This window comes from Dermacentor andersoni, chromosome 8 (assembly GCF_023375885.2).
Source record: "Dermacentor andersoni chromosome 8, qqDerAnde1_hic_scaffold, whole genome shotgun sequence".
NCBI lineage: Eukaryota > Metazoa > Arthropoda > Arachnida > Ixodida > Ixodidae > Dermacentor > Dermacentor andersoni.
In genome coordinates this window covers 153,578,119-153,844,458 of record NC_092821.1, presented here as the reverse complement: position 1 = coordinate 153,844,458, position 266,340 = coordinate 153,578,119, and the positions used below count along the sequence as shown (strand labels likewise).

General features: G+C 45.9%; 1 protein-coding gene across 1 annotated transcript; it reads right to left on the bottom strand.

The window, feature by feature from the left end:
- Positions 1 to 35,424: 35,424 nt before the first annotated feature.
- LOC126525988 (uncharacterized) lies at positions 35,425 to 218,888 on the bottom strand. Its single transcript, XM_072284147.1, has 18 exons — positions 218,625 to 218,888; positions 177,201 to 177,292; positions 141,338 to 141,478; positions 139,517 to 139,594; positions 137,666 to 137,689; positions 124,888 to 124,923; positions 124,073 to 124,111; positions 117,034 to 117,066; positions 110,562 to 110,594; positions 109,110 to 109,127; positions 97,586 to 97,630; positions 95,857 to 95,871; positions 63,024 to 63,241; positions 59,541 to 59,744; positions 58,376 to 58,488; positions 54,513 to 54,648; positions 49,210 to 49,491; positions 35,425 to 39,427 (listed from the first exon to the last, which is right to left on the bottom strand). Exons 1-18 carry the CDS (start codon positions 218,663 to 218,665, stop codon positions 39,233 to 39,235), a joined length of 1,743 nt encoding a protein of 580 aa, XP_072140248.1. The 5' UTR covers positions 218,666 to 218,888; the 3' UTR covers positions 35,425 to 39,232.
- Between the last annotated feature and the right edge of the window lie 47,452 nt (positions 218,889 to 266,340).

The following is a 266,340-nucleotide window of genomic DNA, read 5'->3' as shown; positions in this document are numbered from 1 at the left end:
GGTAACCGCGAAAAAGAGCTTCTCTCGTTAAGTGAACTTTCCGTTGTCAATCTTTGGCAACCGCGTCTATCCAGACTACTTCCCACGGGCTTCAACAAACTGAGAGAGCACCACCTTTCCGGCCTGTCGTTTCGTTCCATTATATATTATGAAAGGTAATCGCTTTCTCGCAAATGTATCCCGGTATTTCATTAAGCTCACGTTGAAAACGCAAGAAATTGCTGTTGACATAATAAAGTTGCTCCGTTTATATATATATATATATATATATATATATATAGCCATACGCAGTCCTAAAGATAAAGTGAGCGGGTCGTTTTTTGTTGCAGCATTGTCCAATGAGACGTTTCTTGACTGGACGTTTACGCTGGAGTACCGGGGCCAAGAGTGTGCTTACGAGAATACATGAAGCTTCAACTTGCAGAGTTTTAGCTGTGGACGGAGCCAGAACACGTCTTCGGTTCGTTATCGGAAACTAAAGGGAGAAGAACGTGCGTGCGTGGGTAGTCAAAAAAGGTGTCAAAAGTAATAAAGAAAAAAAGAACAGAGCTGTTTTGTGACCCTTCGTCTTTACATTGTTTATCAGGTTTGTCATTTTTTGCTTTTCTACTACTTTAGCAAGTACTTTCTTCTTTATGAAGGCTAGTCAAGGCCAAAGCGTCTCATATAAGCGCGCTCTCTTTCTTCCTTCACACACACACACACACACACACACACACACACACACATATATATATATATATATATATATATATATATATATATATATATATATATATATATATATATATATATATATATACTGCAGACTTACGGTGGACGACCTTCTGAACTCCTTCAATGGGCGACTCGCCGACTATGCCCTTAAAATCTTCGCCCACTTTGACGACGCAACCTGCACCCCAGATGAGACGCATTGTGGGAACACATCTGCGATTTTACGAACATGTACGGTGATAACGTATAACGGTATAGCGTCAGTAATAAAACAGGCAGTCTTTCCGTCATAAAATATGCGGACATAATACACGGAAGAGCGCGAGTTTTTTCCCCGTCCTACGACCCACGGACATTTCGTTCGTTAGTCGGTAAAACGGGAGGAATTTTTTTTTTTTAATTTCTAAAATGGTCGTCTCCGTATTGGTGAAAACCAAATGTACATATATTAGCAAAGAATGCGTGAAATTCATATAATATTAGCAAATATCTACAGGGTCAAGTATTATTGCACACGAGGGGTAGAGATGCATATCGAGCTGAAAATGTCAAGGTAATCCAAATGTTACACCAATACAACCACCACTTATAGCAACCACTCAACGCAAGGATGACGTGTAGCACAGGTATAGAATATAGCACTGTGAAAGCTACCTCTGAAAAAGAAGAACTGTGACAAAAACTCAAAATTTTGTTTTTACGGATGAAAATCTATTTGAGCGGATACTTCATAGATCCCTTCATTTGGAAGAATGTCCTTAATTTGTGCTAATGCTGAAAGACTAGTTTTTCTTCATGCATACAAAATTATACATGAATTTTCTCGTAAATACAACAACCGAAATATTTTTGTTCTCCCCTTAATAAGAAGTTGTGCAGCTTCACCACGCACGTAAGTGTAAGCGGTTATATACAGCGGGTGTTTTTTTTTTTTTTTTTCAGCTGCATTACAATTTTTTTAAACATTCTCTATGGTAGATACCACAATTCCAACCCTTGATCTAAATTACTCGATGAGGTGGCCATTACTTCTACGAGAAATCAAAATCATCAATTTAATTATTAACATAATTACGTTAACTAACTTCTTAATTAATTACATTACGCCTCATATTTCAATCCACGAATTATAGCCGCTGAGTTCGCATGGCGAATCCACTTGGAACGAATTCTCTGGACAGCACCAGTTACGATATATTAATTTTCAAAGTATCCGTCGAAATGCATTGGTGTTCCAGTTACTTTTGCTCTTCAATGCATAGAACAGCAGTTTCTTAAAAAGGTAACTGGGACGTCAATGCATATCGTAGGACATCTTAAAAATTAATATCTCGCAACTGGTCCTGTCCAGAGAATTCATTCCAAGTGTATACGCCGTGCGAACACGGCCGCTATAATTCGTACATCGAAATACATGGCATTAAGTAATTAATTAAAAGGTTAATTATCGTAATTCGGTAAATTATTAAATTGACCATTTTGGTATTTTGTACAAGTAATGGCCCGCTCATCGAGTAATTTAGTTGAGGGGTTATAATTGTACTATCTGCTCTATGCAATATTTAAAAAAATGTGGAGCAGCAAAAAAAAAAAAAAAAAAAAAAAGGACCCTGTATCTAGATATGTTGGCACAATAGAGGCGTTGACGTAAACAAATACATACAATTTCTACAATATTTCTTCCGTTTAACAGCGGTGCCATCGTAAAATCACATTTTGAAATATATATATATATATATAGTATATAAATGCGAAATTAATGACAATGAAATTTGATGGAAAAACGACTCGCCACCGGTGGGGAACGATGCCATGTCTGCACTTTACGGGTGCGATGTTCTGCCAATTGAGCTACTGCGACGCCGTTTCCCCATCCACTTTCTTGGGTATTTATGCGTTGCTATTAGAACTAACCCTGGGACTGTTAGCCAGCACCATCACTCACAAACCTTGGCGGTGGATGTGGAACATAATTTATGCCGCAGGCGTCACGAGTACGTGATGTTTCTGAGTGAAGGTAACTGGTCAATAAACCCACGCATGCTACCTGAAGGCATCAATGTTGCCGTATTCGGGACCCTCGTTATGTAATGAACAAGAAGAAAGGGGGTTAATCGAGGGGCCCGATTTTTATTATTCACATCATAAGAAGCCTATCAACTAAGACACCAAGGACAACATAGGCGAAATTACTTGAACTTTATAATTAAATTAAGGGAATGATAAATTAATGACTATTAAAGTGGATGAAAAAAGAACTGTCAATCGGTTAGAGCATCGCACGCGTAATGCGAAGACGACAGTCGTTCCCCACTTGCGGCAAGTTTCTTTCACCCCCTTGATTTGTCATTAATTTATCATTTCTTTAATTCAGTTATTAAGTACAAGTAATTTCCCCTATGTTGTCCTAGGTGCCTTTGCTTCTAGCCTTCTTATGATATGATTAATAAAACTTGGGCCCCTCGGTTCAACCCCTTTCTTCTCATTCATAATACATACATATATCATCATCGTCATCATCATCATCATTTATTTTTCCCTTAAGGGCCCCAAGTGGGGTATTACATAAGGGGGGGGACAAAACAATAATACAAACATCGAAGGAATGGTCATGTACAAAGCAAAAAAAGGCAACAACTGAAAAGACACTATAAAGAACAGGTTTTTGCGTAATTAGTTGCAAATATGGGTGGTTAGTAACTCTCGAAATTTCGAAGGGTTTCGCTCTACAACAATGGATTCCGGGAGCGAGTTCCATTGTTCTATTGCAACGGGAAGGAAGGATTTGTTGAAAGCGTTTGTAGAACCGTGAAGGCGTTGGATACATAAAGAATTGAATAAACGATGTGATGAGCGCACGGGTGGAAATAAAAGTGAGGAACGAAGGTCAGGAAGCTTATAGTACAATTTGTGGAATAAGCAGAGTTGCGAAAAACCACGACGGCATCATCATCATCATCATCATTTATTGTCCCTTAAAGGCCCCTGTCGGGGTATTACATAAGGGGGGAGCGTATACACGGTAGATAATAAAAACAAAAGGTCAGAAAAATATAAGATTACATATCAAAACCACATAGTAGACCAGTATGGCAGATACCAGTACTCGGTGTCTTATCGGTGTCTTACCAGTACTCACGTACGGGGCAGGAACGTGGAGGCTTACGAAAAGGGCTCTACTTAAATTGAGGACGACGCAACGAGCTATGGAAAGAAGAATGATAGGTGTAACGTTAAGGGATAAGAAAACAGCAGATTGGGTGAGAGAACAAACGCGAGTTAATGACATCTTAGTTGAAATCAAGAAAAATAAATGGGCATGCGCAGGGCATGTAATGAGGAGGGAAGATAACCGATGGTCATTAAGGGTTACGGACTGGATTCCAACGGAAGCGAAGCGTAGAAGGGGGCGGCAGAAAGTTTGGTGGGCGGATGAGATTAAGAAGTTTGCAGGGACAACATGGCCACAATTAGTACTTGACCGGGGTAGTTGGAGAAGTATGGGACAGACCTTTGCCCTGCAGTGGGCGTAACCAGACTGATGATGATGATCTTCCTACTTGTGTAGGATTAAGGTGGCTCTGGAATCTCTGTACATTTTTTTCCACTGTATTTACGTGGAAAATTACGGTCTGTACTCCGTACGGTCTGTGCTCCTTGATTACGCAATGCCTCTATGACTGCTGGTATCTCTACTGAATCAAATGCCTTTTCGTAATCGATGAAAGACATATAGAGAGGCTTATTGTACTCTGCAGATTTCTCGATTTCCTGATTTCCTGATTGATGACATGGATGTGACCCACGGTAGAGTATCCCTTCCTGAAACCAGCCTGTTCCCTTGGTTGACTAAAGTCCAGTGTTGCGCTTATTTTGTTTGAGATTATATTGGTGAATATTTTATAAAGTACTGGAAGTAAGCTAATAGCTTATAATTTTTCAATTATTGAACGTCTCCCTTTTTGTAGATTAGTATAATGTTGGCATTCTTCCAGTTCTCTGGAAGTCTTGAAGTCGTGAGACATTTCGTATAAAGCGTCGCATGCTTTTCAAGCATGATATCTCCTCCATCTTTGATTAAATCGACTGCCACTTCTCCCCGGTTCATGTCTTGCAAAGCCCTTCTAGCTTCATCGCTAGTTACAGAAGGAGCCTCTGTATCCTGTTCATTACTACTTCGAATGGAGGTAGCGTGCCTGATGATATTAGCCTGCTTATCTTTCAGTGCATACATCTTGGCTTAGGCTATGCGAAGTTTTCTTCCGATTACATGCTGCGTCCATTTTTGCTGCTTCCTCAGTCTTTCTCACGTTATAATTTCGAATTCCAGTATTTTCTCCTTGTTGATTACTTTCGACAGTTCCACAAATTCTATCTGAACTCTTCAGTTGGACACTCTGAGTATTTGTCGTTTCTTTATTAGGTCTTTCGCTACTTTGGCGAGCTTACCTACTGGTTGCCTTGGTGCCTTGCCTCCCACTTCAATTGCTGCTTCTGAAACCACACTAGTTACGGCTTCATTCATTACCTCTATGTCGTGTTCACCTCTGTGTTCTAAGGCTGCATATTTGTTTGCAAGTACCAGGCTGAATTGGTCTGCTTTTGCCCTTGCTGCGTCTAGGTTGGCCTGTTTCGTCTTGCCCAATTTTACTCTTTCTCTATTCAAATTAAGGTGAATCCTAGCCCTCGTTAACATACGATCACTGCACTTTACCTTACCTAACACTTCTACATCCTGCACTATGCTGGGATCGGCAAAAAGTGTGAAATCAATTTCATTTCTTGTTTCACTATTAGGGATTTTCCAGGTCCCCTTTCTGTTGCTACGCTTCCTGAGGAAGGTGTTCCTTATTCGCAGCTTATTCCTTTCCGCGAATTCCACCAGCGTCTCTCCTCTAGTGTTTCTAGAATCGACGCCGTAGTTACCGAATGCTGGTTCACCAGCCTGCGTTCCCCACTTTTGCATTGAAGTCCCTCATTACTATAGTATACTAAGTTTTGTACTTTTCTCATCGCTAAGACAACATCTTCATAAAACTGATCTATTTCATCATCATCACGACTGGAGGTTGGGCGTAGGCTTGTACTGCTTTTATTCTAGACCTCTTATTAAGTTTTATTGCGACTACTACTATCCTCTCATTAATGCTGCAGAATTCTGAAATGTTTCCCGCTATGTCCTTATGGATTAGGAATCCTACACCGAACTGCTTCTTATCTGGCAGTCCTCTATAGCAGAGGACGTGGCCATTTGTCAGCAGTGTATAAACCTTACCAGTTCTTCTAACCTCACTAAGGCCACACACAGACACACACAGACACACAGACACACACAAATATATATATATATATATATATATATATATATATATATATATATATATATATATATATATATATGCGCACGCACACACATTTGCGTTGTCGCGAGACGGCCAAGAATAAAATAATGTCAAAGGCCTAGGCGCTGCTTTTTGATGCCGGCGAAAGGTTAGTCACGGAGATCAGTCAGAGAAAATAAACGGGCAGTAGGTGCGTAACTCGTCACCTACAGCGCAAACATAGACGGAGGACAAAAAGGACGACGTAGACAAGCGCTGTCCTTGCCTGCCTCATCCATTCGGAGCGCATGATTTTACACACCCTTTTTCCATGCCCTGCAGACGGAAGAAATCCACCGAAGACCGTAAGAACCTCGGCGGGTAGTTGTCCAGTCCGGCTATGAATGCAGTAAGTCAGGATGCGCGCCTGGCAAAGGGCAAAGGTTGTCAAGGTGACAAGGACGGATGGGTGAAGACAAACAGTGTTAGCGATGCCCGACGAACTAGAAATATACTGAAGCAAGGTCTGACTACGGGCTAGTTGGAATTCCATGGTATAACTCGTCACCTACAGCGCAAACATAGACGGAGGACAAAAAGGACGACGTAGACAAGCGCTGTCCTTGCCTGCCTCATCCATTCGGAGCGCATGATTTTACACACCCTTTTTCCATGCCCTGCAGACGGAAGAAATCCACCGAAGACCGTAAGAACCTCGGCGGGTAGTTGTCCAGTCCGGCTATGAATGCAGTAAGTCAGGATGCGCGCCTGGCAAAGGGCAAAGGTTGTCAAGGTGACAAGGACGGATGGGTGAAGACAAACAGTGTTAGCGATGCCCGACGAACTAGAAATATACTGAAGCAAGGTCTGACTACGGGCTAGTTGGAATTCCATGGTATAACTCGTCACCTACAGCGCAAACATAGACGGAGGACAAAAAGGACGACGTAGACAAGCGCTGTCCTTGCCTGCCTCATCCATTCGGAGCGCATGATTTTACACACCCTTTTTCCATGCCCTGCAGACGGAAGAAATCCACCGAAGACCGTAAGAACCTCGGCGGGTAGTTGTCCAGTCCGGCTATGAATGCAGTAAGTCAGGATGCGCGCCTGGCAAAGGGCAAAGGTTGTCAAGGTGACAAGGACGGATGGGTGAAGACAAACAGTGTTAGCGATGCCCGACGAACTAGAAATATACTGAAGCAAGGTCTGACTACGGGCTAGTTGGAATTCCATGGTATAACTCGTCACCTACAGCGCAAACATAGACGGAGGACAAAAAGGACGACGTAGACAAGCGCTGTCCTTGCCTGCCTCATCCATTCGGAGCGCATGATTTTACACACCCTTTTTCCATGCCCTGCAGACGGAAGAAATCCACCGAAGACCGTAAGAACCTCGGCGGGTAGTTGTCCAGTCCGGCTATGAATGCAGTAAGTCAGGATGCGCGCCTGGCAAAGGGCAAAGGTTGTCAAGGTGACAAGGACGGATGGGTGAAGACAAACAGTGTTAGCGATGCCCGACGAACTAGAAATATCCGTCCTTGTCACCTTGACAACCTTTGCCCTTTGCCAGGCGCGCATCCTGACTTACTGCATTCATAGCCGGACTGGACAACTACCCGCCGAGGTTCTTACGGTCTTCGGTGGATTTCTTCCGTCTGCAGGGCATGGAAAAAGGGTGTGTAAAATCATGCGCTCCGAATGGATGAGGCAGGCAAGGACAGCGCTTGTCTACGTCGTCCTTTTTGTCCTCCGTCTATGTTTGCGCTGTAGGTGACGAGTTATACCATGGAATTCCAACTAGCCCGTAGTCAGACCTTGCTTCAGTAGGTGCGTGGCTGAAAACATGCAAGCTTTAAGTTTACTTCAATTTCCTACAAATTCTTCGCTGACAGCATGGTATGCCGAGCAGTAATTAAAAAAAAAAGTTAATTGCAATTCATTATTAAATTAAATCAAGCAAGACATTACAGGCGGCTGCTCTATTTGACTGTGAACAATGCGCACTCGGTTACCTTTGCGTACAATGGCCGGTCTTTTATACAAACGCGATGCCTCATAGCTGGGACACGCTGCACACTAGCGGGGTTGATGTATGCCTCATGAAGCGCCGGACGTCTTGTCGTTTGTCAGGCATCCTACGTAGTGCGATTACCATTAGCATGCCTTGATCTGTTACGACTGCATTGCAGCATTTGACGCATTCATGAACTCTTGAACAAACGCAGCGACTCGTTCCCATGTTTGATTTGTTGGTCTCTTTTGTGATTTACGATATAAGTTCGGCATCACTACAAAGGCTACCTAGCATAACATACTTTTCGTAATATGTATTGTCCCTTTTCCCAGCTATTCAATTTTCTAGTTGCTGAAATGAGGGCGGCAAAATTCTGCCAGCAGGTTCCTCGATAATCCAGACGAACTCCTTTTCACACGCAGACAGTGGACTGAGCGTGTCAGTAATATTGCGCAAGTGAAGCTGGGCAACTCTCGCCGTGCACTCACTGTCTATTCTCTTGTAGAAGTCGGTTTCGAAAACGCTGTAATCCCTCACGAGGAGAATATCGATTTCCTGCAAGCAGACAGACACAAAAAAGCGGAATGTCACTAGATGAAATTATGAGCGCATGCGTGGCCATCAGAACACTTGCAACACAGCGCAGCATGTGCATTAGCACAGTTTTTTGAAGAATCGGGACCATTTAAAAGCTGCTGAATTTTGTTCTAACTTTGATCAAGACGCTATATGTTTCCAAGTGATTCACTTTTTTTAACATATTCAAACATATGCGTGCCTCCCATATTCACTCGTATTACGGTGCTGCTGTGATTCTTCTGTGTGTGCTTTGTGTTTTTTTTTTTTTTTTACCAACGAGGACCGGCGCAACGAGGACCGCACACATAAACGCTTGTGAACAGCTCAGAAACAATTGTTATGTGCATGTGAATTTTACAACTGTTGTCACTATACTTCGTTCTCTCAAGTTCGGGTTAGGATTTCTTTAGATCATCTGTGAATTAAGAGAAAAAGAACAGCTGGCGTCGTCTAGAAAGTGGAAGCATCTTTGACCGCGGCTATGTCGGCAGACTCTCGCAAGAATTCTAGTAACCGAAGTAACTCTCCACCGACAGCCGCTTCCAGAATTCCGATGTCTGTCTCTGATAGGTCACGGATCGCTGAACGTAGTCACTTAAAATAACGAAGGACCCGCCGTCGTTGCATAGTGGCTTTGATGTTGCCTTGCTAAGCAAACGAGGTCGCGGGATCACATCCCGGCCACGGCGGCAGCAATTCCATAGGGGGCGAAATGCAAGAACACCCGTGTACTTAGATTTAGGTGCTTGTTACAGAACCCCAGGTGGTCAGAAATTAATCCTGAGTCCCCAGTGCGGCGTGCCTCATAATCAAATTATGCTTTTGGCACGTAAAACCCCATAATTTAAAAAAAATATAACGAGCGCCAACGCCGTCCTTCATGTTTGCGCAATGAAGCTTTGCAGCGTCGAGTGGACGAACCGGCAACTAGAGTCAACGAATATATATATTAAGGTTTAATTCTAGCAGAATATTGTCCCAAAACAGTATTTCCGCTTATCTAGCTATATATAAGTATTTGTCATCGTCAGTTAGAACGAAGGCTCTCGCTTTTGAAGTTTGGCCCAATATACACTACAAGTTACATGAGTTTTATAGAACTTATGTAATAGAATCTGCTGCTATTCAGGCCATTTTGTGCCGGACCACGAATCCCCCCTTTCTCCACCCCCTCCTCACACACACAAAGAAAACGGAAATAAATACAGGCTGAACCTATATAGATTTCCCTAAGCAACGCGAACCGTTTTCACGTTGAGAAGCATACAACTATATAATTCAGTCAAATATATATGGCAATTACGGCGTCGCCAGCTGTGTTTTGTTATTTCATTCACCTTTAACGTACCCTATGTGGTTGCTTAGTGGCTACGGTGTTGGGCTGCTAAGCACGAGGTCGCGGGATCGAATCCCGGTCACAGCGGCCGCATTTCGATGGAGGGGAAACGCGAAAACACCCGTGTAGATGCACGTTAAAGTACCCCTGGTAGTCCAAATTATCCCCCACTACGGCGTGCCTCATAATCAAATCGTGGTGCTGGCAAGTAAAATTAACAATAAGACGCTCTACGTTAAGCTTCTTCTTTAAATATTCGTTTCTGGAAGAAACAAGCCGGATGTGTACGAAGGGAGCACTTGGCTGCATCGTCGAGGCTGTCTTCGTGCGGCGTCCGCTTATCGGCGGCCGCGCTTCGGTCAATTCTGCGCTCCCACTGCGCAACTCCAATATTTAGAGCCGCTCTGATTCTAACTGCTTTACTCACGACCTGACCAGCTTCGCCTTTCAATTTCAACTGTAATGCTGGCTTACTTAGTTTGCGCTCCAGTCGACACCGCTGTCGTCCTGTCCCTTGCAGTAATGCCCATCACTTTCTTGTCACTTTAATGCTCATGATCGCTTGGTAATTGTATTGTCAGTGACTCCGTTTTATGTATCTCACATTTCTTTTTCGTTTTGTTTAAGTTTTCTTAAATTCGCCCCGTGACCCAACTGTAGACGCAGTTTCTTCTGGGCCGGCAGATAGCTCGTTGGCTATCGGTGCAGTTAATATGTACGCTGATTATGACGTAGAACTGGTAAAATTTATTTATTTATTTATTTATTTATTTATTTATTTATTTATTTATTTATTTATTTATTTATTTAAAGTACCTTATAAGGCCCAGGCGGCCTTCAGTAAGGGGGACGAACAACGATATTAGAAGCAAATGCAATATATAAAGGGCAAAAAAGGCAAAGTGTTGCACAGAGCTAGGACTAAAAAGCAGCAACAGACATAAGTGCAAGGTACACAAAATTATAATTGAAGTATATAAATGCAGCACAATATTATGCACAAATCAAGGATTAATAACGTCACGATATCACTCGAAAGTATTCGCGCAGCTGATCACGGAACGATTGATGGTTGCATATCCGGAAGATCATTCCAAAGAGCGACGGCACGTGCAAGCGCTGTGCTCTTCGTGCGAAACTTGTGTTATTCGTGCAAGGCTTCTGTTCTTCGGCGCATGCGCTTGGCGCTGTACTGATTACGTAAACGTCGCTAGAAGCGTGAGGTAACCGTTTATGAAATAAGCATAAAAGAGCGATTGAACGACGAATATATCGAGAGAAATATCAAGTTTCACCTCTGTTATGCTCGAATGAGGACTGTATAGTTACATGTCATGAAGCGAGGGGCTCTATTTTGTACAGATTCTAGCAGGTTTATTAAGCAGTTTTGATAAGGGAACCATGTGGAGGCTTCATAATCTAGCTGTGACCACACAAGTGTTAGATAGGCCATTTTTCTTTTATATTTAGGGCAATTTCGCAAGTTACGGCGCAGATATCCCTTGCGTCCTGGAAGCTTTGGCACAAATGGCGCTGATATGCATGCGCCAATGAATGATTACGAGTGAGATGAATGCCTAAATACTTGTATGATGATGCCTGAAACAATACCCGGCTGTGTATGAGATACGAGAAGTTAGAATTGCTACGCTTGCGGCCTGAAAGAGATAACCTTGCATTTATTCGAGTGATGCGTCATTTTTTCTTTTATTGCATAAACTGAAAATGAGGTTAAGGTCACGTTGGAGTGCGAGTTGTCATCCATGGAATCAGTGGAGCGGTAAATGATGCAGTCGTCAGAAAAGAGTCGCAGGCGACAAGATATGTTAGCGGGCAGGTCGTTAATGTATATTAGGAACTAAAGGTCCAAGAATGCTGCCTTGAGGTACACATGAAGTTACGTCACACAATAATGAAGTAAAATTGTAACGGTTGTAAATTGTTGGCTGAAAGGCAGATAGTTACAAAGACATGACCACGTAAAATAATCGAGGCAAAGAGCAGATGATTTCGTAAACAAAACGAATGTGCAACGCGGTGAAAAGCTTTAGCAAAATGTAAAAGGATGCAGTCAGTTTGTAGGTTAGCATCCATGTTTAAATGCGAGTCAGTCATGAATCGCAGCAGTTGAGCGTCACAAGAAAATATTTTCCGGAAGCTCTGCTGTTCAAGAAAAAGAAATGGTTATGTTCGAGGTGACAGTAAATGTGAGAGGCGACAATGCGTTCAAGTAATTTACAGCAAATGCACGTTAGTGAAATAAGGCGGCAGTTTTCAGGTTAATTTCTGTTCCCGCTTTTAATTACAGCAATAATCTTGGCAATTTTCCAGTCTCTAGAGAACAAGCCAGATGAAAGTTAATGCTGGGAAATTCTTCTTTTTTTATGTTAAAGGCAACACCAGTTTATTGTGCTTAACAGGGAAGCACATCTCGTACTTCAATTACCGCTACTCTTTCAAAGGCTGCGCATCGCTGCGGCCATCTTCGCAAGAGAGCGTCCTCACTTGCTTGGTCTTGTCGAAGAAGAGCGTGATGTCCCTGATGATGCGGCGCGATTGGGGCACGATGTTGCCGACGCCCAAGGGCACGTGCAGGAACGCCAAAAGCGTGAACAGTGCGGTCACCCTGTGAACAGAGTTGGTGAGCACCAACACCAGCACTGGCAGCGGCCCATTGTTACAAAGGAGACAATTTCTGACAACGAAAATGTCAGTTTCAGACAGCGTAGATATTGAACAGCATCCTTACCAATCTTGAAATTGGAATTATGAGTAGGTCTTCTGTCACAAATAGCTTGCAGAAAAGAAGAAAACGTTCTTGATACCGAAGCTCGAAAAAAAAGAATATCTCCATTATCCCTCGCTGAAAGTGACACAGCACCCGGTAAGGTGATAACTATAGCACGGCCCCTCGACTTTAACTCCGAGTTTCGCCAATACACACGGCGGCCTGAAAATCTGGGAGGCTATGGTCATGGATTTGCTTCAAATTTGCTAACCACAACAATCCCGCATTGTTCGCGTGGGTGCTATTTAAGCGCTATTAATAAGAAAATTATACAAATACAAGCTCTGCAGCTTTACCAACATATATAAATATATATATATATATATATAATCACCTATAACCATTTCAGCTAAAGTAAACTTTTGCTCCAGCTGGCATTTAGGAGAAGACTATAGCACGGGGCTAACTTCGATTTGCTCATCCAAGAGCATGTGAAACGAATGAATGCTCTCATCTCCTATCTATAAATACGTTTCCAATCTGACCTTTTAGTCAGGATGCTGGCGTGGTGTGTAAGTACAGGGAAGCAGTTGTCTCGGTATATTAGAGTATTGACACGAAACAGTTACGTATCGCTTTCATTGCTTTTATGGGCAACCATCAACTTACAGTTCCAAAACCCTGAATTCCTCCTGTGCGGAGCAAATAAGTTACATAACATTTCACTGAAACCACTCGAAAACGCGCGCCTTTAGGTGGCAGTTTCAAGTAACATCGATACCATAAAGGCATTTGACTTCAACGGAGACCAGGAGTGCCATTCCGGACACTGTCAACTTCCACCATGTTTTCCAATTCGTCATCTTGCCAGCTCTGATTGACCCAGGGGGCTGCCGGTCCGATTGACTGAAAATGCCGTAATTGCAGAATTTCACGTTATGACGGAATTTCACAGCATACAGAATAGCAACCCGGGGACCCCTAGTCCGTGCAAGTTAACTGTCAATACGATGGCATTCAATTTAGCAAGTTCAGTTTTGCATTTCCACTATACAATAATTAGATAAAACCGAAAGCAAGAGCTAACATGTATGTAAAAGGCTGTGTGGTCGTTACTTGTTATGAAATTACAACAGTTCTGCCAGACAAGCTTTTTTTTTCTGTCAACACGCATTCAAACTGTGGTCGTGTTATTAAGAGAGTATGAATGAACTGAACTAGAAACTCTCCACGAAACAGCTGCCAGAGCCCGTTTAGCTCAACGGCCATTGACGCCCTCAGTTGTAGTTGCGCTCTACGACCCTTGAAAACGTCCACGTAACGAGGATGTTAGGTGTGGTATTATCTGGACCTGAACTAGCGCCACAGACGCAACTACCGAACGCTAGGCGAGTCGTCCCGATGTCGTAGCTCCCTGAAAAAGATGTAAACACTCACTTCGCGCCATGTCCGTGTATGCAGCAGCGCCACAGCGCCACGTTTACTTCTAGGCAATCGTAATGAACTATGATAATGTGAGCCAACGCTACTATCTACCTTGCTGCCTGACATGAGTGGCGAAGAAATAGAATAAATAAGGGCCTTTCGCATAAATCTGTGGCTGGAAGGTCTTCCAACAGCAAGTATACGTGCCACTGACATACGTGTTCTTTTTTATAAATCGGTACTTCAGGTGCCTGTTGACGAACTTGCCACAGAAAAACGCAGATGCTACGCGCCTTCGTTTAAGCGCGGCATTGTGGAGTCATCTAGCATGTACTCAGAGAATGACGGCTTCTGCCTCCGAGATTTCGGTGCATGCCTCATTTTCCCACCTTTTGTTTGCGTTTTTACATGGTTAGACATACAGCACACAGAAGACGAGTGTTCGGGCGAATGACATGAACAAGCCCGAACACCAAGTTCAACGGGCTATCGCAAGTAAAATTTTGCGGGATTGGTAATCTTGGAGCCGCATATGATATACTCGAAGCTCAAGAGTTTGCACAGTGGCTATGGTGTGCTGTGCCAGCACTGGCGTTCGAAAATGCAACTCTGTACTATTAATCGGAAATCTTGTCCAGGTCGGAGAATATACTAGCTTTGGGGGCCCACAGTAAAACCACAAATGAAGCAGTGCAATGTGACGGGGGTTGACCTTATTCTGAAGTGAGAGAAGCCCGGAGCAAGATTAGTTTTGAAGAAAGACTACGGAACATATAGATGAAAGGAAATGGCCGGCTATAGTGCACAAATATCCGTACTTCAAAAGCGTGGACACGGAATGGAGGAAGAGGTCAAGAAAGCTGGCAACCAAGTATAGGGGAACTGAATGTGCAAACAGACTAGCAGGAGCAACAAGAGAGAAAGCAAGAGAAACAGAGACGGCCACTTGAGTGCAGAGGATGGGAACAAAACCACGGAGGTTTACAAAAATGGCAAGAAAGAAATGAGGACGAAAAGCCTGTATGATATTGCGAAGAGAAATGCCTTGCTTTTGATGCCCGAGCTGGCTGCCTGAGGACAAAAACATCGTCACTTACAGCGCAAACATAGACGGAGGACAAAAAGGACGACGTAGACAAGCGCTTGTCTACGTCGTCCTTTTTGTCCTCCGTCTATGTTTGCGCTGTAAGTGACGATTTATTACCGTGGAATTCCAACTAGCCCGTAGTCAAACCTTGCTTCAGGACAAAAACATACCAGAGAAAATTAACGCCGCATAATGAGGCATGTGCGTCGGGAAACGTTGTGATTCAAAGGTGAAGTATTAAGTGGTCAGTAGTCAAGATAAGGAAAAGACAATTAGAGTATTGGTGGAAAAAAGGCAGAGAAGAGATTCATAGAACCGGAGTCATTGCTAGCGTAGGTAAAGGTACAATATAGCGGTGAAGGTTTTAAATAAGAAAGCTATACGATCGAGATCACATAGACTAGATAGCAATAGAGGTAGTGAAAGCTCATTAATTCAAGCATTCTAAGTGACTATTTGTGTCTGTCCAGTTACAAAGGGAATGCCAATAATCATCAGCATCTGCATTTGAGCATGAGGCCGCGGTTACTGTTTCCGCTCTTCAAATGCGATAACGCTCGTGTGCTGAGATTTCAGTGCACGTCAACCAACCCCGAGCGATCAACAACACTAACCACTACGCCGTTCGCCATAACCTACTGAGCAGTTCCGGACCCCACATGAACCGCATTAGTTAATGAAGCTTCAGATAGTATGTGCTTCGTGCATCAAATCAGACTAATCTCCGTAGTCCCAAACGGTCCTAGACTCGGAGCACTTTCACAAATGCACCGCATGGAGCACGGCGCCGTCCCTCGAGTGGAAAAGACGCCACGCTTCTCGAATATCGCCGTAGAGTGGCGGTGCCTACGAGAAAGACAATAAACGTTGCGCTGCCACATTTCCGCGGCCGTTGCGAGGGACAGCCACTTCCTCACAGGTGCGCTCGAGTGTAGGAACGTTCTAGAATAGCGGTGTACGGGTGAAGCTTGCTACATCGAGTTCAAATTACAGCATGACGACGCAGCAACAGACGAGGCCAGCAGCGTAGGCGAGTCTCTTCCACTCGTCCTCCTCTTGAGCGCCGCTCTCTTTGTCAGGCCGAGAGCTGCAGAACGGCCAGACGGGCACCGCCACCACCAGCACTGCACACACCCCGACCAGCAGCAGGAGAGAGGGAAATTCCAGGACCAGCTGCACGAGCACCGCGGTGACGAGGCGGGACAGGTTGCAGTCACTTGCTAAACCACTACTGCAGATAAACTATCACTCTCTGACGCTTTGGTTCATTATTAGGCCTTTAACTCCAAAATAAAATTGCGTAACATTTGCGAGCATTCTTTTAATACTGCGGGGATTTGCGCGTGCGTGCCCATTGGAAAAAAATAATAAATGCATGCTTTATTTTTTACATCTCTGTAGTGAAAACATTTGAACAGGAAGCCTTGTTTCGAGAAAGATCCATCATAAAATGTGCAAGCGAGACTGAGTGACGACGCAGAAAGAAGCACACACAGCGCACGAGGACGTTTTCTTGTACGTGCTCATTAAGTCGCGCCTACACATTTATTATGGATATTAATCAACTAGCCCGCCAACGTGTTCTAACCTGAAAAAGATCGTTTTTTTTTTTTTTTTTATAATGCAGAAATGTCTTCAATATAGCGCTCTCCACGCCCATATATTACAGGGAAACAAATCTAAACAACAAAATTAGCAAGAATGCCCAATCTGAGCAGCAGGTTGTTGGATGAGCAGACGCGCGTGACTTGTTAATTACGATTGATGGAATGGAGCTCAGACTGATGGGCTAATTGGTTTGGCATCACGTAGTACACTGGAGCTCAAAGGCGACAGAAAAGACGCCGACACGGCGCTTTTCTGTCGGCTCTCTTTTCTGTCGCCATTGTATGCGACCTTTGATCAACAGTGTTTATAAATAGACAGTGTTTATAGACAGCAGGACTTGTCCGTGGCGATAGTGGCACAAATTGGTAGGGGGAGTCCAGCTCGGGCTTTGCGCTTAACGGGTTGTAACACTTGACAAGCACCTTAGCGCAATCATACGAGGACGAGGGGAAGACGCAGACACCATCATCATCCTCATCAGCAGCAGCAGCAGCATCATCATAAACAGCCTGATTACGCCCACTGCAGGGCAAAGGCCTCTCACATACCTCTCCACCTACCTCGGCCATGTACTAATTGTGGCCATGTCGTCCCTGCAAACTTCTTAATCTCATCCGCCCACCTAACTTTCTGCCGTCCCCCGCTACGCTTCCCTTCCCTTGGAACCCAGTCCGTAACCCTTAATGACCATCGGTTATCTTCCCTCTTCATTACATGTCCTGTCCATGCGCATTTCTTTTTCTTGATTTCAACTAAGTTGTCATTAACTCATGTTTGTTCCCTCACCCAATCTGCTCTTTTCTTATCCCTTAACGTTACACCCATCATTCTTCTTTCCATAGCTCGTTGCGTCGTCCTCAATTTAAGTAGAACCTTTTCGTAAGCCTCCAGGTTTCTGCCCCGTACGTGAGTACTGGTAAGACAAAGCTGTTATACACTTTTCTCTTGAGGGATAATGGCAACCTGCTGTTCAAGATCTGAGAATGCCTGCCAAACGCACCCCAGCCCATTCTTCTTCTTCAGATTATTTCAGTCTCATGACCCGGATCCGCGATCACTACCTGTCCTAAGTAGATGTACTCCCTTACCACTTCCAGTGCCTCGCTACCTATCGTAAACTGCTGTTCTCTTCCGAGACTTAAACATTAGTTTTCTGCAGATTAATTTTTAGACGCACCCTTCTGCTTTGCCTCTCCAGGTCAGTGAGCATGCGTTGCAATTGGTCCCCTGAGTTACTAAGCAAGGCAATATCATCAGCGAATCGCAAGTTCCTAAGGCATTCTCCATTAACTCTTATCCTCAATTCTTCCCACTCCAGGTCTCTGAATACCTCCTGTAAACACAGTGTGAATAGTATTGGAGAGACGCAGACACCACGGTTGCCTAAGTTCAATACTTCATTATCTGGAAATTCACAAACTTACATAAACCACGGTTTATTCGCCAACGGCCCCGCAAGAAACGTCGCAATGCTCCTGGTAAAAAGATATTTTTATCTAGCAGATCAACACACAAGCTGCGTTTACGCACGTTTCGCAACTACTGATGATATCTTCAGCTATTCTTTCTGTGACAACTTTTTTTTCGTGCCAGAATCAGGCAATCTTTGATCAAACGCACACAAACGCTCTCCTGAAAACTAACACAGAGATGACCGTCTCGGTTACTATTACCGTTCAGATATTGCTAAGTCGGTCATTTAAGCATCTTCCTGTCCGCCATATACATATAGGTCGTCTCAACGAACCCTAGCGAAGCTGCTAAACGCAAAAACTGCTTCAATATACGAATATGGGACCTTTGGTGTTAGGCCATCAGTATTCTTCACCGAGGTAATTTTTCTGTAATAATTTCTTGGTTAAACAGAGCGTATTATTTAACCACCTTTTTAACAAAAAAGAAAAGTGGGAGAGGGGGAGGAATGACTCTGTGGTGATGGGCATCTTTCGACGTATGTTGACCTTTCCATGATGTCAATAGATGTCAATCTAAAGTTTGATCTGATTCGCCAGGGAGGAAGGAAAGCGTAGGACATAATCCGGCATTCCCGGATGAGTTGACGAGAGTGTGGCGGAAGCCACATGGTGTTTTTCGCAAAAGAGCACTGCGACTAGTGTATCAAGCATCCGTGTTGCCATAGCAACCACGCTAGTGAAGCTGTCGTTGCTGCTATCGGCCTGCGAAAAGTGAGATAATATTTTTCAGCGCGTGTCTTTGTTGAATCACGCTCAGCTTCTGAGCTTTAAAGCTGTATTTGCAGCGCGGCGCCCTAAAGTTGTGTTTTGGGTCTGAGTGCGTTAGCCAGCAACATGTTATCAGTGGACCTTCGCCGTCTTCTTCGGCGTACCACACAAAAACGCCGGAGCGCATCGGCTTCACTGAAACTGCTGCAGAAGTTTCGTGGGTTTTGTTCTGACGCGTGTCAGCAGCGCGTACTTCCGGCGGTTCATCGCAACGCAAGTTCAAACAAAGCTCACGCCCGTTTACTCCGTCGAGCTGATTGGAGACGCAGAGGAAGATGGCGCATCAAGATGGCCGCACTTCCGCTTTCGAAAACATGACGTCAGGTTCACCCTCCCCCACCCCATTTTGTTTGTTTCCTTCATATTATTCGCAAACACCGGTCCACGTTTCAGCAATGCCTCCTTATTAGATGCCTGTCGCGTTAGTCGAGAACTTGACTGAAAACCATCTCCCGTTTCCTCCTCTCCAATAGTGTCCACTGCGGTTGCAGATTGCGGTGAACGCTTGAAAACAAAATCACGTGCTTGTTTCTCCATGATTACTGTCACATCTTCTACAATTACGAAAGCGACGAACGCCGGAAGCCATTGATATCTAGCCACTTAAGGTGTATGCAAAGTAGGTTATGTTTTGGTGCATTTCTACTGAGCAAATAGAGTCAGATGGAAAGCTGGGCGAGTTAGAATTGATGCATTCTCTTCCATCACATTATTTTTCCACGATGTTCCAAATAACAAAGAAATAAAATTTCACTTTAAAGCAGAATACTGCGGTCCCAAAGTTTAACTTACCGAGCACGCCAGCAGTATGTTAGGGTGGCTTGATAATTGCACGTCTGTGCGCTGGCACGGAGCCATCCCTGTACGGTTAAAGGAATGCTAAAGGTAAATATTAAGTCAAGCTAAAGTTACAGACTAGTGCTTGAGAATCTCTAAGGCGTCAACATTATCGTTACCAAAGCGTTAATAATGGAGAAATCGAAGTAAATGGAGGACATGATTGGAGACTCCCTTGGAACAGATAAGAAGAACTGGTGAGGCTTACACATTGCTGAATAACGGCCATGTCCTCTGCTGTAGAGGTCTCCCTGATAAGAAGCAATACGGGGTAGGGTTCCTAATCCATAAGGACATAGCGGGCAACATTGACGAACTCTACAGCATTAAGGAGAGGGTAGCAGTAGTCGTAATCAAACTTAATAAGAAGTATAGATTAAAGGTAGTACAAGCCAACGCTCCAACATGCAGTCACGACGATGAGGAAGTAGATCAGTTTTATGAAGACGTTGAATTAGCGATGAGAAAAGTCCAAACGAGTCACCCATTACTATACAGTAGTAATGGGCGACTTCAATGCAAAAGTGGAGAAAAGGCAGGTGAGTGAACAGGCAATTGGCAACTACGGCGTCGATTCTAGAAACGTTAGAGTAGAGATGCTCGTAGAATTCGCAGAAAGGAATAAGCTCAGATAATGAACACCTTTTTCAGGAAACGTAGCAACAGAAAATGGACCTGGAAAAGCCCTAATTGTGAAACAAGAAATGAAATTCATTTCATACTTTTGCTGATGCCAGCATAGTGCAGGATGTAGAAGTGATAGGTAGGGTAAAGTGCAGTGATCATAGGTTCGTGAGGGCTAGGATTCAGCTCAGTTTGAACAGAGAAAGAGTAAAATTGGTCAAGAAAAAACAGGTAAATTTAGAGGCAGTAAGGGTAAAAGCAGACAAATTTGCCAACAAATATGCAGCCTTAGAACAGTGAGATGATGATGATGATGACATAGAGGTAGTGAATGAAACCGGAACGAGGCTGGCTTCAGAGGCAGCAATGGAAGTGGGAGGCAAGGCACCAAGGCAACCAGTAAGCAAGCTCTCCCACGTAACAAAGGACCTAATAAACAAGCGACAAAGAAGGAAAGTGTCCAGCTCAAGAGTTAAGATAGACTTCGTGGAACTGTCAAAACTGATCAACAAAGCGCAAATAAGTCATATTAGAAATTATAACGTGAGAAAGACTGAAGAAGCCGTAAAAAATGGACGCAGCTTGAAATCAATGCGAAGGAAACTTGGCATAGGACAAACCAAGATGTATGCACTGAAAGATAAGCAGAGTAATATCATCAGCAATCTCGAAGGTATAATATAAGCATCGGAAGAATTATATACTGACCTGTACAGTACCCAGAGGACTCAGGAATACTCTATTCGAAACAATAATGAACAGTACACAGAAACTCCTCCTATAACTAGATATGAGGTCACAAGGGCCTTGCAAGGCATGAAACGGGGAAAAGCGGCAGGAGAGGATGGAATAACAGTCGATTTAATCAAAGATGGAGGAGGCATAACGCTAGGAAAACTGGCGACTCTCTAAGAAGTCTTTATCGACTGCAAGGGTCCCAGAAAACTGGAAGAATGCAAACACTATACTCCACGAAAACGGCGACGTTAAAGAACTGAAAAATTATAGGCCCATTAGCTTAATTACTCCCTGTGTTATATAAAATATTTACCAAAATATTATCCAATAGAATAAGGGCAACGTTGGACTTTAGTCAGCCAAGAGAACAGCCTCGCTTCAGGAAAGGATACTCTATAACGGATCACATCCATGTCAATAATCAAGTTATCGAGAAATCCGCAGAGTACAATAAGCCTCTCTATATGGCTTTCATAGATTACGAAAAAGCATTTGATTCAGTACAGATATCAACAGTCATAGCGACATTACACGATCAAGGAGTACAGACCACTTACGTGAATACCGTGGAAAATATCTACAGAGATTCCACAGCCTCCTTAATTCTACACAAGAAAAGTAGGAAGATACCTATAAAGAAAGCGGTCAGACAAGGAGACTCAATCTCTCCAAAGCTATTCACTGCGGGCTGGGAAGAAGTATTCAAGCTATTAAACTGGGAAGGTTTAGGATTAAGGATCGACGGCGAATACCTCAGCAAACTTCGGTTTGCCGATGACATTGGTCTATTCAGCAACACTGCGGACGAGTTACAACAAATGATTGAGGACCTTAACAGGGAAAGTGTAAGATTAGGACTGAAGATTAATATGCAGAAGACAAAAATAATGATAAAATAACCGGGCAAGAGAACAAGAGTTCAAGATCGCAAGTCAACCTCTAGAGTCTGTGGAGAAGTACGTTTACCTAGGTAAACTAATCACAGGGAACCATGACCATGAAAAGGAACTTCACAGAAGAATAAAAATGGGTTGGATTGGATATGGCAGACATCGTGAGCTCCTGACTGGGAGCTTCCGTTATCATGGAAAAGGAAGGTATACAATCAGTGCATTTTACCGGTGCTGACATATGGGGCAGAGACTTGGAGACTGACAAAGAAGCTTGAGAACAAGATAAGGACTGAACAAAAAGCGATGGAAGGAAGAATGCTAGGCATAACTTTAAGAGGCAGAAAGTGAGCGGTTTGGATCAGAGAGCAAACGGGTATAGACGATATTCTAATAGACATTAAGAGAAAAAAATGGCGCTGGGCAGGTCATGTAATGCGCAGATTAGATAACCGTTGGACCATTAGGGTGACAGAATGGGTACCAAGAAAAGGGAAGCGCAGTAGAGGACGGCGAAAGAATAGGGGGTGCGACGAAATTAGGAAATTTGCGGGTGCTAGTTGGAATCGGTTGGCACAGGAAAGGGATAATTGGAGATCGCAGGGAGAGGCCTTCGTCCTGCAGTGTACATAAATATGATGATGATGACGATGGAGCATTCAAGTACTTGCCCGATGACGAAAGCACTCCTCAATTAAATTCTGTCGCTAGTACTCAACCACTCATTGCACGAAACATGCTTGCATTGTATTATAAGACCAAATAAAATGCTATTGTCCAGTTCTATTGTGCTTTCAGAAAGAAGAACTCATTAAGATAACTCTAACAACAACGCGCGTGGTCGAAAGGTTTCGTTTTTGCGCGACTCCGCGCCGTCCACGCTTTGGCGGTTCAGTGGTTATCGCGTAATGCTGCGCTGGTTTTGCTTGCCTACGAAACTCGCACGAACTGCAAGTAGCGAATAATTCAACTTCCACGTGATAACGCGGGATGCCCAAGCGGTTTACGCCACCTGACCACAAAACAGCTGCAATGGCGAATCCGCCGCTGTGTCCTTGCTCGGTACCGCTGTCTGTCGGACGCCATTTTACTCACCGACGGTAGCAAATGGTGGCGATGGCGCCCCGGTCAGGTGGCGGGAGATTTGAATTTCTAAAAAAGGATTCGGACCCTTCAGATGCAATTTTCTCGTAAACTAAGTCTTTTCTTGGCACGAAACAAGCGTTGCGAGGTTTTTGTAATGGCATTCAAACAGTTCACGTCGACTTCGTATTTGCCTGTGGTGTCCCTCTAAGGCTGCTCGGCTGCAAGCCCCAATGTCAGGAACCACCGCTGAAGTTGAACCACAAACTACGCGGCAGGCAAATAGCGAAGGAGACATTGGTTTCGCTCGCCAACTAGTATAGCAACAAGTAACACGCGCCACAAGTTTTTACTACACGGGCCGGCAAAGTGACAATGGGGGCCAGTGTGGGTGCACATTCATGGTTCACAACACGTCCGTACCTTTGTTCGTTTACACATAACGCAAGAAAAGTGTGAGTGATACTGGGGTATAAGCAGTACGTATATCACAGTGAATTACAGTTGCATAGTAGCGTTACTTGGCGTGAAATGCAGTCAACCACACGCGTTCTCAACTTTGCTGAAACGCACTCACCGGAAGAATATTTTCTTTGAGATGAGAACCCGGATCTGTGAGCATCTTTTCCGAAAGTAATACTGGAACAAAGCACACAAGTCCTTTCACGTACACATAAATTGCAACATCCTCATTTGCACATGAACTCGACCGCGAGCGGCAACATTCACGCAGAGACCATCGCATTCAGAGATAGCGTCTGTATAAGATACGCTCTACGTTCCGCCTGCACGTTAAGAACAAAGGCAGCATTCGCAACTACTAACTAACAGGAAATAAATTTGCGACTACGTGAATAGGCCAGCCTGAGATAGTGTATCATGGACACACATAAGCTTCCGTGCAAAATATTGTTACGGGGATGTTGGGAGTATAGATGATTGTATTTACAATGTATATACAAAATAAGTCAGATTAGATAAGATGGCTGACCACCAACAACACGCAGCAGCCAGCGGCTCCGATCTTCTTCCTCTCTCTTCTTTCATCCTTCCGTAACAATATCACAGGTCTCTTCTCTTCGGTTTAGAGGCACTTTCTGCACTAGTTCAGGAAGTGCAGCACTTTCTTATCCGTTTTCTCGGTGCAGTGCGTGCCATCTGCACTTTGCTATTTCTTTAGCGAACGTGCACCTCAAGTCCTCGGTGAGTTTAACGACCAACCTGCACTTGCTCGCTAAAGGGTGAAACCAAGGTGCAGCAAAATGTCCGCGCACCAGCCGAGCTTCGAGCAGACGACAGCTTGAGGCTTTGTGTCAACGGCGTTCGGTGAGATTGAAAAAACATTTAGTGCATAAGGAAAGAGTTGTGGAAGCAGGTGGGTTGAGTCCCAAGTGGCCTGAGCAGCCCACCGCGCTTGGTCGCGTAGTGCCCCTTGAGCCTCCTTTTCCCAGCTGGCGAGCCAGGTCTCCTAATGGTTCTCCTAATATACCGTTCTGAATTATCGCGCCGGAATGTGAGAGGTAATAATTTTCTGTGGCCTGAGCTCGCATTCCCACGTAATGTGGGCCACAGCTGGCTGGCCCACAGGCAGTTGTCCACGTATGCGGTGGGACGGATGACGTGTTTTAACCGTAGGTGCGAGTATGTATTTGTCTGCAGGCGGCGCCACGCAAATGCTTCCCTTACACCTAACTGAAGGTGTGGCGGGGGGTAGCGCTGTCTTTCTCGACGCTGGTGTTCGATAGGATATCCCGGTTGCTTCAAAGCCACGTGTGCCACAGTGGGCTGCGTCCGTGTAAAGTGTGTCCGGGTCCGTTCCGCACTGTTTTCTTTTGTTTTTTTTTTGTCCGGCTCTGGCACCGCGACGCGCTCTGTGATATAAGCGATTAATGTTTCTCGCTATCGGCGCAGTGTTGATTTGGGCTTATATATAGAAGGAAAGGGGTACGAGTTCCTCGTCACTGTACTGCAGCCCACATGGGATACCCAAAGCCTCCCTACTCTCCCTACCCGTAGGCATGAGGCTGAGTCTTTCTCGTTGCGACATGAAGACCGCGGCCTTCAGCTCCTCGAAGGTGTTGTGTATGCCTAAGGCTAGAAGGCTATTGATGTGCGTTCCTGTTGGCAGTCCGAGAGTAGCATCACAGGCAGTACGGATGAGCGTATCGGCTTGTTTGACCTCGGCCTTACTGAGTTCTAGGTCGGGGAGACCGTACTTGACTCGGCTAATTACAAAGGCGTGGATTAGGTGGAGCGTTTCCGCCTCTCCAAAACCATTGCGATGCATGGTAGGTTACTCAGTGTACCAAGCGTGCAATTGGTTTAAATGTCGTGCGAAGAGTTTGAAATGTGCGGTCCGCGCGCCTATTACCCTGTACCGAGAGACCAAGTATGCGTGTTTTGGTTGCCTCTGGTTGCCAACGCTCGGGTCGAAGGGTTCTTTGCCTCGATGACATTTGCCATGCACCCGTACAAATTCCGATTATTCCGGGGAGCAGCTCATACCACAGCCCTCCGCGAAGAGATGTACTAGCTGTGCTGCTTCATCTGGAGTACATTTTTTGAGTCCGAGAGAGCCTCTGTTCGCCCATAGTATGATGTCATCGGCGTACAGGACATAGCGCAAGTCTGTTATGAACCCGAGCTGCCGGGTGAGGCGAGCAATATCAATGTTGAGAAGCAGTGGAGATGATGTGGCTCCTCGAGGAATTCCTCTATAGGACACGGTGAAAGCAGACGATTTGGTTTCTCCTGGGTCTCTCGTGGTTGTCTTATCAGTGAGAAAGGAACGGATATAGTTATTTGTCCGTTCGCTGCCGCTGTTGTTGTTGAGTTCCTGCAGGGTAAGCTCGTGGCCCATCGTATCGAAGGCGCTCTTCAAATCGAGAGCAGCCACTATGTGTTCCGCACGCGAGGGAATGTCGCGTAGGACCTCGTCCCGCAGGTGGAGGAAAACGTCCTGCATTGAGAGATTTGGGCGGAAGCCATACATGTGGGTCGGAAAAATGCCTCGATCCTCTACGTAGTTTACTAGCCGGGTTTGAATGACTTTCTCGGAAAGGCTACCGAAGCAGGATGTAAAGGAAACGGGGCGCAGGTTCTGTAAAGTAGGTGCTTTGCCGGGTTTGGAGATCAATACTATTGAAGCCTCTTTCCATTGTGCTTCAAGTGTCCCAGGTTCCCATACGTGCTCATTAATATATCGGACCAATTCATGCAGGCAATCGTCCCTACGGTTTTCGCAGCATGGTGTTGTTAGTAACGCGATCGGGTCCCGGTGCGTTTGGCAGTTAGTGCCGCGGTAAAATGTCCCGCCCATGTGATCGGCGCGTCCAGCTCTGCATTCGCGATGCCCTCGCATCCGAGAGTGCATTGCGGGCCTGCGGCGTCGCCTACGTATTTTGCGTGGCGCGTGTTAAATATCTCCTCCTCCGTAACGGCAAAATCACAGACTAATTGCCGGATCCTCCGGGACACCGTGGTTATGGTGCTGCCAGGGTCGGGGCAGCTTCGCAAGATATAGCCCACGCCCTTGTCATGTTTAACGTGTGCCACATCGAGTCGCAGAAATCGACCCATATTTCCGCCTCGAGTTTACGAGCACATTCATTTGCGCGTTCGGAAAATTTGGCTATATTGAGTCGTAGTTTGCGATGGAGACGCTGGCGCTTCCATCGCTTAGTTAGACTACGTCTATACTCTCCCACATGGGGAGAAAATGCCGATCCATCACCGGCGCTTCCGATGTAAGCGCTATGCGTTTCGATACGGAATCGCGCGCATCGTGTAAGTGGTTTGTCCACGCCCTAGTGTCCTTAAGTGTGGCGAGCGGTAGCGCGAACTGTCTGCATTTTGACCACTCCGTTATCGCTATCTGGCCCATAGTCCGGCTGACCTTCGCAGAGGCTATCGACACACTACTGAGATAATGGTCGCTTGCTAACGTTTCGTCGAGATTTCTCCAGGCGGCTTCATGTAAATTCAACGTGAACGTTAGGTCGGGAGAAGTGTCGACGCTGACACTGCTTTCCAGTCTCACGCGTGTGCGGCGGGGAGTGTGATGAGCTGGAGTCCGTGATTCTCCATTGCCTTCTCTAAGAGGTTCCCTTTTGACGTGTGCCGTATGTAGCCTGTGCGAGGCGCATTGAAATCCCCCAGGAAAACGATGTGGTAACTCTACTCAAAAGCGAAATTGATCCAGCAAGCAACGTTTCAATATCTGTGCCTTTGTCCTTGGGCGGGCTAAAGACCTTCACGATGAGGGTGGTGGCTTTGCCTCGCTTATGTTCGTAAATCCCAATAACTTGGTGTTGAGTGTGACATGCAGGTCTGTATTACACATTTGATGTGATATCCTTAGACAGCAGCGTTGCAGTTTTTGGATAGTCTGCATTGGATATAGCGCAGTAACACCGAAGCATGACTGGCTTGGTGCCGGTTTCTTGCAGACAAATACTGTCCGGTTTTACTGGTGTTGTTTGTACGAAGCGGTGTAGCACTGATGCACGTTTATGGAGTGTCCAATGCCAGGTCTCGAGATGGTCTATGTGCGATCCGATATTATGCGCCATCTTCGCCATGAAGGTTACAGCATCGCTGTCTGAGGTGGCTACATGAGTTTTCAGACTCTGAAATTCTGAATATACAGGATCGTTTCTTTCTTTCTCTTTTTTTTTTGTAGCTGCACCAAATTTTTTAAACATTGCCTGTGGTAGATAGCACTATTCTAACCTTTGATTGAATTACTCGATCAGGCGGCCATTATTTCTACGACTAATCAAAACGTTGAATTGAATCATTGATGTAATTACCCTAATAACTTTTTAAATTAATAACATTAATCCACATATTCCAATCTACGAATTATAGCCGCTGAGTTCGCACGGCGTATTCACGTGGAACGAGTTCTTTGGACAGCACCAGTTCCGATACATTAATTTTCAAAGTGTCCATCGAAACGCATTGGTGTTCCAGTTAGTTTTGTGCTTCAATGCCTAAAACAGGGTTTCCTAATAAAGTAACTTTGAACTACTTTTAAGGAAGACGCAGTTTCGCCCGAAAAGCGAAGCATCGATTGCGATAGCAAGTTAGAAGACAGCCGTACAAAGTAAGGATAGCACTTTTATCGGCAGTAACAACTCGTAAACATTCGCTTGCTAACTAAATTGGTGCCAGCGCGCACAGCAAACATGAACACATCACACTCCATAAGTTCGCACATTCGCTGTAAAGACGCTGGCGTGAGGAAACGCGGCAGCAGCAGCGAGCCATTCGTGCTGTGTATATCACACAAAGCGAGCACCGAGGAAACACACAGCACGCACAAAGCTGCGATCCGCCGCCGTACCTATAACAGCAGCGCCAAAATACACACACCAAAGAAAGGAACACTGACAGACACGGACAATCGCTGCTTTGCTATTTGCAGCGATCGTCCATGTCTGTCAGTGTTCCATTCGTGTTTTTGGCGCTGCTGTTATGCCTGGAATAAGTGACCAACCCGCCCAAGAACTCATTTTACTGACGCACCTAGACTCTGCCCCCAGCGCAGATCGCTCATGAGCCGCGCGAAGCGGCCACATACGCGATGGCAGCCGCTGCCCTCCCTCCGCCGCCACGCAACGTTAGGTGCCTCGCGCGCGAAGACAGCGCGCTGCCTCCTCGCATTCGTCCCTATCGCGCGGGCGAGATCGAGCCGGCATCGCCGGCTCCTCTCGCGCGCTTTCGCTCGTACATACAGCGTGAGGCTCGTGACGACGGTGTTATCGCCCTTGGAATTTATACGGAACCTCACGCCGACGGCAGAATTGCGCTTGGAGTGTCCATATGATTGCTGTCGCAATAAAGACGCCCTGTGAACGCTGTGACGACGACAGAAGACGCTGCGACCACATCGATGCCAACGAAGCGCCAAACGCGCAGAGAAGACCAGAATGCTTGCACTTTTTCGTGAATCTTGGAAATACGCGTGCAGCGCCAGTGTGGGCACTTCACTGGAACTTTCTGAATTGGTGCTACACTCGCTTGGCACCGCAACCGAAGCAGCTCACCAGGCGTCGACAAATCGAAGAGACCTTAGCCTCAAAATATACGAGTAGATGCGTCACTAAAAGCTCAAAAGAATTAATAAATGTTTTTACTTCATAAACTGAAAAGAAGCGAGAGAAAGTGAGAAAGTACAAAAGAAACGCCGTCATTACCGCTCTGCGGAAATGTCGCATAACCCAGAACGATGAGAACGAGGGCAGCTTTTTCGCATGACCTCCGAGATTTGGTGGCGTCCGCGGTTGCCCGTGACGCCGGCAAAATGTCGGAGGCGACGTGCTTGTATATAAGCGTCATAACCACTAAACAACAGGTGCACGTGTCGTCAGCTTAGGCTCTATTTAAAAGCTGCTAAAAGGAAAATTAGGTACTTAACCGCCCTGCAGCATTGCCAAGATTGCTTTAATAGTATATAGTATACTCATGTTTAAGTTATAACCAATTAAGCCAAAGTGAAATTTCGTTGAGGATGCCCTTTAAAGGGTACCCTATAAAAGCAATACTTTAAACGCCCTGACCTGGAAACCTTAGCGACAACTGCAATGAGTGCGGTGCCATCAAGGAATATTCCCGAAGATTAAATAGGAGCTATAATATGAAAGCGAAATTTAACGAGTGCAATGTTTACTTTCCCCGTTCTCAATTATTTAAATTGTGGGTTCCTAAATGCCAATACCACGATCTGATTATGAAGCACGCTGTAGTCTGGATTAATTTCTAAGTAATTTCTAAGGTTAATTTCCAACCTAAATCTAAGTGAAGAAGCGCTCATTCATCGATGTGCGGCCGCTGTGGCCGTCATCGAAACTGCGATAGCCAGTGAGGTGGGATCACTGCAGTCAATCTTTACCGATAGGCTATTCGCCCGAGCTGCGCCATAAAAATCTATAACGTCACGACTCAACCATGCCATATATCTGTGCTCCTGTTTCGCCTATATCTATAGGTGCTAGTTCAAGGGGGATCCTGCGCTTTGCTGCACCATCGTATAGCACTACTGCTTCGTATAAACAAGTGCAAGACACACGATGCAAACAGTAGTGAAATGTCTTCCAATCAGGGAGACAAAGCAATGACGTCGCACACCACCGAAACCAATCGCCTTAACCCGTGACGTAACATTGTTTACAAATAGTGCCGACACTGATGACCACATTGATAGGTGCTGCGCTTTCCGATTTGTCGCTCACAAAAAAACTTCCAAAATTAAACCGAAATGCCTTGTAGGCTATACTTTCTATTGGTACTATACAAAGCATGCCTATGCGCTCCCAGCAAAGGAATATACCAGTTATCTTGAGTTATTTCGTCGGTACACTTTTAAGGGTTCTTCATCGTAGGTCTATTTTGTTGTTGCTCTATACCACATCCTTTAGACAGATGCACGGTGTTGACAACGCACACAAACACGCTCGTCGCTCACCCTTAGGCACCCTGGCCGACACAAAGATGGAGGCGATGAAGCGGCCGTACGCGTAGATGACGCTCATAGCTTGGGGCTCGCGTGCGTCTGCTGACGTCTCGAACTCGTACTGGCGAAGGCTTTTGTAGAACGACAGGTTCACCGGCGACAGGCAATCTGCAGCAAGGTTGCCATCAAGTAGGACATTGCTTGTCCGGCCAAGCATCGCCTGACTGATTGACTGGCTGCTTTCCAACGCTAAGTTAGGGCTCTAACGAAGGCCGTCGCATAGCGAATGGCCGTTCACTCTAATATTTGGCGACTTGCTGTTCCTCCATCGTCATCGTGATCATCATTCATATTTATAATCTTTTCATGAGGAAGGTATCTTCAAGAGATCTCCAGTCCCTACCGCCATATGGATTGTACCACACGTGAAAAACGTTTGTGTTCGACGGCTTTTTGCATAACGCGGCCGGATATAGGAGTAGACACCCGCTGAATATGGCAGACGATCCCTTGAGACGAAAAGAACACGCGCGGACAAACACAGCTCGGCGTCTGAGTAGGCCTGCGATGAACTGTGTCGCCGACAGCGCGTTTTATGCACGCGTGCGCTAAAATTGGAAAGTTAGCTACGTGATAGCGTTCTCTTTCAAAAATGCGCCGACACCTAGCTATCATTCCTGCGAGTTTGCTACACTTGTCAAACATAGCGCAGCAAGCGAATCATAAAAATAATTACTTTATTGACCGTATCCTCGGTGAATAATAATAATATATATATATATATATATATATATATATATATATTCAGGTTGTCCTACGTTGCTTGTTTGCAACCTGACGCAAGTTGAACCCCGAATGCATAATGTTGGCACTGGCCTAGAGTTACTTAGGCTATTTTTTATTTTCCCCTAACTAACAGATTAGATATGCTTAATTTATCAACTTTTTAATTATGGGCCACGGACTCCAAGTGTGATACGCAAAGTTGTAGAGCACCTTGAGAAACCTCTCAATAAATTGTTTGCAACATTAAATATCTCAGGTGGCCCAAATTTCTTCCGCGTTAATAAAGGAAGCTCACGAAATAAGAAAAAATACCACGTGACGGGGCGCTTGCGCACTGCTATTGCGCTGCTCTCAACCGTGCTATGAATGAACAAGGTCGGCTTTGAAATACGCAAGACAAGCAGACCACAAAGACGGTTTCAAGCTAAGTGGAGACAGACAATTGCTTGGCACAAGTGAAACACATGCGTGCCATCCACTCAAATATAATAAAGGGACTACACAGTCAAGCAACTATATAGTGGCTTGCGTTGGACCTTCTTCTCGATGTGGAGGGCCTTCGTGACTTCCCGTATGCCTAAAAATTATGGAGGTTTACGTGCCAAAACCACGATCTGATTATGATCCCTGCCGTAGTGGGGGACTCCAGAAATTTGGACCACCTGGGGTTCTCTAACGTGCACCTTCCAGATGCCTAAGTAATGCTGTGCTGCCTCCAAAACGGGCTTGCAGCGGCAATATCGGCAGTGAATTGAAAGGCGGGAATGCCCGTCAAAGAATAATTTTATTCTTCTGAAAACCATGGCCAGTTTGGCCGACATAAAGAAAGGCCTGAAGAAAGCGGTAGCATGGATAAAGCCGTTCAACGTCATGGCGTTTGCGAGTAAACAGATTTTTCGTTGACGAGGCGCAAATTTCAAGTGATTCATCCGCGGTCGCGTTCGTCGCGTCGACCAAGCTTTGGGTCGACTACAGATGCAACAACGTGAGAAGCACGGAGCTGTGGTATAGTTGTACCGTACAGAGTCTTCCAGCTGACGTGCACCAAGCCTTCAAAAAACTAGGTGTGCGTTACGCGAATGCAACCAATTCAGCGTTCATGACTGTCGTCTTGACATACTCAAAATATTTTTCATCAGAACCAAACGTCACAAATTAGCAGAAATAATTAACTAACTTTGAAGCATCGAGTTAAGCGCAAGAATTCAGTAGAAATGTTGAACGTATTGAGAAATATCCATTTCAATTCTTCCCGTGAAGATAGCGGTTGTGGTTTTACTTTTTTCGGACCTCCAAGGAAAGCGCGCAAAATCTGGAAATGTACTGTGTGACTAGGCAATTGCGCGCAGCGCCTTCAGTGAATGACCGGTGCTGCACGTAAAAACGTAGACCGTATAGTAAGCGTATAAGATGAGGCGTCGGCCGCGAGCACGTGCTCTTCCGTGATCCGCTGACATGCCCGCGCAGTCTGACATCGCTTCGATAACTTGTACACACACACTGTGTACTGCTGCGTGAAATGTCTATTCGCTCCATTAATTCAACAGACAAGTTGTTTTGACAAACGTGGAAGCCAGGACCGTAGTCTGTGAACCGTCCTGTTTGTTTACGGCTTATCATGTCTGCATCATGTCTGCATGCAGCATTGGTAATTCGTTCGAAACAATTTTGAAGACACTAATATTGGTTCACGCAAGCACCTAGTCGCATGGTACTTGTTGAGAGATCGCTTGCTTCCTGTGCAGCACAGAAAAACGTAAGACAACGACAGCTCCACAGAAACGATTCGATTGGATATTTCTGAATGCGCTCTGGAACTTCAGTTGAATAAATTGCTGTTATATCATTATTTTACTTGTTTTCTTATTTAACGACTGAACCTCATAATAAATATAATTTTAGTGGATCAAGGATAACTAGATGAAAAGTGCCAATAACAAAATTTTAAAGCGACATGAAAAACTCCTGATACAGCTTACTGTTGCTCGATAGGTACTACATAAAAGTGTTTTTCCGAAGGTGGAAAAAGCCCGCAAATGCACGCAGAATTGCCGCTGGACTGGCCGCTCGAGGCACTTTGTTTGTATTCCCGGGCTTCTTTCACGCTCAGAAAACACTTTTATGCAGCATGTATCGAGCAACCGAAAGCTGTCTCGGGAGCTTTTCATGTCGCTCTACAATTTTCTCATGTACACTTTTTATCTAAGTATAATGTTTGAGAAGTTAATTAATTATGACTAATTATGTAATTAGGTGGAATGCAAAAAGTTATCTGAGTACCTACAAGTGACGGCAAAGAACATTACCTTGATTTTGTCAAACTACGTGGCATTTGCATATCTTTAATGTTTGGCTCAAGTTACGTGGTACACCCTGTTCACGTAGATGTACTTTACTTTCGCTTGACGCTGTAAAAATAAGATTGGGCACTACGATGACTTCGTTATATTCATTGAAGAACGCTGTGAACGAGGTTAGGCTGAAATTTTTAAACATCACTATCTTCTGGATCGGCCCGCAATTTCAGACTGTACTGTCTTTGTAATCGACCCACGAAAACGGTAGCACAGATAGCCGGAAAGAAAAGTGGCCTGACAATGCCGAGAATGTTCTGCACATCGAAAACGTTATGGTTTCTCAAACCAACAGCAAAAGAGAGCAACTATTTCTTAGGTGCACGTGCCGACGCTTCGACGTGTGCTAAATTTTACGTACATTCCCACGCAAATTATTTAGGCGTCTTACACTGCGGTGGTCCGCATGGTTGTTACCCAAACCTGTCTTGCCCCGTCCAAATCTGTCGAAGCCCATAGAACTGCCAACGTGTTTTTTTTTTTTTTTTCGTCCGCAACTTTTCTAGAGGTCACCGCAATGTTTTGCGACAGCAGTCGCAGCAGTGGCGGCGAAGTGTAACTCGTCGGCCCGTCTTTCGGACGCTCGCTCACAGCTCGGGTCCGGCTTGTGCACAACGTCGGCCGGGTACGGCGGGAGCTCGTCGCTGCGGGCGGGCGCCGCCGCGGCGAGGACCGGCCACGACAGCAGCAGCAGCGGCAGCAGGGAGACGGCGCGCAGCGAGCCGGGCACAGCACCGCCCGCGCTCGAAGCCCCCACCGCCATCGAGACCAGTGTACGACGACTGCCACCGCGAACGTCGGGAAGCTCCGCTGACCTGGAAGCTCCGCTGGCCTGGAGGGCACCCTACCGGCCCGGGACACAGAACCAGTGTGAACCCAACGTTGGACCACACTGTCCCTATGCAATGTAACATAGTGAGGTCCAGTATTAGCAGGAAGCACTGCACTTCGGGAGCTATACTATACAGGGTGTTTCGGCTAACTTTAGCCAGAGTTAAAAAAATATGCCGATGCACTCCAAGACGACGCGACCAGATGCCTGTTGCTCACTTTTGTGTGTAGTGTGGCACGCTATTTTTATTGTATTTTGCTTAATTAGATAATTAGTCGAGATTACTTAACCAGGTTCTGAATCAACGAAGCTAGGCAAAAAATTCCAATTAGAAAGTTGCAGAGCGGTTTTCAAAACGTCCGAATAAACGCTTTCTGTCTTTCTATCTATTAAGAATTATTGCTTTTCAGCTTACTGCGGATGCCCGCGAAATACAAAAAAGCACCACGTGACATGCCCGCTTGCGCGTCGTTATTGCACTGCTCCCAAATGTTCCGCGCACAAACGAACATAACACTTAGCCGGGCGTGCTAAGCAGAAAAAAACTAATACTTAACGGATAGACAATTCGAAACTGTTTAATCGGCTGTTTTGCAAACCGCTCTACAATTTTCTAATTGGAATCTTTTGCCTAACTTCATTGCTTCAGAAGTTCGTTAATCATACCTAATTACGCAATTAAGCAGAATAAAAAAAATAGTGTGACTTACTCCATAGAATAGTCAGCAACATGCGTTTGGTCGCGTCAGATTAGAATGAATCGGCACATTTTTAAACTCAGATTAAAGTTAACTGGGACACCCAGTATGCAGTATGTAATTTATACCATGCTTATGAAGCTGTATGTATATTTCCGCATCATTTATTAACGATTCTTCTCGCCCTTCTGTTACGTTGATGTGTTATTACTTCACTTTGTCACATACATTTTCATTTATCTTTTATTTTTCATACACGCGTATATTTTGTATGTAAAACAGTTTGTCCGCAATCACAAAAGATGCCACCTGTGCAAAGAAAGCAACGGATTGCAGCTCGCAGAAGTCAGAGGCTAGTGGAGGTCACTGTATGGGTGTTCGTATAAGGTGGGAGTGTATTGACTACTTTCATGGTCTCACAAAAGTTGCAGTAACTTCAAACAAAGAACAAGGGAAACATTGTTCTGGCAGTCGTTAGCCCTTGCATGCTCTATGCTATCACGTGACCTCTCTCCCCTGCGCTCCCCCCTCTCCCTCCCCCACTGGCTGCGTCTTTCCATCGCGTATTTAAATCTCACGCCCCCCTTGGCGCCCTTCACTGCGGCATCTCGTATCACAGGCGCTGCTTTAGGGTTTTTGAACAGAAGAATTCGGCATGGCTGTGTACAGCGTTTGCTGCTTCCAGAAGGCCGCCGAGGGAGATACTCGTTCGCGCCTTCTGCTTGTGTTTCCAGCCGTGCAGTGACAGACCCCGAAGGAGGCGCTGCATTCGACGCAGTACACGCCTGCTGCATAAGTGAAGCGCACCCGTTCCAACGTCATCGCCATCAACCAACAAATCGATGTTAGGTAGAGGAAATCAATCATCAGTGGTGCTGAAATGAAATGAATTTATTATCAATTAACAATGCTGAATACATAAACGCCACTGGCACACTCGCCTTGCGGCCGTACATCTTGCCAGGGTTCAAGGAATGGTATGCAGCGGAATTAACATATCCTTGGTTTGTAGCGCAATCGTCACTCCAGCCGTAAAATTAACTCTAACAAAAAGAATGCACATCTCACAACGTCGGGTATCGTCGCTAGTGTTGAGTATTGCAACTGGCAGCTGACGCTGCGTCCAATAACGACACAAAGCATGCCAGGCCGGACTTTGGGTCTCGTGTCGTGTTCTGTTCTCAATCGTCAACCTCCGTGACCATGCCTGTCTATGCATCCGAATTCGTAAAAGCTATAAATCTCGGCAGACATGAGCGTATCTACCGAACGCGGCGAACAACCTCGCGTGCAGTCTACGTTGATCAACCTTCACCCTGCGCGCCTAGAAGAGCGAACGGGACGCCCATATACTGTCTCTTTTGGGCGTGTGACACCTTACCAAGAATGAGCGACATTAGCAAAAGTTCGCACCTGCACTCTGCTGGGATGTCAATTCTTTGGCTTGAAGCGCTGATCGGGATGGTTTGGACGTTGTTGTTTTTGTTCCTCTGAACAAATGGCACATACCCACCGCTGGAGATGGGCAAAAGATCGAGCGGTGAAGGAACTGTTAGCATTTTTTTTAGTAAATTAGGGTGAAATGACATAAGTGTCTTGCAAATGGGATTTAAAGTGTCTACAGTTACAGGTATGAATAACCAATCATCTAGATATTTTGTGAATTTTGTGAGCTTTCTAAGTATTTTGAAGAATTCTAACATGCAATTTGTTTTGTCTCATGTAGAAAGATGCAAATGGCTTCGCAGATGTTCATGTGGCTGTAACGGTAGCCCCAAAGGAAAGAGTTACAAGAGGAGTCAAATTCAAGCCAAGCTTCTGGAAGGGTTCTTCTAAAAAAAATTTCCGTTGAATGATGAAACGACGGCATGTCAAAAAGAAGTGTTAGAGATTCACTCTCATTGCATAAAGGGTACAAGACCGATATAGCCAGACCAGACTTGTGGAGGTACACGTTCAGTGGGGGGACTCGGCACCGCAGTCTTGCAATCGTTACTTCAATTTTTCTAGAGGAGCATTATTTGTTGTTCCACAGAAAACTCAGATGCGGGAAATCATATGTTGCCAATGATGATTGCGCGAACTTATTTGTAGCAGTATATTTTCTGAATCGCGCCGCAGTGATGAAAGCTGACGAAAATAAAATGGGGATTATAGGACCATTGTGGGATGCTACTGCGAGTGTATCTGCATATTCTTTAAGGCTAGACCTTTGTGTCCTCGCACCCACACTAAACGAACGAGACGCAAGTGTCTTGGGAGAAGAGAATAGAAAGTTTTTAATGCATCTGGCAATTTGGGTGTGGTTAGTGAAGAACAGACAGACAGGCAATAAGTTAAGATTATGGCTAATGACATAGATGGTAATTTGCGTAAAGCTAAGACAATTGCCAATAATTCCGCCTGAAAGATAGGCATGAAGTCAGGTAGCCGAATCGAAAAAGACTAATTTAAATATGATGAGCAAAACGTGAACAAGGTGAATGCAGGAGCCAACGTTTCGACAAGCGGACTTGTCTTCTTCAAGGCGACATATGCTTTCCTCGCCACACTATATACAGGTGGGGTTCTTCTAAAAGGGAGAGGGTGTGAGGCGGGAGGATGCGGAAACGAGGGAAAATGTGTTAGCGTGTCGAATTGAGAGTAAAGAAACGCTGTGTACAAGGGCAAAGCCAGCCCCCCCACCCCGGTCTGTCAACACACGCGCGTTAGCCGGCGTGTCAAGGGCGTCCGACACGACGGCTGACAAAAAAATAAAAAATAATAAGAAGAAAGGAAAGGAAAGGGAAGGGGAGGGAAAAAAAGGGGGGGATGCGGATACTGTGGCGAGGAAAGCATATGTCACCTTGAAGCGTAGCTTGATCGGGCAAAATCGACTCAAATGCACTTAAATAATAAATTACTGGGCCACCACTGCATTGTATCGTCGCAAGCTTTCGGAAGGCATATCTCGCAACTGGAAAGCCCTCAGGATTCTCTCCAAGTGAATATGACTTTCAATGCCAGCGACTATAATTCGTAACTGTAACATGTGCCGTAAAGCAACTAGTTCTAAAGTTTAGTTACCGAACCTTTACTAATCACTCAAATATTCATATTAATTTCTCGTGAGCGTAATGTCTGCCTCTGAAAGTGATCTGGGTGAAAAGCTTAAAGAGGCCCAACTTAGCGACGTGCCACAGGTGATATTTAAATGTTCTGTTAAGGATTCGAAAACAACACCCCGTGCATTGGTTCTATCCGCTGAATTCGCTGTCATGCAGGTATAGTAGGCGGGTCCGAAAAGTTGGGCAATAAAAAATCAGTCGGCGACATTTTTTTTTTTTTTAAGTTGGTTTTGACGGAGACATTACGCAAATTAAAAAGCGTAAACTATTTGTGCCGATACGACAGATGTCAAGGAGCGCTGAAAACTGGGCATTTTTACGGTAAAGCCGTAAACGTTGGCAAATATGCTGACGTGAGTTACGATATTTATGAGTTTAACGAAATTCCTACAGACAATTAGCAGCACATTTCTGGGCTATAGATGTCTCTATAGGCGTTCCTTACAGAATTGTGATATTGTTTAGTGCCGCGTTAAATTGCAAATTTGATTACTTACAATGTTGCAATTCTCGCCGACTATGATATATGTGACGTTCGTTATTCCGAGTGAGCAGAGCTTTCTTCGCACCAGGCGCAGGCTTCAACAGCACCATGGTCGCCTTAATGGGGAAGCGGTTCCGATGCTACCGGGTGACCGATTGGGTTCGAATGCGCAAAGTGTCCAGCATCAGGATCGGCTGAAATTTCACTTTGCAATCAATGCTAATCCTAGCCTAAGGCCCTTTCTGTAAATACGGGCCCGGTTTTCAAACTGAATTTCTTTATTACCCGCGCTTTATTGAGCCCATCAATCCTTTGACGGTTTTGACGCGCTGCATAGGTGTGGGCGCATCTTTAATCTCGATGGGCGTGTCCGGCGCAGGATTCGTAGGTATTGTCAAACCGCAGGTCCAGTAGACGTCCCGGTGCACATCGAACAGGCACCAGCCGTCCGAACTGGCAGGCAGATACCGCTCCATCTGCGACATCAGCAGATCGAGAACATTACCCACGCGCGCGCCCCGTATACAAGCAGCAGACTTGTGCGATCTCGCAGAGGCACTGCCCGATTCTATCTCCAGCAATTGCATCAAGAACGTCAACTGCCTCTGACTAAATCACACACTTAAGTATGCCTTGCCCGCATTCACTTATATATTTACGAAGCTGTGCTCTTATTGCCAGCCTGCATGTGCGTGGGCGACCGCGTGAGGGTGTCTCCTCTCGTACGCCTGCTGCCGTACCGGCGTTGCTCCCGTCGTGGGCGTCACCCAGCACAGTGGACGGCAACTATGCCTTTCGGGTGCCGATGTCGCCTGCGTGCGGGGTTTGGCGTGCGCCGCGAGGGGGCGCGACGTCTTCGCTCCTGCGGCAGTCTGCGCCATTGTTTTTGTTTGGTTGCCTCTCGTCTTTTTTTTTTCTTTTTGCCGCAACCTTCGTGACGTCTATAGCCAAAGAAAAATGATTCTGCCGTGTCTGAATCGTTTATTTTTCTTTATATAACTGCATGGATCCATAATTATAGCCTAAATAAAGGGAAAATCAGAGATCCACCCGTTAGTAGCAATTTCTATACAAAGAAAACCTATACGGGTTTCTCGAGGAACCCGTGGAACCCGTATGGGTTTCCTTTGTAGCAATTGCTACGAATGGGTGGATGTCTAATTTTCCCTTTATTAATTACTTCTCTCCACCTTGCGGGTTTCCGCAGAACTATTACGTCATAATTAGAGCCTTTGCCTAAGGATCCAGAAGTTGTATCACAGTCTTGTATATTGGCCTAATAAAGTCTATTATATTGATATAAAGTGTTGTTGTTGTTGTTGTTGTTGTAGTAGTAGTAGTAGTAGTAGTAGTAGTAGTAGTAGTAGTAGTAGTAGTAGTAGTAGTAGTAGTAGTAGTAGTAGTAGTAGTAGTAGTAGTAGTAGTAGTAGTTGTAGTTGTAGTAGTAGTTGTAGTAGTAGTTGTAGTAGTAGTTGTAGTAGTAGTTGTAGTAGTAGTTGTAGTAGTAGTTGTAGTAGTAGTTGTAGTAGTAGTTGTAGTAGTAGTTGTAGTAGTAGTAGTAGTTGTAGTTGTAGTAGTAGTTGTAGTAGTAGTAGTAGTAGTAGTAGTAGTAGTAGTAGTAGTAGTAGTAGTAGTAGTAGTAGTAGTAGTAGTAGTAGTAGTAGTAGTAGTAGTAGTAGTAGTAGTAGTAGTAGTAGTAGTAGTAGTAGTAGTAGTAGTAGTAGTAGTAGTAGTAGTAGTAGTAGTAGTAGTAGTAGTAGTAGTAGTAGTAGTAGTAGTAGTAGTAGTAGTAGTAGTAGTAGTAGTAGTAGTAGTAGTAGTAGTAGTAGTAGTAGTAGTAGTAGTAGTAGTAGTAGTAGTAGTAGTAGTAGTAGTAGTAGTAGTAGTAGTAGTAGTAGTAGTAGTAGTAGTAGTAGTAGTAGTAGTAGTAGTAGTAGTTGTTGTTGTTGTTGTTGTTGTTGTTGTTGTTGTTGTTGTTGTTGTTGTTGTTGTTGTTGTTGTTGTTGTTGTTGTTGTTGTTGTTGTTGTTGTTGTTGTTGTTGTTGTTGTTGTTGTTGTTGTTGTTGTTGTTGTTGTTGTTGTTGTTGTTGTTGTTGTTGTTGTTGTTGTTGTTGTTGTTGTTGTTGTTGTTGTTGTTGTTGTTGTTGTTGTTGTTGTTGTTGTTGTTGTTGTTGTTGTTGTTGTTGTTGTTGTTGTTGTTGTTGTTGTTGTTGTTGTTGTTGTTGTTGTTGTTGTTGTTGTTGTTGTTGTTGTTGTTGTTGTTGTTGTTGTTGTTGTTGTTGTTGTTGTTGTTGTTGTTGTTGTTGTTGTTGTTGTTGTTGTTGTTGTTGTTGTTGTTGTTGTTGTTGTTGTTGTTGTTGTTGTTGTTGTTGTTGTTGTTGTTGTTGTTGTTGTTGTTGTTGTTGTTGTTGTTGTTGTTGTTGTTGTTGTTGTTGTTGTTGTTGTTGTTGTTGTTGTTGTTGTTGTTGTTGTTGTTGTTGTTGTTGTTGTTGTTGTTGTTGTTGTTGTTGTTGTTGTTGTTGTTGTTGTTAGTGTTGTTGTTGTTGTTGTTGTTGTTGTTGTTGTTGTTGTTGTTGTTGTTGTTGTTGTTGTTGTTGTTGTTGTTGTTGTTGTTGTATGAAAAGTGTACAGGAGTCAATTTGGCTAGAAGTCACCCTAGCACGCTGCGAAGAATTGTTGATTATATCTTTCTATGAACGGCCGAATATTTCCCGTTTTCTTTGATGAGGTGATATCTTCAATTGAAAGCGTAATATCTTCCCGTAGCAAGCACATATTAATCCTTCTTGGTGATTTTATACACTTCGAATTGATTCTAACATACTTAGTTATTCTGTTCACAACTTAATTACATAGAGAAAAATGCAATCTGTTGTTGGACTTCCTGCTCTTCCGTTAACTTCAACAACATAGCTTGATCGTCAGTCCAGGTGACAAGGTCTTAGACCTTCGCCTCTCGAATGCTCAAGTCATAGATGTCTCTGGTTCCGACATTTCCCTTGTGCGTCCCGACAAGTTTCACCCGTGGCTAAAAATAACTGCGTCTCTGTCATCCCGGAGCCAGAGCTCCTCCCCTGACATAAATTAATCCTCTCGCTTTGCTTGCAAGAGTGGTGATTATGTTGGTTTATACGATTTCTTGTTCACCAACGATTTGTCACTGGTGACAGATAAAACCAATGGTGATGACCAAGTATTAGCGCCGAGAACGAACTACAGGGGCGCTGCGAGCGACGCTCGCGTGACGTCAGGGCAAGGACTCGCGCCTGTCGTCTGCTACAGTTCGGGCGCTGTCCGGGCGCTTTCTGCGGTGTTTTCGTTTGTTTGGCCTCGTTCTCTCTGCTTGTATGCTTATGGTGGTCGTCTCAAATATATTTTCACGGCGTCTTCATTTGCGAACATTTGTTCAAAGAGCTAATCTCTCAGACAACAGTGCAGCTCTAAAAGGCAACGTTACAGTGCCAGCCGAAGGAGCGCAGACCAGCCCATTCCGGTTTTTTTTATGCGCGGATGGACAATCGCAAAAACATAGCATATAAGAATCCAGTTATGATACCATACCTGCGGCGGTGCAACAAGTATGTCACAAACGCTGGCTATATATGACTTCTACAACAGTTACGTTGATTTTAATCAGCTAAAACAGGTTTGCTCAAGAAGAGTATTTCATAATATAATATCGAATTTTTGCATTTCTTCATGGAAACGCTCGGCAGTAACACGGGGACTTAACTAATACTGCAGTTTAGATTCTAGAAGCACCACTTGCTTCTTTAACTGCTTGCCAACATTAGGCGGTTCTTCACGTGTCTATTTTAAGCGGCGGAAATTTGAAGTAATGTTAATAAAGGCTTACAGCTACTTACAGACTGCAAATAGGTATGTACCAATATATATTCCCTTTTGCGTGCTACACGTTCAACTCACTTGAGAAATTTACTGGTGCTTGTTGCTGGAGGAATATACATGAGAAATCTTTTTGGCGAAGTGACACAGGCTGCTCGGTCCAAATTTTTAGTGAAATATGCCTGTTGGACCGCATGGCTGCAGCTAGAAAGAAGTCGAAGCTTGAATCAGTAGTATGGCACATATTGAATATTGACACGTGTACTTATCTTTATCGGGCGACCACGTTTCGCCGCTTAACAACTGTAATCGCGCAGCGCGGAACGCGCCTGCATGTATCCGAAGTTTCTGGAAAGTTATCGATGCTTCTACCCGGCTTTCTGTTGTCGCCGAACCTTGTGTTATCTGATTTCATCGCGTGACACGAATGCTGTAAAACTTTGTGGAAGGCACGCGGGTCCTAACGATTAGTCTGGATCATTCGACCACTGCTCTATAAAAGCCGACGCGCTTGACCCGCTGATCAAATTTCCGACGATCGCCTACTGTGTTCGCCGCTTTCGTTGTGCTATAAGTGTAGCCTGTTTTGTGGGCACAGGTTCGCCCAATAAAATCTAGTTTTGCCTTTCACAGTATTGCTACTGTGTTCTTAACGTCACCACCACGTGACAATATATCGAAATTCCCCGGTGGAGGGTCAGAAATCAAGTGAAAGTATATGCCAGGCTTGTGGTGCCTTCTCTATGAATGTTTGCGATTGGATTGGAGCAAACTTTATTTAGCCTGCAGTTGGGGAAGGTTCTCTTTTATGTACCGACGAAGCGAATAGTTATCCGTTTGTATAATTCAAGAACGCTGGATCGAGACATGGTGAGACAGAAGGTGCTTGAATTTTCGTTTTCTAGGCAATCTAAGCTGCGCTGTAGTAGCTCGAGAATACTTTAGCCATTCCAGTTGGCACTGTAAAAAAAACTTTATGGTTTCAATTCGAAGTTGTAGTGAACTGATGGGCTTCGCGAACATAGCGTGCCTCGCCATACCGCAAGTCGGTTGCTACCGTTACGTGATCAGGGGTGTGCCATATAGTCGATAAAGGCTACTGAAGGCCACTATGGAACATTTCATCACTTGCAATTGATTGGCTCTCGATCTTAACAACGAAAGTTTTCTCTTAGGTGATTGCTACTATGGTGTTTGTGAATTACCTATGTAAATACTCTACATGACGCCCCGTCGTGTTAGCAGCCATGAGGAATTCGTTTTTTGGAGGCCTGTTTCAGAGGGGGATGAATGTAGCAGCAAAATTTTCATAAGAAAATCGCGCCTAACTATTTTTTACGCATTAATGAATGGCCATATTTGAATAGAACAACACACCAAAGTAATAAGAATCATGATGACAGCTTCGCTGGGCAGTGTCTCTCTAACACGGATAACATGCTGACGCCAATTACCAAGATTTTTCTTCCATGTAAAATGCAATGTCTCTCACAGCTAAATACTAAGGGAATGTTAATTGTTTAGTGAGGCATCATACACAACTTCGCGTGTTGAATTTGCAGACATTCCTTTTACGCAAAGTTTATGGACAGACACGGCTCATATAATCATTGCAATGCCAGTAGACTCCTTCAACGCTACGTAGCTTGCGATATCCAGGCCGCAAATTTTATTGACTCATGCGCTTTAGGAGAAGTAACTGTGGTTCAGTCATGACAGCAGAAAGAAGCCGACATATCGTTCATAAGAACGGCTCGAGCCACCCATACCCCAAGCATACACGAAAGGAACGAGCGCGCGCGGCAGCTGAGCGAGCCGAGCGAGCGGCGTCCTGGCCGTGACGTCACTCGCGAGAGGGCGCCACTCCCAATTCTCGCCGCTAATAGATCAGTTTACGAAGCTGTGTTTTGAGCAGAACGTGCGAATACGTTCTCCAGTACAGTCCTAAGCGCTTTAAGTATAACAACTGGCACTCATGTGAACTTATAACTGTCCTAAAGTATAAAGATCGTGTGCACCGTCTGTCCAAAAGTTTTGTGTCTCATGAGTGGTGAGAAGAACGCTTTTTCCGAACCGTCTGAAGGCTCCTCTATGAGCGGAGTCACAACTCACATATTTTATTCTGAGAAAGGAGTGCCTCGGAACGGCCGGCGCAATATTCAAAGCCCATCGGCAAACGCTCTAGTAAGTGTGGAGAGTGTTTTGACGTGCTCGACTCTAGCGGAGTAGAAGCCAAAGCAGTCGCCGTATGTATTTTGCTGCCCATTTCTCATGCTTATATAAAGCTTCAGGTTTCAACGCTGATGTCAGTCATCAGGACATGACGCTTCCTACATATATATAGTGCTGTGTTGTTTGATGACAAGCTCATCAGCCTTCCCTATCCTGCAGCCATGATTTTCAATTTTTTCAATTTTCAATTTTATTTCCAGAATTACAAGTGTTCTGGTGGATACCAAAGGCTAAAAGCTGTTGGAAAACAGCTTGACTAGGCCATGCTTTGCCCCAGTATAGACATCTGTATTACAGCGAAGCTATGTATGGCTATCCGATTCGTCCGTCCGTCCATCCGTCCATCTGTCGGTCGCCTGTATGCCGAAAATTCATCCGGCTCAATCCCATGCACGTGCGCGGAAAAAGTGAAGAGAGTGAGAGAGAAGGTGAGGCGTGCGATTAGCCAACATCACCTATAGATAGCACGAGGCCTGTTTACTCCGATCCATGACGTCATGCTACCTTGCCCGAAATTTCCATTGACAAGGCTATCGTGATGAAAGCGGTGATGTCAAAATCACTGTTGCCTACTCGGGGGCACCCCCATTAGATTCTATGGCACTCGGGCCAGGTAACATGACGTCATGGATCGGAGTGAAAGGCCTTGTGCTATCTACAGTCGGGTACAACTTGAGAAAAAAGGGGCGTGTACCCCTACAAGGCGGATGAACACGAGCCTGGACCAATGGGCGCGCACTCTAGACTGATGCCATGAGCCGGACGTTCGAGGACACCGCCGATGGAGAAGATGGCCGTCCGCGCTTCGAAATGGGCCGAATCGCGTCAGTCGTGTGCGTCTGCCCCTCGTCAGAGTGAATTCCCAAACTGTTTGGGGGTGGTCTGTCATGCCGGAAATATTACTGCGAGCTTACACTGCACCATTTGTGCCGCGTGCGTTTATTCTGAGCCGTGATTCAGCGACAAAAGATTGCAGGTAGCATCGCTGACGCTGCGCTACGCGAACTGGCAAGACTGCAGGCTAGCAAAAAAAAAAAAAGTGAGAAGTAACGAAAAAGAAAGCCTATCACATTCTTGAAAATAAGCTTGTGAAAACGCAAAACCAAGAGTATGTATTTAAAACGATGAATGAAGCATTTTTTGTACCTTTCCTGCCTCGATCGCCTTCTCGCCCCAGGTTTGTAATGGTTTCGATGAACGCGTTGTTTTCTTTCCAAGTAGTTGTTAAATAGCAACTGATTCATTTTAAGCTCGGAAAACGAGTAGTAAATTTGCCGTGTACATTTAAACCAGCATAAAAGCCATGCTGAGCTTCTCTTTCTTATTTTCTCCCTTGCAACGAAGCTATAAAAGCAGACGACGTGCAGCATTGTAGAAGGCACGGGGTTATTTTTCTCTTGCGATCCGGCATGTGCTATAGCATTCAAGTCATGAGAGCTCCGCCAAACCAGTCATCAAAATGCAGAAGTATTTATTTATACTAAGAATTACGCGTTTTCAAAACACCATTTTTTGAGCGGGGCTACTATAGTCGCGGAGGCAATCGGCTCTTGCACTTCGGTCATCTGGGCGGGACCTCCCCTTTTTCTAAAGTTGTAGCAGACTATAGGTAGCGTTGTATTAGGTGCGCCAGTAGTGACGTCGTTGCTCGCCGTCGTAGCAGAGCGAGCGCGCAGCAGTTTATCCCCGGCTCCAAAATGTGTCGGCCACGCGTCATGCGTACTCCCGAGGAGCAGGCAGCTTTCGATCAGCAACGCCGCGAGCAGAACAGGGAACGAGTTCGTGTACGCCATGGCGATGCTGCAGCCTGGGCAAAAGAACAGGCTCGTGCAGCCGAGTGCAAGCAGCAACTGCGTACCGAGGATCAGCAAGCTACCAAGCCGTCGTTTACTGGACCGTCGGGATTAACCCCGTGATAAACACCGGGCCCGCACGTTTCGGCTTCGCTGGTTAACCATCTGTACGGAGTGCTTGGGCGGTGATTTTTTTCTTGTCTCGTTGAATCCTTCCCCTTTTCCTCACATGTGGAACACTGGTAGTCTTTTTTCCTGTATTTAAGGATGGCTGTAAAACCTATGTCTCTAACTATTGCCCTATATTTTTTTTATCTGTGCCACATCTTAGATTTTTTAGCTTCCTCTTGAAACCGTAATGTCATTACTGTGAAGAAATCATTAATTCAGAATCGGCATGCATTTCTCACCGGCCACTTCTCTATCACAAATATCGCAAGTTGACGTCATTTTCTGTGACCTCAGCGAAGCTTTTGATGTAGTCAGCCACTGACTGCTTATGATAAACTCTACACACTTTGGTGTTGACTCGTCAATGGTCAATCGTTTGCAAAGTGATATGCTTGATAGACCATGTTATGTCAGCGTCAATGGCCAAAATTTTCTTCTTACATGGCAACTAGCGGCGTCCCTCAAGTATCATCATTAGGACCACTGCTTTATTTAGTTATTATTAGTCACGTTCTTTGCGCTATTCGGAATTCTTAGTTCCCTCTGTACGTCGATGACGTCAAGATATTTAAGGATATACATGATGTTGATGACAGTCCCATCCTTCAGTCTGACCTGTTATCTTTTTTTTTTTTCTGAATGGCGCAAAGATAATAACCTCACCTTGAATGCTGCTAAGATCAAAATCATGACTTTCACAGCCAAACAGCAAGCATTTATTTTTCTTATTCAGTAGATTCTGTACCACTCTGTAAGGTGTGTGACATCAATGATCTCGGTGTACCTTTTGATAAAGCCTCGCAGTTTTTTGCTCACGCTAAACGCGCTTCAAAGCGGGGTATGCGTTCTCTTGGTTCTGTTTGCAGACTATCGAGAGAATTCAACTCGCCTACACCACGCCGCAGGTTGTACACAACAATACCTGTCTTCCTCAACTCGGATACGCGTCGGTCGTCTGGAATGGCATTTCTAAATCCGACAGTGACATTAAAGATTGGGCCCAGAAAAAGTTTCTAAGCATATATCATCATCACCGCATTGCTAACATGGACTGTGGACCTTGTTCAAGCACTGTTGGATTATTGTCATTGCCCTTACTTCGCTGCCGACGTAACCGCGTTGACCTTCTGTTTCTTTTCAAACTCCTTCACGGTATCCTTTCATGCCCCATACTCCTCAGTTGTATCGTGTTTTGTATTCCGCGCCATATCACCAGAGAACACAGAACTTTCCACGTTCCTGCCTACCATCACTGATACTCAATTGTCCACAGAATACAGTCTTTTATAACGCGTACTTTATCTTCGTATTTTTCACAACTCGATGTCTGTTCTTTTCCGAACTTTGTGTTGTTGCGTCATAGCTTCACATATTGTTTAACTACCTTTCTCCTCCTTTCTCTCTTGTATTCATTTTGCGCCTGGTCGTATCTACACTGTTATTTTCAATATCGTTGTTTATATTCATCGCTTTGTTTTACTGATATTCCCGCGCCGTTCTTTTATTTGTCTTTCCTTTTATGTATGCATGCGCCAGCACGTAGACTTCATTGTTGTTGTTGTTGTTGTTTGGTCTGGGACTGGCACTTGTAGGTCCAATTGTGAACTTCTAGAAAATGCGCAAAAAAAGTTCACATCTATATGTACACATCGATTCTGTGAAAAGCATTCCATCTATATAGAGATAACACAGACACTCACGTTACCTACAATCACCTATAGTGGCAACAAATTGGATGTTCTTTTTCTCCACAAATTAATGCGTGGAAAAATCTGCTGCTCGCACTTGCTTTATAATGTGTGCTTTTACATTCCGCAGAAAGGCACGAGGAAACAGCGAGCCTTTCAGCCTTCAGATTTTTGTGACCCTCTATCTAGAGTGCAGGCCACATATAACGCCCATTCAGAGTGCCTGGATATCTTCATGCCTAATTTCAATTTCTTTTTTTCTGAAAGTAGTTGGAGAGTAATTTCAAGAACTGAACAAAAGCTCTCATATCTGTTGTGTGTTCCGTCATACTGTAATCCTTTTTCCTGTTTCTCTACTTTTGCTTTGTATTCACTTCGTGTACACGTTTTATTCTCTGTTACAATTCTCTGTACCTGCGAAATAATTATTCTTTTTTTATGTGTGCGCGCTTGTGCGTGTGTGTGAGCGCCAGCTAAACTCCTCCCCCCCCCCCCCCCCCCTTATGGGAGATTGGCAGCAAAGCCCACCTTCCTCGTGAGCGACTTGTTGTCCTCGAAGGAGAACAGGTACACGCCCTTGTTGGCGACGGCGTACGAGGCCAGGTCGTTTTCCTCGAGCTTCTTGTCCAAACCGGGGTCGCAAGTGACGTCATAGTCTCCCATGTTCCATGTCGAGCACGGCTGCCGGAAATGATCGAGTTGCTTGCCCTGGACCTGCTTGTACACCATGACGCCCATGGTCGAGGAGAACACGACGCGAAACATGTCGCCGCGGCTGCGACTCAAGTTCACCGCGTGCTCGGCCACCTCCTGCGAGTGACGCGCGCATCGGCAGCCTCCTCCGAGAGCGGGTGGCGAGCGAGCGCTGCTGCGAAACTCCCGAAAACGTTGTACAGGCCCACAATTCCCAATGGTTACGCACGCGTGCAGAGACCAATTGCCTTAATGTGCTTAAAATATTATACGTGTCTGGATATTTAAAATTATAAAGCTCGTTCTTCAAAAACAAGTTACGCAGATCCAACTCACATTTTGGAATCTATCTCACGGTCTCTTTCTGGCTGTCCTATCCGTTTGCTGGCGTACCATTGCAAAGCACCGGGTACCACTCTTGTGGAAACTATGTGAAGCGAAGCTTTCCGAAGCGTTTTAATGAAGTTCTTGTCCGTCTCGCTCCTGCGGCGTACTGGCGTGCGCGCACGTGCGCACCCCGTGTGCGATATAGATACAACGCGCTTTAAGTTGTCGGCTTTCGCGACCGTTTCTGCTTGCCTGCGTACCGTTCGCTTCTAGGTCCCGTTGTCGGTGTGAGCACCACAGCCCGAAGACTGTCATGTCGAACAACTGGTTGGCCGCAGCAGCATAATCTTGGCTTGAGCCCATTGCTGCATGGCTCCGAAGAAATTCGGAGCCATGCAGCAACGGCGCAAGCTGGACGAGGCCAGTGTTACGGTTGGCGTGTAACACCCCGGGCAAAAAGGATACTCAAAGACCATGCCTCATCGAAACGAAGGATGGATCCATAATTTGGTATGGTTCTCTTGAGTGGTTGCCGGTCTGGCAGGCGCCCCTTTGTGTGTGCGACTCTAGGGGATAACGCTTTTCACAAGCTGTGTGACTCCAGGGGAGCACCCTTTCCGCGAACTGTCCGACTCTAGAGGAGACCCCTTCCGCGAACCAAACAGGACCCGCGGGTTGCTGCCAGAGGAGGCAAGTACGTGAAACGTCACCTGGGAGAAGGGATCAGCCGCCCACCCCGACCAGACTCAGTGCATGTCACGTGACGTTGACGGGAGGAAGGTCCCGCCTACGATTTTAGTTGGCCTATTTAAGGGGCCCCGCAATGCACTTTTTTCAGTTCATTCATTCCCTTCTTCTTATCCTTCCCCAACCATTGAATAAACAGTGCAAGTGTCGCACTAGAAATCGCCTCGTCCTTGCCTGGTCGCCATGGTCTACCGGACGCCTGCAGCCCGCCGACAACGCCACGCTACCCAATAGTAAGGCCGGTCGAGGTTCAAGAAACGGCATCGCAACACCAGCCAACACAACGGCACGACCGGCCTTCCTTTGGCCTCACCTAGCTTGCGCCGTGAATTTCTTCGAGATATAGCTGGCGCCATAACAGAAGTGCCCGTGTGATTGTGGCCCGATTGTTAGAGTTGCTTTGCGTGGGGGCCGATCACGTGATTACGGGCACGTAACTCTTTCGCGGTCTATTCGGCAATGGAGTAGCAGCAGCCATGGTCTGGAAATATTCGCAATGAAAGCATGTTTGTGGCAAAAAATATATGTTTGGTTTTCAGTTGTTTTCTTACTTTAACATAAATTATCTCAAAACCACATGTTTTATTGCATAGGTACCATTATTTTCTATGTCTTCCAGGATAACCAGCTCATTTTTTCCACTCTCAACTGTACAAGTGAGACACCTACTGTGCTAGAATTGAAAATATGCACTTAACGGCTTAAATTTTAAAATATGCTAACAAAGCGATAATTTAGGTGCTAGTGGGAAAGATTTCACCAAAAGAGTAATTTCACTTAGATTTTAACAAGTATAGTACACTTGAAGCAGCGCAAAGTTTGAAAGAAAATAATGCACGCACTATGTGGATACCTATTTTAGTTACTGACAAAACGGTCCCTCAACGTGGTCAAAAATGCATGGGAAATATGGGGCTGTGCCGTCAACATCTTTCGCAGGTCTGAGTAAATCATGCATCAACGACCGCGACAAGCGGCTTCTCCCACTCCACGGCTGGTGGTCTTTCACCACTGACGCCGCCGGCGCGTCGTTCTCACCGACGCCCGGGTCATACGGCCGCTGCGGGGCTCCCACGCACAGGCGGCTTTACCTCGGCTGTGCCTATAGCTCGTACCAAGCTCAGTATACTGTAGCAATGGGCACCTTCAATGCAAAAGTGGGGGAAAAGCAGGCTGGTGAACAAGCAACTACGGCGTCGATACTAGGAACGCTAGAGGAGAAATGCTGGTAGAATTCGCGGAAAGGAATAAGCTGCGAATTATGAACACCTTCTTCAGGAAATGTAGCAACAAAAAGGGGACCTGGACAATTACACTGTATGTTATTAGGTAGGTAGAGCCCGTTCCATTCCTCGTGTCCTTAGCTTTCATTGCTTCGGAGGTCGCATTTTCGGTCTTTCAGTCTGTGTGTACATGAATACTTTGTTTAGCGCAAAACGACAGAGACAAGAAAGACGACAGGACAAGGCGCTACTCTCAACTGACATCATTTTATTGCGTCACTCCTTTATAGACCGCTCAAACCAGAGGAACATGCGCAGTGAGCACCATGCGGTGGAGCCACCAACATCCGATCCCAAGAGCGCACTCATGCGACAGAATCCAAAAAACCAAATTCAGCGCTGTACAAGCACAGGCACAGGTTCCAACAGGCACAGGTTCCCATTTGGCTCAGCATTGTAAAACATGCAAGTGCAAACCCATGTTTCGTGATACCACGATTTTGAAAAAGAGCCGTGACACCACCGCCCGAGAGTTATCGGAAGCTTTTTTCATTCAGGCATTGGGGTCACAGTGCATTAGTGTGCCTTCCTTAACCTTGTACAGCGCTGAATTTGGTTTTTTGGATTCTGTCGCATGAGTGCGCTCTTGGGATCGGATGTTGGTGGCTCCACCGCATGGTGCTCACTGCGCATGTTCCTCTGGTTTGAGCGGTCTATAAAGGAGTGACGCAATAAAATGATGTCAGTTGAGAGTAGCGCCTTGTCCTGTCGTCTTTCTTGTCTCTGTCGTTTTGCGCTAAACAAAGTATTCATGGATTCGCACCAACTAGCCCGCCAACGCATTGTGCTGTGTGTACATGTTTGGGAATGTCTTCTGTTATTGAACTCAAGGCCAACCCACGCTCTCCTTTTCTTTCGTTTACCGAGCCACATGATTTGTTTATTATTCTTTCCAGCAGTGCTGTATACATTTAAAATTCGAATGTATTTTTGTGTTTTTATGTTCGCCTTTCTCTGAGTGGCAGTAAATTGTACCTATATTTTTGTTTTGGAACACATCGTGAGCTCCTGACTGGAAGCTTACCGTTATCGTTGAAAAGGGAGGTATACAATCAGTGCATTTTACCGGTGCTAACATATGGGGCAGAGACTTGTAGACTGACAAAGAAGCTTGAGAACAAGTTAGGGACCGCGCAAAGAGCGAGGGAACGAAGAATGCTAGGCATTACTTTCAGAGACAGAAAGAGAGCGGTTTGGATCAGAGAGCAAACAGGTATAGACGATATTCTAATTGGCATTAAGAGAAAAAAAAATGGCCGTAGGCAGGTCATGCAATGCGCACATTAGATAACCGTCGGACCATTAGGGTTACAGAATGGGTACCAAGAGAAGGGAAGCGCAGTAGAGGATGGCAGAAGACTAGGTGGTGCAACGCAATTGGGAAATTCGCGGGTGCTAGTTGGAATCGGTTGGCGCAGGACAGGGGTAATTGGAGATCGCAGGGAGCCCTTCGTCCTTGCAGTGGACATAAAACAGGCGGATTATGATGATGATGATGACTATATCTTTGTTTCTTGTTGTCTTTATATCAGCGTCATTGTTATTATTATGACATGTGTCGGTTGCGCACTGTTTAGTAATATTTTTGCTAGTTCAAAGCTCGACACCTACCAAATATTGAGAAATTTTGACCTTGACTGTACCCATGTTACATCGTCGTGTTGTACTATTCCATCTGTTCTCCTTGTTCACCTAATTAACTGATGTAGTTTCACAGTACTAGTGATGTTGCATTTGCTGCATACCCTCTCCTGTATAATGTGAGAACCCTGAAGGTAATCAAAATGAAATAATAAGTAGGGCAACAGCCCCCCACTGGGGAATTGTCATACAGTGCGCAGCATTCTTTGTAATCGATCATTACTCTTGAAACCCGCGAAACCAAGACTGCCATATCTTTATAGAGATAAGCAACTGCAATGAATACCACGCACACTATAACGATCTCCCACGTCATTTTCACTACCAATGTCGTGTTTCACGAATGAAAGAAACGTTGCTGTAGCGCTTTTTCTCCTATCATTTGCCCGCCGACACGCTCGCCTTCGCTCCAACGCACCCTCTTCAGAATCTCTTCCCTGTTGTTGGATGTGCAATTTACTCGTTGCTCACGTTATCCTCGCGTTTCTTGTCCGTACAAGCTCTCGCGCTCTCTTCGCTATCGTCGTCTTTCATCTCTCGCTGCGCTCCGCGTTCGCTCGGCTACCAAGGGCAACGCCGACGCTCGCCGCGTAAGCGGGCGGCTAAGAGCTAGCTGCGCTCTAAAGCGCGTGCAAAAATTATGCACGATGATTGTCAACGTAAGCGAATAGCCAGTCACCTATGGAATAAATGAAGAATAAAGGAATGATGTGCTTGAAGACGTATATTTGTTGAAGTGAGGATATTTGCGTGGATTCTGCGGTTTAATTGTGTAATTCCGTAGAGAACAGAGCGGTAACAGGCGTGTATGTATTCGACATGTGCGTTGCCTCCACACAGGCAAGTGCCAACCCTCTTCCACCGCCGCCGGATAGCAAAGGGAAAGGGCAGCGGGAGGAGAGGAGGGCTTTCCTTCCCCCGAATCTAAACGAAGCATCAGTCTTCAGCGGCAGCATGTGCGTCTCGAAGATCTGCAAGTTTGGCGACAAACGCACCCGGCAACTTGGTTGCGCGCGTGCCTTTGTACCGACGGGGAAGCCACCACCAACCACCATTTGCCATGAAGACGGACCGAAATTATCAATGAAAGCTTTTATGCAGGGCTTGCCCATATCTAGGAATGAAGTTGCCGAAACTCACCAGCCTCGGCACGGTGTTGTTGGCGAGGTTCTTGATGCCAACGGCGCTGATGGGGTAGGCGTGACAATCTGTGTGGCCCCCGAGATGCGCCTCTCTGAGCGTGATGTGCGTTTCCAGGATCAGGGTGGAGATCTCGCTGCGGTCAGGGAGTAAAAGTCGGATTGGCTGGGTGACCGATCGAACCATCGTTTGGGATTTAAAAAAAAGTCGCAGTTTCGCCCGAATGGTGAAACATCCATTGCGATAGCAAATTAGTAGACAGCTATACGAAGTAAGGATAGCAGTTTTGTCGGCCGCATAGACCTGGAAACGTTCGCTTACACACTGAATTAGGAATCATGGCGTCAACGCGCACAGGTGAACACGAAGACATCGCACACAGTGGCCGCGGACACTCGCTGTCAAAACGCTGGCGTGAGCAAGCGCGGAAGCAGCATCGAGCGAAGTGACCTTCGTGCTGTCTATCGCTTCAACGAAACTGAGTGGCGAGGGCACAGTATGCACAAAGGTGCGAGCCGTCTGCAGACCGTTTTCATGATAGGGCGCGCGAGACTGCGCGCGACCGCGCGAAGTACGCAGTTGCTTCTGGAGTAGAACACCGCCCTCCCACTCCCTCCCACGCTGCCTCCCGTCTTCCTCCCCTTGCTCGCGCGAAATTGTGCCGGGATAGTCAGTTCCCCTTGCATCCGGTCGCGAAATACGCAGTTGCTGCCGAAGAACAGCGCCGCCTCCCCCCCCCCCCCTCTCATCCTCCCACGGCCTCTTGCGCGACGGAAGGCGGCGCGTTTGCTCTGCGCTGTCCGCCCTCGTGTGACGCAAGGCGGCGCGTTTGCTCTGCGCTGTCCTCCCTCCCGCCCGCCAGGTTGAGCCGCGATCGTTCGGCTCCCCTTGGGTGCTTTCACCCGTAAATACAGCGTAGTGAGAGTGGCGACGGTGTTATCGCCCTTGGACTTCATACGCATTACGGCGACGGCAAAAATGCACCCTGAGTGTCCATATAACTGTTATCGCAATAAATAAAAAAATCCGCCTCCATTTCACCCTGCGAAGGTGGATGAACGGAGAAGCTGCTGCCGACGTTAAACAAACACAACCTACGTTACACAAGCACCACCACCACAAGCGACTTTCGTCAAGCCCGCCCGCACCTTTGCGGAAGTGCAGCACAGACGTTCGTTCTTACGGACCCTCCGTGAAGCGCAAGTGCCTTATTGAACTAAATGAATGTTTAAAACTAAATTGTCTCAGTAAATGCGTAAAATACGATTACACGTCAGCTGCAGACGTGACGCCTTCGGACTGTATTTCGAATATACCAGAAAGCATGATTGTGTTGCGCGGAAACCGTAAGGACAAAGCCCTTTTCCAGCTGCTGTTCGGGGTCTCTCTGAGTAGCCGCGTCCGTTAGGCAGCGATACCGTTTTTCGACAGTGTTCGCCATAATGTCGATCACGGTCACAGCACACGCTGTGCAAAAGATGCAACTGTCAGAGCGCCCATGCATGCACACGTCTGTCACGCGCGCACGCAGGTGTGCGAAAGTGCACCGTAAAGCCTTATCTTTTGTAGGCCCTCCGCCTAGCGAAAGTGGTTTATTGAACTAATTGAAGTTCTCAAAGTAATCCGCATCATAAAATTCGTAAAGTACGATTTACACACAACCTGCAACCATGACAGCACCCGATTGTAATTCGAATTTACGGGAGAACGTAATTCTGCTACGCGGAAACTCAGACACAAAGCCATTTTCTAGCTACCATGATGACGGTACTGTTTTTTGGGTGAGCATAGACCGAAAAAGCCCGACCAACTAGAGGCTCACGAGGGTTGCAAGGTGGTCTTGTTGGTAACGCATTTTGAATATGTGTGCGGTAGCGCGATTAAAAGGCGGGACAAAAGGAGACACAAAGGAACACACACAGCAGTGCGCTGTGTGTGTCCCTGTGTGTCTTTTGTCCTGTCTTTTAATCACTCCACCGTCCACATTTTCAAGACAACTAGAGGCTAACACCTTCGCTGTGAAGGAGCAGTGAGTGAATGAGTAAGAAAGAGAATGAGCCACTGAGCAAGTACGAAGTGAATTCAATGCTGGGATTTCACGGGCCAAAACCACGATTTGATTATGAGGCACGCTGTAGTGGGGAACTCCGGATCAATTTTAACCACCGGGGGGTCCTTAACGTGCGCCCAATGCACGGGGAACTGGCGTTTTTCCATTTCGCCCTCATCGAAATGCGGCCGCCGCGGCCGATACCGTCGGTCATACCATACAGTCGGTGCGGAAGGAAAGCTGATCACTACAGCTGCCGAATCGAGTAAACATAGCACACAAGCGGCCATACCATAAAGTCGGTACAGAAAGAAAGCAGGCCACTACAGTAACTATATTGTACAGTTAGTGTAGGAAGAAAGTAGGCCACTCTTGTTGCCGCAACAAGTATACCATGCAGTCGGTGATATCGCGCACTCAATGCAGAAGTAAATCAGACCACTACAGTTGCCGCGACAAGGAATTAGTGTAGCCTAATTAAACAAATTATTAAGTCTGGTCAAGACCATTAGATGACATTTAAGATTAATTAAACCTAATTTTGGTTTATTAACATTAAGATAGAGATGATCAGGGTTATTTAAGGCCAATTATAATAACGTATACCTGAGCGTATTTAAGAATAGTGAAGCTAATAGAAAATGACTTAGGCTAAATTGATTAGCCTAATAAAACATAATTAAACCCAATCACGATTAATTCAGGGTAATCAATACTGATTCAGCCTAATTTCGATTAGCATTAAATTGATTAAAGCTAACCAGCATTCATGAAAGATCACTAAGATGGCCTGAGCCTAGTTATAATTCATTACCTCATACATTTAATTACGACTCGTAATTCTTACTCAAATAATTAATTAAGACTCATTACAAAACAAATAAATGAGCAAGTGTAGCCGTCATACGGCCAGACTCGTTCGAATACGTCAGAGACGTACGAGCAAGATGAGCGACTGGAAAGAATACTCACGCAATATCTGACAAGTCCTACTAGGGAGATTTTACTGTGTGTTTCATTTTTTACCTATTTTGAATTTTCTGTTTTCTATGGGTCTGTACTTCACATACTTTTTTTTTTCTCCGGCCCTCTTAGAATCATGTCTAAGTAGTTATTGAACTAAGTAGTTAAGTTTAAGTAGTTAATGAACTTTTTGCGTATCACGCAAAAAAGTTCTTTTCGATCATAGGCATCACCTTGGACAATCACCCTTACATGAAGTCCCCAGTTTTAAATACCTAGGTATAACAATAACTAACGATCTATCCTGGAATGCACATATTGAAAATATCTGCTCATCCGCCTTGCGCAAACTATGAAGAAAGGGGGTTAACCGAGGGGCCTGATTATTATGAATCCTATTATGAGAAGCCAACAATCAAAGAAACCAGGGACAACATAGGGGAAATTACTTGTACTTACTAATTGTATTTAAGAAACGATGAATTAATGGCAATGAAAGTGGATGAAAAAACAAATTGCAGCAGGTGGGGAACGATCCCACGTCTTCGCATTACGCAAAAAGTTCCCCACCTCGGTCGAGAACGGCAATCGAGCCTTTGACCTAGCGCTTTCACTTGGGGGTCCGAGTGCACAAATGCCCGTGTATGGCAGTGTAGGGTGCTTGTACCTCGGCTGGCAAAATTATTCCAGAGCCACCGACTGCGGCGTCTGTGCTTGCTTTTTGGACTTGACACAATATTAATCGAGCTCAGCAGATGCTAGCGATATCATCGCAATGCGCGAGTGCGATTTGCAAGCTGGTTCCGTTCCCAATCGTGATGTGCGCCAGAGAACAGACAAAGGTGCTCACGGTATTTGCGAGATGTCGGCGATGAAGGCGTCGGCAATAACGTTGGTGGCGAGGAAGACGCCAAGGAAGACCATCGAAGCGGGATCTTGCGACGGCAGCGTCTTGTTGAGGTACTGCGTCGCATAATAAATGGGAAATGTTGACGAGGTGGATATAATCATTGAAGATATACGGGCGTTATTGGCAAGTAAAGGATTTGTCTTGCGTACGCTAAAATATGTACTAAGTGAAAGCGGGAACCAAAGGCAGACAAATAAAACCTATAATAGCAACAAAAAATATGCAGAATTGTTGGGGGTTCTGCGAACGCTACCAAATGTACCAACGTTGTTATGACGTGTGAGAAATTGCGTGTGAGGCGAAAGCGTGCGTGTGACGACAGCAGTTAATGCGACGACGATGTGGTGCGACACCGATAGCATGACGGCTGGCTTTGTTTTTTTTTTTTTTTTTTTTACTCCAGCGAAGAAAGGTTACTGCATCGCCGTGCTATATGCGCAAAGATCACGCGCGAAGCTCGGCGAATGTGTTTTTTCTAAAAGATATCTTCCGGAGCGATGTAAACACACACCCTCACCCATGTCCTGCAAGGTGTGTATAATCCCCACAATAAGGACAGGGACGGTATGCAACTGGCCACGGCATGTCTCAACTATACAGTTACCTGTCCGTTTAAGACTTGGACCGGTCTGGAGGACGGCGCGTCGCACAGCGTTTATGTCGAATTAGCTTCGACAAGGAAAGCATGGGCGAATGTGGGCCCACTATGGAAGGCGGCGCGTCGCACAGCATGTGATGCTGAATTGATTTCCTGTAGAATCAAAATGAGCTTGATACACACTCTATTGAAACCCAAAGTAAAGTTTTTGTGAGGGTGGTCACTGCGCATCACCAGCTTCAAACGGCGCAACACAGGACACAGCACGAGAACCACAGGGCTGCTGAATCGCTCTCTGTGTTCTTCTCTCGCTGCGTCCGGTGCCGCGCGCTGTGTACCAACCAGCATAAATGAACACGCTGTCTGTGATCACGTGCGACAATCCCTGAGAAGTGTAGCCTCTTCGTCAGTCGAGGGGCAGTGTTCAACTCAGTGGAGTGGAAGAACAGCATCGAGTCGTTCCAGAATTGCGGGTTGCTTACCCCGCCGAGAGTGTCGAAGGCTCACCTTGAAAAAATCCTTCAACTTGGAGAGCGGAACGCCGGCGGTGGGTTCGTAGTCGAATGTGCCCAGGGCGAGCATCCTGTCGGTGATGAATGACTTGACAATGCTGTCCCGCTGCTGAATTACATCTAACGTGCTGTTTTGGCCGACGCCTTCGGATAGCGTGAAGCTGACCCCACCGGCGGTGAGGGTCGCCGTTCCGAGCGCCTGCGAGCATCACCATCAGCAGCAGCTAAGTCTATTTTTATGCTCACTGCCCCCAGCACGAAGGCATATCCAATTAGCCTTGTCTTGCGCTAGCTTGTTTCAACTTGCACCTGCAAATTTCCTCATTTCACCACCGCGCCGGATTTTCTGCCGTCCTTGACTACGTTTCCTCCCCCCCCCCCCCCCCGCATTATTTAAGTATAATGGTCCACCGCTTACCTGCCTTACGTTGCTGCATGGCCTGCGTTCTTCTAACCTCAACTGCGAGCATACATCCGAACACATTTATTTGGGTCAACAGTATATAGTGCAAACCGAGGAAAATTGAAGTGAAGGTGTTTTGCAACAGCTGACGAAGGTCCAGAACCTCCCCTCGGTCATTTAAACATATGCAGTTGCAGCATAGGATTTGCGAAATGTTATACGCAACAATGTTTACAGTGTTAACACTAAGTGGCATTCGAACATGTTCTACGTCACATCGTAATACTAAGAAAAACACAAAACTAATATATACTAGCTACAATACATTTTGGCATTGCAAATCATTATATGGTATGCATAAACAATAAGGTACAGAGAAATTTCTCTTTGGAAATAGCAAAGCATTGGTTATAAATAAAGAAGCCATAGAAGGTCACCGAAGAAGCAAACAAGACAAAGGTAGCAACCCTGGTATTACATCTCAACAAATAGCAAACGGTTGAAGCGCTTAGAAGGAACGTTAACCTTTGAATTTTTTCTAACTAGAAAATATATTTCTCAATGAGCGATGGTTGCTGTAAAGTCCTACAAAATGATGGAGAACTCGCTACCTTCTCCAACGAGACTGGGTCCCCAAGAAGAATTCTTCGAGCTGCAGTAAGTCGCACAGAAGGATCAACTAGGTAAATGTGAACGTTTGTTAACATTCATAACGTTTAGCACATACCTATCGGAAAACGTTTAATAAGGGGCACTTAAAACCCATTTAATACGGCTACTGAAATCGACTAGTTGCTAAACAATGCAGAACATATCAGAGAAATTACATTGCTGGACACGAAGCGTAGAAACAGCAATTTCGCTCGCTCCTGCAGCTTCTTCCTACAACATTTATTTATGCGTTAATTCAATTATTATGCCCTGCAACGACATTAAAACAGAGCCTTTGATAGGTGGGTAAGCAACTAACAAACAACTGTGTATATATATATATATATATATATATATATATATATATATATATATATATATATATATATATATATATATATCATGAGAAGCCAACAAACAAAGACGTCAAAGACAATATAGGAAAAATTACTTGTACTTACTAACTGAATTGATGAAATGATAAACTGATGGCAATGAAAGCGGGTGAACAATACTTGCCGAAGGTGGGGTATGATCCCACGTCTTTGCATTAAGCGTGCGATGCTCTAGCCAATTGAGCTACCGCGGCACCGTTTCCCCATAAACTTTATGGGTATTTATGTTTTACCACTACAACTAACCTTGGAACCTAAACCCCTTATATATATATATATATATATATATATATATATATATATATATATATATATATATATATATATATATATAGCAATCTGTCACGACAGCCTCAGCACAGTCAGAGAAGCTGTTCTCATGCTTCTTTTTGCAAACAAACACAAAGCAGGCCTGGCCTACCTGAAAGACTGTGTGCAAAAGCGCAAAAAGAAGCATCAGAACAGGTTCGTTGATTGTAACTAGGCAGTCGTGTACAATCTTTCATTAACATGTGGGGTAACAATCGCGAAGGACGAAGCGGAAGGCGCCTCAGCGAGCGTCTAAAGGAGACGCTCGCTGAGGCCTGGTTTGTCTAAAGGAGACGCTTGCATGCCCCGATGTGCTCCTCGAGGCCGCACTGCAGACACTGTAGGCATTCCGTTGGCAGTGCAAGTGACGATGAACGTACCACGAGCGTTTCGCTATTTCAAAACTGCTCCGTTGTTGGCAGCAGCAAGGGGTCAGTTAACGCGCGAAATTAACGCCAAACGGCGCGCGCCGCTTGTTGCAAATGGGTCGCAAGCCCCAAGGCTAGCGTTGGCCTGGCGGCCTGGGGCACAGCTGGAAGCATCCGAAGGTCCTGGCAAAGGATGAGTCGACTGCTAACAGAACAACTTGTTTATTCTAGCATCGCAAAAGAGCGGCCGGTCAGGTCGACCGAAGTGAAGAAACGGGAGACCGCGTTACTCGACTGAATAAATCGAAGCTTCTCCCTTGGCATCCGGGGGCAGCTGCTTTTATACTCTCGGAGTCGAGGGCAAGAAGGAAAGGCCCGGAAGAGGCGCACGTGACGGCGGCGCACGGACACGTTGTCACAAGAAGTGACGTATCCGCCGGGCCGGCGCCGGTCAGACCTCCTCGCTTCACAGTTGGGGAGCTCCTCTCCCCGGCTGCCGCGCCTTGACAAGCGTGGGCACCAACATGCACACACACACACGAAGACACGTGGCATTGAAACATGCCTGGACGCGCTTGGCAGGAGGCGCTGGGGCAGCGCTGAACTGGCCAATATGTCCGCCGCTGTGAACGAAGCCCCGGCGTCCGTTGCATCCGCGCCGGCTATACCGCACGTCGGAGGCGAAACGTAACACGCTGTACCTTGGAATCTATCGGCGACGGGGACAGTGTCCGACGCGCGCCGTTTTCGCGACTTGGTTCGCGTTGATGCGAGACGCAGTACGAAGAGCAATTCGCTCGCTGCTGCTACCGCACTTCCTCACTTCAGCGCTTTGACAGCGAGTTTTCGCGGTCATCGAGTGAGATGTGATCACGTTTGCTTGTGCGCGCGTGACACCATGCTTGCTAATTTAGTTAGTACGCCTATGTTTGCAAGTTTATACGGCCGATGAAGCTACTATCCTTGCTTCACAGAGCTGTCCACTAATTTGCTCTCGCAATCGATGCTTCGTCTTTCGAACAAAATTGCTACCTTTTTTTCTTTTGAGATCAGCACGCAAGGAAACGCATTTCCTTACGGTTCATGAAAACCGAAGGCATGATCACACACATGCTGCCCATGCGCGCAATCTTGGCGACTTCTATTACCTCATGCGTGATTTCGCTACGCTTCTTGATTACAATAATACGTTTCTGAAGCTATTTCTCAGACGCGCTCCAGCCAGTCTCCTATTCACTAGTGCAGCTGCAAGGAATCAGCGGTGGTCTAAATGGGCTAGGTGGACTCCTACAAAATACCCCCTCCCCTCACCCCTTCGGATAACTTTAATACTACCCGAGCACGCGACTCACGGTCTTGTAGGCATCCCAGCTCCGTGTACCGTAGAGGGGAGCGAACGTCCCGTTGTTGGCGATCAAGTCCGAGTAGATCAAGTAGTCGCAGGGCAAGTCGGAGCCGAGCAAGTCCTGATCGTCCTCGAAGGTGTAGCCCACGGTGCAAAACAGCAGAGGCGGCCGCAAGTTCGGGTGTTCAACTCGCACCGGCTTAGGAGTCGTGGTGATTTTCACCGCTGCAGCAAAGCACAGTATTGAAAGCACACGCATTAAAGGGCAACTTTCATGCGCTATTCATTAACGCGTTAGCATTAGGAGTGTCCAAACGAAAACAATGTATGTGAAGTGTGGGAAGCCAGTCACGTGGTAGAGATTTAAACTGGCACGTGTACTTGATTAACCGTTTAACCGCATTTCAGCCGCTAACAACTTATCGCTCAGCTCAAGACGCGACTGCTTGATTTGGAATTTACTGGAATGTTATCGTTGATTCTATCCGTTCTATGTTCTCGCCGAACCTTGTGTAAATCGGATTGTGCGCGCGACGCGAGTGGTGCTATCGTTCTTGGAAAGCATGCGAGCGCCAGCAATTAGGCCGCGTCATGAAAAATAGCCGACGCGCTTGATCCGCAGATCAGATTTCAACGATCACCAACTGTGCTCGCCGCTTTCATTATGATATATATATATATATATATATATATATGAATATCGTGGACTTCGTACCACGATATGCTGGTTAGCTCCACCATGATCCTGCATTTTGGGACCAACGAATTAGCCTCCAGTACTGGCCGAATCACCTTCAAGCGTTACCGTCCGCTTCTCAACTAAGCCCGTGAGCACTCCGACATATAGTGGATTTATGCTATAGCTTGATTCTACCACAATCTACTAACCGTCCGCTTAGCTGTCAGAATGAAGCTTTTGTTCGCCACTGCAACAAGGTGGCATGCCACTTCGAGTACACAAGTGAGATACTTCTGACGTCACTCCAGTGAAGCTTCATAGATTGACCATGGCAGTGAGTGGTTGCCCCCAATGCGAGTTCTCGCCGTCGACGGCCTACGCCTTAGTTTTGAGGGTGTAGCTTTCGTTGCCAGGCACATTCAAGAATTTGCTTCAAAGTCGCTTCGCCTGTCCCGCACAACCGCCTGTCCCGTTCAACAACCAATGAGCCCCCACCTACGCTAGCCGAACCATAACCAACAGCTCGAGTACGAGCACAAACCCAGCCATTCCAGCTGAAGCTCAAGCAAAAACCGACGCATGTCTAGCACGACTCCTCATGAAAGCAACGGCAACTCGTCGCCGCGTGGGTTCAGAGCTTCTCTGCACATCGCTGTGGGGCGACAGCGCGCGTTAGTCTCCTAGCCGCGGGCGGGGAGAAAGTACGCCACGGCGGAAGAGGCCCGAGCAGCTCGAAATGCCGCTTGTCGTAACCGCCGTTATGGACGAAGCGGCTATGGATGAAGCAGCGGTAGCGGCCTGACGAGGGCAACATACGGCCCCAGTGCCACGCAGACGTTCTGGGAATGCAGAGTTGGTGGAGAGAGAGGCCGCTGCCGCACGCGCAAGACTTTTGCCTTCACATTCTTAGAATGGTTCTAAGCATCTCTCGTAATTGTTCGTATGGTCAGCGTACATGACCACATTAGGCCATTCGGGTATGTTAGCGATATCATTTGTGAGAAATAAAAACAATAACGGTCCTAATATTTATCCTTGAGGAACACCATGCTGAATTACTAATTTCTCGGAGGGTACGCCATTATCCTGAACATACTGCAATCTGTTATTCAAATAGTTCTTTAGCGAGTCAGAAGCAGTACCACGTACGCCATAACTGTTAAGCATGCGTAGCAGGGTGTTGTGATGAACGCAGTCCAATGCTTTGTGAAAATCTAAGAAAAATCTAAGAGTGTATTTTTGCATTTCGATGGTGTCAACAATTTTGTATTTTACTTCTAGCAGTGCCTGCTGAGTTGATTTGTTTTTTAAGGAATCTGTACTACGCGGAAGTAATAACACAGTGCTCAAAGAAAAACATTTTCAAGACGAGTATTGACGACTTTTTAAAGACCTTTGGCAAAACGGGTAGAACATAAACGGGTCTGTAATTATACATGTCGTTCTTTCCCCCAACTTGTAAAAAGTGGACATACACGTGCTATATTCAGCTGTCTTGGTACACTCCACTACATTCGATTTGCGATGCAACACAAGGCCTCACATACTGAGTAAAGATCATGCTTCAGAGGTACTGCTTGCATATCATCACGTCCAGGTGAAGCACGATTTTTTTACCTTATGAATTAGTGAAATTAACATAATCTTGTTAAGGAGTGATCAGGTTAGGAAGTGCGTCCGGCACTGATGTGGTCGCCGACGCACACGTGTAACTTGGCACGCTAACGCTGCGCATGCGCAAGCATTGTGCCACTTGCTCGTCTCCACGCAGTGCAGTCTCATTATCAAAGTTGTAAAACTCGATCCGACCGGTAAAAAATGACAGCGCTGCGGCGATAACTGCTGCTGACGACGGCGCAAGGTGAATTCACGAAGCAAGCAAACTATTGCAGGTGGCGGCTGTCAGGTGCGCCGATGACGCTCCGACCGTCAGTGACCGATGGTTGGTTGAACCCTCTTACCCCAGCGCAGCAAACCGAAGGGCAACCCATTCTGCCAAGGACTACCCACTGACCCAGGTAGCCCGGAAACCGGTTGGTTGGTTGGTTGGTTAGTTAGTTAGTTAGTTAGTTAGTTAGTTAGTTAGTTAGTTAGTTAGTTAGTTAGTTAGTTAGTTAGTTAGTTAGTTAGTTAGATAGAGATAGATAGATAGATAGATAGATAGATAGATAGATAGATAGATAGATAGATAGATAGATAGATAGATAGATAGATAGATAGATAGATAGATAGATAGATCCAAAATAGTGCGTGAAGTAGCCTAAGAATGCAAACGCTATAAAATCATTTAAATTTCTCGTGCGCAGGGAGGAATCAAACACAGATCATATATATATATATATATATATATATATATATATATATATATATATATATATATATATATATATATATATATATATATATATATATATATATATTCGGACAACCGTGTCTGGTTGTGTATATGCACACACGCGCCATGCGGATACTTCGCTGCGGTGGCGCTAGATGGCGCAGCGTGTGCGAAGGGAAGCGTTCAGACCGACTGCATACGCGCCTCATACCTGACGCGTTGTGGCGCTTGCGATACGGTGTCAATAAGTTTATTCAATGCTAATTGCATTAAGGTCGATATTAATCGTGAGATCGGTTCTGCCGGATTTATCAAGCTATATTCTGCCGGATTTATCAAGTATGACGAGTTTTTAGCGTAGTCAGGGAATTGGTGACGAAAATGTGCCTATTGATACGGACAAAATACATCGCAAGAACTTGACGTGTCTTTTTTTTTATTCACAACCCATAATGCACGTTAGCGCGACTAGGAAACAAAAGCTTACACAGAAGGGAGTAGGAAGCTCAACTTTAAACTGTTTATTCGGAGCGCGAAGTCGAAGAATACACCAGAAGAGCATGCGTGCCGCGGTCACGCCAAAAGTTCGCAGCAACGTGGCAACCAATCGGCTGGGAATGAGACACAGATATGTTAAGCAGGCAGTTTTCCGTGCCTCTTAATATGAAAAGCTTTGACAGCTATCCCACTTCTGCCTGCAACTATAGACCGTTTTTTCGTAGGCGCCGCCATATTGTGAACGCAGTGGCGCCGCCTATGAGCAGCGCCATACTGGCTTGGGTGAAAGCGGTCTTTTGCATGGCAGGTATACGCTCGGCGGTAGGTGCTGGCGTTTGTTTTCGCGGCCGTGTGGTCTGTTTAGTATGACGTGCGTCTTATACGTAGTAAACGGTTCTGTGAGACGTGCTGAAGTGGTTTAATGCGCATGGCCGGAATTTCTGCTGGCGTTGAGGTGGACGGAACACGCAGCGCGATGTGTGCGCGCATATTTGAGCCTACAATCAGCCTCGGGGATCAATTGTGTATTTCCGAATGTTCCTATCACTAATGCGACCTATTGCAATATTATCCCCTATTTCTAAGCTGCCGTTTAGGAGCCATGAAACATACGCGACGATCGTAACAGCGTGCACATGGGTACCGTTCTGCTACGATAGGAGCTGTGCTGTTATACTTTGACAAGCGTTGAAAATGTTCGCTGCAGGTTACATTGCGTGACTACTTGGTTGGATGGATGAGGTTTCCACCCACGAATAAAATAGTTTTGGCTATTAATAGCAGCATACCTTACAGTCTGAATTAAGCTTGTCCAGCAAAGCGACGGTTTATGAACTGCGCGAGTGTCCTAAGCAGTAGTAGGTGCTGGATTACAGATATCTTTGTTCGCTACAGCGCATGGTCCAAGCATACGGCATCAGCGGTTATATATTTATAAACGTTGAGCGGCGTTAGCCCGTTTTCTGATGCTTTTTAGAGAAAGAGGATGATAACAGAATTTTTTTTTCTCGTTGTGTTCGTTCAGTTCTTTACGACACACTCACACGTATTACGGAAATCTTGCGCTCAAAAATAGCCATCGCATTCTTTTTATGCGAACCCTCTCGTATATTATGGCTGTATACAGGCCAAAGAGGCAATGCCGAAGCACACAGCTTATATATGTATCGTGCTGGCTCACCAAGCGCAGTGATCGCTGTGTTGAGCAGCGCCATGCGCTTCATGCAGCAAGGCTAGCGTAGACATATGGTAATTTCAAGTATACTAGACTTGAGATGCGTGAGAACGATGCCAGTGTATCACAAATATTTGATAGCGCCTGCCGCTCAGATGTTTCGTGGTTGCCTTCTGAGGTTGGCCGTGCACGAGCATGCGCTCTTATGTTTTATGTTTTACTCCCTACGCCAATCGATCAGACAGTGAGCTGATTTACCATTTAATGCTGGTAATACAGAGACGCCGGTTTTTTTATTGAATGAAAATCGATATAAGCAAGATAGTAAAGAACACATACGCGCACCGCGACTGATAATGCGCGTACACCGCGGCTGATTGTGCGCGGCACATTTTTGCACCCCCAAGCCATATTTCTGCCTACAGTAGTTACCGATGCACCGAAAGGCTTCCCTGACGACCTTATATGAACGAACATGGCGTAAATTTCACAAAGTAAGATCTAAAACATCTCGAAATCGTTCCGCAGCACGCGACAGCAATACTTTCAAGCAGCGCCGCGCCGGATCGCCCAAGCCAGAGAGGAGGAAAGGCTCTCCGCGCACCCTATCATCCTCGCCCGATGAAAACGTCTATACCCGCCGTATAGTGGAGCAAACGATTTGTTGTGGCGCTGCTAAGCTCGCGAGGTCACGGGATCGAATGCCGGCCGTGGCGGCCGCATTTCGATGGCGGTGAAATCCAGAAACACCCGTGTACCAAGCACTGCGTGCACGGTAAAGAACCACGGGTGGCGAAAAACTAATCTAACCCCCCCCCCCCTCCCCCGCATATGGCGCGCCTCAATCATTTCATTTTGGCACTTAAAACTGCAGTATTTAGTTTCTTTCACTTCTGCCCAGTATTTTATCACTGTTGAAAGTTTAGCCTACTTTTTATCGTAAGCCTTGTTCCCTCATCGCGATAATATGCGTCCCTTAAGGTCCCCAACCAACTCGCCCAGTTACTCGATCTGCTCTCGTCAGCTCATATTTAGAACCTGGCCTTTAGTATAAGTTAGAAATGTACCGAATTGCATTTTCCTGCGTTAATTCTGAGCATCGAATGTCTGCTTTAGTAAAGGATCCTGTATAAAGGTCCTTTACTGAGTTACTTTACTACTGAGTTGTGCTGAAATTTCGACCTAACAAGTGCATTATAAGGTTGAACAAAGGGAAGCTTCACTTCGAGACCGTCTTCGATTCCTCTCTTCAAAACATATGAAATACATAAATGCTCTCATTCGTAGACAACCGCTGAACCAATTCGAATTGCCTTTAAGACCCAGCTAAATTCTGCATCGACTATAGGCACCGTGACTGTTCAGAGGGCACTATGACGTTTTCATTTCCCGCCCCCAATTAACATCGCCGACGCCGGCCGCTAGAAATGCGATGAAAACGATACGCCATTCCAAAAGACAATGGCCCACTTTTCGTCGCTAGTATGAAAGTAATGCACTGCGCTTTGACAAGATCAAGCTCACAACTGTTCGCGCTTCTGATATCGATCGCGAACGTGCGCAGTCATGCGCAGAGTGAGTGCTACTAAGCAAAGTTAAAAACTTGGCGACTTTACTTCAACGGTTGCGATAGAAGCCAAAGCGGACACACTGCCTATTCATTCTCTTCTTTCTTGCCTATCTTAACACCAGCTCGCGTGGTTGACCAGGGCCGCGGCTGAAGAAGGAGGACATGCCACAGGTGTCGTCCCCCTGCAGACAAGTGGCCGCGATCACTTGAAAGGCGCTGACGATGGCGGCAGGTTTGATTCTCTCGAGAGTGACTGTGTCCTCTCGCTCACTGCGCAATACAGTGAAGCGGTGTTCAGGACGCTTGACGACTGGGAAGGGGCCGTCATAGCGAAGTTCAAGAGGACGACGAGGCGCGTCAATAGGGACGAAAACGGGACAGAACTTTGCAGTCTCGAGGGCAGGAGCGCGTCAGATGGACTTGTGTGAGCAAACGTTGGCGTCCGCATCTTCATCCACATTCGTCTCCGCATTCTTACTAGCGACAAGGAGATCATCATTGCAGGCAAAGCAAAAGGACAAACTCCTGGTGACTTCATCTATAAAATGCTTGAACGTTTGGGCCGCAGTACGCCAACCAGAAGGCATACGCAAAAGCTTGAAGAGACCGAACGGGGTAGTGACAGCAGCTTTGGGGCACATCAGATGGTTCACCAGGGATCGGGAAATAAGCCTTCACAAAGTCTATCTTCGAATATATCGTGGTCCCAGTTAAAAAGGCAGTGCACTCCCTAAAGTTGCGGAGAATTACACGCTGTATACGGTGGGTGGTGCAACACACGATGAAAATAATCTGCGTACGGAATCCTGCGCGCCGAAAGTGCGCGGAGATGATTCCAAGGAAATACGCACCAAATGTGTGGAGAGTAAGCATGCCGCGAAAAAAAAAAACATTTCTTTTTTTCCGCAGCCTAGCTCACAGGCTGTAATCAGTGGTACATGTCATGTGCGACTATTCGACCAAAGTAGTGCATTGAAACAATTCACGTTACACGGCTGTGCTATAAGAAATTAAATTCTCGGTGGTGCCGTGACTTTTAGACTCATTTTCGTGACTGTGCATTCAAGCATTTTACAGCTCAAGGAAATACAAATAGCTATGTTTTCGCACAAGTTGATGTGATGTGAAATCAAGAATTTGCTGCAGTGACTATGCGAAAGCGTTTAATTACGGCTTTACATTAACTTACACGGCGCTACGTGGCAAGACAGTCTGCTAGTTCAGTACCGCTGATCAGACCATCACTAGTGGTACAAAGCAGACGTCACAGAGAAATCAAGGAACGAGACTCATCACCAATTAAACCACAGGAACCTTGTCCTTCAACGCTAATTATGGTCACTAGTTTTACGAACACTTCCTTTATTTAACACTCTGTGCTGGCTATTTTCCTGTCAGAAACACTGCGTCACCCTGATGCGCACGCTCATGCTGTTGATAGCCTGAAAGTACCGGGTGTGCAATATGCAAAAAAATATAGAGGATGCTTACGCTTCGCCTTTAAGAGTGGGACGCGACAGTATTCAAAGGTCCCTGACTTCTTCTTACGCTTCCCGATAACTGCAGCTTATGTAACCGTAATGTAACCATAAGCGGCGAGCGCTATGTACGCAAGCGAACTTTGTGGTTTTTTTTTCCTTTTCCCTCCACTGCGGGCGCCGCCGCTGCCGCGGATGCGCGGAGGCCAGCGCCATCTGGATGATATTGCAAGGAACCGAGTGCATGGGGCGCGCCGCTCCAACTAAGATAGACCTCGAACGGAAGCTGGAACAGGGTTTAAGTTAAAGCATTAGTTTGAGTTTCTGCGTAACAGAATTATGTTTTGTCGTTTATTCAAATTACAATCCAATGCTATCGTGTCTGTAGGTTATGTGTAAAAAGTCGTAGTCTACGAATTTTCTGACGCATTATACCTTATTGCGTTAAAAAAGGCGGCTTACGGAATGGCCATGGTCGTCCGCCGCTGTTACTGAAGGCCGGCCGCAGTGTTTCTCGCGTGGCACGAACAGGAGCACGAGCAGCAGCACCAAAACGGCGGTGGTATATAGTTGCGCAGGTTCTGCGGTGAAAAACTTGCGGAAGCGACCAAAGTGCGGAGGGGGCTGCTGAGGTGGACAGAATTGGTGTTTATACATGCGAGTGTCTTGGCGCAATTTAGGTACTTGAGACACCGAGATTTTCTACTGTTTGCCGGAAGGAATCGATGTCGGACACCGGAGATCTACAGGCAGCGTAAATGGCGGCCGGGGCAACGTCCATCATGTCTTGGGCCAGTTCCGACAACGAACTTTTATGAGCTGAGGCGATAGTCAATTGCACGTTAGCCGGAAGATGCTGTAGGAATAACTTAGGTATAGTACGGCCGTGTCGAGTAAAATCTGCGGTGTCGCCGAGCGAGCGCTGACGTGTAAACTTGGCTGGACGTGTGGCACCGAGCTCCTCAGGAGCTGCTGCATACGGCGATGGGCAGGCGGCGGCGAAAAAGAGCCCCTTTGATTTTCGTGTACGGAGATTCGCCCAGTGGCAGTATAGTGGGGTCGCACGTAATTGGGCCATTGTCTGTGGTGGCAGCGCTTCAAGTAGCATGCGAACTTACGAGGTGAGACGACTCATGCGGAGCCTGTTCTCAGCTTGTGTGAACCACCAAGCTGGATGGGCGCTCCACAATTAACTGCGGTAGCGTGGTGTCAGCTATAGCTCATATCACTCACGGAAGGTCCAGAAAAGGTTTCAGAGGTGCTACGGGCGGGCGTCTGTGGTCCCCCGTTGAACCATTGCAGGTCTTGTCCGGCTGCGTCACCAGTAACTGTGGGCTACTAACCACAGTTAAAAACTTGGCGACTTGAGCGGCTTCGAGGAACCTATCTTCGCTCATGTTGTTGACCAGGGCCGCGCCAAAATAAGAAGCAAGACGCGCCACAAGAGCATGCGCATTTCGAGATTTCTCGGGCAGTCTTCCCTCGTGATCAGCGATCCGTAGCGTCACGACGAATGTACGCAGCGCCTCTCCCGTTTCTCTTCCGCCGCTCGCTGCATGTTCCGTGTCCACTCTGAAAAGGCCGCAGTTTCACTGGTCTATGGCGCACAGGTCGCGCGCAAACTGCACTGCAGGGCGAATACAGGGGGCCTACAGGAATCGAAATTATGGGCTTTTATGTACCAAAACTACGATCTGATTATGAGGCAGGCCGTAGTGAGGGACTCCCGCTTAATTTTGACCACATGGTGTTCTTTAACGTCCACCTAAATCTAATTACACGGGCATTTTTTGCATTATGCCCCCCATCGAAGTGCGGCCGCCGTGTCCAGGATTTGGTCCCGCGACAATGGGCTAAGTAGCCACGGCGGGTTCATATAGGGCCTACCATCTTTTTTTGATTGACCCAAATTGTCTCGGTTACAAAAGAACTTCGTAACTGTGCGCCAAACAGACATCGTAGTTCGGCAAAGTGCATCGTTCAAAGCAATTGGACGTGTAAGTTGCAGTTCCCTTTAAATTGTCACAATGTTCACGAAGGATATCGCGCCGGCGAGCCACTGGTGCGATCTCGGAGGCCACGCAAGAACGCCTTCGCACGCTCACTGCTAGATGGCGCAGCTCCTTCAGAGGGAAGCGCGAGGCAGGAATCCGGCTGTAGTGCGCAGCTCACACACGAGGCGTTTCAGTGGGGCTACGAATCTGCCACCACGTAATTGCATGTGCACCACCTACTTCAATACCAATCACACGTACGGCGATAAACATCGCCGCAGTATAGGTTCTGCCTGACTTTTTTATGTACAAAAAAAAGTGACGACCTAAATAAAATATCTGCTCCCCATGGTTGGTAGATCTTTAACCTTTTCTTTCAAATGCAGCAATACCCTAACGACGACAGCCATAGCCAAAAGATGGGTTCTGCCTAAATTTATTAAAAAATGATGACCTAAGTAAAACCCTACTTTCTACATTTGTTAAATCTTTAACCTCTTCTTTTAAATGCAACAAAATCATCAGGTGCACCGAATTAAGAAGAAAACGATATGTGCGTTTCAATGTATTTAGATGGAGGATGTCTCTCTAACGTTAAGCGGATTTAGCTCGCTCAAAAAAATTGAAACGTTGGTGATCAAATTTCAAAAGCATGTGCTCCCCGAACGAAGTTATCAGTTATAGTATCTTAATATGTTCACTTATTCACAATATATATTTAAGATCAACCTTGGACGTTAAGTTAAGCGACTTTATCCAATGTTTGATTTGTCACTGTTTCCTTTATAACTATTACTATAAGCGACTCCGTTCATGTTTAACCCTTTCTTTAAGTGCTTTATTTTTCTTCACACAATCATGGTTATACAGATATCTGGACCGATAGCCAGGGAAGGCTAGTTTGCGGTCCAGTGACAAATTATAAAAGACAAGTCAGCCGCAGATTTTAACAGCAGAGTATTCCGGAACACGTCATGAGTTATACAGACAAACATTCTGAAAATACTCCTACATAATGAATTTAAGTAAGTTAAAGATTCGGGTTAATAAGAAAAAAGAATTTGCTACACTGCTTGAAATTATGTGCGGTTTTAACTTCTAGGGGTAAAATATTCCAGATTTCTGTGCCACTAATTCAATTAACCTTTCGCCGTATACATTGTAACACTTTGGTAAGCTTAAGTTACCTTTTAAAGCATGTCTAGTACTGCGAGTTGGAAAAGAAAAGACCTTTCGAGGAATAGGAAAGTTAGTGCATAAAATATTATTAACTGAAGTTGAGATCTTGTGATTACTTAGTGCATTAACGGATAACACATGTTGTGTTTGTAAAATATCATTAAATGTATCACTGGTATAATTTGAAGTGCTACTTATTTTCAGCGCCCTTTTCTGTAGTTTTTGTGAAGGTTGTAAGTATGTCATGCAAGTCACGCCCCATGATTGTAAACAATAACTAATATATCTATGGCAAAACGCATAGTAAAGGGATTTGAGTACTTCGCAAGGGAAATATTGCTTTGCTTTAATTAGGGAGTAACAACCGTATGCGACCTTAAAATTATGGGGCATTACGTGCCAAAACCACTTTCTGATTATGAGGCACGCCGTAGTGGAGGGCTCCGGAAATTTCGACCACCTGGGGTTCTTTAACGTGCACCTAAATCTAAGCACACGGGTGTTTTCGCATTTCGCCCCTAACGAAATGCGGCCGCCAAGGCCGGGATTCGATCCCGCGACCTCGTGCTCAGCAGCCCAACACCATAGCCAGTGAGCAACCACGGCGGGTATATGCGACCTTCTTGCATATATTATGAATATGTGCTTCCCAATGTATATGCTGGTCAAATATGATACCCAGATATTTAAACGAATCAACTTCTCGGATGGGGCTTTTATTTAACGTGATATTTATTTGACTGGTGTCAACATTGTTCCTCCTCGATCGAAAAACTACATATCTTGTCTTATTGGTGTTTAAAGTTAATTTTTTTTCTAAGAACCATGAGGAAATCTTTGATAACTCGAACGTCACATGCGTTTGCAGTGCAGAAAGTGTGTCCTGTGAATAATGAAGCTGTGTCATCTGCATACATTAAAACGTTTGAGTTCTGAAGAGCATTAGGGAGGTAATTAATGTACAACGAGAATAACACAGGACCGAGCACTGAACCTTGTGGGACTCTGCTGATGACTGTGTTGTATGTAGAATAATAATCACCCATTACTACCATTTGTTTCCGTGAAGATAAATCGCTGGCAAAAATTTTAGGGAGTCCTTTGTGACGCCATAACTTTCAAGTTTTTGCAATAGTATACAGTAAGAAACGGTATCAAATGCCTTCTTTATATACAAAAATATTCCTATAATTAATTTATTATGATGAAGTGCAGAATTTGTGAATTGCGAAAGTGTTAGGACTGCAGTTGATGTCGATCTGGAGGGAACAAAACCATCAACTGCAGTCCTAACACTTTCGCAATTCACAAATTCTGCACTTCATCAGAATTTATTCATAAATTCTGCACTTCATCAGAATTTATTAATTGTGAACCCTTTGTGAACCTGAATCACTTTATGAAACACGTCTAGGACGAAGAGATGCGTGGAGCTGCCTTCGCACTTGGTCGACTCTTGCGGAGCTTTTAAATCTAAGTGGCCCACAAATCATGGCGACAATGACGCGTTTATTCCGACTTCTGCAATCGCTTCCGTTGCATGCAGCTGGCAAAACCCCAGCTGTGATTTGGACACTATCTATTTCAATATATTTACATTCGCGATATCCGAGGATAACCCGTGGGCTCCCGAGCCCACGGATATGCCCTCGTGGCAAATTATGCGCAGATGACGAGAATCGCTGGTGCGCAGCCTCATCCACTTACCATGCTCTGAACTCCTGAGAACTGGAGGAGAAGAGAGAGAGCGAGAAACGATTACCCAAGTCTGGTATTCACAAAACTGAGTGGTCACGTGACAGACAGAACAGTCAAGGAAATCGCAAGGACCTGGCGCTCAGTGTTGGGAGATGGTCAGCAGACAAAACAGTGCACTTACAGAGTGTTTCGTTCGTCATAGCTACGTCAATGGCAATGACCAACTACTATTGTGCCAAATAATCGCACGGATGGGTACAACGATTAAATACGCGTTATACCAGCGTGTAAACACACGACCACGACGGGGAAAAAAAAGAGAGAGAGATGAGACAGGCGTTCGCCGAGTGTCATTTAGCTATGTATTGATTTCAAAGTTATACCGCGAACACTTATTTTCGCAAGCACAACATGCTCACACACATTGAAACCGTTGCCATGCATTGCGACAAAGCTCACATGGACGGAGCGCAACTGAAGTGGTCACCAGTGCTGGAGCGTTTGGACAAACTGTTCGTCGGGGTTTCTCTGATCTTTCCAGCGACAAGCCTTGTTTGACCGAACATCGATAATCAATATATCGCTAATGCAGTTTTCTCCTTCCGCATTTCATTAAACGTACTCACGTATCGCACGTATATATCCCACGTTCGACGTTAAAAAAAAATTAATTATGGTGTTTCAAGTGCCAAAACCACGATCTGATTGTCACTCGTTCCTAGAATTCGCACGTTCTCAAGCAACGCCGTACGCAACATACACTGCCTTCCTCATTTTTGTTATTCACGAGGGGGTGCGCGCTGCGGCACACGAGGCTGCAGTAAAGTCTGACCAAGGCGAAGCAGAAGGCACACGAAGGACGCTGCGCTCTTCCGGCGGCAGTCTTTGCGCGAACGGGTGCTGCGAGCGGCACTGCGCGCAACCGCGCGAGTCTCACCGACCAAGCTGCGTGGGCCCGGCACCGAACGCTCAGACTCAAGGCCTTGGTAAGCGAGAAGCGACTGGCGACGCTGCCTAGAAGCTCGCGTTACTGTAAGTGACGTCACGGATTTTGACAGCATCCACCTGGGACTAGCTAATGGTGAGTAGCACTTGTTGTTGGCCTAGTCGGTACCTGTCCTGCCATTTAGGTTTTTGTGTCGTCTTTTCTTTGTGCCATTTATATAAAGGTAATAGTTTATGGTGAATCAACGACTAACTAGAAACTTTGGTATGGTTCCGTCTATGAACAAGAATGCAGCAGCGTTCCTTTAACAGCAACTTATTGTCACGCTGGAATGAAACGCCAGCACTCAGTCAACCCAAATTTCTCTTTCCTCGTTCACCGCTATGTGTGACACTGTCACTCACATAAACGAGAAGAAAGGGGGTTAACCGAGGGGCCCGATTTTTATTAGTTATATCCCAAGAAGCCAAGGAACATTGACACCAAGAACATAGGGGAAATTACTTGTGCCTAATAAATGAAATAAAGAAAGGATAAACATAATGGAAATGAAAATGGATGAAAATACAACTTGCCGCAGGTGAGGAACGATCCCACAACCTTCGCCCGCTTAGACCACGAATACATATCTTTCGCGTAATCAGGCAAAAGATGTTCTCTATTTTGGCTTGCGTTTAATTCCAGCGTGATAGTTTACTTATTCGGCAAATTGGCAAGAAAAAAAATTAGGCACACAGTTTTTCGTCAACGTCATTTGAGAAAATTGCACTCTAACGCTTGTTCAGGTCGCGAGCCCGAATCTGTGCGCTGTATGTGAGCTACTGGGTGTTGGATTTCGCAAGAGCGAGCACAAAAACACTGCGCCTTCTTGTCGACTGATGCAATTGTATCCCACCACTTCTATGATCCATTAATCACGCCTATGTTCTGCTTATACGGGGCACTTGTCAAGCCAATTGTGCGAATGTGTCCCCAAACATTAACGTACTTGCGTGGCGCCAAAATATTGCCAGTGTTTCAGCGACGGAAGCCTCTAAATATTGAATACATTTGATTCCAGGCAAAATAACGCATTCCATAGCAAAAAAATCGCAACAAGGGTGCAAAACTCCATATTGTGTCATTTAGCAGGCTACTTAACCAGCAAACTTCGCTAATTTTGTAATTATCAACGCCAAATTGATGTTGCGAGTCTTGTCCTGCAGAAAGTATTATTCTGCCTTTGAATCCCCTATTTTTTACTATCTAGCCACACGATGCCTAAGGGCCAACTGGAGCAAAATTTTAATTTGGCTACATTGGTTATAGATGAGGGAGTATATATATATACCGTTATAGAGTGATTTTGACAAAGCTGTACAACTTGTATTTGCGGGATTTCAATCTCATCAGTGGCTTTTACATAGGTGTATCTACGGGCACTTGCCCCCCCCCCCTTCTGTCGAAAGTGAGGCGTAAGGGACAAAGTAGGCCATTAGCCCCACAGGCTCCCAACAAAATCCAAATCCAAATCCAGGCAAATCCAACAAAACAGCAGCTGAGGCCAAGTTGTGTTTCATAATAGCTCCCACGTGTGTGTGTGTGTATATATATATATTTCAGAGACAGAGATGGGGGGGGGGGGGGGGGGGGCTTGCCACCCAACCCGACAAATTGTTGGTACGCCACTGGGCTTTTAAATAGCGCAGGCGACGCGTGCGAAGCCCCGCGTTCCATGCCATGCATCACTTCCGGCAAGCGGTAACGCCGGAAGTTTCGCTATCAAAATAAGCCATTTTAGCGAGCCGTCCGAGACGCATGCACGTGTATTGCAACGATAATATATTGCGCGGAAGCTCCTTTATATCTGCACCATCAGAAATTATGCTTTATTACACGATCCAAAATTTCCATTGCAGTTGGCCGGCTCGGAATCAGCAGGCGCAGAGAAAGGAACTCACGCATAAGCCTAGCGGCGATGACCAGAATGATGCCGACGAAGACAACCGCAGAGACGGCCAGCACGAGGGTGAAGGCTCGCTTCGCACTGCGTGAACGAAAACACGGTCGAGACGCTAGTCCGGCGCGAACACTGCAGCTGTGCGAGCCGATGGCGTTCGTCTCCAGCTCGCGCATCTATTCGTGGACGGACCGCGGTAACGTGACGCGGTTCTGCAGCCAAGAGCCGATACCGCAACACGACGCTCGCTTCGCGCAAAAGTATGCACCGACAAACGCTGAAGCTTTCCGGCGGCACAACTTTCGCGAGATCTGCATACAGCGCCGGTCGTGTGGGCGCCTAGGGGCGACAGTATTCCCGGCGCAATATTGTTGGTACGGCATAGCAAGAGGTACCAGACATCGGGAAAAAATATAAAAAGAGGCTCTCATCTAAACACACCGCAACGAAGAAGACGTTTTCCTTGGCATTTATTGCACAGAGTTTGACGAGCTTGTCGCCTTTACAAGCAAAAGTTAACCTCTACCTACTGTAAGCAGCAGATGTATTATGCAGGCGACTTTTCTTTCTGTACGAAAGTTCTTGAAAATCGAAAACTTTAAAAACGAATGAAAAAAGAATGACGATTATGTAAGTGCTCTGGAAATGCGAGGGCGATAGGGGAAAACGAGACACGCATAAACGCGAGCGGTGACCTTCGTCTTCGCATATCGTCCACGGCTTTTGAACGCATTTACGTAATCGTCATGCTAAACCAACTCGCCCAACTAGGTGCGCTGAAGACTGAAGTTTGCAACCCTAACTCAACTATGGAAAATGACATCAGAGATAAGTATGAACTGGCTCTATTGAGTCTTCTAAAGCGGACAAAATTGGCGGTGTATTTCAGGGCACAGCGCCTTAAAGTTAACCACTAATTTGCGAATAGGATCTCTGCAAAACGCACGTAAACGATGTAAAAATTTTACGCAAACTGCAGGCTCACGCGACATCTGTTTTTGGTGCAGAGTTACGGATATGCAAAGTTTGCGCTTCTCTTTTGTAAGAGAAGCCTGATTTATCGCCTAATTCCGAAAAGAAACCGAATCGTTAAATCAGTTTTATTTCCCTTTTATTTTTCCTAAATGCAACTTCATTCAAATCGGCTCAGTAGTCTCCTAATACGGTGAACAAATAATTATAAGTGTTAACAATTGCAACTTGCCTGGAAGCTCCTGGCGCTGAAAAAATAAGAGAAACAGAGCATTTATTTATTGTACGTTGGTGTGCCAAAGCGGGCTATGACAGGCTTCACACTGTTCGCTTGCACCTGAAATTTGGCCAACGATAGTTCTCATGGCTTATTCACACCACCGACTCGCAGAGGTCACGCAAAAAAGTTGGCCGCGAATATTCGAGTATACTTATTCGAGTATACTCAAGTCGCAAATAGTCGCATTTTGATCGAAAAAGCGACTGTTTTGGGTCAGTCGCTCCCTGCTCGATTTTCCAGATGAGCATCGAGGGCTTTACGACCAAAAGCGAGCATATGCGACATGAGCATACTAAAATATTTGTTCATGGGACCTCTGCGAGTACCCGCTGTGAATAAGCCCTTACACTCTGCTCCCGTAGGAATGCATTCTGAGCCATCGCGCAGTCTGAGAATCAAATCCGCGACCACGTGCTCACAACACAACAGCGATTGAGCCACTGCGCAGACGATGATGTAGTGTGTGTGAGTGTGTGTGTGTGTGTGGGGGGGGGGGGGGGAGGGCGAGTTGGTTTATCTTGACAGTTCTCATAAAAAAAACTCAGTGCCCTTCAACTCTGTGAAGAAGGATGACAAGCGAAGCTGTGTATGTGGGACCCTTCATGGCGAAATATACCTCCGCCGCGGGTCGGGCCGGCATTGCACCATCTTCGGGATCGGCGCAGGTGTGAGGAGTGCTTAACGCCTGCTTCACCTCCGCCGCGGTCGGCCCGTCATTGCACTATCTTTGTGATCGTCCAACGTATGGGAATTGCGTAACGCCTGCTTCACCTCCGCCGCGGGTCGGTCCGCTATTACACTATCTTCGTGATAGGCCCACGTATGGGGAGTGCTTAACGCCTGCTTCACCTCCGTCGCGGGTCGGGCTGATATTGCACTATTTTCGTAATCGGCCCACGTAGGGTAGTGCTTAAGGCCTGCTTCACCTCCGCCGTGGTCGGCCCGGCATTGCACTATCTCCGTGATAGGTCCACGTATGGGGAGTGCTTAACGCCTGCTTCACCACCGTCGCGGGTCGGGCTGATATTGCACTATTTTCGTAATCGGCCCACATAGGGGAGTGCGTAACGCCTGCTTCACCTCCACCCCAGGTCGGCCCGGCATTGCACCAGCTTCGGTATCGGCGCAGGTGTGAGGAGTGCTTAACGCCTGCTTCACCTCCACCGCGGTCGGCCCGGCATTGCACCAGCTTCGGGATCAGGGGAGCTTTTTGCTTACAACAACGACACGAAAATTTCCTTTACGGTATAGGTATGCAGCTTCGCTGTAAAACGCGCTAAAGACGAAGTCGAATTAAGGAACACATACGACAGTACTGGCGCTACTTCCAACTGGCGTTTATTACAAACGGTCATCTATTTATGCTCTGCGCATCACTTACATCATGCACTCATCATCATGTACACAAAATATTGTAAATGAATCAGATCATACCCACGATTGTATGATCAGTCAGTTAATGTGCCTAAATATCGTCACTTCATTTTCTTGCAAAACCAAAGGCTGACAGCTGACGCACTTGTCGCCTGCTTCCCTTATGAAATATGCTTGAACTATTTCGCGTTCTATTTTTGTGTTTTCTTTCCTCAAGAAAGTTGTGTCACCAAACATGGGTGTGCATGCACACTTATTGTAGTGCTCAGCCAAGTGACTGCCGTATTCTTTTCTAACATCATTATTGTGCTGTCTAGCCTTGTCATTGAAGCACTGGCCGGTTTGTCTTATACAAACGCGTTCACAATCTAAGGGTATCTGATGCCCAACATCTAAAGTGCATTCGGTGTAATTGGTCCGGTGATTAGTATGACATTGCATGCGTTTCTGCTGCTTCTTATTTTGAAGGTTACACACTGCTGACAATTTACAAGGTGCTGACAAAACTAGATTGACATTGTGTCGGTTTGCCACCTTTTTCAAATTATGGGAAACTTTATGGAGGTATGGGATTAGATGTACAGGTCTCTTGTCGTGATTTTTAGTTGGGCACTTCCTTCACCGTTTTAATTTTTGAAGCAATGTTTCACAGACAGATGAAATCACAGAGACTGGAAAACCAGCATGTTTCAATCTGTCTACTTGGCTAGACATACCATGCTCAATTTGGTGAACACATTACTTTTGCAAAGCACTCTGAATGCATGTGGTGGCTGTGCCCTTAATCAATTTAGAATGAGCGCTATCGAAAGGCAAAACACCTTTCTTTGATCTTGAGTTGTGTCTCCAGCATACGTGGTCATCTGACAAAAATCAAATTTGAAGATCTAGAAACTGAATACAGTTGTCATTATGCAGTTTAAAAGTAAACTTGAGCCCTTGGGAAAACTTGGTGAAAATTTAAGACAATCTGCTACAGCATCGTCAAGACACAGAATTGATGAATTGTTAAGGACTATTAGATAGTCGTCGACATACTAAATACACGAATGATTTCCCAGTTAGTTCCGCATGAACGCGGTTGTCAAAGGACGCTAAACAATATCCCATAATATCGCGGCTATTGACGGTTCAATATAGATTCATGTGCTTTGAATGTAATAACGGGCATTGTGACTAACGGCAGTAGAATCCAAGTAAAATTCTAACAAGGTTAAAAAATTTTCGTAGTTCATACTAAGTCTGAAAATATAGTCGTACACTAAGTTCAGAAAATTCAGTTTACCCATTTCATCAATCTTTTTCACGAACAGCACGTACATTCTAAGAAAAGTTTACACCATTTGGAGTGCCCCTTCTGCCACACAACAATAATCGTCATCTGCCTTGATGCGTTTCCTTTCTTTAACGCTGCGAGACAGGTACTTTCGAGTAATGAATGGCATGCGCGTTATCAGCATGATAGCATTCCCGACAGGAAGTAGTGGGCGCGGCGTTTTCAAGAAAGGAAACGCATCAAGGCAGATGACGATTATTGTGTGGCAGAAGGGGCACTCCAAAGGGTGTAAACTTTTCTTAGAGTGTAGAACGCCTTCACGCGTCACAGAATATAAGTATTCAACGTCTAGAGAGAAAGCTGTGGCTACAGATCCCGTACCATCTTGCAGCTCTAAGATAACGTAATCAGAACACCTCACCATGACGGGATCTTTGATTGGTAGTCGCTTCAGGTGCCCTTGCAGGAACCATCCTACTTCGAACTGCCACGATGCCTTCTCTGAGACGATCATGCACAAAGGATATTCAGGCTTATGGGTCTTGCATGTAAAGGAGGCTTCCATGTAATTATTTCGTCTTTCGACAGTTTTAGTGCTGCTTTCTTTTGTTTCTCCGCGTTAAAGTAGTTCACCTTGAAGTTCTTGTTCATAGCTTCATTAGTCTTCTCTTCCATCAGGTTATCTGGCCACACCCCAAATTGTCCTCCTTTATATGCTTGGAGAATGGCCAATTTTTTGTCCTTCAGGCAAGTCACTATCCTCTTGAGCGGAGATCGAGACGCCATTCCACAATCGGCTTTTTTTCAGGACGCAGTCCACAGCTTCACTGATGCCTTGATCACGCTTTGACGCCTACGTTTCTTGCTAGAGCCAAGAGCTGCTGCCCGCTGAGGTGCGGCTCGAAACTGTATCTCGGGTCTTTCTCGGGGATCTTGCTTACGGTGCCAGGTAGACTAACGTCTCCCAAGATGGTGACCGTGTTTGCTTTGGAACTTCTTGCCGGCTGTTTAGGTAATGTGAGCCTTGTACGTTGCCAAATCAAATCCGTAGTCTGTCCTGCTAACTTTTTGTAGTATATCAGCTTTCTCATGTCTTTGTTCGGGTCGTTATCCTCATGAACCAGTCATTGTAGATTCGGATATGGCGCCACTTCTCCGATATTAAGAGCTTGCACATTCTTCTGACGTGACCCCAGAATGGCTCGACAAGCCCGAAGATGGCCTGAACTTCCGGATGCATGAGTTTTTTCTTGAGGTAGTAAGACAACGTTCCTGACTAACAGGTGCATATGACAATAACGTTGATGCAGGTGATGGCAGGGTCAATTGCAGCCGGCGATGAGAGGATAGAGTCCCCCCCCATTGTAGAATAATTTTGTTGCAACAATACCTTGATTTGGCGAGTTGGTTCATCTTGACAGTTTTCATAAAAACGCTCTAAAGACGAAGACGAAGGAACACATACGACAGGAATGGCGCTGCTTCAAACTGGCGTTTACTACAAACGGTCATCTATTTATGCTCTGCGCATCAGGTGCATCATGCCCTCATTATCATACACACGAAAATTGAAATGAATCATATCATACACACGTTTGTATGGTCAATGAGTTCATGTGCCTACCTTTCCACTAATGTGCAACCATCCAGAGGGGAATATATGGAATGGTTGGGATTAGGGGGAGAGGAGGCAGAGAATGGGAAAAACCGACGCAGCCTCGAAACGAGTGAATAACAGCCTTGGTACTCTTCGCGCACAACTAGCACACATGGGGAGACGGCGAGAAAGGTAAAAGGCGACGTCAGAAGTCGAGGAAACACCACTGCTATATATAGGGTACCTCGATGCGCGCCACGATCCCAAGGCACCCTAGCCACTACTAGACACGACAGCGGTGTCGGACAAACTAGATATATTTAAGTTCGAAGTATGGTACGTTTCTGATATTACCGAAAAATTAACACAATGCAAATTTGTCAAGCGGACAACTGACGCACAGCCTGCATCCTCAAAACCGCATTAAAGCAACGTAGCGTCCAGGTGACAACGTCGCACTTCTCTGTCCGCCGTTGTAGCTTTGCGAATATCGCACTGCTCAACGTCGCGGGTTTGATCCCGACCGCGCCAACCAGATTCCGCCTGAATACTAAAATGCTTAGATTTAGGTGCTCGTTAGAGAGACCCTGGGTTCAAAATTAATCCATAGTCTGCCACTACGGCGTGCCTCACAATGCCGCCGAACTTTTTTTGGTACATTTCTACATCCTTATCAATTGATAATGAATTATGATACGCTTAATAAATTATTTCTCTCAATAAATGATGTGTGGTTTCACGTATCATATTTCGTCTCTGAACTTGTAGATTATCGTATATGTCAGAGTTTATTTGTTGTTGCCTTGTATTACTTTCCTTAATTTTCTTTTCTTTTTTTGCACTTTGCAGTGTGGTGATTCAGCAATTGATATAGCACTTGTCACGTTTCTACACCTACTCTGTATTGCGATGATATTCGCGTAACATTTACTGGTATCTTAACGTGCATAAGACACTAGTTAGCTTTTGACTTCAATTGCACTTTTTCTATTGAGTGTATTGATGTTGTACGCTCATACGCTGTGCGAATAAAGCGCTTGTTACGTTGATGCTTTTATTTTCTTCCTCGTTTAATAACGCTTGTTTTACATTGATGTAACCATAGTTTTCCCCTTACCCAATGCATTCCTAAAGGCCTGTAAGATATTATAAATATACTTTCTTAAAATAAAATAAACACGCAGTGTGCAGACCCTAGGAAGAGCGACTGGTATATTGTGTTGGGCGTAAGTAACATTTTAATCATACTGTTCATAATTATGAAAATGCCTGAATGGGTGCGAAATATAATTTGCTCATAAACGGGTCAATGAGTACATAATTCATCATTTCACGCTTCGCGCACCATTTCTCGCTCCATGCAGCTTGAAGCTGCGTTACGCAGCCGCCAAGCACACACCGCAGAACACATGAAATTTCTTTAATCCGCAATGGAACATTCCTTAAAGCTTGCTGTGCCTGAGCTGAAACATTCGTTGTGTATTTGCACGTTCAGTGACGCTTCACCTTGAATGTTTGCCCTTGAACTGGCACACTTATTCCTGCGAGTTGGGTTTGTTCGTTCGCTAACAAAGCCGGCACTATAGGCACATGGTTCAAGGGGGCGGGGCTAGTCGGTGGCTGTTCATACATCCTACTCGCCTCGTGACGAACTCTTGCAGAGATTAACCACTTCTATACATGACCACGTGGTATGTATTGAGAGCATACGTGTGCACAAAAAAGAAAAACCCGACCGCATTCGAGAATAAATAGCCGCCAGCACAGGCTTTGCCCCCTCGTACACCTTCATTTGATTTCATTTCAGTGAGTGATCATATATGGCCACTAGTGGAAAAGCCCTATTTTTCTCGTCTCGGCAAGAGTACCGAACAGTATTACAGCCATGGCTTGCGACGTATGCATTCATCACTTTCGGCGCAATGTTGCTTCGTTGTAACGTTGCGTGTCTCACCCCCTTGCCTCTTCGCAGTGGCGTGCGTCGAGGAGTGGCCAGCGTGGCTGTGGAACACGATCGCGTGTTAAAACCGACTTTTCTTGGCTTCAGTGTTATCGTCTCACGCTCCCTTTTAGTTGTTTCATTCGTGTCCTTACTCGTAACATCTATAGAAACTTGTCATTAGCCATGGTGTTCGTCAGAGCGCTTTTACAAGCACCAATATGTTTCGGGAACAAGAAAAGAGCAAGGAACAAAAAGAGCAAGGAAGGAGCAAGAAAAGAGCAGAAAGTCTTGGGCAACATTGCGTGTTTCCTGCCTCTAATCCCGAAATAATATTTGGCTCGGATGACGGGGCTACCTTGCGACTAAGCGGGTGTGCTGTGTGTTATTATTACTGGCGTTCACAGCGCTGGCTATGGCGTCGTGCCGCTCAGCTCGACGTCGCCACTTTCACGTATCGGTGGCGAGTACCGCGGGGCGGAATGCAAGACACGCTTGTCAACGATCGCTGCCCGTCGGAGAACCTCGGAAAATTAATACGGAGCCTCCCGGGGACGGCGGCGTGCCTCGCAATCGGATCGTGGCGCGACTCCGTTAGGTTTATAGGTGTGCGCATCGCCAGATCGTTTCCGCGCATCCTTGCGAAAGGCGAGAGACGGTGAGATTTTATTGGCTTTGCTTCCCGACAAATGGCCTGTTTTGAATCGCTGAGCGCGAATTGAACCAAACAAATGGAAGCGGCACGAGCATGACTATAGCTATACATTTGGTGAGTGGTTTGCTTTCGTCAATATGTGTGTGTGTGCGTGCGTGTGTGTGTGTGTGTGCGTGCGTGCGTGCGCGTGTGCGTGTGCGTGTGCGTGTGCGTGTGTGTGTGTGTGTGTGTGTGTGTGTGTGTGTGTGTGTGTGTGTGTGGTCTTTATCGGAAGGCCAACATAATTTAATAATGTAAGCTTATAGCTACACGTAGCCGATCATTTAAGCATATAAGCTGAACAGGCTTCCGTCAGCAATTACAATGTAGAAAGTCAATCTATAGCTTACCGACAACTATTGCTGGTGCTTCACCGCCTGAAATGAAATCAGAACGACATGATTATGTTTCGTTTATCTCGTTTTCGCCATGCGCCATCGTAAAGCATCGAGAGTAGCCCAAGAAACGCCCCATCTGTTAAGTTCTAAAGATCTCAGAAGACATCTTGATCGTCACAAATAATGCTAAGGGGATGTTCTACATCTGGCCTCACTGCAATTGGCCCATTTAGTTGCGTGTGAAATGTAGGTATTCTTTTTAACTAATTTAAGTGAAATGTGTTTCATTTAGGAAAGAAAGCTGGATATGACCAACATAATATTCAATTTTGAGCCTCACATTATCTACAAAAGTTGTTGGAAATTGCTAAATTTCAATGAATTCGAAGCACAAAGTTTACAAATCTGACACTCTGCTGGACCAGCCGCTACTGCAACTCTGCAAACCGCATTTTTTATAGTATTTAAGTGCGTAAATTGTATATACATGTTTACAACTTCCGTGAAATTGTAACGTTTACGAGCTCTGTTCATAGCTGTGTAAGTAAATCAATTTTGTTCGATTTAGATGTCCCAATAGCTGCGTTTTATAAAATTGATATCGATTTTTTTATTGCCGTGTTACAGAATAGCAAACTGCATGCCTACACTTTTTTCTTTTACTATTTGCAGTCATCATCATCATCATCAGCCTATTCTATGTCCACTGCAAGACGAAGGCCTCTCTCTGCGATCTCCAATTACTGCATTAGGGTAGAGGCTTGGGCGAGTTGGTCGTGGTTCATAATGGCGGTGTTTGCGTAAGCGCACGGAAGCTTAACCATCTAACCTTTGACGACCCTTTTGTGGTAAAGAACTCAGCCGCTGTTATGAACATCTTAAAACAAAGTAACACAATACTCAAGGCGTTGTCTATTGAAATTAAAGATTTATATTACTCTCTGCCGCATGACCAGCTACTCTTGTGTGTAGAAGAATGCATGGAAACATTCGCGTCTTCCGCGTTCCAAACATGCATAGGTATTCACAATAGCAGCTTGCTGGGATTGCTCAGTTATTATTTAAAGGCCACATTTGTGTCCTGGAATGGCAATAACCACATACAAGGAAGTGTATGCATCGGATTTTGCTTGGCGCCTATAATAGCGCTCTTTACTCGTCTCTGTCCTTCCTTTCCTACTCTCGTGCGCTACGCAAACACCACCGTTATGCTCCAATTATTATTTGCAGCATATTTTGTAAATGACTGATTGCCGCAATAAAAAATCTGCTTGCTGTAATACTCGTTCGATGTTAACTGTCTTCTATTAAATGCAGGAAACCTAATCGAATTTGATGCAGCAAATGCCAAACAAAACAATATTTCCATTTCCGTGCATTTACATAGGAGAGCTCCAGAGAAAAATTACAATGTTCATGCCTAGCGGAGGTGCCGCCATAGTGGTGGTACCAGTACCATGGCAGAAATCTTATGCATACTACCGCGTGCTTACAATGCTTATATCTCTTACATATAGTTGCAATGTCTCAGCACTGCAGATGTATACAATACATAAAGCTTAACAGAAAGAGCAATACATTTCACAGCTAACTCTTAAGCCCCGATTTCTGGAAACTGGTGCTACTCCTCCAAACAAATCTGTATGCCCCCTATCCAATGGATGTGGGGCATACAAGGGGGCTAGGGCGGCCCTAACGACTGGATCGGCGCGGCGACGGCGAGCCCTTTCACGAGCGAGTTGTCGCCGCCGCTCGTCGAAGGCTGCCTGCCCATATGCACATGTGCCGGCCCCACATGAAAACTCGTATGTTTCCATATGTAACATCCCACAAAAATTCAAAAAAGTTGTACTTTGGGTACACGTTGACTTGAAGTCTGCAATTACAATGTGCCGCCTACAGGTCATTAGAAATTAATTCTGTAAATTCTATTAACAATTGTCCGACAATTATCGTGCAGACTCACATATCCTTACTGCACGAACCTTGTTCAACAAAACTTATCATTTTGTTTCTAATCTCGTATATTAAATAACATTAGTCTGTCGCTGCAGAAACTAACGGTAGTGGTGGTCTAAATATCATCCCTTCCAAATATACTTGGCTGCCTTAATGCGACGCCTCCTCTCCAATTCAACACATGTCCTTGAGCTACAGCTTTATACGGGAAGGTCATTTGTGCAACTTAATTAGCCGATTAACCAACTGTTTTACCTTTAGCACATTCATTCATGATTTTCCTTTTTTTTTTTTTCAAGAAACGTTGGCGTCTCCAAGAAATCCACTCGAAGAAACGGAGTGGCTTCTTTTTTCAAGGTTGCTCGAAATAAAATGCGCGCACGCGCTCTCACGCGCGTACATACATGCATGGAATCACGCTGCATGTTTCTTTTTCGCACAAAAAAAAAGCATGATAGGAAGTTTTAGCGCCGAGTGAGTTTCTTACTTGCACCCCTTGGCGCTGAAAACAAACAAAAGCAGGCGAGAGTCAGTCAACGAGCGTCAACCACTGGCGGGCTGCAAAGCTCATAGCGCCCGCGCCACGCTGCTAGGGTACGCAGGAAAATGAACGTTAGGCTAGACAAAGACAACACACACAAAAAAAGTTGTAAATTCGCTTCAAAGGCGAAGCATCGATTGCGATAGAAAATAATAGACCGGTACACGTAGGAAGGTCAGCAGTTTTATCAGCCGCATGAACTACAGAAAACGTTCGCTTACAAACTAAGTTAACAAGCACGCTGTCGCGCGCGCACAAGCACAGATGAACACATCTCACTCGGTCGCTCGCTGTGAGAACGCTGGCGTGGTGATGTGCGACAGCAGCGGTGAGCGAACACAGCGAGCACGAATCCATCAGCTATCTTGTGTCGGCTAGTCATCGAACCCACAACAGACTACCTCCAAGATAGGGCGCGCGCGGCCGGAGTAGAAGCGGACACGGGCGCTACCCTGCTCCCCTGTGCCCTCCTAGCGCGCGCGAAGTCGGCGCGCTCCCTCCCCGCCTATTCTCCATTGCAAGCGCGAGAAGACGCCACCGCACCTTGCCACCATCCTTCTCGGCTCACCCTCGCATCTACAGCTATGCGGAGCCTAACGAACAAGCCGCCGCCCACGGCGGCGGCGAAAATTCACTTGCAATGTCGATATAATTGATGTGGATATAAAAGGAATAAAAAATACTAACCCTTCCCCTACCGGAAAATGGGGGTAAGCGAAGCTTGTCCTGCGCGCACGTGACCTTCGTCATGCTTAACCCACAGGTAACGGTGCCGGATTGCTTCGGCCTCCTGCTCCACCAGCTCGGGATCGTCCTTTCGTTGCTATCGGATTGCCGGGGCTAGGGCGGCTATAACGACTGGATGGGCGCGGTGGCGGCGAGCCCTTTCACGGGCGAGTTCTCGCCGCCGCTCGTTGAAGGCTGCCTGTTGCTCGAGGGAACGCACAGCGTGTCGCCGTCCCATCCGTTTAACGAGATTGAAGTGAACGGAAACCCGAGACCCTTTCCTGCCCTTTCCCTCCTCGGCAGAAGCGAAACGGCTCTAAGTGGTTGCGCGCGTGGCGTGAGCGCGCGCCTATGCAGCTGGAATCCTTGCTAATGACTTACGCTCCGGCGCCGGCGCAGCTGTCAACTCCCCAAACCGTCCTATCCCGCAGCTGCTCTCATCTGGGATCAACTGGGTTTTTTTGCGTGACCACGACAACGCTACCGAAACTTGCGAGCCAATACAAGCTTCGCTTGACAAGGCTTTTCACGACTACAAGCGAAATGACACCCGTTACCAATCTCTTGCACTCGGTGCAGATGAGGTATTTGCTCGTTAATGAGTACACTCTGCGAGATCAAGCTACAGATGGCAGCACCGTTGCCGCATGAATGTGGATAGGCGGTCGACGGCCGCAGTGAAATGTACACGGCGGCGCTTCGCTGTGAGCCATTTGTCCAGATTTTCTAGCAAATACCATAGTAAGGAAATACCCTGCTTAAAGCGAACTGATCGTATAGCCCTCCAATGCCAAATGTTTCGCACGAACTGAACATTCCTATTTGCTTGAAAGAAGCATACGAACTGAGATACATAGCGCAAGTAAGACACAGGGACAAGCAGGTACACGGGACGGGCGCTAACTTTCAACAATTGATTTATTGCAGCTGGTGAGCATATATGTACTCACTGGGACGCCACTGCAATAGACACGCAGAAGGGAAGGAGGAAAAGCAGTCATGTGACTACTATACCCAACAATTCAAGCTCTTTCTTTGATAAAAGTATAGACGGAGTGCTAACGCAATCGTCACCTGCTCTGGCTATCTCAGCTTCTATCTGTTTTACAGCACCTAACAAACTCTTGAGGTTGAGTGTGTTGAGCTGTCCCATGAGGAAACAAAAGCCTGGTTGCGCTACCACGCACAAATATCCTTTTGTTAAATGCACTCGCAACGTGGTGTATAAGATTCCACTTTCGTGTGGGAAGTGCTACGTGGGCCAAACGGGCAGATGTTTAAACATGCGTCTGGCGGAGCATAGTAACAAAGTGGAGAGCATCGCAATAGATGGGCATCTGGCTGCACATTGTAGAAAATGTGACGCGAAGGCACCGTGCTTCCCTCTCCTGAAACAAACTGTTGTTGTCTATCGCCACAGGAATAAGATTACGAGGGAAATTGTCGAAGCAGCTGAGATAGCCAGAGCAGATGACGATTGCGTTAGCACGCCGTCTATACTTTTATCAAAGAAAGAGCTTGAATTGTTGGGTATAGTAGTCACATGACTGCTTTTCCTCCTTCCCTTCCGTGTGTCTATTGCAGTGGCGTCCCAGTGAGTACATATATGCTCACCAGCTGCAATAAATCAATAAATCAATAAATCAATACTTTTATCAAAGAAAGAGCTTGAATTTTTTGGGTATAGTAGTCACATGACTACTTTTCCTCCTTCCCTTCTGTGTGTCTATTGCAGTGGCGTCCCAGAGAGTATATATGCTCACCAGCTGCAATAAATCAATTGTTGAAAGTTAGGGCCCGTCCCGTATACCTGCTTGTCCCTTTGTCTTTCTTGTGCTATGTATCTCAGTTCGTATGTATCCCACCAACACGCCCAAACTTATTTCCTGCTAAAGTTGAAAGAAGCGCAAGATATCATTCTACGGGGGACTGGCACTCAGCCACATAGTCTCTGTTTCGGCCCTTCCCTAGCGATTCTTGTGTACTTTTCGCTCGTGTTCCACCTACTATCAACATTCCTGCGAAAATTATTACCGGATTATCTGCGAATCTTGCACTGAAAAAAAAAAAGGACGTCTGTGTTCCTACACAGCGAAGTAGCAAGTTAATGGCGCACTCTGATTCACCAATTCTACGCATATACATCTCCGTTTCATTTTCTCCAATCTGCTGTGAAATGCAGACAGTTAATAAGTTCAGTTAGACAGGCTATGCCACTGAGTGACAACACGTTAGTGGGATCGCCAGGTGACGTCAAATGTTGCTTGCTTGCTTTTATCGACGTATATCCCCAAAAACAAGTCGTTTAAGCACAACGCTGCTCTTGCACGGCTGGGCGCACGACAGCAATGCGAAAACGTTTCAAGTATATTAAGGGATAAAAATTATTAGGTTGTTTATATTTTAGCCAATAATGGCCGTGGCCTTCCGTCAAGCTAACAGCGCCACAATGAAGAGCGAACGGAAGAGCCGCCTTTCAATTCAGTGCTGTGACATTCTGCTTGCAGAAACTCTCTCGTCAAGCCTCATGTAATACTCCCATAAGCTTTCCTTTTGTAACGGTGCATCAAAGCACACAAAAAAAGCTCGCAATTCACCTGCGAGGCAAAATTAGATCATTGCGAGGGCGTCCGAGCCACATATTCAAAGGACACCTCAGACGTATAGCTAATTAAGGCTGTTCGCGTCCAAGCGAGAGTCATGCAATTGTCGCAATTATCATAATGCGGTTGTCGTGAGTAGTACTTAAGATTTAAACCAGTCAAAAGACGAAGAACAGCGGAAGAGAGGTGGCACACACAACGACGCTTATCACGTCGGCATGCGAGGGGATAATTGCGTCGGCACAACTTCTATCTCACTGATGCAGAAGGAACTAAGTTTCCTATCGCACTGTTGCTACAGCCACTTGGTCTGTCTCATAATCAACGTTGGTTCGTGTGCGGTTTAGCTCTTCTGCTGCGCATGCTCGCCTGGTTTTCCTAGGAGATGTTTTCTTTTTTTTTTTTTCGACAAATTACAGTCCAGTCGTTGTGTGTCCCACGTCTCTCCTCTGTTGTTCGTCTCTTAACTGGTTTAACTCTCAGGATTGTGTACCAACTGACATAGATCGCAACTCTTGTGTAAGAGTGCGAAGCGTTATGATATGACCACATGGTTACGATTCTTTTTTCTACTGCTGAGTGATGTTCGCGCCACTTGTTTCGTGTTGACACAGAGATCGCGCAGTGATATCGCGGCAAGTCGCTGCGACCATCTCATTTGTTGACACCGAGCGCAAAGGCTTCCTGTGACGTAGTCGAAACACGAAGCCAGAATAGAACTAATATGATTGTGGACAACGGAGGATGCGAAGGTCATTTTAGCGGGCATAAAGTAAATGTATATTTATTGGTTCGCACTTGGCTTCAAGTAAACAAATTTAGCCTTAATCTTACCAAGGCCAGTTACCTTGTTTTGGGGCCAATAAATACAATAACAGAATATTCAATAAATGTCCTGATCGGACAGGTTTCTGGGTGTTTGGTATCATGAGAATTTATCCTGGAATGCACATGCCACTACGCTTTCGGCTGACTTGAGCACAAGTGTGTACAAAATTGGCAATCTAATAGCGGTACACTTGAAAGTGTCCTTGTATTATACTCTCGTATTCCAGTTTCGGGTGGCGCATGCATGCCTGCTCGAACAGTTAGTAAAAAACCTCTGCGTGTTACATCATCTCAAGGGACAACCGTTATTCACCAACTTCTGAAAGCCAACCAGGTGTTCACCTTTCGTTTACTACAGAACATGCACAAAATTCAATTAAATGTTACAAATCCATATCATCCCACCACAATATACCCATTACGGACACATGGAATATTGGTTGCATAGATCTTACAATTCTAAACACTAGTATCAAGTGTAATAGTCACCTTTCGAAGTAAATATTTAATAACAATATTGAAAAGAGAATAATCTACAATGACTGAGTAGCGCTGTAAATATAACACGTATAACCATAGGCGAAATATAAGCTACCTTGTTTTGACTGCTGTAAATGTCAAAACTGTTCCTTTCTTTTGTACATCACTAAATTCATACTTGTGTTCACTGTGCTGGTGTACTAATTTTACTATTACTGCGGTATTTTGCTCGTGTTAATGCTGCCCCTTTCTATATTGTTAACTAACCAGTATTATGTGCAACGTAATAGGAATAACTCCTCCCGTAACGTGTACTGCCACGTTCGAAATATTGTATTGTAAATCCCTGTCAGCTGTATGGCAGATGAGCTGATGCCCCGTCAGGCCATTGCGCCTGTTGCTTCGGTTCCCCTCATTCTTTCAAGAAACAGAATAAACTCCACCCATCGCGTGCCCGACACGGGCAGTCGCCGATCTTGCAGCGCAAAGACAACGGCGCGAGGCCAAATGTTTGTTACCACAGTAAAAAAATGTGCACACGCATTTACGACTGCTCTACAACCACAGAACAAACATACCTTAAAGTTATGCACGCGGTACCTGAACGTGTAAACACGTGGTGCCTAGCAGACGACGCGTGGCACGATCCCCACTATCCGTGGTTGTGTGTTTTTTTAAAGAGAAATGGAAGAGATAAGTGACGTAACTGTCTCTCACAGGAGGACACCTCAACAGCACTGCACGGGGAAGGGGTACGGGGAGAAAAAGATGAAGGAGATAGTGCCTACTCTTCCCCAATGCTCACAGTTCCATCAATAAGCGTGCATTTTCGGCATTGATGGAATTCTGTGAAGCAACACACCTCAGAGCGCGGCTGTAGGCCCCGCAAAGGCTTAGCTACATTGTCTCTTTTTTACTATTCCGGTCTCTCTCTCCTTTTTAGATCCGTAGTTATGCCAGCGGCCACTCTGCTGGACCTCGTAAGTCGAGATAAGACACGATTAGGGCAGGATATTCTGCTTTTTTTTTTTTAATTAAGGACACTAAGTTCAGCCGTCCTGGCTGTTTCAGTGCACCCGAGTGGCAGATGGCACTTTGGTACGTTACCTGAAATGCCTTGTATGATTTCCGAGTTTATTAGAACCAGCGGGAAAGTGACAGTAATAACTGTCAAGTCGAAGATGTTATCTCCTGTTCCCTGTGTACGCGTAGAAGAATGTATTATCTGATTGGGCCCGAAGTTTCGCATCAAATTAATGATCGTATTTTCAGGCTGCCAATGTAAGCACGTAATGCCTAGCAGACGACGCGTGGCGCGGTACACGCAATCCGTGGTACAGCCAGTGTCCGACAGGCGGCGACTCTGCTCAATATCGTGGTAGGTAAGCAGAGATAAGTAAGCGACGATTAGAGTATTGGTGAAAGCAAAGCAGAGATTGATAAAACCGTCGTTATTGCAGATCTAGGTAACGACACAGTATAGTGACAGAGGTTTTAAACACAAAAGTTAAATCGAGATCAGATAGCCAAAAGGCTAGATAGCGATAGATGTAGTAAAACCTGATTAGATTAACCAGGTTAGGGGCTATTTGTATGCGCTCCGTTCCGAAGGCGATGGCAATAAACATCATCATCGTCATCATCGTGGTCAATGCTTCATCGCACCTTCAAAGACTGAAAACGTTCAAATTTTCAAAAGAATAAAATGCTGAAATATTTAAAAGCTACAGAGCAGATGCTTACTCCGAGGTGTGCTCTCTGAAAGAAGGCAAAAAAGAACAGGATATTAGTAAAAACAATACCTGCGCCATATTTAAGATAAAAAGAAAAACTAACGACCGTATGGCGAGCGGTCACTACGCAAACACTCGGCCGCATGCGCTCACCGCGTCAGAAACGTCATGCGTTGGCAATGTTGAAAATAAATCTTCCTTTTGCATGACAAAATAATAATTGTCAAACTCGAGCATTAGGAATAAACAAGGCATCTCGTCGTAATTTTTTTCAGCCTGACTTAATTCCATAAGATCTATCATTTCATTCCTTCCCTTCGTGACACGCTCATTATTCTCCTACACATGTCGGCTAGGATAACGTTGATATTGCGTCATGTTAAAAATAACGTCACAAATGCGATTTACACATACGTACAGAGGGAAGTACCAGAGTCAAAACTACAGAGGGGGAGAAGTTAGCAATAACTAGATAGCTTAAATACATGCAGCAACTGTACATGGCTATAAAAAGAAGCAGAGGATTGTAACATTGTTGATGTCACTAGCTAACACGCACAGAGGAGGACGTGTTGATTCAACAAAATTTACCGTGACGCTTATATATATATATAGTATATAAATGAGAAATTAATGACAATGAAATTTGATGGAAAAATATAAGCGTCACGGTAAATCGTGTGACAGAGGTTTTAAATATATATATATATATATATATATATATATATAGATATAAACGAGAAGAAAGGAGGTTAACCGAGGGGCCCGATTTTCATTAGTCATATCATAAGAGGCCAACAAACACTGACACCAAGGACAACATCGGGGAAATTACAATATGTTGTCCTTGGTGTCAGTGTTTGTTGGCTTCTTATGATATGACTATATATATATGTATATATATATATATATATATATATATATATATATATATATATATATATATATATATATATATATATATATATATATATATATATATATATATATATATGCGTCTGTGTGTGTGTGTGTGTGTGTGTGTGTGTGTGTGTGTGTGTGTGTGTGTGTGTGTGTGTGTGTGCGTGTGTGTGTGTGTGTGTGTGTGTTCGTTATGAAATCACATTCGCCAATATTGTATAAGTTTGTGAAATTACGCAACCGCTCCAACTCCATTATGACTGACCCGGAGGCGTAGGAATATTATATATTTAAAAAAAGAAAAAATAAAACGTCATGGCTTATGTTTGTACTGACCTTCACTCATATATATATATATATATATATATATATATGAGGTTCTGCGCCTCCGGGTCAGAGTTTTCCGTTTTCCCGTATTTAGGCGGGAACTGCCGAGGTTGTGATATTTGCATCCAAGCAAGTATCCCTCTGGTTGAATACTTGTCAAATAAAACATCCGTTACATAAGAAAAAAAAATTTTTCAGCGCACTTCTCGCTCTCTCGCACTGCTGAAATAGCATCTGCGAAGGCGGACAGTTTTGAAACTTGTTTGGAGGAGCGCTAAATTTAAGGACATGGAAAAACAACACGATGGGGGCATACCATACTAGTTTTTGTTTGAAGAAACGTATATACTGAAAACACTTCTTTTGGCACCACACGTTCCTCCACGTAACGAACGGTTAGTCAATGCCCATGCGTTGTTTTTTTTTCCTTCTTCCGTCGTTTAGTGCCCTTCCAAATAAGTTTCAAAATATACGAACAAGCTCAATTTCCGACCCTCCTGCGGACAGTGTACCTGATGAGCTCGGTCCAGTCCGTGATGTATAAGACGGGTGCGTAGCTGCAAGTATAAAAACATCATTAGAAAAGCAAAACCGAAACAACGCTTGACGCAGTAATGCAGAGCACAGAACAAGCGATGGGAACAGCACACACTCCAGGCTCCGTGTGTCTACCCTTGTAGACATCAGCTGCTATTTTTGAATGTACTATATAATTTATACGCAAGAGACAAAAGTGGCATTTAAAGGGGCCCTGAGCCACTTTTTATCGAAGTGGATAAATGCATTTGAAGTTAAAATAGGCTATTTCTGAAATACTTTGCCGCAAGATCACTTCAGCGCGTTCAGCAGAAGCGGAGTTATTGGCAATCAAACACGACCTCTGCTGTGCTCCGGTTCCTTCTTCAATGCATTGCGCTGCGAAGGCTACGGCGCGCTGGGGCGCGCCCCCGACGCTCCGCCTTCTAAATGTCACCGTGGCGCGCAGTTCAAATTTCATTTTGGAGATGCCACGACTCCAAATGCGGTTGGCCTCAGCGAGCCGCGGTGCGATTGGCCAGATAAGTGCCCTTAAACTTCGTAAAGCAGTGCCACGCTTTGAAGAATGCCGCCTCCTCCTCGCGCACTCTGGTCGAGGCCGACGCCGCGTCGCTATTGGCCTAATGGCATCACGTAAGCCCTCGCGCCGTGCATCAGCGCCATTTTTGCTCGAGAAGCGTCTACGGAGAGGCGAGGAGCGCATGCTGGCTCTGTTGCTACGCCCGAGCAGTGTAGGTGGCGCCACGGTCGAGGAGGGAGCGTGAAAGAGAGGAGAAACGAGGAGGAGTGAAGGCGGAGGAGGGGAGTGTCGCTACTTTACGAAGTTCAAGGGGTGTTATGGCCAGCGGACTCGTGGCGGCACCCCGCGGCGGCCGCGGTATCTACGCCATAGTGTTCCTGTATATGCGGGAGCATATACAGGAACACTATTTCAGAGTACCGCAAAAATTTCAGAGTACCGCAAAGGTCAGGATATTACTGGCAACACTGAGCGGCCACCGCCATATACCTTCCAAGCCGACTGCGTCGCGGGAAGGCCGCCGTGTTGGAAGAGCTTGATATTCGGTGACACATCGGGTTGAGTGTTTACTGAAGTACAAATACTTTGTGCCCAGAGATCATCATCATCATCAGCCTAGTTACGCCCACTGCAGGGCAAAGGCCTCTCCCATACTTCTCCAACTACCCCGGTCATGTACTAATTGTGGCCATGTTGTCCCTGCAAACGTCTTAATGTCATCTGCCCACCTAACTCTCTGCCGCCCCCTGCTACGCTTCCCTTCTCTTGGAATCCAGTCCGTAGCTCTTAGTGACCATCGGTTATCTTCCCTCCTCATTACATGTCCGGCCCATGCCCATTTCTTTTTCTTGATTTCAACTAAGATGTCGTTTACCCGCGTTTGTTGCCTCACCCAATCTGCTCTTTTCTTATCCCTTAACGTTACACCCATCATTCTTCTTTCCATAGCTCGTTGCGTCGTTCTCAATTTCAGCAGAACCCTTTTCGTAAGCCTCCAGGTTTCTGCCCCATATGTGAGTACTGGTAACACACAGCTGTTGTACACTTTCCTTTTGAGGGATAGTGGCAACCTACTGTTCATGATTTGAGAATGCCTGCCAAACGCACCCCAACCCATTCTTATTCTTCTGGTTATTTCAGTCTCATGATCCGGATCCGTGGTCACTACCTGCCCTAAGTAGATGTATTCCCTTACCACTTCCAGTGTTTCGCTACCTATCGTAAACTGCTGTTCTCTTCCGAGACTGTTAAACAGTACTTTAGTTTTCTGCAGATTAATTTTCAGACCCACCCTTCTGCTTTGCCTCTCCAGGTCAGTGAGCATGCATTGCAATTGGTCTCCTGAGTTACTAAGCAAGGCAATATCATCAGCGAATCGCAAGTTGCTAAGGTATTCTCCATCGACTTTTATCCCCAATTCTTCCCACTCCAGGCCTCTGAATACCTCCTGTAAACATGCTGTGAATAGCATTGGAGATATCGTATCTCCCTGTCTGACGCCTTTCTTTATAGGGATTTTGTTGCTTTCTTTGTGGAGGACTACGGTGGCTGTGGAGCCGCTATAGATATCTTCCAGTATTTTTACATATGGCTCATCTACACCCTGATTCCGTAATGCCTCCATGACTGCTGAGGTTTCGACTGAATCAAACGCTTTCTCGTAATCAATGAAAGCTATATATAAGGGTTGGTTATATTCTGCACATTTCTCTATCACTTGATTGATAGTGTGAATATGGTCTATTGTTGAGTAGCCTTTACGGAATCCTGCCTGGTCCTTTGGCTGACAGAAGTCTAAGGTGTTCCTGATTCTATTTGCGATTACCTTAGTAAATACTTTGTAGGCAACGGACAGTAAGCTGATCGGTCTATAATTTTTCAAGTCTTTGGCGTCCCCTTTCTTATGGATTAGGATTATGTTAGCGTTCTTCCAAGATTCCGGTACGCTCGAGGTTATGAGGCATTGCGTATACAGGGTGGCCAGTTTCTCTAGAACAATCTGACCACCATCCTTCAACAAATCTGCTGTTACCTGATCCTCCCCAGCTGCCTTCCCCTTTTGCATAGCTCCTAAGGCTTTCTTTACTTCTTCTGGCGTTACCTGTGGGATTTCGAATTCCTCTAGGCTATTTTCTCTTCCACTATCGTCGTGGGTGCCACTGGTACTGTATAAATCTCTATAGAACTCCTCAGCCACTTGAACTATCTCGTCCATATTAGTAACGATATTGCCGGCTTTGTCTCTTAACGCACACATCTGATTCTTGCCTATTCCTAGTTTCTTCTTCACTGTTTTTAGGCTTCCTCCGTTCCTGAGAGCCTGTTCAATTCTATCCATATTATAGTTCCTGATGTCCGCTGTCTTACGCTTGTTGATTAACTTAGAAAGTTCTGCCAGTTCTATTCTAGCTGTAGGATTAGAGGCTTTCATACATTGGCGTTTCTTGATCAGATCTTTCGTCTCCTGCGATAGCTTACTGGTTTCCTGTCTAACGGCGTTACCACCGACTTCTATTGCGCACTCCTTAATGATGCCCATGAGATTGTCGTTCATTGCTTCAACACTAAGGTCCTCTTCCTGAGTTAAAGCCGAATACCTGTTCTGTAGTTTGATCCGGAATTCCTCTAGTTTCCCTCTTACCGCTAACTCATTGATTGGCTTCTTGTGTACCAGTTTCTTTCGTTCCCTCCTCAAGTCTAGGCTAATTCGAGTTCTTACCATCCTGTGGTCACTGCAGCGTACCTTGCCGAGCACGTCTACATCTTGAATGATGCCAGGGTTCGCGCAGAGTATGAAGTCGATTTCATTTCTAGTCTCACCATTCGGGCTCCTCCACGTCCACTTTCGGCTAACCCGCTTGCGGAAAAAGGTATTCATTATACGCATATTATTCTGTTCTGCAAACTCTACTAATAATTCTCCTCTGCTATTCCTAGAGCCTATGCCATATTCCCCCACTGACTTGTCTCCAGCCTGCTTCTTGCCTACCCTGGCATTGAAGTCGCCCATCAGTATAGTGTATTTTGTTTTGACTTTACCCATCGCCGATTCTACGTCTTCATAAAAGCTTTCGACTTCCTGGTCATCATGACTAGATGTAGGAGCGTAGACCTGAACAACCTTCATTTTGTACCTCTTATTAAGTTTCACAACAAGACATGCCACCCTCTCGTTAATGCTATAGAATTCCTGTATGTTACCGGCTATTTCCTTATTAATCAGGAATCCGACTCCTAGTTCTCGTCTCTCCGCTAAGCCCCGGTAGCACAGTACATGCCCGCTTTTTAGCACTGTATATGCTTCTTTTGTCCTCCTAACCTCACTGAGCCCTATTATATCCCATTTACTACCCTCTAATTCCTCCAATAACACTGCTAGACTCGCCTCACTAGATAGCGTTCTAACGTTAAATGTTGCCAGGTTCAGATTCCAATGGCGGCCTGTCCGGAGCCAGGTATTCTTAGCACCCTCTGCAGCGTCACAGATCTGACCGCCGCCGTGGTCAGTTGCTTCGCGGCTGCTGGGGACTGAGGGCCGGGGTTTGATTGTTGTATTCATATAGGAGGTTGTGGCCAAGTACTGCACCAGGGTGGCCAATCCTGCTCTGGTGAGAGAGTGCGTTACCGGTTCTGGTCAGCGGGATCAGGCCGCACTCCAGGCCTGTTTGTGCAATTTTCTCAACACACGTTTTTTTTTTTTTTTGTATTTTCCGGTGCAGACCGGGATTTGAATCACGGTCCTCTTGCACTGGAGACGGATACTCTACCGTCCCCGTAGGAGTTAAATTAAAAATTAATTTATGAGGTTTTACGTGACAAAACCACTTTCTGATTATGCACGCCGTAGTGGAGGACTCCGAAAATTTCGACCACCTGGGGTTCTTTAACGTGCACCTAATTCTAAGTACACGGGTGTTTTCGCATTTCGCCCCCATCGAAATGCGGCCGCCGTGGTCGGGGTCCGATCCCGCGACCTCGTGCTCAGCAGTCTAACACCATAACCACTGAGCAACCACGGCGGGTCCCGCAGGAGTTGTACGCCTCATTTAACCTACAGTGGTGCCCTACTTGGTCAGTCAAGGTGGACCAATCTGAGCTCGGTTATACCGCATGGATGGCACTCGGCTAGAGAACCTGGTATTTATGACCTGCACATGTGAGTGTGAGGCCATAAATATTTGAAGATCTATATAAATATATATATATATTTTTTTTTAGGAGGGTTCCTGTACAGTGATAAAATAAAGGAAAAGACATTAAAAAAAAAAAAAAAAGAAAGAAAAAGGGGCAGCAAAAAAAAAGGAACATAACAGGTGATTTGAACTCGTGACCCTTCGATGTTGCCCAGAAAGATAGCTCAGTCGGTTGGTTCGTCAGGCGCCAGGCTACTTTCAAGCGCCACAGCTCCTGCTCCGAGCCTCACACTTACGTGGAAAGAGACTCATGTTGTCCGCGATAGTCGGTTTATGCTGATTCCGAGTAGTTGGAAGGCATACTTTCTAGGAAAAATGGCCGCTCAAGGAGAAGAGCCAACTCGAGCGGCTTTAGAGGCTAGGAAAACTGCCTTAAAATATTTAGACTTGAGGGAAAGCTTCGTTAACAAACTATAACACGGCAATCAGCACTCGAATACGACGAGAGAAATTACTGAGACGTGGAAAATTCCCTTGAAAAAAAAAAAATCTGGTTTGCTAGGCAAATGCTTGTATGTATTGAACCTCTTAAAAGATGAGGGGTGAAATATGCGCTCACCGAGAGGGCATCTTCGGCACGAGACATCCCCAAGGCACCTTACAGAGATGTGGAGAGCTTCGCGGCCGGAACGAAGCTTCCCTTCTCCGCCGGCCAAGAGGGGGAAACGCGCTTTCCGATCGCTCAAGGTTGCGATAATGGTTGCTAAAAACGAAAATAACATGTCATTTTGTGCGAAGTAATGCAGCCGGTGGTTGTTTTGCACGCCGATCGTGTCTACTGCTGGAACTGTGCTACGATTGTGGGCAGCAGCTTAGCGCTGCTATCGGGAGCTTATGCACGCGTTTTTTTTCCCCCTTCCGCGGAGCGAGCTACGAAGGAAACATTTCGTCACTTCGAACCGGAATGAGGCAAGCTTGTGCTTTTGGGCATGAACGTCGCGGACCGCCGTCGGCTTCTTATTGAATGTTTCCAATCAGGACGAAACCAACACCTGACAGTGTCACAGGCACGTACGTTCATTGTATAATCTTACAAGCTAAATCGGATACATTTAATTTAGTTTGTAAACGGATACCGCGCGTTCTCGATTCTGCCGGGCGACTTCGTCCGCCGTATACGCACGACACACTGCGACTGCCGTGTGCGCACCGGTGTTTGCGCCGTGATCGTAATACGATCTGTGCACAGCAGGCGTAAAAACCAACTTCGATGACCATTTTGTGCACTAAATCTTGGGGAAGGCCAATATGAGCCGTTTGCGTGATTGCAGCAACGTATATGTACTTCTGTACACTGATTATGAGCGAGAGTTTGCTACATTGCGATTTATGAACGCGGCTGTCTAGTGCGTTCATGAGCGGCTACTCTTCTCAACTTATTTATGGCGGTTTTCTTAGACTGCCAAGATTTGCTGCCTGTGTAAAAAAAAAGCAGGAATGCCCGCTCGTGACGCACCACTTTTTTTTTTCTAAGTTACATATGCGATGTATAAAATTCTTGTGCTTTTAGAGCGGTTTATGTAACATTCATAGTGACAGAGTGAAACTAAAGCTACTGGGTGTTCTGTTGTTTTTTATTTCTTGTTATGCATCAAGCACAACATTATTTGGGTATGCACCGTAGCATTCCAATATAAAACATAATATGTATGCTGACTTCAGTTCATTGCATCTGCTCGGCTTACAAGCTCAAAATTTGAAGCATGTGTTGGTAATATCACCTGGCCATTGGTTTCAAGCTCGAAATGCGTATGTATAAATGAGCAAAGGATAAGTGGAAAGAAGGAAGTATCATGGGCCTCGTATTGACCATGTTTTTATTGACTGCGATCGTCACAATCTGCGAAAAGCAAGTGCCATATGGCTCGAGTGACTCGAGGCGAGAGCGCGCTCACGTGCGCGGAGAAATCATGCGAGTACCTGGTGCACGTGAGGACGCGGAATTCTCGCGCGACAAGTGTGCCTTCGCATGCCACGAGCACGGAATAACCGCGTGTGTTGAGCAACAAACGAGTACCCGTGTGCCCGCGTCAAACGTGCAAGACGCGAACGATCCCTGCAATGAACTCCTATTTTCGTAGCATCGCTAACACCGCGTGCACTTCACTTAAATATCTTCTAAAACAGTGCCGAAAAGCACAAGCAAAGTGTACTTATACCTCGCACACGCGGGTGTTTTTTGTAGGCTTGAAGTTCTCCCGGCCGATTCTGTGTAACTACGCAGAACGACGCCCTCAGTCATTTTTCCCGGTCGCAATATAGAAAAAAGTCTTTCCAGACTCAGTTCGGTTGCTGCATCCGAAGGCGCAGCAGCCAGACATGATTTCCTTGCAGTCAAACGCGAGCGCGACAATCGGAACACCAAAAAACGTAGGGAACCTGCGCTGCCTGCGCTCTAACTCAGCCGGCCCGCCCGGCGCTTGGAAGGTATATGGCCACGGAGGAAGGAAACTAAGGAGAGGCCCTGACGTCACTCTTTGTGAAGCAAAAGTGAAGCCGGAATTTGGCGTTGCTCATGGCGATGCTCCGCCTTTTGGGCCACCCTCCTCTCTTGTTTACATCTTTCGCGAAACCACGCCGCGCTGCGCGTGGTGTCGCGCGCGCTCGCGCAACATCTGGCAGAGCACGGTGCAGGTAACACAGCGCAACAAGACACGGTGACTAACGCAAACCCGCCCACTCGGCGCCTTTGCCACGGCCCGAAACCTGCCAGAGCAACACGTGTGAGCGCTCAAAACCATAACAACGCCGCCATTGTGGCCCAAAAGGCGTGGCCATAGAACAAAAAAAATAAAAAAGCAGCAAAAAAATAAGAACCTACTACGTCATTTCCGCCACACTTTTCTCCTAGCGCGCGGAGGGGGTAGGGCCTCTCCTTAGTTTCCTTCCTCCGTGTATATGGCACTCCAAAGTCACGTGGTACGGTTGGGCCAATGAACGCGTCGGCGACGCGGGGAAAACGAATGCGGTACTCTGAATTTTTTTCCAGTGACACTAATAGAGGCGCCACTGATAGCCACCTAGCGGGCGCTTCCAACAGTACGCGCGGGAGCAGTAGCAGACAACTCCTTACAGCAAGCACGGTTGAACATCGCGGCGGGAATTTATCCTTTGTTCGGGCGCCAGACTGCTTCTTCTGCGGCGACAGCTGTAGGGAAGACGCTGACCTCTGTGGTAGCGGGTATGAACACGATGTCACTGGTGTTTGGGACAACATCGTCCACATACGTGCCAGGTGCGTCCCGCAGACAACCACCATGACACCCAATTACATGAAGTGGAGCTCACGCTAACTAGCCGATAAATTTTGTTGACTAATGCGATGTCTCGATCGCGTTCTTTTTTTTTAAATTCTACCCCTGCCGTAATGCTGCTTCTGTACCTCAATAATAAGCACCCGTCGTTAGCGCAGACTTATATCAAACAAATCCTCACGTTGCGATGTCTGCATATGTGGTTGTGATTTTTCTGCCGATGAATACATGTGACATCGCCGAATAAGTGCAGTCAAAGAAGAGTAATTGCGAATTTATTGATGGAAACGCGTACGCTAGTCAACGAAGTCACCAAACTCATGGGTTAATAAAAGCGCGTGTTAGCGCTGTACCGCCGATGAACTGCCGTTCCCGCTGCAGTTTTTGCAATTTTAAATTCCCCAAGCGAGCTGCTTCGAAACGTACAAAGCTAAAGTCTGACTAACCTTTCAGTACTTATTTTTTTAATGTTACTAGAGAGAGGTGCCACATGATATATTTAAAGGCAGAGCAGCGCCAGTCAAAGTAGATGAGCGCTGGCGGCAAGGCCGGGTTTAGTCCTCTGCGGCGTAAGCATAATAAGAAATAATTCAGTTCAGTACAAAATCCACATGCAAGAAGCGACTGCGTTGTGAAACAAAACACTCGGCGGGTTAACTCTGCTCAGACACCATCGAGGTGTGATGACTTCGCAAACGTGACGCGAGCGAAAAATGGAACAAAAATACCATATGCAGCAACTATTAGTAATTCTCGCCCTGAACTACCTATCTTCTAAATAAGTTTCCTCAAAAAATCCCCATACCTAAGATGCCCTCGGGCGAAAAGAATAAAGCTCTTAAAGAAGCACTTACTTGGTATAATTCCGATAAGGCACAGCGTGATTTATACCCTTTACTAACGAGGCAGGGTGAAAACCTCGCAGCTCAAAAGAATCAACAAGAGTTATGCATGAAGCAACTAGTAACAGTTAAGCATGTGTGAAGCCACGAATAAAATAGATGTAAAAACATGAAGTGCGCGACAGCTGGTGCGAGGATTTACCGGGCCGCATAAAACTAACAATTTTAGTTCTTGCAAACTGCTGTAGCTTTAGCATACAACACAATGCGCTCGTACAGTCGTGCTGCCTAGCTAGCCCAACGCGGTAAAGAGGCGGAAAACAATATAAGCGGCAAACGGCATTCCGAACTTTAGCGAAATGCCTTTAAACCGCATGCTGCACTGCAGACGAACTTCGTCGCTTACGCGTCTAACTATAACCGAGTGGAAAAAAACACCGACACGAAAAAGGAAAGGATGAGAACAAGAAATTTCCCACCGAAGCGACGATCCATTGCTACCTTTGCTCCCGCTGATGAGACCTTGCGGGGAATGATTAGAACCGTATCGCCGGCACGTTTTCGCCGGTATTTGAGCCCCCCACCCTGCAACAATTCTTCTCAAACATTTCTTGAAGCTTTGGCCACCCCACACATGCAAAGGATGTTGCCTATTTTGCTCCGAAGACGTGAATAAGAGAGAGAGAAGCACTATCAACGGCACAACAAACTACGGCGCGCAGCTGGCTCCTCTCCCGTGTGTTCTGCGCAAGGCCGCCATCAGTGGCGCGTCCATCGGCGCGCACTACGCCTATACAGGGACACCACCGGGTAGCTTGACGCCAGGCCAATAGCAGCCATCTAAGAGAATGACGAAATAATGCGTCTAGATGAGAGTGAGGTCTGGGTTTTCTGTTTAAAAGAGCGTTTGAGAGAGAGGTGACTTCCCGATCCGCTCGAGAGCTCTACGCACCGCGTTCGACATCAAAACTTGGCTGAAATGTTCAGAGCAGCGCATGCTACCCGCGGAATATCTTATTTCACCGAGCCAGATGGGTGGTTCGGGGCCCCTTTAAGAAGTCGGTAGCCGCAAGGCTAATGGGGTGCGCTCAAGAGGGTGCAGGGGAGGGGAGAGGAGGGGGAATAAAAATTATTCGCAGAAACGTTCTTAAGCTAGAACGGTTCGTAAAGCAAGCCAATCCCGATGCTGGACATATCGTAACCAAAACCCAGTGGCGAACAGCGCTCACAAACGAAGAGGTCACACGCTCCTTACACTCTTATTTTTTTTTTTTTCAGACCGCGACTGAATAAAGCGATATATTGCAGGCAGAGCACGTCATCCATGGAGCGTCCCCTCTGGAAATGACTCAGAACACGTATACAAAATTGAGTTGTATCGGCAAACAAACGATTGCGCTAAGGCCGACTCCAATCGCGAAAAGGTGACCCCGGAAGGGACCTAGAAAGGCGGGTGGCGACACCTAACCGCCCTGACTCAAGCACCACGTCAGCTCGGGTCTAGGGAATTTTTGTCAGCAAAGGCGTTGCCTACCAAAGCAACCTTACCTGCGCTAAAATGGTCCACCAAAATATCTGCAAATACTTGTAAAGTTGCGACGTCGCAACGACGCACAAGGGCTTAAATTTTATCACTAGATCCTGCAATATTTTATTTTTGTTCCAGACGAATCAAAATAGCCTTGTGAAAGGATTCCACTGTGAACTAAATAAATTTGTCTCTAATATCCCTTCAGTGAACCCTGCCGAGCTCCTTATCGAAGGGGAGAGTCGAGACGTTTCGAAAGACCAGCGCAGCAGGCGGCTCCCGTGTTACGACTTTCACCGCCCTTCTTGCGCTCCTCCTTGTCTCGATAAAAGGAGACTATCGAGTTCCAGTGAAAAAAAAAAACACTCTTTATACATATCTGCCTCAATGTATCAGTCAGTCGTTGTTTACTAGAAAAGAAAATGATAGCCAGACTTCCGTTTCTCGAACTTCGCGCCGAATTAAGCCCACCGCCGCTGCATCAGCGTGGTGTCACGCATGTCGCAGTACGGTTTCTCGTAGAAGTTCCGTTTTTGCACTCGTGCAATGCAGTCGAATGAAAAATTAACCATGCAGATGCCGTCAAAACACAAGAGAGGGCGGCCTCGCTGCACGTCTTTCGTTTTTGCTCACGTATAACAGGCCTCGTCGAACCCGCGGTAGCCCCATTTCTATGGAGCTGCGCTAATGAGCACGAGGTAGAGGCTTCGACGTCGGCCGAAGTGGCCGCTTTCCGGTGGAGGCAAAACGCTCGCACACAGCTCGGGCGGCCAAAATGAATCCGGAACCCGTCGCTAGGCGGCGTCCCTCGTGACCCACAGCCACAGCGCAGCTACGGAATGTTAAACGTCGCAGTTTAATGCAGTTGGCCAAACCACGAAAGCGACGGCTCTTTCTGTACTATTCAAGAAAGGCAGTTTCCCAATAACAACTCTTCCTGTTTGTCAACTCAGCATCCCTTCAAGTTTGTTAACCTGCGTTTTCGTTTCAAGCAAAACAACTCCCTCCAGTACGCGTCGATCGCCTCCAGCGACAAGTTGTAGGCGCCACCCTCACCGAACTTCTTCGCCTGCACGGCTGGGTGCTGCTCGAGGACTGCATCACTGCGCCCTACAGGCGTCGGTGGCCGCTAGGTACACGTCGCCTTGCGCAGTACACTCACCTGACGACATCTCGCTCACTGGAACAAGAAGGGGAAAGGAGGAAAAGAAAAGATGTCGCGCATTAAACACGGGGAAAATCTCGCACGCACATGCGCAAACCGCGATTCGGCGTCCTCTCAAACCAACAACCACAGTGACAGGCACCGGCGATGAAGAACACGATCACAGCCGAGAAACACCGCCACCGGAAGCAGTCGGCAGAATTACTGCTCGGCCAACTTTTTTCACGAGGAGTCGTGGGAGCTCTAGTACAAGTTCAGTTTATTTACATCGCAATGATGTGTGCAGACCAGAGCTAAAATTGAACACATGTCACTTGAAAGCGGCCGAGCCACCTTGGTTCTTGGTTTACAACATCAGCAATTTACATTCAATTGCAACACAATACACAGTAAAGATAGAATACAAGCAAGTATTGCAAGTACAAAACATTTCGGCGCCTAGTAGATTAGTATACGGATAGAAAATGCTCTCAAATACCGCGCATGCTACATTCAAGACAGATATTCCTAGGCATCGCTTTATTTAGTAAACGCCGGACACAGTTCGACATAACATTTGGCGCCAATGGAAAGTCAGACAAAATGGAATAGACCATTCTGTTTCTACACTGCTGCGCGCTTGGTGATGCTGATAAGCAGTAGCCACGGCAATTTCAAATTACGCGATTATGGGATGTGAGTAGCAGACTAACACATCTTGCAATATTATTTGCAGACGTCAAGAAGATTGTATGCTCAGTTTCATGCGCATCTATGGTGGGACACACCACCATCGAACCACCACCACTCGACTCTTCGCCGACAAGTACGGATGTGGAACGACCTATTCCGGACAAAATCGCTTCCTCGACCAGCCAGGGTATACTTTCCATGTCATCTGGACATTTCGCGCTAACACAATGTAATATCGTCTTAACGTGTCAAGCGCAGTGCAAAGTTTATGTGTTTTTTTTTTTTTTTTGCTTGTTCATCTTTATATACTGACACCCAACCTGTGCATTGTATTGTCTTCTATCGCATACAGTTTCGATGTTTCCTTTTTTTGTTATTATTCCATGCGACACCAGCAAACCATGTTTCGATTATTATTTTCTAGCTTATTTCACAAAAGCATTACACGCCTGTTAACCTCTAATTTGTTATGCAGGTCTGCCTTTTAATTATATAGTTTCATTGTTCAACGTGTACATTTCGCTCTTCTTTCTCACTAGTTATGTTACAATTAAAGGGGTTTTATATTTTTGTATATGTGTAGTCCCTACATTTCTGTACATGCATATGTATATAAATTCCCATTTCCGATCCTGTAAGCTTAATTAGTCCAAGTAGTTAAAAATTATAGTGCTTTACCCCCCCTCCCTTCAGCGGAAGCATCAGAGCTGCGTTTATTCAAAAAAGTGAAATCACAGTTCACTTCGAGCTACACCCCCCTGAAAAATAAGAACTCACCCCCAGTGACGCCGCGCGTGGTCTGAAGACCAGCTGAAAACAAGAAACGGGGAAAAAAGCAGGCGCTGTAAATTGCCAGAAAAGCCACGCGAGGACACCAAATCATTTCGGAGCAAACGGGCGGCAGCTCTAACAGTGATGACAGTACAGGGGGTTCCAACAAGTACAGATGCGAACTGTAGCCGCCTATACTGTCATTATGCACCAACTAGCCCCTCAACGCACACTACTAAGCCCTGGTAGCAGCAGCAGCAGCAGCAGCAGTAGTAGTAGTACTAGTAGTAGTCCTAGTAGTAGCACGAGTTGTAGTAATATAATAGTAGTAGCAGTATAGCAGTATAATAGTTGCAGCAATGTAGTATTATAATAGTAGTAGCAGTACAGTAGCACAATAGTAGTAGAACCAGAAGCAGTAGTTGTAGCAGGGAGTAGCAGAAATGACCGCTGTACCTAGCAGTAGCAGTAGTAGTACGAGTAGTAGCAGTATAATAGCAGTAGCAGCATATTAATAGTACAGTATAAAGCCTCTACAGCGAAATGACATGTATAACGAAGGATAGATTGTCCCCACGGAATCCCTATCCTTTCGCATTGTATTGCAAACGGCTCTACAGCGAAGACCACTACAACGAATAAGCCCGTGCAATGAAGGAATTAAGCATCACCTGCAGCCTAATTATTGCTCTACATCAAATGCCACGTAGCGCCAATGCCCTCCGCAGAGTTGAGCTCTGCGCTTGCGCTAATGGCACCGACACTCAACCCATCAGTGCTACTGCACTGCTCCAGGAATCGCTCAACTCGTGCTGAGCTGCTCATTGCAACACATCAGCGGGTGCGACGGCTGACGTCACAATTGATGACGAAGAGATTATGTAATCGTAACTGACGACCGACGACGTCTCCAAAGCCATCTCAAGCGCAAAGAACGCGAACGTCAACGAAGCCAACAGTGATGATACTTCAAACGAACCGAGAACCTCGACGTAAAGGGACCCGACAGAGGAAATGAACGATCTGCAGCTTCATGCATAGTTCCTGCGTTTCAACGTGGTGTTGAAAATCTCGCTGCAATAACCCATTCGGTCCGACAAAGTGTGCACAATAAGATTAGCGATTTACTGAGTCTCTTTTGAATTAATGTTAAATGTTTTCTTTTGTTGGACGTGCTTGGTCAGCTCTATTGTCGGCGGTGCGGTGCACGGCCTCTGCAATGAAGTGGCCTGTCCAACAAAGGATATTTTTGGTCTCGAGCACAAGTCCACGAGCACTTGTGCGACTAGGCCCGGCAGAGTCGGTACAGCGATGTTGTTACATATTACCTAATAGGTGCAAAAAGGTAGATATTTACATAATAACACATTTTTTTTCCAACTTTCAGAAGAATGGTTTGTAGTATTACCCGTTAAGAGATATTGACGTAGTAAACAAAGAAAAACACATAAACAACTTGAGTAATGAATCAGAACTAAATTTCAACATTTACAGCAAACGATATAGTAGCTAGTAATAGTAACAGCAGTAGTAGACAGTACTTGTGGTAGTAGTAGTAGTAATAGTAATAGTAGTAGTAATAGTTGTAGCAGCAGCAGCAGTAATTAGTTGCAGTAAAATTATCACAGGTAATTGATATTGCTTATCCTAATCACCATATACTGCCACAAAAAGTTATGATTTTTAACAGCTAGTTTCTTTCAATCTCTGCTTTCTGCGTTTTTCATTTACCTTTCAAAGGCATTCGATTGCATTGTTCATTGCATATTGTTTCAGAAGCTAGAATCGATTGGAATAACCGACCCCGCTTTAACTTTACTCCGCAGTTACTTACAAAATCGAAATCAGTCAGTATACATATCTGGCACTTATTCATTACCTAAAGTAACCAATGCTAGTGCGCCGCAAGGCTCTGTTCTTGGTCCTCTCTTATTCTTAATCTATATCAATGACCTTCAATTATGCCTAAGCTCATTTAAATGTATACTCTATGCTGATGACACTACCGTAATAAGTGCAGGTATAGACTTTCTATTATCTAAAATTAACAAAGACGCCGCCAATGTATTGAACTGGTGCCGGAGTAATGGACTAAATTAACACTAAGAAGTCTAATTTTTTAAATATTTTCTTCCCACAACAGGTACAGTTCTGCCACTCGATCTATTCTCATTGCTAATGACATATTTGGTTCTCACAATACTACCTTCCTGGGGGTAAAATTGGATAGGCATCTGAAATTTACTACGCATATCAACTCACTAAAGAAGAAATCAGATGCGGCATTAGAATTGTACTAAATTCTAGGTCACACTTTGATATTAAAACTATGCTACCACTTTATTACGCATTTATTCACGGTCATTTTAATTATTGTATCTCTACATGGGGCAACACTTGTGCTCCTCGCATTTGTCCCCATTGCAGCACATTCAAGATCAGACTACACGTACCACGACATTTAACAAACCCACAGCTAATGCTTCGTTGTTGCTTCGTGATCACATCATACTACCACTGGATAACTTAAACAAATACGCCTTCGGCATATTATTTTACACATTCGTCAATGGAAATCTCCCAATCGAGCTTATTAACCCAGATCACTTCCCCCCATGTCACTTCTACGAGATTCGCTTCACATAATAACTTCTTGTTGCCTAAACCAAGTACTAATAATGGAAAATTCACCGCTAATTTTGCCTCAACTTCACTATGGAATACCCTACCCACTAAACTTAAGAGAATATTCTGCCCTTAGTTCATGTAACTTCGAGTTGCGCGCGTTCTTGCAATGTGTACAAAGCTGACTTTTTATGTATTTTATTTATATTTCTTTCTTTTCTCTCATACCTGTTTCATTATTTATTACGTATTTGTGCTCTTACTTTAATCATGTATGCGCCACCCATTTGCTGTAATAACATATCTTATTTTCCTGTTGGAAGTATTAACAGGAGGTCTCGCCCTTACAGTCCTTGACTATACTCCTTCTGTATATATTTCATGCCTAAATGCATTTATATTATATATGCAATAAATTTCAATTTCAATTATTGTCATTTAGCTTGGGCTACCATCACGCAAGAAAATCTGCGCAAAGTGTCTTGCAAAAAAACTTCCTACGCGTAATTGAGCCTGTGCCCAGTTATTTTCATACACTTGAATTTTTTTTTTAAACATAGGGTGATGCCACTCGCAACAATGTAAACTTATCGACTGTGTAGATCTTAGAAATTTATAAGAGTCTAAAACTATATCGGGTTTTCTTAAGCAAATTGCCAATTCAGAAAACAGTACCACTATATAGGCAACAGGCAAAAATGAATGCTAAAAGTACCGACTGTAAAAACAACATATGGACAACAGACGCTGTGTGTGTCCCTTTGTGTCTTCTCTTGTCCCGTCTTTGAATCGCGCTACCATACTCCCCTTGAAGGACAACAGACGCTTCGAAATTGTTTTTGGTCTGGTGCTTTTTTTTTTTGCAAAAGAGCAGTATGTTTGCTTTGTTCGTTCTTGCTCTGCATCCAGCAGAAAAATATTTGTATAATAATGTACACCGTGTGCTTTGTTTGTTTGTTTGTTTGTTTGTTTGTTTGTTTGTTTGTTTGTTTGTTTGTTTGTTTGCGTCTCTGTAGAAGATTGCATTTGTCTGTGTAGGAATATATGCTTATATTTTATGTATTCCTGTAAGATGGTGTAAGCTCGCATTTCTTGTACACAATTTTCTTTTGTTATTTGCGTAATGTTGTGTATAATTTGTCAAAAGTTATAGGCTAATTATATTTGTGATTGCTGTGATCGCCAATGCGGGGGCCTGCGTCAAGCTGTGAAATGACAGCGTTCTCTGTACGCCCCCTTCGTATCACTACACCCCGTGTATAAAGTAACATCTCAAACAGACTCAGATTCCACATAACCTTTATATTTCAGTTAGTTTTAACTGAAAATATTCATTGTTCAATTTTATATTGGAAGGTCGCTTTTCTTTTTCGAATATTTGCATTCGATTCCAAAATTTTTTTACCAGATCCTCTGGCACCACGTGTTGAAAGGAATTTCAACCGACCATCTCTCACCCTGCATCGTCGAAATGAGGCGTGACTTCGCCTGCTATTGTTGGCGTCCGGCACCACAAAGAACTTTCTCTCACCCGACCTTCTTCCACCAGGCCTCGTCGAAATGAAGCGTGACTTCCTAATTCACCATGACCGTTTCGAGTGTCTGCCGGAAGCCCCGCAGTGTACAGGCCTCTTTTTTGTGTGTGTGTGTGTGTGCGAGTTTAGAGAGGCCCTTTCCTCGAAATGGACCTAGAGGAGAACTTCCACGAATCCGCAACGCGCAGAACAGGCGTCTACAATTCCAGGAGGCGTGACGACTTCCTCCTTTCAGCAGGCTCGGTATAACCAGAGGAGGAAGGGCCCCCTTTCTGTGCCGGTCACGTGACGTTGACGGAAGCAAGATCCCGCCCACGATTGTAGAGAGCCTATTTAAGGGGCTCCGAAATGTACTTTTGATGACTTCATGCTCTTCTCATTTTCTTTCATCTACTTTTGAATAAACCGCGCAAGTTTCACACTAAAAAATCGTCTCGCCCTTGCTTGGTCGCCATGGTCTACCGGATGCCTGCAGCCCGCCGACAACGCCACGCTACCCAATTAAGTAACGTCGATCGAGCTTCGATAGGCAGGCGCCGCTACTACTCGGCAGCAGTACGATACGCTACCCTGGAGTACGCAACAAGTTGCAACACGTATTTTTTTTCGCCCTAACTAGCTTAACGCTCTCTTATCGATGTTTCCGTCAACCTTTCAGCATATATTTACTCCTGGAAAACCAAAATACGACTGCGGCCGTACGGTTGTCACCGCACCACTAGAGTCATTATCGCCTCCGATTAATCACTAGCATGTGCGTCATGAAAAACTCATTCGAGCTTGTCTTGCTTCTCACCGTACATATTTCCGCCTTTCAATATTCCTAAAATTTATGATCATATCCTTACCATTTACGACACGCTCATTCCTCCCTCTTCATACGGGTCAGCTAGGATTAATTATTGTAATAAAGTCGGGGTTATGTCTAAACAAAACATATCGTCAATATTTTCATCCCCAGAACATCCCTTGACTGGAACCCACTTTCTCATATCTGTAGTCGCCATCTCCGATCATCAAGTTTAATTCCCCACTAGCTAACATTGTATAAAGGAGTTGTGGGAGCATACAGTTCCGGCTCAGCGAGTTTCGGTTTCACCTCCGGCGTCTGGCAACCAGGAGTGACTCCGGTATGCGCTGGAGGGCACGGGTAGGGTGGCTAGAAGCCACCCTAGCACGGGTACGCAGATCCCACACACTGTGGAAATCTATGTAAGGGAAGCTTTCCGTGATGTTTGCTTTGGTTAACGATAATTAGCGGTGACGTTGACGGTGAATACTTAGTTTCGTCAACGTTTAGTGCTACACGAGAGTGGCGAGTTTATGTTAAACGTTACCTTGCGTGCACCACTGCTGTTTGTCTGCGTAGTGCACAGAACACACAGGGAAGATGTGTTTGCTTGAGGCGGTGTTGTGCGCCATACTTCGTTATCTCCGAGAGGATTGAGTATATTCATTGCCTCAATGGCACATCACATCATGGCTGAAGTGTTAAATTTTAATTGAATTATGGGGCTGTACGTGCCAAAACCACAATCGGATTATAAGGCACGCCGTAGTGGAAGACTCCGTATTAATTTTGACACCGGGGTGTTCGTTAAATCTAAGTGCACGAGCGTCTTTTTTTTTCTAGTTATTCTTTATTTCGCCCCCATCGATATGCGGCTGCTGCAGTTCGGGATCGAAACCACGACCTCGAGCAATGCCATAGCCACAAAGCTACCGCCGCGGGCACATAACTGCTGATTTGATACGTGACCGCTCTCGTAGTGTCGCCTAGATCCTACGGTGCTCTTTAATGCGGCTCTGAATCTGCACGCCTTGCGTAAGTTGTCCGCTTGATGCAGTTATATTGTGTTTATTTTTCAGAAATAGCGGAAACGTACCACACCGGACTTTTAACTGAAATTTATCCCATTTGCCCGCAAGCGCTATCGTGTCTACAGTAGCGGCGTCTCTGTCTTTTCACATCTTTTCCCTATACACCTCCCCTCCCCCTTGTATGGGAACTGCGAGCGAAGAGTGGCAAGGCTGTTAATCACTCGCTTGCCTTGACACCTGACTGGCTTCAGTTTCACAGTTGCAGCATGGTGTGCTATGAAGCAGATAATTAGGAACCTAATCAGTACAGTCTAAATAGAACCCAGTTTTAACGACACACTTACTGACGCCCACCGTGAATATTTCGTCACGGAAAACACACGTTCACTTCGCACTTTCTAATATGAACCGTTCGGATCTTCACACTTGCAGCAGGTGCCACAAGGAGCAGAAGTACTCTTGATGCACCAGCGTATCCGCAACAGAGCAAAACTTACACGACTGCTCGTACTCTCCGCCTCCTAGCTGCACTGCAATAGAAAACGTACTTGCCGTAAGATAACTGCACATCAAATCGCGTCAAATGAAATCACGTTTATTTAAAACATCAGGGGTGTCAAGGGGCGCAGACAAGAAGCCTATACACGGGTTGAATAATTATGTATGCTCAACGAATGCCATACTATTTACACAATCTATGTAAAAACCAAGTGGCGCATAAAGGGTGTTTCCCTTAACCTGAGCCAAACTTCCACGCAGGAGGACAGAACCAAGGTAATGTTGCGTGCTGTCGCTTGGATATACTCGGATTATTTCTTGCATTCCGCGTAATAATTAGTCTTACTTTATTAATCAACTTCTAAAATATTGTAATTAGACGAAAAGTGTCAATCAGAAAATTGCAGAGCAACACGAAAATCTTCCGATACAGCTTCCTGTTTCTCAATACGTGCTACATAAAAGTGTTTTTCCAAGCGTGAAAGCAGACCGCGAATACATGCAAAGTGCCTCAAGCTGCCAGTCGAGCGGCAATTTTGCATGTATTCGGGGGCTTCTTTCACGCTCAGAAAAACACTTTTGAGTGGCACGTATTGAGAAACAGAAAGCTGTATCGGAAGTTTTACAGCGAAGCTGTATATATAGCTACCCTCCGGCGATGGTCGATGTCTGTCCGCATTTACGCGTTGCGCCGACACGAAAAAAATGTTCGTCTCCAGTTTCTCGCGAATGCTCTGTAGCTATCAATCTAACGTAGGTATATTGGAAAAAAATCATACTGAATTTGGCCGCTAAGGCGGCTCTATCATTACGCCGAGTTTCATTTACTTGGCGTAGTTAGTTCAGAGTGCAGTTGTAAACGTCACAGAATTCCCGCCTGCTGTCAATGCATGGCCGTCTACGGATGGAGTATGGTTGGAGAGAACGGCTGTAACTTGTTTTATCAAAACTGTCCCGGAACAAGTTATATGACAATTAGCCGCGAAGACGACTCTAGCATTACGCCGTGTTTCACGTACTTATCATTATTACGCAGTTCACAGTGAAGTTGTAAATAATATTGTGGATTTCCCGTCTGCGTGCGGCGGTATGCTTGCACACGTCGCTACTTCATAGAAGAATAAGAATAAATCACTCCACAGTGAAAAGATGTATTCCTTGTGTCCTTCAAAAATAATAATAATAAAAATAATAATAATAATAATAATAATAATAATAATAATAATAATGCCTATATATACATAGATGCGTCGATTGAGGTAACACACACCACAGGTGTACGCTGCTCGTCCTTCACAGAGTGGAAGGGCTGACGAATTTCTTTTTTTCGAGTTGCTCTACAATTTCTCAATGATAGCTTTAATCTAACTATAATAATTAGGAAGTTGATTAACTAAGACCAATTATCTAATTAGGGGACATGCAAAAATATTATGAGTATCTCCAAGCGGCGGCAAACAACATTACCTCGGTTCGGCTCAGCTACGTAGCATTTGCATATTTCTAAAGTTTGGCTCAAGTTACGTGCGACACCCCGTATAACTGCGAAAATCAGCAGCATTAAAGAAAAAAAGACACAGTTTCGCTCGAAAGGAGAAGCATCAATTGCGATAGCGAAGTGCGATTGCGAATTAATGATGGTAGTTTTATCGGCCGTATCAACTTGTAAACATTCGCTCGCTAACTGAATTAACAGGCATGCACGGTGTCAGCGCGCGCGATCACGTCTGACGTGATCGCTGCGCCGTAGCGCGTCTGGTGGGAAAGCGTCCCCTGCGATGAGTGCCGAGCTGCTTCCGAGGAGTCATGCGTCTGCGTGGTGCTCCCAAGCGAGATAGAGGACGGTCCCATGGAGGCGTCAGCCCCATGATCACGTCGGCCTTCATGGCGCGTAGCGGCCCGGCTTTCCGTGCCGATCACGACGTTTGGCTCGCGTAGGTCGTTTCTCCCTCCGAGACACCGAGTTCTTTGGTTCGTTCCGCTTGCTTAGGCGCACGTTTCGTTGCCGCGCCGAACGCTGCGTTGCTCGGCGATCACCGCGTGATTGGTGGGTGCAAAGTCCGATGCGGAGCGCCTCATAAGTGATCGCTGCGCCGTAGCGCAGTGTCTTACACCCCTTGGCGAGTCGACGGGAACGCTATCGCGTTCCACACTTGAAGGCGAAGCTTAAGCGTCCTCCAATTTTTTTATTTATGGAGTGCCTTCCTGGATTTATAGCTCACGGCCGACACCGACGAGACCAGATTTTCTGCGACACTAGCTCCTTAACGCTTTCGCGTTAAAACGCTGTCGCCGACAGTCGGCAGACCGAAGTCGGTGTCGCGTTAGCCCGGCGTGAATGAACCTTTACGCGTGGCTTGCGTCTCTGGCGCAGACCTGCTTGCCCGCACTCGCCCCCTTCGAACGACATTGGCGAACTCCCCGCCTGGGATTCCGTTAAGGGCTAAATATAGTCCGACGCAGCGTAAGCGCACGCACACGTTACGTCACGTTGGCGAGAACAACGGCGTCTATAGTTCGACCGATGGTTCGACGCACTGGCGCCGCTAACGTAACCGGGCGCGGCCAACGCGGTCCGACGCGCACGGCGTCGAGCCCGGACGTCGGACCATATAGTTCCCCATGGTCCGACGCCTTGTGCGCGGTTGGCGATCGCGGTTGGCGCCACTGCCCCGCGACGCAGCCGGCGACGTGGCCACCCACTGCTACTCGCTGTCCACCTCTTAATTAGCGAAGGCGCCTGGGTTGAACGCCTCCGGTCTCCGCATGGGGAACTGCGAAAGCGCGCGGGCTCGTAGAGTGTGTTGCGCCGATTGTTATCGCGGACGCTTGTCGCGGTGCTCAGGATGGCAGCTATCAACCGCGCATTCTCGCTGTATATTGGCAAATGGGCTTGCTGGTTTCACGTGGAATTCCCCGACTGACTCGCTGTAGAATTGGGTAACGAATGCAGCGCGACTGAGACAAGAAGAAACATGAAGCAACATCGCAAAGGCTGACTAGGAGCTGGTTTTATTTGCACCAAGACCTGCCTCTTTCTTATATGCGCAGAAGTTTGCCTCGTCGCACCACCAGTTGTTCGAAATGTTCCAAAGCATGTTCGAAATATATCCAGATACCAGGTAGACATCCCGCCAAATCACTGCCACATATACCAACAAAACAACACGTCCGTCAAATTTTCTATTGTTACTATCATCTTTCGAGAAACGTACTGCTTCGTTGAGTCACTGTGCAGTACATATACTGTGCGTTGAGTCACTCAAAGAAACAGCGTATTTCTCAAAAGATGATAGTAACAATAAAAAAATTTCGTGGTGGTGGTTTATCGAGATTTGTCCGTGCATGGATTGTATCTGAATATATTTCCAACATGTGTGACGATCTCTGTCTGTTGACCGACGGTGTGAATTGGCAAACTCCTCCGCTTATGAGAGGCATGTCTTCGTGAAATAAACTGACAGTGGCTTAGATCGGCTATTCCAGGATATAAGTAGCGAAAGCTAAGGCATAGCATGGTTAGCCTTCGTTAATCTTGATTGCAAGTCCAGGTTAGTCTGGCTGTCTAGCTATGTTGCGGCGTTTAGCCAGTCGTTCGGCGCGCTGTTCGTCTGTTTCCTGGGCGACTCGTTTCCTCTTCATCTCGTTCCGATGTCGATTCCAGGCCTCCGCATGCTTATCAGAATTGTCGCCGTCCATACTGCTGCCTCAACTGTGGTTGCGGCGCACGCGAGCTCCCCTTTTCAATCCTCCGACATGTTATCAGGCATGCGACGCAGCTGGCGAAGCGAGCGGAAGCGAGCGCAACGACGAGGAACGCGTTGTGACGTCATACCAAACGGCGGCGGCGGGAAAGCGCGGCGCTGCGCAGCGGCGGAACACCTGTGGCTCGGTGCTACTAGTGGCGCATGCGCAGTAGTGAATAGGGAGCGAGAGAGAGAGAGAGAGAAATATCCGCGGCGAGGCGCGCGTTGTGACGTCATGTGCCTCCTCGGAGCACCGCCACGGAGTTCGCGGCCAGTAAAGCTTTCGCTTTAAAACCAGTTGTTAGCACTTGCGATCTATGACTGTATTTCTTCTTGTCCTTGCCTCAGACGCGCTGCGTTCTTTATCCAAGTATGAACTAACTTGCCCGAGTTAAAGTTTTACTGTGCCATATAATGCTACGTATTAAAGCCCGTCAAAGCAGGCAATGCTATTCGCTTTGAAAGCAAACAGAAGCGACCACCTATAAAGGAGGAAAGTGTTTCGTTGGTGAGAGAGACAAAAGTGGAGGAAAGACAGGGAGGTTAACCAGTCCAAGTACCGCTGGCTACCCTGTGCTGGGGAAAGGGGTAAGCGGAATAAAAGGTGAAAGAAAGAAAAAAATGAGAAAAGTTTACACAATATGCGCTACAACATTCAAAGACGGTCGCACAATTCACAAGACCTTAAGAACTTGAACAGAGCCCATAAGGCCTTGAGTGCCGAAATCCGTCTGGATCAGTGTACTAGAACTTTTTCCTCTGTGAAGGGGCGATTGTCCAGTTCTGCAAGGGCAGTCGCGAGCACTTTTCTTGACACATTGTAATAGGGACAGTCACAGAGGAAGTGCTTGATCCTTTCTTGGCAGCCACAGTTGTCGCAAGCAGGGCCATTGTGGTTTTCCAACAACACTGCGGTTCACCGACCGATACTTCGTCGGAGGTAAAGGATGGAATAAAGTCAGCGTGGAATAGTTTTACGTTATAGTGTCCATGTTATACGTTTTTCGTTTGATAGATTTCGTATGTGTCGAGTTACGGTGACTTATTTAGTAACTTGCCGGCTTCGGACCATTTTTGCGAGTAATTCGACGGCCTAAATTAAACTTCGGTGCATTTCAACTCTCTATGAAGTCCAGCAAATTTCATTCATGCAGCTTCACGTAGTCATAGTTATTCATGTATATATACAGGTTCTGCCAAATAACTTGAGGCAAACTTTCTAATATTAAAGGCACGCCGGACGCGAGCTGAACCGAATGCATAATATTGGCACTGGCCTAGAGTTACTCAGGCTATCTTTTATTTTCCTATTAATTAACGGATTAGTTATGCTTAATTAATCAACTTTTTAGGTTTTGGCTGCAGACCGTAAGTGCGATACGCAAAGTTGTAGGGCACCTTCAGAAACCTCTCAATTGTTTCCAACACGATATGTCTCACGTAGTCCTTTTTTCCCGCGTTCCAAAGAAAGCCCGCGAAACATTAAAAATATACCACGTGACGGGACGCTTGCGCACTGTTATTGTGCTGCTCTCAAGCGTGCGATGGATGAACAAGGTCGGCTGCAGCGAGACTGGCCCGCGACAGGGAGTTATGTCTGGTGTAGTTATCTTGGCATGCGGCTCTTGTCGCATGACGGTGCAAATGCATGCTGCTGGCCGAGCGTTGCCAAAGCGATAAAGCGTCTAAGGCCACGAAAAAAAAGACGAAAGCACATTTTGATTCAGCTTGAAAGAAGGAAAGGGCGAAGCGCGTGGGGACTATGGAAGACGATGACGGCTGCTACAATTTTGCCTTTGTACACAAACGACCTTGTAGTAGTTTTCGAACTGAACGATGATGCTACAACTTTAAACCTTAGGGCTCGAACAGCAGCGGATAAATCACACGGGGGCAAAACTAACTAATGGTAAAAAAAAAATTTGGCTACATTCAAGAAAGATTACGAATGTCTTCTTCAGATGAAAACTCTTTTCGCACTGGCCCCGTCTGCTCTCCTTCTCACACTTGCTGTCTACCAGGCGTTTTGATCTTGCACCCCGCACGTGCGCTTCGCTTCGTGGTCGCAGTACCGGGTGGCCGAGTCTTGCTTCACGCTTGTGCACCGTGACCGGCGTATCAGTCCCCGATATAGTGTGCCCGCAGGCTTTTCCAATTTACCGAATCTAGATCATACCTTATGTACCTCGTTTGAACCAATCCCAGCCAACTGCAATATATCCAGTGCTCCCCAGACGTCTGTATCCCTGCGTGTTCTCCACATCAACGCTATTTGGCTGTGACCAACATTGAGCAGCAGATATGGCTTACTCCAATGAAGAAAGAGCAGATATGGTTTTGGCTCTAGGTAAGTCAAGTGGACATAGAAGGCGCGCAGTTGAGCTATTTCAACGCTGGAATCGAGGTACGCGTCCGAGCTCAATGACGATTGTGCTTGCATATATGAAACGCTGAGACAGACTGGGACTTCTACGAAGAAACGACATAAATCTTAATGAGAGCAGCATTCCGGGCAAGTTGGTAATCCATTGCTTAAATGATATTGCGCGACATAAAAACGACACGGACGTGAGAGAAGACGACACACCAAGCGCTTGCTTGCGCGATTGCTGGGTGTGTCGTCTTCTCTCACGTCCGTGTCGTTTTTATGTCGCGCAATATCATTTAAGACAAATCTTCAATCCGGGGCGAGAACGTGGAAACAGATATTCTGCCAAAGTTTTTTTTAGACCCAAATGCAAGTGTTCGTAGTGTGGGGGCTGAAGCTGGAGTGTCAAAGTCTTCAGTGTGGAGAGCACTTAAGAGAAGGCAACTTCTTCCGTACCACGTGCTGGTGCACCAGAGGTTGGATCCCCGCGATTTCCAAAATCGAAAGGACCTTGAAAACTGGATTATAATCAAGACGGAAGAGGACCCAGGCTTTTTCAACAAAATACTGTGGACCGATGAAGCTACTTTCTCACGTAATGCCCAAGTGAACATCCACAACGTTCACTATTGGAGCGACGAAAACCCTCACTGGGCTTTGGAAGTCCTTTAATACAATTGGAAGTCTGCGTTTGTCCTATTGAAAGCTACCCTTCTTTGTCCAGTTCTTTTTCCTTTCCTTCGTTCCTTTTTTTTTTTTTTGCGCGCTGCCGTGCCTATATTTGATTAGGGAAATCGGAGTGAATTCAGAGCTTAATTCTTGTCTTGTCATAAGGTCAACGCTCTTAGCTCAAAAACTTTCTGTGCCGTAGGTGTGAAAGTGTGATGAAGCCATTGGGCGCCCAAAAAAAGTTCTTTCACTTACTATATCCGGGCATTGCACCATAGCCTTGGGCGGCGTAACCTAAAGGCAGAGGAAGAAAAGCAACGTTGCACAAACAAGCGATAGAAACAGGCGGGTAAGCAGCATCTGCGGTTAACGGTGACATCGATGTTCAATTTAAGTGGCCATTCGTAACTTTTTTCGGCAGTACCTTTAAGTGCTTCGGTCCCACCGCAAACGCTTGCGTACGCGAATTGTTCCTGCCAGTTTTGTCCAGTGGTTATGAGGAGGAAACGACGGGTAAATTGAAGCACCTGCACTACACCTTGCACAGTTCCCCCTCACCCTCAGTATTCAGCATGAACGCAGTGGGAATTCGTTTGATTCATTGCGCCATGTATTGATGCCCCGTTTGACCGGACGTCAGCAAGGAAGAAAGCCTTCCTCATAATGCTTGCAGCCAATGACCAGCCTTTTGGTGTGCGTTGAGCTGATGATATCACGTAAACAGTAAGAGGTTTATCGACAGGGACAAATCCGTCCTGCGGAAGCCCGCAAGGGGGATGAACGTTTATGAAAGAAAAAGACTGTCATCCACCTGACATGAAGCTAACAGGTAACGGGTTTCTCAGCAGGCTTCGCAGTTGCAGCAGAATACGTTTCCGAACGGGGACGAATCTTTCTTCAGCTGCGAAGCTCTCGTTGTGAAAAAGCGATATTTTATCAATTCTACCACTTCACTTATTTTCAGTCTGTCGCAGTTAGTTTCTGAAGGAGTTGAACAGTCCGCACGTGTCTCTGCTGCACGTAAACAGTCGGCTGAAAAGTGCGAGTCGCGGTTCCGGCGCATTGCTCACCTTGCGGCGAAAACTGGTCCGTGCTGTATGGTATGCCTGAAAAGAGAGCCGATCCGCTTTAGAAGTCATCGTCATCATCGTAATCAACTTTTTTTTTTGTACAATACCGCGGACAACAATCCAAACAGGAGAAGGTGAAAACAAAAAGAAGGAAATATACATATCAATAAATCACAAAATATTACGTGGAAAGGGTGAAGTTTATGGTAATGAATTCCACTCTGTAACTGCACGCTGGAAGAATGAACATTTATACAAGTTAGTTCTTGCGAATACAGACTTGATGTGACGACTTGGTGACCTGAGGCTCGACCAGCGTGTTTGTCCAAGTAGTCGTCAGGTTTTATTGCCAGTTTACCGCAATAGAGATAAGCTAAGAAATTCAAGCGTGCTGTTTTTCTCCTTCGAGCAAGCGGTTCAAGTTCGGCCGATTGCGGCATCGCCGAAGGTGAGTCAAGACGCTTGAAACGTTTGTAAACATAGTGGACGGCTAATCTCTGAACCTTTTCTAGTCTTCCTGCGTTCGCCCGAGTAAAAGGGTCCCAAGCAGCGCTGCCGTATTCTAAAGAGGGTCTGATAAAAGTTTTGTATGTCATCAATCTTAGGGAGGGGGAAGATTCGCCCAACTTATGTTTCAAAAGGCCGAACTTTTTCGAGCTCTAGAGAATATGTTATTTATATGGGTCAACCAGTTAAAACTGTAAGTTCATGTCAGTACTAAATATTTGCATTCTTGAACCTCTTCGAGGGGGTTCTTTCTTATATGGTAGGCAAGGAGAAGTTTATTGCGTTTATTAGTGATGCACATGTGCACAGTTTTCTTAAGGTTAATTACCATTTCCCATTTGGCACACCATTCTGCCAATTTAATTGAAGTGTTATTCAGGGTGATTTGGTCAGAGAAGGAACTTACAGGAGTAAATATGACACAGCCATCTGCAAATAACTTTAAATATACAGACGAGTTCGCCACGTCCACAACGTCAATATTATAAAAATTAAACACGAGTGGTACCAAACCACACACCTGCGGAACGCCTGAGCATACATCTAAACCGCGAACAGTATCCGTCAACGCTAACGTACTGATTATGGTTGGACAGATATGCTTTAACCCATTCAAAGGGGTAGAGACATCAAAATTTTCGTTCATGCGTTTGTTAATTCAAACGTTGCGTCATGCTTCAGGGAGCACGATACATACAGCGGGATTCATATATATCCGATAAATAATTTAATAATAGCATTATTATACCGAGCGATTTCGGTTTCGGTTGCTGGGCTCCGGGGGATGCTATGACGTCACAGAGGAGGAAACGCAACATGGCCTGGTCACGTGGGCCACAAAAAATAGCGACGCAAAACTATGCTGCGTCGTCTGCTCGCGCATACGCGTGCTCTGCCAGCAGATGTCAACAACTGGCGATTCGAAGTGCATGTCGTGATTATTATAATTATTGCGAAGAGCGACAACAACGGTAAGGAAATATTGCGGCTTGTGAGAGTCGGTGATTCCCGAAGCGCCGTAAGCTTTAGCTTTGACGTGAAGCGGAAAAGGCCCAGCGACGATATCGGCGGCGCCGAACGATCAGAGGCGGGGAAGCTGCCGTCGGTGCCAGAGTGACCACTCCTTGGTCGCTGATTGGCCGCTTCGCCGTACGGCTGCCGCACAAATGGGTCCCGGGCCCGTCCTCTCTACGGCAAGGGAATCTCGCCGTCCGCGAGCAAAACCGCCGTCGCACGGAGGCCCGCGAACGGCAAACGGCGTGCGGCGAGTTTCCGTGCCGGTAACGTGGACGGGCCCTCACATTGAGAAAGGCCAAGCGAACGAGAGACCGCTCCGAGCTGCCGAACTATGCGACTATGCGAAGAGAGAAGCGGACATTACGAACGCCGTATATCCTGGTCCCTTTCGGAGTCGGTCGGCTAGTGTTACACTCAAACGTAGGCCCGTCCGCACGGCAACTCGCCGCACGCAATTTGCCGTTAGCGGGCCGCCGTGCGGCGTTCGTGTTGTCCACTTCTCTCCTCTTGTGTCCGTGCCTGCACGCCTTACCCCTTCTTTGCATTAACTGTAGCTCGGTCATAGTGGAGGCTATGCTCGGTCGTTCGGCTCAGCAGGCTCCGTAATCGGCATTTCATCGCTACTCATCATACGTCACGTTTTTGTGCTAGTGTGCCATGACGTCAACATTTTCGTTCCTCCTCTGTGACGTAGTTACTGCCGCGCTAGCGATGGGTCTCGACTACGAGAAGGAGTTTTTAATGACTTTTTGGAGCTGAATTGAAATTGTTTTAAAATGTTTGCAGCGTCCAATACCTCGTTCTGGGCGTCCTTGCATACGGAAGCAGCCTACAACATGCTTTTTATAGCTTCAAGATTTGGCGTCCCAACCCCTTTAATAATATGCGAGAACAAACCAATTTCTTTCATTTTTATATTAAATTTGAATGCATAACCTTATCAAATGCTTTCGAGAAGTCTAGTAGTATGATATCAATCTGGTCACTTTGGTCAGGAACCTTCGAAAACTCATGAACTGTTGTGATTAGTTGAGTTACTGTGAAGTATTCATGCAGGAAAGTGTGCTGTGCATCAGTCATTATGTTTTTTTGTTGTTTTTTTGCGATAGAAAGTCATTTATGTATTTTACTAGGATATGCTCAAACATTGTACATGAACAAGAAGATATGGGGCGATAATTATCTATCTGTAATGAGGAGCTTTCTTAAAAACAGTGGTAACTCTTGCTATGCGCAAGTCATCAGGAAGCATGGCTGTATCGACAGACTTGTGGAAAATTATTGGCGAGCCACTCGTACTGAATATCTTTTGAGGAACGCATCTTGAATGTTGTCCGGTCCTGGCGATTTTTTTAAATGTCTAAGCGCAAGTTAGGCTTAGTAACGCCATCAATGGATATACTAACACTATTGTTCTCATTATCTTGGCCTACTTGGGCAAATGAATTTGACATCGAAGAACACGGCCTGGAAAAAGCACTTTGAAGAAAAAAAAACGTCTTGAATGGTAGAGCTATTTCTTTTTCAAGGAAAAGCCATCATCATTTATTTAAGAAAAATAACGGTACAAAAGTGTGTGCAAACATGATCTTGAATCGTAGCGCGAGGTGACATATACAGACTATAGAACCAGACAGGATGAGCGCTAACGCTCAACGAAATTTGTATTGAAGCTAACAACATATATATATAGGTGATTGCTAATACCGCAGCATATGAACATGACAAGGTCTAAAGACATCAGTTAAACATATCAAGGGGTAGGGAAGCCAGAAAGCAAAGAACAAAAAGACACTACTTGAGATTAGCACACGTGCTGTGAAGATATTGAAATTCGCATTCTGAGCGCCTCGCGTAAGGTCTAAGCAATCCAAGGGACTGCACCTCGACATGTCTTTTAGTGCTAAGACACATGAGCCTGAAGTTCCTTTTCGAGCCATTATTTCTGAAAAAGGAACGTGGAAGTACATTGCCTCAACCGTTTTGCATAATGTGCTATCTTCAGTTCGTCTTGAAGGCCCCTTCCTGGTAAGACATTCAGAAGAAATTGTAGTCTTCGCAACCGAAAATAATCCAGGTAGATGCTCGACGATCAGTGTTGATGTAAAAGATCCTTTTTATTCGCTCCCGCAAACGGAACTAATGCGTAGTGTTAAGAAGCAGTGACGCTCTACAATGACGAGTTCTGGTTTACTCAGGACTGTGGGATGCTTTTGGAATCTTTTTCATAGTTTTTTTTTTGTTTACCTAGAGAATACCTTTGTAAAATGGTGTAGCTCTATGTATGTACAAAAATCGGGAGTTTGCATTGGTTCAAAAGTTGCGCTGGTTTCGAGTGATATTTATCTAAGTCGCGTCAATAGAGAGCTACAAAACAATCTTACGGAATTGGCTATGCGTCCCTTCCGATACGTAGATGGCTACCTAGTGTTTGTTCATGCGATAACTACACAAAGAAAGCTACGGATATTTTAAAAGTTTTTAGGGTATGTTCTGGGGGTCTTGGTTCCACGCTTGAGCTTATCCAGAACAACAAATTACAGTTTCTAGATCTGTGCTTAACGTTCCATGAGGAGCACGTCTTATTAAACTTATTAAACAGGGGATACCATACTCAGCTCGTAGGTCTGCCAATGCTAAGTCATCTCCACAGATTATATAACAAAGTTTTTCACAACAGATAGATAGGCTCAAGAAGGCTGACTATCCTGTGCATTTGTTATTGCTAACCTGCGAAAAGCTCTTGAAGTCGGTAAAAAACCCCGCTAAGAAACAAGAAAAACAGAAAAAGGAAAAAAAGGTTTGCTGTGCACGGTGCCCTATGTACATAGGATGTCCCATGGTTTACGGAACGTAGCGAATAGCTATGACGTCAATACAGTTCTCTCGGCCCCCCACAAATAGTCTATTATGTCATCATCATCATCATCAGCATGGTTACGCCCATTGCAGGGCCAAGGCCTCTCCCATACTTCTCCAACTAACTTGGTCACGTACTAATTGTGGCCATGTTGTCCCTGCAAACTTCTTAATCTCATCCGCCCACCTAACTTTCTGCCGCCCCCTGCTACGCTTCCCATCCCTTGGAATCCAGTCCGTAGCCCTTAATGACAATCGCTTATCTTCCCTCCTCATTACATGCCCTGCCCATGCCCATTTCTTTTTCTTGATTTCAATTAAGACGTAATTAACTCGCGTTTGTTCTCTCACCCAATCTGCTCTTTTCTTATCCCTTAACGTTACATCCATCATTCTTCTTTGCATAGCTCGTTGCGTCGTCCTCAATTTAAGCAAAACCCTTTTCGTAAGCCTCCAGGTTTCTGCCCCATACGTGAGTACTGGCAAAACACAGCTATTATATGCTTTTCTCTTGAGGGATAGTGGCAACCTGCTGTTCATGATTTGAGAATGCCTGCCAAACGCACCCCAGCCCATTCTTATTCTTCTGATTATTTTAGTCTCATGATCCGGATCCGTGGTCACTACCTGCCCTAAGTAGATGTATTCCCTTACCACTTCCAGCGCCTTGCTACCTATCGTAAACTGTTGTTCTCTTCCGAGACTGTTAAACATTACTTTAGTTTTCTGCAGATTAATTTTAAGACCCACCCTTCTGCTTTGCCTCTCCAGGTCAGTGAGCATGCATTGCAATTGGTGTCCTGAGTGACTAAGCAAGGCAATATCATCAGCGAATCTCAAGTTACTAAGGTATTCTCCATTAACTCTTATCCCCAATTCTTCCCACTCCAGGTCTTTGAATACCTCCTGTAAACACGCTGTGAATAGCATTGGAGAGATCGTATCTCCCTGCCTGACGCCTTTCTTTATTGGGATTTTGTTGCTTTCTTTATGGAGGACTACGGTGGCTGTGGAGCCGCTATAGATATCTTTCAGTATTTCTACATATGGCTCGTCTACACCCTGATTCCGTAATGCCTCCATGACTGCTGAGGTTTCGACCGAATCAGACGCTTTCTCGTAATCAATGAAAGCTATATATAAGGGTTGGTTATATTCCGCACATTTCTCTATCACCTGATTGATAGTGTGAATATGGTCTATTGTTGAGTAGCCTTTACGGAATCCTGCCTGGTCCTTTGGTTGACAGAAGTCTAAGGTGTTCCTGATTCTATTTGCGATTACCTTAGTAAACACTTTGTAGGCAACGTACAGTAAGCTGATCTATAATTTTTCAAGCCTTTGGCGTCCCCTTTCTTATGGATTAGGATTATGTTAGCGTTCATCCAAGATTCCGGTACGCTCGAGGTCATGAGGCATTGTGTATACAGGGTGGCCAGTTTTTCTAGAACAATGTGCCCACCATCCTTCAACAAATCTGCTGTTACCTGATCCTCCCCAGCTGCCTTCCCCTTTTGCATAGCTCCCAAGGCGTTCTTTACTTCTTCCGGCGTGACTTGTGGGATTTCAAATTCCTCTAGACTATTCTCACATTATCATCGTGGGTGCTACTGGTACTGTATAAATCTCTATAGAACTTCTCAGCCACTTGAACTATCTCATCCATATTAGTAATGATATTGCCGGCTTTGTCACTTAACGCACACATGTGATTCTTGCCTATTCCTAGTTTCTTCTTCACTGCTTTTAGGCTTCCTCCGTTCCTGAGAGCATGTTCAATTCTATCCATATTATAGTTCCTTATGTCAGCTGTAAGTCTTACGCTTGTTGATTGACTTCGAATGTTCTGCCAGTTCTATTCTAGCTGTACGGTTAGAGACTTTCATACATTGGCGTTTATTTATCAGCTCTTTAAGTTATTGGGTTTAACGTGCCCAAACCACTTTCTGATTATGAGGCACGCCGTAGTGGAGGACTCCGGAAATTTCGACCACCTGGGGATCTTTAACGTGCACCTAAATCTAAGTACACGGGTGTTTTCGCATTTCACCCCCACTGAAATGCGGCCGCCGTGGCCGGGATTCGATCCCGCGACCCCGTGCTCAGCAGCCCAACACCATAGCCACTGAGCAACCACGGCGGGTCTTGATCAGCTCTTTCGTCTCCTGCGATAGCTTAATAGTATCCTGTCTAACGGAGTTACCGACTTCTATTGCACACTCCTTAATGATGCCCATAGGATTGTCGTTCATTGCTTCAACACTAAGGTTCTCTTCCTGAGTTAATGCCGAATACCCGTTCTGTAGCTTGATCCGGAATTCCTCTAGTTTCCCTCTTACCGCTAACTCATTGATTGGCTTCATATGTACCAGTTTCTTCCGTTCCCTCCTCAAGTCTAGGCTAATTCGAGTTCTTACCATCCTATGGCCACTGCAGCGCACCTTGCTGAGCACGTCCACATCTTGTATGATGCCAGGGTTAGCGCAGATTATGAGGTCTATTTCATTTCTAGTCTCACCATTCGGGCTCCTCCACGTCCACTTTCGGCTATACCGATTGCGGATGAGTGTATTCATTATCCCCATATTATTCTGTTCTGCAAACTCTACTAATTACTCTCCTCTGCTATTCCTAGAGCCTATGACATATTCGCCCACTGACTTGTCTCCAGCCTGCTTCTTGCCTACCCTGGCATTAAAGTCACCAATCATTCTAGTGTATTTTGTTTTGACTTTACCCATCGCCGACTCCACGTCTTCATAGAAGCTTTCGACTTCCTGGTCATCATGAGTAGATGTAGGGGCGTAGACCTGTACGACCTTCAATGTGTACCTCTTATTAATTTTCACAACAAGACCTGCCACCTTCTCGTTAATGCCATAGAATTCCCGTATATTACCAGCTATATCCTTATTAATCAGGAATCCGACTCCTAGTTCTCGTCTCTCCGCTAAGCCCCGGTAGCACAGGACGTGGCCGCTTTGTACCACTGCATATGCTTCTTTTGTCCTCCTAACCTCACTGAGCCCTAATTTATCCCATTTACTGTCCTCTAATTCCTCCAATAACACTGCTAGACTCGCCTCACTAGATAACGTTCTAACGTTAAACGTTGCCAGGTTCAGATTCCAGTGGCGGCCTGTCCGGAAAGCAGGGATTCTTAGCACCCTCTGCTGCGTCACAGGTCTGACCGCCGCCGTGGTCAGTTGCTTCGTGGCTGCTGGGGACTGAGGGCCGGGGTTTGATTGTTGTATTCATATAGGAGGTTGTGGCCAAGGACTGCACCAGGGTGACCAATCCTGCTCTGGTGAGAGTGCGTTACCGGTTCTGGTCACCGGGATCAGGCCGCACTCCAGGCCTGTTTATGCAATTTTATCCACACGCGGATTTTTTTTTATCCGGTGGAAAATTGTGCGGCACCGGGATTCGAACCACGGTCCTCTCGCACGCGAGGCGGATGCTCTACCTCTTCGCGACCGCAGGAGTTGTACGTCTAATTTCACCTACAGTGGTGCCTTCTTCGATCAGTCATGGTCGACCAATCTGACCTCTGTCTATTATGTGCCCTATGATAAATAGGAAACTTGAACAGGGTGGCAAAAAAAGAAAAAAATGATTACGGCATTAGACATGTGTCCCCTTTTGTGCCTTCTAGCACCGGTATAGTTTATCAGATTCCACTTAAGTGCGGGAAAGCTTACATTGGACAGAGCGGTAGGTGTATTAATGTGAGACTTAAAGAACACAAACAATCTCTTAACAACCCTAATGCATCGCATCTAGCGTTGCATTGTTCCAATTGCGGTTGTAAACCTTTTCTTTTTTTTTTTTTTGCGCTCGTCCTTGTGTTGCCTCTATTCTTCGTCCCTGTTTGTTTGCGCATAAAAAGTTTTAAGATGAATCTGTTCCAACTAGGCCGACTCGCAGGTATGTAAACCTTTGTTTGAAGACAAAAATTATTTCAAGGTACAAATGCCGAACCACACGGGAAGTAGAGGCATTTCACTATAAAAGATTAGGAGATACTTGCGTTAGCCACGCATCATTGTCTCTGTTAGAATGCGAATTTCAATATCTTAAGAGCACGTGTCTTAATCTCAAGTAGTGTCTTTTTACCGTTTGCTTTCTGGCTTCCCTACCTTTTGATATGTTTAACTGATGTATTTAGACCTTGTCATGTTCATATGCTGCGGTATTTGCAATCCCCTATATATATGTTGATAGTTTCAATAAAAATTTAGTTGAGAGTTAGCGCTCGTCCTGTCTGCTTCTAGTCTCTGTCTATGTCACTTCGCGTTACAATTCAAGATCATGTTACCGTACCAACTCGCCCAACTTTCTATCCTTTTGTGTGCCAAACTTCTGGATCCCTAACAAACTGCTACTTCGGATCCATTCAGTACATACTGTATGTCTTGCAGGCGAGCGCATGAGTCATGCATCTAATCGTCACTCTCGGGATGCCTTAAGACAATCTGAGCGAACCGCAAGGCCATTGAAATGCCAGGCATCATTGGCGAATGTTGCATTCAGTTCGTGGCGAACCTTCTTCGTCAAGTGAAGCATTCAGCCATACAGGAACTTCGATGAGGTCAGTAGTTACTACATTCGATTGATTGATTGATTGATTGATTGATTGATTGATTGATTGATTGATTGATTGATTGATTGATTGATTGATTGATTGATTGATTGATTGATTGATTGATTGATTGATTGCAGTTTGTTCTTCGCAATCTCTACGCTCTGCTCATTTAGGAAAGCATTTAATACGTGCTAACGTAACCTAACTTTAATAGTAATTTCACAGAGGTTCTCCATTCGAATTCCCATCGCCTGCAGTGCACTCCAAATAGTGAGTCACCGTGAACCGTGAGCAATATATACTATTTATTGCCCTACGCTTATACATTTCAGACCATCATTAGACATCAGGAAGGGCATCTATTTCATTATAACGGACGTATACCCGGGTATGTATGTGCAAAGCTACCGCTTAGCCCAACCTTAATATTTGCTCCCCTCACACGGCACGCTCCTTCGCCCGTTTACTACCGAAGGTCAAAGGCCGCTCGCACCGTCATTCCCCCACAACTGTGCCGAGACTCCTAAATGCGCATTATCCGTGCCCAGGAGCATCGCCCCCGTCCGCTGGCAATCTGATGAATTTCACCGCAATGCACCAGCGGAACCCAAACGGCAGCATTTAACAAAAATTACATCTCGAAAGATCGGTCGCGTTTCAACAAACTTCGGCTCGCAACGTCAACCGGTTGCTTCCTTCTCGTACCACACGCATTCACGTCGACGCACGGGGTAGCAGCGTTTTGGTCTCGATTCTGGGACCATCATTTTCGGCGGTGCTATCGCCTCGGCCACGAGGCGCGCACTGATTGGCTGATTGAGCAGTACGTCACGCGAACGCGATAGTATTGCCGAGAGTGATCGTTCGAGAATACGTCCCCCTCTCCCTGGCTACGCCCCTTCACGTGGTGACGCAAGCAGTGACGCATATCGCTCCGTTCAACCAACCAGTTCAATCTATCAGTGGTGGGAAGGAAAACGTAACAGACCTGCGCCGAATTCAAACTCGGCGAGACTGAATTCTCCTCACTGCACAAAACTCTGCGAACGCGGAGCCCGTCATGAATGCGACATGCTTTAGCGCTCGGCGACCACGTGAGAAACGTTTCGTGACGGGGGCAGTTTTATAGCTACAGTACCGCTTAATTTTGCAACTATAGGGACTGCAAAATGCGACTGTGAGAAAAAAAATCTAGTTACGCAGTATGCGCCGTGTGAAAGAAATGAAATCAGTCCTTGACCTAGCTATCGCCGCTTCCACATTCTAATTCTTTCGGCATTTTCGCTGTGAGTGGTCCTTTCGCGCTCAATATTTGAAGGTTATTTCCACAAGCTCCCGTGCATACAGTTATACATTTGCATGCATTTGTCCGGAAAAATTCGACCGCATCACATTACAGTATAGCAGCTGCACGCGTGATGTGCACGGGGATAGACTCGTAAAATCTATTTCCTTCGGTAACATTCTTACACCTGGCTTGTCTAGTTGGTGCCTCTCCTACGCGAGTTCGAGAAGCCGACTGTCGGAACACCGATACACGGGCCGATGTGAAATAATTCGACTGTGTCGATGCACTACAGAAGGTCATGCGCCTATATCAAAATATTTAATATTTCAATCACGCAAGCAAATCACGACATCGCTGCCGACCGCATCGTCACTCAGTTGCGCTCCCCAAAAGAATCATCCACGTCACCACTCGTCCCACCGTGAATGGTAAAAACAACCGTCGGTAAAAAAAAAAGGGGGGGGGGGGGCAGAGACACTTACGACTGCGTACGGGTGGGAATGCGAAAACATTATATAGTCGCTTTGGTGATTTTTTTCTGCGCGTTCCTTGCCAGCGCGAGCTCTCGCCCTGCGTTCCAGTTGAGGCTCGGCACACAGCCAAATGAAAACGCGCTCCCTTGCCCCGCGAGGATGCGTAACCCGAAGGACCGCTCGGCGGCATTCAATTGGACATTAATGCTTTTTTTTTTATACGCTCGTGACGTGGCGCCACTTCCTACCCGCTGACTGCTGCGTCATGCACCCAACGACGCGTGCACTGGGCCACACGTTTGGTCATCCAGATGGCTGCGACGTGACGTGAGCAATGACGCAAGCACTGGGCATACATTTCGTCAACCGCAACCGTTGAGCCACCGTGGCGTCGGGGAGGCGTATTCGTGTTGGACCCCGGAGGCCAGGGTTCGAATCCCACCGAGAACCTAATTAACCTAATGTTATTTTCGAAGGCATTAATTTACTTTGTTTACAGGAACGTCCCCGAGAAACTTGACGTCAGTTCGAGTATTTCTTGATGTGCTTCGCCGTCGGCCATTTCTGCTACCATCGTTCCGTCACGCCACCGACCACAACGCCGGATTTTCGCGTAATAGAGCATATAATGCTTTCGCATTAGAAGAGGCACTCAAATTCGTACCAACCAGCTCGCATTCACACCATTTTAAGTTAAAAATAACGTTGCACCTAGCCATTGCACGGCATCGAAAACGCGATAAATGGAGATTTTCTTTGGTCTACTTTCGATATTAACGCGAACAGACACAGCCATAAAAAAAAAATGTCGCTACAATCCCAAAGCCCGCTAAGGGCGCTGGCCGTTCTTTCGCCTCTGCAGCAAGACGGCCCTCTCGTCGAACGCGTACGCTCGTGAGCACTACCTCGTTTTGCGCGTGCGTGTTCGCGTGGTGCACGTTCCTCACCTCGGTGTACCGTTGTTGCCGCACTCCTTTTGTCGTTCGCGGTTCTACGCTGAACCGAACCAACGGAACCAGCTGAACCGAGGAAAAGAGACGTTGCGCAGTCCCAAGTTGCTCGACCAGTAGTGCGAAACACGAAATGTGCTAGAATGCGCAAAGGTATCTTTCACCACGGTAACTGCGCCATCGGAGTAACCGAGTCCGTGAACGTCGAATATGTAGGCAACCACTGCGTGCCAACTTCCGCCACGTGGGTGCGTCTTACCAGTGGCAGCGATGAGTTACGTCAGTGGGTGAAAGAAAGCGGGACAGAAGACCGCGCTCTCTGAGTTGAGGCTATACATTTCATGTATTTTTACATTTCCAGGCTCGATAACTTCGGACTGCGTAGGCCTATCACTGCCATTCCTGTTGCATTGATCTCTCCAACCGTCAATGTACGCTTTAAAGGCACCAGTCAAATGTGCAATTCGTTGCCGCTGGCCTCAAGCTTCATTTTTACTCATGCATCTCGTGCGCTTTTTTTTTTTTTCAAAGAGGCCCCGACAGCAATCGGAGCATTACATTTGAGTACAGGTCCACGCGCTGCAAAAGGGGGAAACGCAAATGTGAAGAAAACAAATCATCTCATTCCAACTCAAAATGCAGACGTGCGTAGGAAACTGATTCATAAGTAAAGCAATCGCGACACACATTATTCAAGCGTGCAAAACTTCAATGCAGTAGTAAGACTGGTATAAAGAACAAAACGAGCAATGCAAATGCGAAAATTTCCTACACTGTACTATATATCATCCCGTAAATAAAAAAATAAATAAACGCAGGAGTTCGGAGCAGCTGGAAAAACATAATACGCGACTCCCTACCAAACTTGTTGCAGCCAAGAACTTGCGCACATCGTTTTAACCGCCCATAAAAAATCAAAGGTTACCTAAATTCAGGACGATAGACAGAGCTGCATAGGCAGCTAAGAAAAATTCGAGGGGAATGCTAAGCAAGCGTGTTCCGCCCTTTAACTTCCCGCGGTACAAATGAACACCTGCACGTATCACGGTGGAATATGAATTGCATCTGCCCTCGGAGAATACAATTGAGTTGCGCTTACCCGAATCATCCATGTCAGAGGAAGCTGGAACGAAAAGGAAGCTCTCCTGTCATCGGCGTGTGACACGTAGCAACCAGGCAGTAAACGACACAACGGTAAAACGATACGGACCACGAATGTCGCCTTTGATCTTGTTGTATGCCATATTTTTTACCCTGATAACAAATAGTACAACCCACAACAAACCATCCTTTTAACGAATTCATTGGAATCATAAATGGACCTGGTTATAAGTGGTATTTCGTTAAAAAGAAGAGGCTCGGAAAATGCCGTGGCAAAGCGGGACCCGTGCACCAACAGCAAGAAACTCGCAGAAAGTATACGAGACAGCGCCACTCTAGAGAGTTGCGACGCGATGCCAAAATTCTGCTGTCCCCCACGAGCAGCTGCCTCGGCTGTCGGTATGCGTCACGTGACAGAGTTAATTTCATCACGCGACGGAGTGGCATTCGCAGCGCTATTTAGGATATCACAAAGAAAAGCATACCAAAAAGTCCCACGAAGATTTTCCGCTGCGCGCTTCGTACTACACGAAGTTTGGTGTAACTGCGATCAGGAGCACGAAAACTTCGAATAAAGCGATATTTCGAATAAAGCAACTTTGTTATAACAATGAATAGCTGTACTTAGTCCCGCCTATTCATATGGTGACTCATCATTTAAGAAACTTTAACTCTGACCCAACGCCCACTGTTCGAGTAGACTGCACAAGTACTTCGACTGAGCAAGCTGCTGAATCAACTGCAACAGCATTCGTTTGAATACAGAAAGGAAAACAGTTGCGACGCAACGACTAAGTACAATCAAATTTATGCTATGTATATCCGATATGCTTAATTTAAATATTAACGGAAATAGCAATTTCTTGGGGCGATTTCTATCACTTCATTTGATAGGCTGCATCTCAGTCATTGTAAGTGGAAAAATCCGATGCAATAAGTTACAATTTATGCGACATTCTTACCTCGGTTTTACTGACCTTCGTGAAAATCGGGTTGAGAATACAACTGCTATCGTCAAGGGTCGCGTAGTATATGACAAAGTCGATATTTCTATTCCAGGATCTTGATATCCTTTTCTTTTACTGCATTACAAAGCACTAACTTAGGTTTCCTTTTCAAGAAACGTTGTAATTTTCGTCAGCTCGGCAGAACATTTATAATACGTAAACTCAAATCTATTTTAAACAATTTGTAATTTTCGTTTATTCTCACGTACGACCAAATATAGATGGGTCTGATCTTCCGCGTGGTTGAGAGGAAAACGAAATCGCTTTCACGATGAACCAGTGCGAGAAGCTCGTTTGAATGCATTGCCGAGGGCATATGTGAAGGCAGCTTGTAAAACAGATCCGACACTCTATACAAGCCATGCTTGACGTTGCATTGATTAGAGATTAAAGACGTGTCTATTTCTGACTTTTTTTTTCTATCGGCAATAACATTATAGCTATAGCCTTATTCCTAAAACACTGCCGGAAATTTTTGTTCTCTGTCACGATGTCACCACAATGTCTATGATGTCGGGCCAGGAATTTCGAGAGAACGTTAGCAGTAAATTCAGGAATCGTATATGCATTTCCCAGCCGTCGTACCTGATGATCTTGCTGCGCGCGAGAAACGTTAACTTTCAACTTCGAAAGTATGTTACAGTACTGCTTTAAGGGAAATAAACGGTGTCTGTGAATGACAGTCCTAGGTGCCTGTCGTCCTGTTACGTCGTTTTAAGATTACTGCGAAGTCTAGATGCAAGTCAGAAGATTTCGAGTGAGTTACAAAAGCGCCAGACGCATCGTTTCTTCGGCAATAGTTTCAAGAACTTCAAAAAAGCAAACAAATCGGCAACACCTACGCGGTTGGTATCCTGGGTATCCTGGGTATCCTGGGTATCCTGGGTATCCTTGGTATCCTTGGTATCCGCCGTACTCTGCTACGGAAAAAAAATGAAGGACAACGTCGAGACTATCGGTGTTCTCGTAGGTGCCGACCGTGCCGGGTGGTCAAGCAGCCGGCAACAGTCTCATACATCGGCTTGCCTCTCTCTAAATTTTTTTATTCGAAGCAGCAAAATTTTCCTACAACCGCGGCCAAACAAGCAGATGAGTTTGTTAAGTTAAAGCATGCAGCTAAGGGGTATAGCGACAGTGTTATGAATTTAGCAGAACTCGCGTAAAAAAATGTTGTAGTTTCACGTAGGATCCAAAGTGTATAATAATTGCTGTTTTTATGCTAACCAACCGATACATGACAAAAACTTCAAGCGCACAACCAGACGAGGACGGTGAAAGAAGACAGACACACGAGCGCTCGTGTGTTAGTCTTCTTTCACCGTCCTCGACTTGAAGTTTTTGTCATGTCTCACCGACACGCCCAAAGACCCACGTCATTCAACATATACAGTTCACACAATATTGTGACTGCTTTTGGTGCAGTGTTACGGAATTGTAAATTTCTGCAATGTTGTTTCTATTTACTAATTCTCGGTACTTTTTCTAAGGAAATTGATTATATATATATATATATATATATATATATTCTGGGTCTAAAAGTTCGTGCAATTGGGCTCAAAGTTTGCAGGATATTATCTAAATGCGTGACAACACAAGAAATCGTTTAGCTCGGACCCCACTACCTTGAATTTGATTATGCTTGTTGCGCATAAAAGAAAGCTAAGGTCTACCGACTTTAGCAACTATATTTATATATTTCTTATTATTTCAGTCACCACTCTTTTAACAATGTTGGAAATATCGAAATTTATAAGACAAGCATCAAGTTTACAACCCGAATTATGAATACAAAACGATATCAGAATTCTGTGAATTGCATCTATTGTGACACCTAAAGTGGATAAAATTTATGCAAATTGTACGCCTCATTGAAATGTGCCGCTGATTTTTGAGTGGGACTTTTGTAAGCTCCTCGAAAAACATGGCGACAATTTCACGTAGGCTATAAAGTTAAATCAAACTTGCCAGCTCTATATGCTGTCTTTCTGGCTAAGTTGTAAACTTTGTGCTTTAGTTATGTTATACTTTGATTTACAGAATTCGGGCAATTTTTTAAAAACGTTCCCTCCAGCGTCGATAGAATTCAGCTTCCTCTACTAATTGCAACAAAATCTCATTTCAATCAGTTCAATGATTGTCGAGTGACAGAATTCCTCGCTTTCACGGGGGAAATCGAAGTTGACCTTCTCCTAAATGCCAGAATTTCAGATATCGTAAGCGGTTCCTTAATTATTGCATTTATGTGTTTCACGTGCATTTGAATAGGAATCTAGAAGTTCATGCTAAGCGGAAGCTTCCTGGCAGCTAACAAGTGTTCACTGCCAAGGTAGTGGACACTCCTTGTACAAGACAGTAAAAAAATGTGTCTACAACACAGCGCTAGAGTTCGTAGCAGCACACATATAACGTGAATTTGGGGTAACAGAGTAAAGTAATAAACTAAAACCTATTATAATTTCAAATCATTTGTGTTAGACGAACGATTTGCATTCGGTTTATTACAATTTCGTGCATGCCAGTGTGGCAAACATACTGTGTCACTATATAGGAGGGTGAGTTTGGTCAAGCAGTGAGCCATCAGGTTCGGTTAGTTTCGGCTGGGCTAAATAGAGTGGCGATGTTTGCCGAACGGTGTGTAAAGCTGAAACGCAGTCGACACTTACGAGCCTGCTGCTGCCCACCGTAGGCTCCCGGATGCTGAGGCACGCCGTAAGCGTCGTGTGGGCTGAAGGCTACCTGCGGTGAAGCTGCACCGTAACCTCCTAGCTGTTGAGGTGACATGGCGCCGTAACCACCACCGTAGCCTGAATGAGAGAAAAAAAGAGCCCCTTGAGTAGCCATCGCACGAGGACTCATCCCGTTCGTGTGCCAGTATGACACCGCTGGCCCTGCTGGCACGAGCACTGTGCGCAAATTGTGTGCCCGGCACCCCCTTTCTTTGCACACGTCTTCTAGCACAAATACCATTTTCGCAATGCGCACGCACGTCATAACACGCTGGCATCAATTCTGACCCGCTGTGTGTGTACAGTGGCGGAACGAACAATAAACGTCAAGCAAACGTTACCCGATTTATCCCTGAGCGCTGACTACGCCGACGGTTTCCCGTCTCGTGCAGCTTCATCGCCTGCTACGACACACTCCCCGCCTGCCTCACACACGCCAACGTTGTTGTGAGACGGTTCCTTGTGCCCGGCAGCAGCAGCAGTTGGTTGCTTTGCGTGCTACGTCCCCGTAGCAGGTCGCAGTCGCGTACAGTTAGAACATCGCCCGAGGAGTTCAACATACGTACACACATGCATGCATACATACATACATACATACATACATACATACATACATACATACATACATACATACATACACACACACACACACACACACACACACACATACATACATACATACATACATACATACATACATACATACATACATACATACATACATACATACATACATACATACATACATACATACATACATACATACATACATACATACATACATACATACATACATACATACATACATACATACATACATACAAGAAATGTCTAGATACATGTACAACAAATGTCACAAGCTTTCTGCTTGTTAAACACAGTCGCAAAAGCTACTAATATTCCTGAAATTATTCTAAATCTTTTACGTTCTACGTTTTTTTTTCTTGGAAAAAGTCTTGGGGCGGGTATTGAATATTTGTTGTGCAACTTCTTATTTAGACTATCTCTCGCTTTGCTCTTGCGGTGGTTGTTATCTTTCTTTTTTTAATTACATGGGAACTCGCTGCTCGTGTATTTCGATTTTTCAACATGCACGATCTGTATGTTTCGGCTAAGCTGTATTTTTCTTTTCAATCTAAACCAACGGCTGCCGCTAGAGTTCGCTATATTACAAGCATTGTGCAAAAAAATAAACTCGAATATGGCTGAATATTGCAACGCGCACACAAGTTGACAAATACATTGACGATTGATTAAAACTGTCCCTCTTCGCGTCTAACAGCTGCTGTCCTTTTAACGGGCATCGTTGCGAGTACATGGCCTGGAAAATGAGCGAGCCAGCGGTGGGTAGCACAGTCCCGGCCGCTCCACGGACACACCTTGTGTGTTTCACACAGTGGGCGTGGCACAGTCAGATGCTGGTCGTTTTTTTACAGCGAGCGCACGATGCTGTTCCACGTCGTCCCTAAATGCTCAACTGCACCGTCATTTCGCATGAATGCTTACCGCGTATTCATTCCAGAGATCCAGTCGGATTCGCCCTTTGCTTGCGTAGAGCGGTGTGGCGGACGCCAGTTACGGTTTCGTTAGGGGCTAACTGCAATTTGGCGAATATGATCAAAGCCAACTTGGCACAGCTGTAAAGTTGATCAAGCTCTATTTTGTTATTAATAGCATTTAACAAATAACCCCTAAGCAAGCGACGTGGGCACCTGATGGTTGGCGGCGGATATTATTGAGGTCCTGGCACATGACCCCTGAGAGTCTGGGAGCACCGTGGGCCGCGCCCGATCTAGTAACCTAGTCGCCGAGTCGGTTTTCCCCATTCTGGATTCTGCGTCATTTACAGTGAGCAGTAACGGCGACTCATTTCTTTTAGTTGCAGTTATTAAAGACTTAAATTCTGCAACCTTTTCGTCAACCATTCACTGACACTCACAACGACATCGCAAGGAGTATGTGTGCGCCATCTGCAACCTCTCACGTGGTAAAACGTTTCGCTGCCTTTAAGCGAGACAAAAATCGCGGTAGGCCTGCATAAGCAACCTTTAGATAATAAAATCGCTTCTTAACACACTACGCTGCTCTCCCATGAACTTTCTGACGAGATTTAAGGAACCGGTCGACCAGGATTGCGACCACCCGGCCCGCTTTTGTTACACCCGAGAATAGACAGACGAACCACGGACAGCGAACATTTTCACACCGTGCCGCCTGATGGATAGCCCCAGTTGGCTTGAGCCATTGCTATGGTTGAGGATTTTCTGCGTAAACATTTTCCTAGGTCTGAGCGTCGGCCTCTCAATACAATGGTAAAATACAGAGCAACTATTTTCTTTCTGAGGTATCTTAGCCGTAGTAGCCAATAATTTTTGACGATCTACAGTAGTTGCGTACTGGTGATTGGAGATGGTTCGACTCTTCTGGAAGTGCGTGGTAAGAAGTGATTTATTGTGTATTCCCACACTGCGACCTATAGGCTGCGCCAGACGTGGTTGAGGCAGGACGATTGTCCGGGAGATATGGTGAAAAGGGATGCTTAAACGAGGTCACTTCTGACCACATTCAAAAAGTGTCACATTATGGCGAGACTTCAATGCTCGCAATATCATAAGCGTTCCAGTAAAGGCCTGACGTGTGGCGCAATTATAAGGCACTGGTATGACGAAACTGGTCGCGCCACGCGCGGGCCCCCCTTCCGCACCGACGGAGAATGTCGCGCGAAAAAAGAGCGGCCGACCAGAAAGGCTGCGGCAAAGTGCGCGCTCACCGAGCGCCATCTACTCGGAAAGAGACGGTCTGGTGTTGGAGCGATAACAGCCCTTTGGTATGTCCCCACTATTGGCTTCGTGAATGTGCTGGAAATTCCTCGGAGTTCCCGTGGTCCTTATTTATTTATTTATTTATTTATTTATTTATTTATTTATTTATTTATTTATTTATTTATTTAAAAGGTTCGAGTGAGTGTTCGTAAATTAACGAAAATATAGAAAGGCTTTACGACACCTCAACGACCCTTTTGGAGTCTTGGCAACTTTCGTTATATTATTCCGAGGAGAATACGCGCGTCTTCGTTCAGCCACAGCATCCGATGAAGGAAAGTACCGGGCACAGCTTCCCAGTGAGCCATGCGGGTGCATCAGATATGCAGCGTTTCTAGTCAAAGTAGAATCTTGAAATACGATGCCGTTTTAGAAAATCGTAGCTGTTTCCTCTTTTCACACTCCGAACATTGACTCGCCATATCAGGAGGTAGTTTAAAGCCGCAGCTCAAAAGCAACGAACAATTAAAACATGAAAGAAATTAGCATTTAAAGCGAGTCATCATCAGCGACATTTAGGAAAATATAGAGTGTTTGTGTCGCTACTTGGGGACCTCGTTACAATTTTAGAGGATACTATTTTTTTCGCTTTCGGCTGAATTACTACCGACATGCGACTTATACGGCATATTCACAATGAAACTTCGTGGCTAATTTTATTTTCGTAAGCCATCTGAAAATCTCCTTTTTTTCAATGATGCTGATACATATGCAGTTTATTTATCTATAGTACATTATCTGCAGCAGAAAGAGCTACCATAAATACTTCTTAATGCGTTTACCAACGATTGAAATAATCATTTATTTGAATGATAAGGATGTGTTTCCTTTTTGGCAATACAACCGTATCTGTTGAACCTCAACAGTACAGTTTCGGTGAGCGAAAACTGGCTGCGTTTGGGAGACCGGGTTCGGTGAAGATTTCTTCGTGGCGACCGAAGGTTGAGATCACCGTTTGTCTGACCCTTTCATTGTCCATCGTGTAGCTAAAACTAATATGACACTATTAATAATAACTCTCATTTCGGGGGTGATAAAGAAAGCGGCGTAGTAAGAGTACGAGTACCGAGACTGAAAGTTCACCTCTATTCCGCCAAGCAGAACGTACACGTAGTTGGACCCTTCACGACCCATTTGGGGGCCATGACCTGCAGTGTAAGAAGCTTCGGATGCTTGAAAGTATGTGTCGGCGCCGCAAACATCTGCGCTGTCACTGGCAAAGGAGAGCGGAAGCGACGGCACGATCTCCTTTCGGGACACAATGCGCTAAGGAAACTCTGGCACTAGTGTCCGCGAGATGCTGCAAGCGTGGTGGTTCACCCAGCATGGGCATCGATTAGCCTAACCTTTTCCGCCTGGCTCCAAACGACTTTGCGGCTCTACGAACTGATCATACTCAACGTAATACTGCGTTAGAGCACCACAATTTCTAATGAATACGACGTGTGCATAAATTTATTGTCTCGCTGTGTTAAACTACGACGCTGTAAAACTACGACTGCTTTGAAATTTAAGGTGAGACAGCCTCACAAGAATGGCTTACGCTATACAAGCACGCACGTATACTATAGTAAGCCACCATTCACGTGGTTGCCGAACGATGGCAGAGCCGGCAGAGTTGCAGTTCTAGCAGGAAAACCTGTGTCTTTTGAAACACGAGACATGTTGGCACCTACCTTGGTTGTAATGCATGTTTGCTGAAACATAGCATGAAAACAAAGTGTGAGCAAAAAGGAACGTTGAATTCTTTGAACGACAGAAAAGTGTGCGAGCTCGTAGGGAGTAAATGGTTCGAAAAAGTAGGCGTGGATGAAACCGAGGTGAGCAAAAGCACTAACCTAACCTTTCAAACAACGAAAGCCAAATCACTACACGTACAGTACAGATACAGCGACGGAACGGGTCAGCCAATCAGGAGCGAGAGCCAGCAGCGTGCCACACAGTAAGCGGCCAATCCTTCCAGGATCCCACCATTCTCAGAGCGTTCACCGCGAAGGCGCCAGGGATGTACATTAGGGGGGCCTTTTTTCTGGCTCTCGTTACTGAGTGTGGTTGATGCGAGCCGTAGCTTGCCTCTAATGCATAGAAGACGATACGGTGAAACAAACTTAAAAACACTTCTTTATTTCCAGGGTACACGCCTTTATGCCAGTACGGCAAATACAAGGCGCATTTTTTTTAGTTCCCTCTCTGCATTTGACTCGGCCACAAGGCATCTGAGAAATGGTCGAAAGCCAACTCTACAACGGGTGATGAACTACTCGCGAACCTGCGGCTATGGAGGGTATGCTACAGGGCGGAGCTTCTGCGCATGCGCTACTGCTCCCGGTATTCAGGAAGCGTTTGACAGCACTTCTGGTTTCTTGGAACGGATGCTGCATCAGCGTAGCTTCCACACGCGACGGTTCCGCATTTGCCCAGATGCGGGAGAAAAACGTAGGACAATACGCCAAATTTAACGCTCTCTGCTGTATTATGTATTATTTTGCGACGGTAGGTAAGATGTTTAGCTCCTCTCTTCTCCAGCTTAAACACTGCGCTGATTGACAACCGATTTATTTTTGCGCAGAGAAACTAATACAGCTCTAACGCCTCGACAAAGGCACGAAGCATAAAGAAACTATGCAAGGTGCCTCATACACAATGGTGCAAGAGCGCAAGAATGCGCCTTGTCGCAGCTTTGCAGAGAAAAATCAGTTGTCAGTGAGCGCGCAACGTTTCGTTTTTCTCGCTTCGTCGTTAGTAATCATTCCCGTCTGAAAATTAATAACCAACTTGAAGATGCCATCGCGTTGATGGCTACAACAATTGACATCTGGCTTTAGTAGGCGCATCGTAGCAACGGAAGCAAATTACCGAAGATGTCGCCATTCGGACACGAGCTGACGCACACGAAAGCATTTCATCGCTATCGAACCGAAACATATCCGTCGGGGTGAACGCGAAGCGCTGCTTGTCATGGACTGGCAATGCGCATCGCATCGAACCCGCGAGCTCAGCCAGCAGCGCAGCGGCCGCGCACAGCCACTGGGAGACCACGGCGGCGGCTGGTCGGAAGGCCGACTGTGCGAGCGAAAGCTAGTGCAAACCGGAGAAACGACGGCAAGCAAAATTCTCTTGATTACGGAAGAAGCAAAGGTCACATATTTTGGCATGGCGTACGCAACTGCCACCACAAAGCGTTACTGCTACCGGTTCTAACTGCGCCCGCGCATGCGCAGCCACCAGCAGGCGGTATCTGCAGCGGTACATTGGCAACGTTCTGTAAGATTTTGTAAAATTAAAAAAAAATATATTATGGGCTTTAACGTGCCAAAACCACTTTGTGATTATGAGGCAGCCGTGGTGGAGGACTCCAGAAATTTCGACCACCTGGGATTGTAAAAGTTCCTATCGAGAAGCTGGACCGATAGCGGTAAATGTTCAGGGACGCGGCTGTATACAGGTAAAGCTGATCATTTATGAGAAGCGCATTGATCCGCCTACCGTGGAAATCCTGGAAATCGACCGAGCACTGTCAAGCGGCGCTGCTGCGTCGTCTTTTCGCTTCGCAGTCGACGAGAGCCGGCGCTGTGTTACCAGCCACCGATTAATATTGCCAAGGGCCTTACCTGTTCAGAAGAAACGTCGAACGGGAAGAATTCCAAGCGGCTGGCTATGCCGACTGCTGAGAACGCTAGAAGCACGAGATACGGTGATCACGAGCTCGCGAGGTCCGTTGGCTCTTCCCGTTTGAAAGAGCTCTGCCCACTATACAGCACATATGCCGAGATTCAGACTTGCAGAAAGACACAAAGATACAAGCTAGTAAGAGGAAAGAAGGACCCAGTAAAATGGATTGTGGTACCCAAGGTGAAGAAATGCATAAAAATATGTATACGTACAAATTCTGCCTGGACAATTCAACGAATAAGCTACATGTAATCTAACAGGTGTAATAATAACGCCACCGTAATACTTACGAGCGAGAGACAGCCATAAAAGAATTGAAGGGCACTTAGGTAAACCTATGCAGATGAATTTGAAAGCATTGCGACGTGTGTATATATATATATATATATATATATATATATATATATGAACCAGAGGAAAGGCGGTTAACCGAGGGGCCGATTTTATTAATCATATCATGAGACGCGAGCAAACAGACACCAAGGACAACACAGGACAAGTTACTTGTACTTCCTAATTGAATTAAAGAAATTATAAACTGATGGCAATGAAAGTGGATGGAAAAACAACTTGCCGCAGGTGGGGAACGATCCCGTGTCTTCGCATTGCGCGTGCGATGCTCTAACCATTTGAGCTACCGCAGCGCCGTTTCCCATCCATTGTCTTGGGTATTTATGTTTTACTACTACAACTAACCTCGAGAGTGTTAGCCAGCGCCACCACTCACAAGCCTAAATGCAAGTAGTAAGTACAAGTAATTTTCCCTATGTTGCCTTTGGTGTCATTGTTTGTTGGCTTCTCATTATATGACTAATAAAAAATCGGGCCCCTAAGTTAACCCCCTTTCTTCTCGTTCATTACAAAACGAGGGTATCGAATCCGGCAACACTGATGCCTGCAGGCAGCATGTGTGGGTTTATCGACCAGTTGCCTTCACCCAGAAAGGTCACGTAATCGTGACGCCTGCGGCAGGAAGAATGTTCCACATACGCCGCCATGCGCTCCTCCTCCGCTTTCCGCCTCATGGTTCCACTGCACTCTCCTCCCCCGCTTGCTTCCTCGCGCTATCGTCGCTATCGCCGTCTTCCATCTCCTGCTGCGCTCGTTCGCTCGGTTACGAGGGAAAACGCCGACGCTCACCGCAGGAATGGACGCCTAAAGCCCACACCACACGTACACTTGCGGACGTGCGCAAACTCGCGTCCGCACGACCACGCATGCGCAGACAGGGCGGCACGGCTCGTACGCGTCGAAACGCGGCGCGATCTCGGTGAACAGCTGCTCTCTGTTATCGCACGCTTGGGCTGCCTCGCGTCGGCGCACCTGGCTACACAGCTACGGCGCGGTACATTTAACTCTCAGCGAAGCAGATTTATATTATGCAAGCTTTCCTATTTGGGCTGATCTAAGAGCTCTAAAAATATAACAATTACTCTTATAGGTATCGAAGCACTTTGAAACACTGTCAATAACAAAGTACGAAGTAGCGTCTTCCAGGGCGTCTGTGAATGAGTCCAGTCAGCACACGCTGGCGCGCGTATTTGTGGATGCAAGCCACCAATCCTCGCGAGACGCGGCAGACGCAAGGCGCGAGCTTGGGCGCGTCTGCAAGCGTAGGTATGGTCTCGACTTAAGAGCTGCGCTCTAAAAGCATTCGTTGCGCAGCTCGCTAAGGCGTCGAGCTGCTGGACTTGAACCTATGTGAAGTGGTTTTCGTTTCGTCCAGCACCGGAGAAAGCTTAAAGATTTTAATGCGTTCGCGTTCTTCGAATACTTCACGGACTTTCCGGGGACTATGTACATTTAAGGGACACATAACACGACGTAGAAATAAGGACTATACTCGCGGACAACTTTCTCTGGCTATGAAGGCAAAGCTACGGGGGCGGAGCTTCTGCACAAGTGTTACCGCGCCGAGTAGTCCGCCAGCGTTTGACATTGCTTTATGGTTGCTCGGACGCTGAATCGGCGCAGCTTCCACGTGCGACGGTTGCGTGTTTGCCCAGACGCGGAAGCGAAAATCCGCAAGAAAAGTAAACCTTTACATTCCGTGGTGCGTCTTGAAAACGCGGGACTCTATTCAGAAGCGCTCTCACTCGTGCGCGCTTTGCCTCCGTAGCTTTCCCTTCACAGCCACAAAAAGTTAACCGCGAGTATAGTAGGAGGGGGTAAGAAAGAACAAAGCGAGCGCTAAAATTGAACAGTCTTAAAGCGAAAGCTTTACTGGCCGCGAACTTGCGATTTCGCCGTGGCGCTGCTCCCAGGAAGCACATGACGTCACAACGCGCGCCATCGCCGCGGATATTGCTCTCTCTCGCTCCCTCACTACTGCGCAGGCACTAGTAGCACCGAGCCGCAGCGCCGCGCCTTTCCGACGCCACCGTTTGGTATGACGTCACACCACGTTCCTCGTCGTTGCGCTCGCCTCCGCTGACTTCGCCAGCTGCGTCGCATGCCTGATAACATGTCGGAGGATTGAAAAGGAGAGCTCGCGTGCGCCGCAACCACAGTTGAGGCGGTAGTATGGACGGCGACAATTCTAATAAGCAGGAGGAGGCCTGGAATCGGCATCGGAACGAGATGAAGAGGAAACGAATCGCTAAGGAAACAGACGAACAGCGCGCCGAACGACTGGCTAAACGCCGCAACATAGCTAGACAACCAGACTAACCTGGACTCGCAATGAAGATTAACCAAGGCCAACCATGTTATGCCTTAGCTTTCGCTACGTATATCCTGGCATAGCCGAGCTAAGCCACTGCTAATTTTATTCGTAGAGCGAAGTCACAGGAATACAGTGCACGCGTGCAGCAGTCACGGTGAAAACTCGCAGCATTGTGTCGAACAGTTAGAATTCGTTTCCGAAGAGAGAAACAGACGTATCGCTAATGCATTTCCTGCATTTTTCTCTTAATATGGAAAGCCTCCAACCATTCTCGTTCCATCGTGTCACTATTTTTGCCCAGTATTTTTGTGTCACGAAGGAGTGGCTCACACTTGCAGGCAATGCAGTGCGCAGTTAATTAGCGCGCATTGCCTTTGTTCTTTAATAATAGCTCATACTCCCGTGCTCAGTCGTGGACATAGCGTAAAGCTTGACCTACATAGGTCTTCCCACACGACATCGGTATTTCATATGCAGCGTCTTTCACACATTTTCCCGTAAGGTACTGTGTGCTTCCTCTGGCATCCGAGCTTGCTGTCGAGGAGGCTGATGCGCGGAGACAGCCCCGCTAACTTGCATGGCGCCTAGAAAACAACTGGCACATTGTACCTAATTTCGACTTCTTTAAGGTTGTGGGATAACTTCTGGACATGCGGCATTAAGCAAGAATGGACACGAGTGGCACACATGCCCACTGGTCCAAGCTTGGACCAGTGGCGCCTATTGCGTGACCGGTTGGCGTGAAAGAGGTTTCACGGCGGATATCATACCGCAGGGCGATTGAAACTACCAAAAATGCTTACCAAATTAATGATGTACTCGTATTTTTTTTATAAATTCCTCCACGGTTGAGCAAACATCCCTACGATAGCATCCAAGAGAGGAGGCACCTAGGCTTACTGACCTCCTCCTTTCATCTTGTCAACGCTCCTCGCTCAGTGCACCTACTAGTCCCGTTCTGTTCACTTCAATTCTTTCTTCGCATTCGGCTGCTTTTATTCCCGACTTTGAAGTTTTTCTTCCTTAAGTGGCACTCTTTGCCACAAGGACCTTAACAAATGGGTGCAGTGGTGAGTAAGAGTGCTGCCTCCACTTATTCTATTGCGGTCTTCGCTCCTTTCCTTTTTTCCCTCTCGTTCTGTTCGAGCAAGTGGCGCATACTCATTCGGGATGATTGGCCGAAAACGTTCGCAGTGCCACGTGACTCCAGCTCATGCTCAGGCAGTCCAAGCTGCCTATTCTGACACCTCACCGGTGGCACTTGCGCCGTTTCATGCATTCACTGAACCAAGTCGTTTACTCGAGCACATGCGTAGTCGCCCAAAGTTTTATAATCGGCAAGAAAGCAGCAAGGCAAAGAAAGCTTTGCTTTAAAAATGGGACGGCGACTTGACATGCGTTGACAGGGAAGAGGCTAGAGGTCTACTTTAAGCTTACGCCTTCTCTATAGAGACATATGGTGAATCCGTTTAGAACATTTAACCCCTTCTTCTTCTATAACGAGACTTTACGTATAGGTTCCCTAAATGTGCCGCAAACAGTATCTAATACGCAAGCGTGCTTGGCTTCTCTTCCGATTCCTTCCGTATCATTCCAGTTCACTTTCCTTTATGGTTATTAATAGACCTCCGCAAATAAAAGTGGCAATGTTTTCATTCACGAGTGGACTGCGTTTTTATTTATCATCAATGTCTCGATGCGTTGCTCCCAGCTTGTTTTTTGTTCTTTTCCAAACTCTATCCAACTCCTCGCAGTTTCATCTCCACGATATGACCTCAAATTGTGCCGCTCGTTTCTCTCTGATGCGCATGTCTGTAGCGCGCTACTTAATATATACCACGTCCTTATCACGCAGCTCTGCCACAGCCGCTACCATTGTCTCGGCCGATGTCTTTCCAATTGACGCCTATAGAAAAGGGGGCCGCACGGACCAGGGGTTACCGTGCGTGTCGACGTAGTCGACGGTGAAGAATGCGAGCATGTTGTACCCAGGATTCGCACGTTCTTTAAACAACAGTGGACGGGCACAGGACCAAGACAGGCAGGACGAAAGCGTCGTTTGTGTTCTTCGTTCAAGTCCTGCCTCCTCTGGTCGCTACTAGCTCACAGTACGTCTCAATCCTAGAACACGCACGACTTAGGCCAATTTTTATCTTCAACTGTGCCACTTCGATCCCGTCGCCTCTTTGTACCACGCTGATTTTGTAGTTCGCGCACTCTTGACCACCTCAAGTGTGCGCGTTCCTGCGACCCGTCTGTTGTGCTTCTTAGCTGCTGAACAAAACCAAAAGGCAGTAACAAAGAAGCAAACAACAAGAAGCAATATATTGAATCAAAGGTCATCGAAGAGAAGGCCTCTGAGTGTAAGTTTCCTGTTGTTTGATTGTCAGTTGAACATTATGCATTACGTTTATTAAGTTCACGTGCAAGAGTGGATCTTTGAACGCCGATTGCGTTATTCCTCCCAGTTATTAAGTTTATGCTCAAGTTTGGCTATTATATTTGCTAAGAGCTGTGTTCGATTCTCCCAATGTGATGTGACCTACTGCACCACATAAATATAGACTGTGCTTCCAGTGCCGATTCCTGTGCTGACAATACTTGCGTGTTGGCACTGACTGGCGTTATAGTGACGTGTGCAATGATTGTTCTTATTTTGTGTTATGTTCTTCAATGTAGGGCACTTTCCAACTCGCACTAAACCCAAAGGACCCTCTAATAACTCCTACTTGATTTGTAAAGGTGATAGTCTCGGTTTTCTTGCTTGTCTCTCGTGTTCTCTGACGCCGTTTTCGCCCGTACATCCGTTACGGAGTCCCAATTGCTTGTAGTCATAGATCATATATATATATATATATATGTGTGTGTGTGCGTGCGTGCGTGCGTGCGAGCGTGCGCGCGTGCGCGCGTGTGTGTGTGTGTGTGTGTGTGTGTGTGTGTGTGTGTGTGTGTGTGTGTGTGTGTGTGTGTGTGTGTGTGTGTGTGTGTGTGTGTGTGTGTGTGTGTGTGTGTGTGTGTGTGTGTGTGTGTGTGTGTGTGTGTGTGTGTGTGTGTGTGTGTGTGTGTGTGTGTGTGTGTGTGTGTGTGAATTTCTTTTTGCTGCGTAATGTTTGGAATTTCGCGCTAACCGGCCCTAAAAAGACCTACATTTCAATTTTCTTCCCTTCAAAAAGGGAAGGAAAGAATACTGTTTTTGCATTAAAAGGGTGTGAGCCTGTTGGTACAGATGCAGTGCTCGTCCTGCTCTTATATTTCTTGAGGTCTTCTTTGCAAAGGGTGGACCCAATTTCGCATCTGACGCGTTATAATATTTACCTATTGTAAACGCTGAAAGTAGCGCTTGCTAGGGCTGTGGCTTGGGCCAGTTGGTTGATGGCGCGGAAGTAGGGGACAGCGCAAAATGACGGAGCACGAAGAAAGGACGAACACGGCGCTTGCTAAGTGTGAGTATGTAACATACTGCAAAGTAAACAGCCGGCATTGAAGTACGCAATGTAGCTGGTTCCTTTATTTATTTATTTATTTATTTATTTATTTATTTATTTATTTATTTATTTACTGAGTACCTACATCGCCATAAAGGCATTACGTAGGGGGGAACAAAATATAACCAGTAATACAGAAAAGCTTTTGGACAGATATACTCACAAACGGAAGCACTACAATAGCTGTTAGAGAAAGGCATACAAGTAATGTGAAACAAACAGGTTTCAAGATATATAACACACAAATTTGTTTTACAAGAGCACCGTCACAGCATAGAATAGAATAGTTCGTTATGCATTTACTATATCATTTGATAAACTGTTCCATTGTCTAATTGATTTGGGAAAAAAAGGAGTAGTAAAAAGTGTTTGTTCTGCAGTTATAGGCTGAGATCTTTTTGTTCTTATCACAGCGAGTCGATATGTAATCTGGTTCCAGGAGATAGTTATAGCGATTAATACCTGTCTGATTATTATATATTCGGCTGAATAGTTTAAGCCTTAACTTCTGCCTACGCATATGTAGTATATCCCATCCTAAAGTGGCCTTCATTTCGGAAACGCTAGAATACGGGCTGTAATTATTGCAAACAAACCTTACTGTTTGGTTCTGTAGTTTTTCCAGTCTATTAATGAGGTAATCTTGATAGGGATCCCATATTACACAAGCATAATCAAGTATTGTTCTGACATGTAAGAAGTATAAAGTTTCTCTAACTTCGCGTGTTGCCTGTTTAAAATTTCTGCGAATAAAATGTAACATCCTACTAGCTTTTGCTATGACAGTGTCAATCTGTTTATGCCAAGCGATTGATTCGGTAAAATAGACTCCTAAATACTTATATTCCGACTGTATGTAGATAAGCGTGTCATTGATGTTATATCGGTGCTGAAATTTGGATAATTTTCTGGAAAAACTTACGCTACTGGACTTTTTTAGATTTAAATTCATGTTCCATTTTTACACCAGATCGCTACCTTATCTAAATCTGTTTACAATGTATCTATGTCATCTTCAGTGGTAATTTCTCTGTAAATCACACAGTCATCAGCAAATAGTTTTATGGGTGATGTAATTAGTTCGACAATGTCATTTATGTAGATTAAAAATAACAAGGGGCCCCGTACGCTTCCCTGTGGAACGCCTGAAGAAACAGTTATTGGTGAAGATGCAGCGTTGTTTAGGACGACAGACTGGGTTCTTCCGTTGAGGTAGTTTCGTATCCAATTTTGAACGTTTTCGTTTATATTTAATGCAACAAGCTTTACATCTAGGAGCTTATGGGACACAATATCGAAAGCTTTTTGAAAATCAATAAAAACCGCGTCTACCTGACTATTGTTATCAATGGTTTTAGATAAGAAGTGCTGGAATTCTATTAGTTGTGTGTTGCAGGAATAACCTTTCCGGAATCCGGTGCTGGGAAGGTGTATAGAAAGCGTTTGAGTCAAGGAATGCAGATATGTTACTATATAAAATGTGTTCGAATATTTTACAACATATTGACGTTAGTGCAATCGGCCTATAGTTTTCTCTGAGTTTTCTATCGCCCGATTTAAAAACGGGTGTCACGCTTGCTGTTTTCCAATCTTGGGGAATGAGGCCTGTCTCAAGGGAAAGCTTATAAATTATCGTTAAATACGGAGAAATGATGCTATGACACTCTTTAAGGACCACTGGGAATATTCCATCAGGTCCAATCGCTTTTGCGTCATCTAAATGCCGTAATAAACAATCGACGCCACTAACATCAAATTCAATGTCTGGCATCATATCGCCTTGATTGGCGTTGTTATTAATAATTGTTGTTATTAATCGTTGTTATTAATCGTTGTTATTAACCATTGATATTCTATGTTGCGCCCCGCGATTAATGAGGAACAAACGTAGATTATCAAGTACTCAGCACAGGCTATCGACTAGGAGGAAATAATAATTGCGTAGATATCTTCCCGGTCAATCTTCACCGGAGTTTTCTGTTTTCGGGGCTGTTTCCTGCGCTTCGGTTTCCTTTACCACAGGCGCCTTGCGTAGATTCAACCGCATTGTAAGGAAGATCGCTGTCAGAACACTGGACTTCCTGACAAGAGAGGAAGAATTAATTGATGCTTCAAGCAAGGCCCCCCGCACGGCGTCCGTAGCGAAGAAGGGGCAGCCGAGGGAAGAGAAGAAAAAAACAAAGATAACGTTATTAAAAATAACGTAGGGAAACATAGATCGAAGCTTCGTGCTTGCGCAACCAAGAAAGGAAAAAAAAAATACCGCAAGCAGACGATCTCGGCCAATCCGGTGGCACACAAAAAGGGGGGCACCACCCGCTGCTCACTTCCAGCGGCCGAAACGGTGGTTATTGCTGCGTCGATCGTTACAGTCAGGCCGAGCTGTGTGCGCAGACTTCCTCGTTCGACCCATTTACCACTCCAGTGTATGTGTGTGCATGCGACTGGCTGTGTTTTACATAGTCCTCATACTCTTTCAATAACAGTGGTTCCAGCAGGCAAGGGTATCTGTACGTGACTTACCTGATAAAAAAAAATATCAACAAACTCTCGCATAAGGCCGCGATTGCCTTCGCTTCATTGCTGCTTTCAGACAACTTCGGGTATGCGATTGGTAATGTTTGAGACCGAATCGAGTACGAATCGACTAGTACGAGAAGCGAATCAAATCGAAACGAATGCCCAGTACTTTTCGAATAGCTTTCAAATACTGAACAGCTGCTTCGCTACTATGATAAAACAATGTTCGCATCCCAGCGGTCATAACGCTATCAAATTTGCGTCATTTCACTGCAGGTTACGAAGCCTTGCTTATTAAAAGCACAAACTCAGCATTAGGGACAAGTAAACTGCTAGGATCGCATACCCAGGAATATTCGGAGAGAGCGAATGAGCCGGTAAAGTCTGCGGTCGCTGCCTGAGCGACGCGTACACGTATAGAGACTGCTTTCACTGTACGCAACTTCTCGTGTTTTAAGCCAACTCTATGGCCGCGGGGTTCAATCTATCGTGATTTTGCTGTAACTTTATGTTCGATTAAGCACAGCTGACGATTCTGAAATATTCGAAGGCTATTCAAAAATATATTCGTACTTATAAGTACGAATGTCTCTTTTACGAATAGTGACTTCGACTCGAAGAACGAATAAGATAAGAGAATATTAGATTCGTTATTCGAAAGTTTCGAATCTTCGCACACTCCTACAGACAACACATGACTTTAGTATGCCAGGTCACGGGATCGAATCCCGGCCACGGCGGCCGCGTTTCAATGGGGGCGAAATGCGAAAACAGCCGTGTATTTAGGTACACGTTAAAAAACCCCGGGTGGTCCAAATTATTCCGGAGCCCCATATTACATGGTTCAGGACAACATTCATTTGGGCTAGATGGTGCATACTTCCATACATATGGAAGCATGCATACTGTTAGTGATACTTCCGGGACCCTCTTCAAAAGCGAAATGTCCTATCTAGAACGGTTTGGCAGATGATGCATTATGGTCATTGTGCACATGTCTGTGATTTTCCTTATATTTGCTGATTTTTCGGTGAATAAAGATAGATGAAGTTGGCGCTTGTCCTGTGTCGTTCTCCCTCTCGTGATCGTCTTAGTTGGCGCTGTTCCTTCCTAATTCTCACATTGCAGCGTGCCTCATAATTAGATCCTGGTTTTGGCACGTAAAACCCGATATTTTTTTTTTTGTATGCCACTTACGTAATAAGTATTTGTTGTTTCCAGTGGCGTAGCCAGAAATTTCGTTCAGGGGGGTGGGGGGTGGGGAGGCTCACGTTGCAGCTCTGCCTACTCCTTATAGAATTTGTAGAGGGATCAAATACATTAATAATAACTGCATTGCCACTGCCAAAAATGCTGCAAACGAACTCTTGAACGCTACGCACTGTCAATACAAGTAAAATATGTATTTTTCCATAAATGAATATGCTAGTATATATGTCTCAAAAATTGTGCCCGAAATAACTGGTATCAATGCGTCTATGTTTTCTGTCTGTTTAATAAGTAAACAAAGTATCGCACGAACTTTAGAACTACATCAGTTTGAAACCAGCAGAGCAGTGCATGTAAGTGATATGAAAAATGTAAAGGCCATGAAATGAGCAAGTTGAGGACAAATATTTTAATGAAACTTTGTTAACCTCCCCGTCTTTCTCTGATTTCCATCTTCCTGTGTGTCATTCAAGAACCTTGTTCACATTTTTGTACATATGCAACAACCAGGGAAAATCTCAATGGTGCTGTCCTTTGTTCCCATGGATTGCGCAGGAGCAGATGTCACCAGTCGTGTATTGTGAGTAATTGAGCCTAAATTATAGTCGCAACAGAGAGCACGTATAAAGAGCAGAAGTTCTGGAAAATGTACGAGGGCGAGTCAAATGAAAGTGAGCCAATGCGAATATATGACGAACGGGGTACATTATTTAAAAGTAATCTCCATGAGCATTTATACATTTGTCCCACTGCCTAACTGGTCGCGTGATTCCCGTCTTATAAATATCCTTGGGTTGCTGCTTCAAAAAGTATGTAACTGACACTTTCACGTCATCGTCCGACACGAATCTGGTTCCCTTTAGCTATTCTTTTTTTCAAATGCCCCAAAATATGGAAGTCGTAAGGCGACAGGTCTCGGCTGTATGGCGGATGTTGCAGCGTTTTCCACTTGAACTTTGCCAGTTTTTTATTAACCCCATCAGCGAAGTGGGGACGGGCATTGTTGTGGAGCAAGATGACCCCATTCCTCAATTTTCCACGTCGTTTGTTCTTGATTGCGATATGCAGCCGATATGACATTACCGGACACGATTGGTAGTTTCTCCAGGTTTAGCAAATTCAATCAATAATCGACCGTGTGGATCGAAAAAAAGAGTCAACAGTACCTTTCCGCCCGAAATGACGGCCTTTGCTTACTTGGGATGGTGAATTCGAATGTTTCCACTGTACGCTTTGCAGTCGTGTTTCAGGCCCGTAGAAGCGGCACCATGATTCGTCAGCCGGTCACAATTGCAGAGAAAAAGTCGTCAACCTCATTGTGATACCGGATTAGAAGAGTCAAGGCAGCGCCGAACCTCTCCGTCTTCTGGCGGTGTTTGAAAATCTTGCGCATTCATTGTGCACACAACAGCCGATAACCGCGATGTTCATGAACTATGGTGTGACCCGAATCATGACTGATGTTCACACGCCCTGTCAATTTATCGATGCTTATCCTCCGTTCTTGTCTAATCAGCCTCTGCAATTGAGCTGGGGGTGATTACAGGGTGGCTTTGGCCCGGTCGTGGATCGTCTTTGCAACTTTCACATCCTTTGAACCGTTTTCTCCAGCGCCTCACAGTGGCCAATGAAATGCAATGTCCAACGTACACGGCAGCCATACGGCGACTAATTTCTTTTGGGGAAACATTTTCAGCCATCAGAAACCCCCACGACACCACGCGACAGCTAACCATGTTCAACCCAGTGTACGAGAGCATTAAAGGACATTTATTCTCACACCTGCATGTCACTCTTGCAAATGCCTGTGTCCTACGCGCATGCCTCGCAGATAATGAACGAACCCATTATTGCGTAGGATGGGTTGGCTCACTTTCATTTGACTCGCCCTCGTGCATTAGGAATGCAAAGTCACAATGGAATCTACAAATGCGAAAATACAGCTTGATAAAGGGTAAAGAAGTGTCACTGGAAACGAAGTTCACTGCACGTATACACAACACTTTGCAATAAGATATTTAAATATACGTATAAGCCTCCACTAAATCTACCTATCTATGAAAAAGTCACTGTATATAATGCGTCAAACAAGGCAAATAAAAATGTTGCGCAAACACAGATTCACAGATCACAGCTACCCCTCCCTCCACTCCCCCCGATGTATCGCGCGCGACAGTAGTCGGCGCGCTTTCTCCTCGCTTTTCTCCCTTGCTCTCACAAGGCTGAGCCACCATCGTCGGCTCACCCATGCCACGCCCCCACCCCCCTACGCCTTCACTCGCACGTACAACTTGCGGCGCGCTGTCACGATGTTTTTAACCTTGGACTTTGTACGGAATATGAGGGCGACGGCAGGAATGCGCCTGGAGCGTCCATATAATGCTATCGCAATAATATAATAAGAGTATCCGGCAACTGAAGCGTCCCGTGACCCAGTACTTTCCGCAAAAGAGAAGTGACAAAAGGAGCTTTGACCATGCGGCAATTCGCTTCGCCGCAACGTCTTTTTTCTTTCTTTTGTGTGTGTGTGTGGGGGGGGGGGGGGGGGAGGCACCGAAATGAAAAAAAAACGCAAATGAAGGCATGCTGGCCACAATCGAATGCCCACATTGGGCACTTGATGTGGCTACCAGAGGGATGTCGAAGAAAACGGGAGACGCTTGGCCCACCGAGAACCATACGCATACTGCTCGGTATCCTACACCGGCGAGACAAGACTTTCCGGAGAGGTTTCGCTCAAGCGAACGCGTTGCAATCCGCCGAGTCCCCACAATTATGGCGGCAAGCGACAATGCATTGTTTCTTTTTCTCGTCTGCTAGCCAGAAAGCGTCCAAATCTCTGCCAGGCGAAAATCCACTCGGCCAGAGAAAAACAAACGTGCATCGAAATGAGCCGCGTGGTGGTAGGGGCAACACGTGAAAAACGCATGCGCTCTGGATGGTTCTGGCAGCCCGCGGGTAGCGAGAACAAAAGAAAATTGAAGAGGCTCAATGTGTCCTCGCGAATAAAACTCAGAGTAGAAAAGTAAATAAGAACGTAGTTACCTTTGCTGGCTTTAATGTCTTCACATGAATGTTTTGGCGCAGGTAAAAAAAAATGTTGATATTCTTTTCTGTGACATGACAGCACAAATGAACCACCACAACGCTTCGTCTCATCAGACCTCGCTGCGTGCTTTGTGAACTTGTCTGATAGTGTGTTGACTTTTTCTTGTCTCGTTGTATGGTCCGATATATTTTAGAAAAGTCAATGCACCTTTGGCGTCAAATGTTTATAGCAACATTAAACCCACAAAGTTCCGGAATTGAAAATTTAAAGCACGACTTTGGAAATGTCAATGTACCTTTCGCATCAAAAGTTTATGAGAACTTTATACCCATAAAGTTTCAGAATTGAAATCCATGTGCTCCGTAGAATCCGGGGTCTCCCCGAGATGCCGCGACGAGAACGGGAAACAAGTTTCCTTGCGTTCTGTGACTCCCGGTGCATGGGCGTTGCCGCGAAATCAAGCCCGATTTCGCGATGTTCGCGCTGAAATGTCTTTTCGAGCATGAAAAGCACATTCTAGACAAAATCCAGCACGATTTCCGGCGCCGGGGGCTGTTTTGGTCGGCGGCGCGTGAGAGCAGGAAAAAATTTCGGGGAGGGGGAGCACCCCCTCCCCCTGGCTGCTCCCCTGGTTGTTTCCTATCAAGCATGTCGCTCCTACGTTATAATTACATTACATGCTCTCTTCAGCTTTCTCTTAGAGTAGTCTGTAATGCTCATTCGTTGCTTCTTCGTGAACGCAGAGGTGCCCAGCATAAGTGTAGCATTCTCAATGCAGTTTTGCTAATTTACACCTCGCCTCACTTTTCAACTATATTACTTTCTTCGTCCCTCGAAATTGCACATTGACGCAGCATGGCCTAGCACGCTATGCCCACTGTAGATAGGATGACAGTTTAATTCCTGAGTTTAACGAGCCGGGAACCAAGATCTGATTACCAGGCACGCGGTAGTGGGGGACCCCGGGTAAACTTTGAATCACTGAGGTTATTTAACGTGTTCCCAATGCAGGCTACAGGGGCGTTTCTGCATTTTGCGGCAGCCGCTGCCGGGATCTGAACCTGCGCTTCACATACTCTATTCGAGGACAGAATCGAGTAAAGACAATTGTGACTTATTATCAGAAGTTTTCAAATATTCGCATACCCCTCGCATTTGTATTCTAAAGCGGAAAGTATGACCGGATAACAAATGCTATAATGAAATTTTCTTAACAGGCGATGTCGATATTCTCAGGATTAATCGCGGTCGGAATCGGTGCCATTCTATTTTCGTTCGACGTCAGAAAATCGCTTATTAGGAGCGGTAGTTTTATTTTATTCAGATACCCTAAAGGCCCTTATGACCATTACATAGGGGGGGGGGGGGGGTAAAAACAGGATATTTCAAACACAATTACGGGGGGAAGGGTAATATAGAACACCGTGGTAAAGATCACCGAATACAACAAGAAAATATAAAAAGAAAAAAGGAAAGAGAATTGCATACATGGTGAAAAAAAAAAAACACTCCGTACAAAGCATGTAGATACACTTACAATGCGTCAAAGGCATAAAATTCTGCTTTTACCTAACATGCGCAAAACTGCGCTTCAAATTACTTACAAATGAGTCATGATCACGTATAGAAGCAATTTCTTTTGGCAGCTTGTTCCAGTGATGAATAGCAAGAAAGAGCGGTGATTGTCGCAGGAGATTCGTACGCGCAAACATGGGACGCACTTTGAGGGGATGGTCGAGGCGGAGGAAAATTTTTTGTGGGGGTTTGATATGGGATGCTGCAAAGGATGACGGGGTATGATACAATCTGTGGAAGTGGGAAAGCAGTGCTAACAGTCGTCGTGTTTCTAGAGAGGGTAATTGGAGGGACTCTTTGATAGCCGTGATGCTGGATGTTCTAGAGTATGTTTTAGTGATGAAACGTGCTGCTTTATTTTGTAAAGATTCCAGCTTGTTTATTAGGTAAGTCTGATTTGGATTCCATATTATGGAAGCGTATTCAATCTTTGAGCGAACTAGAGCTGTGTAAGCTAATAATTTTGTTGACTGATTTGAGTGTTTGTAGTGTGCTGCAAGGGCAATGCACGACAGTGCAGTGGCATTGTTCATTAAGGCCGCAAGGCGCGCGTAGTTTGCTCTGTGTTTAGGAAAATATTGCAGTGCAGCGGGGTGACTACAAGCGGCAGCAACCAATGGCGTAAGAGAACAAAGATATATGGAAAAACAAAAAAGTAAGTAAGGTTCGTTATACAAGTTTCCATTGCGAAACTTGGCCAATCCTCGCTCGTGCATGGGTACGTACCACGTGTTAAAGGAAACAACAAGGAGGGCACCCATCCCGTTTAATTGGGCAGGTGACACGGTCCTTAATGTTATCTTACCATCATCAAGTGCACCACAGCAAAACGAAAGCTCAGCAGAAGAGGTCAAGACTTGCTAACAGAAGCTGCCCTGATGCAACAGGAAGTAATTGACACGTGAAATGCTCTATAGGTACGTCAAAAGTACGGTAACATGCACGCGAGTCTCAACGACCACGGCGAAGAGACTATGCGAATACTGTAATTAAGTATGCGCATTAGGTTCGCTGCTGAAATGAGAGTTAAGCAAGCCCACTAATGAAAGACGCACACAGGAGTCGTGAAACCGAAGCCGCAGCAGTAACGTATAGCGCGTCCGATAATCAATTAGGCTAATTTTCAAAGATTAGTTTAAGGAGTAGTTTGCGTAGGCGCTCTGTAACCTTCCAGACGTGTATCTTGCCACGCCCATGCGTCGCCATTCCGGCTCCCGCCCCCGGTCGGGGCCGCTTAACGAGTCTCGGCGCGATCATTGACCGGACCCCGGCCTCGAAGGGCCCGAGCATTGACCGCGTGTCGGAGAGCCGAGGAGAAGGAAAAAAAAAATCGCTCCGCGTTTTCCCGCGCCGTTCATTTCCGTCTTCGAAGCTGCGCCTGCTACTTTTTGCTCGCTAAAGCCACGCGGCCATGTGGAAGCTAAGCTGGCGTCACTCAATCGACAGAGTGAGCGCCGCGTCCGCGGTACGATATTTCTCCGCGAGGTGTCAGCATCCACGCCCGCGTCGTCCACGGTGGGCAAAAGGCAGCAGACGACGCTGAGCGAAGTGGCCATTTGACAGAAGCGCGACAGAAGTGCGTAATGAATGAATAAATTAATGGATAAATGAATAAATGAATAAATGAATAAATGAATAAATAGAAACACACACGCGCGCGCAACCACAACTGACTCGTGTGTGCTCTGAACTGACAGGCAAGGCATAAACTATACAATATATGTCATAAAGAAGTATAGAAATAAATGGCAAAGCGGCCGACGACCAATTAAAACGCCTGTACGAACGTATAACTTTACAAAAGAACAATTAGTTTTTGTGTGCGTGTTGTTCATTACATCTACTTCTGCCTGTAGTTAAGGAAACCCGTCACCATTGTATTCTCTTAACGTTTTGTATGTCCTGCAGAATTTATCAAACCACTCAGTAAACTGTGCGCACCGTTATAAGTAATTAAATTATTAATGACGCTATTGGTATCGCTGACAAAGGTATTTGCTGTCGGCACGTCAAACAAGCAAGTTATCGGCGCTCTTCTCTTATTCCTCCCAACCCTGACTCTCATTCTAGTTCTAAGACACGTGTGTTGATTTAATAATGCGTTCCGCATGGAACGCAAATTTGTGGAGCTGAGTAGAAGAGTGCAGTGAATAGATAGAGCATGGTATCAACGCTTGGAGGCAGACAACGAGTATGTCGTATCTGTCGAGTATGTCGTAGCGTCCGAAGCAATCGGTGGATATAGCTATCGTACTCTTAAACATATATGAAGGTACAGATAGAATACGAGAGCCTCCCAAGAGACAGCGCTACTCTACGCGCAATTATTAGGCAGTAAGTCAACAACAATAAAACAACATATCCTAGACGAAGATGGAGACAAACTAGAAGGAGAAGCGGCATTAAATTACATCCGAAAAATAACGGAAGAATCTTTCCAATGAAATGGCGAGGTTGTATTTGAATAAAAAAGAGCGTGAAAGAGAGCCAGATGGAAAAGGAGCTGGTGCTGACAAATTTCAACTGGAAGAAAGCCGAAGAGAAAACTATTAGAGCACAGGGCTAGACCAGGTTCCCGTTAGGCTGATTAGTGAACTGGGACCAAAAAAGTAAGGAAGCTCTGGTAAAAGCAGTGGAAGAAACTTTAAAATATAGATGAATACCAGACAGTTGGCGACAAAGTAGAATGACTTTAATTAATAAAGGTAAGGGGGAGAAAGATAGAATTCAGTCGTATGTCTACATCGTTGACTAATTCATCGGTAATATACAGGTTAGAAATGCAGGCAATCAGATTAAAGCTGCAAGCATGGGCAAAGAATAATGGCATTTTGGGAGAACTTCAGAATGACTTCAGAATAGGTAGGCGTTTGGATGATAACTTATTTGTTCTTACTCAGTGTATTGAAATATCAAGAGTAGAAAGCAGACCGCTATATGCGGCCTTTTTAGACATTACAGGAGCATATGACAACGTAGACCACACCATTTTGTGAGATATTCTGGAAGGGGAACGCATGGCGACGATTGTCTACAGCTTTTGAGAGATATTTACCTAGAAAATACCGTTTGCGTTGAATGGGATGGGATGAGAAGCGAGGAGAAAGTTCACATCAACAAGGGGCTGAGGCAGGGGCGCCCTTTATCCCCACTGCTGTTTATGATGTACTTGGTGAGGATGGAGAGGGCGCTAGAAGGGAGTAATATCGGGTTTAATATCTTACACAAACAGGCGGGCGCAGTAGTAGAGCAGCAGCTTCCAGGTTTATATTATGCGGACGACATTGTGTTGCTAGCTAACAAGCAAAGTGATTTGCAACGTCTGGCTAATATCTGTGGACAGGAAGGCAGCAATTTAGGTTTGAAATTTAGTGTTAGAAAATCAGGTGTAATGGTATTCAATGAAAACAGTGAACAGACAGTGGCGATACAGGGCCAGGAAATACCTCGGGTAACAGAATTTAAATACCTTGGTATATGAATAAACGAAGGCAATAGATATATGGAAACGCAGAAAAAAACAATAACAGTAAAGGTGAAGATAAATGCAGCCATAATGAAGCACAGGGCGCATGGGGATACAATAGGCACGAGGTCCTCCGAGGTATGTGGAAAGGTGTAATGGTTCCAGGACTTACTTTTGGAAATGCGGTTGTTTGTTTGAAATCAGGGGTACAATCAGGACTCGATGGGAACCAAAGGTCAGTGGGTCGCCTCGCTCACGGGAAGAGTACCACTGAAGCTGTGCAGCGTGATATGGGTTGGACTAGTTTTTAAGTGAGAGAAGCTCACAATAAAATTGATTATGAAGAACGACTGAGGAATACGGAAGAAAATAAATGGGCTGGGAGAGTGCTGAGCTATTTGTACAGGAAAAACGTTAAATCACAGTGGAGAAAAAGAACTAGGAAGCTTACCAGCAAGTAAGCGGCCTGTAGGGTGAGCAACACAGCAACAAAGAACGTCAAGCGGAAAGTCAGAGATGCTGAAATAATCTAATGGTTGGCGGGAATAAAAAATAAACCTGCCATGAGTAACTATCTAAGAGGAAAAAACGAAATCAGGAAAGAAACAATTTATGATAACTCAAAGGGAAGCTCATTACTTTTCGAAGCGAGATCAGGAAGCCTTAGAACACGCACCTATAAAGCGAGATATAAGAAGGAAGAAGGAGCATGTGCTTGCTGCGGTAAAGCTAGGGAAACGATGGAGCGCGTTTTATTTGAATGCGAAGATATCTGCGCAGCGGTCGATTTAGGCACCACTGGCCTCCTGAAGCCCTTGGTTTCGAGAGCTGGGAAAAGTAAAGATATCCGCAATAGAGACTAGTAAGAGGCGATTGGAAGATTGGTGGAAGTATGGAAACGACAAAAAATGGTGACCTACGAAAACAAAGTTCACAATAGGGGGTCAGATAAATTGGTTGTGAGAAATCATCGTGGGTTTTTTTTCTTTTTTTTAACATAGGTAGGACATTAGACAAAAAACAATAAGAGCATGCACAACGCACCACCCCGTTCCAAAGGGGATGCTCATAACATCCATCCATCCATCCATGCATCCATCCATCGCTATAGCGCTCAGCCTCCGTGACTTTATGTGGTTTCCCCAAACAGAAACGGTCGCTTCGCACCTCTCGGGCGCGAAGCCACACAATCCAGCCCCGTCGCTTCAACAATCCCGCGGGTGGTAGCCTGCGGGTGCTCGCCATCGGTTCTGTTTCCCCTCCACAGCCACACTTTTGCTACGACCTCCGAGATCCAAGTGGCTGAACACCCACCGGCGACAGTTTTAAGTACCCTAATGATAGATGTCTTGGGTCGGAGAAAACGAGCATAGAACGGGAGCGCATTCGTTAAAGCATCACACCGTCACATGTGACGCTTATCTGAACGCTCGTGCATGTTCGTAAATTGTCCAAGTTCACGCAGCGAAACCCCGCGTTTCCAGATCTCGAAGGCGCTTTCCGCTCGCTCGCTCGCCAGTTCTGCCCTGTTGCCGCAACGCGGCGCTGCGCGCGCTCGCAGCTGGGGCTCCTTGAACCAGACGACCCCGCGCTCCACTTCCTACCTTTTCTTTTTTTTCTTTTTTTCCCCAGCTTCTCCGCAGTCGCCGACGCCAGCATTTCGAGAGGCCCCGGGCTCGAAGAAAGCCCGGGGCCCTGACCGCTTCCTCACTCACTCTCTAGCACCTCGTTGCCACCGCATCGCTGCTCTCCTCTCCCACTTGTGAGTGCGAGGACCGGTATACCGCGCGCCAAGAGTATAATGGGAACAAAACCGTTGGGGACGCTCGCGCAGTTTGCACAGATGCGATCCGTTTCATTCGCCGAGCTCCCCGTTAACGCCGTTGGGCTCGTCAGTTGAGCTGCTTTGATAAAGATCATTAGTGCTTTTCGATGGGTCATCTACCGTGGGGGGGGGGGGGGGGGGGTTAGATATCATTATCGTAATTATATCTAATGGAAGAATTGGGGATAAAAGTTAATGGAGAATACCTTAGTAACTTGCGATTCGCTAATGATATTGCCTTGCTTAGTAACTCAGGGGAACAATTTCAATGCATACTCACTGACCTGGAGAGGCAAAGCAGAAGAAGAGTGGGTCTAAAAATTAATCTGCAGAAAACTAAAGTAATGTTTAGCAATCTCGGAAGAGAACAGCAATTTACAATAGGTAGCGAGGTACTGGAAGTGGTAAGGGAATACATCTACTTAGGGCAGGTAGTGACGGCGGATCCGGATCATGAGACGGAAATAATCAGAAGAATAAGAATGGGCTGGGGTGCGTTTGGCAGGCATTCTCAGATCATGAACAGCAGGTTGCCATTATCCCTCAAGAGAAATGTGTATAATAGCTGTGTCTTACCAGTACTCACCTACGGGGCAGAAACCTGGAGACTTACGAAAAGGGTTCTACTTAAATTGAGGACGACGGAACGAGCTATGGAAAGAAGAATGATGGGTGTAACGTTAAAGGATAAGAAAAGAGCAGATTGGGGGAGGGAACAAACGCGAGTTAATGACATCTTAGTTGAAATCAAGAAAAAGAAATGGGCAGGACATGTAATGAGGAGGGAAGATAACCGATGGTCATTAAGGGTTACGGACTGGATTCCAAGGGAAGGGAAGCGTAGCAGGGGGCGGCAGAAAGTTAGGTGGGCGGATGAGATTAAGAAGTTTGCAGGGACGACATGGCCACAATTAGTACATGACCGGGGTAGTTGGAGAAGTATGGGAGAGGCCTTTGCCCTGCAGTGGGCGTAACCAGGCTGCTGCTGCTGCTGCTGCTGCTGCTGCTGATGATGATGATGATGATGATGATGATGATGATGATGATCGTAATGGGGCGCGATCTTAATCTCTAAGGTTCGCAGCATCATACTTTCAATGTGAATTCTCTTCCGAGCCCTGTCATACGCGACGGGGAAAAAATGAAATCGTTTTGAGACACCACATGGTGAGAGCCTGCTTTGTTCCGTGCTAAGACTAAAGAAGACCTGCTAAACTATGGCATCAAAGATGCGCTTTGAAGTTTCAGAACACCTAGCGAGAACGTAATCTGAAGGAACAACGTCCTTTTTTTTTTTTTTTTCTTTCTTTGAGGTCGTCTATGGATTAAGAGGAGTAGCCGGCGTCGTCTAACACGCGCCGAAATTTCCTTTGCGTACAGATAGATGAAAACCACAAGAAAGGAGGTGAGAAAACAGCAGTTCACGTGCTCGAATTGGTGGACGTACGCAATTGAAATGACGTCGTCCCTTAAACGCCCTTTTGCTATCTCACCCGGCAGACATCATCGCACCTCCGCGGACGCCTTGAGCGCAAGAGAAACAAAAGGCGTCTCATTTTTGTGCAAACTTAATGAATGCGTACACTATCGTGGGTGATGATGATACACCAGAGTAATGATGATGACACTATTGTATAGCGCAGCAAGGGCAAGGGTACATACAGTCTCTCGCTAAAAATGCTGATTATTTTTGTATGACATTCAAATGACCGCCATTCGTGATGTGCCTTAGCCTAGTAGCCTGAACTACTAGCCTTCAGATAGGCAGGTAACCGATCAAAGAAAATCAAGAACTTGGTCAGAAAGCACGTCCAGGAGACGCAAGAAAATTCGTCATCCGTCTGAGCGTAGCAGAATAGTATAAGAAGGTTGTGAACGGGTCACCTGGAAAAGCAAGCGTGCCTGCAGGCGCAATAGTCGTATTTTCCCACGCAAGTGAATGCGGGAGAATCGCACGTTCGGGGTTAAATTTGCATATACAGGGCGTTCCAGCTAACATGCACCAATATTTAAATATATGCAAATGTCACGTAGCTGGACAGAACCAAGGTAATGTTGTTTGCCGTCGCTTAGAGATACTCAAGTTATTTCTTGCAGTGCGCCCAATTACATAATTAGTTATAATTATTCAACTTCAAAAATATTATAATGAGATAAAAAGTGTCGATGAGAAACTTGTGGAGCAATATGAAAAACTCCCTATACAGCTTTCCGATGCTCAGTGCGTGCTCCCTAATAGCGTTTCTCCGAGCGTGGAGGAAGCCCGCGAATGCACCCCAAGTGCCTCGAGAGGCCAGTCGCGCGCCCGGCAATGTTGCGTGTATTCGCAGGCTTCTTTCACGCTCGGAGAAACGCTTTTAGGGAGCACGCACTGAGCATCGGAAAGCTGTATAGGGAGTTTTTCATGTTGCTCCACAAGTTTCTCATCGACACTTTTTATCTCATTATAATATTTTTGAAGTTGATTAATTAATTAAGACCAAAAATTTGTCTTAAGACCAATTTGTTAATGTTCGACTGCAACTGGGATGACATATCCGGGAATTTGACTCCTCGAGGGCATACAATTTGCTTATAAAAAAATTGTTTGCAATTACAACATTGCATGTCCATACGTAATAGTAAAGAAACATAAGAAATCTAAAGAATGGGTCACAGCAGCGCTTCTTAGCGAATAAAGATGAAAAATAAGCTGCTCGCGCATTTCTTGTGCACTAAGCAACCAGGAGACCTTTCAGAATATAAAACATTTAGAAACAAATAGAAGGCCAAACCAGATTTTTATGCCTACATGTTTTCCAAAATGATGGATAACTCAAGATTACTTCGGGAGTCAGTTAACGATTTAATAGGTCGGAAGAAAGTCACCATCACCGCGGAGTTACATATAAGTGATGTTCAACTACAGTGGCAAGTCACTTGCAGATAAGTTTAACTTACATTTTCTGGATGCCGGTTCATTAGATAATATGGCAAAGGCGGTTGATTTTAAACTTTCCGATTCATACATTCACAGTTCACTTTCTAACTCTGTCTTTTTATCTCATGTTACTTAACTTAAAGTGGCATCTGTTATAGGCTCTCTGAAGAACAAAAGTTCTCCAGGCGATGATGATATTACTGCTGCTCCTATTAAGACTGTTATTGATTCCATTACGGAGCCATTTACTCACATTTGTAATCAGATTTTTCTGGCGCGTATTTTTCCAGATGACATGAAAATAGCCCGTGTAACAATCATTTTTAAAGGACGAAATAAAAATGAATTAAACAATTATCGTCCAATATCCGTACCGCTTATGTTTTCTAAAATTGCTGAACGCTTAATATATCAGAGATTATATTCCTTCATTTTAAAAAAATTATGTCATTTGTGAACAACAGCGCGGATTCCTGTCTGGTAGATCGACGCAGACAGCACTACTGCACATTAAGGATCGCATACTTAATAACATTTAAGAAAAGCTTTACACTGCGGGGATCTTTCTTGATTTCAGCAAAGCGTTTTATTCCCTAAAGCAGAATATTTTGATTAGGAAACTCGAAATGTACGGTATACGTGGAACTGCGCTTGCTCTAATCAAAAGTTACCTTATCAATAGAAAACAGTATACGAGGATTCATGATATTAAATCTGACTTACATATTATCAAGTATGGTGTACCGCAAGGGTCAATCCTCGGCTCCTTTGCTCTTTCTTGTATACGTAAACGACATAGTATATATTCATTTCACTCCTCACCTTGTGATCTATGCAGACGATACAAAGGTCTTTTTCTCTAGTGTAAATTTACAAGACATTGAGCAAAAATCACACCGCTGGCTACGTGAACTGAAAAGATGGCTTATAACAAATCAGTTAGAATTAAACGTAAAGGAAACCAAATTTATGCTCTTTCGGCCGAAAAATAAGCCAATAGATTACAATGTTTCTTTGCAATTTAATAATGAAAGCAGCCCACAGACGCACTCGCGTCAGTTTCTTGGAGAATGTTTCCGAAATGATTTGATTTGTTCTGAGCATGCACATAACGTTCGAGTTAAAATGTAAAGGTCTATCGGCCTAATTCGGCGCTTACATCATCTTATTCCGGGCAGGGTTAAAAGGTAGCTATATTTTCCCTTATTCATTTCCAACTTATGTATTGCATTTTGGCCTGGGGAACCTGTAACAAAACGGATGCCGACAAGCTGTTTTCCCTACAAAAGCGTGCTCTAGGTCTAATAAGTTACACAATCCAAAATGATGTGTCATTATTTCATGCGCGCAATGTGATGCCGCTTTTGGATTGCTACAAATATCAACTATCAGCGCTAGTATTTCGCAAAATAAAACAAGATTCCGAACTGTTTACTCATACGTTCTTGAATAGAAATATATATCACATAACCTGCGTGTTGTAGCACTTATCGGGCCAATATGTCGCACCAACTATGGAATACAGTCAATAAATAACCAAATTATTGCACTATGTAATAAACATCCTGAAATCATGGAATATGCAAAAGAAACCACTAATATACAGCAATTCAAGAAAAAGATTACCCACGTGTTAAAAAATTAACTACCTGCATGTACATAGAACCGACACTACAATGCGTTGTCTCATACCAAATGTGTGTCAAATTAAGTACCAATCCGTATTGCCACATTTGTGAATATTTCGTTGTATTTTGATAATTCCTTGCTTTTATGTAAATTTGGCATATGTTAGGCACACATCGTTGTATAACTGACACAGGCATTGTGTCTGACTGATGATTTGTGAGCTTGATTATTTATTTTGTTGATGATGACGTACCTAATCTTCTCTGTACATAGAGTATTGTTTGTTTTTGTTTTCTGCTTTGCTGCAGCTGGTCCGAAGTGCAGCACGAATTGTAGGCCCAGTCAGGAGACAGATTATCTTCTTTTGCCTCTATTAGTGGGCATTTCTTGAAATGTCCGATTAAAAACGAAATCTAATCTATAGTTAGCCGAAATGCAAAAAAACAAAAATCTGAGTAACTCCAAACGACGGCAGACAACATTACCTTGGTTCTTTCCAGCTACGTGGCATTTGCATGTTTTTAAATTTGGTGCAAGATAGTTGGGACAGCCTGTACAGTGTGTATAGCATTGAGACAACGTTGAGACTCACCGCCGCGCTGGTTCAGTGGACGCGGAGGTTTGAGCAGGAGGTCGTGGGTTCAACTCCTGCTCACTACGGCCGCATTCCTGTTGGCTGTAGGGATTAAAATTACCCCCTACACTACAGCGCCGCTCAAGGTCCGTGTGATGCTTTCGGACGTTAAACCCAATCAATCAATTAGAGAACCACGGCCACTCTCGTCATACTTCGGCAAAGCCGGACCAGTGTAGTTCACAATAGGCGAGGTTCAACGTGCCACCTGTTAGAATATTGTCAACCGCGTGCTTGCTTATATTACACATGTTATGTTACAACGAGGGACGGATGAAACGAGGGATGTCCTAAAATTGCGTAGCTGACACACGTTGCGGGAACTCGCGTTCTAGAATCTGCACTTCATCGGGTTCCCTGTCATACCTTCATAATGAGATATGAACGAGCGGACAAACTGCCTCATGACCATAAAACATGAAGAATTCACCCTCCCGCTCTCATGAGATCATCTGCAACATAGCTCGATGAAGAGCCCACATGATCAATTTTGTATACCATGGACTGAAATTCTGCGTATATATGTGAGGTAACCGCGAAGAGTGGCCACTTTATTTCACCGCTTTCGTCTTGATGTGGCCCAACGCTAAGCACTTTCTTTATTTTTTTTTTAAGTCCGTCGCGCAACCTCCACGTCTTGTACAAGTAGAGTCGCTTCATAGCCTACGTTATGCTGGACTGCCCCATGCATGCCCAGAACAGCTACGCTACAAATTTGGGGCACTTTGCAATCACCCTTCGTAACTGAAGACGATGTTTGGACAACGGCAAGTTAGTGGCCTTGAAATAGCAGCTTTCAGGGCAGTCAAATACTTTTTTTTTTTTCATTTTGGTCGATCATGTGTTCAAGATACTGGGGACGATTTTATGCACTGATCGTGTTTGTTGACCTTTCGTCTTTTCCCGTCTTTTGTAAGCGTTAGTGCTTGCGCGTGCTAAAGTATAATTTTCTTCGTATGCCTTGTTTTCTCTTTCTTTCCAATTTATTCATCTTGTAGAGCAAATTTATATTTTCCAAATAAGAAAAATGGATTAGCCGGAGGCGTATTGCTTCCAAACTCAGGATCTTCAATAAGCACGCTGCGGCGGTTATCATTTCTTTTTCTAGATCAAGCACAAAATCGCAAGCAGTTGAGAGTAACCCCAACTTGACCTCTTTCACGCAGGCGGTCATTGATCTGCACTCTGCCGCTTCCGACGGTGCCCCCCGACGCGCGTTCCATTGAACGTTCGCATAGCGTTCGACGGCCTATCCTGCTGTAGTTGGTGGGTGTCGGACAGTACGCGCCAGGGTCAGAAAGAACAAAGCGGCGGCACCTTGAATCGTTTCTTGTTCTCTCTCTTTTTTCGAGCGACCACGCAGGCCGTGACAGGATGCTTGAAGAGACGCCCGTGCGGCTAACAAACACTCACGCGAGGTCGTTACAGGTCAAACACACAAATGCTGGTTACGACTAGCTCACGCAGACTAAGGGATGTCTGCGACGCCGCATTGCTGGACCGACAGCTATGGTGTAAGCTATAGAGACATGAGAGCGGGGCATGAAAAGGCTCGAAGTGGCGCGCACCGCGCCACCTGGAGGCGGATGATCGAATGACGTCCTGATATAAATGAGGCCGTAAATCCGCGACGTCGCAGACGCCGCCGCCGCCGCCGAAGCAGACGACGTCAACCGCGGCAGCTGCGTTCCGAATAACTGTGCAGTACTGAGGAGGCGGGGGCCGCCGTCTGCAGTGCGCAACGCGATTTTCATCAGGACCCAATAGCCATGTCCTTGAAATCGTACGTGGATTAGAAGTGCAAATTGGGATCAGCTGATAAAACCGTGATGGTGACCAACTTCAAGCTTATACATTTCGGCTGTTTACTTTTCTAAGACGGCCGACGTCCCGTGTTGGGCCGTTGGGATCATTAAAGGACGAATTATTTTCACAGATTTATGACTGTTCTCATCTTCAGGCATTCATGATATTAAATAAGGAATCAGGGCTTCAACAAGGATTCGCACCCGCCGTGGTTGCTCAATGGCTATGGTGTTGGGCTGCTGAGCCCGAGGTCGCGGGATCGAATCCCGGCGACGGCGGCCGCAATTTCAATGGGGGCGAAATGCGAAAACACCCGTGTACTTAGATTTAGGTGCACGTTAAAGAACCCCAGGTGGTCGAAATTTCCGGAGCCCTCCACTACGGCGTGCCTCATAATCATAAAGTGGTTTTGGCACGTAAAACCCCATAATGTTTAACAAGGATTCGCTATTCTCTCTCACTACGGCACGTGCTGGATAGAAATTCACGGTGTTGAGCACGGCGTGTTGATGTCGCGCGTGTGTGTGCCTTTTCGTAAACGAACAGCGCGAAACGGACGTCGGGCTCCATCCTTGTCTGTCGTCCTTCGCTCTGTAAGCTTACGAAGATGTTAGCCTAGGAACTCGCCCAGCTTGCTGTCTCGATCCAGTGTGCGTATAGAACATGCACCGACTAGTGCAATTTCACAAAATACAAGCTCGGCGTCCCACCAGCCTTTCAAGAGTACTTGGCTGTCATTGCTTTATTGGCTAACGTATCGTGCCTCTCTGTCCTTTCTGCACCAACTCCGTAGTTCGAAACCGGCTGAATGCACATCACGCTTCACTTTTCAAGTTGTAGCTTTCTTGCGCTTTTTTCCCTGGTTTCCGGGGTCGTAGTATCTCGGCCTTTCCCCTCTTCCCGCCCCTTCCGCACAGACATGCTGTGTTCGCCGTGAAGCCGTCCTCGCACCGTCGTCTTCCCGTCGTCGTCGTCGCCACGCTGTAGTCCTTCCGTTGCCGTCATGCCATCGTCTTCACACCGTCGTCGTCAAGATGTCGCCGTCAGAACTGTCGTCGCCAAACCGTAGTTATCATTCCGTCGTTGCCGCTGTCGTTTTGTCGATCTCATTACACACACGCTTGCATGACACACGTGTATATCTCGGCAGTCTCACGCCGTAAAGCTATCACTTTAATTGGACAATCGTCCCCTGATTCATTCTAGCAACTTTTTATTCATTTTTTTTTTTTGTTCTGTGTAAGTTGTGGGCTAGATAGTGACCATGATCTTCGACGGAGTTCTATGAGATCATCTCCAAAAGAACCAGCGCTAGACATCAGCAATTACGGCGGAAGTTTCAGAACTGGCGTCAACTAATCGACAGACAACGATCGCATATGCTAACAGCATTTCTACGCGCTGTATGCTTAAACCGCTCTTCAGGGGGGAGGGGGAGGGGAGGGGAGGCGAGGGTATACTGTGAGTGTCTACCTAGTGGACATGTCCACGGGCTGGAGTACGCGTCAGAAGGAGACAGGCACTCCAGTAAATCAGCGCTTCAACAGCAGACGAAATTGACATATCAACAAGGTGGACATTTACAGCGTGAAGAAACTGAGGTGGCTCCACCTGGCACATTCACTAGTATGCGCACCTGCCATCATAAACGAAATCAATTAACTTACAAGTTATTAAGACACAACTCAAGGGTAACATGCACCGTTATACCGGTTTAATTGTGGGCAGAGGCACCATTTTCTTCCTAAAGATCTTCAGAATGACAGCCACATTGGTTGGCACCAGTTACTCCTTCTTCCCTTCAATAAAGCAGCTATCTTGCGCGGCTACATCTAAGGGCCCAAAACGCGTACTAATTACGGTCGACGTGTAGGCGACTTAAAGCTTAAACTTAAAAAGAACAAAGGTAATTCGTTATTCTTGAAGATGTCTCAGACTTCCGAACAGTTTCTTTTGAGAAGGTGCTCCGCTTGTTCTGGGTTGTTTTCGAAAAAACCTCGCGCGCCGCTTATTCGGGACTATTTTCAGAGAGCTATCCGCTCGTTGACGCGGACTCAGCGTGTGGCCGCTGAAATTGGGCGGCGCACTTTTCCAGCCTCGCCACGGTGCAGGACCGCAGCATCGTTTGGCAGCTCGCTTTCCACTGCGCGCATCTAAGCTGGGACAGAGCGCGGTGGCTGCGATCTCTTCTGGAAAGGAGGCGACACCTGTCGGCCAATGCCCCGCAGCAGCACCGGCGTTCGCATCCCTCTTTCTGCTCCGTCACCTCTCTCACTTGCTTCGCGGCTGTTTCACCGGCTCTTTCTGCGCACATTCTCCTGGCCAGCCTCGCTGGCACGCGGTCTGTCTGGTCGGTTAATTATGGGACTGTTAACTCGGGCGCCTGCAAACGCAAGTTCATTCCGCCCCAACAACGGCGTCCCCAGCACCGCCACCTCACACCACTCACCTTAACGTCCCCGGCATGGCGATGCGTCTGCACAGTTTTATGCGCGCAGGTATACGAAAGCCAGATGCACTCACCGCAGACACCGTCCAGGCACAAAGCGCGTCTACCGTGTCTGGTCGCGAAGTGCGCGGGGAGGGCGCATAATAATCCCCAACTCAAGGTCGTCCTGCAAGAACAAACTTATGTTCAGGCCCTTTTCGTTTTTATAAATCTCTTTTATGCATTTTATAAGCCTCCAGTGTGAAGCCTGCCAAGAAAGTAGCAGAAGTCGAAAGCAGCATAACGTATTATGCTGGCAAAGTTCTCGAGAAATTGATCGAACTGCGTCTAACCAAATACCTCATTAAATGTACTAGTCTCTTTTCATGCGAATTTGGCTTTCGTAATGGATACTTCACAGATCTGGCACTCATACATCTAATTGACCAATTAAAAAAAAAATTGACGAATGCCTATTTGCAGGTTCAGCCTTCATCGATATAACAAAAGCATTCGACTGCTTCAACCATAGTATCCTTTTCGCTAAGCTTGAGGCTATCGGTGTACGTGATACTGCCCTCTCACTATTAAAAAGTTACTTATCTAACAGAGCGCAGGTTGTGTCTGTGTCTAATGTCTGTTCCAGACAACAAACCACTAACATTGTTGTCCCTCAAGGATCCATCTTAGGGTCGCTAGTGTTTTTTATTTATATTAATGATCTACCTAACTGTTTGTCGTCTACTAAGTGCATTTTGTACGCTGATGATACTACCATATTTGTCTCTGATAAAAACATGCTACTTCTTATTAACAAGCTAAATAAGCAAATGTTTTAAGTTGATGTAATGCTAACCTATTATGTATTAATGTCACCAACACTGAATTTGTTGTATTTTCCTCACATCAACAACATTCGGCATCCTGCCCTTCTTTAACTTTTGGCTCATACTCCATCTCTCCCAGTCCATGCTCATCTTTCCTTGAGAATTCTCTTGACTGCAACTTGAAATATAAAGGTCACACTTCTCTCATAAAAAAGAAAATAGCATACGGCATTCGCGTTCTAATTAAAACTCGTCCCTACTTTACACATGGTACAATAATCTCGCTATACTACTTATTAATTCACTCTCATATTAACTACGGCATAATATGCTGGTGTAACACTTATAACACTCACTTGGCATTCCTCCAGGCAATCCAGAACCAATCCATAAGAATTATAACAAGCAGTTCACGCTTTGCAAATGGAAAATCACTGCTACATGAAAAAAACATCCTAACTATTTCAAAACTCACCAAGTATAATCTGGGGATTTCATCCTACAAATATATGACTAAGGAATTACCATCGATCTGCTTGTTACCTTGTGGGTGACCCCATAGCTCCTAGTCAGACTAGATTTGCCCTCAATAATAATTTCCGTCTACCTAAAGTGCGTACTAACTATGGTAAACAGACTGCGGAATTTTTCTCGATATCGCTCTGAAATACTCTACGACCTATAATCAAAAATGCAAAAAAATTATATCAATTTAAAAGAGAACTAAAAGCGTCCATAATAAATACTTACTGATATTGTCCGTTCTTTCTAATTTTGTTCTGTTTTCTATACTGTCCTGCTGTTAACAAGTGTTGTTATTATTTCAGGTGCTATAAACATGTTTTGATATTACTCTTAGCTCTCATCTGTGCTACAGTTGCTTTAAACATTGTATACCATCGTAAGTATCTTCAACACGAGGTCCCGATCCAGTCTTCGACTATGGGACCTCCTTATGTATACTACGCACATGCAATTTTCTGTATCTTTTTCAATAAGTAAATTATGAATTTATGAAATTATGAAACACGAAATTCCGATCCCCGAACTACAGGTCGGTGGTGCGAATCAAATTGATTGGAAGCGAAACGTGACATATATATTATAAAAAGAAAAATGAAAATAAACGTCAGGGACACACCAGTGTCGGGACAGTTCAACTCAATAATACAAATAGCTGGTTGACTCCCTTTAAGAGGAAGGATTGTGGGGTCTGGGCAGGGAAAACGGACTAAAGGAAAAAAGAAACAGCGCAGAAAACAAAAGCTTTGCACCGGTAATTTATGTAGACTTCTCCAAGGCCTTCCACGGGATAATCTCCATGGCTTTAACTCAATAGCTTTCCACATAATGTGGACTCGGGGCAGTGGCTTCCGAGCCAGGCGGCCAGCTGAGGATCTCAGAGGCGGGAGAGACCAGCACGGAGCGCACCTCGTCCTCCGTGTCGAGGTGTGCCACCGAGCGCCGCGGCTGCTTGCCTCCACACGGATGGAGGGAACACACGTGCGTGTGCGTTTTCTTTCCCTCTGTCTATGTTAGTTTGCTCTGCCTAAGTCTATGATCTGTATGTTCATCTTTCAAATGATTTGTCTATTAAACAGCTTTCTTATAAAAACCACAAGAACATATTTTTGTGATTTCTTTCTGCAGGACCATAACTTGTTCGAGTTATGTTTAGTTTTATTTGTCAATCTGTTACTGTATAAGCTGAAGCTACCATTTGCTATAGGCTTGTCGAGTTGGCTATCTGTCTGCATGCCACTACCTGGCGTACATTCGAGCGATAAGGTTCTGTCAATGTGCGATAGAGTGGCCTTTTCCCCCGTATCCTTAGTCATCTCCTGTTCCAGGTGTAGCGCTTGTTTGGAACAAATAAAAGACTAAAAGTACACGAAAGGTACTACAATGAGCCTGTTTTAACAACGATAGAAGTGACTTAGTTTATATTCAGTAATTTAATTGACTTTGAGAAATTTACCCACTTCAGTGATTCGGCAATTTAGTTACCTCTCTGTAATTTACTCCGTTCAATACTTAAGTGTTTGCCTACCTTCTTGCTTTGGGAACATGTAATCTCATTGACGTGTAACGTCACTGTCCTTATAGGCGAGGTTCGAGATATTTTATCCGCACAACTGTACAATGTAGCCACGAGCAATATCGACAAGGACTCTAAGGAGATTGAAGTAGTGGCAGGCAAGAAAGAATATGCCTCACTGTAAACGAAAATAAACCCACCTGGGAGTTCTTAAGAGGTTACGTGCCCTAAAACCTCCCCTCCTCAAATATTTACTCCGATGTATAGGAGCAAAACAGCGCCATTCCCTCGTTTCACTCCGCTGGCTAGCTGCGGAAGTATCAAGGCGACATGACGCGATTTTACTCCGCTTAAAAATCTTGTTCTCTCGTGAAACTCCGACAGGGAGTTTTAAAAAACTCCCCTCCGCCGATACAGGTTGGTCACGTGGCGCTTCCCATGAGGCTGTGCGCCTCGCCAGCGACCGGGCGCGTTCGGCGGAGCGGGCAGTGCTCATGGCTGACGGTTTGTTTACGTGTGGGAAGTGTCGTTCCGTGACAGCGTTTCGTCAATTTGTTTCCCGTATTTCCTTCCAGAAAGTGTTATAGGCATGCCTGAAGCTCACTGTATCTCAGCTTCAAGTACATTAGCTGAGATCACTTTGCTGACAACGATGATTGCAAGAGCCACGTTTTCAAGTGCGGAAAAAGGCTTAGGTATACCTCGAAGCTGCTCACTGACTCGTGATGTCGGCTCACGTTCTGGCTGTGTTTTCGTGCTGCGTCACCCTGTCTTGTGTTCTTCAGTGCGTGAAATGCGACTTCTATGTCCTTTTGAGTACATGCTGACAACGTCCAGTGTAGTGTTTGAAAGGACCGCGTAGCAATGGCAACAGCAGCCACTGTTCGAGCGACGACATCCGTGCTATTCGCGCATGAATGGCGTAACCCAAGTTCGTTGCGGTGCTGTGTTGCCAGTGAGAAAGACCGGAGTGCAAGCAACTGTTTTTATGTATCTGTGAACGGATATCCTCGCCCGAAGAAAAATGGTAGGACATAAGTATGCGTACTGAAAATAAAGCTTCTTATTGAGCGATGTGAATCGAATTGTTATCGCGCATATAGGTTTTGGTCACGTCGTTGCTTCTGATATTGCATTAACATTACGCTCTATCCGAGACACTGATTTAGACGCATGCCTGCTGGCTCCGAGTTCAGGGATTCACTCGACAGATCAGCGATGTAGCTCCTTTTCGCAACCGAGACAGATTGCTTGGACGCAGAGAAAGTAGTGCGGTGTATAAAATGTATGACTGCGCATTTTTCGGTGTTACGTCGGCTGCTGCGGGTCATGCTCACACGTAATAATTTCTTGCTACGCTACCACTATATCGCAAAAATCTAATTTTGCTATGCAGCACATGCACTTACATTTTTCTTGCTTACTGTAACTAACGCACTACTTTTTGGCCGAGAACGCCGGCAGTGTGCGAAGTCGCTTCAGCACTCGCAGAATGGCATGATAATTTTGAAAAATTACGCCAATAACTTTTTTCTCTCACTATTTTGAATTAACAGTTTTGTGTTGATTAAGGTATTCTGTTAATTTCAGAGAGGCAGATCTCGTATGAACGAGCATGTGAGTCGTAATTCTGAAAACAGCACAGCTGCTCCCTAGGCGGTTTCGAGGCACACAGTATCGTGGCTATATATACTGGCACCGTTGCTTCTTGAGTATCGCGTGTACGTGGGATGTCTTTCAAATTTCTGCATTGGGCGTTTCAGAAATGTTTATGTATGTCATGGTATATGTGCTTTCATTGACTTGTTTCGTCGAATTTGACGCGGTCTCGTGTGCATATTTCGAAATTTGACCAGCAGCCTCTGCATGTAAACATGTTCGCCCAAACTCACGCGATGCCTCTTTTTATACTCCCGTTGCACCTCGAAAAAACTCCGTCAATTGCAAAGCAAAAAATAAAGAAAAGACAGAAAAAAAACTCCTATAATTCCACGCAAGAATTCCGCTCTTACGGAGTAAAAATTTTACTCCGATCATACGGAGCATAATAAACTCCGAACCGGGGGGTCGCTAGAGGACAAGCAGTATACTCCCTCCTCGCAGTGATTTCCGTTTGCAGTGTAGACGTAAGAAGGTGCGGGAAATAAATTGCATGAAGTATGATTTCGATGCAAAGAATTGATGAAAGAACACGGCTTGAAACACACACCGCGCTGCCACCTCTCGGGAGCGAGTACGTTCGCTGACTTTCGCCAAAGGCAATTACCAAGTCTACGAGGACCGTTTAAATACCATTCTCGAATCCTCGCAGCGCTTGTTTCGTGCAAAGAAAGTACTTAGTTTACGAGAGTCCAAAATCAAGAAAGGGGCTCACAGATGGAATAGCACACCGTAGTATAAAGTTTGTAAACAGGGATAAGGTGCCTCAGAAAGGCTGGCCAACGTTTCGATAGGGAGACCTATCTTCGTCGAAGGTGTTGGAATCGTACCGCTGGCACGAGTTGTTGGGGGCTCGGTGTTGACGCCCGTTATTGCCAATGGGTCGCAAGCCCCAAGGGTAGCGTTGGCCTGGCGGCCTGGGGCACTGGAAGCATCCGAAGGTCCCGGCAAAGCATGAGAAGACTGGTAACAGAACAACTTGTTTATTCTAACATAGCAAAAGAGCGGCCGGTCAGGTCGACCGAATTGGAGAGACGGGAGAGCACGTAACTCAACAGTACAAATCGGAGCCTCTCTCTGGCGTCCGGGGGCAGCTGCTCTTATACTCTCGGCGTCGCGGTCCAAAAGGGAAGGAGGGAAGGTCACGGGATGAAGGTCACGGGACGGCGCAGCAGGAGCCCACGACGGCGCGAACTGTCGGGCCGAGAGACCTGCTGAACCGAGTGTAGTGACGCATCGCCAACCCTCACCCACACGACGGCGCGAACAGTTGAGCCGAGAGACCTCCAGGCTCCTCATTCGGGGAACTCCGCTCCCCGGCTGCCGCGCTTTGACAAGCGAGGGCACACACACACACACGCACACACGAAGACACGTGGCACTGAAACACGCCTGGACACGCTTGGCGGGTAGGCGTCGCGGCGGCGTCGGACGGGCCAAAATGTCCGCCGCTTTGAACAAAGCCCCGGCGTCCGTTGCATCCGCGCCGGCATTACCGCGCGTTGTAGGCGAAACGTAACAGACCGCCCCGCCGGGGGAAGGAGATCCCGAAGGTCAGGGGACTGCATCCGCTGTCCGGAGGGATGTCGCTCGATGATGCTCATAACCGAAGTTGGGCGTCCTTGGGCGTTTCTTGAGCGCAGCGCACAGAGAAGGCCTCGTTCTCACGTTCAGGTGCACACAGGACACTGCAAAGTGACTTCGGGAGAGTTGACATTTTTGTTCTCGTTTCCGGCAAGCGTTAGAACCACGCCAAAAGTCAACCGCTCAGTCAGCAAGCACGGCACAACCCTCACTAAGCCCTGCCAGGCTCTTTCCCCTTTTATACTGCTGCCTAGTTCCTTACAGTAGTTTAGCAGCACTCAGAACGCGTCCACAAATCGGAAAAATTGCACTAAAAAGCACATCATCACTTTGAAACACTACACAAAAGCAATAGGTTAAAAATCCTGCCTCAGGAAGAAAAACATCAGTAACAAGCAATTTTGAGGCTGATTCCCACGTTAGGGGCTTCGACTTAAGCCATCGGCGTTACCGTTGAGACTCCCCTTTTTGTAACGCACCTCAAAGGAATATTGTTGCAAAGCGAGGCTCCAGCGCAGGAGGCGGCCATTTTTGGGAGAGATGGTCTGCAGCCATTGGAGAGGGCAGTGATCCGTTTCAATGATAAACCTCGAGCCGGCTAGGTAACATGACAATTTCTGAACGGCCCACACGATACACGCACACTCTTTCTCGGTGGCGCTATACGCCTGCTCACGACTGGTCAGCTTACGACTAGCATACAGGACGGGGTGTTCTACTTCTCCATTTTCCCGTTGGCACAGTACAACGCCCATGCCTCGCTCACTAGCATCACACTGAACAACGAACCCTTTTGTGTAGTCGGGCGATCGTAGCACAGGCTGGCTGGTTAGGGCGCTCTTTAGGGCGCTAAAAGCTCTTTCCTTCGTCTCATCCCAGACGACTGTTTGCGGCTCTGTCTTTCTTAGAGCATCCGTCAAGGGAGCCGCGATATCAGAGTACCTGGGAATGTACCTCTGATAGTAGCCGGCGACACCTAAGAACGACCGAATATCGGTCTTCGTGCGCGGTTGCGGGAAGTCTCGCACAGCGGCCACCTTTATTTCAGAGGGGCGGCGACGACCCCGACCAATCACGTGTCCGAGGTAGACAACCTCGGCCTGTGCTAACTGGCACTTGGGAGCCTTGACTGTCAAGCCCGCATCGCGCAGGCGGGTTAGCACTGCCCGCAAGTGCGCCATATGTTCCGGCCAGGATGCGGAGAATATCGCTACGTCGTCTAGATACGGTAAAGCGAATTCTTGCTGTCCCCGCAACACTTTATCCATGAGGCTTGAAAAGCAGTATGGCGCGTTCTTCAAACCAAAACTCAAAACTTTAGGACGGAATGTCCCCATTGGTGAAATGAACGCCGCATACCTACTAGCCTCTTCTGTAAGTGGAACCTGCCAATAACCCCTGACAAGATCTAGGGTGGAAATAAACTGAGCGCTACTCACTCTCTCAAGGCGCTCCTCGATGTTAGGGATCGGATAAATTTGATCCTTAGTGATGGAATTAAGCCTGTGGTAGTCGACGCAAGGACGAGGTTCCTTGCCCGGTACCTCAACTAAAATCAAAGGGGAGGTATAATCACTCTCACCCGCTTCAATAACACCGAGCTGTAGCATTTTCTTTACCTCAGCCTCCATAATATCGCTCTGGCGGGGTGACACCCGGTACGCCTTGGATCGTACTGGCTCTGGGGAGGTAAGTTCTATGTCATGAGTAAGGACAGAAGTCCTACCAGGCCTCTCAGAGAACAGACCTTGAAACTCTTGTAAGAGCTGGTGTAGTTCTGTTTTCTGCTCAGGCGACAGCGATGCTTTACTTATTAAGTCACTAATGACTTGATCGGTGTCTTTCCTGTTTGTCACTGAGCCTAGTCCCGGAAGCTCGACCGGAAGTTCTTCTAACTTTCCCGCATCGGGAATTTCCTCTCCAGTATCTGGTGCCTTCAACGCTACAGGCTCAATTTTATCCCGTTCGGGCGTGCTCTGAATACCAGCTTGCTGCGCCTCTGACCCTTTTTCATCGTTCAACAACGTCGGCCCCGCAACTACCGCCTTTGCAGCGAGCTCCCGAACCTTCGATCTGGTTAAGGCCTGAACGCTAGCCTCACCAAACAAAAGCCCCTTCTCGCGCAGGAGGTGATCGGACCTGTTCGAAAATAAGTACGGGTACTGGGGGGGCAGCATAGATGACACTGCGGCCTCCGTCTCAAGTGCTCCGAAAGGTCCTTCAATAAGCACTTTTGCTACCGGCAGACACACGCTATGAGCTTCCACTGCTTGCTTGATCCATGCGCACTCGCCCGTGAACATATCGGGTTCTACGTAAGAGGGGTGAACGACATCCATTGTAGCTGCGGAATCGCGAAGCACTCGGCACTCTTTCCCGTTCACGAGGAGGTCTCGCATGTAAGGCTCGAGAAGCTTCATGTTCTCGTCAGTGCTGCATAAAGACAAAAACACGACTTTTGTTTTTGTTTCTGGACACTGCGCCGAAAAGTGACCCGGCTTCTGGCACGTATAACAAACGCGCGCTTGCCTCGTCTCGAACCGCTTTCTGCGTTCGGCTTCGGTTGCCGCCGTCTCCTTACGTTCGGTCGGATTGCTTTCACTCGCATCCGCACTACGTGTGTCCCCCTTTGCTCTCATGGGCGTGAACTTTGGCCTCTCAAACTTGGAGCCAAATTCACCCTTTTGACCGTCCTTAGCTCCACGAGCCCGACGCGTCACAAACTCCTCGGCTAACTCAGCGGCTCTAGCCACCGTACTAACGTCTGGCCTATCCAAGACCCAGTACCGCACGTTCTCAGGTAACCGACTATAAAACTGTTCTAGCCCGAAACACTGCAGAACTTTCTCGTGGTCACCAAACGCTTTCTCTTCTTTGAGCCACTCCTGCATGTTTGACATAAGCCTGTACGCAAACTCTGTATATGACTCACTTCTGCCTTTCTCATTTTCCCGAAACTTCCGACGGAACGCCTCCGCTGACAGCCGGTACTTTTTTAGCAGACTCGATTTCACTTTGTCGAAATCCTCTGCCTCCTCTCTCTCCAAGCGAGCGACTACGTCGGCCGCCTCGCCGGGTAGCAAAGTGAGCAAGCGCTGTGGCCACGTTTCCCGAGAGAACCCCTGCTTCTCGCACGTTCGCTCAAAGTTAACCAGGAACAAACCAATGTCCTCTCCAAGCTTAAACGGCCGCATCAGGTCAGTCATTTTGAACAATACTCGTTCTCCTGCACCGTGTGCCTGACTTCCATTACGAGCGCGTTCCATCTCTAACTCGAGACGCTTCATTTCCAAAGCGTGTTGACGGTCGCGCTCTCTTTCTTTCTCTTGTTGCTCTTTACGTTCGCGCTCATCTTTCTCTTTCTGTTCTTTAAGTTCGCGCTCCTGTTTCTCTTTTTGTTCTTTAAGTTCGCGCTCCTGTTTCTCTTTTTGCGCCTCCCTCTCCTCAATGGTCTCAAGGCATTCCGACAGCTCGTCATCCTCAGCTTCTAACTCAAGAATAGCCCTTAGCAGTTCTGGTTTTCTGAGTTTGTCTGAGACATCCAGACCCAACTCTCTCGCAAGCTCCAGCAATTTCGGTTTGCGCAACGACTTCAAATCCATGGCTGCTCTGAATGCTGCTTTCTCTACTGCCTACTATTGTCTTGCCGCAAACTAACCCGGTAGCAACGACAACCACAATTACCAGCTCTGTTTCTAACACTAACAAAAGCCTGGCAAAACTCAGAAGAAGAAAGTCCCGCACTCACCAAACCTCGCAGCCAAGACTTCAGCGCAGTCGTTCCGCTGCAGGCAACCAGTCATCACACAGGGCTCGTTGCGCTGCTCCCGGATGGTCGTTGTGCTGCTCAGCATACAGTCAACCGCATCTCTTCGCTGCTGGCCTCCGTTGTCGCGATCCCACCGCTGCCACCAGATGTTGGAATCGTACCGCTGGCACGAGTTGTTGGGGGCTCGGTGTTGACGCCCGTTATTGCCAATGGGTCGCAAGCCCCAAGGGTAGCGTTGGCCTGGCGGCCTGGGGCACTGGAAGCATCCGAAGGTCCCGGCAAAGCATGAGAAGACTGGTAACAGAACAACTTGTTTATTCTAACATAGCAAAAGAGCGGCCGGTCAGGTCGACCGAATTGGAGAGACGGGAGAGCACGTAACTCAACAGTACAAATCGGAGCCTCTCTCTGGCGTCCGGGGGCAGCTGCTCTTATACTCTCGGCGTCGCGGTCCAAAAGGGAAGGAGGGAAGGTCACGGGATGAAGGTCACGGGACGGCGCAGCAGGAGCCCACGACGGCGCGAACTGTCGGGCCGAGAGACCTGCTGAACCGAGTGTAGTGACGCATCGCCAACCCTCACCCACACGACGGCGCGAACAGTTGAGCCGAGAGACCTCCAGGCTCCTCATTCGGGGAACTCCGCTCCCCGGCTGCCGCGCTTTGACAAGCGAGGGCACACACACACACACGCACACACGAAGACACGTGGCACTGAAACACGCCTGGACACGCTTGGCGGGTAGGCGTCGCGGCGGCGTCGGACGGGCCAAAATGTCCGCCGCTTTGAACAAAGCCCCGGCGTCCGTTGCATCCGCGCCGGCATTACCGCGCGTTGTAGGCGAAACGTAACAAAGGCGACCGAGGATGACGAGGCCGCCTTTGACGAAGATAGGTCCTCCTATCGAAACGTTGGCCAGCCTTTCTGAGGCACCTTATCCCTGTTTACAAACTTTATACCTTAGTTTACGAGAGAATTTGGCGCCACCCGACCGGGGAATGGTGACCACGTTGCACACGCCCTGGCCGCCCTTTGCTGCAACTCGCTGAGCAAAAGGGCGCCCGACGAAGCGAAACGAAAACGGGCGGCCACGGACAAACCGAGCCGAAACAGAGCGGTGGACTCGCCGCTGCAACTGTTTTTGGCCAAGTGGCGCGGACCGTTCGGGCATCCCGCGACATCACGCGCACGTGGAATTCTCTGCTGCTTGCAGTTTAATTGTGCGAGTTTCGCGAGCCAACGAAACCCGCGCAGCAAAACGCGATAACGAAACTACTGAAACGCGAAAGCGCGGATGGCGCAGAGTCGAGCGAAAACGAAACCTTTCGATCGCCCGCGTCGTTGTCAAGGGTAATGTCAATGAGTTCTTTTATAAAAAAAATGAAATAGAACAGGACAAGTTGCCTTTCTTTCGTCTCATTATGCTATCAACACCATCATCATCAGCCTGTTTTATGTCCACTGCAGGACGAAGGCCTCTCCCTGCAATCTCCAATTACCCCTGTCCTGCGCCAAGCGATTCCACCTAGTCTTCTGCCGTGCTCGATTGTGGTTCCCTTTTCTTGGTACCCTTTCTGTAACCCTAATGGTCCAACGGTTATCTAACCTGCGCATTACATGACCTGCCCACCTCCATTTTTTTTCTTGATGTCAATTAGAATATCGTCACCCGCCGTGGTTGCTCAGTGGTTATGGTGTTAGGCTGCTGAGCACGAGGTCGCGGGATCGAATCCCGGTGACGGCGGCCGCATATCGATGGGGGCGAAATGCGAAAACACCCGTGTACTTAGATTTAGGTGCACGTTAAAAAACCCCAGGTGGTCGAAATTTCCGGAGTCCTCCACTACGACGTGCCTCATAATCAGAAAGTTGTTTTGGCACCTAAAACCAAATAATTTATTTTTTTAAGAATATCGTCTATAAAAAAAAAAAAAAAAGTCTATACCCCTTTGCTCTCTGATCCAAACCGCTCTCTTTCTGTCTCTTAAAGTTATGCCTAGCATTCCTCGTTCCATCGATCTTTGCGCGGTCCTTAGCTTGTTATCAAGCTTCTTTGTCAGTGTCTGAGTCTCTGCCCCATATGTCAGCACCGGTAAAATGCACTGATTGTACACCTTTCTTTTCAATGATAATGCTAAGCTTCCAGTCGGGAGCTGGCAATTTCTAACGTATGCAATCCAACCCATTCTTATTCTTCTATAAATTTCCTTCTCATGATCAGGGTTCCCTGTGATTAATTGACCTAGGTAAAGGTACTCCTTCACAGACTCTAGAGGCCGACTGCCGATCCTGAACTCTTGTTCCTTTGCCCGGCTGCTTATCATTATCTTTGTCTTCTGCATATTAATCTTCAATCGCACTCTTACGCTCCCTCTCTGTTAAGGCCCTCAATCATTTGTTGTAACTCGTCTGTATTATTGCTGAATAGAACAATGTCATCGGCAAACCGAACGTTGCTGGGATATTCCCCGTCGATCTTTACTTCTAAGCCTTCCCAGTTGAATAGCTTGAATACTTCTTCCAAGCACGCAGTGAATAGCATTGGAGAGATAGTGCCTCCCTGTCTGACCCCTTTCTTTATAGGCACCTTCCTGCTTTTCTTGTGTAGAAATAAAGTAGCTGTATAACCTCTGTAGATATTTTCCAAGTTATTTACGCAAGCGTTCTGTACTCTTTGATTGCGTAATGCCGCTATGACTGTTGGCATCTCTAGTGAATCAAATGCCCTTTCGTAATCTATGAAAGCCATATAAAGGGGCTTATTATACTCTGCAGATTTCTCGATAACCTGATGAATGGCATGGATGTGATCCATTGTAGAGTATCCTTTCCTGAAGCCAGCCTGTTCCCTTGGTTTACTAAAGTCCAGTGTTGCCTTTATTCTGTTGGAGATTACTTTGGTAAACATTTTATGTATTTTATATATATTATATGTTATATATATTATATATATATATATTATGTGTTATGTATATTATATATATATTATATATTATATATTTTATATATATATATATATATATATATATATATATATATATATATATATATATATATATATATATTTATGCTATACAATGATGCTTTTATAACGAGTGGTGGAGTACTAGTGACAGAATTTAAATGAGGAGTGCCTTCGTCATTGGGCAAGTATTTGAACGTTCACGGTGAGCCAAAAACCGTGTCCTGCATTTACCACATTTCTCGATTACTAAAGCTCTCCTCGCGATAATATTGACGTCTTAAATATTCTCGAGTATTAATGTATCACTTTAGCTTGACTTAATATTTGCCTTTAGTGTCCCCCCCCCCCCCTTCAAGGCCTGTGGTCCTCATAAACACCAAGCTCTGACATTATTGTCTATTTGGGTATCTCTGAGTGTATATGATGATTGTGTATTTATGTGATCACGGGTTCACGTCCAACAAAAAGGTCACGAGGTCGTCTTTCAGTGGGTACCTGGCCATTGTGGAATCAATGGCAATGATTCCGCCGATAACGCTGCTCGCACAGCACATCAATAAGAGCACAGCGTTCCAATTCCGCTTTCGAGGACAGACGCCGCAAGGTAGCTTCGACACCAGGCACGCAGTCTCACACTGACCGAGTGGAACTCGCCAAACTTACGACTTACATGACTGCATCGACTAAACCCCTCCCTGCAACTCCGACCTCCACTCGGACTTCCTCGACGTGAAGCTACGCTTCTCTGTCGCCTTTGGTTAGCAGTTGCCTTCACAAAGGCATACTCTGCATTAATTGGAGGGACTGACAGTGCAGCATGCGAGGTCTGTGGCACCGAAGAAAACATCGACCACCTGCTGTGCCACTGTCCACGATACACCCCTGAGAGAGACGAACTTGCCAAAGCTTTCCAAAAACTGGACAATCGGCCGCTTCCTGTGCAGGTGCTGCTGGAACACCGCCCCCATCGCCCGTCGGCCCATAAAGCGGTGAAGGCGCTTCTGTGCTTCTTAAGGACGACGGGCTTTTGCGACCATCTGTGACTACTAATACAATTTCTGTAAGACCACACACGTCAGCGAACTCACAGCAATTTCCTTCTTTCCTTCCCTCCTCTCTCTCCCTGTTATCTTTGTTTTCCCCTTTCCCATTCTCCCGGTGTAGGGTAGCAACCGGACGTTATTCTGGTTAGCCTCCCTGCCTTCTACTTATCTCTTTCCCTCATGTGATCACGGTGGATATCATGATTAAGCATGTTAGGCGATCAGTCAGGCTAACATCTCCAACATATTGACCTTATTTATCCTTCTTTCCGGGAACGGCATTTCAACCGCTGACAACCTAAAGTTATCGCTCAGTGCAAGACGTGCCCCCATGATTTGGAACTTGCTAGAAGGTTACTGTCATTTCCATCTGTTGTGTATGTTCTCGCTGAACCTTGTGTAATGAGATCGCATGGGCGACGCGAATAATTTTGTATTTTCTGGGAGGTACGAGAGCACCAGCGATTACGCTGGCACTTTCGACGAGTCATCCATAAAAGCGCTAGACCCGCTGGTCAGACTTTCGACGATCGCCGACTGTGCTCGCCGCTATCGTTGTGCTTCGAGTTTCACTTGCTTTAGTGGGCACAGGTTCGCCCAATAAGAAGTTAGTTTCGTGATTCACAGTTTTGCTACGGTGTTCTTCACCGTCTCTACAACGCGACAACGTCATCAAAGTTCTAGAACAGGTACAGCGCAACATACGAAGGAAGAAACAAGCCGAGCCGGCCAGATAAAGGAACAGAGCGCTGATTGAAGAAGAGAGGAAGGACCCGACGTACAAGAAATGAAGTTCACTAGGGTTGAGGATTGGGCGAGTTGGTATTGCATTCTAGAACTGGTACAGCCCAACATACAAAGGAAGCAGCAAGCCGGAAGATACAAAGCCGGAACATACAAAGGAAGAAACAAGCGCTCTGTTCCTTTATCTGACCGGCTCGGCTTGTTTGTTCCTTTGTATGTTGCGCTGTACCAGTTCTAGAATGCACTACCAACTCGCCCAATCCTCAACCCTAGTGAAGCCATTAAAGTTCGCATCTGTCTCTGACATTCCTGCGTGACCAGGGATCCAATGTCTACCGGGCGAAAAACGTGCCGTTTCGCGACGTGTGCGGGTACGTGGTAGTGCAGTTTTTTGCTTGAAGTCTGTGAATGCGCACGTGCGGGTGAGCGGTGTATGCGCAGCAAGGCACCGGATAGCTGCTGTGATTGCCTGTAGCCCACTGGGGTGGGCTCGGTTGCAGGTACGATCTCTTTGCGCACGCTCCGTGGAGGCGGTAGTCGGCTCTCACGGGAATGTCGACACACCTTCGCAAGTATACACCGGCGCTCACACGCAAGATTGTCGCGCGACTGGTCGCTCGAGGCACTTTGCGTGTATTCGCGGGCTACTTTCATACTCGTAATAAACACTTTTATGAAGCACGTGTTGAGCAACAGAATGCTGTATCGGGAGTTTCTTCACGTTGATCTACACTCTTAAAACATTTACGCCCTTCGAAGTTTACCTTGTCCAGTAACGATAATCGTCATCTGTCTTGCCCGCGTTTCCTTTCTTTAACGCTGCGAGCCCGGTACTTCCAAGTCACGAACGGCTTGCGCGTTATCATCCTGACACAGCATCCTCGACAGGAAAGTAGCGAGCGCCGAGTTTTCAAGAAGGGAAACGCAAGCAAGGCAAATGACGATTATCGTTGTGGGACTATACATACCCCAAATGATGCAACCGTTTTAAGAGTACAATTTTCACATTGACACTTTTCACCTAACTGTATTATTTGAAAATTTGATTAATTAATTAATTAAGGCTAATTATGTAACTAGGCGGAATGCAAAAAAATAATCTGAGCACCTCCAAACGACGTCACACAGCATTATATTGGTTCTGTGCACCTTCGTGGCGTTTGCATATTCTTAAATCTCGGCGCATGATAGTTGGAACACCCTAGCTGCACATGTTACTCGCGGGAAATAACAGCTGGAAGTCAGCGCTTGTCCCGGTGTGCACTCTAATTAACGGTAAGATGGAATGACGAAAGCGGCACGATGACAACGGCACCGCGACAACGGAATGACGACTCTGAAACGATGGCAATGGCATAACGACGACGGCATGAGAAGAATGGGATGACAGCGAGTACACAACGACGATCACGTGACGACTGTATGTCGAGGGTATGACGACGACGGTACGATGAGGTTCGGATGACGAAACTGGAATGACGATGATGGAACGGCAACGACGGCATCGCGGTGTGACAACGGCGGTGTTGAACGACGACGGCACAATTACGACGAGTGCACAGTGCATGCGCGCGGCTTTTATTTCTCGCGTTTCATGTAGCTTGCAGAGTAATGCTACAGTTATCCGACTCAGAGGTATCTCATAGCGGGTGACGTAGCAGTATAGCTATAGAAGCGTACACCGCCAGTTTCCCCAAGTAAAGCGACCTCAACGTGTAAACGCAACCCCAAGATGGAACATTTGTAAATATGAAACTTGACGTCAAGTCCCCGCTTATGCCTAGAAAAATATTCCATAACTCCGGTCCTGCAGCCTTATCCTCACTGAGTACAACCTCGTAGGCAGCGTTGGAAGCGAACAATCTGCACCGAAGCCCGATGACGTCGGAGGAAAATCAAAACAGTGGGGCTTGGCGCTCTGACGCAGGCGGGGACCTTTTCACTGCGCTGGACGCGAGGACAGTACACGCGCTTTCGAGTACACTGTGAGATCGGCGCTCGTGGTGCGAACGTTCTTCTGTCAACAGCGGGTCGACCACCCGTATTCACTCACACCGCAGACACCGTACCAGCCGGCATAGGTAGATGAAAAACAGACGCTGTATAGTTATGGAATATAACGACCTAAGCTTGACTACACAGTTGACAACATTTAGTGCACTTGAATTTTACAGCTCTCTAGGGATTTTCTTTCTCATTATAAACTACGATCGTTACTTTACAACCTTTCATCTGTACTAAACGGATATCAATTCCCGGGCAATCCAACCGACAAGCAATGAGTGAATAAACTTTATTTCGGAGACCGTTGATGCCCGAAGGTAGACGGCCACCCTATTCCAGGTAGAGACAAATTTTTACAAAGATGCAGACCAACCGAGATCAAATTGAGCAAAAACAGGTGAGGGGAGGGGGACAACGTGTCCATCGATCTGGCGAAGTAAAATGGGTGTGCGTGAATTTGTGTAATCTCTTTGACAAGTGCCCTAAAGCGTTATAAGCATACAAACAGACGAGTCACATACGGGCAACGCATACTGCGATTTATTTACAGTTCCGCCAGCAGCTGCGTAGTACTTTGGGCGGCGGCGTGCGGTCGCACGCGCCTTATCTTGAAGGCAATCTGCACACGGCTCCTGTACCTTTGTGCGTGCTACGTTCTCGCCGCTGTATGCGTTGGAGTACGTTGAAGCGGTAGACAGCACGAAGGCAGGGTTGCCAGATTGGGCTATTCATAGCCAAACTGGGCTACGTTTTATGCGGGTTGGCTGCATGGCTATATTTGGGCTATTTTTGTCTTAAGGACTTCCGAGGAGAGGAGGAGGAGACAAAGGAGAGGAAAGACAGGGAGGTTAGGCAGTGTAAGTACCGGCTGGCTACCCTGTGCTGGGGAAAGGGGTAAAGGGAATAAAAGGAGAAAGAAGAACAAGAGGAAAAAAAATCGAAACCAGAAAATTCCCACAGTAACGCGAAACTACGCGCTACAACACTCAAAGGCGGTCACACAATTCGCATGTCCTTAAAAACTTCAGCAAAGCCCTTAAGGCCTTGAGTGCCGAAGCCCGTCTGGACCGATGTCCTAGAGCTTTTTCCTCTGCAAAGGGGCGATTGTCCAGTTTTTCGAGAGCGGTCACGAGCACTTTTCTTGGTACTTTGTAACGGGGACAGTCACAAAGGAGGTGCTCAATCGACTCCTCGCAGCCGCAGGTGTCACAAGTAGGGCTGTCGGCCATTCCAATGCGGAATGAATAGGAGTTCGTGAATGCCACGCCGAGCCACAGGCGGCACAGAAGTGTTGCTTGCGCTCGTGGCAACCCTGGTGGTAGGCGGAGTTGCAGACGTGGATCCAATCTGTGGAGACGTGCGTTCGTGAATTCACTGGTGTTCCACAGATTCTGTGTAAGCTCGCGGGCGAGGGAGCGAAGACTTGTGGCTGCATCTGTTCTTGACAGTGGTATGGGTATATTCTGGGCACCATCATGAGCCGAACGGGCAGCGTCATCCGCACTGTCATTTCCTGAAATTCCGCAGTGACCCGGTATCCACTGGTAGATGATGTTGTGGTGGAGTAGTCGGATGTCTGCGACTAGTTGCACATTTGGTCCATGGCTGAAAGGGGACATCAGACACTGAAGAGCTGCCTTTGAGTCACATAAGATTGACCATGAATGTGATGATTTGTGAGCAATAAACTCCAGAGCAGCCCGGATAGCTGCGAGTTCTGCAGCCGTCGATGATGTAATGGGAGATGTCTTGAATTTGAGGGTGACACACTCTGCGGGAATCACCACTGCTCCAGCTGAACTATTAGAGGAGACAGAGCCGTCCGTGTAAACGTGGGTGCGTCCTCTGTGCTTGTCATGTAGCACTGAAAGTACGGTTTGTTTGAGGGCGAAAGTTGACATCTCCGTTTTCTTTTTGATACCGGGAATAACAAGAAGAGCCTGGAGTAGATGGTGGCACCACAGCGGTTGAGATGGTCGTGCTGCAGGCGTGAAGTTTGACGGTAAAGTTCCATGGTTGGCGGCAATAATCTTGCTAAACGCTGAGCGAGGTCGAGCGGCAGGAAGGGAGGCGAGATGATGCGATGGAAGTCGGGCGAAGTGGCTGATATGCATCCTTAAAGTGTCGACTTGAAGATACATGTTGATGGGGTGGTCATGCGCGATGGCTATTGTTGCTGCCGTGGACGCACATCTGGGAAGACCAAGGCAAATTCGCAGAGCTTGAGCTTGTACAGACTGGAGGGCACGGAGGTTGGTCTTACCGGTCCCACCCAGTACAGGTAAGCTATAGCGCAGGAGACCGAGGAACAATGCGTTATAGAGTTGGAGCAATATGTTTCAGCACTGTCCAAAATGTTGTATCCTAACTGTTAATTTAAACAATAGTAATGAGCGTCCCGACAGGTGTGCAGAACGTATTTCTCGAAATTGGTCCTCAGCAGACTTTCTAGTAAACAGGTACGAGCACTGTCTTGGACTTCCATTCTTCAGTTGCAACATTCCGCCTAATGACTATAGTTACAAAGTTGCTAAAAACATTATTCAATGTCATTATTATTGCCGCACAGCGTTCCGTTTTCGCAATCGTGTTTGGTTATAAGAAAAATCAATCAGCATAATAATTCAATGTTGCAATAGCAAGGTGTCGCTTAATTTAATTTCGATGAGACCAAAATTAGCCAACTGTGTAGTCTGTAAAAGTCGCCCCAGCAGAATACTTGAAGCACGTATGTCGACAAGGAATATTTGTTCGCTGTCATAGCAGTTAAATCGATTGTTAAGACTGCGCACTTCTTTTTTACAGCTTGTTTTGGGTATATTATGGCACGCTCAAAACAACGAGAACTCTCTCTAAACACATTCAATAAAGAAATTGAAAGGGGTAAGTGTTAACGCTTTCGCAACCCAGCACTGCGGGCGAGTGACTCCGTTAAGCCTGAGCGTTAAGCGTTCCGTTAAGCGTGAGGTGGCGGGTTCGGTTCCCAGCCGTGGTGACCGCACTTCTACAATGGAAAAAAACGCATATATTCAGATCTAGGAGCACATTAAAAAAAACCTGGGTGGTAAAAATGAATCCAGAGCACTTCCCTTCGGTGACTAACTGTGTCGTTTTGGGACGTTAAACGACCGTGTTCCACTGTTAGTGGTTTGGCGCCGCATTCACCAACCCATATGCCTTCCTCCATTTGGGAGGAGGAAGGCATAGGAGTTGGTGAATGCCCTCATGGAAGGGCAAGAAATGAAATAGATTTCGTACTGTCTGCAGATCCCAGCATAGTGCAGGATGTAGAGGAGGAGGAAAGATAAAAGTAGAAGGCAGGGAGGTTAACCAGAAAAACGTCCATTTGGCTACCATACACCGGGGGAATGCGAAAGGGGAAAGCAAAGATCACAGGGAGAGAGAGGAGGGAAGGAAAGAAGGAAATTGCGGTGAGTTTGCTGACGCGTGTGGTCTTACAGAAATTGCATAATAGTCACAGATGGTCGCAAAAGCCCGTCGTCCTTAAGAAGCACAAAAGTGCCTTCACCGCTTTATGGGCCGACGGGTGATGGGGGCGGTGTTCTAGCAGCACCTGCACAGAAAGCGGCCGATTGTCCAGTTTTTGGAAAGCTTTGGCAAGTTCTTGTCTCTCTGGGGTGTATCGTGGACAGTGGCACAGCAGGTGGTCGGTGTTTTCTTCGGTGCCACAGACCTCGCATGCTGCACTGTCAGTCACTCCAATTAATGTAGAGTATGCCTTTGTGAAGTGTTAGGTAGGGTAAATGTGCAGCGGCCATAGGGTAGTGAAGTATACGACTGATCTCAATTTTAATATAGAAACAGCAAAATTATTCAACAGGTCAACCTAGACGCAGTAAGGGTAAAAGCAGAGGAATTCATGCTGGTGCTCGCAAACAAATATGTAGCTTTAGAACAGAAAGATGAAGATAACATAGAGGTAATGAATGAAACCATAACTAGGCTGATTTCAGAAGCAGCATTCGAAGTGGGAGGTAAGTCACCAAGGCAACCAGTAGGTAAGCTTTCCCAAGTAATAAAGGACCCATTAAATATAAGACAAAACATGAAAGTGTCTACCTCGAGAGATCAGATAGAATTCGGCAAACTGACAAAGCTCATAAACAAGGAGAGAGTAAGCAATATTCGAAATTATAATGTTGGAGAGATCAATGAAGCAGTAAAGAATCATCGCAGCATGAAATCAGTGAGAAGAAAACTTGATATAGGAGAAGGATAGATGTATGCGCTGAAAGATAAGTAGGGTAATGTCATCAGGAATTTTGATGATATAGTAAAGGTACCAGAGGAATTCTATACTGACCTGTACAGTACCCACCTCAGCCACGCTACCTTCATTCGAATTAGGGATGAACAGGATACAGAGGCTCCGTCTGTAACTAGCGATAAAGTTAGAATGGCCTTGCAAGACATGACCCGGGGAAAAGCGGCAGGAGACGATGGAATAACAGTCGATTTAGTCAAAGATGGAGGAGATATCACGCTTGAAAAGCTTGCCTCACGACTTCAAGGGTCCCAGAAAACTGGAAGAATGCCGACATTATACTAATCCACAATAAAGGAGACTTTAAAAAATTGAAGAATAATAGGCCCATTATCTTGCTTTCGGTATTGTATAAAATATTCACCAAGGTAATTTCCAATATTATCAGGGCGACACTTGACTTCATTCAACCAAGAGAACAGGCTGGATTCAGGAAGGGATATTCTACAATGGATCACATCCGTGTCATCAATCAGGTAATCGAGAAATCTGCGGAGTGCAATCAACCTCTCTATATGGCTTTTATAGATTATGAGAAGACATCTGATTCAGTTGTGATACCAACAGTCATCGAGGCATTTCTTAATCAAGGTGCACGGGAGGCATACGTGAAGGTCTGCACAGATTCCAGGGCTAGCTTGTTTCTCCGCAAGAAAAGTAGCAAGTTGCCTATCAAGAAATGGATCAGGCGAAAAGACACAATCGCCCCAATTCTATTCACCGCATGCTTAGAAGAAGTATTCAAGCTATTAGGCTAGGAAGGCTTCGTGGTGAGGATGAACGGCAAATATCTCAAGAACCATTATGCAGATGATGTCCAGCAACGCTGCTTGGGGACGAATTATAACAAATGATTGACAACCGAGAAAGTGTAAGAGTGGGGTTGAACACTGATATGGAGAATATTTATTTATTTATTTATTTATTTATTTATTTATTTATTTATTTATTTATTTATACATACTGCAGACCACATAACGTGGTCATAGATAATAATAGAACTACATAGATAATGTTCAATAGCCTGGCAAGGAAAGAAAAATTCAGAATCGCCAGTCAGCCTATAGTGTCTGTACAGGAGTACGTTTAGCTAGGTCAATTACTCACAGGTGACACTGTGCATGAGAAGGAAATCTATACAAGAATAAAAAAATGTGTCCAAGTGCATATGGCAGGCATTACCAAATCCTGACTGGGAACTTACGACTGTCATTGAAAAAAATAGTGTACAATCATGCTAACATATGGGGCAGTAACTCGGAGGTTAAGAAAGAAGCTCGAGAGCACGTTAAGGACCGCGCAAAGAGCGATGCAACGAAAAATGTTAGGTGTAACGTTAAGAGACAGGAAGAGAGTGGTGTGGATCAGAGAGCAAACGGGGATAGCCGATATTCTAATTCACAGTAAGAGAAAGAGTGGAGCTGGACAGGCTATGTAATGCGTAGGATGGATAATCAGTGGACCGTTAGAGTTACAGAATGGCTGTCAAGAGAAGGGAAGCGCAGTCGAGGACGGCAGGAAACTATGTGGGGTTATGAAGTTAGTAAATTTACAGGCGCAAGACAGGGATAATTGAAAATCGCTGGGAGAGGCCTTTGTCCTTCCAGTGGACATAAATATAGGCTGGTGATCATGATGATGATGCCTTTTTCATTGGAATGGCCGCAGTGCGACACGCGCTGTTGTGACGACTCTCACACACCTTATGTGTGTTTTCCAGCGATATAGTTCCGAGATGCAAGTGATGTGCACAGTACTGGATAGAATGGACAATCGTCCAGCACCAGAACAAAAAGTTGTAGGCCAGTGCCAACAAATGAACTCCGCGCAAAAGGCTACATTTGTGCTACTCTAATTCTTCAAGTCCACAGGCCTTCATGATGGTCTTTAATAACGCCGTCTGCAACCGTTGCATATACTGTATACGGTTCACTTTCTTTGTGCTCCTCCTTTTCTTTTGTCATCCGTTACGTTCTCTTCCTCTTCTTTTTGTTCAAGTATCCCTTTCGCCGCGTGCAAGCGAGCCAAACAAGAGTGCTTCTGGTTAACCTCCCTGCCTTTCTATCCATCCTTTCTCTCTCTTGAAACGTTTAAACCCACAACATAAATTCCTTTGTGGCTCGAGTAGTTGGACGCCGACTCAGGCTACACTTAGCAGCGCAGCAGCGCCTGCTGGACTTCATGAGCGCAGCGAGGGAGAATCACACCAACGAGGCTTAGGCGTATAGGGTCGCTCCATCTGCTTCCTTAGGCTCAATAAAGTGTCTGCATCTTATTTTTTCCTTCTTTTGTGTTCTTTTTTTAGATGTATAAACATGGGGACATATTTGTTTGTATCTTCCTCAAGCAGTCACAAAGACACCCCTCTTTTCGGGCGTAAGGAAATGTCACTGCGCAAGCTGCAGCGTTTGCATAGCGATGGGGTTTGTTTGTTGAGACGTGCCACACAGGAAGTGTCTCAGGCCCACTGCCGAGAGTGGCAGTGGCCGCCGGTCAGCCAAGGCGACTGTTGACCCATTTGCCAGCACAAACGGAAAGGCTGCTTATCTGTACAACACACGTGGAGGCACGGCCTGAATATTTGGGGCCCTGCAGCGTGGTTGGTGTATTTAAATGATACATAGAGGCAGCGATAACGCGTATCTCTCCCGAGCTGCAATTGTTTCCTTGCAATTCAATTCTAGCTAAAGCGATTTCAAACTCTATGCGTTCGATCGTCGAAAATTATTCTCATGTGGTTTTGCGAGGCGTTTTGCGCTTATGCTACCAGAAGGAACTCTAGTGCTGAAAATCGTTTAACACGCTGATAATCGTAAGCCGTGCACAAGTTAAGTCGACTAATATAATAGCTACTGGTAACTGCGTTACTGACACCGCCTCGGCTGTCATGGTGATCAATCTCCCACAGTCCTGTAGAGAACAGCGTCAAATTGCCGCCCTGCTGTTTGCAAGGGATACTGCATGCAAAAGGCAAAGGTGACGCCGTCATGTTATACGAGGTGATCATATTTAAGTTTGACGGGACTTTTTAAGATCGCCTGTGGCGGATAGCAAAATTCTTGTCCTTAAACTGGATTATTCCAGGATTCCGATTCGAAGATTATTTGAAAGTAATTAATTAAGAAGGTAATTAGTGCATTTTCGTTCATTAGTTGAATATGTGTTTCGATTTCTCGTGATAGTAATGTCTGTATCTCTGAATAATCTAGCTCAACGACTAGAATTATGTTATCTGCAAGAAGTTATTTTTAAAAATTCCGGAAACCTAAAAATGACCGCTCCGTAGGTTGAGGAAGATCGCTTGAATGGTTGGCTAATTCGAGTGCATGTAGACTTAGTTGACTCATTTGTTTTCTGTTTGCGCAAAGCTCCTCACTCTGGCGCACTTTCTGTTCCCCTTACTTCGTTAATATGTGAACCCTTGCGAACACATTTTACTTTCATTCGTCTTGGCGCTCCACCATGTTCGTTTATTCTTTCTGTAGCTTCTCTGAATGTCCTCTCAATTAATCCTGAACTGCATTCACTGATTCAGGGGCAGTTCTGTGTTCACGCGGAAAGATTGTGTCATCTTTAGAATAAAAACAGGAACAGCGCAACACAGGACGAGCGATCTCTCAATCTCCACAAAAGCTGCACTCGAAAGAAACAGCTCGCAGAGTGCAAATATTCAGATTCTGCCCGCCTGATGCGAATAGCGAAGTTCATCGCCTCCTGAATTGACACGTGCGCGAATCGAATGCCCTTCCATGCATTTTCGCTTAAGCCTTCCGATCTTCTTGAAAATTATACAGAGCTTTTCGTTCGTGATTTTGCTAACGTGATTTTTCTAACAGCCAATTAACTCCATCATACATTTCGCCAATGGGCCTGCAGAATAACACAGTTGCCTTATGAATCGCCGATTATCGTTAAAAGAATCATGGACGTTCAATGTTGCTGCAATATCTAAGCGTGATTGACGTTTGCGTAACTTTTAACATGGCATACGTCTGTGATGCCGTACCGTTCGTCCGAGAGATGTTTTGAACTTGTGGAGGCTCTTCGTTGTTGCCCATACACGAGCATCTCTGGATTCCGCCACCGTGGGTATTCACTCGTCGCGGCCAGCAATCGCACCTATGGCCTTGGGCTGGGCAGCAGGACGCCAGTAGCCACTTAGCCACCACGGCGAGTGATAGGCAACGGTGTCGACAGTTGTTCGTGGATGTCTTGGAGTAAACATGACGTGGCAGTAAGCGCCGATTACCTCCTCGGGAGAAAACCGGCTCTTATCGATGCCGTTTCTGTCGCAGTACTACTGGGTGCGCAGGCCGTCACCGCCATCTGTAACCATGCAGCAGACGGCACGGCTGTCGCAGACGGCCAGCCTATTGTCGCGTCTTTTCAGAGCACGCTGGCAGCGAAAGCAGTGCTCGTAATGTGGCAAAAGAAATAAGGACGTACAGTAGCATCTTCTTAGGAGCAAGCTTACCTTCCTCACCGCTATCTTAATGCATGAGAATTTATTTTCTTCGCAAAAGCTGAGCCGTTTTCGAATAGAGCTTGTTGCACTTAAAAGGAAATGTTAAGTTCCGCGAACAGTTTGCCAAACATATTTCGCTTACACTATCAGTCTGTTATTATGAAAATTGCCGAACATCGGAAAAGAGCTTTACTCGCGTCCAACTCTGATGTCTACATTCAAGTGCACAGTGACTGTTGCAGGATTAGGCTCTTCCCTAGTTCATTTTCACTTATGTATTGCATAGATAATGCTAGAGACATATCATTTTCTACATATCATTTCGCTACATGCTACATATCATTTTGCGTATACACCTTGGCTTAATATCACGTTTGCGGGCATTACTTGTGAACTATAAATGCGAAGGGGGTGTCGTCTGTGGCAATGCCACTAAAGACATTGCGATTCCGCTGCAGCTAATAATGCAACGGAATGGTGGCGCCGTCTGTCACTGCAGCTACGATGAAAACACCGTGTTCACCGTTGCCGTGGCAGACGGCGCCACCATTCCATTGCATTGAAATCGACATGTTTTGAGCGATGCAAGCGCACAACACACCCACTTCGAATTTTTTTGTGGACAAAATTGCTGAGTAATGCCCGATACGGAGATTTCAGCTAAACTTCATGCAAAATGGCAGCCGTGTAAAATTTGAGGGGGGTCAGCCAGCGGTTTAGAGTCACGTGCACATTGCGCTCAAATTTATGCAGCATTCAATATACGGTGTCTGTCCCAAAGGTTCGTGCATTACGTCGTAAAAAAAATTTCACAAGCTTTCAGATATATCAACTAGGTCCCCGTTAAGATACTCCCCATTAGATAAAATACAGTTCTGCCTCTCCTTCTTTCGCTGGAAGCGCCCTTTGAAGTCCTCTTCTGTTAAGCGATTCAACAGCGGTATCGTTTCCTTGTGAATTTTCATCCCATCCCCAAAACGCCATCTTCGCAGCACTAGTTTGCATCTAGGGAAAAAAAAAATAAGAAGTCGAAGGGGGCTAAATCCGGTGAGCATAGGAAGGGGGTTCCAGCACAGTGGTGGAATTGCCTGCCAAAACATCACGCACTGCCAATGCAGAGTGAGCAGAGGCATTATTAACGCGGTGCAGAGTCCAGCGCCCCTCTGTCGATAAATTTGGCCGGACGCAGCGCACACGATTCTTAAGACGCTTCAAGGTCTCCACGTAGAAAGCTGAATTGACAGTTTCACCTGCAGGCACAAATTCGTAGTGCAAAATTTCATATCACTTCATAAACACGATCGACCATTACCGATTTTTGCTTTCATCTTCCGGCGCTATTCTGGCCTTGGCTCATCCTTTTCCACTCCTTGCTGTGCGACTTCAGCTCGAGACTGTGTTCCGAAATCCAAGTTTCGTTACCGGTGACTACCGTTTGAGTGAATTTCCCGCTGTCGTCTAGAGTTTCCCGATCAATGCAATATTCTGTTCATTGCAATCTTTACTCAGGGGTCAGCAGTTTCGGCACCATCTTGGCGCAAACCTTCTCATTTTCTAATGTTGAGCAAAAATCTGGCGAACGGTGAACCGCTTAAAACGAGTTCTTTTGATATCATTCCAACAGTCATTCGGTGGTCAAAGAGCACAATAGAGCGCACACGATCGGTGTTCTCATCTTCGAACGAGGTGGAGGAGCCTCCTTATCTTGCAGATCGTCCGCGGGGGCTTCACGGCCTTCCAGAAAACGCTCGACCCACTTGAGCGCAGTTAAAAACTTTCTGGAATCCTTTTCTTAAGCTTTTCGCAGGGTTTGATGAATTTCTCCCCGACAATTGTCCAATCTCACAAGAAATTTGATGTTGATCCTTTGTTCCGTCTGTTCGTCGGTCTCCATTTGGACAACCACTAAACATGGGTTGCGAGAGAAAGTGCACGCGTAAAATTGTGCCTTGTCATACAGCAGTCCGTGTTGAGCTAGCAACCGGGACCTTTCGAGTGGAGAGAGGGAGATAGTGTGGCCGCTACACCCTCTCACACTTTTTCGTTGACTCACTCTATGAACTTTCGGAACAATCGCAGTCATCCTTAGAACGAGAGAAAGTTGAGCAAGTTGGTGCGTATTCGTTGCCACGTCTATCATCCCAATTCTTTTCGGTCTGAATCGTCCTATAAGTGTCCTCTCTTTTAAATGTAATTGCCTATTCAGCTTGTCTGACTAATTAATTACACGATATATTATTCTGTTCCTGTTGTCAACTTCTTTTACCCCCTTCTCTCATTCTCGTAATTATTACATGGGCGCTTGCTACATCCACACGACTCTCGGCCAATCCTCTTATGTAGGTACGGGCTACGTTTAAGGCTTGAAGTTTGAAGTTTATTTGTCCTGCCTGCTTACAGGAACGGAAGCAGAGGCTAAAGGCTACGTAGCCTGACGAAAGGCCTCTGCTCCTATTACAGTTCGGCACGCAGGCCGATATACATGATAAAATATCGTACCTCTAATCATTTTGAACAAGTACATCTTTCACAGCAGAGAAAAAGAGCGAAAGAAAGAGAAGGAAATGAAAACAAATATCGCCCAAATTTTACACATTCTCAACATTCACACAACTCAGGTGAAGGTGAAGAAAAAAGAAGACATTTGTATCATACAATGCGAAATAACAAAGTACGACAAGACAAAAACATTCCATTATTTAAGCAAGATCAGTATCATTGCGTGTCAGGATGGACTTGACCATGGTACTTCTTAGAATGCATGTGATCAAAGTCAATGAGACCATGTAAGCGATTTAGCAATGTCGGTATTTGGTATTCTATGTGTTGTTTACCATAGTTTGTCCTCAGTGTTGGTGTTTGCTTTTTTATTGCGTTGCTGACGTATATTGTACATTGTACCCGCTGATGTACTCTGAAAACATCCAGGCTTCTTTTGCATAACCCATTGTAAAAGCTTGAAACAGTATATTTGCGTTACTTTTAACATTGAATATTTTCCAAAAAAGGGTTTAGTTTTAAAGTCCCTGATACGGCCATGATATTGTTCAAATGCTCCCAGAACTCCTTTCCGGAGAATTATTAGCTTTTGATAGTTACTTTGTGTGGTTGTACCCCATACCAAAAATACAATGCGTCACTCTAGAATAGAACAGAGCATAATACAATTCATTTTGCAACCATTTTGGTAAGACTAGGCTGAGTTTGTACAAGCCTCCAACAATTCTACTAAGTTCTATTGTTAGTTTTTCTACATGTGTGTTCCCTATCAAGCCTTCAGTAAACTAAACTCCTAAGAACTTCTGGGTTTTTACCTGCTACAATTGTCTGCCCTCAAACACAATAGTTGTTTTATATTTACGTGGCTTATTGATTGGAGCAAATATTACGTATTTCGTTTTACTAACATTCAGTTGAAATTTATTTGAACTAAGCCAACCTACCAGGTTATTTAGGTAACTATACACTTGGTGCTGAAGTTCTTGAATGGATGTATCGCTGAAAAAAATATTAGTGTCATCTGCATACATTATTAGCTTGGGAGAACATTGCACGTCACTGAGATCGTTTATTATGAACAATAGAGGGCCGAGTATTGACCCCTATGGTACTCCTCTGGTTATAGTTGCATAAGCCGATGCGCTGATATTTATGCTAACGTATTGCTGGCGGTATGTGAGATAGTTTTTCATTAACTTAAGAACCACTCCACGCACGCCATACTTACTAAGTTTGTACAGGAGGACTCCATGACATACCGAATCAAATGTCTTTCTAAAATCTACAAACGAACCCAATGTGTAGAGCCTATGTTCAATGTTTTTAATTATTTCATGTTTAATATTCAGAAGGGCTGCTTCACAGGATTTATTTTTCTGGAAGCCATACTGTGCCTCACTGATCACATTGTACTTAGTAAAGAATTTGTACAATCGAGCGTTTATCGCGTTCTCAAATACCTTAGATAAAACTGTAAGAACGGAGATTGGTCTGTAATTTGTGAATTGTCGTTTATCACCTCCGGTGGACCACGTGCATCCGTGGTCCACCGGAGGGTAGTAAACGTTTGTTCCACAGGCCTTTCGGTGGGCTGCAAAAGTAAGCACAACATTTAGTCGCCATTCCGATGTGCGCTGCCGAACTGGGCGGCAGCGCACGTCGTATCGTATACCGTATCGTATCGTGCATATCATCATCCACTCGAATTCCTTTTAAAGCGGTATTGTCGTGACAGAACGTGGACATTTGTGCCGATGGTCATAGTCTTCTGCGGCTACACAGTGGCTAGTGGGGCGTTTTTCTGCTAAGCACGAGGTCACAGGTTCGATTGCCGGTCGCAGCGGCTGCATATTCTGACGGGGGCACAATGTTGAAAACTTTCTCGGATTTACGCGAACGATAGATAGATAGATAGATAGATAGATAGATAGATAGATAGATAGATAGATAGATAGATAGATAGATAGATAGATAGATAGATAGATAGATAGATAGATAGATAGATAGATAGATAGATAGATAGATAGATAGATAGATAGATAGATAGATAGATAGATAGATAGATAGATAGATAGATAGATAGATAGATAGATAGATAGATAGATAGATAGATAGATAGATAGATAGATAGATAGATAGATAGATAGATAGATAGATAGATAGATAGATAGATAGATAGATAGATAGATAGATAGATAGATAGATAGATAGATAGATAGATAGATAGATAGATAGATAGATAGATAGATAGATAGATAGATAGATAGATAGATAGATAGATAGATAGATAGATAGATAGATAGATAGATAGATAGATAGATAGATAGATAGATAGATAGATAGATAGATAGATAGATAGATAGATAGATAGATAGATAGATAGATAGATAGATAGATAGATAGATAGATAGATAGATAGATAGATAGATAGATAGATAGATAGATAGATAGATAGATAGATAGATAGATAGATAGATAGATAGATAGATAGATAGATAGATAGATAGATAGATAGATAGATAGATAGATAGATAGATAAACTTTATTAAAAGAATAATCACAAAAACCGCTAATGGTCGGGGCCCCTAGTCCAGAGTTCCGCTGGCTCTTGCCATCTTCTCAGCTCTCTGTATCAGCTTGAGCTGGTCGTCGAGGGCCGAGCTGGACAGCAGTGCCTCCCATTGCTCCCTCGTGGTGTTCGTGTCGGGGTGTCCTATGTTGTGTAGCGTGCACTCCCACGTAATGTGTGTGGTGTGGCCCCACACCACGCGCATTCGTCCCTGTAGGCCGTGGGGTGTATGCGATGTAATATGTGTAGGTTCGTATAAGTGCCTCTCTGGAGCCTACTCCAGGCAGCGGCATCCTCTGTCTTTAGATATCGATGGGGTGGTGGATATCGCAAGCGAACGGTAAAGAGCCGGAGGCGGGGTGAATTCATTCGGAGCACCCCGCTGTACACTACGGCGTGTAACCCGCCGTGCGCGACCCGTTCCCACGGTTCGACCTTCGTCGTCCGCAGTTTTGAAGGCGCGCTTCGGCGCAGCGGTCACGTCTCGAGAGCTGTCTGCACCGCGGCTCGATCCTCGAGGGCCCGCGCAGTCGCACGAACGAGCCGTCACGCTAGAATCGTTCGCAAGTTTCCATGCACTCGCAATATCGAACATATTGCTCGCGAAGGCGGTCGACCAATAACAAACAGCACTTCCGAAAGAAAAGCTTTGTGGATTCAGACTCCCGAAAACACGTATACCGATTCTTAATCTCGTTCTGATCTCCATCAAGCAAAGTAGAACATATTTGCGAAAAAATTGCCGGTTATTTAGTGAACAAGGGAAACAGAGGGGCTCCGTTTTTTTTTTCTTCTTTTTTTTTTTAATCGCAACCCTGTAAAGCCAACAGGCAACGAAACCAAAGAAAGCACAGCTGTAATTAGCTGTAGTTAAAATTGTGGTTGTGGGTTCGTCTTTTCCTGTTTATTTCCTACATTTCAATTTCGACCACAGCCGATTACCCTTACGATTTCCTTGGCATTGCCATTTGTTGGGCGTGTTGGTAAACTGAAAGCATATTTAGCGCCAGCAAACAAGGAGAGCCGACCAATAACGTGCTGCGTTTCCTAGATATTCAGCTCGAGTTTATGGAACGGCACACGTGTTGGGAGTATAAACCTAGAGCTAATAAGCCCCTGTTATCGTATCGGTCAGCCCACTGGAAGCTCGTCAAGAGGAGCATTGCCAACTTATGCTTTCGAAATGCTCTAAAGAAGTCTTGCCACCATAATATCTATACGAGTCTTATGGATCAATCGGGAAGGTTATCAGCAGCAGGGTTTCCGGAATCAGTGCAAGTTTCGGTCGTCGAGGGACTGCTAAAAAGGTGCAGGTCAGATAGCACAACTCGGGACACGGCAAATCAAGGGACGGAACGTAGAAGGAAGGTATCGGTAGTGCCCTACCTGCATAGAACGGCACATAAACTTTAGAAAATAGCTAGGCGGGTGGACACAAAAGTGATCTTTTCCGCACCAGAAAAGCTAGCAAAAATATGTCGATTAACGGACCCGTACCGTAAGCCAGCTGCCGGATGCTCTACGAATCATCGAAAAGCGCCAGTGGGATGCGTAGAAGCTGTTGTATATGAGCTTCCGCTGTCCTGTGGGAAAAGATACATCGGACAGACAGGGAGATGTCTTAATGACCGATTACGGGAGCATTGCCAAAATGTGAAAAAAAAGCAATCCGGTCATCGGTCAACCCACTGTCAGGAATGCGGCTGTGCGCCGGTGTATGGATCCTGCCGGGTTCTTGCGAAGCACGAAGATAAAGACGTGTGAGAGATTATTGAGGCTCAGGCTATCTGGCGGAATAGTGACACGTGTGTTAGTGCCCCTTCAGTCGACTTGTTAGATAAGGAGACGACTTTTTTGGATAGGTAAGATTTGGATAAGGTGGCGCCACTGCGCATGGGTTATATAGGTGTATTTCCTGAAAATCAAGTTGTTGAAGTTAGCGCATTGTGGTGTCGTCTCCCTTCCGTCCTTGTTTGCTGGCGCCATAGAGTTTCTCACTACATTACCTAGAGAGAAATCTGGCGCTGCTGCGCTGTGGTATGCATGGGAATGCCGGTATATTGTGGATTCGGATTGGCATCGTTCTCGTAGAGGCAGGACACCTTGAAGACGCGCTTGGCAAGTACCGTTCCGTCTGTCACAATCATTCATTTTCTACTAGAACAGCACGTGAAAAGCTGTTTTAGCTTTATTATTACGCGAAAACATGTTTTGTTTAACTATGAGAACTTGTTATTGTGTGTACGACTACATGTTACGTAAAAAGTATCAGCGGGCCGCTAAAGTTGGAGGACAGACGACAAGGTACGCGCTCGCTTTGAAACAGTTGGTCGTCTGTTCTCGCTTTTCTTCGCTTGGTCATGCATTGTGGGTGAGTAAAGATGTAATATGCGTGAATGGAAACATATGTCATGAAGATTTCACTTTGAGAACGCGTTATTTGCGTAGCCATATCCACGTTTTAGACGAAGCCTCTTACAACACCAGCCAACACGAGCCTCGCAGACACATATACCGTCATTCCCATGACGGCACGGTGCCCCCTTAAGAAACTCCCATAGACGGTGGCGCCAGATTACCCTCTAGGTGTTATAGTGAGAAACTCTATGGCTGGCGCTAAATAGGCTTTCGATTTCCTTGGCTTTATGCGGCCCGCTTGTTTAGCGGGACAGGTAATGTGGAACGAGAGTGGCGGATCTCTCTTCGCGTTGCAATCTTTCTAAAAATGCCGGGCGACATTGCCAGGCGTCATCGCGTGCGCTAAATGGGGTCCCATACAGTGGACAATCGGCGGCCACAGTGACCTTCGGCTGGCCACTGCACAGACGGCTTCGCCGCCGTCAACAATGACGTCACAGGACCGAGCCGGCGGGAAATCCCTCGCCACCCAAACAGGGCGGAGGTTGAGACGGCGTCCTGCGCCGTTGGGTCACGTGAGGCGCCGTCGCGTCTGCACCGCAACAATTGCGTCACAGGAAGCAATCGCTTCCGGTGGTGCTATGCTCACGCAGGCATTTTGTTTACGCGCCAGTTTATTTCCGTTGTTGTTTTGTTCTGCTCTGTCAGTTACTTACTTCGTTTTTCATTCATTCCGCAACTGCACCCGCAAACTGGTTTACCGACCTTGAAAGCGCCGTGGAAAATAGGTGCCCGTCCATCGAAGCAATAATATACGAAAAGGTGTCCCAGACAGGGCAAGCAGCGCACCCACAGCGGGTGGCGCACGTGAGTCAGGCGTCAGGACGACGAGCCCCCTGCGATGCTCGGAGCGTGCAACGTGGCGGTGAACGCTTGCTACGCAGTGGCCCTTCCGGGACGAGAGAAGCCTGTCTTCCCGCTATGCAGGGCGCTTTCTTTTAGCTGCACCAAATTGTTAAAAAATTACCTGCGGCAGTTAGCACAATTATAACCTTCGATCTAAGTTACTCGACGAGGCGGCTATAGCGTCTACGAGAAATCAAAACGCTCAATTGAGTAAGTATCATAATTACATTAATTAACTTTTCAATTCAATATCTTAGGGCACATATTTAAATCTACGAATTGTAGCCGGTGAGTTCGCGAGGCAGGAAAGAAGCCCGCGAACACACGCAAATTGCTTCGAGCGGCCAGTCGCGCGAAAATTTTGCGTGCATTCGTGGGCTGATTTCACGCTCGGAAAAACACCTTTATGTAGCACGTATTAAGCAACAAAAAGCTGTATCGGGAGTATTCCGTGTTGCTCTACAATATTCTCATTGACACTTTTTATGTAACTACATTATTTCAGAAGTTGATAAATTAATTAAGACTAACTATGCAACTAGGCGGAATGCACAAAAATGAGTATCTCCAAGCGACGGAAAGCGACGGAAAGCGACGATTCTGTCCACGTGCATATTTGCATACCCATTTGCATATTTATATATACCCAGTTGCATATCTTTAAATCATGGTGCGTGATAGTTGGGACACCCTGTATAGGAACCGAAGTCCAAAACACCCGGATATGGCCAGGACACATGGTACGCTGCGATGACGTAGTTATCAGGACTGATAAAAATAGCGAAATTCTTTCCCGTGAAGAACGACCGATGGTTCACAATTTTCACTGTTTCTGATAGATATAATGACATGATATCTTTATACAGGCAGGATCCTAGAGCCCTTTCGTGGGTTGTAGCAGGGGCCCGTTTTTCAACTAAAGTGATTAGAAGCGAATAAAAAAAAAAGAATAACAGTAAATATTACAATACGTTTGTTACAAATGCGTGCAAAGCGGTTTTTCTTCGTTAATATGGTTATCATTGTAAGATAAGTAGATGAACGTGAACAAGTCGCTATTATATAGATAAAATGATGTGGTTGATGTGGTGCTATACGGTAACGTATTCCACAGTTTCGCGGCAATACAAGAAAATGAATATAATCCATTGTTAGTCTTTATGCAGGGTACGCATAATGGTTCAGGTGAAGCAGAACGTAGTGAATATGCGAGTTTTTGGTATGTTAACGTTATTTACGGGCATATAATAGGGGCGCTATAACGTAAAACTATTCCAAACTTTTCTATTCCAATTCTGCAATCGGCCCACCGCGATTGGTCAAAAGCTTTTCTGGGACACCCCCGCTTCACCTGTCTGTCACGCGACGTCACGAAAACCGCGATAGCTCCCCATTTGATATGACGTGTACACACTGATTATGCATAATTTTACCGAACAAAACAAACATAGTTATTTCTGATTCGACGCCTTTTTGCCATTAGCCGTCGGCTATTGGTCAAAAGTTTTCGGGCTGCACCCACTACACTTGCCTCTCACGCGACGTCACAACACCGCAAAAACTTACCGCTTCAAAGTGACGTGTACGCGTTAAAGATGCATTAATATGCCGAACAAAACTGAATTTTCTTCTGAATAGCCGCAGGCTGCCCCGTTCCGAAAGGAATAAAAGATGGCTGCCTCCGATCCCTCCGGCACTGGCTACTCGCCCCTGCCGGAGAGCGTGGGTTTATTTGCGTGTAATAAAACTTTTTGCGTGGCCGTGTAACGTTTTCGAGAACTTTCGACACGTTTACGACCTCGTTCTGCCAACTCTTCGTTGCTGAGGAGCCGTTTTAGCGTCATTCTTAAGCTTCCGTTGCGTGCCGCCGCGATTGTCGATGAGCCACCTCAAGCTAAGTAAGAGAAAGCGGACCAATCGCAGGCGCCGGCACCACCCTCTTCATCCGGTTATCGATATTCAGTGCAGTGACTCGGCCCCATCGACTCCATCTCCACTTGAGCATGCTCCTCGCCGCTTGTGAGCCAATTAGATAAGACAAGCCGCTCAGTGCATGCAATGTTATTCGTTTTTCAAGCAAACAGAAGCGACCTCCTATAAACGAGGGGAGCATTTGATTGGTTTGTTCAGACAACCCTGCGGATGACCGCCCCATGCTTGCTTCGGCGGTTACACAAATTTGACGTCACGAGATTGGAATAAAAACATATTGGAATAGCTTTACGTTATACGGCCCCAGCATTGTATAAAAGTTGATAAGCAAGCAGTAAAACACGATGATTGATGCAAACTGTTATGGGTTGTATGTTTAGTAATCCATAAGCTTATTTATTTTTATTTCCAATACTGTTAGCCCTTGCGGGCTGTTACAGGGGTGGGGGAAAAGAGTTTCCCACAAACACGTAACACCAGTTCCGCAATAAACAAACAATGCATTCAGCAAACACATGACAGTTCACGCTCAAGTGATTCAGTTGTGTGCGTTTCAATAAATACATCTGCGTCAAGTTTGTCCCAATCGACTCCAGTTTTCACAAGAAAGGAAAATTTGAAGGTATCAACGCGCTGCACATAGGGCATTACAGCATGAGGGTGACCTGGACGGAAGCATAGTCTGGAGTCCAAATTGAATTTATTGTTATACAGTTGGTACAAGAATTTCATCCTGGCTATTCTTCTGCGTGTTGCGAGTTCGGGCAAACTGGCACGAGATAATAACGCAGTTACATGCGTCCTTTGATAAGCAATAAAGATAAACCGTGCGGCTAGTCTTTGAATTCGTTCCAGTTTATTTATCAAGCCCACTTGGTGCGGATCCCAGACTATACATGCGTATTCCAGTGTGGGCCGTACAACTGTTTTGTACGCCTTGAGCTTTACCTCGGGTGTAGCATCTTTCAACTTTCGCCTTAACAGACCGAGTTTGCGCTGAGCAGAACCACAAATGTTTTCAATGTGTGCGTTCCAATTCAAATTCTGCGTGATTGTGACCCCAAGATACTAAGCTTACTACCATGTTGAAGTGGGCTATTATTTATTCTGTAAGAAAAAAGCAACGGGGTTTTCTTGTTAGATACAGTCATGTAAGCTGTTTTATCGAAATTAATCTTCATGTCCCACGTAACACACCAGTCATAAATTCTTTGCAAGCATTCGTTCAACAACACTTGATCCTGAACATTCTTAACGCGACAGTAAATAAGGCAATCATCCGCAAATAGACGCAGTTCAATGTTAGGATGCAAATCATTAGCAATGTCATTTACATATAGGAGAAATAAAATTGGTCCGAAAACTGAACCCTGTGGCACACCAGATAAAACAGGTAAGGAGGATGATATTTCGCCTGCTATTTGAACATATTGCTTTCTATTTGTAAGGTACGCATAGATCCATTTCACAATTTGTGTATTATATCCAAGCTTATACAATTTCTCAATAAGTTTTGTGTGATACACCCGGTCAAAAGCATTCAAAAAATCAATTGATATAACATCAATTTGTTTGTTGTTGTTAATTGCGATGCCGAAAGCATGAGACACCTCAAAAATCTGCGTCACTGTTGACAGACGTTGGCGAAATCCATGCTGCTTACTGTAGAATAGGTTATTATTTTCTATATATTCAACCAGATGTTTCGATATTACGTGTTCTAACATGTTACACGCGGAGCATGTAATGGAAATTGGCCGATAGTTTTCCGCCAATAACTTATTGCCCGCTTTAAAAATACGTACGATGCGTGCACGGAGCCAATCTTCTGGCACACCTCCAATACGAAATGACATTGCAAAAATTCTAGAGAAGAAATGTGATATCCATTCACAATAACGCCTTAAAAACTCATTTGGTACCTCACCGGGGCCACAAGATTTTTTGGTATCCAGCTTTAGCAACAATGCTAGAATGCCTTCTCGTGAAAGTACAATGTCATTTCTATCTTCACACAGCAACAAACCATCGCTCGCATTTATGGGGTGCCTATTACTGCCAGGTGTAAATACAGAGTTAAATATACTGTTAAAAGCCTGTGCGATCAAAGCTGCTTTAGTGCAGATATTTCCGCCTACCTTAATTTCATTAATGTTGCACGTAGAACCAGATAAGTAATTCCAGAATTTCTGAGGCGAGTTTTGCAAGTAATCCACCAGTGTTGTTGAAAAAAATGCCGCCTTCGCGTCTTTTAATTCTTTTCTAACTTGCGTACTGACACTGGCTATTTCTGCACATCGCCTTAGCCTCCTTCTACGTGCACGATTCAGTCACCGCTTCAAATGAATAATGTTTCTAGTTACCCATGGATTGGGTTTTCCTATGCGCTTGATTTTCTTGGGCACATATTTTTCTAAACAGGCGCGAACAACTGATACAAGGTATCTCCAAACCCTATTTATGTCATTATCAACCGGCATATTATCAAGAGCACGTTCTAAGTAGTCGATAACCGACGTGTCGCCAGCGCGATTAAAATTATATGCATATACAGAGGGATCTTTTTCTAACTGCGTGTTTCCTATACTTAAAATTGCTACTACTGTTTTATGATCTGATATGCCTTCCTCAATGTCGACACTATAATGAAATGGTCCGTTAGTCGAAAATAACAAATCCAGCGTAGATTGATTTTGCCCCTGTGTCCTGGTCGGCTCATGAACTGCCTGAACAAAGTTATGCTTAAGCATAATCTCGAACATTATATCAGCGCTAGGCTTTTCCGCTGGCCCCGTAATTCTCGCATCCCTATCGACACCTGGTAAATAAATATCCCCTGTTAAAATAATTCTACTTTTTCTACTTTTGGCATTCGTTACGTTATTTAAATGCTGGTCAAGCGCATACAAAAATTCAACAGGGCTTCCGGGGGCTCTATAGATAACGCCAACTAGCATTATGGTATTGCCAATAAATAGATTGCACCACACACTTTTATGCCCGTTTATGGATGGCACAGTTTCATATCAGAGTGGTTTCTTCGCTAGAAGAGCCACGCCACCGACTCGTGTTGCTCTATCATTGCGGATTACACTGTAAGTGCTTGGAAATACCTCATGGTCCTACACGTCCCTGTGCAACCACGTTTCTGTTATGGCAATGAGCTCTGCGTCGTGAAGCAATGACAAGTATTCAAGCTGTTCTACCTTATTCACTATGCTCCGTGCATTAATGTTCAGTAACCTTATTTCGGGGTGCCTTGCGCGTCAGTCAACTTTTTCGGTGGCAGGTGGTCGTTCATTGCGCAGTCTCATGCGCACATTCTGCCCAAAGTCCCATGTGTAAGCAATGCTGTTGACGAAGAGCTTATCGTGAACAAGACTTACCTTCGCGCCATCGCGTTTATCAGTCTGAGCCGATTTCCAGAGAAGTCTTCTTTTTGCGACTGTGTCCGGCGAATAGTCGTCCGAAACACTCATTTTCGTTCCTTTGAGTTTTTTGCAGTTCTTAAAGATTGCCACCTTTTCATTGTAGTCGTACAATTTTAGGATAACAGGTCTGTTGCGTGATGGTTTCTTTTGACCAAGCCTATGCATTCTTTCAACTGATGAAATCGTGACGCCAAGTTTGTTGGAAAAAGTATGTTTTACAACTTGCTGCTCGATGTCTTCGCGCGTTTCGTTTTCAGTCTCTGGAACACCAAATACAATAACATTATTCCGTCGTGCCCGGTCTTCTAAATCAATTAGCCGCTGTTGTTGATACTGAACTGTTCGCTTAACGTCTTCAATCGTTCTTTCTAGAATTTCCACCCGAGCACATTGACTCGTAATTTTAACTACGCTCTCTTCCAAATTGGCGAGCCTGTTGTCCATTTGAATTTGCTTATCCAAAATTTGTTTCAACATTTCTTCCACAGTTGGGCCAGGGTTTGTTTCTACGTACCCGGAAAGCAAGAGCTTTAGATCTAACCACCACATGCTCAAAACTTCAAAACACTTCACAGGGAGCGGCAGCACCAATAGACATAGACAATTTGACCGTAGTCTTGATACATGAGAGTAATAACCAACCTGTAAAACAAGCCATGCGTGGTTATGCGCCATTGCCGCTGCCGTGCTGCCGCCCCCACTCAATCTGCTTTTTGTATAAAACGAAGAGCACGTACTGCTGTGTTCTATGCTACTTTAAGGGGCTTCAGCGTTGTCTGGTCGGCTAATCTGTAAATTGCTATAGCATATGTAATGCGTGAATTTATGAAAGAATAATGTAATGTTATACAATGTATTTAACGGGAAAATGCAGCGTAACCTCTAAAGAAGATGTATTTTCCTGTAAATCTAAAGTGTTGATTCGTTTACCAAATGTTAAACAAATTTCAAAGTACTGAGGTTGCTTATTTCTTGGATCCTGGAACGTGAAGGTCAGGCGCATACCGTATTCCTTAAAAGCATTCAACACACTGTCAACAACCGCGCGATGAACATCGCTGTCGAGAAGAACCAAGAAGTCATCAATGTAGCGTAAAGAAAGGAAAAGCAGTGGAAAGCTCTGCGAGGTGACGCTCTAGTTGTATGTCAATAAATGCCAGAACAATCTCATTCGTAATAGGTACCACACACGAACATATGCAAACGCCAGATTTTTGTACAAGAACATTACCACGCCATGAAACGAAGGTAGAATCCAAATAAAAAAGCAGCAACTCGAGAACGGCTTCTATCGAAATACTGCACCCATCTATGAAGCCTTAATTGAATTAGTAACTTAGCGCAATAAAAAACCACAGACACAAGAAAGATGGACTGAATCTGTGGTTTTTATTGCGTAAAGGTACTAGTTCAATTATGGAACACCAACTGGGCCAACAATCGACTCTTCTAGAATATATGAAGCCTTGTTCGTGATTGCGTTAAATTATGCACTCTTTTACGCAATTAAGAACCTACGCATGTGGTAGAGAGTAGTACAGGTTTGCTATGTCTTTACTATACGTGTCTCGCCTGCATACCCACGAATATGCACCCCACGCACCACGTTGGACGACGTCATGCCAGAGCGCAGGCACACACCCTAAACTAACGGGACCATATGCGTGGATGCCGCCTGCACCAACGCTTACATATAGGATTCGTGCGTTTCCGCAGAAACTTCTGAATTGTTCTTGAGAATATCTAGGATCCGTGCCCTGGTTGATCCAACTTCTGTTGCTTGGTTCCATAAGCTTTACCGTTTCATCAAGTCTCACATGAATACGTCACGTCTCCGATATTCGTAATGTCAGGAGTACATAGCGCCTGTACTAAATGGAATCCCATTATGATGTCTGCTATCACTTACATCGAAGAAATCTCTCGGTTCCTCTAATACACATGTAGAGCTAGTTTTACTTAAATAGGCGCACAATTTTTCAAGTCGTAAAATTATTTTAAGCATGCAGCATTCTTCGGACATGCTGCACTTTGAAAACGCCCGTCTCTTGCTCATATTGTCGCTATTCCAGCGTTTCCTCGAAATCGTCTGTGCAGCGCGCCGCCCGCGTTTCTGTGCGTTGCATGACGCGCATTTGCGTGAGGGCGTCCCCCGTCAGCGTACCGCAAATACAACGCTCCTACACTTGCCGTCAGCGTCACGTGGTATATACGCTACTCGATGACAATTTCGTTATCGTTGACATTGTGTTCTTACGTCGAGTCGCAGTTTTGCGCAAGTAATTGCGCAAATGGGACGATATGTAGCGGCAGGTGCCAACATTTTTTGTGCACAATATACCAGCTGCATAAGCAAGCGAATGTGGTAAGCAACGAAATTATTTTTCGAGCCTTCTTTGCTCACAATTGCGCGAAGAAAAAGTAATCGTATGGAGTACTCACGAAGTGTCTGTGTTATAGCACTGAGTGCGGGCCACTTGCATAGGTTTCGTGACTTTCGACGCGAAGGAACGCAGACGACTAAGCTGCAGACGGCACTCGCAATGCTCACCGCCGAAGCATGGCTGAAGTAAAACAGACGAGAGAAAAAAAACATGGGCAACAGATGGTACCTTTACCGTGATGCAGCAGATTATAAAACAGGCCCACGACACTTGTTGAACCTTGCGTTACAATGGAAAAAGACAAAGAATTGCGAATATATGGTTTCCAGAAGGCAGCGCGGACGCACCGACTTCTGGTCGAGTGAATCGGCAGCTTTTGTCGCCGGTTGGCGTTCCCGGTATATACGCTCGCGTCACAGGCCCGCATCACTACACACTCTCCCCAGCGGTCGCGTATATCACGGCAAAGGATATATTTAGTGGACCGAACTCCGTTCTATATAAGAATGCGCTTCAGCTCGGTGCCTAAGATATTCAGCGTATCCTTGTATCAGACTGAAAATTTGACCCCCAATCAAAAGGTCGGTGATAAATTATTTTGTGATTCCAATATGATTTTTGTTTATGATGTTCGTTCATTGCCATTAACTAATTATTTGTCTGCACTAAACGGGCCACGTTCTCCCTAATTCTGCAATAGACCAAGTGGGGCTGCAGTATGTATGAATAAAAATTGATAAATAACTATTTGGCGCTCAAAACAAGAATAATCTTCGCGATACGTGGGACATTCAATTAATATGATTTCAATTGCCCCTAAAGTATCCTCTAAAAGCCAAAGGCGTCAAAAAAGTTCTAACGGCCACTATCGGTAGCGTAGTTGCATTCCAAATATACCGCGCTTTTTCTAGAGTACAAGTACTCTGCCAGGGGTAGCATAGATGTACACTGACAATTCTGGTGAGAGTAGTAGCCGTGGAATAGTTTAGCGCTATACTGTGCAAGAGGAGAGTAACTGCATTGCAGCTGATTTTACTCTATTGCAGCTAGTTAGTCAGTGCAGGGATGTAGTTTAACTCTATGCCGTTAGTTGAGGCAGCTTGACCCCTGCTTATAATTACAATAACTGAAACCATGTTTGAAAAAATTCAAGAACAGGAACATTCAGCTTTGAAAGATTGTAGCTATGCCTAGGTACGTATCAGTGCTTACTCCAGACTCACCACTACATTGTACGTATACGTCCGAAGCATAAAAGGCCACCCTCAGCTACGTAAACTGTCATGTATATTAGGGTGCCTTTTCAGTCTTTTGACATGCATAGTCCGGACATAAGTACACTGGGAGGCTGCAGTGAGCACTGCCACATATGTAGACATAATTACAACGATTAAAAATTTACATTCCTGCACTTGCATTTTTGAAACGTGCTTTTAGGAACCGTTTTTTTTTACAAGCAGGGATGAAGCTTCCCCAAGCACATAAATTCTGCAAAAAACGTTGCCAACTGTAAAAGAAAGAAACGCACAATTATTAACCAAATAATTTAATATGTAACGTAACACCAACAAAAACAAGCACACATAACGAAACACTTGCACATGTTATTGAACTCGGGTGAAATTCTAGTAGCGCAGATGTACTTAATAACGAACGCCCAATACAACTGCCACGCGAATTCAGCCGCGGCCAACTGAGAACGCTTGCAGGGTGCAAACATTTGGCGTCGGTGTGCTTGTGCTTCTCACAAGAAGACAGCGGACGGATACGTGCCCCCTCCCCCTACACTGTCCAGGAAGCTTACAAGAAGATCGAAAGGTGGAATCGTTTGCAGGGCTAATCGTCATTTTGCCCCATCCCGCAGCTCCGAAGGAAAAATCAATAAGATAGGACATTTAGATATTTATAAGTCAGTCAATTGAACCGCCAAATGTGTTAGTCGTAGCGAAGAGCATCATCGCTGTTTGAGCAAGCAGAGTGCGCTGCTCATGCAGGAAGAAGACGACGGTTCAGAAGCTGGAGGCTCATTTACCAAACTTGGCCTCTCGCTAACCTCGCCAACCATTCTTTCTTTTGGGGCGGCTTCACTGGGATCCAGCCACAGGGATGCTTTTCTGGCAGTTTACAATTTTATTAGAGACTCAAGAGTACCTTGCTAAATTTCTAAAATTATCCATAATTTATATTATTTCATTTCTTTACGTTTACTTAGTTTATCGGAATTCCTAACAATATTTAATTACACTTCTAAATTACAGTACTATCGTCCTACGCTCCACTATCCAAATCTAGTTTCTCTCTACTTCTAACCATACGGAAAACCGCCTGCTTCTTAGCCAATCCCCCATAGTGGTTACGCGCCACTGTCTGGGACACAAGACAAGACAAGACAAGGCTCGCGCTATGTTGTGCCATTGTCGGTTACGGCATCGCCCCACGCAACGAGACAGTACGCGGGGCAGGCCAACCCTAAATTATACGAAGAAATAACTCACGCAGAATTGTACGAGGCGGCACAAGCCGTAGTTAAGAACGCGGCAACAGGGCCAGACTCGATCACACATCCGATAATTCGAAACATTGATTGGGCGGCATGCACTAGCGAAAATAACAAATATCTTCAATAGCGAGTGCTGCACCAAGGGCTCTCCTTAAGGATGGAAATTGGCTAAAATAATCGTGATCCCCAAACCAAGAAAGAATCCCTCGATCGGTACACTCCGGTCGGTATCGCTCACGTCCTGCCCGGGTAATCTCTATGAAATGGTGATCCGGAGCAGATTGCAGCGATACCTGGAAGAGAGGGGCTGGTCCTATTTCGCACGGATTTATCTTGTCAAGACGCGTTCCTCCTACATAGGGTCGAAATTCTAACTAATGTACCGTACGGCGACGAGGGACTAGTCCTAGCGCTAAACCTTCATGACAACGTCTCTCACGCAGCAATATTCGAGGAACTCGAAAACGCGGGTTGCGGTGAGCGCACCTACTATTACGCAAAGACGTTTCCTTCCAACCGCCAGGCGAGCATAAGTACTGGCCAAATCACATCGGAGGTATTTAAAATGCCTAACAACGGAACACCTCAAGGAGAGATAATATCTCCTCTGCTATTCAACGTAGACGGCGATGTGTCACTTCGCAAGTGATGTGGATCGGACACCCGGCCTATAACGCTATCCTCGCGACGATCCCCGGATCCTTCAACCACCGTCATCGCCTACTCTGGCGCCCGGGAGGCGCGGGGGTACAGAGGAACGAACAGGCTAACGCGTTAGCCCGACGGTCTATACTAACCATGCGGCGACGTCCTCTTCTAAACCCATCCACTCGCACTATCCCTCACAAAATCCCATCAATTTAAAAGCCAAGGACATCTTTGCTCAACAGCGCAGAGTCTGCACAAAAAAACCCGCCGCCACAACTTAGCGGGGAAGGGCCGCCGATTGGCGCAAAAGACAGACCGAGGTATTCCCCAATCGCAAAATGCTAAACGCCAAGTATCCCCCTCGCTGTAGGGTCAACTGCCCTTGGTGCGGTTGAATACCCACCCTAATAGATGTAACGTGGGTGTTTTCGCCCGCTCCGACCTTTCAACAACCTTTTATGATAATTTCACAGCTGATCTCTACCTTCGTTCACTTGAGTCCAACTGGTTACTGTCTAAATCTGAACTCTTCCGTCTGGTTATAATCTACGTTCCTACCATAACAATTAATGAACGGAAACAATCCCCATGGCTTAACTTCTCTTCCGTTCTGCAAACTCTTCTCAATCCGAACTTAAGTGGGATAAATATTGCCTTGCAGTCAAGCAATATCACAAGCAAGTCGCAGAGACCAAACGTGGATATTTTTCAACCACGTTGCCCTCTATGTTGCACAATAAAACGTTTCTCGCAGCGCATTGATCCTAAGTGATCCAACGCTGTTTTTCTCCGTGACAGTTCTGGCTCCCCAGTCCCCGAAACCGAGGTCGCTGACGCTTTAAACACTGCATTCTGCTCTGCTTTTATTAATGACGACCCTGAAATTCCTGCCGTATTACCACCTTACACTTATCCCTCTATGGCAAACATTACTTATAATGGGAACGAAATTGTTACAATAATCGATTCCTAAAAAAATTCGCCCTCTTGCGGTACTGGCGGCATTAACTCCAAAGTATTAAAAAGCACTAAGCACATCAGCAGTCTTTTTCTAACGCTAATATCTCAACAGTCTCTCACAACAAGGATCAGTCCCCGCTGACAGGAATATTGGTAAAATAATTCTCATCCTTAAAAAAGGCGACCGTACAAATCCTATAGCAACTACTGTCCACTTTCCGTCACCAGTGTTTGCTCGATACTGATGGAGCACGTTATACATTCACAGATTGCCACTTTTCTGTCGTGTGTCAAATTATTTCATCCTAACCAGCACGGATTTCGCAAACCTCATCCTTGCGACACTCAACCTGCTCTGTTAGTACATGATTTGCATTCTCATCTCGATCGCAACATCCCCACTGACGCTCTCTTTCTGGACTTCGAAAAAACTTTTGATAAGGGGTCACATATTCTTCTCTTGCATTAACATTTGCCCTTTAATCTTCAACCAGACATGGTTAATTGGATCAGTAAATTTCTAACCGATCGCCTTCAGTTTGCTTCCACTGACTCCATCTCCTCAATCATATCTGCTGTACTATCTCGTGTGCCCCCAAGGCTCTGTCCTTGGTCCTCTCCTCTTTCTCATATATGTTAATGACCTTCCACTTAACTTATCATACAACGTACGCCGTTTCGCGGATGATTGCGTTTTGATATTGATACATGATATTGATAATGATATTGATTTTTTCTTCTACTATTCTACGTGTGTATCTTTATTTATCTATTGCGTTCTTCGATTTGACACTCTTGTATGCGATCTTTATTTGTCCTGCTGTCGAGTAGACGATCAGTGGACGCTTTTTGTCCACTGTCCGCAGCATCACTCTCTGTAGATGTTGATGTAGAAATAAACTGAACTTTAATTTGAATAGCAAGTTATTTACGCTGCTCCGCTCTTCAAGAGGACCTACTCCAAATCCAGGCAAGGTGCAGCAAATTGTGCATGTCCCTCGACGTCATTAAGTGTTCTCACGTGTGGTTTCAACGACGTCGTAATTATGTAGTACCTTCCTACTCCCTTAACAACTGCACTTTAACACAGTGTGAGACATTTAAATACTTAGGAGTGCATATATCGAGTGACTTATCTTGGACCCATCATATCAATCAGTTAACTGATCCCTGCAATCGATTGCTAGGTTATCTACACCATAACTTGTATTCAACATCACCCTCAGTCAAACTTTTTCCATATAAAACCTTAATCCGATCTAAACTAGAACATGCTTTTGCTATTTATGACAGTCATCTGCATTGAATCTGCTCAGAATCGAGCTGCCAGATTCATTCTTCCTGACTACTCCTATAACACAAATGTTTCAGCCTTGAAATCCCGGTTGTGTTTTCACTCCCTCACCTCCCGCCACAAAAGTGCTCGTCTTTATTTTATTTCCTTAGGTTCTTTCATTCAATGCCCACAGGTAATAAAATCATCATTCCAGCCCATCATTTCACCCGCCACACGCATCCTAACGCTCTGTACCTACCACGCGCCCATTCCAATACGGATCAACGTTCTTTCTTTTTTTTCTACACACAGCCCGAGAATGGAATACCCTTCCTCCCTGACATCGCCCTCAACACTGACATTTCTCGTTCAAAAGCTGCCATCGAAGACCATCTTTAGCGACGACGCCTGCGGGCAGACCTCCACTCTAGCGCACATGCTCTGGGAGTGCGGGTCGACATACCCCAAGTTCATCAAGGAGGAGTGGGACTCGCTTCTGCGTAGCCCCGCTCTAGAAAAGCAAATCCTGGCTGTCCGGCGTGCCCGTGACCGGGCCGGTGGGCTAGACCTGCCGGTCCCGACGTGGGACTAGCCGGGTGCGCGACGAGTTCGCGTCCTCGCCGGACCTGCAATAAAGTTTCTTCACTCACTCACTCAAGTCTTATTACCTAACTTGACCCGCCATTATTCAATATGTGCCTACCCCTGTCCCGTTGTGGGACCTTTGAGATATAATAAATAAACCATAAATAAATAAATTATAAATAAATAACTAAAAAGCCCTTAATTAGCCAGGTCAGGCAGGCGGCAGATACCAGTGGGGATCCGGACTGAGGTGCTCCGACTAACCTATTTACTATGGTTTCCTGCATAATAATGTTGAGTAGTATGGTACAGTATAGTATTGCATTGTATACCTTGCTAGTAATATATATATATATATATATATATATATATATAAAGGCGGCCGGACCCCTTCCTTTCGGCCGGGGTCCGGCCGCCTTGGTAAGGCGCTGTGCTTGAATAAGTAAATGGCATAGGGGACCCCTCTACGCGCTTGTCCACTGCAAAGACACATTGTTGCCGTGAGGAGCTTGCACTCGTGACGAGTCGATAGTAGATGCAAAAAAAAAAAAAAAACACGCGACGAGATGGGTATAGCAGGTTCGCAGAGCAACAATAAAACAGCAAAAACAGTGTTTACAGAAAAGATGACACTTTGTCCGAAATAGAAAAAAAAATGCACGATGATATGGTTCTAGGGCCACACTGTATACAAGAACAGGGTTCACAGAACAGATGACACGTGGTTCAAAGGAAAAAAAAAAACATGACAGAAGACATATTTTGACTGTAAGTTGACTGCGCCCTTCATGGGTCACCAATACACATGTCAAACGATGTAAAAATGCACCACGGGGCGGGATGGTTATAACAGCAGGTTCGCGCAGCTGCACATGTAAGAAAGATAGGATTTACAAGAGAGGTTAGCAAAACAGGTGTGTGTACACGTCTTGTGACAAGATGTTTGACAATGTGACAACAATGATTCATGAACATCACCCATACTTGGGTAAACAATGAAACCGCACATCATCAACCAGAAAATTGCTTGGGGCGTACCGCGCGGGTGTGTGTCGGGTGTGCGAACAGCTATGATGGCAACGTGGCATAAACGAAGCGCTGAAAAACGAGCTGTTTAGTCTGAAGGCACCGAGTATGCGATTCTCTATTTCGCGGACAAAAAGGTCAATGACCCGGGTTCTCGTTAATCCCAGAAGCTACGGCCGCACATTTATCAATTAGAAATGATTCGCGAACCTCCCTTTCGTGGTGTGATTTGAAACCAGGTTAAAACATGATAGCAGCTAGCTTGTCAAAAGAGTGGCCCAGGATAGTGACATGTTTGGATAGGGGAAAATCAGGAAGGCTCACGGCATGAGATCTACGATTGTTGAAACGCAATCTAAAGGCTGTTTCCGTTTGTCCAATGTACTGTAGTTAGCACGCTGAGCATTCTAGCATATAGATAACATTGGCCGTGTCACAGTCGAAGTCACCTTTTATCTCAGGGCTAAAATTTGACGCCGTGTTCGTAACACTTGGCGAAGCCGCCATGTGAGCACAAACCTTGCACCGTGATTTGTTGCAAGGATGACGGCCTATGTGAATGGGTCCTGTTGTTTTAAATGTCGCGTAACTTTTTTGATAGCCGGGAACACATCTCTGAGGTGATTACTCTGCACGAGTATGGGATTATGTTTGTTAAGGATGACATTAACGGTTGGAATCGATGCAGAGTGTGTTAAAAGTAAATTAGTATGCCTTCGTTGCTTCAGCCACTTATGCACTCTAAGAAGCGCACTGCGGTCTACTGCATCGGCTCGCTAAATCGCGTCATTCACGATTAGGAGCGCATAATCAAAAATAACGTACAGCGCGAAGGACAAGGACTGCGATATACGACATACTCAGCGCTGTGTATGTCGTATATCGCAGTCCTTGTCCTTCGCGCTGTACGTTATTTTTGATCATGAATTACCAACTAGCCCAAGCAGCCACCCTAGTTAGGAGCGCATACTTCTGCAATATCCGGGCATCGCGGAATTTTTCGCATTTGTTAACAAAATCGGAGTGTTCGGAACAAAGACTTTTGAAACGAAGTGCTTGACTATAGCGTATGCCGGTTTTGCAATATTTAACGTGGCTACTTTGAAAATGAAGGTACGGGTGAAAATCAGCGGGTGTCTCAGAAAGTGTAGCAGCTAGTTTATTACCGCAGAGGGATATTGTGACATCCAGAAAATAGAGAGCTAAGTGTGAGTATGAGTGCAAGAACTCAATCGATAAATGAAAGCCAGAAGTTCCGCCTTGGTGCCAGATAAGAAGGATGTCGTCTGGCAACATGTAGCGTTCATTATTAGGTGTAGCGTTTATAGAAGCACGGCTTTAGTTCACGTGTTAGAAAGAAATTCATTTTGTAGTTGTGCCATAAATATATTAGACTAATTTGGACCTATATTGGTCCCCATTGAAGCGCCGCTCACTTGCACAAAGTGTACGCCGTCAAATGCAAAATTGTTAAGATGAGTTTTAACAAGGTGGCTAAAGTAGAGCTATCCACAGATTTCTCAAAAGGTGAGAGTCATCGTGAGCGCTGATGAGGGATCGGATGCAGTCCTCGTGGGGAATGCTAGCATAAAGTGAGGCCACATCCACTGTAACCAGGGGATGCCAAAGATAATGGCTAAGTGGGAGGTGTCCTTTCAATAAGAAGGAAAAGTAGAAGGAATCCCCATAACCAGGCTATCGACATAGGTTTAAAGTGGCTCGGTGAAAGTTCCAACGCCTAACACCATTGGGGGGTTATTAGTCTTGTGTATTTTGGGTAGTAAATAAAACCTTCCTGGGTGAGGGCGACAAAGGAATGCATTGCTTTGTCGGTGAGTTTACCATCTCTTATCGAATCCCTGACGCTGTTAGAGACAATTCTTTTAAAATTTTCAGCTGGATTTTCATCAAGCCTTTTGTAGAATGTGCCATCAATTAATTGCCTCTGAGCCTCCTTGACGTACTCAGTCATGATCATTATTACTGTAGCTCCTCCTTTATCGGCGGCCTTTATAACAATACCTGAGCGTCTCTGCAATCCTTCAAGGGCTTTTCGTTCGTGGAGGGAAAGATTTCGCTTGAACGAAATGCGTCTCCCATATATGCCTGCAGGATGTCATGTTACACAGCGGAAACGTACAAATCGAGAAATTTATCCCGTTGGGGGTCCAGCGTTGGCGGGAAGAAATGGTTTTGGACGCAGGTCGCTCATGGAAAAACTCCCTTAGCCTCATATTTGGCGCGAAGTCATCTAAATCTTCAACTAGCTGAAATTCCTTATAACCACCTGTGACTGGACAAAAAGTCAAACCTCGAGAAGGCAGAGCCATTTCCGAGTCAGATATGACCACGTTTGAATTGTTGGACAGAGAAGTATTCTTTCTTTCTGCTGTCTCTCTCTCTCTCTCTCTCTCTCTCTCTCTCTCTACATATGTATATATATATATATATATATATATATATATATATATATATATATATATATATATATATATATATATATATATATATAGATACTTGTTCTGTTTACCTTGTAGCACCACTCAAGTTCTTTACGTTTGAAAGGTAGCCTGAAGAATCCCTCTTTGCCTACTATATATATATATATATATATATATATATATATATATATATATATATATATATATATATATATATATATATATATATATATATATATATATATATATAGTGTGCGTGCGCGCGCGCGCGCGTGCGTGTGTGTCCATTGGACTTGCCTTCATGTGTATGCGAACTCTGTCTCATCTCCACCATACGTCGCAGTATACCTTCAATCCTTCTTCCCCAGTGCAGAGCAGCAGATTAGAGCGCACCAGCCCAGGTCGATCTCTCTGCCTTTCCTGTCAATAAAATCTCTATCTACTATGTTGCAGTGCCAACATCTCGCCGCACAGTATCGTTGTGTATTCAGTTTACGTGACTTTTACCCCTGTCAAGCGGGCAAGTTAAGTACACTTCCGGCGAGTGTACTCTAGGACCTTGAGTGACACTTAAGGCTACACGGTGCTAAACGGAAGAACAGAGCGCACTCGCAGCAAAAAAAAAAATAAGAGAGAGAAAGAAGGCGACAGACTAAAATCGTGTTTTTGAAGATGTAGATTAAAATTAAAAGACTTCTAAAAAGTGATTACTTTCGTTGTATTATAAATAAAAAACAATCTTAATCTACATTTACTCAGCAAAAAACGAAAATATTTTGATTTTGAAGAGTGTTTCAAGTCAATGCCAGCCAAGACGAATGCCTAGTCAATCCAGAACAAAATGGTGGCGTGCGACGAGGCGGTATTTGATCCTGCTGGAATATCAGCGAGTTCTGATTATTTTGTTAAAAGTGGTTCAACAACTAAAATTAACTTCTGTGTCCTTTTGCTATGCATTACATTTTGCATCCTTGAAACCGCTGGCGGCGAGGCTACGCGTGCACCCGGCCAGCAAAGTGCGCTCCGCGAACGCGCTCCGAGCGGAGTGCACTCTTCTGCGAGTGACACTCTCCGTAACTTGCCGGCTTGACAGGGGTATTATTTAAGTACAACCTCTTTTTCCTTCCAATTATAAAACAAAGAAATCGAATACGGGGTAATGCTCGGACATTACCCTTGCAAGAGCTTATTTAATGTCGTAAAGTGCTCTCCTTTGTAGCGTGAGCTGGTGCACCGCTTCTCCCTTCTTCGTTTGAACCAGTATACAGCTATAGCCCTACTAAAGCGCTGCAGTGTGTGAGGAAGATGATAAGAAGAATATCCGTCGCCCCAATCTCAAAATCACGTTTTTAAAGAAATAAACCAACAAACAAGCAGATGAGCAAACAGCGAAAATGCTTGAGAATGGTGAGAGGTACGAAGAGAGCTAAAGAAAGGCACACCGCTGCAGCACAGCGGGCTGGGGTTCCACTGAGTGGGCGGGGAGCAACGCCCTCCATCTGGGCGTCCCGTCCTCCTCGGGCGCCGTGTCACCACTCCCCGCGCTGGTGTCACAATCGCACGGCGCGTGTAGTACGCAAAGCTGCGAAACCACGAAGCGAGAGAGAGCAGGGCCGAGCGTCGGTCACGTGCGCGCCTCGGGTTCATTCACAGAGGGACGACAACGGCTCGACGGGGAGGCCAGAATCTCGTTCAGCATTTGTCCGCTGCACGGACGCGGTACACGCGTGCGCGCTGCTGCTATCGGCCCTTCACTCGTTCTCGCTTCCACGTGAAGTGCCCCTGACATCGCACCCACTCGTCGAAAGTTCGCATTTTACTCCCGAGCATTTTCTAAGACGACAGGCAGCTTTAGAAGCAGCGTGCCCAAGGGGACTTAGCGTACTCTAAAACCCAAACTCAGTTGTGGGCACTTTGCGTTCTCTCGTACTGTCTTTGCGTTCTTTTGTAAGCCGGTCGGTTTGCGTCCCCTAACTTTGAGCGCGCAGAATCAAAAACTCTAAAAAATGCTCGATCCGCGGACCCCTGCGTCGTCATACGTGCTTTCTCCCTTTTCCTCTTTCCATTTCCCCTTACCTACCATGTAGGGTAGCAGACCGGACGCGGGTCTAGTCAACCTTTCCTCCTCGCTTGCTATCTCTTTTTCTTTACCCGTTGATTCTCTGACGCAATTCTTTTGAAGTATCGGTCAGCATTTACTCTGCTGCGACAGCAATACGCGCACTACTTACACTGTTATACACGGCAAGTATTTTTCTTTTCGTTCTGTTTTTGATGACATCAACAAATCTTCATAAGTCTTAAAGATAGAAGCTCAGTACCCTTGCACACTCTGAAGAAGTATAACCAGCAAAGCTGTGCATGTGGTCCCCTTAATGACGAACTGCACCTCCGCCGCGGGCCGACCCGGCATTGCACTGTGTTCGGGATCGGCCCACGTAATGACGTTTTATTCTCGCAGGGCCGCCTCAATCACGGCGCGTACTCGACGGCACGACGCAGGCGGCGTCTGACGCGGACGCCGGAGGCTCGAGTGTTGTGTCGGCACACGGGACGCGATCCTGGGGGAACTAGCCCTTAACGGCTCCGCTGTAAAAATCCCGGCAGAACCAGCCTTGGAATAATGTCTTTGTACGCGATAGCTTGCGCATTGCGACAGAAGACACGCTGCAGATTTCGGTGACGAACGTCAGTCAGCAGGGTGAACCTTGCAGAGAAATCGGTGCTTTCAGTAAGCACCAAAGCGTGTTCAGTCACAATACACGACGTGCTTCACCTTGCAGAAACGCGCCACAATGACAGACGTGCGGCGAATTTGTCGATTCTGCCGCCAAATAAATGGTTTATACCACACTATACGAGATGTCATGGATTAGTCGTTTAAGTTACTAATTTGTTTATTTTGTGATGTGTTGCATTTTGCTCTTCGCTTGTACTCAAACGCTCTTTTAGTGCTTATTTCGCAAACGTATTTTTCTTTCTTTCTTCCTTTCTTTCTTTCTTTTTATTTTGTTCACTTACGTTGGAACCTTGTTTTGTATATTGCAATTTACTTTGTTACAACATTTTGATGTTCACTTGCTTCGTAATCCTATTCCTTACTAGTTTTCTTGTACTTTCATTGTAATAACTTTACCCCCTTATTCAGTGCCCTTTGGGCCTGTAAGGTACTTTTAAATAAATAAATAAATAAATAAATAAATAAATACTAGAATGAAAAGCATGCATAGCATACCTGAGTAACTCAAACAGGCTATATGTGGCTATTTGTCCCCACTACATTTCAAAGGGGATGCCAACAAACAAACATCATCATGCGTAAAGCCCGCCTATTACGCATCCGCGGCAACAGAGGCGCCGGCCGTGCGGCGTAAAGAAAAAATAGAAGAGAACCAGAAAGGCCTTCGCGCATCTGCGGCTGCGAGGTAATGGGGAAATAAAGGCTTCTCGCAAATAGAATTGATTCGAATTGCGCTAGGTACGCGTGCGTATGCTGCGTCTGAGACTGCGATGCGTTCAAGTGGTCCGTCGCACTCGCTAGTAAGCAACTCCGCTTAACAAAAATTGGCACAGGCTTAGCTCGGCTATGCCAGGATATTGTGATAATATATGGTACGCGGGAGTGGAAAGTATAAACATATGAAGGCAGTGTGCCGTGCGGTGGCGAAGAGGACACTGACTCTTGCAAATACTCGCGAGAGTGCCATCATCATAATCGACGCCGATTTGGGAGCGTCGACAGTGGCGCCTCGAAAAGCGTGGCGCGAGAGAGTGTGGCCCGTGGCCCCGTGGCGTGAGCAGTGCGCGAGGTTCCGCGTTCGACGGAAAACAGCTTCCTCGCTGGGCGTCTGGCCCATAGGAGCTATCGCCGCCCGCGCCACTACGCCACACCCGAGTCAACGCTGTCGCCCGCTGGTAGGTCACCTCGCCCCGCTCTTCCGCTGGGCAACTGGTCCAGGAGGGCTGGCGGTTCTGAACCGGGCCGATCGAGCGTTCGGGTGAGCGGCCACAGGGCTACCCCACCAGCTGTGGACGCGCCCCGGTGACTATGGCCGTGGGCTCCCGAGCGCAAACCCCGCCGGAGGGAAACCGGGCACGCGGAGGTTCCCGTACATCGACTGTTGCGCAGGGCCACCTGAGCCCCGCGAGGCGGTCCGACCCGGCTGTCTGACCCGGGGTCGTCCTACTCGGGACCGTCCGACGCTGTGCCGTCCGACCCGGCTGTCCGACCCGGCCGGGTCGGACATCCTGTAGCCGGATCGGTTGAATCCTGGAGCTTCTGGAAGGTGGACGTTTCGTATAGGTCTTCTTGGGCGAATCCCTTCGCATTCAGTTAGGATGTCCTCAGGTGTCTCCGGATTGTCGCTGCAGGAGACACATGCCTCCTGTTGCGAATATTTGCTCCGGCATGTTTCTGTCCTTAGGCACCACTTCGGGCTTCAAATAGCAAGGCACTGCCCTCTGTGTTGTCATACAGACTTTCCTTTCTAACTTACGCGTGGCCATTCTTGTATATGTCTGTGGTTTCTAATGATAGCTTGTGACATCTGGCGTCGTAAGTTGGCAGGAAACGGCAAGAAACTGACTAAGTGCAAAGTAGGGGGACAGCCAAAGAAAGCTGTCGCTTTAAAAGCGCAGAAGCACACCGGCTCCGCGGTCTCCTCGAAACATTGTTTAACTTATATCCATGCGAGACGCTTTCTCGCCTGGATTTGATACACGCCGTTTCTTTCTCTGGGCGTGTTTTCAAAAGCGCTCCGCACTGGAACCAGGAACCGGAGGCTCAAACGAGCGGCTCATCGCGTGACTACGCGTCACGGATTCATGCCGTCCGCGCGTAGTCCGCGACCGCCGCGGACGGAAAATCCGCAGCCATTTTTCCCATCCGGACTGTGGCGGTCGTATGCTGCGGATTTAGCCTAGGATGCTCTATAAGTCTGCCAACGATGCAGAAACGTGAGGCTCTTGCCTGAAGCGAGGTATCACAGCGTCGCCTACGGCCTTGTTTCCGCTGGTATTGCTCGCCGCATCACGGTGTCCTGCCTTCCTATACGATGTCCCACACGCGACAGCAATTCCTCAACGTCGCTGACCAACGTCTGTCGGTATAAATGGTTCTGCATACCCAGATGCTTGTTGGTGATATAGTCCTTATGCCAACAATACCTCTTTCCATTAAACAAGTACTCGTCATCATCCAATTCGGACAAGACAACAGCCATTGCGGCCAACAGTCGTTTCCTTTCGATCTCCATCTTCATTCAGAGCGAGAAACACATACGACTGAATCTTCATTACACCGCTGGCGCTATCTAGAGAGAGTAGAAAAAAGCAAACATTTGTAACTTAGGGCCACTGAGATCTGCCCGGGCCGCCGCAACATCTCCGAGGCCATGTTCAGCAAACACAGCCACTCTAAGCCTACACGCCGAGAATCTGGGTATGGCTTTCGGAAACGATGCCCAAGCGTCACGAATAATTTGCTGTCTGAGCTTCTGGACACAAACTTAAAAGCAATCACAAGCATTAGTTTTAAACTTACGGGCCACACAGTGAACGACGACGAGTTGATAGGTTCGAGGCGGACGGCAGCCCCTTCGGGCGTCGCCGCCATGTTTATTTTTCCGGCGCGGTCGTCTGCTCACCCCGCCATGGACGCGCTTTGCAGCCGGACGGGCGGCGAAGTAACCGTCCGCGGAACTGATTTTGGCGGAGCTGTCCATCGTGTGGATCCACCATTAACGTCCCGAAACTGCAATGGAAGGGCTCCGTGGTGAGGCGATGTGGGTTAATTTTGATCGCTTGGGGTTCTTTGACCTGCCGCCCAAAGCAAGGTGCACGAGCATTTTTCCATTGCGCTTCGATCGTATCGCGGCAAGGAATCGAACATGAGACCGCGTGCGCAGCAGCACAACGCCATAGCGGCGGAGCCACCACGCTGGGTGAAACAAACAACTACCCCCTTTTTTCTTTCGTTTTCTTCAATACCCCTGCTCACCCGACGCATCGTAGTAAACCAGGTGCAATACGTACGTGACTTTATCTCTATAATGTCAGTAACTAATTAGCAACGCTACAAGAACGAGCGAGCGCCTGCAGCAGCCCCAGTCTTAATGTTCCTAAAACAATCTTCATGCAATCGTTTGGATACTTGAGTTGCATCTGTAAATCTGTCAAGACTGCAGCACCATCTAAAGGTTCCACTCGGAAATCTTCGCGGTCCTTTAGGTGTTCGCTCTAAACTGACGTTGTACTTGATGCGTGCGCACGAACGTCTTAAAGAGGTTGTATAAGGATTACTATTTTAATACGTTCGCATTCGGAGTGTCAAGGGGGCAAAAGTGTATGTGTGTGGATTGTGAGAAGCTGGTCACGTTGCAGAGGTAGAGCTGGGATAGGAGAGCTTAGAAGAGGGTGTATATGTGTAGCGTACATTTTTTATACGCTACATACGATTATTTTATAACTGACGAGCTTTCACTAATTAGCAACTATCGCGTCCGCTATATTTCTGAGAGCAACAATGATTGCTTTCGTGGGGTCCTTTTCTTTCTTCATTTTCCTTTACCTTCGAAACATTCCTCTACTCGCGTCCCCGTCAACTGCTGCAGCAGTCGGCTTTGTCGCATTTGCAGCCATCAACAAGAGAACGAAAGACACGCGCTCTCCGCTGTCGCGGTGAGGGGTTACAGACTGAAGTGGTTACTACCGCGCGCTCTAAAACGGGTAGTCGCACGGCGTTGTTGTGAATGTCTGCGTCATGCGACGAGAAAAAAAAGAAGAAGGAAAATGCACACGAGGGTTTGGCTCCTTTGACGGTGGCGCCGGCAGCTGCATGGGGATGACAGAGAGCGCCGCTGTCGACAGAATGAGTAACCCTCATCGTGTGACGCAATAGGCAGCCAAGCCTCGACCCCCTACTTTCCTTTGTCGTTCAAAATGAAAGAGAGAGAGAGAGAGAGGAGGTCACGTGACGTTCCTCGTTTTGTCATCTCGTGTATACGTCAGCTCCCAGTACGCCGCGAACTAAATAGCAGAATAGCGAGAATAAGCAAACAATGGCGCCATCGCAGCCAGAAATTGAACCACTCCAGACTTGGCTTTTCATCTGTGGCGTGAGCTTATTCCGTCATCTCCTTGCATTTCAAATGAGAGCCTAGATTAAAAGCGGTTTATTGCACTGTTTGCGCAATAAGTATAAGGAATGCCAGGCAGTACGATCTCGCTGGTCCAAAGAAATCTCAACATTTATATTGTGGCATTCCGAAGATCACTGCTGCCATTCGGTCTTAGACAGGCCGCCCCACGTGCAAGAGAAGTAATCCAATACCGCTGATTGTTCAAACATTCAGATTAGAAAACAAAAGGGGCCGTGTAGAAAGGGGCCCCGTGAATCTTACATGAGGTCCCGTACATTGATATACGATGCATCCTTCGATCAGCATAGCTAGCGAAATAGTTCGTCGCTAGCACACGACACGTGCGCGCGCACGCGTATGTGTGTGTGCGTGTGTGTTAATAACAAGGAGGAATAAGCATATCACCGACATCACCGCTAAAAGTCGCTTAGATCGCGTTGCCAGCCACGCGTACGCTTTCACGCCCGTTTTAGCCAGAAAGCGTCGATGTGGAGCCCCCACCCAGAAGGGCGGCTACAGCCGCATCCAGTGTCGGCGCGACCGCATTCGACGCGCGGTTAGCGCGATTCCGAGAACAACCGCCCCGTCTGTCTCCGAGATTCAAGACACGGCACGGGAAGGGGCCACGTCGGAACGGGGTGCCGCGATGAAAAAAGAAAACGGAAAGGGACAAGGAAATGGGAAAGGCGAGTCTCTCTAAACGACAACTACGGCGGCGCAGTCGGTGGGTATACACCGGATATCATAAGCGCATAAATACAAACGAGGATTGCCAGCGACCGACCGGGAGCGGGAGATGGCGGAGGGGGGCGCCGCAACAAAACGAGAGGATGCCAGCTGCCCGGTAAAACGGTGCAGCATTGTACAAGCTGTAAGCAGTACAAAGCTCGTCGCTGAAGTACGGCAAAAAATAGTGCCGAAATGTAAGCCTTCCGTACTGCCGAGAAGCAGGTTACGGCATGCGGGTACATTACGCCAAGCTCGATTTCTCAAGCTCACTTCAAGCTCGCACCGTTGTTCTTGCAGCGATCAGGCTGCATCTCAGCCAATCAGTACAGCACGGTCAATGATGAAAAAAGAAACACACCCCCACTGCGCTGTTTTCTAGATTCCCGGCCAGTTATCTAAAAACGCAGCACCGATTCGCCCAAACAGCCACCCTTGTTAACTTCACAAGTTCCCATGCATGTTTGCACGCATGTGGGGCAAGCAGCATGCAAGAAACACACGAAGATTGAGAGTACTCAACGAACGGCGAACAAAAGACAAACAATACACGTTTCAATCGCTCAATTGGCTTAGGCTTTTTAAGATCCTATCATGGTTGGTATCACGCTCCACTAGGCTTTCCTTCGTTCGTTCGTTGCACTATCGCCTGCCTCGCTCGTTGCGTTGTTGATAGCAGACGACGCGCGGGCGCGCGCGGATGCGTGCGCTGCATGCAGCGCGAAGGAACATGGTAGGTCGCCAAGCTCGCTTGTCTGATTGGTCGGCACCGGCTGCCGTTTCTTCAAAGCTGCACCGTTTTAGCACGTGCGTGGAGAGAGGGAAACTGGCGAGGAGAATGTCACTCCCTCTTTCTTTCGCCACGGGAGAGAAAAGCGTGCCGATGCAGGCATCGCGCTGGCTTGCTGCCTGCAGAGAACGACGAGGAGGGTCCTGCCGGCGGCGGCAGATGGCAAACGCAGGCGCGCGCGCTTGTCCAAAGAGCAGCCGCGGAAACATCTGCTGAAGCCGCGTCGCGAAGCGGCCGACGCTTGCCCGCGTCGGCATGCGCCGCGTGGCGGCTTCTGTTTGCACGCTGTTATGTTCGCTGGTACAGACGTACATTGGTAATTTTATTCCACTGAGGTTCCAGCAATTAGCTGAAAATGCTTGCTAATATTTTTTACTCACTATAACAGAACGGCGGTCCACGCAAAACCACAAAATTGGAACCACGTTCTATATATATTTAGCGCTTTATTTTTATTGCGATGAGAGTTATGTAGAGTCGCGAGACGACCGCCCCCCCCCCCCCCCTTTCTTTTACACAATAATAAGTTTGCGAAACGGCGTTCCAGTAAAATATCCACTGTTATCCGGAACAGCCTTCTACCCACCTCTACCTATTATCTGGAACAGTCTTTAACGCACGTGTAATTCGAACCCCGTTGAAGTATGTGGGACGATGTTCCACATGGTTCCAGTTAGATAGGTGTGGAAGAATGCTCCAGATAAATGCAGGTGCGTGGAACACTGCTGCGGATGACAGTGGCTATTTGACTGGAACGTAGTTGCACGTGTTCGTCATTACGTGAAAGTAGAAAAAAAAACAGATTGACCGTTTCGCATGCAGAGCGAAGTATTGACGTCCATAGCGGTGTTTAGCGTTGCGCTTGAACTCCCGGGACGGCTTTCCAACTATACGCGGGTGCGAGACATGTTGGCGCGACGAAAGCCAACTCCTGCTGGGCAGAAAAGCAGGCACCGCGCTTGGCGGAGAGGCGCCACAGGCGTCGCGCCTCAATGGTGCACAGCCGAGCCCGACAGGAAAGCGTCGTCAGCATCCGATGAAATATTGCGGCACTGTCCTCGACAAATCGCACCGATACACTCCACCGGTGCTAGCGGGCCGCCATGGGGCGACGGCGATTGGATGAAACGACGCACCCCTGTGCGCACCGGTGTGATTCTTCGAGGATGTCATTGCTTAACGTTAGCTCGAAGTTTACGGCTCGAAACTAGAGCACGCACACGGCAGCTCAGCAGGAACGCTATAGTGAGAGAGAGACAAAGCGGTTGCGTAGAATAAATGAATTACATATTCATTTTTATGCTTAGTGCCCGTGTGGGTCACCTCTGTTCAGGACGCCCTAGGTTGACCTTGTGTGGCTCGTGTTGGATCCGTGTCGATGACTTCTCGGTGCTCTGCGACTTGGTGCTAGGTGATCCTTTATGTGGGTGACGAGTCTTATTTGGTGTTCCTCTGTTACATGTGCACGGATCTGCCTAAAAATTCGTCCTTCTGGCTTCAAACAGCTTTGTACAAATTGGTGATATTCAAATACACATTGCATTACAAAGGCTACAGGACACATTATTCAACATGAGTGCTTAAACATTTAGAAAGACAGAGCGCGACGATAACTTCACAAGAATGTCTGAAGCCACAAGACAACTTTATTCCCCGTGGTGGCTGAACGATGGATGCATCGCCAGTGTGTTACCTCTGTTTGCAAGGGACTGCCTCTCCACACGCGAGCCGCGCATGTGCCGTCGATAGCGGGGCAGCACGACGACGACGGCACCGACTGCGTGAATGTGCCTCGTGCAACTGCTTTCGGAATAAAACACTTCAAACATATAGAAAGCCGTTCCATATATTTGTGACTTTAATGGATTGCCGTTTTCTTTAAGTGCCCAAAAATATTTGCAATCATTTTCCGCTTACAGTTCAAGCTTGTAACAGTGTAGTGGAACAAAATGAATAGTGTAGAGAAGTCTTGTCAGTGGTGGTCAATCGGTTGAGCTCCTTACAACCATGTCGGGCACATTCTTCGCTGCTGGCGATCCAATGGCTTTCACCGAACTGGAAGCAGTGCACTTTTATGACGTTACTCCGGCGTCCACTTTTGAGCTGAGCAATCTCGAAATGATTTATGTGGCTGAAATATCATAAGCTGCAGGAATACGTTTCGTCGGGTCGGTTGGTTGGTCATGGCTGGCGGCTAGCACCGCGTACAAAAGAAACAGGATATAACTATAACAGACGCTGCAGATCGCTTACTCAACGAACCAAACGTTTATTATCCACGATTCAGCGCAAACTTGCAATAAAACGGAGAAGGCTAAGCACTGTCTGTGATTCCCATTGTCAGTGAACGATTGCGGAGCCAGATGTTCCTTTACAGATGAGCCCACATGAGCACCTACTTAAAAGCGTTGAAGGAACAGCGACACCACGTGCGTTTAATACCCACTTGCAACAGTGCAGGGATGACGCATTCTGGCCGCGTGAGACACCCTGCACCAGCTAGAGGGTGCTGCGACTCTTTCATTTATCACAGGTATGCACTTGTATGCTGCAGCAAAAATATGGACACCATTCAGCACATCCTAATGGAATGGGAACGTATTCAACCAGCGAGACTCTTAGGTAGCGTATACGCCTTCCAGAAGCGCTGGAATTTAAAATGGACGGAAGCACCGGTCAGCCGTTGAGAAAAGCGAAAGACGTTTAGTGTATAAATGGTTGAAAAAATGCAGAGAAGAGATTTATACGATCGGATCCGCTACAAGCATAGGTAGCAGTACAAGGTAGAGAAGGTAGGAGTTGTCGCCTGGCGACAACTCCAGACGAACACCTTCCCTAATCCATTCCGTCTGAAACGTATCTTCCCAGATAAACATGAGGACGACACGTGCAAATTGTGCCAGGAAGGACCAGCAACACTCAAACACATGCTGTGGGAGTGCAATGTAGTTACAGGAGGGATGGCAGTTACTCCGGAGACCCTGTCGTCGAGGTGGGCCGCCGCTCTGCGCAGCTCAGACGTCGGAATCCAGATGTGGGCAGTCCAGCAAGCCCGTGAGGCGGCGTTGAGGCAGGGCCTTGACGTTCCCCCGTGGAAGACCTGAGCCCGGGTCGCGTTAAACCTTGCCGGACGTACAAGAAAGTTGTATCCATTCATCCATGTATACAAAAATGCTGGAATGAAAAGACGGTGCAGCGGACCTGACTAAATCAAGCAGGCGAGGTGACTACGTATCGCCACCCCGTTTCAAAGGGGATGTCAATAAGTCATCGTCGTCATTATCCCACCAGTGTGGCCGACGCCAGCCGACAGGGCTGCGACGAAAATGAAACAACCTTGTAAACGCCGAAGAGACCCCTGCCTACACGTCAAGCTTTTGCCCAGTACAAAGGTCAAGCGTGGCTGGGAATGCTGCCGAGTTCGAGCACCACCCTCAATGCGCCATAAGCGTCATCGCAGACACGAATTGTCGTGCCCCCAATGGTGCTCCTATCGCTCGCTAGGCTGCGTGCTCCAGCGCTGCTGTCGACTATGGAAAACTCAGCACAAAGTGCCTATAGGCGATACGCTGTCCATTTTCGGAAGTGTGCTACTGCTTTGCTTCGTTATCCAGCATATATATGTTCTCGGCGAAAGCGCGATATATTACATGCACACAAGTCGACGGCCTGCCGGTGTTGATGCATGGATGCAGCTGCAACCGTGCCAGAACTTGTGCCAATGGGCACACACTCAGTAAAGCCGTGACGTTCGCGATCACAGGCAGGAGAGAAAACGAGCAGGAGACCAAGGTATTGAAAAACCGATCGCAGAAATAACTTCGAATGGCACTGTCTTACAGCGCACATTTGCCATTTCATATCGAGCTTCCTTCGAGGCACAAGAAGGCTACCGTTTTAATTTCGCCACATTTATTTCGTTTGAAGCACGAATATTGCCAATAGTAGTCTGTGCTGTCCGCGCATCTTCAATTACAGCTTCAGAGCTTGATTTCTTTAATTCACTTCTGCGTTGTACTTCCGAACTGCTTCCTTTTGTGCGTGAGTGTGTCTCCTCGTAACCACACGATCAAAGACGTATCTAACCCCCCTTCGATTGTTGCGCCATTTCACCGAATAGAAACAAAAATAAGGGAGACTCATGCAAGAAACTCTTGCTGAATAGAGAGAGGTCTGTTTCTGTATTCTTTTAGTCAAAACAATTGGATTCCACACCCTGTGGGAATTGGTTTAAGCGAAACTCTAGTGTTTGCGCGGAACGGGTGTCCTTGTTTAGCAACCATTTGCAAATACACGCCCCACCACGAAGTCTGACAGAGAGAGAGATATAAACATTATTGTTCCAGAGTCGGGGTCAGCAGGTAGGAGAGGCAAGGGGAGAAAAGGTACCGGACGGGACCTAGTGGACACGTGCAGGTCAAGAGATGAATGAGGCTCAGAAGAGCCCGCACGGTGTCCGGTCTGCATGTCACTTCTCTAGGTTCGCCGGTCTGCGAGCGGTAGGGCGTTGAGATAGACTTGTCATCCGCGGCCACGTAGGCTCTCGTACGCCTAGTCCCGCAAGGCATGAGAATTTCCGGTGAAGCCGCCACAGCTACATCGCAGGTGGGAGGTCTTGCCGGATATGTGGAGCAGTATAACAGTTGATGCCAGATTGTGAATGTTGACCACCTCTTGACGCGTGAAGACGTGTGGTGGGTAAATTGGACGCGTTTTCACGGGCAAACGCACTGCTCGACGTAAACTTGGGGCGTTTCACCGCCGTCAGACTCATTCGACGGAAACCAAAGTGACATGCCGCACTGCTCATCTAGTTTCACTTACGGTGCCATTTATACGTAGAAATTCGTTGTAAAGATTTTTCACTGTCATAGATAGAACTGCGTTCCATATAAAATCACAAAATGCATGAAACGGCGTTCTTTATGGTACTTCAACATTTTACGTTTTACATTCACACAACAATAACTAGGTGGAACAACGTTCAAGCGAAATAGAACGGTATTCCACATACCTATACATATTATCTAGAACATTCTTCCACACACCTGCAACTGAAGCTATGTTTCAGTATGTGGGACGGTGTTTCGCACACTTAAACATGGTTACAAGGTTAAACAGTTTGCGTTCGGAGAACGATGGCCTTCGTTGCCCCGGGCTGCCTTGGTTTGCCTCCATCGACGCGACCATCGCGTCCTGCTCACTTTCCTACCGTAAACTGACTTGGCTTTCCATTCGTAAAACTTTTTCTTTTTAATTTGCGAGGCACCATACTTTCTTGCCCTTTTCTTCTTGTATTTTTTAACTTTCTTTTGTAATTAGTGAGACCTGCGTGTTTTTCTTCTTCTTTTTCTTTTTTCTGTTCGCGCGTTATCGCTCTGTTCCTACAGGCACACTTTAAAGCTTGTCGTTGCTGCAGTTTACTGCTTGTGGCTTGTCGTCTTGCTCTCTTGTTGTTGTTTGTTGCCTTTTCGCTTCCCTTCTGCTTAATATTCAACTTCTTTTTCTATTCCCACCTTCCTAAAGAGTAGGCAGCGTTCGTGCCCCTCTCGGCGGCAGTTGCCAGCCTGCTACCTCCCTATTTCCCTCTCTGTACGTTGTATATGTGTGTTTTCATATCCGACAATAACAACAACGACAACAACAACAATAACAACAACAACAATAACAATAATAATAATAATAATAATAATAATAAACAAATAACTCAAATGTTTATTATTGTACCCAGGTACATCTACGGAGCCTTCATCCTGGTGCACTCAAAACGTAGTCAGAACGTACAAAGAGCGCCGATGTGGTAGGCAAAGCAATGCGAGATGAAGGAGCAAATAGAGAAACAGAAAACGAGGAGGCGGGCGTAAAAGGAAGTCAGTCATACAACATTACTCTCTACATTTATACAAACCGCAGGAAATTAACTCTGAAATATGTCAATACAGGCAGAATACAATGTTTTTTGGAGTCGAGCCGTAGGACACTCTTTAATGCAACATGGTCGGGCAGAGATTCGGAAAGTTTGATGCCTGGTATTTTTCTGCGGCACTCAAAGCTGCACATAATTAAGCAGCCTTTGGCAACGTATAATGCCATGGATCACCTTACACCGGAAGAAAATGTCTGATTTAATAAGACTTGATTTTAGAAGTTTGAGTTTAGGTATATTTGAGAGGGCTGGAGCACGGTCGCAAGAACAGCAAAAGCAGTGCTTGAAAATAGATATCAATTTATTTATCAAGTAAATGTCGATCCAAATATTATTGCTTGGATTAAAAACTTTCTTTTTTAACAGAAGGCAACTTGTGACAGCTAACGATTTTGATTCCCCTTCCTGTTCAGTTACTTCATGTGTGCCACAGGGTTCTGTGCTCCGCCTTCTTCTAGGTTTAACTTATATTAAAAACCGGACTAATCTAGTTCATGACCTATTAGACTATATGCTGACGAGTGCGTAATTTATGGCGTAATATTTTCTGGTACTGATCTCACAGCAGTTCAGTCACACCCTGACGATATCACTAACTCGTACAATGCATGGCAAGCACGTTTGAATGATCAGAAGTGTAATGAGGATTCTTGAAAATTGGCCACTTGTAACCCTCGTCTTTATAACATAAACGCTTCTATGTTAGAAGAAGTAACCTCTTATAAGTATCTAGGAGTTCACATAACTGTTAAAATCTTTCTGGGCAAAGTCATGTTAACTACGCCATTAATAATGCTAGTCACATGTTATGTTACTTACGCCGCAACTTTTCAAGGGCACCATCGTTTCTTAAATTAACATTACATGGAACACTTGTAAGGTCGGAGCTTGAATATGCATGTGCTTTGTGGGATCCTAGTCTAGAAGCTGTTATTAGTCAACTAGAATCGATGCAAAACTGTTGTGCGCATTTCATTTTGTCAAATTATTCATGCTTTTCTAGCGTATCATCGATAAAGCTCACCTTGCAGCTTACCGACCTTTCTTCGCGCGGGAAAAATGTCCCGTTTATCATTATTCCAGAATATTTTTCGTAATTCACACCCCCAACATGAACTTCTTAGTGAGCCAACTTATCTGTCCTATGTCGTACTACGCACCGCCATAAAGTTGACGTCCCTTTCTTGTCGCATTGTTTCGTATTTTGATTCATTCATACCAAAGACAGCGAAATAATCAAATTCTTTGCCCATCTCCGTCGTCCCCACTCTCAGCGTCTCCGCATTTCAATCTACCACTGGCGATTATTGCATCTACTAGCCGCTTATGACATGTACGTTTCTTTCAGCACTCCCTTCTGTAACGCCTTCGGAGATTGAAGATAAATAAATAAATAAATAAATAAATAAATAAATAAATAAATAAATCCATCTTCGATAAAAGCCGAAGGCAGTACGCGTCGTGTGAAACAATCTTGTGTCGAGAGAGACAGACAAGAGGAAGTGCGTGGCAGCGTCACTTGGGACCAGCGAAAGGGTGAGACTGCTCGAAACGAGCCCAAACAAGCGAGGGGCACTGTAGAAAAGAAAAAGAAAGGGGTCCGATACAAGCGCGATATTCTGTCCGGAGAATGTGCTTCAACATCTTTCTCGTTTTAATCAAAAGTGCACGTTACGCATTATATTTTTATGCACATTTTTGCAGGCGTCCGTGCTGTTATGGACAATTCAACGACATTGAGAGAGAGCGGTCGAGGCAGATTCTAAGAACTGAAAATAAGATATTTCCGAAATTGGAAGGTATTAGAATGGGTAAGTGAGCAAATCATAATTAATTGGCAAAAATGTACTCATTCAAAGCCACTCGAAGCGTGGTCGTTCGCAGCGTGTCATCGTCGTCATTGCACCGCCACACTGCAATCGTTGGCGTCACATCGCCGTCTTCGCAGTCGCGCGAAAGGCGGAGAGGACGGCCTGACTGAACTTGTGACTCTAGCCTGCTACGCCACCGTGGGGTTTACAGAGACAGATAACGAAAACGAAGGTGGCATGGGGACGAAGATGATGATAACGATAGCTGATGCGCGATAGCTGAGGGTTCCATGCAGTACGCGCGCTTCGCGGCATACTTCGCCCACATATATATATATATATATATATATATATATATATATATATATATATATATATATATATATATATATATATATATATATATATATATGTATGTATACTCACAAAGCTTCACAGCTGTTCTCGCTATACAAGGCGTATCTTTTTGAACGAGCCAGAAGCCTCAGCGGGACATTTACTTATTGCCGTATCGACGTGGCGACCGAGTTCGATGTAGACGTTCTGCTTGTTATTCAATGTCAGCTGCGTTTTAGCGCGATTTTTGTAAATGCTGGTAAAACGGCGATAATGAGGGCTAAGAGCGAGACACATTCGCTGGCCGTGCTCGCATCATGAGTTTGTCCGTGGGCGGTGTCTGTCGTGTAATCTCTCACCTCAATAAGATGTCGGGCTGTGAGCCAAGCTAACACCTAGAGTTCCTCGTTGAAGACAGCATCTCAACTCATCATATTTACTTGAAGGCCAACTGCATCGAAATTTTATGCTCACTACATTGGATATAAACATCTGTGTGTATCATCATCATCATCTTTTATATCCACTGCAGGGCAAAGGCCTCTCCCTGCGTTCTCCAATTAGCCCTGTTCAGCGCCAACCGATTCCAACTAGCGCCCGCGACTTTCCTTATTTCTTCGGCCCACCTAGTCTTCTGCCGTCTTTAACTGCACTTCCCTTCTCTCAGCACCCATTTCGTAACCCTAATGGTCCACCGGTTATCTAACCTACGCATTACATGGCCTACCCAGCTCCATATTTTTCTCTTAATGTCAATTAGAAAATCGGCTATCCCCGTTTGCTCTCTGAACCACACCGCTGTCTTCCTCTCTATTAACGTTAGGCCTAACATTCTTCGTTCCATCGCTCTTTGCACGGCCCTTAACTTGTTCTCAGGCTTCTTTGTCAGTCTCTAAATCACTGCCCCATATGTTAGCACCAGTAGAATGCACTGATTGCACACCTTCCTTTCAATGATAATGGTAAGCTTCCAGTGAGTATCTGACAATGTGTGCCATACGCATTCGAACCCATTTTTATTCTTCTACAAATTTCCTTCTCATCACTCATCACCTATTTGCGTCTCCTGTAAGTAATTGACCTAGGTAAACGTATTCTTTCACAGACTCTAGAGGCTGACTGGCGATCCTGAACTCTTGTTCCCTTGCCCGGCTATTGATCATTACCTTTCTTTTCTGGATATTAATATTCAACCCCACTCTTACACTCTCCCTGTTAAGGGCCTCAATCATTTGTTGTAACTCATCCCTATAGTGTTGCTGAACAGGACAATGTCATCTGCAAACCGAAGGTTACTGTGATATTCGCCGTTGATCCTTACTCCTACACCTTCCAAGTTTAATAGCTCGAACACATTTTCCAAGCATTCAGTGAATAGCATTGGAGAGATTGTGTCTCCTTGTCTGATCCCCTTCTTTAAACCTATCTTTCTACTTTTCTTATGGAGAATTAAGGTAGCTATGGAATCGCTGTAGATATTTTCAAAGATATTTACGTAAGCCTCCTGTACTTCTTGATTACTTAATACCGGTATGACTGCTGGTATCTCTACTAAATCAAACGCCTTTTTCGTAATCTGTGAAAGCCATATAGAGAAGTTGATTGCACTCTGTATATTTCTCGATTATCTGATTGATGATGTGGATGTTATCCATTGTAGAGTATCCCTTCATGAAGTGAGCCTGTTCTATTGGTTGACTGAAGTCCATTGTTGCCCTTATTCTATTGGAAGTTATCCTAGTGAATATTTTATACAACACTGGGAGTAAGCTAACGGGCCCATAATAATTCTATTTTGAACGTCTCGCTTTTTGTTGACTAGTATAATGTTGGCATTCTTCCAGTTCTCTTACTCCAGTTTACTTTGTAAAGGTGGTCCCATTACAGCCTTTGACTTCGGGACCTCCTTCTGTATATTAACATCTTGTAATCTGTCTAATCATCTAAATAAAAACCGATTCTGATTCTGGGACCCTTGAAGTAGTGAGACATTTCGTATAAAGGGTCGCAAGCTTTTCAAGCATTATATCTCCGCCATCTTCGATTAAATCGAATGTTCTTCCATCGTCTCCTGCCGTTCTTCCCCGTTTCATGTTTTGCAAGGCCCTTCTGACTACATCGCTAGTTATAGGAGTAGTTTCTGTATACTGTTCATTATTGTTTTGAATGGGGGTAGCGTCGCTGCTCTGGGTACTGTACAGGTCAGTATAGAATTCTTCCGCTGCTTTTACTATATCTTCGAGATTGCTGATGATATTGCCCTGCTTACCTTTCAATGCATACATCTTGGCTTGTCCTATGCCAAGTTTTCTTCTCACTGATTGCATGCTGCGTCCATATTTATTGCTTCCTCAGTCACGTTATAATTTCGAATATCCCTTTCCTTGTTGATCAGTTTTGACAGTTCGGCGAATTCTGCCTGATCTCTTGAGTTGGTGTATAGATGTGTATAGATGAATTACAAATTAGCAAATTCTAGCGAAGTAATCTTGGCAAAGCTGGAGAGCTGGTAACTGTCATAAGCTGGAACCGCATGGCGCGATTTTTGTCGCGGCGGAGGCGCTCGGGCGTCGTTTCGACGAACGCGCCCACGGAAATCGCGTAGCCGTCACGATGTGACAGACAAGGTGTGTCCGTCACTTCATGTTGTTCATTTTCTACGAGCACGCAAAAACCCGCCAGAAAGTATGTTTATAAACACACTTTTCACAGAAATGCCGAGGTGCAAAATTTAGCAGTGCTCGTGAAAACCTGACTGAAAGCTGCGTAAACACTCCACATCGTGTGAACTGCGAAGAGGAACACGCTGCGTGCTCGTGGTCCTGCGCACGTACAGTCCACCGGAGTGTTATTCTGCATCTCGCTAAACGCGTTTGCATCCCTGCGTGTGTCTCTCAAGAAAACTGACGAAAGCGCCAGTGCCTGTACCTCAGTGGATAATCGGTCGGTCGCTCCTGGAAGCCGTACAGACGATGCAGCAGCACAGAAAGTGCCCGAGAATGATGCAATTCATGCCGTAAAATGGTCACTAAGCCCAGACCTCGCAAAGGAAACACAGCAAGCAATAAGATACAAAGGGCTATTGTCTATACACCTTTGTATCGCCTATGTTTAGCAACCGCTTCAGACACGAATTTCGTCCTTATGCGATGTGTGGTCTTTGTCACAAACATCTAAGTGACAAGGGTAAAGTCTGGTCAAGCTGCATCCTATTCAGCAGCTATGAGATGCAGCGTGACTGCTGCGCAGGTTCGGACGCGCCCTCCTCGCGTCCGTGACACTCCTGGCCCCGAAAAGCTCTGGAGAGCGAGGATGAGAGTTCGACTCCCATTCCACAGCTTTCGAGCAGTTTTGCGAACCGTAGCCACCTGCCGTCACGTGAGCTGTGGCTAGGCATGTATTTTGAAAAGCTGTGTCAACTAGTCCTTCGCAAAGATTTTTCTAGCTGTATTATGAGACGTGAAAGGAAGTGTTCATATATACTCTTCGATGTTCGTGAGAAAAATTCCCGAGAATCAGTCAGACTGACCCGACCGACTGCTTTAGCATTATACATACCTGCATCGCCCGTATGGCATTATTGTGGGGCGGTTTATTTACAACATAAAATTATCATATTGTCTGCATAGTAATAAAAGCAACATGAATAAAGATCAAATAAACATTCAACCGTCATAACCAAAAAACAGTAATAAACGGGCACTCATAAAAGGAAAGAATTCGTTACAGTTTTATGTACCACAAGGTCAAAATGTTATACAATTGGCACATCACAAATAATTTATTAGGAGGCATCCACTCAGCGATGAACGCTTGTATGTGTAACAGTGTAAACAGTGAACTTCTTTCTTCCTTCTCCTCTCTCAATCCCCTTTCCCGCTTCCCCATTGCAGGGTAGCCTACGGGACTCCGCCTGGTTAGCCTCCTTCCCTTTCTCTTAGGAACTCTCTCTCTCTCTCTTTCTCTCTCTCTCTCTCGTTTAACAGCATTTAGGAAATCTCGTAAATGATTAAGTTGACTTGGCAGCTTATTTCAGTCTTTTATTGTATTACGAAAGAAAACATATTTCAAAACGTTAATAAGGCATTGATACGCCCTTATCTTCTTAGCATGGTATTTTCTTACTGAAACATGCTGAGGTGATCTTAAGTGCAGGTGTTTGTCGATGCCAGTTTCACTATAGTATATTTGGTGCAACAATTTTTATTGCATAATTCGTCCTCTCATGCAATGAGTTCTATCGAAGATTACTGGCAATATTTGAGCCTGTAATGCTACAGTTAAAGTTACCGGTCATAAATCTCGCAGCACATTTCTGTACCCTTTCTAATGTATCATAATAGTTTTCACGAAAGAGCCCCATGATGCCTTGGTATATTAAACTACTTCTCTGGTGTTCGTGGGGCTCACATAAATACGAGAAAAAATGCATATTTTCTATTTTCTATCTGAATTGGCAAAACACTTCGAGAATAAGCGTAGTCAACGAAAAGAAAACAAAAAATATTTTGCAGGAGATTTTTAAGCAACAGGGGGGTGGAGTGCCAGGCGGAACGGACAGCTGTGGTCACAGGCGTGGGGACCACAGGTGAACACTTCACTTGCTCCACATCACGTGTGCGACACCACTGCATCTGTCTCCGCTGAAAGTGCTTTGAAAGCAAGTCACGTGCCAAATATCTTCGTCCCTTGCCCTGTGTCCGTGCTTTAAATCAGCAAATAACGCTTGCTGCTTGTCATTCAGTGTTGGCCGAAGACATTTAGCCAAGGACTTGGTACTCAATACCGAAACTCAGCGAGAAAATATATTTTTCTGATGTGTTGCCGGTAGGCAACACTCGCCTCACGGGTTAACGTCTGTGGAGCATGTTTGAAATTTCCTTGGAAGTGATGCAGCAGACGACAAATCTTGCTTGCGGTTGCGCTCACACGTGCAGTCCAAATCTAATACAGCGGTCAGTTTGGTGCCAAGATATTTAACTTTATCTGCCACCTGCACTGCTTTCCCCTCAATAAAGTATGAACTATCCAGCTTTTTGTTCCTTTTCCTCTTTTTGTTCGTGAATCCGATGAGATAGCACCTTTGAGGTATTTATGCTCATCATCCATTCATTGCACCAAGACACCATTTTGCAAGATCGGAATGTACAACGCTTGCACCATTACTGCATGTGACAGCACAGCAATATACACAGTGGGACCCTTGCGGTACGCCGTACTGACCGCACTGACCACCGACGAGTCGTTTATCAACACCCGCTGCTCACACGCGCGCAGGTAATATTTTGTCCAGCCAGGAAGCGAGTTTGGAATGTCAAGACGCGCAACTTGCATAGCAGCAAATTGTGCGACGCAACATCAAGAAGAAGTATTTTAATGACTGGCAAATGTAGGGAGGTCGGCCGGATAATGGAGTATCTGGCCTGCTACTCTACGTAAGGGAAGGGGAAGAGGGGAAGAAAAAGATGTGACGCAACATCGAATGCCTTTCTGAAGTATAGGAAAATTGCATCAATATGCACATATTGGTTGAGGCCTCAGTGCAATATCACACATAAATTCCGCTAATTACACGATAGACGGGAGCAAAAAACATGCTAATTAGGAGTAAACAAATTATTGTCCTGGCTATGTTTCTTAAGACCTCAGCAGACATGTTCCAATGTCTACGAACAAGTGAGAGAAATAGGCCTGTAATTACATACGTTACTTCGATCACCGGCATTGCGCCTGGGTGTAATGTCTGCGATATTTCCCAGTCAACGCGTAATTTTTTTCGCTTTGCAGCGACTTCTTAAAGACTGTAGCCAAACAAGGGGTGACACGTGCTGCACAACACTTGCAATGCTCGGTCGGAAATGCCGTTGGCACCGTGGACCGAGTGTGAGCTTAAGCTTCAGCAAGGGTAACTGGACGCCGGTCTGTGTGACTGTGATGTGAGGAATAGCAAGAAGATGACCAAGCGTCAACGTAAGAGTGTCTGAAGAGGAGGTTGGAAAAAAAAAAAACAGAGTGAGAGTATGCGGTAAAAACATGCAGCTTTGCTTGACTTTGTTAGAAGCAGCACTTCGCCATAAGCGGAGGGGCCTTAAAACGTTCACGGCCTCCGCCCACGCGGGAGCTCGTACGGCTTGCGCTGAAACAAAGCCGTGCTCAGCAGCGAAAGACGTGACAGTGGCGAGTTCTACTGCTGACACCACAAGCAGCCGCCAGTTGGTCACACGGAGCACCGACACGCGGAGGAGTGCAGCGCTCTCTGCAAGTTGGTGCACGCACGACGAAAAACGACGGGCCGCGGCTTGTACGTGTGGCCTGCTTGCGCCAATGAGCCGTCGCCTGCATGCGGGTTCCCGCTTCGTGCTAGGCAGAGTCCGGGGCAACTGCAGTCGGAATAATCCGGTCTCAAATGCACGCACTGCTGTCGGGACCACGATAAACTTCGAATAAAGTGATACTTCGAACATATCCAACAGAGCTATTTCATTGTAACGAACGGTTAATATACGGGGCTATCCGAATAATGCTTCGCGACAAAGTAACTGCTGCGCGATTTATTATGAAAGCAGCGTTGTATATATGCCACCACCTCATGTTTCCATTATCTATCGCGGCCTATAAATAAAAAAAAAAACGATAGCGATCATGATAGTCACAAACTTTGAGGTCTGAAATGTCGCACAGAACTGCAATGTTTTGGAATGCATTTAGCGTGTAAGTAGCGGCACTTGTCTGGGAGGCGGTGCTATTCCTTTCTAGACGACAGATTAAAAACAAAAGAAACAGGGGACCATTTGCCTGCAAGATGGTGGTTGCCGGCGGCGAATCGAAGTTGGTGCGGCCGAAACACGTCTAGTTTAAGCAAAATCCAGGCAAATCAGCTATGGAAGCAATTGCAGACTTATCACTGAGTGCCTTAAAAGCCTCATTGTGCCGTTGTAATGTCTGCCGCGTTTCGCAGACCGCAATTTCTATTTTCTTCTATGCGCGACGCACTCGCAGGGCGGCCCCGCTCGCGTTTCGGGCTGGCGTGTCGCGCCACGCTGCGCTGCACGCACCTCGTCGGCGATCGGTCCCCACCCGGCAATGACGAGCGCCGCTACGTGCCTGCGTCGAATGTAGGCAATGACAGCTTCATACAGCTACCGATCCACAGCCATATACGAAGTGGCAAGCAACGAAGGCGGATAAAGCGCACGGGAATTTAATTGTTACCTTCCATTGCAATGCAGGAATGATTAGGTAAAGGGGAAATGAAAGTGGAGGAAAAGATAACTGTGCCTCAGGATCGGAGCCGTTAGGCCACATCTTCCGCATTACGCGTGCGGGGCAGAACCAATTATGCTACCGTACATTTATGGATTATTTTATGGATTATTAACATCACAACTGTGATAAAGACGCGTGCTGTTCAAAAAGACTTCCGCCACCTGGGCCTTGTCTGCTCGACAAATCGAGCCCCTCGAATCTACTAATTCTTCTCGCTACCCGCCTTAACTGGTGTCGACTAGTGGTTATGGCCTTGCGCTGCTAAGCAGGAGGTCGCGGGTACGATTCCCGGCCGAGGCAGCCGCATCTCGACGGGTGCCAAATGGGAGAACGTTCGTGTGTACCACATGCAATGGATGCGCGTTGGAGAGCCCCCAGATGGTCGAAGTCACTCCGAAGGATCAACCGCTACACGGTGTGCCTCATAATCAGGTCGGGGTTCGGGAATCTCGCTCATTTCAGTCCACAGTTGTTGTTGTTGTTGTTGTTGTTGTTGTTGTTGTTGTTGTTGTTGTTGTTGTGCTCGTGCAGCAGGGTTTTGGGGTATGGGTTAAATTTTTTGTGCGCCACGACACCCACGTGTCCTTTGTTTTCATGTTTCGTAGAGCGCCCTTTACGCCCATCGCTACTTCACTTCATTAGAGCTCGTGACTAGTTGTAGCGTATAATTAGGGGTAGCTATTTGTGCAGGCCGTTCTGAAGAAAGGGGCAGTTCGTACCTACTACCACTACGTTCGTTCGAAAACAGACTGGCATTTCTCCTCCCGAAGGATGGAGCAGCGTCTGCGAAGCACACGCGCGAAATTGCACCGTCGGAAGAAACGCCAGGTGCAAGGACTAGTGGGGCTTTCCAGACGACCGAGGAAATGGGGCGTTACGTGAAGTGGACGGTATATTTAGCTGCCGTCAAACAGCCGTGCTCTCTGCAAATGGCTACGCACCCAAACTGCATCGAAGGCCCTCAAAAGGTTGGCGAGTCGTGCGTTTACCTCCAGTTACTTTGATTCACGAATCAAATCGCCATAACTGCAGCCTCATGCAACGTATTGTGCGTACAGTATCGTATTACTATAGACAGATATGTCTGCCGGCTATCGCTTGCATGTGTCATCAATAGGACATGGGATCCAGCATGCAATTTCCACCCTTTGGGGGCTTCCTCGTCCTTCAAGTATAAGCACCACCTATCTTACATGTATTTTCTTCCCTTGACATAGTGCTCCCGGTGCTCACTTCAGGCCACGAACGGTGTAGGCGTACAGGCACGACATAGCATAGGAAAGTAGACTGCGGGAAGTGTTCAAGAAAAGAAATGAACGCAAGATAGATTACGATTATTTATGGAGGACAAAATGAGCCCGAAAAGTGTAAAAAAGGAACTTTAGAGCAAGGGAATGATGGAGGTGTAGAACATAATTTGTCTAAACTGCGCGTGTCCGTTTCCGTGCCGTTATTACTGTGGTGTCGTTTGCGCAAAAGGTTTTTTGTATATTGACCTCGAACAACTTTCCTAGCGCTTTAAGAAGGCCAACTACTATAGCTAGTTGGTCTTGCATATTTGTTAAGGGAAATATTAGCTCTAGAAAATACATTCGTTTCACTTCTGATGTGTTGATCATCTTCAAGCGAATTCATCTCACGAATTCTATAATTTCTCAGCTGATATTCCTTACACTGCAGCTATTATTTTCAAATAGCGTATAATTTTTTTATGAATTTGTTTACCGAGCATTGTAAAACATTTGCTTAATGCAGCAAAATGAATTATTAGAAATACCAAAAATAATTACTCATCACATTTCTAAAGGGACACACTGACTGTGCCTTGTGGTTGCTGACACGTGCTGGATAGCTTGCATGTGGCTTAAAATGAAGCTTTTGCTTTATTCGCGATGGCATAAGGGACTTGTATAAATCTGGCAACACTGTGCCGCAGTCAGGCGATGGTGATTTTCGGCCGCCATTGCGTAGAGACCGGCAGGGCATTATAGCAGCCGCGGTCCTTCTGTCCCACCGGCGTGCTATAGTTTTGTGCTGCTGCTCCGGCGTTCCTTCACTGAAATTCGACACATGTATGCAAGTCACATTCTGCTTATGTGTACAGTGTGTCTGCAAGCACAGCCCCTGCCATAACGTACGCAAGTGCGCACAATTCAATGCGACGTTCAATGCACAGACTTGAATGCACTTGAACTCGACCGCCCGGAGTCGTGCGGACGTTTTCTCGTATTTCACACTAATTGTAACAGTTAATTACAGCAGCCTTTATTCACCAGTTACTCAGTATGTTTACAGTAATGCGTACCCAGTGCATTCACCAATGCATATACGTTTTTGATTGGAATGACTGATAGCGCCGACTGCAATGCCTGCGGTGTCGAGGAAACTATAGAACATCTACTGTGCTACTGCCCATCTTTTGAAAACGAAAGACATTACCTATGCACAGCTCTCAACCAGCTAGATAGAACACCTTTCACCTTGAACAAGATCTTGGGACCATGGCCTCGCATATCGCAGCTACAAAAGGCCTCAAAAGCTCTGCTGCGATATTTGAAAGCTACTGAATTGAGTCAGCGTCTGGGATCCGGACTGAGGGACCGAACGATATCCCCAGTAGACTTTCTCTTCTTCTTTTAATCTTTCCGTCCCCCTTTCCCCAGTGTAGGGTAGCCAACCGGGCTCAGTCCTGGTTAACCTCCCTACCTTTCCTTTATCAATTGCTCTCTCTCTCATCTCTCTCAGCGCACAAACGACTAGTTTTTCGGTTTCCACGCCCACGGGGCATGGCCTTGATGAGCTGCGCCACCACTCGCCTAAGGCCGTGTAGGCGACAGCAGCCATGTTTCTTGAGCTCAACATTAGACGCCGGGCAATGGCGGCCAGCAACGAGCTCACGCCGATCCGGCAATTTTGCGTGCACTTGCAGGCTTCTTTCACGCTCGGAAAAACACTTTTATGTAGCACGTATTTAGCAACAGAAAGCTGTATAGGGAGTTTTTCGCGTCACTCTACAATTTTCTCAATGACGCTTTTCATCTTATTATAATATTCGAAATGTTCATTAGTTAATTAAGACTAGTTATTTAATTAGGCGGAATTAAACATTAATTTGAGTATTTACAAGCGACGGCAAACAACATTACCTTGGTTCTGTCCAGCTACGTGGCATTCGCGTATTTTAAAACTCTGGCTAAAGTTAGCTGGGGCACCCTGCATATTAAAAGTTCGAAACAATGACAGAGCTTAAACCTGAAAATGATGTAACTTTATTGGCCCGGCTGTGCACTACCTCAGGGATCTACCCAGGAAAGAGGTTTGAAACATACCGGATACAGAAAAGTGTTGGTAAGGTCGCTAAGGAAGACGTTGACCTTAATTAATAAACATAAATAAAATTGTTGGATGGAAGAATTTAAACACAGGAACCCTAACACAACAGCTAGTTTTTACTCAGTCAGCTTACGTTTACTTCAATTCATACTGTCACTAGAGCTACGAGTCTTACCGCTTCGTGTAATATTCTAGCGTGTTGCTATCGCATTCATTGGTTCGCCCTTATGTTGAAACTGTGTTCTTTTCTAATGACTTCTAATGACTTCTTTTCTAATGGGCTACGGTCATGTTGTTTTTCTGCGCTGCTATAATTTTCAGGTATCCATACTTGTTCGCTATCAGGACTACTCCAACCGTGGTTACTATTGCGTGCCCGAATCCAGATAGCAGGATTGCAGACGGTAAACACGTGTGCAACGACAGAACAAAGCAAGAGTGGAGAGAGAGAGAGAGAGAGAGAGAGAGAGAGAGAGAACAAAACTTCGTATCTACCGGGGTTATCGTTGGGGACGCGATGGTGTCATATCTCGATTCGTGATAAAGTAGTTTCCGTCCGTTTTTGAGTGGATGAGCGAGTTCAGACTTTTCATTTCTGTATTAAGCAGCAAGTTTCCTCTTGTGGCGCCACACGTAAAGTGTCAGCCAATTCAATGTAATAAATATTCAGAATTTATTCAACATCTCAGGTATGCTGGGGGTGCACAGAAAGCCTATGCAAGGGCTTGTCTAAGAATCTGCACCCCTTACAACCTGTGATTTGATACGTATAAATCCCTCCCCTCCCCTGCCCTTTCCACCGCAGCGTCTTCGGCGCATTTTAATGTGGAATAAACGTGGTTTCATTCATTCATTTTAAATATCAACGAAACAGTAGCAGGATGGCGAGCAAGCGTTGATAAATTGAAGATTAGATATGCATACCTTCACATAAACAATAATCTAGAGATAACTGAAAAGCGCATTATTTTTGAGGGCTTCACATACGTTTTGAAGAACAACGGCATTAATTCATAATACTGCGAGCCACGGGAGAAGCCTTGCCGCGTCTGGCTACGAAACCACGCGCAGCTACGGTGCACCAGAAAAGACATTATCGCAACCACGAGGCGTCGATAAGGCGACTCGGCGCGGCTTCGTCAAGTGCGTTGCTCAGGCTGCAAGCGCCGCCTTATCGCAAGCCCTGGCTGCGGAATTCCGGAACACGTCTCACAGTATCGCTGGTATCGCGTTCGCGGCGACAGCCCGACAGCCTCCGTCGTCCCTGTCGGATATCTCGACGACGACACACGAGCGAAAGATGTTTTCATCCCGGGCTTGACCTTCTTGCGCGGTTGGCAAGATTAACAGGTCTTTTTTACCGAAGTGTCCTATTCCGTGCTATTTATAATTTTACAATGTTGCAAGGCAGCGCCATACTTGCCGCGTCCTTACCGAGTGACTTTTTCTCACCCTAAAGTTATCAATGACACCGTTGCAAAGGGCACCAGATTCATTGCTATTCTTCCTCGATCATAATATCCCTCGCATCGACCTTGAAACAACACAGACACATAGCGCTGTCTTTTTTTTTAATGTCATATGCCTTCGGCTCTGATGGTGACATTGAAATATTGACACCATATTCATCTAATCAAAACAAAGTGTTGCCACAGTAGCTTCTACCTAAATATCTGAAAATGAAGAAATAATTTTGCTCGGCGTTCACTGCACCAAATTTGCGGCTTTTTGTTACATTCAAAAGAAAACGTTAAAAGCTGTCGAACGTATGAAACAGGTGTTTAATTTAGGCTACCAGTTATTCATTATTTGTTCAAAATCGCGAAACGTGAGAAAACTCAAGCATATACACAACGTTTACAACTCCCATTTAACCCATCATTAAGCAATGACATGACATATCTGTAAACTGCGCCCACTGGAACATCTAAAGAGCACAAAATTGATGAGTTAGTTGCATCAAATTAAAGCCCTCAATAAAAACCCTGATTTAATGAGTCGCTAGGATTGCAACAAATTTCATTCAAACCGGCTCAGCGGTGGTCTCATGTGGAAAGAGGTTCGAATGCCCCCGATTCTTTGACAACTAAGCTTGGTTAGTTGGAAAGCGTTGTTCAAGCACATACATGCTTTCTTGAAATGCGCTGTTTCACGTCCATAATTTACGCAGGGGTTTGGAGCAACGCCACGGTGGAAGAATCCGCACTGTTCTGACCCCCTGGGTGCATGTCGCCCACTAATGGTGCGCAAGTTTTCTGCAATGCGGCTCCATCGCAATGCGGCTGGTGCAATCGGTGTCGAACCCGACACCTCGTACTACGACACCATAACCACTGAGCTGCGGCAACAGGTAAACATCAAGGCTGCGGCAGACTATCAATTCAAGGGGGTGACGTGATGATGTGGAAGCCATATAGGTATAAGATGGCTGAGGGAGTAGGGATGATGGCTTACTCGTAAAACTCGAGCAACCAATATGCTTCCCCACGAGAGTTGTATGCAACTAATTACATGTAATTAGTTACTTGTAATCAATTACGTTTCTTGTTAATATTGTAATTCAATGTTTATTTCGTTTACTCGGTAACGTGCCCTGTAATTCTGTTGCCTTTTCAGTAACCGATTTCATGTAACCAGTTACATTTTTGACGAAACAAGCTTTGACAGGCTACGCAGCTTGGATAAATTATTCGGGAACTACAGAGTCCAAGGGGATGAAAACATGTACGTGGGTTACCTCCTTCCCACTATCTGCGTCTGAACCTTCAAATGTGCGCAAAACTGTGTTCTCTCTCTCTCTCTCTCTCTCTCTCTCTCTCTCTGCAGCTACGGCTGGATTACCTGAACATGGCAGCTTTGCAGATTTGCAAACTTCTCTTGGAGGTGCGACCTCCGCGCATTTCACATATAATAAATTTCTCTCCCTCTCTCCTGGAAGCTCCTATAGGCGCACTTCAAAGAGAATAAGAGCTTCTGCTGAATTCTTCTTCGCTTAGTGCAGTCTAAGACTTCTTTGACATAGGCAGAAGTATTTGGCAGGTAAGGTCGTATTCTATCTGTGTGGTATTACGTGACTCATATACACCTATTGTTGTTATTGTAACGCACGAACAGTATATGTAGGGCTGAATTATATGCAGCATTATATTAAGTTACATTGCAGGTTTGGAGACATTTTCAAGGAACGTAATCGTTTTCTGGCGTCCGTTACAATTAACCGTTTAAGTGTAAATGGCTAACGAGTGAAGGGCGCCGAGTGGAGGTCCACCAGGTGTCGGCCGAACAAGTGAAATGGCTCGATGGCGATGGTCCCTTCAAACGTTGGTGCCCGGGAATTAACGAATACGATTTTTTTCAGTTTTTTCACTGGCCCTGTCGCGAACGCCTACCCCAGCAACAGTGAAGCGCTGCGCTCCATAGAGAACCCGGACTCGAGCGTCGCGGCACTGAGTAACCACAATTGTGTGAGAAAGGTGTTCGCACGCTACTACGCAGCCCTTCTCTCCAGCGAGCCCATTGAGCGAGTTTTCAGTGTCGCTGCCGAACGTGTTCACAAGAAAACGGGGGAAGATTACCGAATAAAATTTTGAAAAGCAATACTTATAGTGGAGATAACCAACGTGTGAAGGGCCGCAGAGGACGCATTGAGAGAGCCAGGCCAGCTCGTTCTACTTACTGTATTTGTGCAATGTTAATAAATGTCGGGAGGAAATTAACGCTAATATAATCGATGACTTTTTAGTAATTACCCTATTACTTTACACCTGCAGGCAAATGGCCATAACGGAGAGACGGTGCGAAGACTTCGTCGTTCGGTAGATGACACGATCCGACTCTTGCGTGCATCACGAATAGACGCAATGGTATGCGTGAAGACTGCGTGATCCGTCTCGTGCAGGCGTACGCGATAAGCCGCACAACGTATGTTGCCCCCTACCTTAAGTGGATAGGGTGCGAAAAAAACAAGGTCGAATGCATGATACGAAAGGCTTTTAAGAGGGTGGTCGGCGTTCCACTCAACGCGAGTACCGACAAGTTTCTGGAGCTCGGGCTTCACAACTCACTTGACGAGTTAATCGAGGCGCACGACATTGCGCAGTACGAACGATTATCTCATTCAAAGACAGGTCGATGCATCCTCGAGGCACTCGGCATCGCGTACCACACTCAGCATGGAGAAAAGATGGCGGTTCAGGCCTCGGTCCGCGACCGCCTGATCATCCCGCCGCTTCCCAAAAACATGCACCCGACGCACCACGCCGCGAGACGCAACAAACGAGCAAGAGACCTTCAGAAGAAGTTTGGCACCAGCAACGAGGCGGTGTACGTAGACGCTGCGCGATATGAAGGAGAGAAAAGCGCACACGCGATCGCGGTTGTAGACCGCACGGGTAAGTGCCTCGCGAGCGCTACAGTGACCACGGGACGCACGGAGGCGGCCGAAGAAGCCGCAATAGCCCTAGCACTGGCCACGGTGCCTAGCGCTGCGATCGTGATCAGCGACTCGCAGGCGGCAATCCGCGGCTTCGCGCGCGGTCGCGTCTCGCGGGAAGCGGTCCGCATACTCCAAATTTATGACGACGGCGACTCGTCATCGCCCTCGCAACCCCAAAATTCTACAGTCTTCCTCCTCTGGACCTCGGCACACACCCATGTCCCGCTCGCGGGCAACGAGGCGGCCCACGCCACGGCTCGAGGTCTCACACGCCGAGCCGCCGCAGATTATGTGGCCGCCGCCCCCGCCCCCGAGAGCGGGGCATCGGATCTGCCTGATCGGGACACTACAACAGAAATGCGGCAACAAGAATCACAATGGGCGTGGGGCGATCGCCTGACCACGTTCAGAGATCTCACCCAACACTACAGACTCCAAAGACGCACGTTCCCGCCACCACACGACAAGTTAAACAGGAATGAGGCCGTAACTTTACGCTTGCTCCAGACAGACAGCTACCCTAGCCCCGCGGTCCTACATCACATCTACCCAGGTTTATATCCAACAGATGCCTGTAAAGCTTGCGGACAGTGAGCAACGCTGCGACATATGCTCTGGGAATGTGCCGGCAACCACGGTAATGGGACCACATCCGTTCGCGACGCGTCCGTAATCGCGGCCGTTACCACAGTACGGGAAGCCTCGAGCTCGCTTCTCCCCGACGCCGCCCCAGCTGCGGGGCCCGGCGGGGACCTTCTCCATCGGCGTCGCCACCGCTGGGAGGCGGCTCTCAAAAGTTCAGAGTTGGCAGACCAGCTCTGGGCCGTCCGGCAAGCCAAAGATGCCGCCTGAGTCCAAGGACTTGGAGCCGCCACCTGAGGCCACCACAACGAAACTGCCGGCCATTCATTAATAAAGTTTCTTCTCTCTCTCTCTCGTTGGGCAGCAATTAGTAATCCTAACCAATTACATTTTTGCAAGAAGTAATTGCAATGGTAGTCGGTTACTTTCTTTTCTGTAACGTGTACAAATCTACTGTCCACAAGGTGATCTGTACTTTCGCAAGAGCGAACTGTCTTGCAAACGCCGTAGAGCCTTTTAGGGAGACCTCTGTTGGGCACTGCACACTTAGCGTTGCACATAGCAAAGACGAGTGTTGGGCGCTCGGTTAGATGTTGCCTCAACGCAGGCATTTGGGGTCTGATGTCCTTCGAAGACGGCTACATTGTCCCGCATTCTGGACCTTAACGTGATATATGACGATTTGGTCTGTTAACCATAGCCGGACGATATCGGGCAACCAGTTTTAACAGGAAATCGCCGGAGCTGTGACCACGGAGTCACAATTGTCGTCTGAGTCATTTCAAAACCATCACGCAGATTTGACCATGGAATTAGGCTACGGCAAAAAATATAGCATTGTTTGTCCTATCTCTTGCTTCAAACCGGTCAGACAAGATACGCTGAACAAGTACATCCTAACCGACTTAGCGCAGCCACGTCTGCTCGCGCATCGCTGCGGGCAAAGTCCGGCTGCCGCGCCTTCTGCCCAGCCCGAAGGAGAGAAGTCGACGGAGAACCGAAACGCGATCAGTCGCATGCCCGTTTCCGTTTGTGCTGACCGCTTGGCGGGCCCGGCTGTCTTGCGTGAACCCGTGACCACAGGTCACCGAGTAGCACTTAGAGTCTGCCTCATACCCGTCGACTTCAACCAGCGCGATGCCGGCTGACACGCGCTGCTTGGCTTTTTTCTCGATAATTTAAGAATAATGCATGAAAGGTAATATGCGCAACAGATTCAGTGCTGGAGCTTGTCACAAGCGTAGAGCATGAACGCAGCTCTGGAAATATGACAGTAACCATGAATCTAGATATTAGGAGAGCATTTTACACCGTAGGTCACCTACACGAGCTTGTTGGCATGTTAGAGCTTGGTCTATGTGGACCATCTCTGCGGTGGATTTCACAGTTCTTAAGTAGCAGGAAAATGTTCATGTGAACGAGTGAAGGGCAGGGTAAAATGCAGGGCGTTCCGCAAGGCAGTGTATACTTGGCCCGTTTATCTTCAATTGCGTTATGACCGCCGTTTTACCACAAAAGCTTCCAGTTGACTACAATGTTGACTGCACGCAGATGACGTCGGTGTATGGGCTCCTAGCTCACGTGTAGATCAGCTCTAATCGGCATTGCAGGAGGACCTCGATATTACTGACAACTTCCTTCAAGAAAGGCGCGCGGGTATCACTTACGATAAGACAGCAGTAGCTGCCTTTTACTATAGGCGGCAGCTGAAGAATTTTCGCCTTATTCAGGAAGAAAAAAAAATGATGACTACGATACAGTACCGATTCCTTGGCGCTATTCTGGATCGACAATTGTTATGGGCTTCAGACATCCGTACACTTGAAAAGCAAACCGATTCTGTTATAAACGTGTTCCGCCGACTAGCCAGAACAACATGAGGATTACATCACTACTGCAAGTTCTCGATGCACTGACAAATCAAAAACTAGCTTATTCGGCGGCACCCATTCTGCATGGTCTGTCATAGACTTCTGACTAGAGGCTTGAATGTTTATTGGTAAGAAGGCTTGTCTTGCTGTCGCGCTGGCAACCTCAAGTCCTCCTGCTATCTCTGAGGCACAAACAGTTGAAACGTGTGACACACGTACCGAATTCTAACGCCACATGAACGCCATATGCTAAAGAACTTCGTAAATTAAATAAACAAAAAGTGAAATTTCTAAGGTTATTCAGGATCATATACGCTATTGCAGAGATTCGAAATATCCGTACTGGGACTCGCTTACGCTCCTTGGATGCTCACAACACCCAAAATATAATTGTTAGCCGAGGAAATCATACGCAAGAGAGATATGTTCATGATAGCCGCGCACCAACTTGCACTGTACCAGATTACTGCTTATATTCACAATATGTTCACATGTAAGCGGACGGATCGCACCAGAATAATTCGTCTGCACCCGCATTAGTCATACCGGATCTGAAGTTAGGACAAGCGTTAAAATTATCCCGAGCGATATTTTCTACCATCACCGAACTATTTGCCATCCTTCCAGCTTTGTGATTCATAGCGTCGGAGGAGACCGCTCAGAAATGGGTTATTTTTAGTGGTTGACAAGCCTCCCTCAGGTCGCTAAATAGCACAAACCGAAATGCGTTGAAGGCACATTTCGTATATGAAAGCCTCATGGAACACACAAAAGCCAGCGATAGAAATCGCAGTATAGCGTGTCAGTGGATACCGGGACACGCTGCATTGTACGCTGCCGCAAAAGGGGTGCACGAAAATGAAAATGCATTAAATATCCTTCTTGCCCGCAACGAGGTCCCTCTGCTGCTGAGACAGATTTCCTGCCACCTTAGCACAAACACCTGCTTCGATCAGAAATCAGAGTATACCCAGATTTATTCTTCATAGGCCCTAACATTAGATTGTCCATTCCACCAAATTTGAGAGACAAAAGAAATTTTGTAACTTCCCTGCACCGCCAGGCGGCTTGGCACACGCGTATATGCGCCAACTGCACTGATTTTAATGCGTTGTTAGTCCAGTATATGCACGCCATTGTGGCCACGCGTATACAACAGCTCCTTCCCGAGTGCCCGCGACACTGTACGGCATCGACCGTTCACTCTGAAACAAAAAAAAAAGAATGCTTGGTTCATGGCCAACAATACAGCTACTACATAAGAGAGCACCTTTCAAGACCTTGATGTAAAATATTAGGCTTGTATACTAAATGTTCGTGAATGACGCCACTATTATTTCTTTAACACCACAAATCTTATACAGACAGCTCATGTCTGCATATTAGTAACACACGTATGAATTTGTTCTGGGTTGTTTGTGGTTTTTTTATGTAGATAAGTGTAGATTCGTCAGCGGCCTCACCTGCACAACTCTCAACTTATGTGCGTGTTTTCTCATTGCTTTGTGTTTACGGAACTCTGTGTGTATCTTAGTGCCATTTCACTCTTTCCTGTGACTCCCTTTACTCTTGCGCGGAACTTCGCAAATATTCGGGATATTTGACCCTCTTAATGTTTTCGTGCTTTTAGATTTGCTTGACCAGCTGTAAAAGGAATAGCGGGCGCCGTTAAAGGTGCCAGCCTCTCCTTCAGTTACATATCAATAAAAAAGATGGAACAGAATATGTCAAGAATCCCGCGACCAAGAATTGGAGATTATGGCCTCTCCTGTCCTTCTCGTCCACTTATTTTGGCGCTGTTCATAAGCTTAAACCGCTGGCATGATTCCATGAAGGCGTTCAAGACTTTGGGAAGAGCTCGCCCTGTGTAAAGTGTAAAATAGGGCTTCTCTGTGCCCCTAGCGTTTCTTTTACGAGCCCCTTGGGTAGTCGTCACACAAGAGCACAGCCCCTGCGAATGGAGCTAAGCCAGATGCGGCCCACGTGACAGAAGCGAGACTGTGACACCGAAGCATCGGCAACGTCCTGCCCTACTTTTTCTCGGATCCAACCACCGGAGCTTTGCAGCTTAAGTGTAGTTGGAATTAATGCAAAAAAAAATAATTATGCAGATCCAACGCACATGTAAAAACCTGTGTAAAGCGAAGCTTCGGTGAAGAGGTCATTCGAATGTTACACAATGCTGTGACTTCGGGGTGGAGGACGAAAGACGGACTCGTTCCGTAGACGAAAAAGAAACGAAAAACGTTATACAATATTTACAGATAGTGTTTGATAGCGTACAGGTAGCAGTAAGAGCGCATCAGACCGACTATAGACGTGCGAATAGACATTTTCAAGGATAGCTTGCTTATCTAGCGGATTTTGGAGTTCTTTTTAGTGCCCATTTAAGTAAGGGCTAATAAGCGATGCTGTTGAAGACGTATATCGTGGTGGGCGAACAATATTCTTCTTAGGACCTTGGCTGTCGAAATAGCTGTGTAGACAAGTAAAACAACAAGCTGGACAGCTTGAAGTGACAATGGCATTCAAGATGAACGCTCATGCTTCATCTGGTGCCTTCTAGAAAAATGCTAAGCATGAAGTCAGTGACTGCGCTCATCAAATGTCATACCACTCACATTTTCAATTATTTGATTTTCATCGCCAGTGTAGGATTGTCATCCCGACGATATATTCTGGTCAATTCTCGGGCGTTTCCTCTGTTGTTCTTTTATTTCTGCGCTGCATTTTTCGTTGTTTTTCTTTCCCTTTTTGCACCTGCCTTCATACACCCTGCGATCAACCATACGACGTGACTGACGTTTTTCGAGCGACAACCAAGTCTCAGGAGAGAATGCCTTCGCGCCATCAGGAACAGTGAAGCTCCTGAACTATCCTGGAACACGGATACGTTCCCTTTCCAATGAAAGAACACCGTGAACTCTATTGCACAGCACCAAGATACAAAGCGTGTCGCTCTACAAGCTGTGGCAAGAGACTACGACAACCGAAATTTCCTCAATTCCTTTCTTGTGCGGGAAAACAACTTCCAGCAAAACCTTCGTACTGCCACTTCTCATCTAGCGGAATCATGGCTCAAATGGACGTAGCCTTTCTGCGAGGATTTTTCTGCAAGGACTTACCAACCTGGATTTTTGACTACCGAGTTGGCAAGTTCGATCGGGAAATCAAAATTGCTTATGTTTGCCTACGCAAGCACTAGTCAGCCTACAGAGCTGTGGCATACATCATCGTCATCAACTACCCCTGTATTGCACATGCCAGTTCCATCATTTGACTGCAAATTTCCTAATTTTGTCACACCACCTAATTATCCACCATCCTCGACTGCGCTTCCCCTTCCCTTGGCACCCATCCTGTAGCTCTAACAGAAAACTTATTATCCACCCTACGCATTACATGGTCTGCCCACACATTCGGCTGTCTAATGAACATAGCGAAATGGAAAGAAGAAATAAGCAAGTGATTGACTGTGCGCACCCGCGTACACACAATCATGAACGATGCTATAGCTCAGCAAATATGCAAGGGAAGGGAGAAACCATGTTTTTTTCTTTTCTTTTCGGCCACCATTGCGCCACTTTTTATGAGGTTTGTTGCGTTTCGAAGAAACGTTTACACTTGGCAAAATAAGCTTTTCACTTATACCGTCAATTATTTTTAGTGTCGACAATTTAAAAAAGATCAAGAAAGTCTTCTATCAAGTTTTCAACTCTGTAACTCAGCAATGAAAGACAATATTACAATTCTGTAAGCTGAACCTAATGATATATCTGAAGAACGATAAACTTGGTGCGTTATGCATAGCTCTGAAATATACCACTAATTTGTGAGTAGGACTTCTGCAAAATCCTTGTAATCATTGTAAACGTTTCACGAAAGGTGTAAAAATTTGGATATCAAATACGTCCGCTTGCGATGCTGTAATTGATTCAGTTGACCGAACTGCGATATTGTCTTTTGGTGCAGAGTAACGGTTTTGTTAAATTTCATGCTTCTATTTTTTTTTAAACTTACCCATATTAGGTGACGGGGGCGAAATGCAAAGGCGCCCGTGTACTTAGATTTAGGTGCACGTTAAAGAACCCCAAAGGGGTCCAAATTTCCGGAATCCCCTACT

Coding starts and splice junctions, on each gene's coding strand:
- LOC126525988 (XM_072284147.1), bottom strand. CDS start 218,665: ATGCAAGTGGCCCGCACTCAGTGCTATAACACAGACACTTC. Junction 110,595..117,033: donor CGGAGAGTACGAGCAGTCGT/GTAAGTTTTGCT, acceptor TCTTGTTTTCAG/CTGGTCTTCAGACCACGCGC. Junction 54,649..58,375: donor GCCGACATCTCGCAAATACC/GTGAGCACCTTT, acceptor CCCTGACCGCAG/CGAGATCTCCACCCTGATCC.